The 288,358-nt window shown below is 43.4% G+C and overlaps 5 protein-coding genes, 1 long non-coding RNA gene and 1 pseudogene across 14 annotated transcripts; 3 read left to right on the forward strand and 4 right to left on the reverse strand.

Annotated features, from left to right (window-relative positions):
• The first annotated feature begins 4,860 nt into the window (after positions 1 to 4,860).
• On the forward strand, positions 4,861 to 132,193 carry SPPL3 (signal peptide peptidase like 3). Of its 4 annotated transcripts, none has more exons than XM_087424095.1 (11): positions 4,861 to 5,359; positions 90,610 to 90,687; positions 112,975 to 113,063; positions 119,297 to 119,416; positions 120,111 to 120,189; positions 121,060 to 121,172; positions 126,550 to 126,656; positions 127,138 to 127,301; positions 128,059 to 128,258; positions 129,344 to 129,453; positions 130,395 to 132,193. In XM_087424095.1, the coding sequence occupies exons 1-11, from the start codon at positions 5,337 to 5,339 to the stop codon at positions 130,464 to 130,466; spliced, it is 1,155 nt and encodes a 384-aa protein (XP_087280221.1). In that variant the 5' UTR covers positions 4,861 to 5,336; the 3' UTR covers positions 130,467 to 132,193. The 4 variants fall into 4 exon arrangements, with proteins under 4 accessions (XP_087280221.1, XP_087280223.1, XP_087280222.1 ...); XM_087424097.1 differs by lacking the exon at positions 4,861 to 5,359 and adding an exon at positions 5,490 to 5,627 and having other exon boundaries at positions 128,179 to 128,258; XM_087424096.1 differs by lacking the exons at positions 4,861 to 5,359; positions 130,395 to 132,193 and adding exons at positions 5,490 to 5,627; positions 130,088 to 130,370.
• Positions 132,194 to 168,208: 36,015 nt separating this feature from the next.
• Positions 168,209 to 181,153, reverse strand: ACADS (acyl-CoA dehydrogenase short chain). 2 transcript variants are annotated; one of them, XM_087424098.1, is made up of 11 exons: positions 181,004 to 181,109; positions 180,593 to 180,765; positions 179,254 to 179,417; positions 171,405 to 171,554; positions 171,059 to 171,170; positions 170,405 to 170,556; positions 169,920 to 170,090; positions 169,712 to 169,849; positions 169,484 to 169,579; positions 169,240 to 169,296; positions 168,209 to 169,068 (listed from the first exon to the last, which is right to left on the reverse strand). In XM_087424098.1, the coding sequence occupies exons 2-11, from the start codon at positions 180,609 to 180,611 to the stop codon at positions 168,916 to 168,918; spliced, it is 1,212 nt and encodes a 403-aa protein (XP_087280224.1). In that variant the 5' UTR covers positions 180,612 to 180,765; positions 181,004 to 181,109; the 3' UTR covers positions 168,209 to 168,915. The 2 variants fall into 2 exon arrangements, with proteins under 2 accessions (XP_087280224.1, XP_004429958.1); XM_004429901.3 differs by lacking the exon at positions 180,593 to 180,765 and having other exon boundaries at positions 181,004 to 181,153.
• An 8,171-nt stretch (positions 181,154 to 189,324) lies between these two features.
• On the forward strand, positions 189,325 to 190,329 carry LOC101394991 (developmental pluripotency-associated protein 2 pseudogene; annotated as a pseudogene).
• Positions 190,330 to 194,220: 3,891 nt separating this feature from the next.
• UNC119B (unc-119 lipid binding chaperone B) lies at positions 194,221 to 207,190 on the reverse strand. 2 transcript variants are annotated; one of them, XM_004429902.3, is made up of 5 exons: positions 206,928 to 207,190; positions 203,093 to 203,206; positions 200,519 to 200,630; positions 200,216 to 200,388; positions 194,221 to 198,307 (listed from the first exon to the last, which is right to left on the reverse strand). In XM_004429902.3, the coding sequence occupies exons 1-5, from the start codon at positions 207,169 to 207,171 to the stop codon at positions 198,195 to 198,197; spliced, it is 756 nt and encodes a 251-aa protein (XP_004429959.1). In that variant the 5' UTR covers positions 207,172 to 207,190; the 3' UTR covers positions 194,221 to 198,194. The 2 variants fall into 2 exon arrangements, with proteins under 2 accessions (XP_004429959.1, XP_087280225.1); XM_087424099.1 differs by having other exon boundaries at positions 200,212 to 200,388.
• A 6,001-nt stretch (positions 207,191 to 213,191) lies between these two features.
• Positions 213,192 to 227,936, reverse strand: MLEC (malectin). The gene is made up of 5 exons (XM_004429903.3): positions 227,582 to 227,936; positions 221,184 to 221,362; positions 220,421 to 220,597; positions 220,257 to 220,314; positions 213,192 to 219,080 (listed from the first exon to the last, which is right to left on the reverse strand). The coding sequence occupies exons 1-5, from the start codon at positions 227,802 to 227,804 to the stop codon at positions 218,851 to 218,853; spliced, it is 867 nt and encodes a 288-aa protein (XP_004429960.1). The 5' UTR covers positions 227,805 to 227,936; the 3' UTR covers positions 213,192 to 218,850.
• A 1,471-nt stretch (positions 227,937 to 229,407) lies between these two features.
• On the forward strand, positions 229,408 to 240,239 carry LOC147912460 (uncharacterized). The gene is made up of 2 exons (XR_015549977.1): positions 229,408 to 230,022; positions 232,106 to 240,239. It is a non-coding gene; the product is annotated as an uncharacterized LOC147912460 (long non-coding RNA).
• Positions 240,240 to 254,275: 14,036 nt separating this feature from the next.
• Positions 254,276 to 277,260, reverse strand: CABP1 (calcium binding protein 1). 4 transcript variants are annotated; one of them, XM_087424101.1, is made up of 7 exons: positions 276,528 to 277,260; positions 263,249 to 263,428; positions 260,452 to 260,482; positions 260,056 to 260,199; positions 258,913 to 259,022; positions 258,531 to 258,678; positions 254,276 to 254,755 (listed from the first exon to the last, which is right to left on the reverse strand). In XM_087424101.1, exons 1-7 carry the CDS (start codon positions 277,173 to 277,175, stop codon positions 254,730 to 254,732), a joined length of 1,287 nt encoding a protein of 428 aa, XP_087280227.1. In that variant the 5' UTR covers positions 277,176 to 277,260; the 3' UTR covers positions 254,276 to 254,729. The 4 variants fall into 4 exon arrangements, with proteins under 4 accessions (XP_087280227.1, XP_004429961.1, XP_087280228.1 ...); XM_004429904.3 differs by lacking the exon at positions 276,528 to 277,260 and adding an exon at positions 268,100 to 269,705; XM_087424102.1 differs by lacking the exon at positions 263,249 to 263,428 and having other exon boundaries at positions 276,528 to 277,259.
• Positions 277,261 to 288,358: the final 11,098 nt, after the last annotated feature.

Genomic DNA, 288,358 nt, shown 5'->3' on the forward strand with positions numbered 1-288,358 from the left:
TGGATAGAGTTAAAGGGAGAAGTAGATAAACTCACAATCACAATTAGAGATTTTAATCTTTCTCTCAATAATTGATACAAAAATCAACTACTAGACAAAATATTAGTAAGAACATAGAAGATTGGAACAACGTTATCAACCACCTTGACTTAATTGATGTTTATAGAACATTATACTCCAAAATAATAGAATACAAATTCTTTTCAAATGCACATAGAATATTCACCAAAATAAGCCATATACTATGCCATAAACAAGCTTCAAAAATTTCATAAGATAGAAATCTTATGGAATATATTCTCGGACCACAGCAGAATTAAATTAGAAATCAATAACAATAAGATATTTGAGAAAGCCTCAAATATTTGAAAATTAAATAACACACTTCTAAAAAGATCATGGTATACCTAAATAAGTTGAAAACTTATGTCCACATAAAAACCTGCACGCGAGTGTTAAAAGCTGCTTTCTTCATACTTGCCAAAACCTGGAAGCATCCAAGATGTCCTTCAGTAGGTGAATGGATAAGCAAACGCTGGTACATTCATACAATGGAATATTATTCAGTGATACAAAGAAATGAGCTATCAAGCTATGAAAAGACATGGAGAAATCTTAAAAGCATATTGTGAAGTGAAAAAAGCCAGTCTGAAAAAGCTACATACTGTATGATTCCAACTACATGATATTCTGGAAAAGGCAAACCTCTGGAGACAATAAAAAGATCAGTGGTTGCCAGGGGTTTTCAGGGAGGGAGGGATGAGTAGGTGGGAGCACCGGGGATTTTTAGGGCAGTGAAACTATTCTGTATGACACTGTAATGGTGGGTACACATCATACATTTGTCAAAACCCGTGGAACTGTACAACACAAAGAGTGAAACCTCACGTAATCTATGGACTTCAGTTAATAATAAGGTACCATTATTGGCTCATCAATTGTAACAAACCTACCACACTAATGCAAGATGTAAATAATAAGGGAAACTGTGTTGGGGGAGACGGAGTATATGGGAACTCTCTGTACTTTCCCATCAATTTTTCTATAAACCTAAAATTGCTCTAAAAAAATAAAGTATATTTTAAAGAGCCTATATCAAAGACTGTAAGTGACCTGATGCCTAATAAGCTCACCATATACCTTACTTCTGATCTTCTGTCTTCCCATAATGTCTCTAACAGAGATTTCTCTGCCCTTAACATTTCTCTTTCTCAGTGAGGAAGGGGGTTGCGGGGGATGAGAGGGGATGCTGAACATGATTGTGGAGAGAATCATCCAAGTATCAGGCGACACTGGCTTTTCTGAAACCTGGTTCACCTTCTCACTCACTCAAGCATTCACTCCATAACCTTTGAGCTTCTACTCTGAGCTAAGGGCTGCACTGGGCACTGAAGATGTAACTGGCAACAAGCCACAGTCCCCTCCCACAAGGCATTCACAATCCAGAGGGAGAGAATGACAAGTAAACAGGCAGTGACAGTTCACTGTGCTAAGCGTTAAATACACGGGTAAATTCAGGGGTCTGTGGGAGTACGAGGAGGAGTATTTAACCCAGCCTAGGTTTGGTCCAGACTTCCCAGAGGAGGTGACACAGAAGCCAAGCCTCAAAATTATGAGCCAGCAGTTAAGAAGCAATGAGAATGCCTCCTGGGCTTGGTCAGAGATCTGGAAGCAAAAGAGAACATAGCCCATCGAGAAGGTGCAAGTAGTTCACTGTGGAGTGTAAATAAAGTGCGAGCGTGCGCGCGCGTGTGTGTGTGTGCGTGTGTGTGTGTGTATATGGGGGGGAAGTGGAGGACAGAGGTGAGAAATGGGCTGGAGAGGCAGGCGGAGACTGGTCAGACCTGAGCCTTTGACTCTCTCAGAAGCAGCGCCTATGCATCCCCACCACACCTGGCAATGCTTGCTCCCTGGAGTCTGTGCCTAAGGCAGATGATGTGTCCAGGGGAGACTCACCAAGTCTCTTTTGAACACGCTTGGTAGAAGGAGCGATCCTATAATTACTGTGGTGAATAATTAGAGGAACTTCCATTGCCTCTTTCAACAAACATTGCACAAGCTGTGGCCCTCTCACCTACGGTGGTGGAGGGGAGCCAGGCACCCCTCCTGGGGGGAGCCAATGCCTGCATCTCCTGCCAAGCACACCTGACTCCCCAGCTGAGGCCCAGAGGTGCCATAGATACACCTGGGACCGTTCCAGCTTGGAGCTGAGTGCTGCTGGCAGAGGGACTGAAAGTCACTCCCCGAGTGCCCTAGGCCGGGCAGCCTCCAGCCAACCCACCGGCTTCAGATTTATTTCAGTCTGGCCTTCTCAGGGGATGCCAGGCCTGCAGAGAGCCTGACCAGGACCTGGAGGTGCCTTCTACATTTGGGGACCCCTAGCCTGAGATGCTCAAGCCACCAGTCTCTGGGCTCACACTTCATCTTCCTGGGACCATGTACACAGGGTTTCCTCAGCCTGCGTACTCTCCCAGCCCTGCCAAGTGCTCTTTGGCTTCTTATACAGTCTGCATTCACATGTTTTCCCAAGAGATACTTTGAGGGCCTCTGATTTAGATGGAGAGAAGAAAACCTTTCTTCTCACTTCTGAACCCGTACCTTTACCGAGACCCCTTCTCCCTCCTTTCTTCCACCAGATTTTTCTTGGTGCAAAGAATGGTCCCTTTACTTCTGGGAAGGCCTTGGCTATCTCTCCTCAGCACCTCCTTTGCCATCCACCCAAATACCCACTTTTCACTTGGCTTCGCCTTTTGTGACTCACTGGGAACTAAAGCCCAAGTGGATTGCCCAGGGGCTCAGGGTGTCTTTTTGTTTCATTAGCGACACGTCTGGTCTGTTTTGTTTTTAGCTCTCCAGAGAGGGAGTTTCTGCACTTCCCAAAGCCACTTGTGCCAATGGCTTCTGGCCTTTCCCATGGGGCCTGAAACCTCAACCGTGCCCCTTCGAGACTCAGAATGACTTTGTGTCATGTTCAAGGGTACAGCTGGCTTTCTCTAAAAGCACCTGGCAAAGTTGTAAGAAGCGAAAGTTAAGGCTGTTTGCTTTCCCATCTCCCCATGACATCCCCACATCCAGTGCAATTTACGGCTGGGCAGATATTCGCAGGCTGGTATCTTTCTTTGAATGGTCAGAGGAGGGTCTCTGGTGCTTTGGTAATTTCTTGGGGCCCTGCCTCAAACCCTCTCCAGGACCTTGATCCTATCACCTGGCCGTTTCCCAGGCCTCTCTGGTGGAGTATCAGGAAACACGTTGAACCTGACTGGTCCTGGCACCTGGCAGCAGGGGAAGGAGGAAGAAGGAGAGCTCGCTTCTGAAGGAAAAATGTACTTGGCTGTCTCATTAAAGGGTTCCCCTTGGGGAACAGGCAAGCGGCAGATGTATGGGCAACGGCCAACTGATCCATTTGGAGATAGATTCAGGGTGTGGTACTCCTCGTAAGCCTGGGCAGGCCCTGGGAAACTGGAGCAGGGCTAGATCCCGGCCTGAAATTGGGCAAGATGCAGAGGAGCTTGAGCATGCTGGTTTCAGGTGTGCGAGCTCTGCTCCTGGTGGCGTTTGGGGATGCGAGGGGGGGGGGTAGTGTGTCTGTTACCCAGGCATGCTTCTAAAACTTGGAACTGCACTGATCATTTTCATTCATAAACGTAGTAACTGACAAGGAGGTTTAGCAAGGCCCTTCAAAGTCTGGCCTCAGTGCACCTTTTCAGTCTCTTCTCTCAACACTCCCCGGCACAAATCATCCATCCCACTCCTGGATCCAAGTTCACTCCGAACCTTCAGGTCTTTAGGCCTTACCTTGTGCCATTCTTTCTTCCTAGAATGCCTTTACTCCTGGTAAGCCTCTCCCCATTTCAGAGGGCCTCATCCACTCCTGGAGAAGCATTCCCCAAGGCCCTGGGGCTCAATTCAACTCTCCCTCCTCTCTCCCCCTAAGCCCCAGATTCACTCCGTTGGTCTCTGGTCTAGCTCTATTATGTTTACTTTTGCACCTGCCTCTAGTCCACCAGATGAGTTGTTCCCTGAGCTTTTTGCTCTTGCATGGCCAGCTCCTTCTCATCCTTCAGGTGTCAGCTCAGATGTCACCTCCTCACGGAGGGCTTCCTTGACCACGCTATCTAAAGTAGCCCCCACCCCTACACACTCTCTGTCCCATTACCTTGTGTTATCATCTTCATAAAACTTAGCAGCATCTGAAATTATCTTCACTTATTTGTTGGCTTGGACTGTCTCTTCCTCTAGAATGTAAGCTCTGGAGGGCAGAGACCCAGCTGAATGAGTTGATACACACTTGGCACCCCATAAATAGCTACTGATTGATCAAATGAAGGCAAGTATGGGGTACTCGACTTGGCACCCCAAGGACTTGGCACCGAGCCTGCGCGCCATAAAGGTTGGCTGCGTAGAATACTTGCTAAATGAATGAATGAACCAAGGAACGCAGGGATGCAGCGCTCTGCCTGCGGAGTGACAGGCTGACTGACAGTTGGGGACCCGTGGCCACACGCTGTTGACTGACGGTTGACAGCTGAGTGGCAGCCAACGGACGCGCATCGGGGCTCTCGATTGGCTGGCTGCAGCAGCCCTGGGGAAGAAGCGAGGGAGAGGGCCCGAGGCGACCGCTCCGCGTGGGAAGGGGGCGGCACCAGGCGGCGGGAGGCGGCGCAACCGCCAGAAGCCGAGCGAGCAACAGTCGCCTCGAACCAACGACCCGACAGCTCCGCGCATGGGCCCAGCGCGAGGGGCGGGGCGCGCGCGTCACGTGAGCGTGTTTTGTGCACGTGACCCGCGCGGGGCCAAGGCTCGCCCCCGCCCCCTCCTCTCCTCCCCTCGGCGGGTGTGAGCCGAGCGGCCTCACCTCACCGCCTAGCGCCCCCCTCAGCCGCCGCCGCTGCTGCCGCCGCCTCCACCCGCCGGCCATGTCCCCCGGCCGCCGCCGCCGCCGCCCGAGCGCGGCGCTCCCGCGGCCCAGCGCGCAGTAAGCGCGGGCCCTCTCGCCGTTCATCCGCCCCGGGGCCCCCTTGTTCTCCGCGCCGCCGCCGCCGCCGCCGCCGCCATGTTGGGTTTAGAGCCGCAGCGGAGCCGCCGCCGCCGCCGCCGGTGAGAGAGGCCGAGAGCGGAGCCCGCCCCGCCCCGGGGCCCAGGGAGCGGGCCCGCCTCGGAGCCCGGCCTCTCCCCGCCAGCCGCCTTCCCGGGCCGCCCGCCCGCCGTGCGAGCGAGCGAGCGCCGGGCCCCGGCCGCGCCTTCCGCTCCCGGCCCGAGCGAGCCCGCCGCCCGTGCGTCCCCCGCCGCCGCCGGGCCCGGCCAGAGCCCGCAGCGGAGCCCACGGAGCCAGCGCCATGGCGGAGCAGACCTACTCGTGGTGAGTGCGGGGCTCCGGGAGGCCGGGGCGCGGCGGGGGTGGGGGCCGGACGCCGGCGCGGCCGGCCGGGGGAGCGGAGGAGGAGGAGGAACAGGTGCGCGGCGGGGGGGCGGCGGGCTGGGGGTGCACGCCCCCCTCGTCCCCACCAGAGGGGGCGGCTGGCGCTCGGGGACGGCGGTGAGCGGCCGGGGACCCGCGTCCGAGGAGGGGGATGGCGGAGGAGGCGGCGGCGGCCGCGGCGGATGTCATCTGGTCTTGGGCGGAGCAGGTGATGGAGAAGGGGAGCGTGACCCTGGCGGTGGGAAGCTCACGGTTGGGAAGTTGAATCCCACGGGCACCCCGGAACTGACTCGAGGGGGTGGCTCCTGGGCAGGAGGAATTGAAAGGGTGGGGAGAGGCGGGCTGGGGCAAAGGTGGGCCACTGGGCCGAGAGGAAGGTGGTGAGAACAGGTGATAAGAGGCCGAACTTGGAAGTTGTGAGAGGGGAGGAGCCGCCTCCACTGGGGCTGCTTAAGCTTAGCACTGGGATGGGAGTGCAGGGAGAGTCGGTGAGGTGAGCAGAGGCCCAGGTGGGAGGGAAGGAAAACCGCGGAAGGAGAGAGTCTGGGGAACCACGAAGGGGAGTCTCTGGTGAAGAGGTTAGAGGGGGAGCCTGTTTGGATAACCAGATTCTGGAAGGGAAGTCATTAGTGACAGTGGGGCATGGGCAGGATCTTTTTCAGGGTTGGTACTCTGTCATTCAGAATTTTGCAGTGGCGCGGTGCCCTGGGTCAAGTATGGAGATAGAGGATCTGCAAGTTATATTCATTTTTATGGGACTTTATTAAATAGCTTGTTACGGACTGAAAAGCGTAGTATGTAGTTTATGGAGTGAGAACATACTTATCCCGAGAAAAAAGTGCCGAGGTTTGGGGAAAGGGGAATGAGAGGCCTCCCTTTAGCATGCATGAGTGGAACATTTGCAGGAGGGGTGGAAGGAGTGATGATAATACGCGCGAAGAGTGGAAATTGGATATTGAGGAGGAAGTAATAGCTGGAGGGTGAGGGAGCAAGAAATGGAATGGTTGTAGGTGTGGGGTTGAGAAATCTGGTTGTAATCTAAAGAGATTCTTCGAAGATGGTTTACTCTTTGAAGCAAATGTGGTTTGGGACAGAACTGTAGGCTTTCCTTTCTTAGAAAAGAGCGTAATAGAGTGGGAAGACCATGGCGTTCGGAGTTGGAGACTTGGTTTGGAGGTCTGGTTCGCCACTGACTTGCTTTATAACTAGACAAGATAGTAAGTTCTCCATTCTTTTTTCCTTATCTATAATATAGGGGAATTACCTTTTTCATAGGCTGTAAGGATTAAATGAATAACTTTACAAAGCGTGTGGCAACCTGTCAAGTGCTGTATTTTACTATATTATAATTATGTTAGGGAAACAGCAAAGAAACGGGTAATATCTGAAAATAAAGAATGATTTTAGGGAGAAGGCCTTAGCTGAGTGGGTGATTGGGGTGGTTGAGGTTATGATAAGTCAGGAACTCATTGTGTCTTCACATAGGGAAAGAGGATTGGCAATTGAGGATGATAACTCAGAAGGGAACTTGAGTGATGTATATACAGTCTCAAAAAGAAGCTAACTGAGAGATTGAAAGAAAGTAATGCTCAAGGAAGAATTGAAATCTTGGTGAACAGATCTGATGGCATATGTATTTTTAAAAAGGTTTGAACTCATTTGATAGTTTTGAGCAACAGTGAGCTGCCTTGCAGCAGCAGGTGATATGGAACAAAGATGAGGGTTGGCGCTTTCTTATGGACAGAGGAAAAAATGAAGGTAGAGGTGCTCCTGTCCTGCCTTGTGATAGCTAAGTCATCTTAATGCTCTGGCCCAGCTGAGAGTCCTGACAGCTGCCCTGCTGTTTCTACTGTGCCGTATAGAGGCCGTGGATGGTTGAAAGAGTAAACACAGTGACCGGGAAATGGGGTAAATGAGAGTGTTCTCCTAGGTAGGTTGGCCACACTCTACATCTGTGTGATGTTGGACGGCTCTACTAGTTAAGGGGGAATTATTTTGTGACATTTGATAGTTTACAAGATTTACCCTACTAAAATACCTCCCTCAATCTCAGCTCCCTTTACAGTCTGCCCTCTGTATCCACAGGTTGCGCATCCGTGGATTCAACCACAGATTGAAAAGCCTACGATGGTTGTGTCTATACTGAACGTGTACAGACTTTTTTTGGTCATTATTCCCTAAACAGTACAGTAAACAACTATTTACATAGCATTTACGTTGTATCAGGTATTATAAGTAATCTAGAGATGATTTAAAGTATATAAGAGGATGTGCGTAGGTTACGTGCAAGTACTATGCCAGTTTATGTAAGGGATTTGAGCATCCATGAATTTTGGTATGAATTTTGCGAGGGGTTGAGGGGGGTCCTGGAACCAATTTTCTACGGATACCAAGGGTCGACTGTATTTTCTTTACAGGCAAAGAAGTTTCTTGAAATCAGAATGCTTAGCCCCTCACCTTTAGCATGTTTTGAGATAAAGTGTTTACCTCATCCTGAGAGAGAGTGGTGTATGAGGGGAGAGGATTAGGAAACCAGGCAGCTTTTTAGTTCTTCCTGAGTCAACCAGGTAACATAATAATATGAAGAACAATCCATGTGGCATTTAATATACACTCATTTAATCCTCACAAGTGTTTGAGGTAGGTGATCGTTCCTTGTTTTATAGAGAAGGAAACTTAGGCTCAGGAGGCAAAGTGATTTGTCCAGGACACTTCACCTGTGGTGCTTAATTTTGTTTGACGTGAATTCTCCCGTTGTTTTATTCATTCTCATTGAAATATAAATATGGAAAAAGTGTTCCCAAAGTACATGTAACCTGAGTTTTGGATTATCATCTTTGTCACTGTTCCTTTGGTTTATGCAAACAATCAAGATTTGATTTTTTTTGTGTGTGAGGAAGATCAGCCCTGAGCTAACATCTGATGCCAATCCTCCTCTTTTTGCTGAGGAAGATTGGCCCTGGGCTAACATCCGTGCCTATCTTGCTCTACTTTTTATGGGACGCTGCCACAGCATGGCTTGACAAGCAGTGCGTCACTGCGCGCCTGGGATCCGAACCTGCGAACCCCGGGACGCTGAAGCGGAGCGCGTGCGCTCAACCACTATGCCACCGGGCCGGCCCCTGATTTTTTTTTTTTTTTTTTTTTTTTAAATAGGCTTGCACTTTATCTTTATGTGGCCTTTAGGAAAATCAACCTTGTGGAGACTACTGTCGCAGTATAGATTTGTCTGAGGATGGAGTCAGTGAAGAATGTAGAAGCATATGAAAATAGATTCCTTTAGGATTTTCGTATAATACATATAAATTATAAAACAAGATTGGCTGTTAGTTGATCATTGTTGAAGCTCAGTGATGAGTACATGGGGATTTATTATTTTAGTCTGCATAGTTTTACATGTTTAAATTTTTCATAATAAAGAGCTGGGGGGAAAAAAAGCCCCTGCACGTAAGTTCATGCTGTTCTCTGGTTTCTTGTGCTTGCTTTCTTCCTAGCAAATTATATCAAAATCCTGTTACCCAAGGGTCCGGCTCAATTGCCACCTAGCTGTGAAGCATTTTTTGACCACCCTAACTGAAAGTGATCTCTTTATTTTTGTTTTTTTTTTAAAGATTTTATTTATTTTATTTTTTCCCCCCAAAGCCCCAGTGGATAGTTGTGTGTCGTAGCTGCACATCCTTCCAGTTGCTGCATGTGGGACTCGGCCCCAGGATGAACGGAGAAGCAGTGCCTCGATGCGCACCCGGGATCCGAACCCGGGCCACCAGCATCGCAGCGCGCGCACTTAACCACCAAGCCACAGGGCCGGCCCATCTTTATTTTTGATACTGGTAGTTCTGTCTGCATTCCTCTCCCTCCTTTTCATATGTGAATACCTAGTCTCCTCGCTAGATTGTAAACTCCTTGAGGGTAGGGATGATATCACACTGCCCTGTGCCCTCCCATAGTGCCTAGTGCATGGTCTTGCCCATAGCTCCTGCTTAGTAAATACTGAGTGATCGAATATGACACATTTTCAGGGTGGGTCATCCTTTGTTGAAAGAATATTAAATGTAAGGGGAAGCTACAGATAGATGTGTTTATGATCCATATACTTATAAAAGAGAGCTTTTAGTATCTTAGTTTTCTGGTGTTTCAGTGCTGTAAGAATGAGGAATGCCATCCCTTAATAAAGTTTTAAATGAAAGCTATTGACAGAAAAAAATTAAGATAATTGGTAGTAACACCATAATCTTTATCACAATTTAACCACAAGATTCTCCTTGTAGCCTTTTTACTCATAAACACTGAGAAAATAAAAGAATGCATGTGAAAACGCAAATTGAAGGTGCAAACTAGACTTTTATTAATTTGAGAAAAACACCTTGTTCAATGTATATTTATGAGCAGTTGTTTTAGTGTAAGTTCTGTGAGAAACAGCAACTTGTCTTTTAATGGAGTCAGTGAATACTTGCATATAACTGCACTTGAATCTTGGTAAAAATTACCTATGTTAAGATTAATGTTGGTGTGGGGGAAAGGAAAGTCAGTCTGTGTGAACCTCATTCAGATGAATTTTGTTACCAAAGTAGTATCATCATAATTTATTGTGTGTTTTCTGTGTGCTAGGGCTTTACAAGCACTGCTAAGTAAGGAAACTGAGGCTCAAAGACTTGAAGTAACTTGCCCAAAACGGTAAAAGAGTTCCAAGTCAAGACTGGGGGCCACCAAGACTCTGACGTTGGATCTGTCTACTTCCATTTTTACAGTCACTACTCCAAGCCAGCCCTCTTTTGCTTGAGTTCGCTGTTAGCCTCCTCACTCGGTTCCCTCCGTTCTCCACACAATGGCCATTCTCCTGAGTGGCCTTCTCACAGCCTAACTCAGATCATGTCAGTCCTCTGCTTAAAACTCTTCAGTGGCTTTTGGCCACACTTAGAATAAAATCCAGATTCCTTAGTGCAGCTCTTCATGGTCTCGTCTTGTGTATGTCTCTGAGGGGTGACAGACAATAAACAAACTAAAAGTTACACAAGTGTAAGAGTCTTTATATTTTGGTACTCTGTCCAGTGCCTGGCATGTAATAGGTGGTTGGTAAGTATTTACTGAACAGATGAGTGAGAATGCTTCCTCCTGGGCTACCTATCTTAAGATCTAATCTAAGGACTGCTTTATATTGAGGTGATATATTGTTGTGATAGTGGACGTTATCCTGTCAGGTATTTGCAAATAGTATTAAACCTGAGAATGAAAATGCAGATCTCTAGAACTAAAGGAAGTTACTTCTACTTTCGGATTACTGTTTTGTATCATTGTATCTGTTGTGATCATATCTGATTGTATCTTGTGATCATTGCATCTGATGAAAGTTTTTCAGAAAGAAACTAGTTGAAAATGTGTGTCTAGCATTAGACACTTTAGATTTGCTCATTTTTTAAAACATGTTTTGCCTATAGTTAAAGTGCTGTGATAATATTTTGGCGATGCATGATTCAAACTAAAATTAGCCAAAGCTAAGACCATGAATTTGTACTGAAATCATTTTCCTCAATGGTTCTTATAAAGCCTTTGGGGGGAAAAGAGGCTGAGGAGTTGGTAACCCTATCAGCCTGTAATTTATCGAGTAGTACTATGAATTAAAATGCCTACTATTCATGCATTTCTCAAAACAGATTTCTATGTGATCATTTATTTTCCACCTGTCAAATGCCACTGAATTTAGGTGTTATATAGTTCTATAAAATTGTATTTTATTTCAACATTAATAATTTCTTTAGTTTCCATCATTCTTACTCTGTTTCATCAAACCATCTCAGGAAAAATCAAGGGACGTCCTAAGAAGAGAGTGTCTAAGTGCTGTTTTAGTTGGCTGTATTTGGCATCTGAAACTTTATGTGATTGCTGTCCCTGGCGATAGAGCCATAAGTATAAGTTGATTTTAAAAATTCTATAATGTATTTTGTGGAGTTTAATGGTTCCTTCTTAGGAGTTAAAGGAAATATTGGTTTTATTCGTTGTACGTATAAGTCAAGAAACATTTGCAACTTTGAGTTTCTATTGCATATTTTCTAATCCTCACTTAAAGAGTTAGAGACAGAGTGCTCCTCTTCTGGGATTTTAACCTCTTACGTGTCTCGAGGGGCTCCAGGTGACCAAATTCAATTTTACAGGGAAAAATCTACAGTTAGTCTCCATGATCCTCACAATGAATTGTTACCTCTCAAATTCTGCTGGTAGATCTCACTAGAGCCACAACTTAGAATAAAACAGACTCACTCATTTGCTGTGATAAGACTAGATTAAGCCCCTAAGAAAAAGTTAGGTTTGAAAATATTTTTAAGATATTAGACCAATGTATATGCATCAGCCTAATAGAGACCTAATAGACAATCCCATTTCTTGGTTTGTAGGATTCACTCTAACCTGGTAGGTAAACTTGATAATCTCTGTTTTGGAGTTCCATTATTGATGATGAAGAACTACACTAAAGGATAAAAAAAAAAAAAGTGCATGGAAGTAGAGGTGCCCTAGTTGCTTTTTACGTGTTTGTGAATTATATTGAGTGTAAGTGGTCACTCAAAAAGTAGTCAGTTCTATCAGTGCTGCTCAATAAATTTTCATTTGAAATCCTAAGATATGAGGATCTAATTCTGTTCTGGTTTCTTTGAATCAGGAGATCTTTAGTTTGAGGGTGATTTTCATTTCTGATTAGTTGTGACCTACTCTTGTCTTAGTCCCAGTGTTGTATTTTGTATCATGGTTATTATGCCTGTCCTACTCCACGGAGTTGTTGCGAGGATTCAGTGAGATAATGTATGTGCAAATGCTTTGTAAATTGCTAAGTGCAATATAAAAGCAAGTTATTTGTTCTCTACATCATTAGATCCAGATAGGTTCCAGATAGAGTTCCTTATTACAGAAATGATTTTTCTTGTTTCACAATTTAACTAGCATTTCAACTTTGAGATGTCCATTCTAGTGAGAATTCTGTTGAGATGTCCAAATAATGCCGTATAAAAAGAGATAGAAATAATAGTTTGCAAATTGTCATTGATTTATATCGTTGCCTTTGAGGTATGTTATACACCTCCTTTTAGTCACAAGTTTCATAGTCCATTGCTACATTCCACAAAACAAGGAAGAAAAATCATGAATTGAATAAAGGCTAAGTTTTTTGCATAAAGTAGTTTTATTTTGATCTTTTGAAGGCAGTTTCCCTCAGTCTGCTCAAATGAGGGAAGAGCAGTGGTGTGGATAATCCTAGTCGTCTTCTGGTTTTCTTTGGAATGCACAGGAAACTTTTCTACCCTAAAACGCCTGAGGAGGGGCTGTTAGCAGTTTCTTATCTGTTTCCTTACTCCACACCAAGTCTGCCAGGCACGCCCATTTCCCTTCTGAAGGCCTCAGATGGGCTTCCCTCTTGACCTAAATAGGACATGTATAGCAAAGTTTTGTTAATTGTTTCTTCAGTCTGGTTATACAGACATTTTGACCTAAGTACAGTGCTTAACTTTGTTGTTCCTTTGTCTTAATTTTTGCCTGGAGTTGTCTAGCTTGACCTTCCAAACTTGACTAAATCTTCAGGCCTTGCCTGACAAGCTTTAACTTTAAAACCTTTGACTGTATGCTTTGACTTCCTGAACTCTCAGAAATTTACATTCATTTCTCAAAAATGCTTGCAGAAATACTACTGTTAGAAGTAAAAGTTAGTTCTAGACGAGTTCTCTTACCTATGCCATTGATTAGTGTAAACACTAATACCTTAAAAATATTTTCAAACAGACTTTCATAGGGGCTCAGTCTAGTCTTATTACAGAAATGCCTCCTGGGACCACAGCTAGGCTAGCTAGATTTAGTTAAAGATTTGAGATAAAGTCAGTTAACCAAGAGTGGGAGAGTGTCGAGAGGACAGAGTGGAAGACCAGAAGCTGAGGCTTGGGAAACTCACAGTTGAGAAATGGGAGGAAGAAGAGGAGTCAAAGGAAGCTTTATCAGAGGTCGGATAATTAGGAAGTGCAATGGTGATGAAAGAAAAGGCACAGAGAATGTTTTGGAGCAGGAGTGTAAAAATCCACAGGGTTCAAAGAGAATGAAGAAAAAACAGGCTATTGAATTTGCAGAGGAAGTGATTACTGAAAGTGCACTAATAAAGATCAGAGTAGTGAGGGTGAAAGTCAAATTAGGGATGGGCAATGAAATAAAGGCATCCTTTGGGTACTGGCCATTTGTTTGAGAGATAAGATGTGAAAGACCTAAGGAAGGATGGTTGATATAGACAGCAGGGTCATAGGGTCTTTTGTTTTTATTTTATTTTTTAAATAAGGGAGAGAATTATGTATTTGAAGCCAGAGAGAAGGAGAGATTGATCTTGGAAAGAGATTGTTTTTTACTGTAGTTTAAGTTTAGAGATTTCTACTTTTTTTTTTTTTTAATCATGGATTTCAGTTAGAAGTTGTGAAGAAACTTAATGGGGAGTGAATGCTTGGTGTGTACGTTTAGTCTTTATTTCTTTTGGTCTTTACACTGTCACTAGTTCAGGTTGTATTGCATTTGGATGTCCTAGGGTTTGTTTTGTTTGTTTGTTTAGTTGGCTACAGTATAAAATCCAACCTCTTCAGTCTGACTTTCAAAACAATCTGGCTTTGTAACCCTACTTCCCTATGTTTTCTTTAAAATACTTGTTATTTCGGCCAAACTGGATTACTCACTGTTTCTCCATTTATTTAAGATGACTCGAATACCTGGTTAGTTAATCCTTTCTCCCAAGTCTCTAAATATATAAGTCCTACCCGTCTTTCAGCCAGCCCTGATGGGCTAGTGGTTAAGATTCGGTGCTCTCACCACTATGGCCAGGTTTGTTTCCCAGTCAGGGAACCACACCAACCGTCTGTGGGTTGTCATACTGTGGTGGCTGCGTGTTGCTGTGATGCTGAAAACTATGCCACTGGTATTTCAGATACCAGCAGGGTATTTATCATTTAGCCCCAGTCGTCCTCTTCAGCTGGACCACAGACTGATTGCTACCAATTTATTTATACTTTATCTCCCAAACAGGCACTTGTTAAATATGTGACATATATTATTTTTTTAAAGTGGAGAAGCTTTGCTTTGCTTTTCTTTTTTTTTTTTTTTTTTTGCAATTAGCAACAGTTTTAGGGAAAAAATTTCAGTAACATGCTCAAATTAAAATATTTTGTAGGTGCCGGCCCCGTGGGGTAGCGGTTAAGTGCGCGTGCTCCGCTGAGGCGGCCCGGGGTTTGGATCCCGGGTGTGCACCAATGTACTGCTTGTCAAGCCATGCTGTGGCGGCATCCCATATAAAGTAGAGGAAGATGGGTGCAGATGTTAGCCCAGGGCCAATATTCCTCAGCAAAAAGAGGAGGATTGGCGTCGGATGTTAGCTCAGGGCTGATCTTCCTCACACACACAAAAAATATTTTGCAGGAAACGTCCTTTGAGGTATGAGGAGCTGTAAGCTATATGGAAGCTAGCTTCTGAGCAATTTGACGTTTTCTCTTTCTTTTGCTATTATTTCCGAAATTCATAATCTTTGTATTTTAAGCTTTTGTTTAAAAAGATAAGGAATTTTTTAAAAATAGAAACTTATTCTGCCTTCATCTTTTTTCTGTTTCTAGAAGACTATTTTCTCTTTTAACTCATTTCTTGTCTCTTGTTTAATAATTATTATTCAGAAAGGGCAATTTAAAAAAATCTCTTGGCTTGGTGTGTGCATATTTTAAATTTCATAGATATAGCAGTGCCTCAATCTTAGGTCAGAATTAGATAACCTAGACATCTGAAATAGGCATAAACCAGAAGTTTTGGGGCTTAGGAATTTGTTTTTGATTTTGAACCTTTGCATGCTGTGCAACGGTGAAGACAACCTACAGGCGTAAGAATGATGTATTAAGCTGGTATTCATGGATAGCAAAGGTTCTGAAAGCCAAGACTAAAGGTTATCAACCAAATTAGAAAAAAGAGAATAACTAGTAGAAGTAGGAGAGAACAGTGAATAGCAGATGTGATTGGACAGTGGAAGCAAAGGGGAAGGTTAGAGACTCAAGCGTTAGAAAGCTTCAAGTAGTGAGACCAAGTAGAAAATAGAGCCAGCTACTAGAAAAGAGGAAACTAAACCAGAGTCGTCATGTAGCAGAGGTACGAATGGCCCCATGCAGCCCTGGAAATCCAGCTTTGTGCTTCAATTTAGACTTACCAAATTGATAATGAGTTAGCATTTGGTGATAGGGCAATCTTAGCCTGTCCTGTAGCTGTTGAGAGCATATGGTTTGGGCATCACAGCTAGAGACATTGGAGACATTCTTGATTCTCATCAAACAAGTCAGTAAGTCCTGTTGATTTTATATATATATACATATATATATATATATATATATATATATACGTATATATATATATATATATATATATACGTATATATATATATATATATATATACGTATATATATATATATAATAATTTTTAAAAGATTTGCATTGTCTTCATTCCCATCTTTGTTCCTGGATAACCCTTCTTTATGTTCCCTTAGCACACTGCACTTACTTCTTTCTTTCTTTTTTTTTTTTTGTGAGGAAGATCAGCCCTGAGCTAACATGCATGCCAAGCCTCCTCGTTTTGCTGAGGAAGACTGGCCCTGGGCTAACATCCATGCCCATGTTCCTCTACTTTATATGGGACGCCGCCACAGCATGGCCTGACAAGCGGTGCATCCGTGTACGCCCGGGATCTGAACCCGGGCCGCCAGCAGTGGAGCGCGCGCACTTAACTGGTACACCACGGGGCCAGCCCCTGCACTTGCTTCTTTCAATTGTTGTTTATTTCCTTGTTCATCTGCTTGTAAAGTTTTGAGGACATGAATTATGTTTTGTTCATGTCTTTATCCTCAGTGGTTAGTTTCTTTATCACATAGTTTATTTAAATGAGTCTTAGTCCGTACTGGATTTTTAAAAATAATAACTCTTAAAAAAAGTAAAATTAGTAAGATGGAAGAGTATATGATGTGTTAAATTGCTGTCAACCCTCAGTTTAAGAGCTTGAAGGGACAAGCGTCAGATATCATTTGAGGTATGTAGATTACTCTCTTAACGCTGAATAAATGAAACTATTATTATTGAAGGTGTTAGGCTGGACCTATCTTGGTAATCAGTTTAATTTATGAAACCTCTTCAAAATACAGTAGGAGAATTGGTTACTGTATTGGTTAACTATTGCTGTGATCATATTGCATAACAAATTACCCCAAAACTTATTGGCTTAAAATAGCAATCCAGGGTCGGCCCCGTGGCTTAGCGGTTAAGTGCGCGCGCTCCACTACTGGCGGCCTGGGTTCAGATCCCGGGCACGCACCAACGCACCGCTTCTCAGGCCATGCTGAGGCCGTGTCCCACATAGAGCAACTAGAAGGATGTGCAACTATGACATAGAACTACCTACTGGGGCTTTGGGGGAAAAAAAAGGAGGAGGATTGGCAATAGATGTTAGCTCAGAGCCGGTCTTCCTCAGCAAAAAGAGGAGGATTAGCACGATGTTAGCTCAGGGCTGATCTTCCTCACAAAAAAAAAAAAAATCAAAATAAATAAAAATAAATAACAATCCATCTGCAGATTGGCTGGGGGCAACTTTGCTTCTTGCTTAAGATCTGTAAGTCATCTAGTGGCTCTGCTTCATTTGTGTTCATTTTGGGGTTCAGGCTGAATGGGCAGTGGCTACCCGGGGAGGTTCTTCTCATGACAGTGGCAGAAGCACAAGAGGGCAAGTGGAAACCCAAAAGACTCCTTGAGGCTCAGGCTCAGAACTGGCACACTGCCATCTCTGCTTCATTCTGTCGGCCAAAGCAAGTTGTATGGTGGAAACCAAAGACAAAGAGCCACAAAACTAAACCTTGCCCCTTTTGTGGGAGGAGCTGCAAAATCTCATGCCTAAGGAGTAGATTCAGGGAGAGGTGAGGAATTAGGGCCCATAATGCAATCAACCATAGTTGAAGTTCCCTCTTCCCTTTCATATGGCTAGTTATCACTTTTTCATTCTGTTCTAAAATGAAGCATTTTATATCGTCAGATTTCATATAGGTTCCTTTCTATAGCACTCTGGTTTTCATTTCCAATGTTTTATATTTTTTAAAGAGCTTTCGTGAGATATTCACATACCATACAATCCCTCATTTAAAGTGTACACAATCCAGTGGTTTTTAGTACATTCACAGAGTTGTGCAGCCATCGCCACAATCAATTTTAGGACAGTTTTTTTCACCCCAGGAGAAACTCTGTACTCATTAGCAGTTACTCTCTTTCCCCCTTCTCCCCAGCGCCTGGCAGCCACTAATGTACTTTTGGTTTCTATGGATTTGCCTATTTCATATAAGTGGATTAATACAATATGTAGTCTTTTGACTTCTTTCACTGTATTAGTGCTGCATTCCTTGTTATTGCCAAGTAATATTCCATTGTTATGTATATACCACATTCTACTTAACCTTTCATCAGTTGACAGTTGTTTGGGTTTTTTTCAACTTTTTGAGTGTTATGAATAATGCTGCTATGAACATTCTTGTAGAAGTTCTTGTGCAGATGTATGTTTACATTTCTCCGCTAAATACCTAGGAGTGGAATTTCTGGCTCATAGGATTTCTCTGTGTTTAACATTTTGAGGAACTGTCAAACGTTTTCCAGAACGGCTGTACCATTTTTCATTTCCACCAGCAGTGTATGAGGATTCTAATTTCTCCACATCCTCATCAACGTTTGTCATTGTTCATCTTTTTTATTATAGCAATCCTAGTGGGGGTGAAGTGTTTTTTATTTGTGTAATGTTTATGCTTAAGGGTTTATAGAGGAAAAAAGCAGTGGTTTGAAATGTTAGATCTGCTTGTTCTTAATGGTGTAGAACCAAAGTTGAACCTCAGTTTTAGTTACCTAAAAATCTAGCTTTGAGGAAAAAAATATAATCTTTTGGCTCACAGATTTTTCTTCAGGCTACTCCTTATTTCATTTACATGCTAGAATCATTTAAGAAGAAATTAGCCTCAGATGATTGTTAAACTAGTTCCTTCCCTTTGGGTAAGTGAATGACCAAATTGGTCTGGCAGCGTGCTGCATCATCAGAGTCCTGGGACTGTGGCTGGTTTACACTGAAGGGTTGTTGGTTTTGGTGGGGGTTGGGGGGTGGAGGGGTGTTCTCCTTATCTCTTTGCCAGGAAGGTAATCACCAGAGAAGTTAGTTGTAAAATATGACCTTTTCTGAGGCAGCACTGTCCAATAGAAATATAACGTGAGGCACGTCTGTAATTTAAAGTTTTCTAGTAGCCACGTTAAAAAGTAAAAAGAAAGTAGTGAAATTAATTTTAATAATATAGTTTATTTAACCCAGTATATTAAAAATATTTATCATAACATTGTATTTAATCAATACAAAAATTAACAAGATATTTTACATTATTTTTTTAGTACGAAGTCTTCTCAATTCAGACTAGCCACATTTCAAGAGCTCAGTAGCTACATGTGGCTAGCAGCTGCCATCTTGAGCAACCAGTCCTGGAGGTCTAAGAGCTTATGTTCTAGATTTCTGCTTGCATATATGATGATCTGTGTATCTTTAGGAAAAACAGATGAGTGCTTGATCAGCCCATATTTCTGGTTCTTTAATTTTGTGTTGTTACTGCATTTGGTTTTTTTTTTTTTTTTTCTATGTGGGGTATAGAGAGGCAAGCTCCTTGCAGCTCGATTTTTGGTTGTGAGTAGAGATTAGTTAGCAGGAGGAAGGAAAAAATTGGTCTCCCTTATCATTAAGGATGTACCACGTTCTATAGTTCTTAGTAAATGAAAGCAATCTGAAACTGCTACTGAATACTGGCCGTTATTCTAATTGTTCTCCATGTTCAGGATCTGCTTTGGCCTGTTCTTTATCAGTTATATACTACCTGCACTGTTTGACCACATGGCTCACTTGGTTAGACAGAGGAAGGTTGTAGATTTCGTCTCTGTAATTAGTGAATGACTTTATGCCTGCTGGGGCTCCACTGCAGTAACTAGAGCAAAGTAAACAGGATCCTCTCTCTTCCATGAGTTTACACTTTTGTTGGAGACTGCTGGCATTTGCTGGGTCAAATGCCAGCAAATGTAATTAAGACAACTTGGAGAGACATTTCCGAGTGGGCTGTTGTGTAGACTGGGTGTCCCAATTAGTCATTTGATTACTAGAGGGACTGAATTTGGTCAAAAGTGTTTTAATATTTGAGTGCCTTTACTCATAGCTTACATTTTCTAATTTGCCTCAGTCTCCACCACTTTCTCTTGCTGTACACTGAATCTTGACATCACTAGTTTATATTATTTATCTAGCCCCGAAGGCAATTGAATTGTGACTCCCTGGTGTCTATGATCAGTTCTAGGTCATTGCCACAAAATGGGTTAGGGATAAGGAGATAGCCGTTCAGTGCTACAGTGACAGTGAGTAAAACAGACTTTGTCTTCTGGGCACCTGCATATAAAGACACAAATACCAGATTCGACCATTGCTTTACCTGTTGCTACTGGATGCCTTAAAGTTCTAACAGATGTTCCGTCAGCTATTGTTCTGATTTTCTGAGAGTTGACATGCAGTTATTCTAAATGGAATTCACATGCTTTTGGATTGGGGTCTATGAATGGCATTGTGACTGAGACAACAAGGGTCACTACTTAATTTACACGGTATATCCTACTGCACTCATCTTTGAACTCTTGGCATTTGTGATAGTGTGGACCCACAGCCCATTTGTGAGTTCGTGGACTTGAATTTGAAGGCCATGTGAAATCCTTATGTGTGGTAGGTCCTCAGTGCAGAGTTGTGGAATTGGAACTGCGAGTGGTACTGTCTTTTTGGTCAACAGTTTACTTGGTGACTATGTTGAGTTTTTTGATGTCCATTATGATTTTGATAATTTCCAAATATTTTATAGGTTGACACTTGTTCATTAACTTCTTTTTTAAAATGTGCTTGAATGCTTTACCCTTACCAAGAGAGAAATAATGTCTTTTAGTTCTTGAGTTTGAAATGCTTTGATTTGTTGGTATTATAATCTATTAATTTAAGGGCTATTTTACCTGTTCTTGACTGAGTGCACAGTCTGCAGTGACTAAGCTCTAAGTTGGTTGGATCAGTGGGGACAGAATTAGAAACCTTACTTCTCTGGTCCTGTGGACTAAATAATTCCACTCCTTTGGTGGTAAAATCTAATTTAGACCTCTTCTAGTAGCAAAAACACAAGACCTTAACTGACAAGAAGTTATTTATGTTGCCTATTTATCCCACTTATTGTGACTCTTCACTTTGCTGTGGAAATATTTGTGTTTGATTATGAGGTTCTGCCTGAGACCCTGCTGGAGATGGTAGGTAATCCTAATGTATGTACTGTGTTGCCTTTCTAAAAGCAAAAAAAAAATCAGGATTCTAAAACATCTCTGGCCAGCTGCAAGAGTATCAGATAAGGGAGTATGAAGCAGTAATACATATTTTAATATATTGGTGCAGTTTTGGAATATGCAGACAAACAGAAAAAGAAAAGAAAACCACCCATAATCCCACCAATCCACAAAGATCCTTCATTGAATTTGTTCCATATCTTTCAGGTCTTTTAAAAGATGCATCTGCTTGTGACTTTTTTTTTCCCCCAATTACACAAAACAAGTTCATTGAAAATCAGAAATCATAAATAAGGAGTAACAAAAAATTTGTAATTACCTAATATTTAACTTACCTAGAAAACTCGTAACATTTCATGTTACCTTTTGGGTAATTACATATAGGAACTATGGATCATTTTTTACACAAAAAAAGGAAACAGGTTCATACTATGTTTTCATTTTTATGTGATGTTTAATATCTACAGAAGAACATGTTCTGTTTGTATAAGTTATGAAGCATAATAAACAACACTCATGAACCTCACCAACCAACTAAAGAACTAAGGATTACCACTACTCATGAAGCTCTCTGTGTACTCCTTGATCCCTCCTCCTGCCGCCCCTTTTCCCTGCCCCCCCATAACCACTGTCATGAATTTTGTGTTTACCATTCCCTTGCTTTTTAAAAAACTAGTTTTATGTTTACTACGTTTTTATCTTTTACTGTACAAAATTATGTTTAGTTTTGCTTAATTTTTATAAAATTGAGTATTATAAAGATGATATACTGTATGGTCTTTATAATTTACTTTTTTCAATCAATATTGTTTCCAGGATTTGTCCCAGTTACTGCACTCATTTCCACTGCTGTATAATGTTCCATCCTATGAATATACTATAATTGATCTATCTATTCTCCTGTTGGTGGATATTTAGGTTTCCAGTTTGGGGCTGTTTCAAAGAGCTCTGCTGTCAACATTCTTGTACATATTCCTGGTGCTCATGTTTAGGAGTTTTCATAGGGTTTATACGTAGGGCTAGAATCTACCTGACTCTTTTATGGTGACTGCTTTTGTATCATAAAAAATCCTCCTCTGGCCTGAGGTCTTCAAGGTATTCTCCTGTATTTTTCTCTGAATAGGAATGGGTTAGGGTTTCCATTAGGGTTAATGCTTTGCCTTTCACGTATAAGTTTTTAATCTAGAATCTAGATTAAATTTAGAATTTAGTCTAAATTAAAATGAATTTAGATAAGACTAAATTAAGATATCTTGAATTAAGTTTTATTTATCTGTGGGCGAGTTAGGAATCCAGTTGTTCCAGCACCATTTATTGAGTAGTCCTTTGTTTCCTCAGTGATCTCTAATGTCGCCTCTGAGAGTCTTTCTGGTGTGGGTGTAAGTAACATTAAATGGTAAATAGTATTTTGTTATCTGCTTTTTTCTATTTAATATATCTTGAACATCTTTTCATACCGTTAAATATATTATAGGTCAGTTTTTAGTGCGTACATACTAGACCACTGTATTCAACCCCTCTTTATTATGTTGTGTTCATTCTTGATCCTCCATTCTCCCTTTCCAAGAAACTTATAACCAATTTTCTCTTCTTCTAGAAATGTATGCATGAAAGCACATGTATAGGTATAATCCTATATAAAATCCTCTTTTTTCATTGTAAAATATACAAAACATAAAATTTTCCATTTTAACCATTTTTAAGTGTACAGTTCAGTGACGGTAAGTACATTCACATTGTTGTACAACCATCATCACCATCCAGTCTCCAGAACTTTTTCATCTTACAAAAACTGAAACTCCGTAACCATTAAACACTAATTCCCCATTCTACCCTTCCCATATCCCCAGGCAACCACCATTCTACTCTCTGTCTCAATGAATTTGACTACTCTGACTTAACATAAATGGAATCATACAGTATTTATCCTTTTGTAACTGGCATATTGCACTTAACATAATGTCTTCAGGATTCATCCATGCTGTAGCATGTGTCAGAGTTTCCTTCCTTCTTAAGGCAGAATAACATTCAGTTGAATGGATATACCATACCACATTGTGTTTATCCATTCATCCATCAATGGACATGGATTGCTTCCACTTTTTGGCTATTGTGAATAATGCTGCAGTGGACATGGCTGTACAAATATTTATTCAAGTCCCTGCTTTCAAATCTTTGGATATATACTCACAAGTGGGATTGCTAGATCATATGGTAATTCTATGTTTAATTTTTTGAGGAACTGTCATACTGTTTTCCATAGTAGCTGCACCATTTTATATTCCCACCAGCAGTGCACAAGGGTTCCAGTTTCTCCACAGCCTCCCCAACCCTTGTTATTTTCTGGTTTTTTAATAATAGCCATTCTAATGGATATGAAGTAGTATCTCATTGTCGTTTTGGTTTGCGTTTTCCTAACAATTAGTGATATTGACCATCTTTTCATGTGCTTATTAGCCACCTGTATATATTTAGAGAAATGTCTATTCAAGTCCTTTGCCCATTTTTAAATTTAGGTTGTTTGGTTTTTCTGTTGAATTGCAGGAGATCTTTATATATTCTTGATATTAATTCCTTATTTGCAAATATTGTTTCCCATTCTGTAGGTTGCCTTTTCACTTTATTAATAGTGTCCTTTAGTACACAAAAGTTTTTAACTTTGATGAAGTCCTAATTAATGTTTTCTTTTGTTGCCTGTGCTTTGGTGTCATATCCGAGAAATTATTGCCAGATCCAAGGCCATGAAGCTTTTCCTCTATGTTTTCTTCTAAGAGTTTTATCGTTTTGTCTCTTACACTTAGGACTTTGATCTGTTTTGAGTCCATTTTTGTATGGTAAGCATTCAACTTCATTCTTTTGTGTAATCCTTTTTAATAGAATGATAGTGTACTATACACACTATGATGCTATATTTTGCTTTTTTCACTTAATAATGTATCTCAACCCCACCAGCTTATTTCCTTTTTGTTCTGTCCTCCAGTGTTGAGTTGAAAGGTGTAAGTCAATATAATATGTAGGAGGGCTTTTGAGTATGGCTTCCTTAATTAACAGTTAAATTAAAAGAAAATCAAATAGGAATGTTAAACCCAGGAATGAAAACTGAAAGGAAAAGGCAAAAGAAATGAAGGGAAAAGGAGAGAGTGAGGGAGTATATGGGAATAAATATCATCACCTTTTGCTCTCAGGAGGACAAACTGAAATTTTGTCAGGAGTTTATCACCTGATTGTTAACACTCTGTGTGTATATAATTTACCCTTAAATCAGTCCTCTGAAGTGTAGGTATTGTTTCCCCCATTTTACAGTTGAAAAAACTGATTACCCAAAATTACATAGTTAATGAGTGGCAGAGCTAGAATTTGAACAGAGGTATTTTTAACTCCAGAGCCAGGGCTCTTTGCCATTAATGGTTCTCTGAGAATAAAGGGAACCTTTAATCAAGTAAGCTTGAGAAAGGCTGCATATTAAATCCCTCTCTTGGAAATTCATGGTCTGAATTAGCATATTATGAGCTCTCCTAAGTCGGGCAGTAAAAAAGAAACCTGTTTAATTTTGTTTTAAATAAAGACAACTTGGTTAAGGGAAGAGTTTGCTTGGTGGCATCTTCATATACCTGGAACAGTTCTCCCTTAACACTGTTTTGGGAAGTGCCACTCACAGTTGTGTTCCCTTTCTTGTATCAAATCTCTAGAAAGGCTCAGGACAGGAAAATATATCCTAACTTGGTGAAGAAAAGATCAGCCTATAGAATTACCTCACACAGACCAGGTGTGTAGCTTTTTGGAGCGTGAGAGTCAGCTTATACCCCCAAGTCTACTGTTAAGTAACTCAGAAGAACAGGTGCTTTTCAAGAGGTGAATTGCTTGTAGTCAATATGGGAAGTTGTCCATATGTCCAAACTTCCCTTGTCCATATGACAAGTAAATATATATTAGTTCTAGCTTTATTTCAGTATGTTTGATATGGTAAAATTACAACAGAAGAATTTAAGACATTCATTTAGAGATATTGAAGAAAAAATAATATTTGACCTGCAGTACTTCTCACACACATGAGCTTTGAGTTAAGGATTCTGTCTTGGTCATGAATTGTTCATTTTAGCTGTACCACAGATAACATAAGCTATGATTTAGGAAATGAAAGATTGTCCCTGTTATGAGTGTACCATTTAAAACATGGAACAGAAACTAGTGTCAGAGATGGTCAGCAAATGAATGACTCAACAGCCTGTTTGCATTTATTTTGCAAGAGAGAGTCGTTTATCGGTTTGAGTCTCCATCCTTAGATTAGGCATTGCTTTTAGTATTCCAAAGGACTAATCTAATCTTTATGTTTTTACAGAATGTTCTTTGATTTTTTCCCCCATTTATTCTTCCAAGTTCTCAAGTTCTATAACATATCTTGTTAGTGTTTTAATTGTAAGTATATTACATCTATTTTTTAACTTGGACAAAATTGTCTTCATGGTGTTATGGTATATTCCTTCTCTACAACTAACCAAGTTTTTCCCCATTAAAGTTTAGGTTTTTTTTTTTTTTTTACATTCTCTACACTAATTACCAAGTATTTTATACTTTTTGTTGCTGTTTGAACAGAGATATTTCTCCATTCTTTTTCCAGCTGGTTATTACCGGTATATAAGAATAGCATTGACTGCAACTAGCGGGGTGTGCAACTACAACATACAACTATCTACTGGAGCTTTGGGGAGAAAAAGGGGGGAAAAAAAATGGAGGAGGGTTGGCAATAGATGTTAGCTCAGGGCCAGTCTTCCTCACAAAAAAAAAAAAGAAAGAAAGAAATAGCATTGATTTTTGCAGATTTGCTTTATATCCAACAACTATAGTAGAAAAATTATTCTAATGATTCTTTGCTTAACTTATGTAGAATCAAGTAATGAAATATATCTTTCAGTAATTTTTGTAATTCTCTTAATTGTCCTTTCAATAAAAAATTACTCTGGATTAAAGAATATGTAATATACTTTTATAAATAACTGAATGAGGTGCCTCTTGGTCTCTTAAGTGGAAGATCACTAATGTTTAACTATCAAATTTGTAATATGGATTGTCTTAATCATGTTATAAAAAAAGTTCTTTATTGCTTTTTATAAAAAGGAGTGGGACTTGTTGAATTTTACAAAATGTAGAGTCTATTGCTATCATGACATTTTGCATGAATCTTTTGCTTGTTGTACAATATCAATAGTTTTACTTATTTAAAAAAAACCTTTGATTTTTGGAATGAAACTATTTAGTAGTTTTTTAATAAATCTCTTGAGGTATTGCTTTAATTGCATGAATTTTATTTAAGATTCTCATGCAATTATTCATAAACAAGACTGTCCTGTAGTTTTCTTTTTTGATTTTGTCTTACCAGTTGTAAGACCTGAATAATGTTTTCCCTGCAGCACTTTGAGGTCAGTATGCCACATTTTTGTTAGCAATCTTTAAATTCCTGAGTACAGCTGTTGGATTTTAGTCCTCTTGTGGTAAAGAAGGGGTGGTTGGGTAAGTTTTTGTTATCTTGGTCAGTGTCTTCTGTCACAGATTTGTTTACTCATGTTTTCTTGTATCAGTTTTGGTATTTAATATTTTCAAGCATATTATCCATGGAACTTAAGTTTTTAAATTTGTTAGCATGTAAATATGCATGGTGTTCTCTAATAATTCTGATCTCTTTTGTTTTGGCCTTTATGATTCCTTCCTTGTTTCTAACTTGGAGATTTTTCTTTTCCCATTTAATTTTTAAATTTGTAAGTTAATTTTTCGTTTTAATTTAAAATTTTACTGAAGTACTATTGCCTACAGTAAAATTCACCCATTTTAAGTGCATAATTCAGTGAGTTTTTGACAAATAATATGCTATTGTGAGACCACCATCATAACCAAGATATAGAACATTTCTTTCTATCACTCCAAATAATTTCCTCGTGCCCCTTCACAGTTAATTTCCCTTCTCACTCCTAGGCGTTTAGCGACCATTGATTTTGTCTATGTATATAATTTTGCTTTTTCTGGAATTTAATATAAGTGGAGTCATATGGCCTATAGTCTTTTGATTCTGGCTTCTTTCACTTGCCATAATGTTTTTGAAATCATTTATGTTGTTGTGTGTATCAGAAGTTTGTTGTTCTTATTCCTGGGTAGGAGTCCTTTGTGTAGATGTATCACAATTTGCTTACCATTCACCAGTTGATGGACACTATTTCTCATTTTTGGGCTATTACAAATAAAAGCTGCTATGAATATTCAAGTACAAGTCTTTTTGTGGACATTATTTTATTTTTCTTGGGTAAATACTAAGAGTGGGAATGCTGGGTCATATTGGAGGTATATGTCTAATTTTTAAAGAAACTGTCAAACTGTTTTCCAAAGACTGTAGCATTTTGCGTTCTCACCAGCTTTTGTGAGTTCCAGTTGCTCCACTCTCATACCAGAGAGTTCCAGTTGCTTCATTCTCAATGCTGGATATTGTCAGTCTTATAATTTTAGCCATTCTAATGGTGTCTACTGGTATTTCATTATTGGTTTTAATTTGTATTTCCATGATGACTGGCGATATTGAGCATCTTTGCACGTGGTTAGTTGCCATTGGTATATCTTCGTTAACGTCTATTGAAATCTTCCACCCATTTTTTTCCATTGGCTGTTTTTCTTATTATTGAGGTGTAAGAGTTCTTTATATATTCTGGATATAAGTTCTTTGTCAGATATATGCCTTGCAAAGATTTTTCTCCCAGTCTGTAACTTGCTTTTCATTTTCTGAACAGCACCTTTTGAACAAAGGTTTTTAAATTTTGATGTGGTTTGTTAAATTTTTTTCCATGGTGTGTACTTTTTGTGCACTCTCTTGAGAAATCTTTGCCTAAACCAAGGCCATAATAATTTTTTTCTGTTTTCTTCCAGAAAGTTTATGTCTTTTATTTATGTCTTTGATCCATTTTGAGTTAAATTTTTGTATATGGTGTGAGGTAAGATAATGTTTATGTTTTATTTCCATGTGAATATCCAGTTGTTCCAGCACCATTTGTTGATGGGACTATCCTTTTCCCATTGAATTACTTACACCCTTGTCAAAAATCAGTTGACCATAAATGTGTGGGTTTATTCCTGGACACTCTGTTCTGTGGATCTAAGTGTTTTTATCTTTACATCAATATTATACTGTCTTGATCAGTGTACCTTTATAGTAAGTCTTAAAATCAGATAGCGTAGGTCTTCCAATTTTGTTTTTCTGTTTTAAAATTGTTTGAGCTATTCTAGGTCCTTTCCATTTTAGAGTCAACGTGTTTTAATTTCTAGTTAAAAAGTCTGCTGGGATTTTAATTGGGATTGTGTTGAATCTACAGATCAATTTGGGAGAATTAATATCTTGTCAGTACTGAGTCTTCTGCTCCATGGACATGGTATATCTCTCAATTTGTTTAAACTTTATCACAGCAGTCCTTTGTAGTTTTCAGTATACAGTTCTTGCACATATTTTGTTAAATGTGTTCCTTTTCATATTTCTGTTTTTAATGCTATTGTAAATGGTGTTTTTTATTTTAATGTCTAGTTTTTCATTGGTAATATAAAGAAATACAATTGATTTTTCTAATTGCTCTTGTATCTTACAACCTTGCTAAATTCACTTATTCTAATAACTTTTTTGTGGATTCCTTAGGATTTTGTACATGCACAGTTATCATCTGCAAATAAAGATGATACTTGTTCCTTGTTAATTTGGATGCCTTTTGATTCTTTTTCTTGCCTTATTGCATTGGCTAGGACTTCCAGTGTAACGTTGAATAGAAGTAATGAGAGTGGACATTTTAACCTTTGTCAGGAATGGATGTTGGATTTTGTCAAATACTCTTTCTTCATTTATTGAGATGATTGTATGGTTTTTTGTCTTGATATGGTAAATTACACCGACTGATTTTTGAATGTTAAACCAATCCTGCATTCCTGGGAGCATGATGTATTATCCTTTTTCTGTCACAAGATTTGGTTTGCTAAAGTTTTGTTACTTTACAAAGTAGCAGATTTTTGCATCTGTATTCATGAGGTATGTTGATCTGTGATTCTCTTGTAATGTCTTTGGTTTTGCTATCAGGGTAATGCTGGCCTCATTAAATGAGTTGGGAAGTATTTCCTCCTCTTCTGCAAGAGTTTATGTAAAATTGATGATATTTTTTCCTTTAAATGGTTGGTAGATCACCAGTGAAGCCATCTGGGCCTGAAGTTTTCATTATAGAAAGATTTTTAGCTATAAATTGTTTTGTTACCAGATACTGGGCTATTTAGATTATCTTTCTTCTGGAGGTTGATTTAAGGCTTATAGTATGTATCTTTATCACAGTTTATATTGAAATTGGTAGTTTGTCTCTTCATTTCTTCCAGGTTGTCTAATTTATTGGCGTAAGTTGTTCATAATACTTTCTTATTGTCACGATATTCTTTCTTATTTTCTCCTTATTGTCTGTAACATCTGTTGTGATACCCCTTCTTTCATTCCTGGTATTGGTAATTTGTGTCTTCTCTCTTTTTCCTGATCAGTCTAGCTAGAGGTTTATTAATTTTATTTATCTTTTCAAATAATCACTTTTGGTTTTTATTGCTTTTTCTCTAGTGTTTTTCTTTCTATTGTATTGATGTCTGCTCTTATATTTGTTATTTCCTTCCTTCTTTGGATTTTATTTGCTTTTCTTTTTCTAGTTTCTCAAGGTGGAAGCTTAGATCTACCTTTCTTTGAAACCTTTCTTCTTTTCCAATATAAGCATTTAAAGCTATAAATTTACCCTTTAAACACTTCTTATAGCTGAATTTATTCATCCCATAAAGTTTGATCTTTCATTTTCATTTAGGTCAAAATATTTTTTAATTTCTTTTATCTCCTTTGATTCATAGCTTATATATTTAGAAGTGTATCTTTCTATTAATTTCTAGTGTAATTCTCTTGTTGTTACAGAACATGCTTTGTATTATTTCAATCCTTTTAAATTTGAGGGGGTTTTTGTTTGATTGGTTTTGGTGGGTTTTTTGTTTTGTTTTTAGTGGTCCAGAATATGGTCCATATTGGTGAATGTTTTAGGTACACTTGAAAAGAATGTATATTTTGCTACTGTGGAGTGAAATAGTATATAAATACCTGTTAGGTCAGGTTGGTTAATAATGTTCAAATCCTCGCTGGTTTTTTAAATTCTGTCAATTACTGAGAAAGGTGTGTTGAAGTTTCCAGCTTTAATTACTTTTTCTGTTTCTCCTTTCAGTTCTGTGAGTATTGAAGCTCTGTTATTAATTGTATACATATTTAGGACTTTTACATCCTTCTGATGAATCAACTCTTCTATCATTATATAATATTCCTCCTAATAGTCTATGTTCCAAATTCTACTTGGCTGATATTTATACTATTCGAAATTAGTGTCTGCATGGTATATGTATATTTTTCCATCCTTTTACTTTTAATCTGTGTCTTTATATTTAAACTGTGTTTCTTGTGGATAGCACGTGGTTGGGGCTTGCTTTTTTATCTAATTTGACAATCTTTGCCTTTTAATTGAAGTAGTTAGGCTGTTTACATTTACTATAATTATTGATATGCTTTTATTAAACATATTTTCCTTCTTGCTCTTTGTTTTCTATTTGTGCCATCTTTTCTTCCCCCTTTCCCATTTTTCCTGTCTTTTTTACATTAGTGGAGTGTTTTTATGATTCCATTTTATCGCCTTTCTTGGTTTACTAGCTTTATGTCATTGTTTTATATTTTTAGTGGTTGATATAGAGTTTACTGTATATATCTTTAATTTATCATCTATGTTGAAATAATGTTATACCACTTCACCTATAACTTAAGGAATTTACAATAGTATACTTTAATTTTTCCCATTCCAGTTACTTTCATGGCATAAGAAGCCACTAGTAACTTAGTGCCTTAAAACTACACTGTTAATTTTGCCAGCCTATTCTGTGGGTCAGGCATTTGAAATGGGCACAGTAGGGACAGTTTGCCTCTGTTCCCTGATGTCTGTGGCCTCTGCTGAGGCAGCTCAAAGCTGGGCGCTGGGATTATCTGAAGGTTTGCTCACTCACATGTCAAGCACTTGATGCTGGCTGATTCCTTAGCTTAGTCTATTGGCTAGAACTCATATACATAACCTCTTAATATGGCCTAAATTTTCTTCCAGTCTTGTGGCTGGGTTCCAAAGGCAAGTATCCTAACAGAAGAGAGCCAAGTAGAAACTATTTGCCTTTTATGATTTGGCCTTGATCTTGAGCTATGCAGTGTTACTTCTCCTATATTCTGTAGGTGGATGCAGTTACAAAGGTCTGCCCAGATTCAAGGAGAGGGACTGTAGGGCGCCCCCCAGCCCCCCCACACACACACCTTGGTGGAGGAATATCAGTGTCACATTGAAAGTGGAGCATGTGGGTTGAGATGGGAGGCAATCTTGGGAAAATACAGTCTACCACACTCTCCAATGTCTTTGTGTTACTATTATCAGACGTTTTAATTCTTTGTATGTTGTAAACACCACAATACATTATTTTGTTTTAAACATGTCTTTTATATTTACCCACATATTTATCATGTCTTTCACTCTTTATTCCTTTTTATAGATCCAAATTTCCATCTGGTATTATTTTTCTTTTGTGTGAAGAACTTCCGTTAACATTTCTTACATCATCTGCTCGTGATGAATTCTCTTAACTTTTATTCATCTAAAAAAGTCTTTGTTTTGTCTTCATATTTGGAAACGATTTCACTGGACATTGTTAAAAAACAAAATTCATTTTAGTAAATTTAAAGATCTAATTAGCTTTATTCAACACTTCATGAATCGAGCAGCATCTCATCCAGCAAACAGAAAGAAGCTCTGAGGAGCTGTACAAAATGGAAGGCTTTTATAGGCAGAAGGAAGCAGGACAAGGAAGTTATTCCAATAGAGAGTGGATTGTTTCAGGCAAGGTCACCTATCTTTGGGGGAAGGTGGGGGTCTGTCAGGCAGATTACCTCACTAACACTGACTAGATAATTCCAGATTGACTGGTTAAAGGTTACATTCGTGGGAGAGGCTGAAACTGCAATTAGGTTTAGGTGTTATTAAGTCTTGTTTGCTGACATGGGATGTAGCACATGTGACTCCATTTTGGGCCTGTTGTCTCTTTTTTAACAGTATAGATTTTATGTTGACACTTCCTTTCTTCAGGACTTTAGGATCTTCCATTTTTTTCTGTCCTGCATGTTTTCTAATGAGAAGTCTGCTTTCATTTTTATCTTTCTCTTTGAGTAGTGTGGTTTTTTCCCACGGGTTGCTTGAAGTTTTTCTTTTTACTACTGGTTTTTAGTAGTTTGACTATGATGTGCTTTGGTGTTTTCTCCTTTATGTTACTTTTGTGTGGGCCTTGTTGAGTTTCTTGGATCTGTGGGTTTATAGTTTTCCTCAGATGCATCAAATTTTCAGCCATTGTTTCTTCAAATATTTTTTTTTCTGCTCTCCCTTCACTCTTTCTGGACTCTAGTTCACCTGTGTTAGACCACTTGATAGTGTCTTCCAGGTTACTGAGGCTTTGTTCTGAACCACCCCCCGCTCCCCACCCCCCCGGTCTGTCTCTTGGTGGATAGTTTCTATTCCGCTGTCTTCCAGTTCACTGATATTTTCTTCTGCGATGTCTCATCTGTTATTCCCATTCAATGTATTTCTCATTTTTAGATAGTATACTTTTTAAATCTCTAGAAGTTCCATTGGTCTTTTTTTTTTTTAAATCTATTTCTCTTCTTTCCACATCACATTCCTATGACATGTCTGTTGCAATATCTTTGTCTTCTAATTTCATTATCTGTATCTTTTTATGGGTCTATTTTGATTGATTAACTTTTCTTCTGGATATGGGTCATCTTTTCCTGCTTCTTTGTATGACTGGACATTGTGAATTTTACATTTTATGTTTCTGGGCACTGAATTTGCTATATTCCTTTACAGAATGTCAGATTTTATTGTCACACAGCTAAGTAACTTCTGGATAGGTTTGATTCTTGTGGAGCTTGCTTTTAAGGTTTTTGTGGCTGCTCATAGCAGTCTTTATCCTTAGAGTAATATAGCCCCACTGCTAAGGTGTGATTCTTCTAGTGACTCTACAGTTTCTCCATTTTGACCAATAGAATCACAGACTATTCCCAGCCCTATGTGAGTTCTGGGAGTTGTTGGGCCTGTAGCTTTCTGGTAGTTTGTTCCCTGCCCTTGGGGAGAAGGTTTCGCTTGAAAATTCAAGATTCAAGGACCACTTTGCAGATCTCCAGAGCTCTCTATGCATGCTGCTCCTTGCTCTTCAGTACTTTGTCCTGCAAATTCTAGGTGCATCAGCTTCCCCCAACCCTGTTGTCTTCTCAAAGTGGTCAGACCCATGTGTTCTGATTCAGTGTTCTGTCCTTGCAGTGAAGCCTGGAATTGCCTCCAGGCAGTAAATTTGGTTAATCATAGAATTTACTCTCTTTGTGTCCTTCCTCAAGGATCTTAGTCTTGTGTTGCCTTTTGCTCACTGTCTAAAAACTGCTATTTTATGTATTTTGTCTGGTTTCCTAGTTGTTTACAATAGGAGGGCAATTCCTATAGAAATTACAACTTCATGTTCAGATTTGGAAGTCTTCCTGTGTAAATTGTGTTAATACTTACAATGGTTTATCAATTTCATTTGCCAACAATTCTGTCAATTCTACTTTCTAATTTTCTAGCTTTATTTTTTCCCCTATTTAATCTTTTTTTAAAATTTTAGATTATATATATATGTATATAATTGTAAGTGTAAAGTTCTCTGGCATTAAGCACATTCCCACTGTTGTACAACCATCACCACCATCTGTTTCCAGAAATTTTACATCTTCTCAAACTGAAGCTCCGTACCCGTTAAACTTAGCTCCCCATTCCACCCTCTCTCCAGGCCTTGGAAACCACCATTCTACTTTCTGTCTCTATGAATTTGATTACTCAGAGTACCTCATATAAGTGGGATCATACAATATTTGTCCTTTTGTGACTGGCTTATTTCACTTAGCATAATGTCTTCAAGATTCATCCATATTGTAGCATGTGTTATAATTCCCTTTCTTTTTAAGGCTGAATAACATTCCATTGTATGGATGTACCACATTTTGTTTATTCCTTTGTCCGTTGATGGACATGGATTATTTCCACTTTTTGGCTTTTGTGAATACTGCTGTGAACATGGCTGTATAAATACCTGTTCAAGTTTCTGCTTTCAATTTTTTCCCGTCTTATTTTTGTATTTATCTGTGCTTCTGTTTTTCTTTATATCATTACTTTGCTTTTATTCTGAATGCACAGATATATTTTTTCTTCTTTGTTGCCAATAAAGTGGAACATTTCTTTTACAACACGTGTCCTAAAAACTGATAAGTATAGTTCTTTTAAAGTTCTAAAACATTTGTCATTTTAATGCCTATTTTTTAGAGTTCTTAAACATTTTCAGAGTAAACTAGTTAAACATTTTTGGTTACATTTGTTTGAAAACAGTATGAAACCTTCAATGGCTTTATGTCACTATTTGACAAATTTTCGCTTTGGACAACATGCTGGTAGTGAGTAGTTTGCTGGTCCAATAAAATCCAATTTTCAAATATTCCAATTTTTGGTTTCTGAGTTGTTTATTTGAAATCATCACATTCAAAATTCTTTCGTTCCAGAACATATATATTCCCATTCTGGTTTGTACTTGAATCACATTCAATTACATATATGTGTGATGTGCTTAGATGTAGTATTTGTTTCTATTTTTATAACTACTTTTATGTTGATCTATTATAGTGAATTGTAGCTGTAAAATGATACTATGTAGTTGCAAAAATGCTAATTGAAGAAGTAAATAGTACCATGCAAATGATTTTTAAATATCCTAGCCTGGTTACTTAGCTCAGTAGTTCTCAGCTAGGATAGTACCATCTTCTAGGGGTGGGGGTGGGGGGTGGTTTTGATTGTCACCATACTGGAGGTTATTGCAGGCATTTGGTGGGCAGGGGCTAGGTTTGCTAGGTGTCTTACTGTGTGCAGGACAGTGCTATACATTGAATAACTGTTCTATCTCATATGACATTTGAAGCTCCTCTAACTACCTAAGTCTAAAATATTTGACATATAAACACAAAGAATTTTTACATGATGTTAATATACACTTCATTCTCTGAATGCAACTGTCATGTATATCAAGGGGTGAGTAATGTCCTTTCATTTAACCAATAGTTGTTTACCATTTTGGAAAAATGCATCCATAGCCATACCCCTCATAGGATTTCAGTCACCATTTCACATACCTGATTTGGTCTGTCACGTTCATGGTGATTCCTTATATTGGTGCAAGCATCTTACTATATCATGATATCTTCTAGTTTATTGATGCTCAAGTTTTACATATGAAATAGTGTTTTATTATGAATTAATTTCCTTTTCTTTCTCCTTCATATTATAGTTAGGGCATTAAAGTTATGTGGATAGGTAAATTATCAATTAATATCATTTCAAGGTAATAAAGGGACTGTTAAAAGAGTTTATTATAAACAGGAGGTTTTGAGTCTGATAAATTTGGAGCCACTGAATTGATTGAATTATAGCAGAGAGAACTGAGCTACACAGTCCCTATGGCACATACGCAGCCTTAAAGATTGCTTCAGTATTTCTGTGAAGAGTTATCATTAATATTACATTTCATATATTTGTGAAAATATTTTCTAAGTTTTGCTTGGAAATTAACCACACCACCTGTCTCTCAGCCACTTGATGAATGATTGGGCAATACCAATGGTCCGTGGACTTCACTTTGAGAAACAGTGCTATATATCTTATCTTGCTTTTATATGTTGCCTTATTTTTCTCAGTTACTGTTTTTGCCCTATACTCTTGCTTTGTCAGATACAATTTTTACTGCAAGACTGTTTTTTTGTTTTGTTTCAAAATTTAAAAAAAAATTTTTTATTAAGGGGTATAATTGACATCCAACATTATATTACTTTCAGGTGTATTTTTGCCCTATACTCTTGCTTTGTCAGATACAATTTTTACTGCAAGACTTTTTTTGTTTTGTTTCAAAATTTAAAAAAAAATTTTTTATTAAGGGGTATAATTGACATCCAACATTATATTACTTTCAGGTGTATTTTTGCCCTATACTCTTGCTTTGTCAGATACAATTTTTACTGCAAGACTCTTTTTTTGTTTTGTTTCAAAATTTAAAAAAATTTTTTTTATAAAGGGGTATAATTGACATCCAACATTATATTAGTTTCAGGTGTAGTCCAAGACTATTTTAGTTCAATATTCAAGTCTGCCCTTACCTTTTGCAAACAGTCTGTTATTGAATTTGTATTTTAATTCATTCTGAAATGACTTTTAATAAGGAAATCTGATCATTTACATTTATTACTATAATTATCTGTGAATTATCTGATATTGTAATTGTTCAACTGTAGGATGAACTTTTCTTCAACACTTTTAAACGTTTTTGATGTGCCTTTGCAGTCGTTAATGGCAAAAGAAATTAGCCGTGTTCTGGAGGATTACTTTGTATTGCAGACGTCATTGTCTGCATATATATACTTCGCCATGTGTAGAGGTGTCTTTTCATCCATTTGTCACCTCACTAAATGTATTCGAATTGACGGCATTACACGTGGCTGAATTTTAAGTTAAATGTAGATATGTAATTTGTTTTATATATCTTCAAAAAGAATGTGATAGAAGGATTATTTTATGTGTAGGAAATAGCCTATACCAAGACAGATAATACAATTAAAAGCAATAGAAATTGCCAAATCTTTGAAACACATCGTAGTGTTTGAGAGAGAAGGGAGTTGAATGTGACTGATTCATGACTTGTGATGGATTATCACTCCAGTGCTAACACCTTAAAAAAATTCTTTCTGATTTTTAAAAGAAATTGCTTAACTTCTGGTGCTATCTAGTTAAGAAAATATACAAGTATAACTACATACAAAATTCAGAGGATTCCCAAGTATTCCTCTATTTGCCTCAAAATTATTCTGTCAGTTCTAAAGATGTCAAAGAGAACACAGTTATGGTTTTTCAGAAGTGACACTTGATATGCATAACTGCTAATGGCCAAAAGTTCAGAAAAATTGTTAAACTCTGAATTTGAAGAAAGTTTCAATTTAAACTTTGATCAAATTTTGAAGATGAAAGTAGTATGTAATTGTTTCGAGAAATGTGTACTATCATTTTACAATGGATGACATCTTACAATGGGAGAAATGAATTATTTCTGCCTTTTAAATTCTTCTTTTCAAACATGCCTTTTCCAAGGTAGATTATACCTTACCATTTCGGTTTATTCAGAAAATGACGGTACGTATCAACCTTTTTTTTTTTTTTTTAATTTTATTTATTTATTTGTTTATTTTATTTTTATTTTTTGCCCCCAAAGCCCCAGTAGATAGTTGTATGTCACAGCTGCACACCCTTCTAGTTGCTGTATGTGGGACTCGGCCCCAGGATGGACAGAGAAGTGGTGCCTCAATGCGCACCCGGGATCCGAACCCGGGCTGCCAGCATCGCAGCACGCGCACTTAACCACCAAGCCACAGGGCCGGCCCCGTATCAACCTTTTAATAGTTATGTTTGTAATGAACTTCACACTATTCACAGGATAAAGTAAAATGTATAGATTGTGTGATGATGGACATGATCTAAATCTCTCAATTACAGTATTCCCTCTGGAAGTATGTTTCCCACCCTTGCGTGATAATAAGAATTCCCTTGTGTTGTTACACAGGATCCCTAGGCTCCTTCCCTGATTTGCTAAGTCTAGAGTGGAGCCCAGGAATCTAGATTTGTAGGCACCCTGGTGATTCTTCCAGGCTAGCTTGGGAAATACTACTGTAGAGCCTGGGCCTGTTTCTGGGGTGCTGCCTAATTTTGACAGCTGTACAGAATTTCTTTGCTACAACTTAGGATACATCTACTGTCCTACAGTAGATGTGTTTAGAATATTGCTCACATCTTGTAATTACTTCCTGTGTACAAGAACTAAGGACAGGACAGCGGTTTGGCATGTAGTCCCCATGCGAAACACTAAATGAGTTGAATCCTCACAGCCCTTGGAGGTGTAGGTACTATTATCCTCATTTTGTAAATGAAGATAGATAATTTGTATGATGTATTAAAACTAAGTAAGTGGTGGACCCGGGGTTGGAACCTAAGCATCACACTTACATTGGCTGTTGCAGGTCAAATGCTGAGCTAAGCTGGTTGTGCAGTACATTGTAGAGTAGTGTACAGTTCACTATGTGTGTGAGATAAGAGACATGGTAAAACACAAAATAGCCACAATAAAAGGTTGAATACCTAACAGAGTGTTGCCTCCTAAGTATGTGAGTGAGTTAGAGCAGAAAATAGCTCTATTCAAACAGTAAACACTCCTGAAGGGCCACAGAGGGATCACTTAGATAACTGTTGATGCTTCTCTAGATTAGCACTTCTCAAAGTGTAGTCCCTATACCACTGGGAACCCTGAAACCCTTTTATGGGGTCCTCAAGGTCAAACTATTTTTATAACATTACTGAGAAGCTGTGCCTTTTTCTGTGTCTGAACATTCGTACTGCTGGTACAACTGTGTTGGTGGGTAAAGTGCTAGTGCCTAAGCATGAAACAAGGCGGTGGCACCAAAATGTTCTAGTAGCCATTGTGTTCTTCATTGCCACACACTCCACAGTTTAAAAAAAAAGGCAGTTTCACTTAAGAATGTCCTTGTTGAAATAGTAAAAAGTATTCCTTTTATTAAATCTTGATACTAGAGCACACGTCTTTTTAAAATAGTGTGATATAATGGGAAGTACATATAAGGCATTTCTGCATATTGAAGTACCATGGTTGTTTTTAAGGAGAAGCACTTGGAGGATTGTTTGAGTTGCATGCTGACCTAGCGGCTTTTTTCATGGAACATCATTTTTACTTGAAAGAATAATTGACAGAAAAACTATGATTATTCAGATTTGAGTATTTGGCAGACATTTTCTTAAAAATGAAGGAACTGATAGTATTTGTTGCCAGTGATAAAATTTGAGCTTGACAGCTTCCTAGTATTTAAAGACTTCTCTGATAAAATCAGTGGTAATGGTAACAAATACAGATTTTTGATATTGGATAATAAAATGTATCAGCATTTTTTTGAAGAGCCACGTTGCTCAGTGAACCAATATTTGCTGAGTAAAGATCTATTCAAAGTGTAAGATAGACCAATGGATTTTAATGTAACAGAGTATAAAAAGTTCATTGATATGGTTTCAGATCCCATATTGCATGTAACCTTTAAGAAACTACCATCTATTGAGTTTTGTTGTAGTATTGAAGACTATCCACAATTATCTGAAAGGCTGTATAACTCCCTTTTCAAACTACAGATTTGTGTGAGGCTGGATTTTCTTCGTAAACTTCAACCAGAACAAATTATCACCACAGATGAAAGGTAGAAGTAGATATGAGAGTGCAGCTGACTTCAGTTAAAACAGATATTAAAGATATTTGCAAAAGTGTTAAAACGGTGCTGCTCTGCTGGGGTTTTTTTTGTTTTGAGAAGGTTATGTTTCATTAAAACATGATTATGTGAATATGTATGAAGTTATTATTTTAAAATAAATATTTTTAATCTCAGTTTTAACTCTAATTTGATAAATATGAATAGATATAATGTACATAAACAAAAGCTTTTTGGGGTTCTCACTAGGAGTCCTGAAACCAAAATAGTTTGAGAACAGCTTCTGTAAAAACTGTGGACATTACTTTACAGTAGTACTGGTGGCATTGTAATTATTCTTGACTTATTTACTGTTTTTTTGTGTGTGTGTGTGTGAGGAAGATCGGCCCTGAGCTAACATCTGCCAGTCCTCCTCTTTTTGCTGAGGAAGACTGGCGGTGGGCTAACATCCATCCCCATCTTCTTCCACTTCATATGGGATGCCTCCACAGCATGGCTTGCCAAGTGGTGCATCGGGGCACACCTGGGATCTGAACCGGCGAACCCCGGGCCGCCGCAGCGGAGCGTGCGCACTTAACTGCTTGCGCCACTGGCCTGCCCCTTGCTGTTGTTTTTGAGTCCTTATCCCTTCAAGTATGTTGCCCAGAATTCTAGAATTGAAACCATGTGGGAAACATGAAAATGTTGAGTACCACCACCCAAAGCCATGTTCCCAATCCTTTGAGAGTTCCCCCTGACTCTCTTACAGCCCTCCTGTTCTTCTTTTTCAAACCTCAGAACTCTTAGGTATCAGGGATCCAGAGCATATATACATATTTTTTGTGTGTGAGGAAGATCAGCCCTGAGCTAACATCCATGCTAATCCAACCCTTTTTGCTGAGGAAGACGGGCTCTGAGCTAATATCTATTGCCAATCCTCCTCCTTTTTTTCCCCAATAGATAGTTGTAGATAGTTGTATGTCATAGTTGCACATCCCTCTAGTTGCTGTATGTGGGACGCAGCCTCAGCAGGGCCGGAGAAGCGGTGCGTCGGTGCGCGCCCGGGATCCAAACCCGGGCCGCCAGTAGCGGAGCACGCGCACTTAACCACTAAGCCACGGGGCCGGCCCCAGAGCATATTTTGGAGAGTACTTTCTGCTCTTCCCTCCTTCTCTACCATGTCTGTTATCCTTGTTGCTCCTGTAGTGTAGTTATTTGCCCTCAATTTAAAATTGGTTGTTCTTCAAAGATGTTTTAGATATCTTTAAATTTCATAGTTTTATTTCAGATGGTTGGAAGTCCTACTGCTGGTGGGATTTTGTTCTTTGTATATATTGAGGCAATCCATGGCCTGGTAGGAAAGCCTGAATATTAGGGATTAGGAAATCTGGATTGTGGCCTTGAATCTGCTTCTAATCAGCTATGACGTTTTTTGTTACTTTGGTTTCCTCATCTGTGAAAGGCAGGTAGTAATTGCCCACTGTTACTCACACCTTACTCATTCAGCAAATAGGTAATTTTTTTTTTTTTTTTTTTATGTGCTTGGTAGAGGAGATGCAAAGAGGAATCAGGCATGATTCCTGCTCTCAAAAAACTTAGGGTCTAGTAGGAGAAGTAATGTCATTTTTGCCTTGCATTTTGATTATTTATGGATATATCTTATTTTAATCATTAGAATATAACTTTTGAAGGCAAAATCTTTGTAATCCCTTAATAATGCGTACCATCAGCAGAATTTTGCATCTGTTAGGCACAGGAACTATTTCATAACACAAATAATGAGAGACAGGACTAACCTTTTAGGAGATTGGATTGTTTTTTATATGTTATGATTTCAAGGATTTGATTTTTTTTATCTACCAGAGATTTGATTGTACACTAAGTGTAATATCAGACAGTGTCTTCCTCTGCTAGATAAACCGGGATTCAGTTCTTGGCTATGATGCATATAAATGAAGACATCTTTCCTGTGTAGTATCACCATAGGGCACTGTAGTTTACTAGAATAAAGCAAAGATCCACCACAGCCTGGTTATTGTGACTGGAAATGTGGCTGCTGGCATAGCTAAATGAAATCTAGCCTATATTGATAACAATCTCTTCAGGATTGGATTCCAAAAATCTTACTCTTTTCTCCTTTCTTTTATTACCAAAACCCTTCCCAAAGTTCTGTCCTTTTGAAAAATTTTGTGCTTTGTCTCCTTCCTTTTTCTTGAATGTTATAGTACAGGAATCAGCAAACTATGGCCTGTGGGCCAAATTGCACTGCCACTTGTTTTTGTAAATACAGTTTTATTTGTATACATGCCAATTGTTTCCATATCATCTATGGTTGCTTTCATGCTATAATGGCAGAGTTGAGTAGTTGCAACAGAGACCATATGGCGTGCAAAGCCTAAAATATTTACTGTCTGGCCTTTTACCAAAAAAAAAAAGTTTGCTGGCTTCTGCTTCTCAAACTATTTCTGGTAACATACCAGATCCTCCTTTCTCCCTCCCCCCAATTTGTCATGAACAGATTTTTTGGTAAAATATACTAAAAATAAAATACTAGGGAAAAAAATGAAATAAAAACATACAAAACGCATGCCCCAAATTTTCATTATTAGAGTCAGCAGACATAAAATTACCAAGTTGCCGTAAAGGTTTTGAAACATTCTGTTTTTATACTTACCTTGAAGTGGGTCAGTTACTGATAATTTGTGAACCAACATCGGTGCTGAACCATATTTGAATAGCCCTGTTCTAGTAGTCTATTACTAGAAAATGTTTGTATTTATACAATTTGTTGATCCCTTTCCTGCAAGTATTTTTGTAGACCAAGTGTATTATATATTTATATGTTTCTGGTTGAGTATGCCAAAATATGCTGAAGAGATATCCTGAAAGTGACGTGCATCTTCCAGTGGTGAGCCAAGTTCTTTGTAGATAATTTCATGTGTTCTTTATCACCTTAAAGACCCTGCTCAGTGACTGAGGAGACTTTTTGACTGTGTGTTTTCTCTTGTGTTTGGACTTAACATAGCTTCCTTATTAATTGGGACAATATGGCTGTAGATATAAGTGTTCAGAAAGAATTCTTTTACATCAGTGGTTCCAAAAGGATTTCTGTTTCAGGTACTGTTGGGTTTTTTTGTTTGCTCTTTGTCAAAATAAACTATACACACACACACACACACACACACACACACAGAGTAGTGTGTGTGTGTGTGTGTGTGTAGTATATATACTATAGCATATATACTATATATCATAATTTTAGTCTCAGTTATTGCTTGAAAAAAGCATTTAAATTCCATAATCTTTATCTTATTTAGGAAGATACATTAGCACTTAGTTTTATATTTTGCTTATAGCACACTATAAGTCTTAAAGGAAACACTAATAGATTATATAATTTTATTTATTTATATTTTTATCCCCAAAGCCCCAGTAGATAGTTGTATGTCATAGCTGCACATCCTTCTAGTTGCTGTATGTGGGACGCAGCCTCAGCATGGCCGGAGAAGCGGTGCGTCGGTGCGCGCTCAGGATCCGAACCCGGGCCGCCAGCAGCAGAGCGCGCGCACTTAACCGCTAAGCCATGGGGCCGGCCCTCTAATAGATTATAAAAAGAAACCAGTTCTTAAAAAGTTAAACAAACTTACTATATGATCCTGCAGTTTCACTCCTCCTACTTTGGCTACCTGTAAATTCTTGGCTCACATTTGGTTTCCTCTCTTGTCTTTGCCGTGTATTGTTGCTGTCAAAGTCTAATGATATTCTGATAGTCTTTCTGTTACAAGTGATTTGGTCTTTTTGCCTGGATGCCAGGACTTTTGCTTTTTTAAAAATCCAGTAATTTTACTAGAATATGTCTCAGAGTTGGTGATGAGGGATTGATTGATTTAATCTAGAGTTTCAATTTTTAAAAATTTCATCAGGTTTTCTTCAGTTCTGGTTTTTAGTATTTCTTGTGTTCCATTGCTTTGATTTTCTTCTTTGGGGTATTATGTCATTTTCTTAAAAATTTTAAGCTGATTTTGAAATGTAATTTTCATCTGTTTTAGAGGCATGTTTTTCTGGTAGGCTTTCATTGTCTTCAGGGCCGCCGCCCCCTGCCCCCCCTTTTTCTTATGATGACTTTGAGATGTAACCACAGTGCTTTCCCTTGCTCATTTTTAAGTGAAATTAATTTCCCTGAACTATTAGAAAAAAGGGGTGAGTCGTGAAAGCTCTTCTTGTTTCATGGTTGTAGAGCTCCCTCTTCTGAATTTTCTGGTGGGGAGGAGCAGAGGGAAGCCTTGTACTTTGAGACATCTGGCCCTTAGTCCTTCCTGTTCTGTATCTGGGTGGGCCGCCTTCTTCCTTTACCTCTCTTGTCTCTGTTGTGCTTAATTTGGATTCTGTTCCCAGTAGTTTCTCCTTAGTACAAAGCTTTGTCCTGAAAGGAAGCTTCAGATGGTTAGCTTCGAGTTACTTTCGAGCTTCGAGGCCCAGAGTACTCCATCCTCTTCCTGTGACCACAGTCTCCTTGCACTCACCCACGAGTTGGAATGTGCAAAACTACTTTCAGTTTTAACTGCTATTCTCAGTTTGGCCCACTGCATTTTCCAGTCGGTACCTGTTGTCTCTTTTGGGGTTTTCCTAATTTCTGATTTGTCAGATACCCTGTTGCTTCCCTCTGCTTCTTCTCACACAAATGGTAATTCCACCTGAGTCTTTAGCAGTCAGTAGTTTGTCCCCACCTGCTGTGTTTTGAATTTCATTGGGCTACCTTATCACTTAATTTTGTTGCAGATGCAGGTTTTTGGTTTTGCTATACAGATTGCTCAATCTGTACTTCTGGGAAAATTCAAAACCAACTAGCCCCTGGCTGCTGCCATCATTCTAGAATCCTGTCCCATAATTAATGTTTTTTTATATTTCTTTTTGAGCAGAAAAGGGGCAAAAATTGAGAATGATAATGCTTTTTGTTTTTTAATTTCAACTGTGCATGTAGTCTGTTTAACACATAGTGGAAAAGCTCTGCTGTGATATACTCTCTTGATCCAGGAGTACCAAACAGATTTGAATTATTTCACTTTGGAAATGTTATTTAGTCTTGTGTTTATATGATTAGCAAACTTCATAATGTGTTATTGGATTACTCTGGTTTGAGAACAATTCGATAATTTAAATAATATGTATTTTGTAGTTGTTTAAAATGATAGAAAGGGAGATAAATGAAGGAGAAATTAAGTTAGAAAAATTTTCTGTTTGTTAGCTACACCTTAATATTTATAACTTCAAATAAGTCCTTGGATGGTAGTATACAGGTGGTTAGTTTACTATTAACCATATTTTTTTATGTTTCTTAGTAGTCTGACCTTAATACATACTAACAAAATGATTTTTAGCAAAGTACTTATGAACCATTATTTAGGATATATTTGTTCTAGAAGTACTTCCTTTGGAATTGACATAAATATCTGATTTTTAACTATCTGGGTTTATTTCATTACTGTTCCGAGGAAAACAGTTTACTTCATCCACTTTTACTTTGTTTTTCTTATTACTTAGTGTATCTTCAGCTACAATTAACAAAAAAATCCTGAATTGACTGGCTTAAACAGTAATAACTTGTTTAATTCATAAGGACAGGGATTTTTATCTTTTGTGCTCATTGCTGTATCTCTAGTCAGTGCTTAGGAAGTCTTTGAATAAATGAAAATATCTGAAAAATTTAAAATATCTGAGTAAATAAATAGATGAAAATGTTATCTCCACAACAGTGGTTGGGCAGCTCACTGGTAGTACCAAGGGCCCATGTTCTTTCCATTCTGCTCTGCTCTCTTCAGCATATCTGACTCATCTGTAGGCTTGCTGCCCTACTATTTGCAAGATGGCTGCAACATTTTCTAGATATCACATCTTCAAGACCACATCCAGAGGCAGAAAAAAGAACCTTCTCATCCTGTATGTGTGTGTGTTTTGTTTTTTTTTTTGTGAGGAAGGTTAGCCCTGAGCTAACATCCGTTCCCAATCCTCCTCTTTTTGCTGAAGAATATTGGCCCTGGGCTAACATCTGTGCCCATCTTCCTCTACTTTATATGGGACATTGCCACAGCATGGCTTGAGAAGTGCTGTGTAGGTCTGCGCCTGGGATCGAAACCTGCGAACCCCGGGCCGCCAAGGCAGAGTACGAGAATTTAACCGCTATGCCACTGGGCTGCCCCCCCCGCCCCGTTTTTTTAAGCTCAAGGGAAGCCTTCTCCTCCTATCTCATTGGCCAGAATTGCATCATAAACCTAAGCTAGATCACTACCAAGGGGACTGGAATCTCCAGGATTTACTTGGATCTGTGCTGTCCAATAAGGTAGCCACTAACTCCATGTGGCTATTTAAATTTACATTCATTAAAATTAAATAAAATTACAGATTCATTTCCCCATTCACATTACATTTAGAGTGCTACCTTATTGGACAGTGTAGATACAGAATGTTTTCATCACAGAAAATTCTGTCGAACAGCACTGGCTTACGTTAATCATGATTCACCCTCTGGGCCTTTCATAATTACACTCGGTCTTAAGTCTGGAGTTCTCTTGGCCTCCTTCTAGCCTTCCGGGGACATCTACATGGTGAATAGGCACAATCTCTGAAATGATTCCACCCTGGTGTGGGTCTTGGGCTTCAGGTACACCTATAGTTCTTTGCATAAGTGATATATTTACTTCATGTATGAAAAAGAGTAAGGTTGTTTTGCTGCCTGAAAGAGGACTGAACACATTTCTGGGGCAAATACTGTTTCGCTTGAGACCAATAATTTTATTTGAAAATTAAGCTTAAAATTAAAAAATAGTAGGAGCCTATGATTTACCTAACAAAAATTGGTTTATATACATTTGTCAGTTTCTAATTGGGTAGTTGAAAAATGCCAGTAAACTATGTTATTTCTCCTCATTTATTGTGCTATCCAGAAGCTCTTATAATGGGGATCTACTTTCTAAGTTATTAGAACTATGAATGTAGATGTGGGTTGAACTATTCTAGTGCTTTCCATCGCCTAAGTATCATGTTTTTATTTTGCTATTGCTCATCATGGTGGCAGAAAAAGGATATAATCAGGGGCCAGCCCCGTGGCCTAGTGGTTAAGTTTGGCACACTCTGCTTTGGTGGCGTGGGTTTGGTTCCCAGGCACAGACCTGCATCACTCATCGGCAGCCGTGCTGTGGCAGCGACCCACATACAAAAAATAGAGGAAGATTGGCACAGATGTTAGCTCAGGGCAAATCTTCCTCAGCTAACAAAAAAGATATAATCATTGATAGTCTCCTTTACTTTCCTAGTTGTTCTTGCACTTTCTGGGGTCTTCTGATCATTTCATACAAAGAGAAGCAACAGTGGCTGGAAGGATACTGATTTCCCTCTCCTCTTTCCGGCGTACTAGAGGTGGGGTCAGGCAAGCGCTGCATGCTTCTCTCTTTCTCTCCCCTTGTGGAGGGTCATCACCAAACAGTTTCATGCATGTATACTGAAAATCCTGACTTGATATTGCATCCAAATAAGTAGCATGAATATCATAAATATAACATTGTTCTTATTATTGCTCTGTTTCTCTCAAATTGAGCAGGTTTTGATTATACCAAAAACAAAATGCCCTGCTTTGGAAACACTTGACAATGGCTATCATTTAAAAGGAATAAGAATACAGGAAGTTTAGCTTTTCATTGTCGATAACCTTTGCAAAGTTCTGTAATTTAATGGTGCTTAGACTTTGGGGCATTTAGGTTGACTGAATTTTAGATTGACTCGATTAACAGCCATTTTTGTCTGAGTCTTTCAGAAAATCTTTTTAGTATTAACAGGATGCTTTCTTGCCTTAATAAAATATACTGAATGCAATTTAACATTTATTGGACTATTAAGGCTTTGATAGCACCTCAGACTCTTGCCCATTGGTTACTGTTATACTGACTTATAGATGTAGAGGCTATAAGAGAATGGTGACCACACATCACCCCAGATTTAAAAAAAAAAAAATCTGTGCTGTCTGCATACTTCTCCAGTTTATGTCAGCAGAACTACGTTTACTTAGATCTCACTGTTAGAGTGTAATTTGATAAGCATCCCCAAAATGTACTAGTTTCTTCAGCATTCTAAAGCAGTTTAGGGGTGGATGGAGCATGTTTATGTATTTAATACCCTCCCACTGAATGTTGAGAATTATTCTGGCACTTGATGGTGAACCCTTGGCTTTGAGCTGTAGTTTCCTCTGTCCCTCCTCTCACAGGAGGCTGTTACACGTATTATCACATTTAATCCTTTCAGAGCTGTCAATGAAGAGTAAATTGATAACTTGCACAAACTACGAGGAGCTCGTTTGAGTAGGTCAGTTTTCATCTGTTTGAGGAAGAACTGTCACTGTGTTTTATTTTTTCTGTGTGTTGTGTTACTGGTGGTGGGTTTTTGTTGTTGTTAGTATTCTGCTCTTTCAAATACAAATTCTCCTCACCAGCTTTTATAATGCTTTCAGTAGCTTTTCTGAATTGCCATGTAAATGTGATTTTTGTCTAACGCAGTGGTTTTTGTTTTGTTTTGGTTTTTGAGGAAGATTGGCTCTATGCTGACATCTGTTGCCAATCTTCCTCTTTTTCTCCCCAAAGCCCCAGTACATAGTTGTGTATCATAGTTGTAGAGTTGTAGCTTTTCTATGCAGGACGCTGCCCCCAGCATGGCCCGATGAGTGGTGAGTAGGTCCACGCCCAGGATCCGAACTGGTGAACCCCGGGCCGCTGAAGGGGAACACGCGAACCCAACCACTACGCCACCCGGCCAGCCCCTAATACAGTGGTTTTTAAAGTGTGGTCCCTGTACTATCAGCATCTGCATCACTTGGGAACTTTTTAGAAATGTAGATTCTTGGCTTTGCCTCAGATCTACCGAACCAGAAACTCTGGGGTGAAGCCAGCAATCTGTATTTTAACAAATCCTCCAGGTGATTCTGATGCACCCTCAACTTGGAGAACGACGGATGTAGAAGATACATGAATTTGCGTAATTTAGGACAAACTTTGAAACTTTCTTTCCATGTGCTTTGATTTGCATCATATCTTCTTCCCTAAATTGGTCGGTTTTTTTTGTTAGGAGGATTAGCCCTGAGCTAACATCTGTTGCCAATCCTCCTCTTTTTGCTGAGGAAGATTGGCCCTGGGCTAACATCCGTGCCCATCTTCCTCTACTTTATATGGGACGCCGCCACAGCATGGCTTGATAAGCTGTGCGTTGGTGTGCACCCAGGATCTGAACCTGTGAACCCCAGGCCGCTGAAGCCAAGCGCACAAACTTAACCACTACGCCACCAGGCCGAACCCCCAAGTTAGTCTTAAAATGACATCGAAAGAATCAGGAAATATGACAATTTGTGTTACAGTTTTTTACTTTGCTACTATTGTGTACATTTTTAAAGTTAGTTAAAATATTGTTTTATATTTGGTGTCAGGTGTTTGTTCTTGTGATATTTTAGTGAGTAAGTGCAATTCCTTTGGGCAGATAAAAATGTCAACCTATTTTATTTGTCTAACACAGGGGTTCTCTGCCTTTAGATGTGATATATTCCTGGAGACTTATAAATAAAAATCCTTTTTATATACAGACATTTTCCTTCATCTGCTCATGTCTCTCAGGAGAAAACTGGATGAGCAGATATGGTGGTGATAAAGAATATATCTTTAATAGAAAATATCAAATTGGCATGCAAACATGTGTGATAACAAGCTACGAGTTCCCTATGTTGTCTTAGCCCCTTATCCAGAGACACAGCTATGCACTTTGCATACCAAAGAGCATAGGTCCATAAGTCCAAACAGTTTGCCCAGGTGATGTGGGGTATCCCAACAAACTCACAGGGGCATCACAGGATATTTTTAATTTTCCAGGGGAACACAGTGACATCTGTCAGACATCACACAAACTGCTAGCTTAAGGTAGTTCACGAGTCAGCATTAAATCACTGCATTTCTTTTGATATAATGTCATATTTTTGCAAAGCTGGGATTTTGGCCATTGTCTTGAATAAAGCAAGCATTGTATGAAAATCAATGTGAAACAGCAAGTAAGGGTGGCAGTATCCAATTTGATTGTAAGAATCAGACGTTGAGAAGTTGTGGAGTACCCAAAAGGTGCTAAGTTGTTAGGACATAAGTTTGGGCCTAACAGAACCGTTAGGCATTTCTTTTGGCCTAGGGCATACCATGAAAAAATGACAGAGATTCCAAGGGAGTCATGACTTGAGAAAGGTTAGGAAGCTCTGGAGTGGGCTACATTTTTTTGGTAACTTGTGATTTGGACTTTAGGGATGGTAAAAAGTTGTACAAGAAAATGAGAGGAGAAAGGCCAGGGAATTATAAACAGCACAGTGGAGGAGAAGGCAGTGTGTGGTAATGGTATCCGGTCTCTAGGGCCATATGCTTTGGTTTCAAGTCCTGGTTCTTTGGCTAACTATGACTGTGGCCAAGAAATTAACTTCTCTAGACCTACTTTATCATTCATAAAATAGGAATGATAAAACCTCATAAGGATTAAATGAGATATTGTAGGTAAATGTGCTTTATAGAATTTACAATCTCTAAACAAGTGTGTGTTAGGCTGGATGATGGCCCCTCAAATATGTCCACATCCTAATTCCTGTTACCATGAATACTGTAGAAGAGACTTTGCAGATATGATTAAGGAACTTGAGATGGGGAAGTTACCCTGGATTATCCAGATGGACCCAGTATAATCACAAACGTCCTTAGAAGAGGGAGGCAAGAGATCAGAGTGAGTAGTAGGAGATTTGATGATGGAAGCAAGAGGTTGGAGTGATGTGATGAAGGGAACATGAGCCAAAGAGTACAGGCGAGCCTCTAGAAGCTGAAAAAGGCAGGGAAACTAATTTTCCCCGCCTGCAGAAGGAAGCAGCCTCTACCAACACCTTGATTTTTAGCCCTGTGAGACTCATTGCAGATTTCTGACCTCCAGGCTGATAAGATAGTAAAATTTGTGTCTCTTAAATCACTAAGTGTGTGGTAATTTGTTACAATAGCAATAGAAAACTAATATAGGGTATTAACTTAAGTTGAAAAGGAGAAAGTTTCTTTAAGAAACCATTAGTCCATAGTCAAAAGACTCCAAGTTCTTTTCCATAGCGTGAAGTCTGGAATAGCAGCAGTTGGCTTTTTAGGCTTCCCTGCAGTGGCATAAACTTCCACTTGTGGATGTGTTGAGAAGATTTCCTTTGGCTTTAACAGTCAGACGGCTCTAGAGACTAAGTAATTAGATTTGAAAGGGTCAGTGGGGAGGACTCATAAACCTCTGGAACATCTAAGATAAGGGTGTCTCCAGAAGGCTTAATTTAATGGAAGGGGTGCCAGGAACTGAGTTCCCTTGGCAGCTCCTGGAGCTATGCTTTACTGATCATCCGTCATACTTCTGAACCTAGCTTAGGCCAGCAAGTTACTTTAGAGCGGTTTCTCCAAGCCTAATATATTTTACATTTGCACACCAGAGGGTAGTATTTCAGAACCACTCTGAATTGCAAACATGGGGTTTTCCATGGGCGGGTGATTCAGCTGAGGGAAGCATCTGACCAGTGTCTGCATATATGTATCGGTTACACTGTTAGGAATGGCTATTTTTATTGAGTCCTTGTCAATATCCTTTCAATCCTAGATTTTCAAATAAAAATATTTCACATTAGAAGTATGGATTTATAGAGCAGCAGCTGTCATAAAGAAGTGGTAAGGCTTGAGGACATGAAAACTTCAGGGGGGGAGTATGTGTGAGATTTAGAGCCTATAACCCAGAGTTGTTTTCAGGAGTCTCAGCTAAATAGGATTTTCCTAGTCCCAAAAGGTACAGACCACATGTGTTATTCACTAGTCAAACTAGTTCATAGCTAACTAGAATGTACAAGCCAGACATTTTCTTTGACATATTCTCAGATGCCACATACAAAAATCATATGGAATATGTTGGTCTGTTTTTTACAGCAATTTAGATTTTCTAAGTAAAATTCATGATTTTACCTGTATTTGCTATATATTGGTAACCTAACTGCCCCAGATCTTTTAAGCAGTTGCTGATGTAAACAGATCACCCATTTCAGCTGCCTCTGTGGTGGCTCATTAATCCATTAGTAGCTGCTTAAACAATAGCTTAGGAAACTGTCCTGCGGGTTGGCTACAACTTTGTAGAAGTTGGTACAAATTACATGAAATTATTTTTTACCTTTAGAAGACTGATTTAGATGGTTTGATACACAATAAAGCTTTTTAGAGTTGATGATCCCATTTCTGGTAACATCGTTAGAGAGAAGGGGAGAGGATCAGGGGTATATGTAAGTTTAGCTCTAGTTTTACTTTTATTAATGTAAAAACATTTACATAGTAATCAAGTTTGTATTATATCCTGGGCCCCGAAAGATGGTTAAAAAAAAAAAAATTTGAATGTTATACAAATCATCTCTAGCTTGCTCATCATTTTTTGATCATCACTGTTAATACACATAGAGGTGAGTAGTTTATGCAGTTTTTTAAAGATTTTTTTCTTACTATTAGCTTCCTTTCTTTACTGTTTCCTTTTATACTTTAGGTATAATGAGATACACTAAAAGAGCAGTAATTTAAAGCACTTGTGAAAAACCTAGCACCTTTCCTTTTGTAACCTCAGTTTGTGTGACTTTTGGAAATGAGACAATCAGAAATTAGTTATGAAAATTATAAATTTGGCTTCCTTCAGTCATATATAGATGAATTCCACAAGTCCATGTAAAATATGCAGATGATTAAAGTAGTATAGCAATTCTGAAATAATACTTGTTTATAAGCTAGCTCACTTTGGGAGGGGGATGGCAAGTAAATTAGTTAAAATAAACTCTTGGCATTCTCTTAATGGTACCACTATTCTCAGTCATTGAGACTGGACAAGAAATAGTGCTCATTTCCCCCCCACCTCTCTGGTCTCCCTCTCCCATGTTGAAGGACTTTAATTTGAGGTCTTAGTTCTGTAAGTATGAGAATAATTCTAGACTCATATGCCTCCCTGTAGTCCTCAGCCCGCTCTAGGGTCCAGTGGCTGTGGTTTGGCCTGTTTTCTCAGACTGTTTCCTTAGGTTTATGTATCCTGATCCTGGTATATTTGAAAGTGGCCATTGGAGAAGATGAGGTTAGACACTGCAAGTACAACGTTGCTTACAGCACCAACTAGAGCAGCCTTGAGATTCTGTCAAGGCAGTGCTAGTAATGTTCTTACCCTTTAATAGCTTCTGGCTGCACCATTTGTTAGGAGATGCTCAGTCGTCTGGGTCAGAATCTGCTCTTGTACACATGCACCACCTCATCCCACTCCAGTGTCGATGAACAAGAACAAGACTGGTTTGGTTTGCATAATGCCTTTCTTCTCCTTTTCTGTCACCAGACATTCAACTTCTTATAAAAATCACTCTCTGCCCAAACCAGAGATTATCCCCTTTATCTCAGCAGTTAAGATGAACACAGTTCATATTCACTGTGGCATTTTAAAAGCAAGAGTACACACTCAGGGTGGTTATGGTATGTAGGTACAAGAGAACAGGAAGACCAGTGCTCTGCTATGCAGCATTAATTATAAATATTGGCACTACTTTTTTATTAGATTAAAAGGCAGTTCAAATGGCTAAATACCTTAAAAATAAACCTAACCTCAGGCCGGCCTGGTGGTGTAGCAGTAAAGTTCTCACACTCTGTTTCGGTGGCCAGAGGCTCACAGGTTCGGATCCCAGGCGCGGACCGACGCACTGCTTATCAAGCCGTGCTGTGGCGGTGTCCCTTATAAAGTAGAGGAAGATGGGCACAGATGTTAGCTCAGGGCTAATCTTCCTCACCAAAAAAAAAAAAAAAAAAACCAACCCGAAAACCTAATCCATATTTCCAGCCTCCCCAGAGACTAACTAAATTAGTTTTTTTTCTTTCTCTTCTTTCCTTTTTTTTCTTTCTCTCTAGTTAGTGTTGAAATCGATGTTATATCTTCTCTTCTTGTTTATTTTATTTGTTTGAATCTCCTTTTCTCCCTTTTCCTTATGTTTGGTTCTGTGCATAGTGAAGCTGGAGGCTATTGGTACAGGTATTCAGTTACATAAAACTTCATTTATTTGTGTTTATAAGTCAGAATCCTATTTCACTTCTTCCTGAGCCTGAGGGGAAATCTTAGAAAAGTCTATTGAGATTTAGGTTATAAACACACTACTTAATTACTGCACAAGCTTAACCACAGAGTTTACTGTCACAATATAAATACCCAGATGAGGGCCTGAAAGAAGCCTTTGCATTTAACACTCCCATGAATTAACTCTCTTGGGTTTTCTATTCCTGCCCTTTATCTGGCAAACAAAAATATGGAATCTGTTCCAAGAGCTTCTGTGGAACTGGTTTAGAAACTTTATAAATGGTTCAACTAAATGTTGAAAACTCTTCTACTTTCATTCCGTTTTGCCAGCTTTCTCCAGGCCGTTTTTTTATTTAGAAAAAAATAGTAATTTTTAATGAAAACTTCATTATATTCTTAAGACATTTTACCTAATTTGTTGCAAGTTTTAAAAACTCCAATTTTAAGACTTGTTTCTGTTTCTAGTCTTAAGTAACATGCACTAAATAAGCAAAACATCCCTGGTTCACTATTTTATTCTCCAAAGCCTTTATAGGATAAAACATGTTCAGGTGTTAGAATTCCAAGACAACTATTTTAAATTGAAATAGCAGCTGTACACAGAGACTGTAGGTTATTTCATCAATTTAAAACAGTGAAATTCCATTGCTTTTAATAGAATTAAAAGTCTATTTGAAGAGCTCAACATATATCTTTGACAAAATTGTGACATTCTAAACAAATGTGCCATCCTGTGCATGCATTTGAAATGAATTTATGAAATTAGAAAATTATTTTATCAGTTTCCTTAGAGTGGCCCTACTTTTCAGTTACTCACTTACTCGAAATATTTATTGAGCTCTGGTTAGGTCCAGGCACTGTTCTGGGTGCTGGGGATCCAGCAGTGAACAAGGCATCAAGGCCCCTGCTCTCATGGAGCTTACCTTCTCGTGGGGAGCAATAAACAAATAAGGAAAATACCAATAATAAATTCTAAGCAAGGAATTAATATAGACTGATATAGTAATTGGGATGACTCTGAAATTAGCTAGGCAGGAAATTCCTGTCTGAGAAGGTGGCATGTTAAGCTGGTGTCTGAATAACAAGAACCTGCCATGTGAAGATCAAAGGAAGCATATTCTAAGCAGAGGGAGTAGTTCTAAAGTGGAAATGAGTTGAGTATTCAGAAACAGAAAGGTGGCCAGTGAGGCTGAATCATAGTATTTCTGTTGGTATGGCATGGGGTGGGAGGCGCTGGAGAGGGGGTGATTCAGGGAATAAGGCTAAGACTGAGGTCAGATAGGTAGACAGGAGCTTGGATTTTATCAGTATAGTTGGATGCCATTGGAAGATTTTAAATAGAGGCAGGGCAATGCTGTTTAGGAGTAAAGAATTGGTTATGTGTGTGTTGGGGGAAGGAGAATAGAAGTAAGGCAATTAGGAGACTATTGCAGTAGTTCAGATAGAGATGGTGGCGGCCTGAATTAGGATGCTTATAATGGAGATAGAAGTGGAAGGATTTAGGATATGTTTTGGAGATAGGGTTGATGTACTTATGTGGTAGATTTTGACTTGAACACCAGAATGGCTGGTGCCTTTACTGATAGGGTAAAAACTGGGGGAAGAGCAGCTTTTTGAGAAAAATTGAGTTTCTGTTTTGTGCATTTTAAGTTTAAGTACCTATTATTAGATAGCCAACTGGAGATCTCAAATTAGCAATTGGATATATGACTCTGGAGTTCCAGGGAGAGGCCAGGCCAAGAGAGGTGTAAATTTAGCATTAAGCAGTAGAAAGCAAGTATTTAAAACCATTGATCTTGATAAGACCATTAAGGAAATTGTGTAGATTAAGAGGAGGAGACCTAGTACCCTGGGAACTCCTGGAGAAAGACCCAGCAAAGGTGACTGAGGAGAAACAACCAGTGAGATGGGAGGAAACCAGTGGATTGTGGCATCAGAGAAACCAAAAGTGGCAAATTTCAAGGAGGGATAGAAACTGACAAATGCTACTGAGAGGTCAAATTAAATAAGAGCAACAGGAACATTGGCTTTGATAGTCACTAATGATTTTGACAAGAGCATTCTCAGTGGAGTAGATATGAGTGGGTCAAGGAGAGAATAGAAGTAAGGAAGGAGACTGATTATAGACAACTCTTAAATCACAAAAGATTATATCAAGAATAGATATATAACAGGTAATTATGTTTTCTGAGAGAGAACAGTGATAGCAAACATATACTTTGTTCCTAATACAAATTTACAGAAATGTCACTATGTAATATATGTATGTATATCTCCCACCTGTGGGCCCAGGCATGTATGAGTAGAACTGTGATCCATCACTGTGTGAATGCTGTTGAATGGAGCATAGGCACAGAGATCCTCCATGTAGCTGCACTCCTGGGGATGTGCTAAGGAACTCACTCTACCAGTCTGAGGCTGTAATTTAATATATTTCAAGCTATAAATAGTGCAAAACATAGTTGAAGTTTTGTCTGTGTGTGTGTACTGCCTCCTGCAGCTTCCAAATCACTGATCAGCAGGTCCTTTTAGTCTACATTTAAAAAAATATCTTCTTGGTGTTTTTTCCATTAACTGAATGTTTGCTAGAGCTCTGTCTTCAATGCTGTATTTTTCCCTTTCCACTATTTTTGAATAATAATTTGTTTAGGAACATTTTATAAATGGGTAAGGTCTCCCTCCTGCCCCCCGTAGCTTTTTGGTATAGAGTATAATATTCTGTGACTGTCTTAGGTTGAGGAACACGAGTTTCGGGTATTTGTTTGCAGAGGTCTTTAACTTTGTGGTGCCTGTTGGCATTATTACTTTTATCAATCAAGTAGACCATCAGGGGACTTTTATGACTATTTTCTCTCTTCTTACTCTACCCAAAACGTATCAACTTCCTGTATGTGCTTCTGACCCATCATTTCAAAAATTGAGTTCTTCTTTTCTTTTTGCCATCACAGTTTGTAGCTGTGCTTTATTTTCTGTCTGTACTGTGAGAGTCCAGCAGAAGAGATGCAGACAGTCTTTGTTGGTGATCAAAATTAATTCAGCCTGCAGATCCTTAGATTTACTACTCCAGATAGTAAGATAGTACTGGGGCATGATAGAAGCTTATTAGGACATAATAGTTATTGTCATACGTTTCCCCTAAATGCCTAATAGCACTGGGCACATTTAAATGTGCAAGTCAGTAGTTCTGTGATTCAGTAGTAAAAGCGAAAAGATATATTATGTTGATGCTTATTTTGCTTTGAAGAAAGAAGTTATATTGCTAGGTAGCCAGATACTGAGACGCTCTGAGCAAAGGAAAATTGAATTATCACTCTGTGACTGACCTTGCACTTCCAAACTCAGAAACTGAATAGATTTGGATAACAAGGGATACTTGTTTTTGTAACATTGGGCTAATTGTATAAAGCACAGACTGGGACTTGCCCAATTAACACATTTTGTTTCATATTCCAGAACTTTTGACTTACACAGTCAAGTAATTTAGCCTAATTCACGTGAATGAACAAACTGAGGTAGTCTCTCTTTTCTCTCTTCTAAGGAAAATATGTAACTTGGCCATTTATTTCTTATCCTTTTACAACATGAAGGTTTCAGGAGTCTATAATAATGAAAAGCTGAGTTGGGAGGAGGAGACAACCCAGATGTTTTGCATATAAGTAATCTATTCTTTTCACTTAAAAGTACATAGCAAAGAAAACCAGTGAATAATAAAAATTTGAAGAGTTCAAAGCTTTTGTTGTTTTTTTAAATAACAGCTTTATTGAGATATAATTTCCATACCATAAAATTCATCCTTTCATAGTATACAATTCCATGGTTTTTAGTTGTGCAACCGTCATCACTATCTAATTTTCATTGCCCCCAAAAGAAACCAGTATGTACTAGCAGTCACTCTGTATTCCCTTATCCGTCAACCCCCACCCCAGCCCTAAGCAACCACTATTCTTTTTTCTGTCTCGATTGATTTGCCTCTTCTGACATGTCATATAAATTGAATCATACAGTGTGTGGCCTTATGTGTCTGACTTCTTTCACTTAGCATAATATTTTCAAGGTTCATCTATGTTATAGCAGGCAACAACAGAGTAAATAGGATAGCCTAAACATCCTCCTCTGGGCATCAAAGAGAAGAATGCAGATAAGCATTAAGTGTGTTTCTACATATCATGTGGATTTTATCCAGTTTAATAACTTTCCTTATATAGCTATTTTTGTTTTGTTTTTTTGTTTTGCTGCTGCTGCATAACAACCTCAAAACCTCAGTGAGTTACAACCAACAACATTTACATTTGTTCTCATGGGTATTCTGGTTGGTGCAGTTGCGCTGATCCAGGCTTTGCTCATCTAGGCCCGGCTGGGCTTTAAACTTTTGGCCAGATTCAGATCTATTTCATACATTTTTATTCTGGCGCCTAGGCTGAGAGGCAGTGGCTACATGTTCTTCTCACATAGGATCACAGAAACATGAGAAGGGTGAGTAGAAACATGCAGTGTCTCTTAAGACTTCACCTGGGAACTGGTGCACTGATACTTCCTCCCAGTTTTATTAGCAAAAGTAAATTATATGGCCAAGCCCGATATCAGTGGAGCCAGGAAACACACAGCTCCCACAATGGGAGGCATTACGAAGTCATACAGCAGTGAACATGGATGTATAATTCTTTTTTTCCCCCCTCTCCCTCCTTATGGGGTGTATAGTTCTAATAAAGCATGGTGTGAAGAACTGGGAATGATAATCTACTTAGCTGTAGGTATTACCTTAGGAATAACGGTGCGTAAAACTATGTGTTGATAAAAGCAGATTTCTTCTTAGAGTGAGTAAATTAGGATTGTGTGAGAGTATAATTGGGTATGTTTTAATAATCTGATTAAAATCGCTAATAATGTTCAAACTAAATTAATGATGTTTTGTTTACTGCTACCTTTGAGAAAACAACCAAGGTGAAACTGTGTTCAATTCATCCTAGTGTCTGAAGACATTTGCTAAATTGCTTAGTGATTTTTAACACTAGCCTGTTGTGTAAATTGTAAAAAGGGCTGAAATCCTTGCTCATGGTCAGTCTTAAATTATTAACCAACTCTTATTCCCATTCTTTCTCTAAAATTTATCGAACTAATAATTAGTTTATGTAATAGCTGTTGAAAGGATTTCATAACAGCTAGAATACAGAATTAGCAAAAAGGTGGGGCATTTAAAATTACATTTAGAAACTTCTAGGTCATCTGAGGAACATTTCAGGAACATTGTATGCAGTTCCCGTAGAAAGAATTGTAAGTTTGTTTTGTCTTTTTGAGTTTCCAATGCTGGTAGAGAAGTGATTTTGTAGACTTTCAGGAATCTAGGTTTTAATGGATAGGACAGTGTTTTCCCTACTAATTTAACTGTGGGACTCTTTTCCGCAAGAAAAGAGTATTTTGAAAAACTAAGATTCCATGGGGTACATTTTAGACAATACTGTTGTAGGCCGTATTTATTAGTTAGGAGTAGGTTTAACTATATGTAATAAGAAAAACTCGAGATAATGGTGGCTTATACAGGAAAGAACTACAGAAAACAAAAATTTCTTGTATTTTGAAATGCAGCTAAATACATATTTGGACTTAAAAAGAGCTCAGATTTTAATATATTTCAGCAAATCTAAGACTGTTGATTTAAAATGGACCATTATTTTTGTACCACTAAGAAAAAAATTGCTGCCAATTGTAAAATACACTCCAATTTCAGAGATGTTGAAATGTGGGGAAAGTGTTTGACAGTATTAACCTTTTTCATGTCTGGCTTTTGTCTCCTCCTATTTCTCTCTAACTAGCCAGTTGAAGGGATAATTATTGTCTGTAATTGGGAACTGTTTGGTTAAACGTAAATAAATTAGGCAAAAATAATACACCATGCTAATAGTAATAGCACCTGTTAACATCAGTCATATACCCAGTTAGTCTTTTCTTAGAAAGCTGAGCTAACAAGTTAGGTATTACTACTCAGTATCAGTTATCTAGCTAATAAATTAGGTGTTACTACTCAGTATCGGTTATCTATTGCTTTGTAACAGCCTACTTCAAAACCTAGTAGCTTAAAGTAAGCATTTTTGATAGACATTGTAGATTCACGTTCAGTTGTAAAAAAATAATACAGAGAGATCTTGGGCATAGTGGTTAAGTTCGCACCCTCCACTTCAGCAGCCGGGGTTTGTCGGTTTGGATGCTGGGCGTGGACCTACGCAACACCTGTGAAGCCATGCTGTGGCAGGCATCCCACATATAAAGTAGAGGAGGATGGGCACGGATTTTAGCCCAGGGCCAATCTTCCTTAGCAAAAAGAGGAGGATTGGCAACAGATGTTAGCTCAGTGCTAATCTTCCTCACCAAAATAATAATAATATAGAGAGAGCTCATGTACCCTTTGTCCAGTTTCTCCCTATGGTAAATTTTGCAAAACTATAGTGTCATATCACAGCCAGGATATTGGCATTGATACAATCCACTGATCTTACTCAGATATCACCAGTTTTAATTTGCACTCGTGTGTGTGTGTGTTTTAAGGTCTGTGCAGTTTTGTCACCTATGTATATTTGTATATTCACCATCATAGTCAAGGTAGCAAACAGGACTAACAGCTAGCAGTACCCCTCATATTGTCCTTTCGTAAGCATGCCCCATGCCCACCTCCCTCTTGGTGCTGCCCTGCCGTCCTCACTCCCTTCCCTAACCTCTGGCAACCACTGTTTGCCATTTCTAAATTTGATCCTTTCAGAAATACCGTATTTGCTCATGATTTCTGCGGATCTGCAGTTGAGGCAGGGCTCAGTTGGCATGATTTGTCTTTGCTCCACATGTTATCTGCTGGACTCTGTCTGGACTGGAAATCACGAGATGATCTTAATTACACGCTTGGAGCCTTGGTGTGCTGGCTTTCAGTTAGGTATCGGAGTGCTTGTTTCCCATGGCCTCTCTCATGTGGTCTCTTTTACAGGGGCTCTCTCTCCACGTGCCTTCTCGTTTCTAGCAGTAGAGCCTGCTACATGCCAGCTCAGGGCTCCAAGAAAGCAAAAATGGAAACTGCCAGGTCTCTTTAGACCTAGGTCCAGACCTGGCACAGCTTCACTTCTGTAGCAATCTGTTGGTTGCAGCAATCACAAGAGTAGCCCAGATTCGAGGGGAAGAGAAATAGACTCTGCCTCTTGATGGGAGGAGCAGCAGGGGTGTGTAGGGATGGGACAACATTGTTGGTGGCCAGCTTTGCAGACAGTGTGCATGCTCCAAACAAGATAGTTGGGTTATGGGAATGATGGCTCGAGTGTGTGCTTGGATTGGTTGTATTTATTACCCTACTTCATTTTGAAATGTGAATTAGTTTGAATTCCATAAAAAGTAGAAAGACTATGATAAGATTACATAGTTTTCTGCTGTTAATGCCTGTTTCGAATAGAACAGTTCCTTTGCAAGGCAAGTTGCCAGAGTTGAAGTTATCGACCAAATCTAAGGATTCCCAAGGGGCCTGTGGTATTTGCAGAACAAGTGGTTGCTTGAAGTGGCTGTTAAGATGTTAGGAATGGTTCACCTCTCTTTTGTTTTCCCAGGCTAGCTGTTTTCTTGTGATCTTAAAATAGCAGGGGCTTGTATACATAGTTCCAGATTTCTATAATGCTAACTTTGAGAGACTGTACAGAGTTTCATTAAGCTCTTTTCATTAAGCTTTTTAGGTAGGATATTGTTTTTCAAGATATTTTTTAACTTCATAAAAAAGATTTTTAATGAGGGAATAAGGTTGTAGAAGGAAAGAGACACTCATTTCAGCCAAGAATTTGAAAGCAGAACAGCATTTTCTCTTAAGATTTTTTTGACTACGAGATGTTACATTTGCTTCATTTTGTTGTGAGAGTGGCAGTAGGGTGGGTCAAAGGTTAGGTCCTAGACTTTGTTGGAAGAATTATTGATCATCTATTACACTGTAAGGAATAAGCTTTCATAGAATTTCTGGAATGAGAGAGAACTAAAGAGCTATTGTTCAGTGACAGCTGCGTGCTTAAAGAACCTTTAGTAAATCATGAGGATGGTTAAGTATAGTTGCGGGGGCCGGCCCCGTGGCTTAGCGGTTAAGTGCATGTGCTCCACTACTGGCAGCCCGGGTTCGGATCCCGGGCGCGCGCCGACGCACCGCTTCTCCGGCCATGCTGAGGCCACGTCCCACATACAGCAACTAGAAGGATGTGCAGCTGTGACATACAACTATCTCCTGGGACTTTGGGGGGAAAAAAAATGAGGAGGCCTGGCAATAGATGTTAGCTCAGAGCCAGTCTTCCTCAGCAGATGGAGGATTAGCACAGATGTTAGCTCAGGGCTGATCTTCCTCACACACACACACAAAAATGTATAGTTGTGGTTTCAAATATAGAAATGACTTTTTCACTGAGTTTTAGAACAATATGTTATTTGGCTGAGAGTTTCCTTCCTGTCTTCCTTTCTGAGTGATAACTGATTTCAGACGTTTACTATGCACTCTGTATGTGTGGGGCAATTTGTTAGACATCATTAAAAGAAAGAACAGGGTCCCTGTTTTCCAGGAGATTGTGGTCTAACAGGGCAAATAAGATGTACACAGATAGCTGATATATAATAGCAAGGTGATAACATCGAAGTGTAAAACAAGGAGAGAATGTTACAGGGAACAAGGCAAGCTGCCTGAACCTCGTTTTTCACCCCTGTAAAATAAATGTAGACTGGAGCTCTTCCATCTCTCAAGTATTGTTATTCTGAAATGTATGTTTCAATTATTAGTTAGAGGCTTATACTTATTTTATAAGATGTATCATATTCCATGTGATGATGGGAAAGATTTATTACTGTATATTTTTGGCACGTTTTACCCACTGCCTGTACACAGTTGTGAACACTTGTTTTATTATTCATTAATGAAACACAGAATTACAGAAAGGGAAACACAAAAGGTGGTTTTTATCTTTGGTTAAACCAGAATAGTTCAAGACCTTCATTTAGTGCTTTTCATACAAGAGGTAAGAATAACACAGCTGATCCCTGTTCACTGATAGAAAAGGAGAATGAATTTAAAATTGCAAAAAGAAATTATCACCTAGACAGTGGGGAAGAAATGTCTTTCTTTGTTTTAGTAGACATTTCTAACTTCTACTTTGGCAACAATCCATGGTCCTCTTTTGCCTCCCACCTCTTGAAAGTAGGTGTTCACATGGAAGTTGTTCGTGGCCCATCTGTCGTCTTGGCAGTCTCTCAAAGGGTACTTCAGAGGGCAAAATCCCCGCCGACCACCCCCATGTACAGCACCCCCTCCCGACCCCTGTTGGAGACAGCTGAGCAGACTTCGTGGACCATTGAGCCCCTCTCACCACTCCATTGCCCTCTTGTTAACCATGGCACAGTTGGCTTGAAACTGGTTGGCATACATAATTGTGCTGAAGAGATCAGGGAGCTACGAAGAGTAAAAATGAACTGAAAGATTCTCTTACTAGCTTGGCTGCCTGTTATGAACTGAAGACTTTTAAAACTCCATCTTTGGTGAGATTTCCTTTGTTACTGCATTCCAGACTGTGGTTAACATAAAACTAGTTCTGAGAACTTATTAGCTAAGAAGAATTTATAGGCCAAATACTATAATTTCAGGAAATGATGATAAGTAATCTCGTGAGATAAATACTGTTTATCTCATTCACATTAAAGGAGAATGTATGTGAAAGTGTCTAATCCTTGACACATGTTTATTGAGTCTTCACAGATCAGTGCTATGCAAATTTACAGTCGCTTTCCATATGTATGTGTTAAGATGAACTCTTCAATTCTGAGCTCTGGCCCCACATTTGCAGCCCACCTTAGTTACATAAAATGAAAGTGGATCTCACCAGGTAAGTATTCCTCTATGATTTGAAGCTCAACATATTAAAAAAACACAAACTCTCCTTTCCGTGTCCCTGCTCACATGCATCGGTTTCTCCTCCTCTGCTCCATATTTTTCTTACTGTAATACCATCCTCTCATTTACTCAGCTTCATTCCTATTTTTCTCTTGCTCCACTATACCAAGTCAGCTGCCAAACGCTGCTGTTCTGCCTCTTAAAATGTTTCTGGTATCAGCCTTGATTCAGGTATTTTCCCTAGAGTATTACTATAGCTTTCCGTCTAGGCTCTCGCCTGGTCTCTCTCTCCCTTTTTTAAGGCCTGTCACCGCCCAGCCTAACCTATCTGGCTAGCTTTGTTTTCCTCTGTTTCCTTTCTGGTCCCCATGCTCCAAGTAAGCTCCAAGTACTTAACACACCCCATACTTCCCTGTCATTATGCCATCGTTCCTGTTGTACCCTTTGCTTCTGAATGGTCTTCTCCCTGCTGGATTCCACGTATTCAGATCCTGCTTATCCTTTGAGAACAATTCAAATATCACCTCCTCAGAAGAGGCCAATTTGACCTCTGTGATTGGAAGAAGTCTCTTCCTCCTCTCCTGTAGCTGTCTGTTCCTTTTTTTGACATTTAGATCTCTTTCTTATTCATTCTGAGTTATTTATGTGCATTTTGTCTCCTCACTTAGATTGTTATCTTGAGTTTAGGAGCCATGAGTTATCACCATATGCCCATAGTGCTGATGTAGTGTCTAAAGTAGTCTCTTATGCTTTGGAAGGGCTCAGTAAAACATCTGTCTAATACACTGTTCTTAAAGAGCCTTCCTATGCAGTTCAGATCTCTGATATTAAACTACAGTGTGGAAACAAGCTGCCTGCATAGTATAGTGAACTCGGAACTGCTATGAGGGCAACCTCAAGTTCCCTCCTTGATTGTGAGGATTTCCAAGTAAAATAATTTTCATTTTTATTTCCATGAATGTGACATTTTCAAATAACCTGTTTTCTTTGAGAGGGCACACTTGTATTTTTTTTTTAAATGTTAGAGCCAGAAAATAATAGTATAAGGCAAAAACCAATCTCTCATAATCCTTTGGGGATTAATTAAATGTCATACTCCTTAGTATACTGCCTAAATTTTGGTCATTGAGACCAGATTTTAGTACCAAATTTTAGGTACTTGGTGCTTGCTTATTTCTAAGGTTGACATAATATCTCCTGTTTTTATGAATGTTATCTTAAATACTAGCTTTACGTGTATAAAATAGGAATAATGGTGATAACTTTGTCACAGGGTTATTTTGAGTATTAAATAGGCTAATTTATTTAAAGCACTTAGGACAGCACCCCACGCATATTAAATGATCAGTAAAACTAATCAGCTATAATTATTATTAGGAATTTACAATTTGAGATTTCAGATTGGTGGTGGTAGAAAGGCAAATGCTGCTGCTGGTTTTTATGTTTTGAACTGTGCCGAGTAGTTTCCTAGGAATTAGATTAGCCCTGAAATGTTATGTCAGCAGAGAATTTTCGTTTCTAGGTGACAGTGCTGCAGTAGGAAACAGGACTGGCTCTCCCTTCAGAGAAAAAAGCTTTCAGTGGGAATCCATAGTAGCTTTCGTTTGTTTTGTTATCAGATTCCTTCTACCCAACTGGCAGGTTAAAATGATAGTCAAAGTAAAGGAGAGAACAGAGCGCCTCTGCAAAAGGGATTAGGAGCTACAAAACTTCAGAGGAACTGACTGCTTGAAGAAATGGGAGGAATGAAAAGCAGTTTTTGTTTTGTTTTTGTGTATTAAGCACATGCTTATTAGTGGAAATGATAAACTCCATAATCGGAAGGGAAAGCTGTATTAGAGATACAGGTGGCTGAGACATGAATTCCCAAAGTATCTGACCTCTCCCTCACATAAAGAATGTCGTAAACAGTGGACATAACCAGTGAAATATAGAAATAGTAACATGAAGGAATTTCTTCTAGAGCGGTGTGAGTGGGACCCGATTAAAGGAGCCATAGACAGTGGACACATTTTTTCCTTTTGTAAAAGAGGAGTGTACTGACCTTGGGGGTGTGAGCTAGTGGACCCATCAAGCTACAATGAACAGAACTGTATGATGGCTGGGCTTCCTTCTAGGGTCACAACAAAGTCTACCAGGTAGGACTTCCAGCTGAAAAGAAAGAATACAGTGATGTTTACAAACAAAACAAAACAAACTATGAGATAAGTAATGGCGTTATCTCCATTTCATAGCAGACTGGAGATTAGAACTGAATTCCTGATCACCCCCTATCCCCAGCACACACACACTTGCGCACACACTTGTTCCACCTGTTGCCTTCCCTTCTCAGTTCATGGTGGCTCCATCTTTCCAGCTGCTCGAGCCAAAACCACGGTAGTCATCCTTGGCTCCTCTTTCTCTCATACTCCATATTCAGTCTATCAGAAAATCCTGTAGACTTTATCTTCAAAATATAGCTAGAATCAGATCACTTCTCACGACTGCCATGACTTTCACCCCAGTGCCAGCCACCATCTATTGTCTTTTGCCTGGATTACTACAGTAGCCTGTTTTCTCTGTTTATGCCTTACCCCACTATAATCTGTTCTCAATACATCAGCCAGTCATCCCTTTTTCCTCACTTTTTTTAAAAGTCAGATTTCTTAAGGTATAATTTACAAACAGTAAATTCACTCTTTTTAGGTGTGTAGAGTTCGGTGAATTTTGACAACACACACAGTCTTGTACCGACCAGCATAATCAAGAAATAGAACATTTCCATTGCCCCAGAAAGTTCCTTCACCCCTTTTTGTAATCAGTCCCTTACTCCCACTCCCAGCCTCTGAAAACAGGTCTCTTTTCTCTCCCTTTGGTTTTACCTCTCCTAGAATGTCATATAAATGAGATTGTATTTGTAGTCTTTTGAGTCTGGCTTCTTTCACTTAGCATATTGCATTTGAGATTCAGCCACATTGCATCTATCTGTAGTTTGTATCTTTTTATTGCTGAGTAGTACTACACTGTATACAGGTACCACAGTTTGTTTATCCATTCACTAGTTGATGGACATTTGGACTGTTTCCAGTTTTTGGCAATTCTGGATAAAGCTGCTGTAAATATTCACGTTTAGGATTTTGTGTGGACATATATTTTCATTTCTCTTGGGTCATATGGTAACTTGTTCAATGTTATATTACACTGCCAAACTGTGGCTAAAGTGACTGTACCATTTTGCATTCCCACTGGCAATGTTTGAAGTTTCCGGTAGCTCAAATTCTTCATCAGCCCTTGTTACAGTCACTTTTTGTTTTTTAATTTGAACCGTTCTAATAGGTACACAGTTGTATCTCAATGTAAGTTTCAATTTTCTTTTCCTTAGTGACTAATGATGGTTGAGCATCTCTTTATGTATTTATTTGCCATCTGTATCTCTTCTTTGGTGAAGTGTCTGTTCAGATATTTTGCTCATTTTTTATATTGGGTTGTCTGCTTTCTTACTGAGTTGGACAGTCATTTATATATTCTGGTTAGCAGTCCTTTATATGATACGTGTTTTGCAGAATTTTCTCCCAGTCCGTGGCTTGTGTTTTCATTTTCTTGACAATGTCTTAAAGAGCAGAAGTTTTTATTTTGGTGAAGTTTGGTTTACCAATTTTTCTTTTATGATTTGTGTTTTGTGCCTTAAGAAATCTTTCCTTAACCCATTGTCACAAAGATTTTTCTCCTCTTTTTTCTTCTAGAAGCTTTATGGACTTGAGTTTTACATTCAAGTCTATGATCCATTTTGAGTTAATTTTTGTGTATGGTATAAGGTTTTTATTTGTTTTGCATATGAATGTCCAGTTGTTCCAACACTATTTGTTGAAAAGACTATTCCTTTCCACTTGGCATCTGTGTCAAAAATCAATTGATCATAACTTTATAGATTTCTGGAATCTCTGTTCTGTTCCATAGTACAGTATGTATGTTCTTCACCAGTATCACACTGTGAATACTGTAGTTTTATATAGTAAATCTTGAAATCAGTTCATATGAATCCTCTCAACATTTTTTCCCAAAATTATTTTAGCTGTTCTAGTTCCTTTGCTCCCATAAAAATTTTAAGATTAGCTTGTTGATTTCTATAGAAAGAAATTTTGTAGTTTTCCATTTCATTGATTTTTGTTCTGTATTATTTCCTTCCTTCTGCTTGCTTTGAGTTTAATTTGCTCTTCTTTTTCTAGTTTCTTACGGTGGAAGCCTAGATCATTGAATTTTTTTTTTTTTTTTTTGTGAGGAAGATCAGCCCTGAGTTAACATCCTTGCCCATCTTCCTCCACTTTATGTGGGACACCGCCACAGCATGGCCTGACAAGCGGTGCGTTGGTGCGCGCCCGGGATCCGAACCCGGGTTGCCAGCAGCAGAGCGCGTACACTTAACCACTACGCCACGGGGCCGGCCCCAGATCATTGATTTTTAAACTTTTTTTCGTTTCCAATTAATAATTTAATGCTGTAGATTCCCCTCTGAACACTGCTTTAGCTGCATTTCACATATTCTAATATGTTGTGTTTTCATCTTCATTCAGTTCAAGATATTTTCTAATATCCCATTTGATCTCTTATTTTGATCCATGGATTATTTAAAAGTGTGTTGTTTAATTTCCAAATATTTGGGGATTTTACAGATTTCTTTCTGTGGGTGATTTCTAATTTAATTCCATTATATTGGAGAACATATTTTGTATGATTTCAGTCCTTTTAAGTTGTTTTTATATCTTGGATATACCCTATCCTAGAAAATCCTCCATGTGTGCTTTGTTTACTGTTAGCTCTTAGAAGGTGCGTTTTGATCCACAGTGCGTCTTAATGATCTGGGCTGAGGTTGGGGGAACAAGCAAACAAAGTTGAGGAGGAGTATCGTGAAATGGTTTAGAGCATGACTTCTGGATCTGGAGCCAGACTGCGTGGGTTGGCATGCTAGCTCTGCTTCCTCCTTGGTCAAATTAGTTCATCTCTCTGAGCTTCAGTATCTTCATCTCTAGATGATAATAATAGTGCCTTCCTCATAGGGATGTTGTGAAGATGAAATGAGTTAGATGTAAACAGAACAGTGTCTAACCATAGTGAGAGCCCCAAAAGTATTAGCTATTGTTATTGTTACTGCTATTGTAACAGCAGTTTTATTTCTTGGTCTCATAGGCCTTTTGGATAGGGCTTTGTTTGGTTGCTTGGATACTTTTTAAAGAATTACTCTCCTTTTATAGGTTTTTGTCATGTTTATTATTTATGGAAGGCCAGATAACATTTGTTTGAGTGTTTGTGGCACCCATGTGTAGAGGAAAACTAAAAGTTTGGAAAAATCTATGTAACTCAAGCTTTTAAAACACCGTAATTTAAACTCTAAACAAGAATTTGACTTTTAATAAACCAAGTTTCCTTTGAAAATATTCTCACAAGTTCCAGAAATATCTAACTATGGAGTCCAGCACCCTTTATAGCTACCAACTAAAAATAGTCTTTTCTTAGTGTGACTTTTAAATTTTGACATTTATCTTATGAGGGTCTCACTTTTTGTCAATATTAATTACAAAATTCATAAGTAAAATCACCCAGGGCTCCTCATTTTTGTTTCAGTTTCTGGTAGTATATTTTGTATTGGTTTTTTCCCCCACTCCTGGAGTCCTGGACAGTGGTTATTTGATCTGAATCTTTTTAGAGGGGTGAAAGTGGATTAATTCCAGCTAAAGACCTCAGTCATTGATTCTTTGTGTATATCTCTGGAAAAAACAAGGTATTAAATAGTGCCACTATTGCTAAGGACAGAAGAGTCCTCTCCAGACAGCTTAGTGTCGGCTTTTTGGAGGTATTTAGCACAGAGTACGTTAGAGTTCTGAGCTCAAACTGTCTGGATTTGAATCCAGACTCTGTCACCTACTAGCTTTGTAACATTAAACAAATTATTGAACAACTCTCTGCTCATCATTTTAAATTAGGGATAATAAAAGTTACCTATCTCGTAGGATGTTAATGAGTATTAAATAATGAAATCAAGGTAGCATATAATGATACTTGGCACATAATAAATGCTTAACAAATATTATTTGCTGTTATTATTGTGGTTGTTATTATTCGTATTTAGTTTCTGAACCAAGAGTTAGCGACCAGGTTTTTACCTGGCTTTTCGTTGGAAAAAAGATTCCTTCTTTTAGAGCAGAGCTTCCCAAAGAGTGTGTTATGGAACATAAAACCTGTTGGGTGCTCTAAGAAAAAAAGGGGAAGGACAGGTTTTGTGGGAAAATATGTTATGAGCTTTAGGAAGTTCTTTACTTAAGTTAATTTTATTTAGCTAAGCATATACCAAACCTACTTGTCCATTAGTGCCTTTAGTCATGCAAATCAATTAAATGGCCTAAGAAGCTTTTGTCCCATAGAATCTGCTTTGGAAAACACTGTTTAAGAGGGGTTTTTTTGAGCGATATTGAAGTTTGCCAAATGTTTTCCTGTTATTACCCTTATTTTTGTCTTAAGACATTAGCCCAGCTGTGACCGATTTTATTAAAGTTCTGTCTTCTCATTTCTGTTCCCTCTGAGACACTAAATCCTCAGTGTAATCAAGGCCGTTGTGAAGTAGAGACTGCATTTTTCTCTACAAGGGGTTATGCTGTGCAAGCTCAGGAGTAGAAGTTGGGCTGCTTTCCAAATGAGGGTGGGAAGGGGCTAGGGGGAACTTGGAATTCAAATACGACGTGCGAGTAAACAGGAATATATAATATTGGGAAAACTGCAACAAAGCTTTTTTGTGGGGGTTGGGGGACTTGATTTGTATTACATGAATGCTACACAATAAATTGCCTTTTACAATGAGATGATAAATGTTGGCCATTTTTAACATGCTGTTACTAGAATGTTATTCAGATTCTAAAGTCAGTCCCAGCACACCCAGTCTTAGATTCATTATAAAAATATATTGGAAATAGAATAAAAGGTAATGTTAACACTCTCAGGACCCTATGAGCTTTTACTTTTGAATATATTATTTGGAAACCTTGCACTTTAATAATTTGGAGGCAAATTAATGAATTTCTTCCAATTTAGTTGTAAGACAAATTTTCGGTGTTTTCCTATTGTGGACCTAGGTGTAGGTATGCCTTTTCCTCATACTCTGTAGTAATATCTAATTCAGATAATTGGGAGAATCAAATTGAAACAAAAATAGCACTTGAAAACGTAGCAGTACAGGTAGAAGTGAAGAAGGGTGGAGGGACTAAGTAGCCAAATGGGAGCACATACCGGAGTAGGAGATACAGGAGAGTTGAACCTCAACGGGGGTTCACATTTCTACCCCCACCTCTCCACTGCGAGCAGCCCTAGGTCACTGTAGTCTCTCTGCATAGCTTTGTATCTCTGTGGAAAAAATGGGGCCCTGGGGCTGACCTTGATTTGTCTCGTGGAAAATGACAAATAATTGTATCTGGAGTCAGTCTGTTACCGGCACCGGTCAGCTCGGTGTGGTGTGGTCCCAGGTTCTTGGTCCACAGACACAAAAGAATTTGAGAGTGGACACACAGCAGAAGTTTTAATAGAGGAGGGATTATTAGCAAAGCGAAAGTACACCCCCAAGGGGAGGGGCGGGCAGGCTTGAGGAAGCAACTGCACTGAAGTTGTGGTTCTTGGTGGTTTCGTAATGTCGGGTGGGTGAGGGTCTTGGAACGTGTGTCAGTTGAGGCGTTGTCTCCACCTTCACGTCAGGAGGGGGAGATTTTTTCCTTACAGAGGCTTCTCCGGAACTGTCATGGCAGTGATCCCCCACGGGGGTGGGGGTGGGGGGGTCAAAACCACAATGCAAATGAGGGTATAATGAGGCTTGGGGCTACTCTCGGTCAGGGGTGGGGGCGGGGGCGGGGGGAGTCCTGCACGTCAGAAGAGTTGCTGCCTGGCAATTAGGATGCTGCACCTGGTGGAGTGACCTTGCTCCCAGCTCATATCTAGCTTCCTGCTTATCTCAAGTCCTTGATTATTTTCACTAATAGATGGAAGCCTTTACTTGGGAAATCCAAAATGGCAGCTATTCAGAGTAAACAGAGTACTTTAGAGCTTCTGGACTCGAACTGTCTGGATTTGAATCCAGATTCTATCACTTACTAACTTTGTAACCTTGAGCAAGGTATTTCACCTCTCTATTCCTTAGTTTCCTTATATATAAATTAGGGCTAATAAAGTTAACTATTTCCTAGGGTGGTAAAGAGGATTAAATAACAAAATTATTCAGAATAAGCCAGATCTTTAGTAAATGTTAGCTATTACCCCCTAGAGAATTATTAAAAAAATTTTCTTGACTCCTGTCATTTCATCATCCCTTAGCTGAAGAATTTGTAGTGATACCCCTGAGTAGTAAACTTACGGTAACACTCCATCTACCAGATCACTTCACTGAGAGCTTAACTCTGTGAGATAGATAATATTATCACTCTCATTTTACAGATGACAACATTAAAGACTAGAAAGGTTAAGTAACTTGCCCAAGGTCACAGAGTTGGTGAAGGACAGAGTCAAGATTTGAACCCAGAACATCTGACTGCAGAGCCTGTCTTCTTAACTGTACTATACCACCTCACAAGGCACTTCTCCACGTATTTTCATTAACCCAGTTCCCATTATTTTATTAGATGTTTATCCTCCTCAAGTCCAGCTAATTTGGTGCATTTCTTACCATTATATATGCCATGTCTTCTGCTTAGAATACCTCCCTTTTTTCAACCAGTCTTCTGGGAAACCTTCCACAGTTCCCCTACCCAATTGATATCTTTCTTTGGCGTTTTTACCTGGCTGATTTCCACAGTACTTAGATACTCATTATTCTTTGAAGGGAATTCAAGCATCCCTTTTTATATATTAATTCAATATAAAGAATTTCTAACGTGAATTTTATAAAAGTAGGTGATTAATTTATCCTATGAAACCAAGCTTTGAATTTAAGGAAATTGCAGCTTAAGATACTTCAAAACCCGCTCTTTTCTTTGAACCTGTCATACCTTCTTCACTTCATACAGACTGACTAACCCTGCTTCCTATTTTATAGAAAAGATTGAGACCTTCTGGCATGAGTACTTTTATAAAACCTCATCTCTACTTCAGCCCATTATTGCTTCTCTGACCCGTCTGGTAGAAAGTGTTATTTCTCCTCTCTAAAGCTAACCCCTTTCTTTCCTGTTTTTCTCTAGAATCTTGCCCACATAATCATTTCCCTCCTCTGGTTATCCTTAATCTTTCCTTCTCTTATGAACTTTTGTTTTTCCTGTATTCTGAGTGGCATAGGCCTCCCCTATCTTTAAAAAAAAAGAAACAGACAAAGTCACCCTGTTTATCTTTCACATTACCATTCAATTTCATTTCTATCTTCTAGTGCTAGACTTCCTCAGGCAATGACGGGGATTTACTACTTCTGCTTTCTCTCTACCCACCATTCTCTTGAAACTGCTCTAGAAAATCACCTGTAATCTCTCTTAATCAAACCAAATCGCCTAATCTCAACCTTGTGCTCTTCTGCGTATGTTGAGAGGTAATATGGTATAATGGTTAGAAGTGTGGGCCTTTGGAGCCATACTGACTATGTTCACGTTCTGTTTCTGACACTTTCCATCTGTATAACTTCTGGCAAATTTCTTAGCATCTCGCTGCCTTAGTTTGCCCAGCACATGTACTCAGCATTTAACTCTTCTTTGTTGCATCCCCAAATGATCATTTTTCTCAGTTCTAAGCTGTTCATGTAGTAACTCCTAATTTCCATTGTGCTTGCTGTTCAGGAAAAATGAAACTGAAGATTAAATGCTAAGTGGAAATGTTTCACCGTCAAAGAGTGAGCCCAGTACAGCATGGAGCCTAGGCTCTGGGAGATGAGGTTGAAGGAGGGGAAGTGGGATAGGGCTTTTAAAGTTAAAAGACAGCAGAGCATCACAGCTCCGTGTTAGGAAGGCGGAGCATGTGGATATTCTGATTGCTGATGCTGTTGGGGCTTGTTGATTAGGTAAGCATTGGGCCAGGTGGAGGTGGTCTGTGTCCAGAGGGCTCTGCCTTGGGTTGCGACTTCCAGCTGCCTCTTACGTGTAAGAGGTGCCTGACAGGATTTTGGTGCCCAGTTACGTGTCCACCACTGTCAGCAGGCTAGGTAGTCAGGTCAATATTTGTCATACTCATAGCAATTTTGACTCTTGCCCTTCTTCATTCCCTTTGCCCAGTGAGTCACCAGGTCTCCTTGGTTCTTCTTTCAAAATAGTTTGTAACTGTATTCCTCCTCTGTTTCCACTTCTTACTAATCTAGGCTTTATCACCTCATGCCTAGATTATTGTCAGAGTCCTACTTGGTCTCCTTGATTCCAGTCTCTTCTACCCCTCCATCTATACTGAATATTTCTACCTGATTGATTTTCCAGAAGTATTATTTATCATTTTTATGATTTTACTCCACTGATAAAGTAGTGTTTCTAGGTGAGATTAAAACTCCAGCAGTTAAAATCCTACTGACAGACCTAGAATCCTAATACAGCGTATTTTAACTTACTCACTAAACAGAGCTCATCTTTCAGTTAGTCTCTCTGGAATACCACTCTTCTGTGAGACAAGAGAAACTTGCTCTGATATTATTCTCCCTATGTACCTATATACTCTCCTCCCAGAGGGTTAAGGTACTGACTTTTACTCCTTTTGGGTTTCTCTCTCCTCCTTCATTCTCTTTTCCATCTCCCAAACCAAATTCCTTTAAGGTGCTCAATAAATAGATGCTATTTAATATTTTATAACCCCAGAAAATATTACTCCTGAATATTTCAGGTCTGTTTTATTATAAATTCAGTTCACTGAATTGGGGACTGCTTTGGTTATAACTTTTTTTTTTCAGTGTATTACAATTGTTTTTTTCAACCTAAATAATTAACTGGCTTGATTATATAATTCTTCAATTGTTACTTTAATAAAACTTCATTATTTTGGATTTAACAAAGTAAACTTTCTAAAAATGTGTTCTAGTAGCCGCTTAAATTTTTTTAAGCTGCCTTTTCAAATGAATTAGGGTATGAGAGTTTGCTGCTGTTTCCTATGTGAAAAGCAGTGTCAGTAACCAGATAACTAACATTTACTTGCAAGTAGCATTTAATACTGAGTCAGGATCTCTATTGACCTGATTATGTGACGAAATAAATCTTAAATTGTAATTGTAATGTTGGTGCTTTTAAAAGTTTAAGAAAATCTTTAAATTTGGCTCTTTGAAAATAAATTCTACTACATGAGATGTTACATTTAACTGTAGAACATAAGCTTTTAGCATTTAGCAAATGAAAAATATAGCCAAATCAGAAATCACAAACACTTCTTTGTCTTATTCTTAACATGTCCACGAGGATCCTAAACACAATTTTTAAAAATTTTAATGGTATTTAAAAATTCAAATAATACTGAAATGTGAAATAGTGAGTCCCATTTTTAATAAAAGTGGGATTATGTATATATTGGTCTTCAGCCTGCTTCTTCCTCTAACAGTTTTCCATGCTACTCTTAAATTTCCTCAAGTAGAGTGACTTACACCAAACACAATGACTATAGTAAAAAGAAAAAGGTTGCTTCATCTCACTATGTTTCAGTAACTTCATCTGTAAAAGGGGGATAATAATGTAAAGCATTTAATACAGCACTTAACACTTTACTCAATAAAAGATTGTTATTACTACTTCAAGGAGGGCTATCTGGATGGTAGCTGAAGACATGACAGTGGGCAGTATCACCCAGAGACAATGTGTGGAGTAAAAAGTGAGGAGAACTGATGACAGAGCCCTGATGGGCAGAGGAAAAGGAGACTAAGAAAGTTTGGAGCCAAAGGGATAGGAAGAAATCCAGGAGAATATCTTGGAAGTTGGGATAAAGTTGTTTCAAGGAAAGTTCAGTGGCTGCTATTGTCAGATCCTGCAAAGGGCCAGAGGGGGTGTGTCAAGTAAGATACTGACTGAAGTGTTTATTAGATGAAGGACCAGGATTGTTGCTGATCTTGGGGAGAGCACATTCCATGGAGTATTGAGGGCAGAAGCCAGATTGTGTCAAGAAGACACCAGAGGAGACAGCAAATATAACCTGAATCCCTGGAAGGTTTGATAGCCCTTTTGTAACCTGGCCGTATTAACCTTCCTGGCCTTTCTTCTTTTGATACCTCCCCTCCTTCCCCCCACCCTAGCCCCTCATATGGGAGTATGTTCTATCTCTTGCTCATTCACTCTGTCTCTCCCACAGTGCTTGCTCCCTCCCATCTCTTGCTCTGTCTCATATCTAGCCCAACTGAACTACTTGACTATTTATAATCTCCCAGTAGGCCACAGTCTCACAGAAGCCTCCAAGCTGAACTCCTAAACTTGTCCTACACCTCTCTGTTCATGGCTTAATTTGATAGCCTGTTTACTTCTCTGTTTCCCCATTAGACACTTCTTGGTGGATGGTGGGGGCTAGGTCTTTATCTTGGAGTGCCAGCACCTAGCAGAGTACTAATTTACTAATTTTTTATTTTTATTTATTTATTTATTTATTTTCCCCCAAAGCCCCAGTAGATAGTTGTATGTCATAGTTGCACGTTCTTCCAGTTGCTGTATGTGGGACGCGGCCTCAGCGTGGCCGGAGAAGTGGTGCATCGGTGGGAACCCAGGATCCGAACCCAGGCCGCCAGCAGTGGATCGCGTGCACTTAACCACTAAGCCACAGGGCCGGCCCCAGAGTACTAATTTACATACAGTCATGCATGCAGTGTGGAACAGTGACCAGAAGCAGTTATGCTAGTTGGAGCTTACAACAGACATTAGATATTGCAAGATGATGGGGAGATCTGTTTAGTGTTAGATGTGTGAATTTGAGGTGACCATAGTACATGCAGGTGGAAGTACCCCACGGGCATTGGAGATTTGTTACTGAAATTCAGTCTATCTTAGAAACTCCTCTTGCTCTGGGACATTCCTTTTGAACTTCTCTGGTTTATCTTGATAAAAGTAATGGAAGCACTGTGGCTTAAATTGTCAGCTTCCTTTTTGCTTGTCCACAAAAATAGATTTGTCACCGGGAGAGGTTAGCTACCAGGAAATAACTAAATGTCAATCTGCATTTTTATAAGTCATTGGAAGTTTTCTTCTTAAAGTCCAGATTTGGGAGTTGAATGGATGCTTTCAAGGCTTTGTTTCTAGAATTATTTCTGAAGCTATTATCAGCACTAAATGGCAGAGAATAATCTTTTAATGAGACTTTTAATGAGACTGCTGTGATGAGTATCAGTTTTCTACAGGTTTTCAAGAGCAATGTTAAAAAAATTCTCTTGTAATTTTTTTAAAGATTTTTTATTGTGTAAAATAAACGTAACAAAATTTACCACTTGAACCATTTGTAAACGGACAGTTTGGTGGCATTAAGCACATTCCTTTATGTTGTTATGCAACCATACCATCACCACTATCCATTTCCAGACCTTTTTCATCATCCCAAACAGAAACTCCGTACCCTTTAAATAGTAATTCCCCATTCCCCCACCTCCCAGCCCCTGGCAGCCTCTATTCTACTTTCTCTCTCTATGAATTTGCCTCTTCTAGGTCCCTCATGGATGAGTGGATTCATACACTATTTGTTCTTTTGCATGTGGCTTATTTTACTTAACAATAATGTTTTCAGAGTTCATCCATGTTGTAGCATGTATTGCAATTTCCTTCCTTTTTAAGGCTGAATAATATTCACTTTTCTGTATATACCACATTTTGTTTATCCATCATCCATTGATGGACACTTTGGTTACTTCCATCTTTAGGCTGTTGTGAATAGTGTTGCTATGAACATGGGTGTTCAAGTATCTGTTCCAGTCCCTGCTTTCAATTGTTTTAGGTATATACCTAGGCCTCACTAAGTTTTATGGGCACATGTCCTGAGAGAGTACTTAGACACACAGGAACAGTTCCTTTATGAAATATTAATCCTGACAAATAATATATAAGATTATATATAATAATATTATTATAATAAATAGTAGTTTATGTTAACATAAATTTTTGCACGTTTTTAAGGAAATTTATATAGTTTAAGTTCTATTTTTTTTTTGAGGGCAATCGGCCCTGAGCTAACATCCATGCCAATCTTCCCGTTTGTTTTTTTTTTTTTTCCTGAGGAAGACTGGCCCTGAGCTAACATCCGTGCCCATCTTCCTCCACTTGATGTGGGACGCCGCCACAGCATGGCTTGACAAGCGGTGCATCGCTGTGCACCCGGGATCCTAACCTGGGCCGCCAGCGGTGGAGCACGCACACTTAACCGCTACACCATGGGGCCGGCCCCTATAAAGTTCTAAAGCAGTCTTCAATAGTGATATAAAACTGTCTTCAAAAGCGTCATTATAATTTTCTTTTCTGAAAATGAGTCCCTTTGTCAAATGAAAATGCATAAAACACTTTATCCAACTTGTGCCTTTGTACTTTGAGGAAACCAATTGCCTGATTTTTGCCTAGTTTTTCCCTTGCCTTATAAATGTGTCTGTTATAGCCAATATAGGGCTATTTCTGGCTGTTGGTGTTTTAACACAGGAGTCGTAATTATGTTGCTGAATGTACGCTGAAATCGCCAGAAAACGCACATGCTTTTGAAATTGTAATATGAGGACCTAAGAGAGTAATTCATAGGAAAGAATTGAAGCATATTGCCATGGAAGCCTTCAATGAGCAGTCTTCTTTCTGTTTCACTGAAATCCCTGTAAATCCTTTCTTATCCTCCTAGGCAATAAAATGTGTCTGACAACAAAATGGCTCCAGATCATCTTCACTGCCTTGGAAACTAATACCTTTCTTTCATAGGAATTTGCTCAGTCATCCGATTTTGTATCTCTGATAGAAGTAATTACTTTTTCACTATACTAGCTTGGTAAAATGTAAAATATTAATATATGGTGCCTCTCATATATGTTCTTTCCATAAAGTATTTGCTGCTAATGGAGGGATATGAAGAATGAAGATTCTTTCTAATCCAAAAATATTTTGATAATGGAAATCCACCACATCTTCATGGTGTGACTCACAGATATTCATGGCTATTGCTAGCCTATCTGTACACACACACATCCCCCTCTGTGCAAGATAGGAAATAGCGCCTCCCTAACCAGATGGGTTCAGGCTCATAAATATCATGTTTGTGAAAGGAAAAGATACCCCACATCAGGTGGCTGCATCTACCCAGTAGGACTCAAGGTTCTGCTCACCAAGCTGTGTGCCCAATATGGAGATGCGTCCCCCAGAAGGAAAGAGTGGATTGTATGTTAACACTCGACCACGCTCTTGGCCAGGTGCCCTTGTGCAGTTACAACAATATACAGCAAAGGTCGGCCAACTTTTTCTGTATACGGCCTGATAGTAAATATATTGGGTTCTGTGAACTGTCACAGCTACTCAGCTCTGCCAATACCTAAATGAATGAGCTTGGCTGTGTTGATTGAAATAGGAGTATGCCGTAGTTTGCCCACTCCTGGTATGTGGCAACTCATAGCACTTCCCATAGCACTTTATTTCTCTGTTAAAACATTATATTCTGCCACCTTACATGGTGTGTCTTTTTTACTAGATTGTAACCTTCTTAAGTGACTGTCTTAATTCACTTTTTGTATCTTGCACATGAAGATTGTTTAATTTATGGTTAAAAATTTTTTTTGGGTGGGGAACATTGGCCGTGAGCTAACATGTGTTGCCAATCTTCCTCTTTTTGCTTAAGGAGGATTGTTGCTGAGCTAACATCTATGCCACTCTTTTCTGTCTTGTATGTGGGACACTGCTGCAGCATGGCTTGATGAGCGGTGTGTAGGTCTACGCCCGGAATCCAAACCCACAAACCCTGGGCCGCCAAAGCGGAACATGCAAACTTAACCACTACGCCACCGGGCCAGCCCCTATGGTTAAAATTTTATTTGATAAGATATTTATTCCGTTTTTTCTTGCAACACCAGTTTTACTTGAAGAATGACTAGTGGACAAACTAGAGTTATTCACATTTGGGTATCTGGCAGACAGAGTCTCAAAAATGAATAAAGTGAGGGGTCAGCCCGGTGGCACAAGTGGTTAAGTGCACTCGCTCCACTGCGGCGGCCTGGGGTCCGCCGGTTCAGATCCCAGGCGCGCACCGACGCACCACTTGTCAGGCCATGCTGTGGCGGCGTCCCATATAAAGTGGAGAAAGATGGGCATGGATGTTAGCCCAGAGCCAGTCTTCTTCAGCAAAAAGAGGAGGATTGGCAGATGTTAGCTCAGGGCAGATCTTCCTCACAAAAAAAAAAAAAAAAGAAATTACCACTTGTTGAATTTTAGTGTAGTATCAAAGAAGAATATCCTCAAAAATCCAAAAAGGTTATTAAAATACCTCACCCTTTGCCGACTACCTATCTGTGTAAGGTTGGATTTTTTTCCTCATAGAGTTCAAACAGAGCAGCGTATGGCAACAGATTGAATGCAGAAGCAGATATGAGAATCTGTCTTTTATTTAAGCCAGACATTAAAGAGGTTTGCATAAATGTAAAAGAATGGCACTTGTCTCACTAAATTCTTTTTTGTTTGGAAAATAGTTATCTTTCCTTTAAAAATGTCATGTTAGGGCCGGCCCTGTGGCTTGGTGGTTAAATGCGCGCGCTGCGATGCTGGTGGCCCGGGTTCGGATCCTGGGTGCGCATCGAGGCACCACTTCTCCGTTCATCCTGAGGCCGAGTCCCGCATACAGCAACTAGAAGGATGTGCAGCTACGACATACAACTATCCACTGGGGCTTTGGGGGGAAAAATAAAATAAATAAAATCTTTAAAAAAAAAAAAATGTCATGTTAATGTGTGATGGTTTTATTATACTTAAATGAATTAGTAAATAAGTATTTTTTAACTGTTCTCAGTTTTAATTTCTAACATGGTAAATATTAATAGCTATAATCCACAGGAACAAAAGGTCTTAGGGATCCTCAATTTTAAGAGTGTAAATGATTTCAAGACCAAAAAGTTTGCAGAGTGCTGGTATACAGCAGTGTCTGTGCAGGGTTGGAATAGTAGTTGCTTGGTTTGTTGGGTGGACAAGAGTGCTTTCATTGTATAGCTGGAAGGCTGACACATAGAACATGTTATAGAACAGTACTCTCTGTGTCTCTGTTTGGCATGATTTTTAGCAGGATATGTGTTATAAGCGCTTGCTGGTAAAGTGGCTAGAAATAGATGTTTGGCTATAGAGTGGTTAACTAAAATCCAACATGGTTCCAAGAATCTTAGGGTGTGTAGAATATAATCTTATATATGAGAGAACTTTCTAGTAGTTCTTTGTCTTTGTCTGTTAAGGCTTGAGGGAATGTAGTTAAAGAATCAGTGGTTTTCGTAATGACCTTATGAAATAGTTCAGCTCAATAGCTGACCTGTACCAATATATCGCTTGGCAAAGTCTTCAAGTATGTTTTCGGTACAGTTCGCTAACCTGATTTTGGCATGTCTCAAATGGATGTATTTAGTTTCTTTTTGCATTTCAGTAAGAATTCCTTTATTTCAGAGTGTAGAGTAGTTCCTGTCTTTCATGTGCATCCACAATCTCTGGAAACACACACCTGGGTAGGAAAGCCTGAGAGACGACACATTTCTGTTCATGCTTTGGGTAGAGTCTGAAGGGTAGGAGAGGGAGAGACTGTGAAATAAATAAGATCTCTGGGCTTTGATTTCCTAGACATGGCCAGACTACCCACCCTTTTTCCTTGCAATACCTTTTCCTCCTTGCCTGCCCCATCCTAGTCTTACCCCAGAGCCCAGACCCCAATTCCCGTAGTAAAATCCTAGGATCTCTGTACTTCTGAAATGCTGATGAATCTTACTCCAATTCTTTGTGTGGGCAAAGAGAACAGAGAGAGGTGTGGGCAAGGCATTCTCCCTCTCCATCATTATCAGCACTGAAAACTTTTAGACATTTTTGAAACAGCTGTATGCTTATTTTTATGGGCTTATAGAGTAGGTAAAAAGTGAGCCTATTTCAGGAGACCAAGGGCATGTACAAATATTGGGCAAAGCAATCTGTTCGGCAAAGGAAAAAAAAGACCTTGTGGGTTAGACCCTAGGGCTGGCTAAATGTTTTAAAAATTGACCCAGGGGCTGGCCCGGTGGCGCAGGCGGTTAAGTGCGCGCACTCCGCTGCGGCGGCCCTGGGTTCGCACATTTGGATCCCAGGCGCGCACGGACGTGCCGCTTGTCAAGCCATGCTGTGGCGGCGTCCCATATAAAATGGAGGAAGATGGGCGTGACTGTTAGCTCAGGGCCAGTCTTCCTCAGCAAAAAGAGGAGGATTGGCATCAGATGTTAGCTCAGGGTTAGTCTTCCTCACAAAAAAAAAAAAAAAATGACCCGAAAGAAGAATTTCCACTAGGTTGATTAAACCAACCAGAGACTCTGACCCCATAATGGCTTACCTTCATCTCTCTCTGCTGGTATGAAGTAGGACATAAACCACTTTTAAATCTGTAAATGTTGGGTGATTAAAAGAAGAAAATGAAGGGGGCCAGCCCGGTAGCGCAAGCAGTTAAGTGCGCACGCTCTGCTGAGGCGGTCCAGGGTTCGCCGGTTCGGATCCTGGGCGCGCACGGACGCATTGCTTGTTAAGCCATGCTGTGGCGGTGTTCCATATAAAGTAGAGGAAGGTGGGCATGGATGTTAGCCTAGGGCCAATTTTCCTCAGCAAAAAAGAGGATGATTGGCATTGGATGTTAGTTCAGGGCTGGTCTTCCTCACAAAGAAAAAAAAAAAAAGAAAATGAATGTTACAGGTTTTTAGCAGCCTGGAAACAGTGTTGTCTTTGTGCCAGTTTACCTATAACATGTCAGTGACCAACCAAATGAAAGACAATTGTCTGTGAGAGGATACTTCTGGTAATATCTCTGTATTTTGGAGGAAAAACACAACATAAAACCTAGAATCTTGAAAATAAAAATTAGTTGGGCCTTCAAGTTCGTGTAGGCCAAAAGAGGATTTTATAGAGACTGGAAAGAGGTAAAGGCTTGCCCAGGGAAGATCAAATGGCTAGTTATGGTATAAAGATAGAAACGGGAACCTCCTGACTCAAAATTTGTCACCAATTTGGGGCAGATGATGAAATCAATTTGGGAGACTCTGAAGTTAGGCTGCCTATGTTCAGAACTGCACCTGACTCCTTATCTCAAAAAAGGTGATAATCACACAGGTCCACAATTCCTCAAACCCCAAACTCTGAAAACTCAGAGTTTTTCTGTAATTCATCTGGAAGCAAAACTTGACCTAAACTGATATGAGGCTATTTACAGTCTTTACTTATCCTTCTTAAGTAGTGTGACTATTCATGTGTTTTGCTACAGAAATATTAATATTTGCTTAGAGTACTGCCCCACCCAATGGGGGTGTTTTTCTTTACCAAAAAATTCTAAATTCCGAAACACATCTGTTCTCAAGGTATTTTTTTCGATAAAGAGTTGTGAACATTTAGGACTTACCTCATAGAATGGTTGTGAGAATTAAATGCTCAGTAACATGTTGATGTTGTTGCTCTTACCACCAATAAAACCCCAGAACCCCAGTTTTGAAGTAGAACATGGGTATCTTTCTATACAGGTGTATGTCAGGGCACTGGAACTTCCTGCAGTGATGGAAATGGTCTTTATCCGGCCATCCAATACAGTAGCCACCAGCTTTTGAACACTTGAAATTCAACAAGTGCAACTGAGGAACTGAGTTTTCAATTTAATTAAAATTTAAATAGCCAAATGTGGCTAGTGGCTGCCATATTGGACAGCACAGCTTTGTGTAATTGATCTGAATTGATGTTCCATTTAAACTCTACTTTTGCTTTCTTTGTAATTGTCTTTCTATTGATTAAGATACAGCATGCGCCAGCAAATTATTAGCACCAGTAAAACCCCAGAACCCCAGTTTTGAAATATAACGTGGGTATCTTTCTATACAGGTGTATGCAAATTATTTGTTGGCTAAGACAGCTAGTGTGAGAGGGAGAACTTGTGTTTCTAAGTACATCCTAGGCTTATCATCAGCTAATAGTTCCTTCTTCCTCCAAGGTTTTTAAAGACTTAAAGTGTACATATTTCTGCTTGAACTTGACACAGGCAGTCGCTAATGAAATCAACTTAAGTGATTCGTAAAATATAATGCATCTATGCCAAGGAGTCCCTAAACTTAGAGAATTTAAGTGGCAGAAAGTTCCCTGCTAAATTTTCCAGAAGAAAAACTTCATGGTAAAGTAGTTTTAGGGTAGCAAAATATTCCAACATGTTTGATGTTAGTAACAGAATGTGCTAATATGTTCACATTTGTTAAGCAGATGTTATTTTCCAAAAATTATTTCCATACACATTTTAAATGTAATATAATGTACAATATCAATGTTTTTATAATTCCCCTACTCTAGATAGGAGTTGTTCGAGTACATCTGCTAAAGTGCAAGATGCAGTTCTTCCTAATGCTGTTTTCACAGGAGATTTTGAGTGTGCAGTACCATGATGTAGACATTATCCTTACCTGTGGGAGTCCATGGTAAAAGGGCAATAGAAATGTTCCTGTCTTCACTAAATCTTAAATTGACTAAAAAGAGAGGCATAGGCAAAGGCATCCATTTGTTTCTGTTGTTTTTCGTTTGTTTCTATTTCAACAGTCTGCCCTCCTAATTCAGAAAGTTAAGTAAGATGGAAAAGTATGAAACATCGGGAGATACTGTTGTTGTTAATAACTTAGAAATGGGACTTTCTAGACAGTGTTCATGTGGTTAAAAGTTGTGTTCATCGAACCTGGAAGATTTTTCTTTATAAAAAAAAGGAAAGAAGAGTACTTTCTATATTGTCAAGTTTTCCATGTCTTAATTTTATAGCAAAAGACCAGTAAGGCAAGGCCACAGAAAGAATAGCTCCTAATACATAGTTGAGTTTTAAAAAAGAAGTTATAAAAGAACATATGTGTTTCCCTATTTATGGTGTGCATACATTCTATACACACAGTTTATATGGAAGAATACATACACTAAATTGTAAACAGTGTCCACTGCTAGGGAATGGGAGTACAGAGAGAGGAGGAGAGAGGGAGCACTTGTACTTTTGCTTGATATACCTAGCTATTATTTGAATTTTTACAGTCAACATGAATCATTTTTGTAATTTTTAAAAAAGAAAATTGATAGTGTTTTAAAAATGCAAGTTGGCTAAAATTAATTTTAATCCATGTTCTGTATTTTATAATGAATTATTTTTGTTAAAAGGCTTTTTGGAAAACTTTCATAATGGTAGTTTGAATTGAAAAATATATGAAATTTCAAATAACACCATGAAATAAGTTATAACTTCTAATTATGTGATATTTGTCACGGTTTGCAATGTTGTTATAACTTTTATTAAAAGTTTTATTATGGGGGCCGGCCCCGTGGCTTAGCAGTTAAGTGCTCACGCTCCACTACTGGTGGCCTGGGTTCAGATCCCGGGTGCGCACCGACGCACCGCTTCTCCGGCCATGCTGAGGCCGTGTCCCACATACAGCAACTAGAAGGATGTGCAACTATGACATACAACTGTCTACTGGGGCTTTGGGGAAAAAAAGGAGGAGGATTGGCAATAGATGTTAGCTCAGAGCCGGTCTTCCTCAGCAAAAAGAGGAGGATTAGCATGGATGTTAGCTCAGGGCTGATCTTCCTCACAAAAAAAAAAAGAAAAAAGTTTTATTATAACCATGGACTATCTCAGGAGTCAGCTTTAACCAGATTTTCTTATACAGATTTAATTGAAAAATAAAACTGTTCAGTCTAGAAGAAACTATTGGACATCAGAACATTTTTTCTGAAACCATGCATTTAGTTCTGCAGTGGTTAACATGCTTATTGCCAGGATATGGAGATGAGAACTGGTAGCCCTAATCAGCCTCTTCATAAGGTATTTTACACATGGTGAAGCCCTCGCCTTGAAAAAGACTGTGAAGTCAGTGACTTACAAGGTGGTTGGCCACACAGACTAGAGCACAGCACAGAGGATCTGTGGAGGAGGAGGAACTGGTTTAACTAAAATTCAACCTAGACTTCTAGATAAGTCTTAAGTGATGAGTCTCTGGAGAGTCTCCATGGATTTGAGAGACGCAGCAAAAAGAATAATCAATAATATCAGACCTTAAGACACTGAGTTGGGAAGTTTAGACATTCAGTCTACCTTTTAGGTAATGACAGCATGCTTCAGAGTACAAAGGATACAAAAAAACCAAGTGATCCAAGTCAAAAGAAAAGTTCCTCAAAAAAACAAAAAAGCTGCCTTTGTTTTTTATAGCTCTGAAGTCTGGAAAAAAATTTAAATTGTTTTTAAAAATGCCTGCTAGCCCTTAATCATATGAAAAGCTGCTCAGTCTCACTTTTAATTAATTTAAAATTTTTAATTATATCAGAAAACTAATTAATGCAAATGAAAACCATATTGAGGTACCAATTTTCATCTCTCGGATTGGTAAAAAATTAGACAAAACTCACTGTTGACAAGGCTTTGGAAAACAGGTACCCTAATCCATCACTGGTGAGAGTGCAAAATGATATAACCTCTCTGGAGGATAGTTTGGCAATAGCTATCAGATTGCAAGTGCATTTCCTCTTCAATCCAGCAGTTGCACTTTTAAGAACTTTGTTCTACACAGATGTGTCATTTCATGTGTGTGCAATGCAGGTATAATTTACAAGGCTCTTTTGTGTGTGTGTGTGTGTGTGTGTAATATCAGTCCTGAGCTAACATCCATGCCAATCCTCTTTTTTTTTTGCTGAGGAAGACCGGCCCTGAGTTAATATCTATTGCCAATCCTCCTCCTTTTTTTTTCCTTTTTCTCCCCAAGACCCCAGTAGATAGTTGTATGTCATAGTTGCACATCCTTCTAGTTACTGTATGTGGGACGCCGCCTCAGCATGGCTGGACAAGTGGTGCGTCGGTGCGCGCCCGGGATCCGAACCCGGGCCGCCAGTAGCGGAGCGCGCGCGCTTAACTGCTAAGCCACGGGGCTGGCCCCTACAAGGCTCTTTATTGCAAAATTGTTTGTAACAGAATTTTTGGAAACAACTACAATGTTCATCTAAAAGGGATTTGTTTTTTACAAAACAAAAATTGTGGTGTATCCACACAAATGAAATACTGTGCAGATGTTTAAAGAAAATGAAAATAGGGGCTGGCCCCGTGGCGTAGCGGTTAAGTGCATGTGCTCTGCTGCTGGCTGCCCGGGTTCGGATCCCGGGCATGCACCAATGCACTGCTTGTCAAGCCATGCTGTGGCGGCAGCCCATATAAAGTGGAGGAAGAGGGGCACAGATGTTAGCCCAGCGCCAGTCTTCCTTAGCAAACAAGTGGAGAATTGGCATGGATGTTAGCTCATGGCTGATCTCCCTCACAAAAAAAAAAAAAAAAAAAAAGAAAATGAAAATAAAGAAGAGAAAGATCTCCACATACTAATATAGGAAGATTTCTGGGTTATATTGTAAAAACAGGAGTGGGAGTGAGGGAGTACAGAGCAGTGTATTTATTAGTCTACCTTTTGTATAAGAAATGGTGAGAAATATTTTTTTAACATATTTATTCCTAATAAAAATGGTTATCCAGGGCCGGCCCCGTGGCTTAGCGGTTAAGTGCGTGCGCTCCGATGCAGGCGGCCCGGGTTCGGATCCCGGGCGCGCACAGACGCACTGCTTCTCCGGCCCTGCTGAGGCCGCTTCCCACATACAGCAACTAGAAGAATGTGCAACTATGACATACAACTATCGCCTGGGGCTTTAGGGGAAAAATAAATAAATAAAAAAAAAATTAAAAAAAAAATGGTTATCTGAAGAGGACCTGGGGGGAACTAGATGAGAGTGAGACTGTTCAGTGTGTATCTTTATATACATATATATAATAAAGTTTTGATTTTTGTACGATGTGAATATGTGACCTATTCCAAAAAAATTTTTTCTTAATTTTAAGAAAATATTCCTTCTAAACAGAGGTCATTTGTTTTCAGAATTTTGAAAGATATGTGCAAAGATTATGTCAGAGCAAAAAACATAATTTTAGAATAAAGAGAAATGATTGAATCAATTTTCCTAATATATGAGGTGCGCTGTCTCAGGCACCTCTGGTGGATCAGCCCTGTCTGTATCATCTGCTTGTCTGAAAGAGGACGCACTGGCAGCCACAGCTGCGTTACTGGCAGAGGCTAGCAGAGAAGCTGGAGGGGCCGTCCCGTCTCCTGCATTTCCGTCCCCTTTGCCAGCTGAAACTTCAGGAAAAGGTGGCTGCCCGCTGTGGGGTGCTGTGGGACAGAACTCATGACCCACAACACACATCCCTGTGTTCATCTGCCTCTCGTGTTTTTCGTTGTATCACCATCTCAAAGACTTTGCTGTGCAAAAAGGTTTTACTTTTTTTTTTTTTTTTTAAGTTTTTGTTGTGGAAGTTTTCAAAATACACAGAAATAGAGAGAAGAGTATTAATGAACTCCCATGTACCTATTATTCCAGCTTCAATAACTAAAAACAATTCTCTTTAAAAAAAAAAAGCAAAAAACTGCTGGGCCAGCCCCATGGCTTAGCAGTTAAGCGCGCGCGCTCCGCTGCTGGTGGCCCGTGTTCGGATCCCGGGCGTGCACCGACGCACCACTTCTCCAGCTATGCTGAGGCCGTGTCCCACATACAGCAACTAGAAGGATGTGCAGCTATGACATACAACAATCTACTGGGGCTTTGGGGGGAAAATAAATAAATAAAAATCTTTAAAAAAAAAACGAACAAAAAAACTATGCCTCCTTTTTTGTTCCTGGAATTCTTTAAAGCAAACCTTAAATCATAACATTTCACCCATAAATACTTCAGTATGTATCTCTAATAACTAAAGATAAAAAAAATGACATTACAGACTACAACTTCTTATCATGAAATTTCATTATTTAGAAAGATTAAAGGAAACGTCTCCTCCTCTGTATTCATCAGTCTTTCCCTGTTCACTGGGATAATTTCCAGTCAGCATATAAAAAAAGTTGAGTATCTCTTATCTTAAAAAGAAAAAGAAATTAAGGCCTCCCTCATCCTTTCATTCCCCTCCAGCTGCTGTTCTCTTCCCTATACTTTTCAAAAAGCTATCTTCATTTCTTTAACTTTAATTTCTCAGCCAATTCCAGTCTGACTCCCATCCCCACCACACCACTAAAACTGTTCTTGCTAACGTCACCAGTGACTTACACGTTGAATAAATCCAGTGGACACTTAGTGTTCATCTTGCTGGACCTCTCAGCCACCTTCAGTTAGAGGTGACCTCTCCCTCTTGATACTAACAGTGAATGTTAATTTAGTACTTACTGTGTTCAGCTCTTTATATGAATTATCTCATTTAATTCTTTAACAGCTCTTTGAGGTAGGTGTTGTCTTTATCCCCATTTTATAGATGAAGAAGCTGTAGCTTAGAGAGGTTAAGTAACTAGTCCAACCACTAGTAAGAGAGCAGGGGTTTAAATTCAGACACCATCTGGTCCTTCTGCCTCTTTGAAACATTCTCATCACTTACCTTGCTATCCTGGGTTTTCTTTCTCTTTCTCTGTTTCGTTTTGGTTTTCTTTGCAGCTCCTCCTCCTTCCTGATCTTTAAATTTTCAAGTTTCTCAGGCTTTAACCCAAGTCCTCTTCTCACTGCTGCTAGGCAATCTCACCCACAACTATGGCTTCACTTACCATGTCAAAGGTGATGAGCTCCCAGTATATATCTTTAGCTTAGACCCAGATATCCAACTGTCTCCTCAGTACCTCCAAAACCTAGCTTTGAATCTGCTCCTCCTATGTTGCCTTTTTGCTAAATGGTACAGCCATCCACCAGCTGCTCCGCAGAAACCTGGGAATCCTCTCCTAGCTCCTATAAATAGGAGTAATCGCCAAGTCCTATTTATTGTCTCTTGTATCTTTCTCATCTGTCTATCTCCCTAAGGAAAACATCCTCCCACACACACACTTCTTAGATAGGATCCACTTATAAATTCTCAGAGTACCCTGTATTTGTCTTTCTCTCCTTTATAACATTTTCCATAATAATATTCACTTGCTTATGTTAACGTTTTGTTTTCATTCCTTTAGAATGAAGTTTAACTTTTTATTCCTTTAGAAAAGACATTCAGGGAGGGACCAAGGCAGTCTTGTTTGTTATTACATCCCCAGCGGCTAGCAGAGTACCTGGCCCAGAGGCATCATTAAATATTTGCTGAATGAAAAAATAAAGAGAAATTTGTTTTAGGAAAAACCCCTAACAAGAATCAGTAGTGTGAAGGGTGAACTCCTGGAGACAGACTTAAAATCGAGATTTCTGATAGTCAAGCCGTAGAAAGGAGCTAAGGAATTGGCAGTCGGATTGAGAGAAGTAGGGTAATCAGGGATGTGGAAGTTGCAGGACTCACTGACTTTCGCTGCGTGTGGGAAGTAAGAGAAGGGGGTGTCAAGAATGCAGTAGATTTCTAGCTTTGACAGCTGAGGGAAGCATGATACCATTTCTTGAAAGGATCATGTATGAAGGAAAGAATAATAACTTTAGTTTTGGACCTGTTGACTTTGAAGAGCCTCCTTTAGGACACCCAGACAGAGAGAACCAATAGGCAGTTATGAAAACAGAAATAGAATTGAGGGGAGAGAGAGAGGCTTTACCTTATCGCTGAGTAAAACCAGTAAAATACTATTGATAATTCAAGTGTGAACTGATAACAGTTTAGTCATTGAGATTTTTTTATCATTGGTACAGAGTTGGTAGCTATTTTGATACTTTTTAAATTGGGAGTGGATGTTATAAGCATATATTGTGTATCATACAGAGATGGGATTTTTACATTAATATCGTTTGACATCCTGTGAATGTTAACTAATAATAGCTGTGAATCTATACATTTATTCTTTATGTTAAACTAGCAGATCTCGTTTTGATTCTGTTATTTTGTTAATGCTAATTTACATCTTTTTTTTTCTTGTTAAAGACAAAAATAAAATTTAGTGGGGGGCCGGCCCCGTGGCTTGGTGGTTAAGTGCGTGCGCTCCACTGCCGGCGGCCCGGGTTCGGATCCCGGGTGCGCACCGAGGCACCACTCCTCCAGCCATGCTGAGGCCGCGTCCCACATACAGCAACTAGAAGGATGTGCAGCTATGACAGACAACTATGTACTGGGGCTTTGGGGAAAAATAAATAAATAAAATCTTTAAAAAAAAAAAAAAAAATTTAGTGGGGTTTGTAGACTGCATTAGACTGTGAACTCCATGAGAACTTGCTGCCATGTGATTTCAATTTTTTTTCCTCTTTTTTTTTCTAGGGCCTATTCCCTGGTGGATTCCAGTCAAGTGTCTACATTTCTCATTTCCATTCTACTTATAGTCTATGGTAGTTTCAGGTAAGATGCTCTCAAAATGGGAGTGATTTCAACTGGAGGTGGAAGAAGCATTTCTTTGAAAGTGTTGGCACGAAAACTTACTGCTTTGTGAGGAGAAACATGACCTTGACAGGAATTGAGTTAGAACGGGATAATTACGATATTTATTCTTTGGTTGGCTGCTGTTAAAACACTTCTTGGTTTTGCTTACGACTTAGGCATTTTAATGCAAACATGCAAAAACTAATTGCTTAACTTCTGATTCTGAAAATAATGACTCTCGTAAGTATACTCATTGGGAAGGTTAAGGAGAGAATCCTTAACAGTGATTTTACAGAATCTCAAAGGGAGCAGAAAGTTTTCTTAATACAAAGACATTAACATAGGTTGAGCCATATGAAATTGCCAGTAGTCGACTTTTTTTGACCTACAGAAATAATTTCATATGGTTCAACCTACTGTTATTAGGATTGTGCACAGTAGCATTTACCAAGTATTCTCTCTGCTGACCTTGGGAATGCTAAGCCTGGATCCCCTTGAAATCCCTGTCCTAGTGGGCACCCATAGGAATACAGAGGAAAATCAGGAAGCTAGACACTCCCTTCTTATTTTCACTATCCTTACTTAAGAGGAACTTTAGTGGTTATATAACTCAAATAATTGTGTGGCTGGTACACTTAAAAATGAAGGCTGCCTGAGAAATTTTAAATTGAGAACTTGAAAGGGAGTGATGGTGATAAATGAAATAATCAGGCATAAGAATTTTGAACTATCCAGTATTATATCTGGATTTTAATAAGTACTTGGTAAAATCATAGACTTCCAGGCTTTACCTCAACACTGACTAGAACAGGTAAAATACTGTTGCTAATTCCAGTGTCAACTGATAAAAATTTTAATCATTGAGACTTCTCCTGAGAGCCCTAGGTTCATAACCACTCTTGGGAGCATTAATCAAGCCAGAACAACTTAGAACTTTATCAACATGATCTTGATATTTTTTATCTCTATCCTTTGGACAGGATTCTGATTTTTTTCTCTTTGAGTATGTAATGTATCAACATTTCAAAACACTTTGTAATTAAAAAAAAAAATCTTTAGACTCACAACCCTAATAGTACTTTCATTAATACAAATGTCCTTTTCTTTGGCATATACTTAAATACTGTGTACATTTTCATAGTTTACATCATTTATATTCTGATTATTTTTACCTAACAAAAATATTTTCCACAATCATCTTCATACTAATTTTTAGTAATTTGATATTTCTTTGTTACTATGTTATTCTGCTCTTGTTGGACATGTGGGTTGTTCAAGTTGACCATCTTTTTATGTGTTCTTTTGCTTTGGTTGAAGTATATTCTTAAAATAAATGTCCAAAAGTTGAAATACTTCACCAGAGAGTATGAACGGGCTCTTACTACATGTTGCCATATTGTTTTCCAGAAGGGTAATACCAATTTAGGATTAGGCAAGATTTAAACAAAATTTTATGTGATAAATGTACCGTAGAATTATATCACATAGATGGAAAGGATTTCTCTGGTGTACCGTCTTATTTTACATATGAGGAAACTGAAGCCCAAAAAGATGAGGTAACTTGACAAAGATACACAACTAGTTGGTAGCAAAGTCTAGATTGTAACCCAGTTTTCAAGACTTCTGGTCTAATACCATATGTCTTTTATACTTTAATAATGCATTTTCTGCACAAAATAAATCAGGGTACCTCTAATTATACATTTAAATTAACCTCAGAATAAGTTTGAAAGTTTTTCCTCCTCTCCTATTTTCAGGAAAAGATTATGTAAAATTGTGTTATTTCTTCTTGAAGTATTTGGTAGAAGTCACCAGTGCAGCCATCTCAAGTCGGGCTTTTCTTTGTGGGAAGATTTTTTTGTTTTTGTTTTTTCCTGCTTTGTTCACTTTTTTTTTTTTTTTTTTAAGTATTGGTAAGGGCTTTTTTTTTTAATTGTAAAATACACATAGCATAAAATTTACCATTTTAACCATTTTTAAGTATACAGTTCAGTAGCAAGTAAGGGCTTTTTTAAACAGATGTTATTATTGTCTATCTTTTTATTATAGTCATTCTAGAACTGGGGTGTGAAATGATATCTCATTGTGGCTTTGATTGCATTTCCCTAATAACTGAATTAGGATGATGAAGAGATATTGAGCATCTTTTCATGTGCTTATTGGCCATTTGTTTTTCTTCTTTGGTGAAATGTCTATTCAGATCTTTTCCCATTTTTAAATTGAGCTGTTTGTTTTATACTGAGTTGTAACAGTTATTATTCTAGGTGCAAGTTCTCTCGCAGTTGTATGATTTGCAAATATTTTCTCAGTCTCTGGTTTGCCTTTCATTTTCTTAATAGTATCTTTTGAAGTATAAACATCTTTAATTTTGGTAAAGTCCAACTTACCAATTTTTTGTTTTATGGTCATGCTTTTGGTGTTGTACCAAAGAACTCTTTGCCTAAATCCACAGGCACAAAGATTTTTCTCCTATGTTTTCTTTAAGAAGTTTTACAGTTTAACTTCTTACGTTTAAGTCTGTAATTCTTTTTGATTTAATTTTTGTGTATGATATGAAGTACAAATCTAAATTCATCTTTATGAAGTTGGCTATCCAGTTGTCCCAGCACCATTTGTTGAAAAGATTATCCTTCATCCCATTGAATTGCCTTGACACCACTGTCAAAAATCAGTTGACCATGAATGTAAGGATTTGTCATTGGACTCCCATTTCTGTTCTGTTGGTCGATAGGTCTCTTATTATGCCAGTACCACAGTGTCTTGATTGCTGTAGCTTTTATAGTAAGTGTTGAAATCTAGTAGTGTAAGTACTACAACTTTGTTCTCTTTGAAAATTGTCTGGCTACTTTAGATCCTTTGCATTTCCATATAAATTTAGGTTCAGCTGGTCAATTTCTACCAAAAAAAATTCTGCTGGGATTTTGATAGATATTGTGGATCTGTGGATCAATTTGGGGAGAACTGCTATCTTGATAATATTGAATCTTCCAGTCTAGAGACTTGGAATGTCTCTCCATTTATTTAGATCTTCTTTAATTCTTCTTACTAGTGTTTTGTAATTTTCAATGTAGAAGGCTTGCACTTCTTTTGTTAAATTTATTCCTAAGTATTTTGTTCTTTTTGATGTTATGTTTTTAGGGAATATTTTTTTCTTGATTTCATTTTGGGATTGTTCATTGCTAAGTATGTAGAACTATGCTTGATTTTTGTGTGTTGATCTGGTATCTTATAGCTTTGCTGAACTTATTTATTAGTTCTACTAGTTTTTTGTGTATGGATTCCGTAGGTTTTCTGCATACTGGATAATGTGGTCTGCAAATAAAGACAGTTTTGCGTCTTCCTTTCAAATCTGAATGCCTTTAAATTTACTTTCTTCTTTTTTTTTTTCTTATTGTACAGGCTAAAACCTCCAGTACAGTGTTGAATAGAAGGGACAAGAGCACCCATCCTTCCTTGCCTTTTTCCTAATCTTAAGAGGCAAGCATTGAGTTGTTCACCGTTAAGTGTTAGCTGAAGGTTTTTCATAAATGCCCTTTATCAGGTTGAGGAAATTTCCTCCTGTTTCTAATTTATGGAGAGTTTTTATCTTGAATGGGTGTTGTATTTTGTCATATGTTTTTATGCATTTATTGAGATGATCAAGTGGTTTTTGTCCATTGTTCTGTTAATATGTTTTGGTATTGTTAATTGATTTTTGAATGTTGAACCAACCTTGTAGTCCTGGGATAAATTCCACTTAGTCATGGTATCTAACCCTTTTTATATATTGCTGGATACAGTTTGTGGGTATGTTGTGTCTGTGTCCATGAGGGATATGGGCTGTAGGTTTTCTTGTTACACCTTCTATGGCTTTGGCATCTGGGTAATATTGGCCTCATTGAATGAGTTGGAAATTATTTCCTCCTCTTCTGTTTTCTGGAAAAGATTGTGTAGAATTGTATTATTTCTTCTTTAAATATTTGATAGAATTCACCAGTAGGACTACCTAAAGCCAGGCTTTTCTTTTTGGGAAGATTTTTTTGGTTTTGCTTCTTCCTGCTTGGTTCCCCATTTTATTCCTTTCCTTTTTTTGGTAATAGCTTTATTGAGATATAATGTAAATACCATAAAATTCCCCCATGTAAAGTATACAATTCAGTGGTTTTAGTACATTTACATAGTTGTGTGACCATCACCATAATCCAATTTTAGAACATTTTCATCATCCTAAAAGAAACCTTGTACCCATTAGCAGTCATTCCCCTTGCTTCTCTCCCTTGCCCTGGGACCACTAATGAATTTTCTGTCTATAGATTACCTACTCTCGACATTTCATATAAGTGGAATCATACAATATGTGGCCTTTTGTGACTGGCATCTTTCACTTAGCATAATGTTTTTAAAATTCATCTGTGTCATAGCATGTATCAGTATTTCATTCCTTTTTATTGCCAAATAATATTCTCTTTTGTTTATCCATGCATCAATTGATAGACATTTAGGTTGTTTCCACATTTTGGCTGCTGTGAACATTAATGTACAAATTTTTTTATGGATGTGTGTTTTCATTTCTCTTGGGTAGTTATCTAGGATGATGGAACTGCTGGATAATATGGTATCTCTATGTTTAACATTTTGAAGAACTGCTGTTGTTTTTCAAAGCAGTTGCATCCTTTTACATTCCTACCAGCAATGTATGAGGGTTCCAATTTCTCATGTTATTATCTGTCTTTTTGATTATAGATATTTTGTTCTGGTGGATATGAAATGGTATCTCATTGTGATTTTGATTTACATTTCCTTAATGACTAATAATGTTGAGCATCTTTCTGTGTGCTTATTTACCATCTGTGTGTCTTCTTTGGTAAAGTGTCTGTTCAAATCTTTTGCTCATTTTAAAATTAGGTTGTCTTCTGGTTGAGTTTTAAGAATTCTTTGTATATTATAGATACAAGTCCTTTATCAGAAAAATGTTTGCAAAGAGTTTCTCCCAGCCTGTTTTTTTGTCTTTTCCTTTTATGTGTGTTTATAACTGTTATATTTTCCTGATGCATTGACTGAGATAAAATGACCCTCTTTATCTTTAGTAACAATTTTTGTCTTAAAAGTCTTATTTTGTCTGATGTTAGTATAGGCATTCCAGCTCTCTTACAGTTGCATGTGGGAAGATTTTTAATTGCTAATTCTATTTCTTTACTTCTTATAAGTCTACTTGGATTTTCTCTTTCTTCTTCAATCAGTTTTGGTAATTGGTGTCTTTCTAGGATTTATCCATTTCCTCTAAATTGCCTCGTTTGTTGCCATCAGTTTGTCCATACCGTTCTCTTATAAACCTTTTAACTTCTATTGGTCAGTAGTGACATTCTCTCTTTATGTTAGTTATTTGTGTCTTCTGTCTTTTTTTTAATGGTTAGTCTAGCTAAAGGTTTATCAATTTTGTTATCTTGTTGACCTTTTCAAAGAACCAACTTTTGGTTTCATTGATTTTTCTTTTTTTTTTTTTTCTGTTTTCATTGATTTCCACTCGAATCTTTATTATTTCCTTCCTTCTGCTTGCCTTGGGTTTAGTTTGTGCCTCTTTTTCTAATTCCTTAAGGTAGAAGCTAAAGTTATTGATTTGAAACCTTTCTTCTAACATAGCACTTAAAGCTGCAGATTTCCCTCTAAGCACTGCTCTAACTGCATCCCATAAATTTTATGTTTTTATTTTCATCTCACTCAATTCAAGATATTTTCTAACTTCCCTGGTGATTTTTTTCTTTGACCCGTGGGTTCTTTTAACGTGTAGCTTACTTTCCTAATACTTGGGGATATTTCAACATTCTCTCTGTTGAAAAGAATTTCAACAGCCTAATTCAATTCCGTTGTGCTCAGAGACATACTTTTTATGTTTTCAGTCCTTTTAAATTTATTGAGACTTGTTTTATGGCCTAGCAAAAATTATCTATCCTGGAGATTGTTCCATGTGCAGTTGGAAAAATCAACCTTTAACAGAGGGTTGAGAGCAGGAAGTGACATAATCTGGTTTGTGTTTCAGAGGGGTTGTTCTGGGTTCTGTATGGGAAATAGATTGCTCGGTAAGAGAGAAAAGTGGAGTAAGGGAAACCTGGGAGACCTAGTACAGGCAAGAAATGATGATGGCTTGAACTAGGCTAATAGTGGTGAGTGAGAATATCAGTGGATTTAGGACAAGATTACTGATGGAGTGGATATAGTGTGTGTGAGAAAGAGAAGTCAAGGTTTACGGCGTGAACAACTGGATCTAGTGATGGTGCCATTTTTGAGATGGAAAGCTCTGTAAAAGACGTAGATTTTTCGTGGAAACTTGATATACAAAGCAGATACAGTTTGTCAGGAGACAGATATTGGTTCTGGTTTGGCTCTTCCCACGGTTAAATTTTGAGCAAGTAACAACCTCTGCAGACCCCTATCTTGAAAGTTATTTCATTAATTACCAGTATTACTATAATTTATAACAATAGTGGTGTACTGTTAACTATATTCTGACTTGTAATGTTATCTCTCTTTAAGCTTTCCAGAGTGAGGGGCCAGCCCCATGGCGTAGCGGTTAAGTGCGCACGCTCCGCTGCTGGCAGCGCGGGTTGGGATCCCGGGCGCTCACCGACGCACTGCTTGTCAGGCCATGCTGTGGTGGCGTCCCATATAAAGTGGAGGAAGATGGGCACAGATGTTAGCCCAGGGCCAGTCTTCCTCACCAAAAAAAAAAAAAAAAAAAAAAAGCTTTCCAGAGTGAGTTGTAAGTGCATTGTTTTAGTGGCGCTTAATCAAACATATTTTTACAACAAATTTTCACATCACTTTCTAAGTATTTAAAAACAAACCATACTGAAATTACTGCTTTGGTGGGTCAAAATTTGTCAAATATTAGCAATTTCATGTAGTTCAGCCTGATAGATCCTTTTTACTCATTGACCTAGGATCACATAGGGATTTTATGTATGCTGCTTCTCAAAAATACCTTTTTGTAGTAACAGAAACAAAAATTGCAGTAGTCAGTGAGATAACACACTTAGCAAAGTAATTTCCTTGATTCTCGCTTTAACATAAACAACGGATAGCTGGATGAAGAACTGGCCTGTGACTTACAGGGAGTTCTTCATTAACGCACAGCTGGTTGGGTACCCTGCTGAATGATGCTTCCCAGTGTGACTTCTACCATTTGGGCTTTCTACACTTTAGATGCTTCGTAAATGTTGTAAGTGACTTCTGTTCCTTGCTATGAGGGGGTTGGATGGAGATGTATGATTTTTGTTAGCTATTATAAATTTTTTACTTAGATGTTGATTGTGTTAAAGAAACCTGAAGATGAGGAAAATAGCTAATATTTTCCTGAGCATTTATGTGCCAGGTACGGTGCTAAGTGCTTTACATAAAGTCTCATTTAATCGTCACGTCAATTCTACAGGATAGCATATTGTTATTCCCATTTTACAAATGAGGAAACTGGGGCCCAGATATTTTAAGTAGCTTCTCCAAGTGATGGAGCTGGGATTCAAACTCTGGTAGTGCTTTACTGCTGCTGGCTATTGAGAACAATAATAAACTTTTTTTTTTTTTTTTTTAAGATTTTATTTATTTTATTTTTTGCCCCCAAAGCCCCAGTAGATAGTTGTATGCCATAGCTGCACACCCTTCTAGTTGCTGTATGTGGGACTCGGCCTCAGGATGGACAGAGAAGTGGTGCCTCGATGCGCACCCGGGATCCGAACCCGGCCCGCCAGCATCGCAGCGCGCGCACTTAACCACCAAGCCACAGGGCCGGCCCTAAACTTTTTAATCTGAAGCAAATAAATTGATCTGGCAGTAAAGTCAGAAGGATTGGGAAGCTTTCTTAAAAATCTCTTTTGGGTGAATCTTGTTTTCTTCAGCAGTGGTTCTCAGACCGTACTGTGTGTAAAAATCATCTGGGGAAGGTTGATGCAGTAAGCTTGGGATGGTAGCCCAGCACCCTAGCCTCATTCAGGTGACCTACACACCACACTTTGATTACTCTTTTCTTGACTTTCTAAGTTGTTGGTTCTTAATTGCTGGTAGCATTTTAAGGACATTTACTGATATGTTATTTACCCTTTACAACTCTACTGAAACTCTTCTGAAGTTCCCAGAGTTTCCCCTTTTGCTAAATCAAAAAAATTTCCCCTCAGTCTTCATCCTTGATCTGTCCTTGTTTTTTACCACCACTTGCTATTGAAATGTTCTCTCCTGGCTTCCATGATTCACTATGATGCTTCCTTCCATATAGGACATGCACAAAAAAATGTTTTGTTTTGTTTTGTTTTGTTGGTGAGGAAGATTAGCCCTAAGCTAACATCTGCTGCCAGTATTCCTGTATTTTGTATGTGGGATGCTGCAACATCGTGGCTTGATGAGCAGTGTGTAATTCCACACCCGGGATCTGAACCTGCGAACCCCGGGCCACCAAAGCAGAGTGCGGGAACTTAACCACTATGCCACCAGGCTGGCCCCCCAAAAAAGTTTCTTGAATTCAAAGTGCATTATCCTTATTGCCCCCCAGCTGCACAGCCAAATACATTCTTATCTCCTCTGATTTGGGACCATAAAAATATATTATTTGCTCATTTAAATTATCAATTTTATTTATTTAGAGCTGCAAAGACATGAGGAATATCATAAAATATGGGATAAAAGATTTGTGAATTGTACTGGTTATTTCCCACCTGGCTTTCACATTTCTAAGTACAGAGGGAAAATTATACCAAATAAAACTAGATTCTAAAAGCCAAAACAAATCCTTGATTAAAGAACCCTTATGTTTGCCATCCCTTGGCTGAGCTTTGCTAGACTTCCTATATTACTTAAAGCTATCACCTGTCTCTCCTTAATCTTTCCAGCTGCTCAGAAAAAAATAACATAATTACTCATCTAATCAGTATGTCCCCAAAGAGTATGACAAACCTACAGGAGAGCATTTAACAGAGAGAATGAGAGAAGAGAGAGAAACCAAAAACTAACTAGAGGGAAAAATGAAAGCAATAGAAAGGGACTATTCTGATGAGCACATAGACCCAGGAATTACAATATGAGGTTGATTTAAAATTTCTTAGGCAGCTTATTATAGTCATGTGCCATATAGTGACATTTTGGTAAACAGTGGACCACATATACAACAGTGTCCCATAAGGTTAGTACCATATAGTCTAGGTGTGTAGTGGGCTGAGCCATCTAGATTTGTGTACGTACACGCCATGGTGTTCACACAACGACGAAATTGCCTAACAGCGCATTTCTCAAAACTTATCTCTGTTGGTAAGCAACTCATGACTGTACTGGCAAGACACTTGATTTCTGTCCCATAAGGCATCATAGACAAAAAATAACTGGTTTGAAATATATCTAAAAGAAAATCAAAAGGAAGATACACTTTATATTCTCTCTCTCTATATATATATATCTGTATATAATCAGAGGAGATAAGAACATATATATTTATAGAATACTATAAATATAAAACTGCTATATAAAGGAATAATGGAAGTTTTTGTAACTACAGAGTAGCTACTACCTTTTTTAAGGCAAAGCAAGCACCTACCTGTGCTTTCTTTAATGGTGAGGGCAATTTATTTGCTTATACACAAACCTACGCTAGGAAGACAATGGGTTAATAAGACTGCCGAGACAATAAGAAGTGCACTTTATATGATTGCGTTGCCCTTGATACTAAATGCATATAATTGTAAAGTTGGAGCAGTCTCAAAACCAGTCTCACTGTGGCTCACAAATGTCATGATGTTCCAATGGCATATGATACGTTTATCTTTTGAGCTGCTCTTTTGCTGTCATGTTATCTGTCCTACTTTAAGAAAACATAAACAGAAATCTGAACTTACTAGATAACATAGGGAATGGTTATGTACATTGTAATGTATATAGACAAATTCCTTGATATATTTAACAGTTTCATCAGTTCATCTTTAAGTGTTCCGCTTATAAAAACCACTGTAAGTTTTCTAGGAACACATATCTAGCTTAAAGCCAAGTTCAACTATATAGTGTTTCCTTGACCGAGAGAAATCTCCCCTTCATTGTGCCTGCTTCCAATATTAGGATGATCAAAAAACATGGTATTCTTAAAATAAAATATTTAGATAAAAATTCCAATTTGCCTTTCTCCTCCAATATTCACAGTGTACTCTGTTACCAGAATTTAAATGGGCGAACAAGTATAACTTTCAGTAAATATGTTCTCAGCTCCATTTTGCTTCCTGCAATTGTTTACTTTTGCTCTGCCCTATTTCAAAAGGATTTCAGGCCATTCACTAAGTTTTGCGAGTTGTGATGAGATAAGGTAAATTAAAATGGGGCCAAAGAAAAGATAAAGTACGGGTGGAGACAAAGTAGAGCCAAAAATAAGTCTAAAAGTGCATACCATAATGGCCAATACCCTTACTGCTAGTGGTCCACAAATACCACAGTAAGCTTTCCAGCAGCCAACTTTAAAAGGAGGAAAGAAAGAAATTAAAAACTTCACAGTGCCCTTGGATAAAAAGAAGCCAGTTGTTCAGGTGAATTGCCAACTGTTCTCGGTCTTAAGAGCAGACAGACCTTTATCCCAAAAACCCTCATAAAAAGGATACAACATTGAGTTTCATAGCATTTAATTAGAGGTATTCAAATGCTTATTGAATGAATTACAGTACCCTTCAATACAGGCTGGTGGCATTTCGTGAAAAGACGTTTCAGCAAAAGCAATTTTGCCAAAATTAGAAGTGCACAAGCCAGCAGCAGAAAGTTGTGGGTCCAGATTGCTAGCTTACTGTGGCCTAAGGTTATATGTTAGAATATCTGGAGAATGAATGGGTTGTTAGTTCTTCAACTGATTGTTCCTGAATATTGATCTCTTGATAAATGTTGGCAACCAAACATGTATTCTGTTGCCAGCTGAATACAGATCTCTTTGCCTTAACTGTACTCATGGCACGTTTGTATGTTTATCAGAACCAAGGAAGTTAAAAAGGCCTAACTATAAGCCCACATTCCCCCTTGTCCTGGGCAAGCAGTGGAAGTTCTCACAGGCCTGGGACTTTCCTCAGAAAATCCTTTGTAATCCAGTCTAGTACATAAAGACATGAGTAGTTGATTTCCTTAAGTTCTGTTCCTTACAGCTGAATTAATTTCAGCCTGAAAAAAATTCAGAGCAAATATAACCTGATCTCCACCTCAGCCAAAATAAAATCTTATTAAAGCACTCAGAGAATGTTAAACTACTTCCTGGTGTAGTGTCTATGATAAACTACTTGTGAAATGTACATCAAAGTGACCAAAAAAAAGGCTCACTGAGATTTATACCTATATACCAATTTAAGTTTGAAGAATGTCCATCAGTTGTCATTCCTTCTGCCAGTAATTAGCTGGCAAGCTTAGTTGTCAGTTGGACCCCACCCAATTCAAGATAAAACCATATCAGCTGCCTATAAAAGGTTGCTTGTCTTAATATTTCTCTGTAGTGAGGCACGATATATGCAACTCATCCAAAAATGATATCAGATCAAGTTAACTCAAAGAGAAATACTGTGTGGCTTTTTTTTTTTTAATTAGAAAAAGCAGTATGTACTGACGTGGAAAGATGTCCTTGGCATACTATTGAATAAAAAATTAATTTGTGAAATGATGTGTATTAATCCTCATTTAAAAAAAGGCAAATATATACCAAATGTATATATCTCTGGAGAGAAGAATTATGGGAGTCTGTTGTTTTATACCATTCTCTATTGTTTGTTTTTTAATAATCGTATATATTATTCTTTGCAGAAAAAAAAACAGAAGTTGGTTTGTTTATTTTGGAAGGGGGGATAATACAGCCGAGGCAGGGTAGTATAATAGGAACTTTGGTTTCCTTGTCATATAGGGATAATGCTAGAGCATCTCTGTTAGTTTGCTAGGACTGCCATAACAAAGTACCACAGACTGAGTGACTTAAACAACAGAAATTTATTTCCTCACTGTTCTAGAAGCTAGAAGTCCAAGATCAAGGTGTTGGCAGAGTTGGTTTCATTCTGAAACGGCTTATAGATGGCTGTCTTCACATGTAGATGGTGCCCTTCATGTGATCTTCTCTATGTGTGTGCATGTGTCTGGTGTGTGTGTGGTGTGTCTCTCTTTCTCTGTATCCTAATCTCCTCCTCTTCTAAGACCACCAGTCATATTGGATTAAGGCCCAACCTGAGGACCCCATTTTGATTTAATTACCTCTCTAAAGGCTCTGCCTCCAAATACACATTCTCAGGTACTGGCGGGGTTAGGACTTCAACGTCTGAATTTTGGGGGGATATAATTCAGCCCGTAAAAATCTCTAGAAGGTAAGGTGATCATATAACTTATTGTCCAAATCAAGACACTTTTGAGTGTGGTTTGTGATCACCCTACTCATGGGGTTATTCTGTGAATCAAAAGAAATCTTGCCTGTAAAGCACCCAGCATGGTGCCTGACAGTATGAGCTCAATAAAGGTTGACTGTTATCATTATTTTAACCCTCAGGAAGTGTTCAGCTGCTTAGTCAGAAGACTGTCTCTTCTGCCTTGATTCTTAGTACTAGGTTCTTGATGTAGGTTCTGTGTGAGCATCAATAATTGGAATTTTGTCTGCCTTCTACAGCTTGCCCATAACTACTTCCTGTTCAGTTATAGTTGATGAAAAGACCAAAATAGCAAATAATATGCTATAATTTAGATGGATTTTTCTGCAATGGTAAATGGTTGTCTATGATGAAACAGCCATAGCTGAAGTCTTTCTGATAGTATTTAAACACTGATTTCAAGTTTAAACCCAAGCTTGCTGTTTGTTAAGCAAACAGCCAAGGTACAATTTGGATGGAATGTCTGGTAACAACATTATGATATATTAATATCATCTTATATGTTATTATATAGCAGTAAGATTGTTATGGAAGGGGGAGTAGAGGAGAGTAAAGGATAGTTTTCTATGAAGATGGAACAAACTATTCTAGGTCCAGCCAAGCAATTTCATGTCTGTAGAGTTAATAATGATTACCACATAAGTCAGGATAAAGGCCCCATAATTCAGAATGGTCCCTAGATAGCTGAGGAAGCGGAGTCTTCTGCAGAGACTTTATTTAAACAGCTTAAATTTGCTGCAGCTGTGCCGTGTGGATAACTGTTACTGGACCCCAGTCACAATGGCCTGGGATCTGCTAAACCTACGTCCGTTGATCTTGGTTTGTAAAGCTGGAATACATGAATCTTTTCTGTTTTGAGGAAACATGTGGGGCCTCACAACCTCGTTTAACTAGATTTCTGTTTTGTGCAGTATTGACCCTACTGCTTCTAATGATCAGGCAATGCTTGATTTTAGCTAGGCTTGTTTGAGGCAATGAGAAATTCAGAGTAAGCTTCAAATTATATAAAGTGCTTGCTTATTGTCCCCGCCCCCCACAGTACCTCATTAGCCTGCCTAAAGCTCTCATGTCCCTGCAGCACTTCTTATCAAACTAGGTTCTAAGAAAGAGGAACAGCTAAACTGCTTTTAAGTTAACCACAACCTCCTGGTATTTGAAAGCAGGGAGAATTCTTGCCTTAAAACAGCCGGGATTAGGGCTGGCCCAGTGGCATAGTGGTTAAGTTCCCGTGTTCCACTTTGGCGGCCCAGGGTTCGAGGGTTCGGATCCCAGACATGGACCTACGCACCGTTCATCAAGCCATGCTGTGTGACGGCGTCCCATATACAAATTAGAGGAAGATGGGCACAGATGTTAGCTCGTGGCCAGTCTTCCTCACCAGAAAAAAAACACCCAGGGTAGAGTTTTAAATAGTCCTCAAATAATAACAAATTGAAACAGAGTTCAATAACCCCTAAGTCTATCCTACACTACTCTCAGCACCCAGTCTCATTTACCCCGTCTTAGGCGAGAGGCTCACTAACACTTGTGCCTAGGGTTAAACCGGAGGTGACTGGCAACTTTCCAGTCCAGGTTATCAATATAATGCCAACAGAAAGCATAGGAGAAGCTAACAGTCTGTAATAGCCAGCCCCCAGAGTAGAGATGTGGCTAACAGTTCCTTTAAGTTTACCCTCCTGTCTCCACATTCTGAGAAGCAGAGTAGGCATAACAAATGTAGTTGTTATTATTATGTTCCATTCATAAGTGAATTTGAAAAACTCTCTTTAAATTAGAACGTGTCTTTTCCAAACCATGCCCACAGGGAAGAAGCCGTCTTCATGTTCCAGTGACTCCAGACAGGTTCCCGTGAATTACATCACCAGTCTTAGAGTTTAGCTCTCCACAAATGATTAACTCTTCCATGAGAAACATGAATTAAAGTTTAAAAGACCATAGCAGTGAAACCATGTACTGAAAACTAGGACAAGTGTCTTGGCAAGGGAAATATATGCAAAACATTGTGTCTGCTTTGTTGTGGAACTAATCAAAATTGACAGGGAAAAGTTTATCTCGGGAGCCAGTCTCTGTAACAGTCCTTTAGGGTTGACTGAGGTGGGAGCAGCTAGTGTACTTTTTAATCTCTGTTAAAGTGTCTTCCTCTAATGGCTGGAAAAATATAAGGCCCCAAATATTAGATAAGAGAAGATGAATGTTCTAAAATCCAGGGCTTTTTAAATTAAAAACTCCCAGGAAAGCCAACACATCAGAGTCCTAACCGTATTCAGAAGAGGAGTCTTAACCATGTTTCAGGAACTCTACCACATCTAAAAATATCCATCCTTTTTGTCTTATTGGGGAATTTGTCATCCATTAGTTTGCTAGACAACTAATTAGCCAAATTTAAAGGGGACTGGTGTGAAGTGTACCTAACCAGTCTTTATTCCACAGGCTTTCCTGGTCAGGTCACCTATTCTAACTGAGGACATAGCCAACTGAGGCTTCTTCAGCACCAGTAACAGATAAGGGAGCTTTAGACAGTAAATGAAAATACATGACACCAAATGGCAGATGGAGTCAAGCTAGTATAGTAGAGGGGCAAATCTCTTGAATTCAGCAAGAGATTTTAAGTCAGGGGTGGGAAACTATGAAGTGAAGAAGAGCATTATCAGTAGGACCTGAGCCTAGTAGTTTGGTTAAGAGTCTCTTCCAGGAAGAATTCTGACCTTTCCAGGATAGCATTCTCTACTCTCCTAAAGAGAAGAATAAAACTCAAATGTTCCAGTACCCCTAGGGACTTAACAGCATGAACAAGACATGAAAGGAGGGGAGGCCTCTCCTTCACTTCAAACTCTGCTCAGTTCAGGACCTGAATATTTAAAAGAACTACCTAGAGCAACTTCTACTTCCAACCAAGATAGAGTAACGGGAACAAGATTCACCATCCCACCTGAAACAATGACTTTCAGGACACTGTTCGTCAGACAGCAAAGGACAATGATTCTGAGAGATGATAAACAATTTTGCCACCTGTCTTAATATAGCACTCCCCCCTAAAAGAGTCGAATTCCTAGTAACAGAAAGTAGAGTGGTGGTTACCAGAAGCTGGTGGGTGGGGGAAAAGGGGAGATATTGATCAAAGGATACAAACTTTCAGTTATTAGATGAATAAGTTTTGAAGAGTGTACATCATGGTGACTATAAATAATAATAATGTATGCTTGAAATTTGCTAAGAAAGTAGATCTCCAGTGTTCTGACCACACACAAAAAAGGTAACTATGGAGGTGATGGATATGTTAATTAGTTTGATGGTGGTAGGCATTTCACAAGGTATACATATATCAAAACATCTTGTTGTATACCTTAAATATATACAATTTTTATTTGTCAAAAACAAAGAAAACCATTAAAGAAAGTTTCCAGGTGGTGGTGCAGGGAGAAAGATTCCATAAGTCAAGGAGACAGAGCTAAGGTGTCCAGAGAGACTGAGGCAGCTAGAATTAATAGGACAGAGTACAAAAGAGAAGAGAGCTACAAAGAAAGGAAACCCCAGAGATCTGCAGATGGACCTTTTGAGCATTCATCAGAATATTGATCAGTGCATGCGAGGAAATTACCTAAGACTGAGGAAAGAATAATGTAGAAGGATTAGAGGGAAGAGTACCTGTTCCCACCAGCCAAATTGGAAAAATTTATGATTCATGTGGCATTGGGTAGAGTACTCAGAAAGGTCTTACCTCAGTGGTAGAGAATAATTACCCTAGACTGAGCACTTCTTTGGACCTGCCTAATAAATCGTAAAAGCAAGACCTGAACAAATTAAACTATTTCCAAGTAACTAACAGCATCCCAGAACAAAGCTCAACAAGATGTATAGGAATATAAAAATATCAAGCACCAATAGGAATATAAAAATATTGAGACAAGGTAAAACTCACAATGTCTGGCACACAAGCAGAGATTACCAGGTAGCAAAGAGGAAGGAAAACATGACCAGTGATGACAATAATCAATCAAAACCAACCCAGAACTGACACAGATGTTAGAATTAGCAGAGAAGTACATCAAAACAGATGTAATTATAACTGTTTTATATGTACAAAAAGTTAGGTAGATACATGGAAGATATTTTATTTTATTTATTTATTTATTGTGAGGAAGGTCAGCCCTGAGCTAACATCTATGCCAATCCTCCTCTTTTTGCTGAGGAAGACCAGCCCTGAGCTAACATCTATTTCCAATCCTCCTCCTTTTTTTCCCTTTTTCTCCCCAAAGCCCCAGTAGATAGTTATATGTCATAGTTGAACATCCTTCTAGTTGCTGTATGTGGGATGCCGCCTCAGCATGGCCAGACAAGCGGTGCGTCGGTGCGCGCCCGGGATCCAAACCCGGAGCGCCAGTAGCGGAGCGCACACACTTAACTGCTAAGGCACGGGGCCAGCCCCATGGAAGATATTTTAAAGTACCCAAATCAAACTTCTAGAGATGAAAACAATGTCTGAAACCAGAAATACACTAGATAGGATTAACAGCAATTAGACGTTGCAAAAGAAAAGATTAGTGAACTTGAAGGCAAGCAATAGAAACTATCCAAAATGAAATAGAGAAAAGAAGAAAAAAAATTTTTTAATGAAAAGAGTATCATTGAGCTATCATTGGACATCAAAGAGCAACCTCCAATGGCCTAATACACGAGTAATTGGAGTCCTAGAAAGGGGGAGACAGGAAAGCACTTGAAGAAATAATGGCCAAAATTTTTCCAAACTTGAAAACTATAACCCGCAAATCCAAGAAGCTCAATAAACCCCAAGCACAGGAAACATGAAGAAAACTACGCCAAGACATGTCATAATCAATGCTCAAAACCAGTGATAAGAGAGAAAATCCAAAAAGCCACAGGTGGGGGCAGACATATCACATACAGAGGTACAAAGATAAGGATGGACATCTGATTTCTCACTGAAAACAATACAAGTGAGCAGACAGTGGAACAACAGCTTTAAAGCACAGAAAGAAGAAACTGTCAACATAGAACTCTACAGCAAAAATATCTTTCAAAAATGAAGGCAAAATAAAGATGTCTTGAGACGCAGAAAACCTAAAAGAATTCATTACCAACCAACTTGCAATACAAGAAATGTTAAAGGAAATACTTCAAGCAGATTAAAAGTGGTACCAGTTGGAAATCTGGATCTACACAAAGGAATGAAGACCACCAGAAATAGTAACAACATTGATAAATATAAAAGGTTTTTTCCTTATTATTTAAAACTGTTTAAAAGATAATTGACTGTGGGCCGGCCCCGTGGCTTAGTGGTTAAGTGAGCGCGCTCCACTGCTGGCGACCCGGGTTCGGATCCCGGGCTCGCACCGACGCACTGCTTCTCCGGCCATGCTGAGGCCGCGTCCCACATACAGCAACTAGGAGGATGTGCGGCTATGACACACAACTATCTACTGGGGCTTTGGGGGGAAAAAAAAAAAATAAAAAAAATCTTTAATAAAAGATAATTGACTGTATAAACAAAAATAGTAACAGTATGTTGTAGAGTTTACAGCATAATGTGTAAAAGTAAAATGCATGGCAATAATAGTACAGAGGTTGAGAGCAGGAAAAATAAATGTAAACTGTTGGAAGGTTTTTATACTATACACGAAGTAGTATAATATAACTTGCAGGTGGACTGTTGGTTAAAAATATATACTATGAACTTTACAGCAACCACTAAAATAAAAGAACAAAGAGTTACAGCTAATAAGAAAACAAAGGAGATACAATAGAATCATTAAAAATACTGTATTAACCCAAAAGAAGGCAAGTAAAGAGGAACAAAAAAAAACAGGATAAATAGCAACATGATAGTCTCAAACCTAATCACAGCAATAATCACATTAAATGAAATTGGGCTAAACACCCCAATTAAAAGGCAGCAATTGTCAGATTGAATTAAAAAGCAAGATCCAATTACATGCTGCTGACAAGAAGCACACTATAGATATAAAGAGGAAAAAGATTTAAAATAAAAGGGAAAAGATATACCTTGCTTACACTCATCAAAAGAAAGCTGGAGTGGCTATGTTAATATCAGACAAAGCAGCTTTCAGAGCAAGTAATATTACCACAAAGAAGACAAAGAAGATTATTTCATAATGATGAAAGTGTCAGTTAAGCAACGAGATATAATATATTCATGGACCGCGTAACAACATTTCGGTCAACAACAGACCGCATATATGATGGTGGTCCCGTAAGATTAGTACCATATAGCCTAGGTGTGTAGTAGGCTATACCATCTGGGTTTGTATAAGTACACCCTATGATGTTTACACAGTGACAAAATCGCCCAGGAACACATTTCTCAGAACGTATCCCTGTTGTTAAGCGGTGCGTGACTATAGTCCTAGATGTTTATGCATCTAATAAAAGATCTTTAAAATACATGAAGCAAAAACTGATAGAACTTCAGGGAGAAATAAAAAAAACTCCACAAGTGTAACTGAAGATTTCAGTACCCCTCTCTCAATAATTGATAGAACAAGTAGTCGTAAAATCAGCAAGGATATAGTGGCTGGAACAGTATTCTCAACCATCTTGACCTGATCAACACTTGTAGAATACTCTATCCAACAACAGAAAACTCATTCTTCTCGTGTGAACATGGAACATTTACCACGATAGAACATATTTGGGGACATAAAACAAGTCTCAATAAAAGGATTCAAGGCATACAAAGTATGATCTCTGATCTTTATTGGTTAGGTCGAAATGTCATAACAAAAAACCACAGACTGGGTGGCTTAAACAACAGAAATTTATTTTCTCACAGTTTTGGAGGCTAGAAGTCTAAAGTTCAGGGGGCCAGCATGGTTGGGTTCTGGTGAGGACTCCTCCTGGCTCATAGACAGCCAATTTCTCTGTCTTCACATGGTCTTTCCTCGATGCATGCGCATGGCGAGAAAAAGCAAGCTTTTTGATATCTGTTCTTAGAAGGGTACTAATCCCACCATGAGGACCCTACTACCCTCCTGACTTCATCTAACTCTAATTACCTCCCAAAGATCCCAACACCAAATACCATCACATTGGGGGTTAGGGCTTCAAAAAATGAACTTTGTGGGGGTACAAACATTCAGTCCATAACAGATCACAATTGAATCAAATAAGAAGTAAACACTGGAAAGATCTCTGGAAAATCCCCAGATATCTGAAACAAAGGTAACACTTCCATGAATCAAAAAAGAAATCAAGGGGGCCAGCCTGGTGGCGTAGTGGTTAAGTTTGCATGCTCCACTTCTTCGGCGCCCCAGGGTTCACGAGTTTGGATCCCAGGCACGGACTGGCGCACTGCTTATCAAGCCATGCTGTGGCAGCGTCCCATATAAAGTAGAGGAAGATGGGTACAGATGTTAGCCCAGGGCCAATCTTCCTTAGCAAAAAGAGGAGGATCTGCAACAGATGTTAGCTCAGGGCTAATCTTCCTCACGAAAGTAAATAAAATTTTAAAAATTTGAAAAAGAAAGAAATCAAGAAGAAAATTGGAAAATATTTTGAATTAAAAGACAATGAAAACACGACACACCAAATTTATGGGATGCTGCAAATGCAGTACTTAGGGGAGGAATTATAGTTCTAAATGCCTAGATTAGAATAGAATTAAAAGATGTCAATGATCTGTCTAAGCTTCTACCTTAATAAACTAGAAAAAAGAGCAGATTAAACCCAAAGTAAGCAGACAAAAGGTGAGAATAAAGACCAGAGCCAAATAAATGAAATAGATTTTCTTTATTGTTAGAGAAAAATCAGTGAAACCAAAAGGTGATTTTTTTTGTGTGTGTGTGAGGAAGATCAGCCCTGAGCTAACATCCATGCTAATCCTCCTCTTTTTGCTGAGGAAGACCGGCTCTGAGCTAACATCTATTGCCAATCCTCCTCCTTCCCCCCCCCCAAAGCCCCAGTAGATAGTTGTATGCCACAGCTGCACGTCCTTCTAGTTGCTGCATGTGGGACACGGCCTCAGCACGGCCGGAGAAGCAGTGCCCCGGTGCGCGCCCGGGACCCGAACCCGGGCCGCCAGCGGCGGAGCGCGCACACCTAACCACTAAGCCACAGGGCCGGCCCCAAAAGGTGATTTTTTAAGATAATAAAATTGATAAATCTCTAGCCAGACTAATCAGGAAAAAAAGACAAAACTAATATCAGGAATAAGAGAGATGATATCACTACAGAGTCTACAGATATTACAAGGATAATAAGGGACTACTATGAGCAACTTTATGCCAATAAATTTGATGACTAGGATGAAACGGACAAATTCTTTGAAAAACACAATCTGCCAAAGCTCACTCAAGAAGAAATATATAACATGAATAGCCCTGTATTTATTAAAGAAATTGAAAATTGCCAGACTGATCAAATCCTTTGCCCATTTTTTGTTTTTTTTGTTTTTTGTTTTTTGTGAGGAAGATCAGCCCTGTGCTAACATCTGCCAGTCCTCCTCTTTTTTTGCTGAGGAAGACTGGCCCTGGGCTAACATCCATGCCTCATCTCCCTCCACTTTATATGGGAGGCCGCCACGGCACGGCTTGACAAGCAGTGTGTCGGTGTGCACCCGGGATCCGAACCGGCGAACTCCGAGCCACCGCAGTGGAATGCGCGCACTTAACCGCTTGCGCCACTGGGCCGGCCCCCGTTTGCCTATTTTTAATTGGATTATTTGTTTATTATTGAATTGTAAGATTTCTTTATATATCGTTCTAAATACAAGGCCCTTATCAGATATACGATTAGCACATATTTTCTCCCATTAAGAGTCCACTGACAAATGCAAGGTCATGAAGATTTACCCATTTTTGTCTATGGGTTTTATAGTTTTAGCTCTCAAATTATTTAAATTTAATTAAAATGTAGAATTCAGTTCCTCAGTTGCACTCCCACATTAGAAGCGTTAGTTTCGCTAATGTCTGCCACGTTGGTCAGTGCAGATACAACACGTTTCCATCATCACAGGAAGTTCTTTTGGACACATAAACCCCTTCTTTGAAGGAACACAGTAGTAGAAAATGAGTTAAGGACTTGAACAGGTAGTCAGCTCACAAAGAAAGAAACGGGCAAGCTCACGTGCACAAAATTGTTTAATAGTTAAAGAATTCTAAATTAGGACAGAGAGAATTTTTAGTCCCGCAGATTGACAATGACTACTTCCTTCAGATCTTGACTCAGAAGTCATGCCGGGGAGCCCCTGCCTGCCCACCCTATTTAAAATTTCAAACCTGACTTCTTGATTTTCTGCTTTTTTTCCGTAGCTCTTACCATTAATCTACCATATATTTAACTTATTTTTCTTGTTTATTGTCGGTTTCCCCCCTTTGAAGGTAAAATCCATGAGAGCCTGTTTTACTCACTATTTATTGTCCCTCCAGTACCCAGAACAGTCCCAGATTAGCAGAAACTCAAATATTTGTTCTTGCTGAATGAAAGCTGACAAGGTGTAGGGAAACAAGTACTCTCATACACTGCTATTGGAGGGTAGATCAGTACACCCTTTTTGGAAGCAGTTGTGTGATATGTAAAAGTCTCAGAATTGTGCTTGCCCTCTGACCCAGCATTTTTCCTTCTAGGTGTTTATCGTAAGGAAGTAATTAAGGATGTGCACAGAGATAGGGCTGGAAGATTAAGCCACCATGGAATGCTTTTATCTGCAGTCAGGAAAACTCTTTAACTGACATATTGGAAGGAATGTAGATTGTTTTTTAAAATGAGGCAAAAAGAACTGTTTTGCAGAGTTGTTCAAAAGAGATCTTCCTTTCTTTCCTAATGCCTAGCATTTTAAAATATTGTGTCATTACTGACTTTTCTGACCTACTTGTTTCTTAAGGAAAACTAAAACTTACCTATACAATTTTTTCCACAGGTCCCTTAATATGGACTTTGAAAATCAAGATAAGGAGAAAGACAATAACAATTCTTCTGGGTCTTTCAATGGCAACAGCACCAATAATAGTAAGGCTTTTTATGTCAATTAACATTCATACATGTTGTTGTCTTAATTTGAGTGTTTCTATAACTTCACTTAATAATTTACTGAGTTTAAGAATCTGTTTGGTATAATAATAAAATCTAATCTGTATGGTGTAATTTGTTCAGTTCTTGTGTTCTGAATCTGAACTACTGATTTTTTGTATACTGCTTTTAACTCATGCCTAAAAGCTTGCTGTTGAGATTCTTTATTTTCTTAAAGACAAGCAGGATAGATAGGTATCTGCCTGCTTATAACTTCATTTAAATCCTTTGGTGAGGTTGATAAATTTTGTAGGTATTGATCGTAAACTCATTCAGTGGCGCTTAAAGATAGCTACTTGAAGTGCTTGTAAAACTGAGTATTGTGAGTATCTCTTTGATATTTAAGATTTTATAAAAATACTTGTTTTAAAAAAAATAGAAGTGTGCTATATTGCAAATGTTCAGCAGCATTATTCATAATAGCTAAAAAGTAGAAACGAAGATACATAAATTAGTTAATAGATAAAATATGGTATATCCATACAATGGAATACTATTCAGCATTAAAAAGAATAAAGTGCTGTTACATGCTACAACATGGATGAACCTCAAAGCATCATGTTAAGTAAAAGAAGCCAGACAGGAAAAGGCTGCATGTTGTATGAGTCCATTTATATGAAATTTCCAAAAAGGCAAATATATAGAGACAGAAAGTAGATGAGTGGTTGCCTGGGGCAAGGGATGGGAAGGAAAAATTAACTGTAAACTGGCATGAGGGATCTTCTTGAGGTGATGAAGATGTTCTAAAACTAGGTTTATAGTCATGGTTTCACACTTGGTAAATTTACCAAAAAAAAAGAAAATTATACCCTAAGAGATGAGTGAACTTGAATGGTATGCAAATTGTACCTCAATAGAGTTAGAAAATTGGTAATGCTTGTTATAGAAAGAGGATTAAATTAGAAATAAGGAGACTTAATTTGATAATATTAAGAGATTGATATTGGGTATCTTCCATGCATTTGGCATTCTCTTAGATATTTTGAAAGATGCAAAAGTACGAGAGCTGGCCAAAATACTTTCCAAGGTGTTAATAAAGTGCTAAGACAGAGATAGCAAATACCACTTCCCGTCCTGTTCCTAGAGTAGGTACTTTTTCGCACAGACCTTTGACATTGCCTCAGAGTCCTTCTGAACAAGCATCTACTATCAGTAGATCAGAGTAAGCACTAGAGATGAAGTCATTTTGACATCTGTGTACAAAGAGAGTAAAGAGAAAGGCAAGTTGAGGTGAGCAACAATGAGTCAAGTTAGTAAGAGACTCTTTCCTAGAGAAGGTGAGTTTGACTGGAAACTTGAAACAGTGAACTTGGATTGGTGGAGAAGTTCCAGGTGGGAAGAGTGTATAACAACAGGCACAGAGGAGAGTGAAAGTGACTTATAGGACAGATTCAAGTCACTACCTAATAGGGAGGAAATACTGGGAATCTAATACAGAGTTAGGTAGAATATTGGTGGAGGGTCTTAGAAGTTAAAAAGAGATCACTTATATCTATTTTAGTTTCTCTAGTTATTATAATACACTATACTGCCCAAACTATACTTGCCCAGTTTTTGCCCAGTTAAATGTTTCATTGTCCCCAGCAGTGTAACATGGGCATAATAAGTACAGTAAGTAGAATCATTTAAATGTAATGAGTCTTTTCTTAAACTTATGTCACAGATCCTCGTATAAGGTAAAATACCATACCAGTAACTTACCGGGAATCAAGGAAAATTCAGTGTCAGTATCCAATTTTCAGGTTAAATTATTATATAGTAGCTTACCTTCTGTCAACATTTTCATCCAAATCACTTTATATTCTTGAAACTCTTTAAAAGTCCTGTGTTATATAGCATATATACAAATGATGTACTTGAACTGGATTATAAATCTGATGTACATTGCATCACAGAAACCTAAGAGAAATTGATAGTGTGTGTCTAAGTACCATTTTATCCTCAAATAAGTAAATGGTTAAGTCAGTGCATACAGTGGAAGGAAGTTACCTGGTAACATCAGTTTTTTACTTCTCGTTACTGACCAGCATCTAAAGAGTGGTAGATGGTTGTTTAAATGATCATTTTCTTAAATGCGCCTCCTGGAAATTAACCTCAACAAATATATTTCTTCAGTGCCTCATGTGGGCCATGGATACCAAAAGGAATAAGGACAGATTAGGAGAGAATGCAGTCCACATCCACATAATTAGGAACAACATAGTGAAAGAAATGGCCGTTGCAGAGAAGGCCAGTACTTGATTATGGAGTATGACACCATTCCAGATTAAAGGGGTGGCGTGGAAAACGGGGTGCATTTATCAAAAGTCAAAGAAATAGTAATAGCCAAAAAGATGAACAGAGAAACGCAAGAGATTGTGTAGGTGCTAAAGAGATTGAAGTCCTCCTGAATGATCAACAATATAGAAGAATTAGGGGGAGAGTTCTAAGAAAAGGAAGGTATGAATTGAGTGTTTTGACAAGAGTATTCTGAACTGATTGAAGGAGAAAGTGAGTAGAGAGAGGTTTTTTAAAGGATGCAGTTGCCTACTCCCAAAATAAATAAGAATCAAGAAATTTGTGAAAAAGACTTAAAAATGAGTGAATACAACTATGTCTTTTTAACAGCATTGATATTTATCACAATGTTGAGCGAAAGAAGCCAGACACAAAAAAATACATACTATATAATTCAGTGTATATAATAAGTTCAAAAAACAGGCAAAATAAATATTAGTATTTTAGGATGCATGCTTGGGTAGAAAAATATAAAGTAAAACAAAGAAGAAAGTATCATAAAAGCCGGAATAGTAGTTCCCTTTGGGGGAAAGAGAAAGAGTAGTGATTGGGAGGGGCACAATAAGACTTCCGGGCTTGGCAGGATCCTCTTTCTCTTTATTGATTGATTGATTGATTGATTGTGAGGAAGATCAGCCCTGAGCTAACATCCATGCCAATCCTCTTTTTGCTGAGGAAGACCAGCACTGAGCTAACATCTATTGCCAATCCTCCTCCTTTTTTTTTTTTTTCCCCTTTTTCTCCCCAAAGCCCCAGTAGATAGTTGTATGTCATAGTTGCACATCCTTCTAGTTGCTGTATGTGGCACGCGGCCTCAGCATGGCTGGACAAGCGGTGCGTCAGTGGGCGCCCGGGATCCGAACCCCGGGCCGCCAGTAGCAGAGCGCGCACACTTAACCGCTAAGCCACTGGGCCGGCCCCACCTCTTTCTTGACCTGGGTGGTATTAGCTATGTGATGATTCACTGAACTTGACATTTTTGTTTCATATACTTTTCTGTCTGTGTGTTAGGTTTTACAATAACAAGGGTCAGAAAGAAAGTGGAGGGGAGGGAGTTCCCTGCGGGTCCTCTCTAATTTTCCCTAACCTTGTTCTAACTCCTGTCTCATCCCTACATCTGCCCCAAGAAACCTATATAGAGATATTTTTCCTCCTGGCACGTCAGTCCTTCATTTAATTAGTATTAAGTGGGTTAAAAAAAAAAAAAAAGCCGCCCTTCCCCCATTATCTGACATCTTGAAGTCCTTTACTAGTCGTCTCATATAATTTGTTTGAACTACGGAGATTAGTGGAGATGTACAGTTGGAATTCTCTTCATTAAAAGAGATATACATCTTAATCTCCCTACCTAGACTGTAAACTTCACAAGATCTGGAAATGACTTTTTTTTTTAATCCCTCCAGGTTGCCTACTGTATAATAAGTGTTTGGTAAATATTTAGTCAAAAGCATGCTTTTCTCATGGAGGTGCAAAATCAGTAACTTTCTAAACAATTACCAGTAATACATTGGTGTGTTGCTCAATGTCTGTTTCATGACCAGACATATTTTTAGCCTGTAGCCTTGTTCATTGAATGCTAAAAGTAATGTCTCTGTACCTCATTTTTAATTCCATCACCATGCCTATTTCTTATGTTGATTTTAGCTTTAAAGATAATGCAACTGCACTTGAGTAAGTCCTCCCAGTTAATGGCTGCTCTGTTTTGCTTTGCTCTGTTTTGTTTTGTTTTTAAGTCACTGGAGTCTGGCTAAAATTTCTAATTAATTAGCTCCTTCCCCTTCAGGACCATTATCTCCAGACCTTTAGGAAGTGCAGTATTGAAGTTGTGCACATTATTTTAGGTAGCATATTATCAGCCACAAAAGGAGCTTCACTTGCCCTGTAACACTGCTGTTTTGGTAAACTTTCTGGGGCATCCTATAAAACTAATGGAAGCGGTGGCTAATACCTCCTGGTTTAAAATCTGTGCTTTCAAAAAACAAAACTCTGGGCATTCTATCTAATATTCTAGAAAGGTTCTTTGTATTCAGTTTTGCATTTTAATTGCAGACTAAACTTCTAAAATTTAGATTTATTATAAATAAATACTTCTCATATATCTGACTTACAAAACAGTCATTGTTCTAGCCAGCTGTTTAATTTTTCTGTTCATGTTTTAAACCAATATAATTAATCTGTAGACTATATGATGCTTTGTTTTACAGAGGGGGAAGTGTGGGTGTATGTTTTAAGATTTATAGATCTTTTTAAAGATTTGTTTCTTATCATATGACAATCATTTATTTGAGAAATCATCATTTTCTGTTTTGAAAAACACCTGAAATGTAGTTTCCTCTAGTTCTTCTTTGAACTGTTGTAGAGCACTCCAATAAAAAAACTATTTAGGTGAAATTTAGAAATTTCATAGAGTTTTGTCCATAAAGAGAAATATCCATAAGACACTTTAAGATATGCCTCCCCCTAAAATGATCTATGGGCCAGGCTGAATGGGTCTTGACTGCAGTTCAGGACAGACCTCTTCACTAGATCATTTCTTTTCGTCTTGACAGATAGATCACTCTTCCTAAATTGAATTGCCCTATTCCTAAGTGAATTATTTGATTCATCTACCCAGCCAATAAGAAGCAAATTGTTTTTTAGAAATATTTAATACTTTATTTCACCAAAATCCCTAAGTAGCTCTCTTGGGGACAAGTAAATTTCAATACCGAGCAGCAGTTTTAAATGTTGGTTGATGATTGCAACCCTTTGTGTCTAGTTATGTTCATCCTGGTCACATAGTATTTTATTCATAGCCTTAATTTAATGAAGAGAAACTTTTACTTCTAGTATTTCCTTTTTTTTTTCGTGAGGAACATTAGCCCTTAGCTAACATCCATTGCCAATCCTCCTCTTTTTCCCAAGGAAGATTGGCCCTGAGCTAACATCGGTGCCCATCTCCCTCTATTTTGTATGTGGGACACCTGCCACAGCATGGCTTGATGAGCAGTGCCTAGGTCCACGCCCGGGATCCAAACCCATGAACCCTGGGCCACCGAAGTGGAGCACACAAACTTAACCAGTACGCTGCCAGGCCAGCCCCACTAGTATTTCTTTATGATAGGTCATATGAAAATGTCTTCCTTGGTTCCTCTCATGTACCTTATGATAATCTCAGCAGGGTTAATTTGGAACTAGATAGCTCACAAGATAAAATTAGTCATTTTTTCTTTTCATTCACTGGTTATCAGATTTTGCCATGTTTTCCTTCTCTACCAAATAATCTTTTTTTTTTTTTTTTTTTTGGTGAGCAAGATCAGTCCTGAGCTAACATCCATGCTAATCGTCCTCTTTTTGCTGAGGAAGACCGGCACTGAGCTAATATCTGTTGCCAGTCCTCCTTTTTTTTTCTTCCCTTTTTCTCCCAAAGCCCCAGTAGATAGTTGTATGTCATAGTTGCACATCCTTCTAGTTGCTGTATGTGTGACACAGCCTCAGCATGGTCAGAGAAGTGGTGCGTTGGTGCGCGCCCGGGATCCGAACCCGGGTCGCCAGCAGTGGAGCGTGCTTACTTAACCGCTAAGCCATGGGGCTGGCCCTTTACTACCTCTTAATGTTGTTTTTTTTAAGCTGGCGCAGGGAGGTGGGGCACTCTGTCATCCGGATGGTTACACCAGGAGGTAGTAGAGTTCAACAGTATTTCTTGAGCATCTGCTATAATGAAGGGCACTGTAGGAGAGCAAGGTGCTCGTAATCTCATTGGGAAGGAAAGAATCAGAGGACCTAGATGATCTCTAGGTCCTCTTAAATACTAATCCCTAGAACTGTCTGCATTTTAATGAATTAATGTATCTACAGCACATGGACTTGGTACCTGTTACATAAGTCATTAATATGTCCCTTTTTCTCTCCTTCAGGTATCCAAACTATTGACTCTACCCAGGCCCTGTTCCTTCCAATTGGAGCATCTGTCTCTCTCCTAGTAATGTTCTTCTTCTTTGACTCAGTTCAAGTAGTTTTTACAATATGTACAGCAGGTAAATGAGTCTCTCTGTCTATACTTAACAGTAACCTAAAAGGAAATTTTTTCACCTTTTTTTGTCATTATTCAAAATTTATAAGTCTGGCTTTTTCTCCCCCCACCCCTCTTTGAACTACTTAACACATATCATCAGTTCAGACCTGCCAACACATTCTGAACGAAAGGCCAGGGGTTTGAAAACTCCGGAGCTTTATGACACCAAAGCAGGATCGCTTTGGCTGTGGCTCCTTGTCTGGTAGGTTACCAGAAGGTCCAGTTTGCCAGAGTGGTCGTGGCACCCCTACCGATGTTTCTGTAGATAGAAACATTGATAGCTAACCAAAGCAATTAAACTGTCAGCTCTCTGATCAGTTTCAAGCTAAATGATGATGGAAATGTATAAAACATCAACAAAATGCTAGACTTGTTAGGAGATCATCCCCTGGCCTGCTGTTTATCTTTTCTTGTTGAGATAGAAGAGAATGAGAAAACCGACCTATGCTTCCCCCTACTTCAAATCAGGTACTTTTATTTTAAGAGGTTATCTATACAATGCTAAAGGAAGACTCTTTCTTTTCCAGTTAATTTAATTGTACTCACTTTGTCAAGCAAAGCATTCTGGGCAATGATTGTTTCCATAAGTCTTACTATTTTCTTATAACTGGTAAAAAATAAACAACAAAATTTGACCATACATTTTCTTTCTCTAGTTCTTGCAACGATAGCTTTTGCTTTTCTTCTTCTCCCGATGTGCCAGTATTTAACAAGACCCTGTTCACCTCAGAACAAGTAAGGGCTTGGGATTTTCCTCTGAATTATAAACTTGTATGTTTTTCTCTCATATTTAATAGCATTATTAGGAGTTTGAATTTCTGGTATTTACTGGAGCACACAAATGCTAGGAAACTGGGAAGTGAGACGGTTGATCTTTAAAACTGGAAGCTAGTACTTCCTTTTGCACCTTTTCATAGCAGAGGAAATATAAACAGATTTTAGGAAGTCAGAGTCATTGTAATATGCTTCCTGCTTAGATTATTGAAAGATGACCGGTTTTCTTTCGAAGCATCTTTTTCATTCCTTTACAATAGTGATTGACTCAAACATTCTTCTTTGCCTTTCATCTTCGGTGACCTAGAATCCCAGTGTTCACACCTTAACTCCCAAAGCCGTTGCTCCATAGAAACAAAATGCTTTGCTAATGGAGATGCTGTATGCACTTAGGAAACCAGTCACTTGGGGCAGCTGATTTTCCCAGGAATTAGTGATAACCAAATAGATTTACCATGTTATAAATATTTATTCATCTTTGCTAAATCAGTTGAATTGTTGACTTTCTTCATTTTGTTTTCCTCATAAGAACAGAATTTCCCTTATATTTAGATTCTCCAAAGACTGATATTGTCACTTTAAACTTACAAAGACTCATGTTGATAATTTGGGATAAAAAGTGCATTATCAAATGGGTACAGAAGTATAATTCCTCTGAGCTTTCTATAGTTTACTGCAAAGAGGTTTGGGTATTTTGGAATTCTGGGTATCTTATTGCCTGCTATTCTGAGCTGACCATCATGAACTTTGATGATGAAGAACCAAAGCAGAGTTTGGTTATTGAATATAATTTATTGCCTATCAGTCCAATAAATATTGTATGTTTTCTAGGATTTCCTTTGGTTGCTGTGGGCGTTTCACTGCTGCTGAGTTACTATCGTTCTCTCTGTCTGTCATGCTCGTCCTCATCTGGGTTCTCACTGGTCATTGGCTTCTCATGGATGGTAAGTAACTAATATGTGTCAAGTTGAAATTTTAATATAGTTTATAGTTAAATTTGTCCTCTCTCTACTTTGTGTTTTAGTACTATTACCTCTATTACCTCTGATTACCATGAATATTAGGTGTCCAAAGATGGTGTTATGTATCATTGAGTTTTTTATTATTTTTATCCACATTCTTAAGATTTTTTTTTTTTTTTTTGGTTGTCAAGTGATTTTTTTTTTTTGGTAAACTCTTAAGATTTTTTAATAAAAGTTTTTTTGAGATATAATTCACATGCCATAGAGTTTACCTATTTAAGTGTACAAGTCAGTGGTTTTTAGTATATTCACAGAGTTGTGCTACCATCATTACAATCAATTTTAGAGTACTTTCATCAACCCCCCTCCAAAACCGACACCCATTAGCAGTCACTTCCTCATCCCTCCCAACCCCAGCACCAGACATCCATTAATCTGCTTTCTGTTTCTATGGATTTGCCTCTTCTGGACATTTCACATAAAATCATACATTTTGTGACCCTTTGTGTCTGCCTTCTTTCACTTAGCATAATGTGTTCAAAGTTCATCCATTTTGTAACCTGTATCAGTACTTCATTCCTTTTTATGGCCAAATCCTATTAGTTGTATAGATCTACCAACTTTATCCATTCATCAGTTTCTACTTTTTTCACTATTGTGAATAATGCTGCTGTGAACATTTGTGTACAAGTTTTTGTATAGACTATACTTTCTTATATAAATGGGATTATACTGTAATATGACATACATGTTATATATAAATATATGTCATGTATAATATGTTATATACAGTATACTCCTTTTACGTAATGATGTAAATACATGTCTATATGGGTGTATCATATCCTTTTTTAAGTTCCAGAGTATTCCATCGTGTGTATGTTATTTAACTATTGCTCGATCCTTAGATTGTTTTTAATCATTTTCTATTGTAAATAACCCTGAAGTAAGCATTCTTGTTCCATCTCTTGGCCCACTCAGCCGTGCTCCCTCACCTCTTGTTCCATGTCTTAGTGTGCATGTCAGGTTACTTAGTAAGAGTATTTCTAAGGATGAATTCCTAGATATGAAATTCTGGAACAGGGTTTTGTATTTTAAAAATTTTTTATCTGTTACTGTACTGCCTTTCAGAGAGGGTATAGCAGTTTATGCTCCTACCTGTTGCATATGAGAATTTCCCTTCACTGATGATGATGATGAAATAATGACAATAATAGCTAACATTTGTTGAGTGCTTTTTATGCATTGGGTACTCTGCTGGCTGTTTTACATGGATTATCAAATTTATTCCCAAAAACAACTCTTGGAAGTAGGTACTATTATTGTTCCCACTTTACAGAAGAGGAAACAGAGGTTCAGAGAAGTAACTCACTCAAAGTCACAGAACTCCTTCATGCTTATTATCAGAACATCTTGGAGAAACATTTCCAAAAGTCCCCCATTATTCTTTTTTTCTCTCCCTTAAGACATTTTTTAACTTTTCTTTAAGACCCTGTACTGTCTCCACCTCCTTTTTCATTCAGTCCTTACTCTCATTTTCGTAGTTTGCTTTCCTAATCTCAAGAAACTTCATCTGACTACTCTGCCCCATAAAATCTGTTCAGCTTTTCCTTTCTTTTGGTGTTTCAGAGGGGAAGGAAGTTAAAATACAAAAGTCAATTTTAAACTTTTTATAATACTATCTAAAGAATTTTTAGCCGAGGAATTTGAAAATCAGGGATTATGGGTATGGATTGCACTTACTCCTGTTATCCATTCCATGCAACCACAAGGCTATCAAGACCTTGGAAACAGAGCTTTTTGGGAGCAACTGCCAGGTCTGAGAGTCTCTGCTCCGTTCTGCCAGGCACTGTGTCCCTGCAGCTCAGAGGCTGGCTCAGCTATGGCGGAGCTGTCATTCAGTGTTGTCTAAGCACAGAGCCACTCAGAGTGATGCTTACTGTCCGTGCCTCAGTCAGTAGCTAAGTTATTCACACAATTGTTAAGTTCCATGACAGTATATAGATATATGCTTTCTGTGACTGATCTTAAGTTTGCTGAGTAGTATTTGGTACACAGTTTGGGGTTTTTTTAGTGGTGTTTTTATATTTATAATTTTTCTAAAATGCATCAAAAATGTGAATTAACTCAAAACCAAGGATGTTCTGCTCATGGTCAAATTGGATAGAATTTGACCAAAAGGATTTTAAACTGTATTTTTTTTTGTGATCCAGAATTAGTGACATAATCTTAATGAGAAGAAATTTTAAACTTTAAGGAAAACTGAAAACTTATCCCTCTGTTTCTAGGGATTTCTTTTCCTCATAAGTTACTTTGACCAGTACAAGAATTTAAAGTTTATATGTGCCAAGTTAATTAGTGAAAAACTCTAAGAAACTGAACATTATGAGGGAACAAACTATAGAGTGGATTGCAAGCTCTGTAAAATTATATTTAAATGGAATATATTATTTTAATCAAAGGTGATAATTATAGAAAAAGCACTTTTAACTTATAAAACATACAAAACATACAATAAAATTATTTTAACAATATATTTTTTGCTTAAGAAGACAAAATTATAGTGATGGAGAACAGATCGGTGGTTGCCAGAGGTTATGTGGGGAGGAGGGTGTGACTATAAAGAAATAGCACAGGGATTTTATTGGGGTGTTAGACCTGCGCTGTATGCTGAGTGTGGTGGTGGCTCTACAAATCTATGCATGTGTTAAAATTCATGAAACTCTACCTCTAAAGAAAAACTCAATTTTACTGTTTGATAATCTTAAAAATGTTAAAAAGGAGTTGTGTCCCAGGCGGTGCAACTTTATAATTAGACTTGATCCATCACAGAGTAGGGAACCTAGCAACCTTAAGGCAGGAAATGGTTTGAACTGATTTTTTTTTTTTTTTCCTTCCCCCAAAGCCCCAGTAGATAGTTGTATGTCATAGCTGCACACATCCTTCTAGTTGCTGTATGCGGGACGTGGCCTCAGCATGGCTGGAGAAGCGGTGCGTCAGTGGGCGCCTGGGATCTGAACCCGGGCCGCCAGCAGCGGAGCGTGCGCACTTAATCGCTAAGCCACGGGGCCGGCCCTGAACTGATTTTTGACAATGGCAGTGAAGAATGGGATAGAGTCGGAGAGGAAAGAAAGTAGGAAAGGACACACATCAAGCTAGGAAATGTGGGGAAGCATGACCAAGGTGTACAGTGACAATAACGAGTAACACCCCAGGATGGCTGCAGATTGAGTGTACTTGATGAAAGACTGTGATAAATTGAAAATGAACCTGGAGTTTCTTGTTTGGAAGATTAGGGATAGGATGACATTGTCTAGAGTCATGGAAAATTCTGACTCTGAGCAATTCTGTCTTGTCCACATTTGGTTTTGAACCAGGTGGGGTAGGATTAATGTAAGATGAGTGACAAAGCAACAAGTGGATGCTTAGACCGTATGACCTGTAAAGCCTTCTGCCGGTTTAACATTAAGTGATTGTATGGTCAGTCGAATAGAAAAGTTCCGGAATGGACCAGTCACCTGCATGTGTTACAGAGGCGTGCACGTTTAACCTTGGAAGCTGGCCCATTTGTTTGTCCAGTTGGTTTCCGTACTTCTCTTTCGGTTATCATCAGTCAGTCCTCTGATCCTCACTCCTGTCTCTCCTCTGTCTATCTTAGGCCTTCATTTCTTCCTTTATTCCGTTGATGCTTTGCACTGCACACATTCACTTGTAAGCTCCTGAACAGATCACCTCTTACTACCCTACCACCATCACCCCAGCCAGCATTTCTACCCAAATATGTGTTTGACCTGTTCTCTGGTCATCACTTCCCCACCTCTGCCTCAGGGGCTTTGCACCCACAACTGACCACTGCTGTTCCTTGAGCCACCTGAGCTTATCCCTTTCAGTGTCCTGTTTTTGCTATATTTGCCCACTTTGTTAGATATATTGACAGTTTACCACCAATTCTATTAAAATGATACACATCTGTAATAGGGCTTTCCTTGCTTCTCTTACTTTCCTTAGATTAATTTGAAATTTAAAGTTGATAGAACATAATTTTTCATTCATTCAGCAAATATTTATTGAATGTGTACTTTGTCAAGTGCTGGGGATCCACAAAAAGAGTAAGCCATGGTTTCTGTTTACCAGGAGCACCTAGTTGAGGGAATAAACTCCCTTGTATTTAAATAATCACACTATTATAGAATAGATACGTGATTTGAGAGATATTCAAAGTTCTGTGGCATCACAAAGAAAAAACGATCTAGTTAGAGCAGGAAGGGCTCCCTGAGGAAGGGCTTTCTGATCTGGCTCTTGAAGAATGAGGATGAATTTTCCAGGTGAAGAAGCCCAGGACAGGGCCTTCTGTGTAGAGCAGGAAAGAACGTAGTATGTGTTAAGATGTGTGATCAAGAGGAAGATGGGCATGGATGTTAGCCCAGGGCCAGTCTTCCTCAGCAAAAAGAGGAGGATTGGCATCAGATGTTAGCTCAGGGCTGATCTTCCTCACAAAAAAAAAACAAAAACAAAAAAAGACGTATGATCATATTTGAGTGGCTAGAGAACAGAGCAGGAGGAAGTGCATGCTGAGGGTGGGGAGCTACACAGTGGAGAATGTCCTCCTGTACCTCCTGCCCCTGCCTGGCCAAGTAGTTCAGCTTCCATCCCACTAGGACAAGAACCCACAGGAAGTTTGTAAGGAGCTGTGTGGCCTAATGAGACCTATGTTTTCAGAAGAAAGGAGAGCTGAAGGCAGGGAGAGACCATTCGTCTGCCAGGCCTGCTCTAGACCCCACGGATGTGACGGGGAACCACGCCCTCAAGGACCTTACATTTTAGTTGAGAAGAGGGAGAATTTTTTAAAAAGATACATGGTATGTCAGATTTTGAGAGGTGCAAGGAAAAAAAAGGCAAGGATAGGGAGGGAAGAAATACAAGGATAGACAGAGAAGAATGAATTGCTGGAATAATGTCCTTGAGTAAATGAAAGAGGATGCAGTCTAGGGTGTGAGTTGACTTTAAAGTAAGGAGCAAGGGTGATGTATCTGCAGAAACCAAGGGGAGGCAGGAAATGAGAGCAGGAGGTCCCGCACTGAGCGTGTCTTAGAGCTTTATCGTCCAAAATAAGAGAATCTCCTGGGTCTTACACAGTTGAGCACTATCTAGCTTGAGAAAAGGGATTTCCCCAAATACTGGCAGGTCAAAAAGGGTTAAAGGGGGCACTTTGCACTAGTAGGGTGTAAATGTCTCATACTGGCGCTTAGGGCAGCCTGATTTTTCTTAGGACTTACAAACTGTGTTAGGTTTATAAGCTGAATAGCTTGTGGAAAGAGGATGAGCCTGTACTCCACACTGACTGCTGTCTCCTCCCCAGCCCTGGCCATGGGTCTCTGTGTTGCCATGATCGCCTTCGTCCGCCTGCCCAGCCTCAAGGTCTCCTGCCTGCTTCTCTCAGGGCTTCTAATCTACGATGTCTTTTGGGTAAGTGTTTCCCTGAAGCCACTGCTCTCCTTTGTGTTTAATTGGAGTATTCACTCCTGAAATTTGTTAACTCTAAGTATCCAAAGTCTGGCTGGCCAGAGGACCTACTGTCTTAGGCCACTGTCTCCAGTCCTGAACTGCAAGTGTTAAAAGGTGAGCAGCAGGCAGCTGTCTGAGCCTTTGTTGAGACGTGTTAAAGTAGATAGTATGCGTGAGCCTCTTAGAGTGGAAGGGGGAGCAGGCAGACAAGGTTCTCTGCCCTGGGAGCTGTTGTCAGCCACACTGTAACGGATTATTCTCTGGGTGTGGAGGGAGGAAACCTGCGAGTACACAAGAAGAGCAAAGATTTTCTTTCTCCTCAAAGCATGCAGCACTTGATACTGCAGTATTCTGAGACTCTGCTCTTAGGAACAAAGAGGGCTGATGCTGAAATCAGGTTGCTTCCAGCTCCCTCTGTTAAATGTGACTCTCCACTCGGCAGGTGTTCTTCTCCGCCTATATCTTTAATAGCAATGTCATGGTGAAGGTGGCCACACAGCCGGCTGACAATCCCCTTGACGTTCTATCCCGGAAGCTCCACCTGGGGCCCAATGTTGGGCGTGACGTTCCTCGCCTGTCTCTGCCTGGAAAACTGGTCTTCCCAAGGTAGGACTGGCATGTTGGGCCTTGTCCTGTGACAATGAACAGACTGCCTTCCTGTGCCTTCTGTTCCTTGAATAGTCTGTCTTGGTCATCAGCATCTAATCTTAGGCTGGAAAAGGGCTGGAGTCATCATCTCCATCTTACAAATGAGGAAGAGTACATTGACTTAACTTGTGAAGATTTCTCATTAAGTGTTATAGGTGCTGCTTTTTATTATTGATTGATGTTATCAAACAACCATATGTTACTACCGTTACCATATTTCCAAGTTGGCTGGAGGGAATTAACAGGAGAATCTGGATCTTTTTTACTTCTATGACATTTGTAAAAAATCTGTCTTAATGCTTAAAATTATTACAGTTCCTGGTAATATAATCTTTGAAACATTAATGTGCTGCTTTAATCTCCTTGGGTCTGGTAATAATCAGGTGCTTATTTGAAGTCTCCGCAGTGAATGTGTGACAGATAGTGAAGAGCATGACATTTCTAGGGGAGGCCGTGCTTGAGCGGATCCCCTCAGCAGTCGCTGATGAGGTGCTCTCCTGAAGCACTGAGGCACCTGGTGGAAGACCCCTATTGCCAGTGCTCTTGTGGCTCTTAATCTCTACTCTTAAAAACTAGTGTTGTTCAACCAGTACCTATTTCCATCTACCATTCAGATCAGTTCTTTGACTTCTTAAAAAGCTGACAGACTTTGCCAGGAGGAGGAGAAATGGGATTGTAGTGTATGGCCTCCCTGACCTGTGACACTACCTTCCAGCTCCACTGGCAGTCACTTCTCTATGTTGGGCATTGGAGACATTGTGATGCCTGGCCTCCTGTTGTGCTTTGTCCTTCGTTATGACAACTACAAAAAACAAGCCAATGGTGACTCCTGCAGTGCCTCTGGACCCGCCAACATCTCTGGACGCATGCAGAAGGTCTCCTACTTTCACTGCACCCTCATTGGATACTTTGTAGGTAAGAGAGAACCAGAGAGGTCGTGTGTGATCCCCTCTCTGGCTGGCCTTCAACCCCTGCAATTAAATCAGGTCTTCTAGCTGCAGATGCTGGGTGGAAGGAGAGCAGTAACTCGTTGCTGTTATAGATAACCACAAAGGAAGAAAACCCACTGGCCTGTGAGATGATAGAGGCTCTCTCAACTAGGCAGCCCAGTTCCCTATCCAACAGATATGTCTAAAGAACACTGTAGGAAGAGTATGGTCAGGCATCAAAGTCAAGAACCCCTACCACACAATGATCATGGATCAGTCTGTGCTTAATTAAACCTTCAACTTGAGTTTAATGAATGTCGTGTTTATTTTCTACTTTATTAAACCAATATTTCCCTTCCTTTGTTCCGACATTTCCGTCCCCTCCAACCTCGGGCTCCATGGGCTGGTTTTTCTCAAGCCACCTCACTGACAGGCAGACAGGAGGGAGACCGCTGCAGTTGGGCTAGGAACAGGGGTAACCTGTCTGCTCCTGTGACGCTGCAGCCGACGGGGAGGAAGGAACACCTCTCACCGCTGTGCCTCCTTCTGAACGTCAGCACCTCACTGATTCCACAGCACCCTCATATACACGGGTTCATTTCAGTCCAGAAACTCTGAGACGGGCAGGGCAGGTGGTGTTATCCCCATTAGACAGAAGAGGAGGCCGAGGCTCAGAGAGGTGCAGTGCTTTAACCAAGGTACTCAGCTGTTGTAAGTCGCAGATTTGGGATGTGGACTCAAGTCTTTGCCTCCAAGTCTAGTATCGCATACCACAGGAGACAGGGAGACCAGGCACGGCATGCCCAGGACTGAAGTGAGAGCTTAAGCAGGAACCTGAGCACCGAGTGGCACTTGGGCCAGTCATGGGTCCTTGGAATTCTAGGGTTTTTAAAGCTGTGCTGTTTCACATTTCTTTAACTGCTCAAGCTGGGCATTTCACACCCTAAACGTTGGATGGTATATGTCACATTAGATATGTACCATCTCAAGACTCTGCCAAGCAGCAGCAGGTAACAGGTTTTCCTCTCAGGGCTGGCCCTTGGTTATTGACGAATGTTTCTCTCCTCCTAGGTCTCCTCACTGCTACTGTGGCATCTCGCATTCACCGAGCAGCTCAGCCCGCCCTTCTCTACTTGGTGCCATTTACCTTATTGCCACTCCTCACAATGGCCTATTTAAAGGTGAGAGCAGCTGTTATAAACCTGTGAAAGCAATAACTTGGCATTGACCCTGGACTTGGGTATGTATTCTCTGTGCTGGAAGTGGTTATGCTTAAGCACCTGAGCTCTTCACCTTGACAGTGGGATTTTTTTGTTGTTGGTTGTTTTTTGTTTTTGCTAACCTGATATTAGCAACCTCTTCCCGATTCTTGCAGCCACTGGCAGAAAATGCTAATGAGTTAGACTACTGCACCACCTGGTCATAGGTTAATTAACTGAAATCCCTAGAGCCCAGCTGCAGAGACTTCCTGTTTCTCTTAAAAGCAGCACTCTCTTGCCACCTAACAGCTGTTTTAATACTTTGCATTAAAGTTTGGAAATAATTAAGAAATGTATGATAGAGGGCCGGCCCCGTGGCTTAGCAGTTAAGTGCGTGCGCTCCGCTGCTGGCGGCCCGGGTTCGGATCCCAGGCGCACACCGACGCACCGCTTCTCCAGCCATGCTGAGACCGCGTCCCACATACAGCAACTAGAAAGATGTGCAGCTATGACATACGACTATCTACTGGGGCTTTGGGGGGAAAAAAATAAATAAATCTTTAAAAAAAGAAATGTATGATAGAAACTAGACTTAGAGCATTCTCTTCTTTACAAGACTTGGATTATCATCCCCATTTGATAGATGAGGAAACCAACAGAGGTTAATTAACTTGCCTAGATCTTCTGACTGCTAAGTGATAGAACTTACACCAGGATGGAGTTCCTTCCCTGCTCAAGGGGCCTAAGAGCTCTTCTGGTGAGTTCTTTGAATATTGATGGGTTACTTTTTGGTGAGTAGAATTTGAATGTTCTTTGATTCTGTGCAGAAGAAATCTGATCTGAGATCAAGAATCAGAAAGGACCTGTAGATACGTGTGCCTCTTGTTTAAATCTGTAACTGAGTGCAGTTCCCTCTTTCCCAGGGTGACCTACGGCGGATGTGGTCTGAGCCATTCCACTCCAAGTCCAGCAGCTCCCGATTCCTGGAAGTATGATGGGTCACAGAGAGTGACCAGAATGGCCATCTTAGTCCTTTTCTGTCAACGCGTGGTTTTGTTTCCTCTTAGAGCTGGCCTGGTACTCGGAGACGTACCTGTTTAAGGAACTGACGTGTGACTGGATTTTGCATTTGCAGGGAGCTTGTTTGCAGGAGCGAGGTGCTGGAGCCTGCTTGGTTCCTTCTCTTCCTGCCATTGTAGAGGTGGAGCCCCTCGTGAAGTGACAGGCCCTCCCCAGCGCTCCTCCTCCCCGTGTTATGGATCTGCCCCAGACTGTGGGGGATGGAGATGTGACTGTTTAAAACTGACAACGGCAAGGAGTCGTTCTATACCTTTTGAACACTAAAAGGAAGAAAACATTAGCAAACCGAAGTTTCTTCAGTGAACCCTCAAGAACTTTGGGACCAGTTTCCTGTGGGGGACTCAGTTTCAGAGAACTGAGACAGAAGCTCTTCTGTCGTTATATTCTTCTTTCCTTTTTTTGGATTTATTAAATATTTTCTGTGGTGTGAAGTGACTTATTAAATCCACAGACACTGAGTGACTTCTTAACAGCATACACGTAAGAACTTGTTGTAATGAGTTCATGTCCACCCAGGTGTTGTGTTGGCAGTGAACGAGGGCACGGTTTTTATACATACACACGCACATAGATATATATGAATAAACAAAATTAAAACCTGCTAAGGTCATGCTGTGTAGCAGACAGGGGCTTGCTGTAATTTTTAGCATGTAAAGCAGTTTACTCTGGCTTCCTTGTATATGGATAAGCTGCTGTCTTTCCCCTCCACAACTAAACGTGCAGTTAAAAACCGGTATAGTATTTGTACTGATATACTCATGGACTTTAGGGGACTCCCGTTTGGTTTTGATCAGTGTAGCAAATTAGGGATGAAAAGTTAAAACTTTTTGGCCCTTTTTTTGTTTTCACAGGCTTCTCCCTCGCAGGACTTTTAGTAGTTTCTTCTCGAACCAATGCATGTATTATAGCAGCAGGTGTCTTTGTGCTTTCTGATCATAGTAATGTACTACTTGTAAATACATTTTTCTATTTTCTATTTTTTTGTATTTTTTTTTTTTTTGGCATTTTGTTTCATTGGTGTGCTGTATTTTACATGCCCTCCTTTAAGAAAAAAAAAGGAAAAAAGCAACACACTTCTGTCCTCGCTGTTGTGATTATAGTCTTGGTTTACCTGTGGTGACAACTGGGTATTGGGGACAAATGTCAAATGCCCCTCTCGGGTGTGCCGTACATTCCAGAAATTGCGGAAAGAACAAGCTGCTCCGTCCTCTTACAGTCTGACCCTGTGCTGTGGTCTCTGCTGGAGAGCCAGCGTCTGGTAGTAACTAGTGTCAGTAATGTCCACTGGCCTTTGTCTAAGCAGCCCCAGCCCGATAAGAAGTTGCCCATTGTTCAGAGGCAGAGAGAAGCCTGGAAGTGGCCTGCATGCCTGACAGCGGAGGTTGGAGGAGGGCCCATGCGTCCTAGTTTCTCCCTTAAGTAGGTGACCTGCCTCTGTCTACCTGTGTAATAAACTGGTATGCTGTGGTTCCTGCTGCTTGAAGTCATGGCAGATAAGCTCACAGGCAGTATGCATTGCCTTGCCAGGGGAGTGTGAAGCGATCAGGATGGTGTATTCCTCTGTTGTGTCTTCAAATCCTGCTGAGGGCTGTTTTGTTTTTTGTTGTTGTTTGTTTCTTTTTTAATAAATGACTCCTTTCTAGCCTTTGTCACCTCATCTTCACTTTTGGTGGTTGGTACCAAACAGAGCTCCTGTCACCTCCCGCCTGCTCTGCCTGTTCCAGAAGACTGGTGGGAAGCCCCTGTCTGTCTCCAGACGGGCACCTGCAGCTCTGATTCAGTCCTATAGATGTCAAAGAGCTGAAGCTTCTGTTGTCCACAGAACTCAAAACAGCCTCTGGATTTGGTGAAAACCAAAGGTACACTCGTGTACTCGCTGCCTGTCAGCTGTCCTGCTTTCTTAGCCCCGGAGGACACTGATGGCTAATTAATCAGGGGACAAGGGCGGGGTTGGGTGGAGTCTTCCAAGATGACTCCAGTGAAGGGCAAGTGCCAATAATGGTTAGAAATATTATCCTGGCAGTTGGTCATTTTAATTTTCCTGTGTTTCTTTTCATAAAAAAACTAAATTCCGGACAGATGGAATGTAATTTTTTGTCATCCTCACTTCTGTGTAAGTTTAAGGGGAAAAGTACCCACATAGGACTCCTGAATGTAATTTGGATACCAGTTGCTTGTCTTCAAAGCCCTTAAAACTCCGGCAAAGGGACTGCAAATACTCCTTTTGTCTTAAATTAACCACAGCAGACACACTAGAACTTCCCGGGTTCCTGAAGTGTAGTGCTCTCTTGATGGTGGGGGAGGGAAGGCTGCGGCCAAAGCACCATGCTTTCAGTTTCTCCTTACAGTCTCTCCCCTCCTCCCTGCTGCTGATATACTCGTGTCCTCATCTTATTTCTTCTGGTTTCTCTGATACTCGGAGTATTGGGGTTTTCTAAGAAGTCTTTTGCATTAGGCAAGTCATGTTTACAAATTTCCAGCATGATCCACTTCCTTTCTCACTGGTCTGTGGTTCTTCCCCCAGAGAGACTGCATGTTGGAACTCGCACTTATTCATAGTAACTTCTTTTTTTTTGTGAGGAAGATCAGCACTGAGCTAACATCTGATGCCGATCCTCCTCTTTTTGCTGAGGAAGACTGGCCCTGAGCTAACATCCGTGCCCATCTTCCTCTACTTTATATGGGACGCCGCCACAGCATGGCTCTACAAGCAGTGAGTCGCTGTGCTCCCGGGATCCGAACCAGCGAACCCCGGGCTGCCACAGCGGAGCGCACGCACTTAACCGCTTGCACCACCTGGCCAGCCTCATAACTTTCTTCTTTCTAATTGAGCTAATGAAGATACGACAGCAAAGTTTATCCAAAGCCCAGCATGTTTCATTACTATTATAGCTTATGTCTTTTCTGAATAAGACACAGCTCCCTGTGTAGGAACAGCTCAAACGAACTGGGGAGACTTGTGGGGGGTAGGCTAGTGTCTGAATTACTTTTGTAGCATGCCCGCACAGGCCTTGGTTAAACAGGTAAGTTACGTTACCCACAAGAAAAACAAAAGGACTAGTTCTCTAAGGGTGGAGGGAAGGGAGTTCTGTTTTGCCAATAAAGTGTTAAAAATAGACTGCCACATCTGTGTAGCAGCTCTCACATTACTGCTAACCAGATCCAGTGTTGTACGTAAACATTTGTGTTGTGTAGAGCTGAACATTTACGTCAGAGCCTCGGAATGTAGCAGTTTTGTATATACATGAAGTGCGCTCATCAAGAATATCAACTGTGCAATTCTTCTCCATGGAAGCAGGTCAGACAATACAGGCTCAGAAAGGAACCAGCCTTTCCTGGCTGGTTCTTCTGGTCTTCCAGTGCATACTGGCCTGATTCAGCCTCCTCCCTTCATGAAATCACACTGGCAATTTCCAGCAATGAAATCACTTCAAGAACAATGGCTCCTAACAGGTGTCAGCCTTGCTGCAGGAGTTGGTACTGAAGTGCTGCAAGTCGAGTAATAAGCCTGAGCCTCTTCCCTCTTCTGGGAGGGGGAAGCCAGGTAAGAAATTTTTCTATCCAGGAATTATTTCTATTCTTATGCAATTTATAGCCTGCTTTCTATTTGCAAGACTCAACTCTTCTTCAGGTTCAGATTGCAACTTGTCACGTGTGTGGAGCCTCTCCCAGAACAATACTTTTCCCTCTCCTCCTCTTGACTATATCAGCCATGATTTGTTTGCTCCTCAGCCTTTCCCTTGGAACTCAAAGCCCTTTCCCATCCACTTGATCTACTTCAGTCATGTTTCCACTTAGGCTGTGTCAGGCTCTGGGTGCTCCAGTGAACAAAGTGGACGCCCTGCTTCCTCCTGTCATGGTCTAATGCAGGAGCCGCTTTAGGGCATTGACGTGGGGAAAGGGGGCTAGCAGTCGTCCCCACACGCGAGGTTACCCCGCGATGCAGCGTTGAGCTCACGAGTGCGGTCCAGAGCTTTGTGTCCACGACTCGGCCGTGCTGTAAATAGCGCAGGCATAGCTGGGAATGCTGTTCCGCAGGACTGGATGCACCCAACTAAGAGAAAGTTGAAAGCAGGGTTAGAAACGCTCCTTTGTCCTGTGCCATTGCTGCAGGAGGAGCCCGGTGCAGAAGATGGACACAGGCCAGCATCTGACCACATGTATAAACGACAGTGAAAGCACCAAGCGCACTGATCTCTACACAGCACGGTTTGGAAGTCCTACTACTTAGAGACAGCAGTTAGCAGGCGCTTTCAGTGTCCTGCAGGTTGGCTGTGGAAATGCTAACTTAATGCAGTGCTTTAGTGATGTTCACTTCAGTGTGCTGTAGAGCTCTTAGATATTTGAGTTATTAAAAATTCATGTGAGGGCCGGCTCCGTGGCTTAGCGGTTAAGTGCGCGCGCTCTGATGCTGGCGGCCCGGGTTCGGATCCCGGGCGCGCCCCGAGGCACCACATCTCCGTCCAACCCGAGGCCGAGTCCCGCGTACAGCAACTAGAAGGATGTGAACCTACGACATACAACTATCTACTGGGGCTTTGGGGGGAAAAAATGAATAAATAAAATCTTTAAAAAAAAAAAAAAAATTCATGTGGCCAACTCAGGCTTAGTTTATGGTTGCTTTAATTTGGATTCTGCCTGGTCAGTTGCTTAAGTTCCAAGAAACCTGTCTTCTGTTGAGTAGAACCTGTGAAACTTGCCACTGGTTCACAGGCGAGAAGAGGCCCCGAATGAGGAGTCCCAAAATAGAGGAGTCCATGATCTTGCTCCAGCCCCCACTGAGCCCTGGGATTCTCACTAGAAGATGGAGGCCTAGGAACCATGAGGAAGAGGAAACAAGACTTGAGACTGGGAGTCGGGACGTCTGCCAAGTAGTGGGCTGTGGACTTTTGCCTTGTGAGGAATGAAAGACAGGAAGTGGGTGTCCAGAGGACAAAGATGTGGAGAGGGCAGCAAGGTGGCCACTTGCCAGCATTCCAGCCTCTGGATTCTGAGTGCCAGTTCCTCAGCCTTGCCAACAGACGTGTTCCAGGCAGGCCACCCATCAGCCTTGTAACGAGCGAGTTTGCTCAGCCCACCTAGACTGGGGTGCAGCAAGTTCATGCATCTGACTTCTAGCCCTTGTAGTTGAACCTTTTCCATTGGACACAGTGGGTTTCCTCACTTCCAGTTGGTGCAGTGGCTTGATTGATGGGAGTTTTTTCCCCAGGTGTGTATGTGTATATATATATATATATATATATATATATATAGTAACACAGCCTCTGACAGCTGTGCCCAAGGGTGTGGGCTTCCTGGGGAGGACAGAAACGGGGTTTCAGAAAGGAGGTTGAGGACTTGCTGGTACGGGGAGGAGCAGCCCTGGCCTCTAAGATGATGACGTGTTCTATGGAGGAGTCACCGTCTTGCCAGCCTGACTGTGGCAACAGTACTGCCTTCCCCATGGCTGTCAGCAGGTCAGGCCAGGGCTGACCAGGGCACTCCACATGGGCCAGGAGCCCTGGCCCTACCTAAAAGCTCTGTGAATGGAGAAACACCCTTACCCCCACGCACACCTGCACACCCCACCTTCCACTGCCCTGGCGCTTTCAGCTGCCCCTGGTGCAGTCGGGGCCTGCGCCGTTGGGTGTCACCTAGTGGTCTCGCTGCTGCCAGCCGGCTCTCACCATGGTCTTCTCTGAGCTGTTTAGCCAACAGGCCCTGCCCTGCTCATGTGGTCCTGATGAGAGATGGCCTGCGCTAGGGGGATGGGAAGAACTGACAACCCACTGCCACACTGGGTGCAGAGGGTGGGGACTTGAAGATGACTCCATGGCTTTTGACCTGAGCAATTAATTGGCAAAACTGAGATAAAAAAGAGAGAGAGGAGGAGGAGAGCTCTGTTTTAGCCAGTAGAGCAGCTAATGCTAAAAAATTTGGACGTCTGAAGCAGAGAAATGGTGTTTAAAGCCTTGGGGAATATACAGGATGATCTCAACAGTGAGAGAGGAAAATTCCTCCAACGATGTTCTCTGTGTTGAGGCAGCTGTCAGCATTTATCCCCGTACAGCCACGTCTGACCTCAGGTTACTGACAGAGCCCCTCTGAGCCTTAGTTTCTTAATCTGGAATTCGGATAAAAGTGCTTTTTTAAAAGTATTAAATGAGGGCCGGCCCCGTGGCTTAGCGGTTAAGTGCACGCGCTCTGCTGCTGGCGGCCTGGGTTCGGATCCCAGGCGCGCACTGACGCACCACTTCTCCGGCTCATGCTGAGGCGGCGTCCCACATACAGCAACTGGAAGGATGTGCAACTATGGCATACCACTATCTCCTGGGGCTTTGGGGGGAAAAAAAAGGAGGAGGATTGGCAGTAGATGTTAGCTCAGAGCCGGTCTTCCTCAGCAAAAAGAGGAGGATTAGCATGGATGTTAGCTCAGGGCTGATCTTCCTCTCACACACACAAAAAATAAAGTATTAAATGAATATTAGGCACTATTCAGGTTTATTGAGTTTTCATGTACTCCCTACACAATTTACCAGTCTTCCTGGAGTTAGAATACAATTAAATAATTGGATTTAAACAGATACATACACTTTCATTATTCAAACAACCATGCTTCTGTAATACTTCCAGTTCAGCACTGAAGAAACTGGTTATCTTTCCATTGTTGAGGGCTGAAGGGAGGGCTGGCACTTGAATCCTAGTCCAGGCTTTCAAAACTGAGCTGATTCTGTTCCTATAGATAATAGTAACTTTACCATGGGCCCCGGCCAGTCCAGGGTCTTGACGTTTTCCTCTACACACTGAAGGACTTGGTACAAAGCAGGGATGATGTGTGAGCCCGTGTACAGGTTTCCCACGTCTGCGCGTCCTGGGATGTCTGGGCAGTTGCTCTGCTGCTACAGCTCCTCTGGGGAATGACCCAGCCTGTGTGCCTCACCCTTGTCAGGTTTAAGGAGCAAGCAGCCTCCCAGAACCCTTAGGACCTTCCTTGAGCCGTTCCTTAAGAGGTCAGCTTAGGCTTAATTGTTTTGCAGCCCAGTCTGAGCAGAATGCTCACAACAGAAGCATGAGGTGACCCCAGTAAAGAACACAGAGGGGCCTGCAGGAGCCCCTGAACTTGCTCTTGCAGTAACTCGATTTGGAGGTTCTGCCTAATGGATCCTTAACATTTTGGCTGCTTAAGGCCAAGAGTATCAACCTCTAACCAGATTCTGCAAACAAAGCTATGTGGACATTTTTATTTTTCCATAATTTTTTCTTTTCCATTATAAATGCTCCCCATGCCACCTTTGACTTTAGTGTATCGCAGAGACCTGCCGCTTGTTTTGAGGGAAAAGGTGATTGCTACACTGTGAAGCTACCCTGTCAGTCACACGAGGGCCTGTATTAGTTCTCAAATCCTTAGGTGTTTCTTGAACACCCTTGGAAGAAAAGACTCAATGGGCCAAACTCCCGTCCTCTTTTAAAATAAAGAGCAGTGTCATTCTAAACCACATGGCTCAAGTCAGTCCACAAGCTAGGAGAGGGACAGTAGCCAGACTGGGTAGAGGGTAAGAGTAGACTTCAACACAGCATTTGGAAAATTCCCTACCCTCTGGGACAAGGTGGGGAAATAAGAGCTGAGGTATCATCGATGAAGTAGATTAGTAACTGGTTGAATAACCCTATCCCAAATGAGCAGAGGAATGGCCTGATAGTAATGGAGAGAGATGGCCCTGGCCTTTGTCCTCAGCCCTGCCCTGTCCAACATTTCTCTTGATAATTTGACTGAGGACGTAACTGCCAGGCTTATCAAATTTGAGAAGGATATGACGAGAAGAAAAGAACATAACCATCCCCTACTCGTAGCAAATAAATAAATATTGTTACAACCACCTCTGTTCTGGTCCTCCCAAATCCCGTGTATATTCCACATTGTGGGCCAAAATGGTAGTCAGTCAACTTCAGATTTTTAATAAAATCTCATGATATGATATAGGCAGGGCAGATTTTATTATCTATTTTATAGACCAGAAAATAGGAGTTTCAGGTCAGCTAATTTGCTCCAGGTTCTCTTCCTGCCTCCAGAGCCTGAGCTCATTGCCCAGGTTATCTTCAGAAGGTAACCACACCCAGGTTTGGTAGACATGGCTTGTTTGGCTTAAACAAAAGTGCGGGAGTTTCTGTAAACAGAGAAGGACTGTGCAAACAGCATCCTGTTGGAGATGAGGGACCACCAACCCTATTAGGAGGCAGGGAAGAACTGGAGTTCTGGCTGCCTGGGCCCTGGGCTGACCCAGCTGCTGTCCAGAGGGGCAGGCAGAGACCCTTCTCCCAGTAGTGCTGCAGCAATGTGGATGACTACTGACTAATCAGAGGGTACTGCCTCACACAAATCAGGAGTCCATAGGAAGGAGAGGCCAGGACACATGCCTCCTAACAAGCCAGGACCAAGCAAACAGAATCTCTTTGAGGCATCTGAAGCAACTAGATTTCAATGTGAAAATTATGAACCCCCATTGCTGGCGTTAAAACAAAACAACCATAAAAACAAATGAAAACAATTGTCAACTGCTCTTCTGATTTCCAGTAATGGTGAGCTATAATTCAAACCAATCCTCCTGCTAAAAATGACTTTAAAATATAGATGAAATATAGAAAATATCTTTTGAAAAACAATAGAGTTCCTTCACTATTTGCTTCTGCTAATAGTGAAGGAACTCCTATTCATCCAACCCTCCTGCAAATGACAACTATCAATTTTCAAAAAAATACAGAAAACAACTACATTAAGGCAGTGAAGAGCAACCAAATTCAGAAGAAACCAGAGGGGAGTTGACAGTTGGAAGGGAATGGCTCTGAGTGAGTTTCCCATTTTTATGACTTTTTACCTGAGGACAGGCCCCAATTGGCACCATGTGGGTTAGTTAAAACTTGGACAGAAACCTTCAATCTTACTGGCTTCAGTAACCAAAGGAAAGGGTTCAGAATGAGCTCTGCACCTAAAAAGTGAGGGAGTAAACCCCAGAAAGGAGAGAGGGAGCCCCACATTCTGTGTATAAGCTCTGCCCAAATCTCTGATCCCTAAATACACACTCACAGAGCAGACTCCAAGCAGCCAGCTAAGAGAACCAAAGAGAAATTTCAGCTGCTGCCCCCGACAGGGAATCAAAGATTTAAGTCTGAGTTCAGCCAAATTAACTGCCTCTTAAAAAAATTCTTTGAGGGCCGGCCCCATGGCTTAGCGGTTAAGTGAGCGCGCTCCGCTGCTGGCGGCCCGGGCTCGGATCCGGGGCGCGCACCGACGCACTGCTTCTCCGGCCATGCTGAGGCCGCGTCCCACATACAGCAACTAGAAGGACCTGCAGCTATGACGTACAACTATCTACTGGGGCTTTGGGGGAAAAATAAATAAATAAATAAAATTATTAAAAAAAAAAATTCTTTGGCAGAAATTCTACAATGTATTATTCACAATATCCAAGATATAATTCAAAATAAGTACACATAAGGAAAAACAAGAAAATGTGATCCATACTCAAGAGAAAAGGCAATTAATGGAAACTGACTTTGAGATGACCCAGATGTTACAATTAATACTCAAGATTTTCTTGAATTTTTTTTTAAACTACATTTTTCAATTTTATTTATTTTTTTCAATTTTTTGTGTGTGAGGAAGATTAGCCCTGAGCTAACATCTGTTGCAAATCCTCTTTTTGCTGAGGAAGACTGGCCCTGGGCTAACATCCATATCCGTCTTCCTCTACTTTTTATGGGACGCCACCACAACATGGCTTGACAAGCGGTGCGTCGATGCACGCCCAGGATCCGAAACTGCGAACCCTGGGCCGCTGCAGCAGAGTGCGCGCACTTAACCGCTGTGCCACCGGGCCAGCCCCTCAAGATTTTTTAAAGCAACTTATTATAATCATGCCCAAGAATGTAAAGGAAAATATGCTTATAATGAATGCATAGATAAGAACTGTCAGCAGAGAAATAGTAAGAAAAAGAACCAAATAAAAATTTTAGAACTGAAAAATACAATACCTGAAGTAAACTCAATAGTGGGATTAATTACACATTGAAGATGACAAAGAATGATTAAGCTTGAAAAAGAGCAAGGATTAGTGAAACTTTTCTGTAAAGGATTAGATGCTAAATACTTTTGGCTTTGTGGGTCGAAGGTCTCCATTACAACTCCTCATCTCTGCCATTGTAGTGTGAAAGCAGCTATAGTAAATGAATGGGGATAAATAGATTCAGCCGTAGTTTCTCAAGCCCTGAAATAGAGCAATAAACATCCAATCTGAATAATAGAAAGAAAAAATGATTCAAAAAATGGTCAGAGCCTCATTGACTTGTGGGACAACATCAGTCTAACTACATACCTAATTGTAGTCCCAGAATGAGGAGAGAGAATTAATTAGGCAGAAAAAAAAATTTTTTTGGAAAAATAATGGCCAAATTTTTCCAAATTTGGGAAAAGTTCAAGAATCACAGCAAACCTCAAGCAGGATAAATACAAAGAAAACTACACCCAGGGACTTCATAGTCAAACTGCTAGAAACTAAAAATAGAAAATCTTGCAAGCAGCAAGATAAAAATGACACATTACATAGGAGAACAATAATACAATGATGTGAAATGCTATGAACTTCTCATCAGAAATCATGGAGACTAGAAGACAATGGAATGACATCTTTAAAGGTATGAGAGTAAAACACGGCAACCCAGAATTCTTTATCTAGTGAAAATAATCTTCAAAATGGAGAAATTTTGACATTTTCAGATAACCTGTAATTAAGAGAATTCATCGCCAACAGACCTGCATGACAAGAATTACTAAAAGAAGTTCTTCAGGCTAGAGGGAAATGACACCAGATGGGAATTCAGATTTACAAGAAGTAATGAGACAATCAGTCTAGTAATTTCAAAGTGGTCCCCAGTGATCCTTTCTTCCTGGTATTTATATTCTATGTACAGTCCCCTCCCCCACTGTATCAGAATTGGTCTGTGTGACCACCAGAATATGAAGTGATAGTGTGTGATTTCCAAGGCTAGGTCATAAAAGACATTGCCATAGGTGTAAATCTTCATAAGCTTGGATTAGGCAAAATTTCTTAGATATCACACCTAAAGCACAAGCAACCAAAGAAAAAAATAGGTAATTAGACTCCATCAAAATGGAAAACATTTGTACTTTAAAGGACACAATCAAGAATGTAAAAAGATAGCCCAAAGAATGGGAGAAATTATTTGTAAATCACATATCTGAAAAGGACTTAGGGGCCGGCCCCGTGGCTTGGTGGTTAAGTGAGCGCGCTCCACTGCTGGCGACCCGGGTTCGGATCCCGGGCTCGCACCGACGCGCTGCTTCTCCGGCCATGCTGAGGCCGCGTCCCACATACAGCAACTAGAAGGATGTGCAGCTATGACATACAACTATCTACTGGGGCTTTGGGGGGAAAAAAATAAATAAATAAAATCTTAAAAAAAAAAAAAAAAAAAAAAAATGAAAAGGACTTAGTACCAGAATATATAAAGAACATTTATAAATCAACAATAGTCCAATTATTTAAACAGGCAAAAGATTTGAACATACATTTCCCCAAAGAAGATATACAAATGGCCAATAAGTACATGAAAAAATGCTCAACACCATTAGTCATCAGTGAAATGCAAATCAAAACCACAATGAGATACCACTTCACATCCACTAGGAAGACTAAAAAAATAAAAATAAAAAATAAGAAGAGCTAGCAAGAATGTGGAGAAATTAGAACACTCATACATTGTTAGTGGGATTATAAAATGGTGCGGCCGCTTCGTGGCTGTCCACAAAAAGTAAAGCAGAGTGGTCTAACAATTTTCCTCATAGTTATATACACAAGAGAGTTGAAAATATACATCCACACAAAAACTTGTCCACAGATGTTCCTAGCAGCATTATCCATAATAGCCAAAAAGTGGAAACAACCCAAATGTCCATCAACTGACAAATGGGTAAACAAAATGAGTGTCCATCAATGGAATATCATTCAGCCATCAAAAGGAATGCAGTACTGACACATGCTACAACATGGATGAACCTTGAAAATATACTAAGTAAAAGAAGCCAGACATGAAAGGCCACATAAAATATGAGTTCATTTATATGAAATGTCAAAAATAGGCAAATCCATAGAGACAGAAAGGAGATTAGTGGTTGCCAGGGGCAATGGGAAGGGTGAAGTGGGGGTGACAGCTAACATATACAGTTTCTTTGGGGGATGATGAAAGTATTCTGGTATTAGACCACAGTGATGATTCCACAGTTTTGTGAATATACTAAAAAACCACTAAATTGTACTTCAAAAGGGTCAATTATATGGTATGTGAATTATATCTTGATTTACAAAAAAAAGAAAAATATGCCACTTCCATCTTACTTTCTTGGATCACTCAGACTGGGGAAAGTCAGACGCCATGTCATGAGGACACTCAAGCTGCTGTATGGAGAGGTCCACATGGTAAGAAACTGAGATCTCTTGCCAACAGCCAGTATCAATGTGCTACAATGTGAGTGGGATCTTGGAAACAAACCCCCAGCCCAAGTCAAGCCTTCAAACAACTGCAGTCCTGGACAATATTTTGACTGTAATCTCATAAGAAACCACAGGCCAGGATCACCCAGCTAAGCCAATTCTGATTCCTGACTCACAGAAACTGTGGAAGATAATAAATGTTTATTGTTTTAGGTTACTAAGTTATGGGGTAATTCGTTACGCAGCAGTAGATAACTAATACAACTGGCAATGGTAAATATGTGGATTAAATATAAAAGACTTGGGGCCAGCCCAGTGGCGCAAGCGGTTAAGTGTGCGCGCTCCGCTGTGGCGGTCCGGGGTTCGCCGGTTCGGATCCCGGGTGTGCACCTACGCACCACTTGGCAAGCCATGCTGTGGCGGCGTCCCATATAAAGTAGAGGAAGATGGGCATGGATGTTAGCTCAGGGCCAGTCTTCCTCAGCAAAAAGAGGAGGATTGGCAGATGTTAGCTCAGGGCCAATCTTCCTCACAAAAAAAAAAAAAAATATATATATATATATATACATAAAAGACTTAATTTTTTTATATATAGCTGAGCAAAAAGGTTAACATTGTACAGTGGAATTTGTAATGTATGAAGATGTAATACCCGTAACTATTGCATAAAATATGGGAGGGGCATAAATGGACCTAAGCAGTTGCAATGTTTTTATATTTTTGTGAAGTGGTAAAACATTAATTCTAGGTAGGTTGCGAAAAGTTAAGGATGTATATTGTAACTCCTAGAGCAAATACTTTAAAAATAATAAAATGCAAGAGGTATAGCTAAAAAAGCCAATAGAGGAATTAAAACAGTATACAAAATATTTGATTAACTAAAAGAAGTCAGGGAAAGAGAAATAGAGAAATAAAACACAGACGGACAAATAGGAAATAATTGGCAAAACTACCAACCTAAATCCAACCATATCAATAATTACACTAAATATTAATGGATTGATACCCCATTTCTGACCAAAATGGAGTAAAAGGGATCTGATTTACCCTCCCACATTAAACAATTAAAACATAGAAAATATATGAAACAACAGGTTTCAGCCATAATTTCACAATATTCAGCAGACAACAGGAAGCACTGTTGAGAGAAGGAAAACTAATGAAGTAAGCCCTACAATTGCCCCCAACTTACTACCTGTAGAGAGTTTCCAGATCATGGAGCAGAGAGGACAAACCAAAACAGAGCCCAGAAGTTTCCTTGGACTAGGGAGAGTTGGCAGTTCAGCGAGGCCAGGATGCCTGGAATTGTGGGACAGAGTAAAAGAGAGAAGAAAATTTCAGAGAGGGAAAGAAATCACTGGAGATCTGCAAAGGTTCATCTTTGACTTGAGCACACGTGTATGAGAAACTACCAATGCCAGAGACAGAACCAGCAGAAAAGAGCAGGCAGAACAGTCCACAGAGCTCACACATGGCCAGGAATATTTCATACTCCGAACACCAGAAAGAAAAGACCTCCTAACACATGAGGTATCGAGTTCTCAAAAAGATATTACTTCAATAGTGGTGGCAAATGTGCCATAGAAGAAAGGATGTCCTGGATCCATCTAATAAAGATTAAAGGCAATCCTTGAAAAGATCCAAATGTTTCCAAGTAACTGTCATAGAACAAAGTGCAAAAGTATTTAAAGGAATATAGGGCCAGCCCCGTGGCTTAGCAGTTAAGTGTGCACGCTCCGCTGCTGGCGGCCTGGGTTCGGATCCCGGGCACGCACCGACGCACCACTTTTCTGGCCATGCTGAGGCTGCGTCCCACATACAGCAACTAGAAGGATGTGCAGCTATGACATACAACTATCTACTGGGGCTTTGGGGGGGAAAATAAATAAATAAATAAAATCTTTAAAAACAATAAAAATAAAAAATAAAGGAATATAAATGATACAAAACATCCAACAATGTAAAATTCACGATGTCTGTCCTTCAATCAAAAATTAACAGGCATGTGAAGAGGCCAGAAAATATGGTCCATAAAGGAAAGGAAAATCCATAAATAGGAACAGACTCAAAGATGACTCAGATGATAGAATTAGTAGACAAGAATGTTTAAAGAGTGATTATTAATATATTCCATATATTCAAAAAGGTAAAGGAAACCATGCACATGTTGAGGAGAGAAAAAAAGTGGAAGCTATAAAGGAGACCTAAGTCAAAACTACATAAATGAAAAATACTGTGTCTGAGATGAAAAATACACTGGGAGGCATGAACAGCACCTTGGACATTGCAGAAGAAAAGATTAGTGAACTTGAAGATATAGCAATAGAAACTAACCAAAATGAAACACACAGAGAAAAGAAGACTGTGAAGAAAATAGAGCATCAGTGAGCTATAAGACAACATTAGTTAGCTTAGCATATATGTAATTAGAGTGCAGAAGGAGAAGGAAGGAGAAAATAGAAAAAGCAAGTATTTAAAGAAATAATGGCTAAATTTTTGTCCAAAATTTTTTTGAATTTTGGAGAAAACTATATCCCCCAAAATCCAAGAAGTTCAATTAACCTCAAGTGGAATAAACATGAGGAAAACCACACCAAGGTACATCACAATCAAATTGCTGGTAAATGATAAAAACTATAAGTAGCCAAGCAAGGGTCAGGGGGTGGGGGGAAATACAGAACGATGATGAGAATGACAGCAAACTTCTCATCAGAGACAATGCAAGCCAGGAGACGGGAGCAATATCTTCAAAGTATTGAAAGAAACAAGAAAAGTCCTGGACCAGAATTCCAAGGAATTCTAAATTTTCTAAGAATTTTAAGAGAATATCTTTCAAAAATGAAGATGAAATACGCACACAGAAAGCTTATGGGAAGCAACAAAAAAGTACTCAAGGGAAATTTATCATTGTAAACACTTACATTAAAAAAGAAGAAAGATCTCAAATCCATAAGATAACTTTATACCTTAAGAAACTAGAAAAAGAGCATGCCGTCCCCGTGGCTTAGCCGTTAAGTGTGTGCGCTCCGCTACTGGCGGCCCGGGTTTGGATTCCGGCCCGCACCGACGCACCGCTTCTCCGGCCATGCTGAGGCAGCATCCCACATACAGCAACTAGAAGGATGTGCAACTATGACGTACAACTATCTACTGGGGTTTTGGGGGGAAAAAAGGAGGAGGATTGGCAATAGATGTTAGCTCAGAGCCGGTCTTCCTCAGCAAAAAGAGGAGGATTAGCACGGATGTTAGCTCAGGCCTGATCTTCCTCACAAAAAAAGAAAAGAAAAGAAAAGAAAAACAGAGAAAATCAATGGAACCAAAAGTTGGTTCTTGGAAAAGATCTGCAAAATTGACAAACCTTTAGCTAGACTGACAAAGGAAAAAAGAAGACACAAATAAGTAAAACTGAAAATGAAAGTAGGGACATTACTAATGACTTACAGGAATAAAAAGGATTACAAGAGAATATTATGAAGAACTATATGCCAACAAATTACATAATCTGGAAGAAAAGGTCACAGTCCTTAAAACACACAAATTACCCAAACTGACTCAAGAAGAAATAGAAAATCTCAACAGACCTATAGTAAATAAAGAGACTGAATCAATAATCCAAAAAGCTCCCAACAAAGAAAAGTCCTGGACCAGATGGCCTTCACCAGTGAATTCTACCAAACAATTAAAGAAGAATTAACACCAATCCTTCTCAGACTCTTCCAAAAGTTGAAGAGGAGGGAACACTTCCTATCTCATTCTATGACGCCAGCATTACTCTGATACCAAAGCCAGATAAAGACATCACAAGAAAAGAAAATTACAGACCAATATCTCTTATGAATATAGATGCAAAAATTCTCAACAAAATATTAACACATCAAACCCAATAGCACATTAAAAGAATTATTCACCATGACTCATCCCAAGAATGCAAGAGTGGTTCAATATAAGAAAATTAATGTAATATATCACATTAACAGAACAAAAGAAAAAAACCCACATGAGCATCTCCATTGATCCAGAAAAGGCATTTGACAAACTCCAATACTTTTTCCTGATAAAACCTCTCAGAAAACTAGGAATAGGGAGAAAATTTCTTAACATGATAAATAGTATTTATGAAAAACCTAGAGCTAACCTCATATTCAGTAATTAATGCCTGAAAGCTTTAAGATCAGGAATGAGACAAGGATGTCCACTTCCACTGCTGCTATTCAACATCGTACTGGAAGTTCTTGTCAGAGCTATGAGACAAGAAAAAGAAATAAAAAGCATCCAAATTGGAAAGAAACAGGTAAAACTATCTCTATTCACAGATGACATGATCCTATATAGAAAATGCCCAAGAATCCAGAAGAAAGCTACTGCAGCTAATAAACAAATTCACCAAAATTACAGGGTATAAGATCAACACATAAAAATTCGTTGTATTTGTATACACCAGCAATGAACAATCTGAAAAGGAAATTAGAAAAGCAATTCCATTCACAATAGTATTAAAAAGAATAAAATACTTAGGAATTAATTTAACCAAGGAGATGAAGTACTTGTAGACTGAAAGCTATAAAACATTGCTGAAAGAAATTAAAATCATAAATAAATGGAAAGACACCCCATGTTCATGGACAAGAGTACTTAATATCATTAAATGTCAATACTACCCAAAGCAATCTACAGGTTCAATGCAATCCCTGTCAAAATTCCAGTAGTCTTTTTTGCAGAAATGGGAAAACCAATACTCAAATTCATACGGAATTGCAAGGGGACCCAAATAGCCAAAACGATCTGGAAAAAGAAGAATAAAGTTGGAGGACTCACACTTCCCAACTTTGAAACTCATTATAAAGCTACAGTAATTAAAACAGTATGATATTGGCATCAAGACAGACATATAGACCAATGGAATAGCATAGAGAGTCCAGAAATAAACATTCACATATATGGGCAAGTGATTTTCAACAAGGGAGCCAAGGCCATTCAATGAGGAAAGGACAGTCTTCTCAATAAATCATGCTGGGAAAACTAAATAGCCACATGCAAAAGGATGAAATTGGACCCTTACCCTACAGCACTTACAAAAATTAACTGCAAATGGATCAAAGTCCTAAACTTAAAAACTAAAACTATAAAATTCTTAGAAGAAAACATTGGAGAACATCTTCATGACACTGGATTTGGCAACAATTTCATGGATGTGACACCAAAAGCTCAGGCAACAATAGAAAAAAATAGATAAATTGGACTTCATCGAAGTTAAGAAGTTTTGTGTATCGAGGACACTATCAAAAAAGTGAAAAGACAACCTCCTGAATGGGAGAAAATATTTTCAAATCATGTATCTGATAAGAGGTTAATATTCAGAATATATAAAGAACTCCTACAAACATGACAACAAGAAAAAACAACCCAATTTTAACAATTGGCAAAGGATTTGAAAGACATTTCTCAAAAAAAGATGTACAGGGCCAGCCCAGTGGCATAGTGGTTGGGTTCGCACGCTCTGCTTTGGCGGCCCAGGGTTCTCGGGTTTGGATCCCGGGTGTGGACCTACACACTGCTCGTCAAGCCATGCTGTGGCAGGCGTCCCACATATAGGGTGGGCACAGATGTTGGCTCAGGGGTAATCTTCCTCACACACACAAAAAAAAGATGTGCAAATGGCCAATAAGAACATGAAATGATGCTCAACATCACTAGTCATTAGAGAAACATAAATCAAAACTATAATGAGATACCATTTCAAACACCCCCCTATTAGGACGGCTATTATATTAAAACACACACAGAGGGGTGGCCCGGTGGCATAGTGGTTAAGTGCGTGCACTCCACTGCAGCAGCCCAGGATTCGGATCCCAGGCGCGCACTGACGTACTGCTTGTCCAGCCATGCTGTGGCAGCATCCCATATAAAGTAGAAGAAGATGGGCACAGATATTAGCCCAGGGCCAATCTTCCTCAGCAAAAAGAGGATTGGCATCGGATGTTAGCTCAGGGCTATAATTCCTCACAAAAAAAAAAAAAGAACACAGAAAATAACAAGTGTTGGTGAGGATGTGGAGAAACTGGAATCCTTGTGCATTGCTGATAGGAATGTAAAATGGTAAAGCCACTGTGGAAAACAGTTTGGAAGTTTCTCAGAAGGTTAAACATAGAAGTGCCATATGATCCAGCAATTCCACTCCTAGGTATATATCCAAAAGAATTCAAGGCCTGGATTCAAACATATATTTGTACACCCATGTTCATAGCAGCATTATTCACAATAGCCAAAAGGTGGAAGCAACCCAAGTGTCTATCAATAGATGCATGGGTAAACCAATGGGGTATATACATACAATGGAATATTATTCAGCCATAAAAAGGAATGAGATTTTGATATATGCTACAACACGGTAGACCTTGAAAACATGCTAAGTGAAATAAGCCAGACACAGGACAAATAGTGCATGACTGCTCCTATATCAGGTACCTAGAACAGGCAGATTCATAGAGACAGAAAGTAGAGTAGACGTTACCAGAGGCCAGAGGGAAGGGAGGAGGGGAGTTATCATTTAATGAGTACAGCGTTTTTATTGGGAATGATGAAAATTTGGGGGTATAGCTAGTGGTGATGGCTACACAACATTGCGAATGCATTTAATACCACTAGACTGTACACTTACAAATAATTTAAATGACAAATATTATGCTATGTATATTTTACCACAATGAAAATAAATAAAAACAAAAAACTGAAGGTGAAATAAAGACTTTTTCAGACAAGCAAAAGCAAAGGAAATTCATCATTATCATACCAATGCTATAAAAAATGTTAAAGGAATTTCTTTAAGCAGAAGGACAGTTATACCAGATGGAAATTGTGTCTACACCAAGGAATGAGGAGCACTGGAAATAGTAAATATGTGGACAAACATAAATGATTTTTATACTTTAAATCTCTTTAAAAAATAATTGACTATTTCAAGCAAAAGTAATAAGATATGTTGTGAAGTTCATAATATATAAGTAAAATGTACGACAGCACTCACACAAAGGTTGAAAGATGGTTTGGTTTCCAGGTGCAGAACCACACCACTCGTCTGTCAATAGCCATGCTGTGGCAGCAGCTCACATAGAAGAACTAGAAAATGGGTTGTAATTAGTATTTTGGTGGTGAACATGATGTAATCTATGCAGAAATAGAAGTACAATGATGTACACCTGAAATTTTTACAATGTTATAAACCAATGTTACTGCAATAAACAAAAAATTTAAAAAAAAAAAAAAAAGAAGAACTAGAAGGACTTAGAACTAGAATATACAGGGCCGGCCCCGTGGCTTAGCAGGTAAGTGCACGCACTCCACTGCTGGTGGGCCCGGGTTCGGATCCCGGGCGCGCACCTACGCGCCACTTCTACGGCCATGCTGAGGCTACGGCCATGCTGAGGCTGCGTCCAATGTACGGCGAATGGAAGGATGTGCAGCTATGGCAGAAGGATGTGCAGCTATGGCATACAACTATCTAGTGGGGCTTTGGGGAAAAAAATAAATAAATAAAATTATAAAAAAAAAACTAGAATATACAACTATGTACTAGGGCTTTGGGGAGGGAAAAAGAAAAAAAAAAGAGAAAAAGAAAGATTGACAACAGATATTAGCTCAGGGCAAATCTTTCCCAGCAAAAAAAATAATAATAAAAACAAAAATAAATAAATAAAACAAATGTCATACTTAATATTGAAAGAAATCAGCAGAAAATAGGAGTCTGAGGAAAAAGGTTATTCAGAAATCCATGTTTTGGGGTGTGCAGGGGTGAAGTTTGCTCATGATTCCCCAAAGCATTGCTTCAATCAACCATATAATAGACATTGTCAGATTTTTTATCTAATTACAAGCTTGTGCTTATAATTTTCCTTAAAATCTTTTTTTTTGTCTGTGTGAGAAAGACTAGCCCTGGGCTAACATCTGTGCCTATCTTCCTCCACTTTATATGGGACGCCACCACAGCATGGCCCAAGAGGCGGTGCCTCGGTGCACGCCCGGGATCCGAACCCCGGGCCGCCAGCAGCGGAGCGCACGCACTTAACCACTACACCATGGGGCCAGCCCCTCCTTAAAATCTTTTAGATATGAAAGTAAATTTACAAATTCTAAAACAACAAAAGAAGAATTAATTAATAGGCTGCACAAATGGAGACAATTACTAAATCTGAAGATAGCTGAGGAAATTATCCAGAACGTAGCACATAGAGACAGAGAGAAATATGAAAAAGGTTAAGGGGGCCGGCCCCGTGGCTTAGCAGTTGAGTGTGCGCACTCCACTACTGGCGGCCCGGGTTCAGATCCCGGGCGCGCGCCGACGCACCGCTTCTCCGGCCATACTGAGGCCGCGTCCCACATACAGCAACTAGAAGGACGTGCAACTATGACGTACAACTATCTACTGGGGCTTTGGGGGGAAAGAAAAAAAAAAAAGGAGGAGGATTGGCAACAGATGTTGGCTCAGAGGCGGTCTTCCTCAGTAAAATGAAGAGGATTAGCACGGATGTTAGCTCAGGGCTGATCTTCATCACACACAAAAAAAATAATAAAAAAAAGAAAAAGAGGTTAAGAAATAGAAGCTAGAATGAGAAGGCCTGAATTGCATTGACTAGGAATTCCAGAGGGAAATAACAGAGCCTGCCACCAAGGTTTGTTCTGAGAATTAGAAGAGAAAGATGATGATAAAAGCTAACACACATAATGTTTAAAATGTGCCAGTGACGTTAAAATGTGCTCAAATCAGTATGTGGAAATCATGATACATCCATAAAAGCAAATACCAAGAAGCTATTAAATAGCACAAGGCACTGGCTGACCCCGTGGCTTAGCGGTTAAGTGCTCGTGCTCCGCTGCTGGCGGCCCGGGTTCGGATCCCGGGCGCGCACCGACGCACCGCTTGTCCTGCCACACTGAGGCGGCGTCCCGCATACAGCAACTAGCAGGATGTGCAACTACGACACACAACTATCTACTGGGGCTTTGGGGAGAAAAAGGGAAATAAAGGAGGAGGATTGGCAATAGATGTTAGCTCAGAGCCGGTCTTCCTCAGCAAAAACAAATAAATAAATAAATAGCACAAGGCAGACCTACCAGTAATAATATCAAGGGGATCGTCAAGGTACATTGCCAACTGGAAAAAGCAAGGTGCAGAACAACACATAGCGTGAACCTGTTGATAAGAAGTGATACAGACAGATACCATCATCCACGCACAGACAGCTCTGGGGAGTTACAGGATGGGGTCATAGTCGCTGCTCTGTGGGGAAGCGGGATAGAAAGGAGACTGACTTCACCCGAGGCACTTCTGTATTGTTCGAGGTTTTAAATGTGTACCTGTATTAAGTAATAACAAAAACTTCACTAAAAGAAGTTTTTGCCAGGCAGCAGGAAGAGCCAGTGCAAGGCCTGAAGGTAGGAAAGAGCCATTGGGTCCCCGAGTGTACAACAGATGGGGTCCGTCTCCCCAGGAAAGCCTGGCTGCTGACCACAGACTCCAGGCACAAGCCAGGCTCTTGTCCTGTGCTTCCTGGGGGCTGGGCCAGGCTGCCCAAGCCGTCCCCGGCCCGGACAGCTTCCTCTCGGGGCGAAGGTGCCTCAGGCCAGTCCCACACCCAGTGAAGAGGAGCAAGACAGACCCACTCCTCCTCTTTCCCACGGAAGAGAATTAGGTCATCAAATGATGTCACTTGTCATCATTCCCAAAGCAGATGATACATGACACAGTAATAATCGACTGGGACAAAAACCCAGAGATTCATCCACATAAGTGTTAGGGGAAGGGCAGAGAAGGAAGCAGAAATGCATGGCTATTCCTTCTTTCTGGGAGAAGTCAATACCCTGTTCCGTTTCCAAAGATGAGAAACTGGAAATACAGACCTAAGTATATTATTTAAAGTTAAAAATAGCGACCAGAAGAACTAAAAATGTCTTAATTTTCCCAATTACTCAGGGGAAGCCATTACAGCAAAAGATGACGAGCAAAGAAAACAATAAGGAAGTATAAAAAAGGGGATAATATGAAAAGAGTGAAAGTTAAGATCAAGAATCTGGTACTGGGGCTGCCCCGTGGCGCAAGCGGTTATGTGCGCACGCTCCGCTGCTGGCGGCCCGGGTTCGGATCCCGGACGCTGACCAATGCACCGCCTGTCAGACCATGCTGTGGCGGCGTCCCATATAAAGTGGAGGAAGATGGGCACGGATGTTAGCCCAGGGCCAGTCTTCCTCAGCAAAAAGGAGGAGGATTGGCAGATGTTAGCTCAGGGCCAATCTTCCTCACAAAGAAAAAAAAAAGAATCTCGTACTAAGGTAAGTGGGATAAAGTCACTTATTAGAAGAAAAAATCCTATTTGGCCAAAAAGATAAATCCAACTGCTTATAAGTGACTCAGGAAGTTCCAAAGTAAAAGGTCAAGCAAAGATATACCAAGCCAACACACATGAAAAGAAAGCAAAGATGGGGCCAGCCGGGTGGCTCAGCGGTTAGGTGTGCGCGCTCCGCTGCAGTGGCCCAGGGCTCACAGGTTCGGATCCCGGGCGCACACTGATGCACTGCTTGTCGAGCCATGCTGTGGCGGCGTCCCATATAAAGTGGAGGAAGATGGGCATGGAAGTTAGCTCAGAGCCAGTCTTCCTCAGCAAAAAGAGGAGGATTGGCAGATGTTAGCTCAGGGCTGGTCTTCCTCACAAAAAAAAAAAAAAGAAAGAAAGAAAGCAAGGATATGATTGACACTCATATCCAGACAGGCTGACTTTTGGTAAAAAGCATTAAGCACAATGAAAGTTTCATAAAGATGAGGACCATAATCACACTAAATATTTCATTATCCAACCCAAGCTGTGAACCAGGGTGACTTTTGGAGAGGGGAATGCGACTGAGGGTCATAAATAGGACTGTTCGTGATTTTGAATGCTCAATGACAATGTTTTCAGTTATTGCTTCAATAATTTTAAAAAGTCTTAAAATCTGACATTGTTATGAACTTTTACTGCCAAACACATCAAACTACATAAGCAAAAATGCAACACAAGAAATTGATAGAAATAAAAATACGGTTGAAGAATTACACTGTCTCTTTCAGTCCTTGACAATGCAAGTAGGTAACAAAAAAAGAATGTATAAGATGAGAAAAGGCTCATCTTGCCCAAGACAGATCCTGTGCTCTCCCGACACCACCTCCGACAATGGGGTCCCTCTTCTGCATGAATGAACTATCACCCATCCAGCTGGACAAGTCCCTCTATTCCCACGACCAGTCAATCTCAAGCCATCACTGACTCCTGTACCTTTAACCTCCTAAATACCCCTGAGATCTATCCATTTCACTCCGTCTCCTCTGTCTCCACCCTGATGCAAGATACTACCATCTTGTCACTAAATTATTACAGGAGCCTCCTAACTCTGACCCACCTCGGCCTTCCACCTCTTGTCACCTGCTGTGCAAGCCACAGCCAGAGTGATCTTTTCAAAATGGAAATATTTTCATGCCACCCCTCTGAGTCAAGTGGGCCAAGGGCTTCCTGTTGCTCTCAGGATAAGGCAGAAATCCACAATGTGACCCACAGGGCCGTGCCCACATGGTCCTCCCTGCCTTTCCAGCTCCCCTCCCACCATACTCCCCCACTCTGTCCTCTAGACGTCTTTCCATTCCTTAAAAACCATGCTCCTCTCCCACCACAGGGCATCTGCACAAGCCATTTCCTAGACCCAGACTGTTCACCTCCAGGCTCTTGGTCTCATTAATGCCAAATCGTCCCTCAGATCACAGTTCACCTGGCACCTTATCAGGGAAGCCTTCTGTGACCCCCCCATTCCAGCTCAGATTCCTCTATTTTATGCTCTCAGAGAACTCTGCTCCTTTCCTGCATATACTTATCTCATTTAGGCTATTATTTGATTACTATCTGCGCCCCCCCTCAACCACTAGCCTATGAGGACGGTGAGAAAAGAATTGTTTTTTTTTCTCACCCACTATTTCCCCCAATGGCTTACATGGTATCTCAAATGCAGAAGGTGCTGTAATAAACACTAGTAATATGAATGAATCTGAATCAAATTATCAGTATTTATTAGATCAATATTATTAATCTCCATTTACTTTTATAGAAAAATATAACCTTTTTAGTTCTCATGGAATATTGATGACAATTGTGATCTTCACAAAATCTCCTATTCTGAAAAGTGGAAACTGACCACTCTCTCTGACTACTGTACAATATGACTAGAAATAAATATGGAAACTAGAAACTAAAACCAGCAAGGCTTTGTCTTATTCACTGCTGTGTCTCCAGCACCTAGAATAGGTGCTCGATACATATTTGTCAAATAAGCAAATAAATAAAAATAGAAAGATGACATTGAAGACCCCCTAAAAGTAGGACAGAGAAACAAAGAAGAAAAATAGAAAAGAGAATTTGAGGTTCAATCAAGAAGGTCCAAAATCAGATTCATGGGAATTTTAGAAAGAAAACGGAAAAGAGAGAATAAAATGATCAAAGAAATAATGTAATATTTCCAAGAAGTGAAGAACATGAATCTCCAGATGAAGAGAGCACACCAAGCGCCCAGCTAAATGGATGAAAAATGACCCACACCAAGGCACATTGCCTTGAAATCTCAAAACACTAGAGAAAAGGAGAGGATGCTACAAGCTTTCAGAGAGAAAGTACAGGTCACCTACAAAGATTCAAGAATCCGAATGGCTCTGGACTTCTACATGGTAACACTGGAAGCTAAAAGACAATCAATGCCTTCAAAATTCTGAAGAAACATAATTTCAAACTAGAATTCTATACCCTGCCATCTTTTCTCAGGAAGCTACTGGAGGAAAAACTCTACCAAAACTGGGTAATAAAACAAAACAGACCCAGTATCCAAGAAACAAGGAATCTACCACGGGAAAGATATAAAGGAAAGTTCCAGAATGACACTGTGGGTAGTGGATCCAGACTGACACGAAGATGGAGGTGTGGAGCCATGAAATGCACTCTCAGTCTTCCAAGTACAGGAAAAACCATTGACCAAGGGCCTCAGCTGCTCTCCTTTAAAATCCATGGTGGAGTTTGCACCAAGGCCACACCTCCCACAAGTTGCTTCCAGTCAATGACCGAGTGCGACAGGGACACTAAGGCAGGCCCATTCCCGGGAGGCATGGGACTCCTCTGATGGCCGAGTCTGGCTGGAAGACTCCCTGAGGCTTTGCTGAACCTTCCTTAGACTGCACAGAAGTCTAGGATGCTCCCACCCAAACGTCTCTCCTTCACTTGGGGTCCCCTGGCTCTCCCAGCCTTCTCCGCTCCCTCCCTATTTTCCATCACAGAGACATTTCTCTTACTACATTCTCCCATGTTTAATCCCATCTTGGTGTCTGCTCCTCAGAGGACCCAGACGAACACAAATGGAACCAGGAGTGGGCTAAGAAAACAAGGTGGTGAGATGAGGATTTGGAACTGTCTCACCCCCCGGCAGCAGGGGAAGAGACGCAGTCCTGGCTGGCAGGTGGCATGGACAGATCCTGGCACAAGTGGTGGCTCAGTTGCTAACGATCTCCCCAGCGGTGCCCGGGGGGAGGTTGTGATGGAGGGAGTGCTGTGGCAGGTGTGAGGACGCAGGCATTTGAAAACACAGGGGTGGAAGTGTGGGGGACAGCTTCTACACAATAGCAGAGCTGGCTATTAATAATAATAATATTATTGTCATTGTATAATTGTACTGATGCCCTGCAGAAAGATAGTGAGAAACTGAGCACCGTTAACAAGCAGTTAACGGCTAAGTATGAGCACCTTGGTATGGAGTAGCATAGAAAGAGGCTCTTTTTTTAAAATTGAGATATAATTGACATATAACATTGTGTTAGTTTAGGATGTACAACATGTTGGTTTGATGCATTTGTGTATTGCAATGTGATTACCACCTTAGCGTTAACTAGCACCTCTATCTCATCTTATAATCATTTCTCAAGAGGCTCTCACCACCTGCAGAAGGACAGACACAGTTGAATGACAAGCTACAGACTTAATTGAGGGAGCCAGAGCTCCAGAGAGCAAGTGCTCAGCCAAGGCAGGTCTGTCATGCATAGGTGAAGGGCAAGGGGGTAAACCTGGGATGGGACGGATGCCCCAAGGACGTGGATCCTACACCCTCCGCCCCAGACTCCCTGGGTGCAGAGGTGGCTCCCCCTCCACAGGAGAGCTAGCTCTGCTGCTGTGTTAGAGGATGCTGCAGAAGCCTCTCCCCGAAAAGCAGCAGGTGCTCCTCAGGAGCTGCCCTCACCTCCGCTCCTGGCGGCCAGGCCTCTAACTATGGTTAAATCCCAGCATAAGCCGACTGGGGTCAGGCTGGACCTGCTAAGCGGGGAAAGAGACTATACACCTGCATTAGTTTTCTGTTGCTGTGTAACAAATTACCACAGACATAGTGGCTTTAAAAAGTACCCATTTATTGTCTCACAGTTTCCGTGGTTCAGGAGTCTGGGCACAGCTTGACTGGATCTCTGCTCAGGGCCTCACGAAGCCGCAGTCAAGATACAGGCCGGGGCTGCAATCTCGTCTGAGACTCAGAGTTCTCTTCCAAGCGCATGTGGTTGTTGGCAGAATTCAGTTCCCTGCAGTTATACGACTGAGGTCCCTCCTGGCTGACAGCTGGGGCCCTCTTTTCCGTGACATATTGCCCTCTCACAGGCCCTCCTCTCACACAGGGCAGCTCACCTCTTCAAAGCCAGCAAGAAAGCATCTGTGAACTTGAGCTTCTTTTAAAGGGCTCGCCTGATTAGGTAAGGCCCACCCAGGATAAACTCCCTTTTGATTAATGCAAAATAAATTGATTTGGGACCGTAATTGCATCTGCAGAATCCCTTCACCTTTGCCATATAATGTAACCTAATTGTGGAAGGCTACCCCATCATATTCACAGGTCCTTCCCATACTCAGGGGGCTATCGAGCATGCACACTGGGGGCAAGAATCTTGGGGACCATTTTAGAATTATGCCTACCACAACAACCAAAGAACTAGCTGGCGTGTACCCGGGGAGTGGTCCTGGGGTGGACTTTGCAGGGGCTTGATCAAGGAGACTAGAATGTAAGGTTGGATATGCAGTAATTCATTGTCTTCGGGACACTTTCTTGGGAACGAGATTTAAGACCCAAGAAGGACCCCGGAGATGCAGCACACTTATTGCTTGGGGAGCTCTTAGAATCCTGGAAAAACTGGAAATGATCCAGTAGAACAAAGAGGCTACGTGAAGCGGGCATGCTGGAATGGATATTTTACATAGGGCCAGAAGACCAGCAGAGGATTACGTTCTTCAGGGGGGCCCAGAGGACACTCCATGCTCCGAGGCCATCAGCAACGTACTGGAGAGAGGGACAAGCGTTGCTAAGAAGTTCAGTGGTGGCTCTCCTCTGCAGGCAGGGCTGACAGTAGGAGAGGCAGTCACGGAGCTGGACTTGTCACGTGTCGTGTAGTCCAGGGGTGGCACCTAACTACGAGAAGCCAGGGGACACAATTACTGTAAGATTAGCAAGGTCGGAGAGGCGGTCAGGAGACCCTGGAGTTGTGAGGTGGTTAAAAGAATATGATGCCTTATCTTACAGTTCTGGAGGTCAGAGTGCAACACTAGTCTCACTGGGCTAAAATCATGCTGTCAGTAGGGCTGCATTCCTTTCTGGAAGCTCTAGGGGACAAGGATAGACACTCAAAAGGGAAGAAAGTGGAAGGAAAAAAGAAGTCACAGTCCCAAGTGATTCTGAAATCCAGCTAGGCTGACTCCATTAGGTCTCAGGGCCTGGGACTAACCCTCTGTGGCTTGAAGCTCCGCCCTCTGCCCTCTGAGCCACCCTGCCTTTTTCACGAGATGTCGCACATGTTTGCAGCTGAGCAGTTTATCAGTCTATTTCCTGCCTGTAGAATTTTGAAAGGGGTCCAGCAGCCTTCTCTCATTTTGTACTTTCCCTGTCCTTTCCAGTCCAAGCTGGCGGTGCTATAAAATTCTCAAGAACTTTGTGGGTCACCCATGTATGTCACAAGGATTCACACCAGGAGACAAGAGACTCATCCATAGATCTTTCCAAGACAATCACATCTCTATTTTTGGTGATTCGGCTAGAAAGACACACACGATCTGATATCAAGTCACATCACCGCTAAGGTTTATTAAGCAAGGACTACAAGACAGGATCAGCAGGAAAAAGATAGGCGTAGGCCAAGTCCAGAGAGGTCGAGAGCAGACCCTCTGCAACGGTTGCATAGATTTTTTTTTTTAGACGAAGCGTTTTTTATTTTTAGACCAACCAAACACATTGAACATAAAAACCCTTTAATATACAAACTGTAATCACAACAGCATCCACGGAGCAGCAAGAGGATGGGGCACAGTGGGGAGCATGGCAGGCGGAGGGAAGGTTTTCAGGGTCCCACTGCTTCCCTTGTCTGCAATCACTCTGTGGCCTGTGAGAGCATGAGGTCTTAGCAGAGAGCAGATCAAAGTAGCCAGAGGCAGAGGAGCTGTGACGCTGACGCTGACACCGAGACCGAGCACAGCAGGCCCCTCCAACACGCCATCTCCCTCCCGTGGCGGCCTCTAGGGAAAGCCAGATCCAGTTAGGAGGAGGTAACAGGAAGACGGTTGTGACTGAGAGGAGAGTCAACCATCATTCCTCAGCATCCTGCTGATCACATCTTTGAGAACAGTTTTCCAAGGGCCCTCTAACCACAGAGATGGGAGATGTCTCTGCCGAGGGACAGCCACTCAGGTCTTGGAACCCAGAGATGTTATAAGAAGACAGTCACATAGGCACATTCCTGCTACATGACCAGCCATGGTAACTAAAACAGGACTCCAAAACAGATACAGTGCACGTCATCAATCTTAATGTTCACGTTAAACATGGTGACATCTGATAACCTGCTACGTCATACCTACCCTGCCCCAGGCCTACAGACTAACACCATTCATCAGTAACTATGTGAACATTCCTCGAGTTTAGTTCTCAGAGCTTGTCCTGGGGTCAGTACCACAGCTCCAGGTACTACGAGAGAGCAGCAAAGGCTGAGGAAACCATGCCTGCCGCATGAACTCTTTGCTTGCAGTAGGACCACAGATTGGGGCAAAACCCCGGGCTTTGCTCTTCTCTGTCTGCCACACTGCTCCAGCCTCTTCACCACTGAAGGACAAGACACAGCAGAGGCGCAGCACCGAGCCGGCCCTGCTAGGGAACATCTGTGTGAGAGGAGATGAACTCAAAACGGATCCAATCCTGAGTGAGAGTCAAAACTACAAAACTCTTAGAAGAAAACACAGGGGAAACGCTTCATGACATTGGATTTGGCAACAACTTCATGGATATGACACCAAAACCACAGACAAGAAAGGAAAAACAATAAATGAATCAGACTTCATCAAAATTAAAAACTTTTGTCCACCAAAGGATGCTATCAACAGAGTAAGAAGGCAACCCACAGAAAGGGAGAAAATATTTGCAAATCATATATTTGATAAGAGATTAATATCCAGAATATTTAAAGAACTCCTACAACTTAACAATGAAAAAACAAACAACTCAACTGAAAAACAGGCAAAGGACTTGAGTAGACATTTCTCCAAAGAAGATATACACATGACCAATAAGCACATGAAAAGATGATCAACATCCTTAGTCATTAAGGAAGTGCAAATCGAAACCACGATGAGATACCACTTCACACATATTAGGATGGCTATCATTAAAAAAAGAAAAGAAAAGAAAGAAAATAACAAGTGTTGGCAATGATGTAGAGAAATTGGAACCCTTATGTGTTGTTGATAGGTATGTAAAAGGGTGCAGTCACTATAGAAAACAGTATGTGATTCCTCAAAAAATTAGAAATAGAATTACTATATGATCCAGCAATTCCATTTCTGGGTATGTACCCAAAAAAGAACTTAAAGCAAGGATTCAAACAGATATTTGCACACCCATGTTCATAGCAGCATTATTCCCAATAGCCAAAAGGTAGAAACAATCCAAAAGTCCACTGATGGATGAATGAATAAACAAAATGTGGTCTATCCATACAATGGAATATTATTCAGCCCTAAAAAGGAAGGCAATTCCAACACATGCTACAACATGAATGAACCATGAGGATATCATTGCTAAGTGAAATAAGCCAGTCACAAAAGGACAAATAGTGTATGAATCCATTTATATGAGGTTCCCAGAGTAGTCAAATTCAGAGATAGAAAGTAGAATGGTGGTTGCCAGGGGCTGGGGAGAGGCAGAAATGAGGAGTTAGTGTTAAATGTATACAGAGTTTCAGTTTGGGAATAAGAGAAAGTTCTGGAGATGGATAAAGGTATGGTTGTCCAACAATGTGGATGTACTTAATGCCACTGAACTGTACACTTAAAAATGGTTAGGATGGTAAATTTTATGTTATCTATATTTTACCACAATTTTTTTAAAAAAGGAACATGTGTCGACAGGCTGGCTGGCCCACAAGCAATCTCTCCTTTCTCTAGTGCTGGGCAACTCTTGGGTATGTGTGTGTCTGTGTGTGTGTATGTGTCTCTGTGTGTGTGCATGTGTAGGGGGAATCTTTCTGCTAAAGAGAAGCACAGAGAGGGTCACCCGGTGAGAAGGCAGAAACTGAGGTCATGCTCTGAGGCGAGGCTCCTATAGTGGCTGAGGCTCCTCGAGTCTGGTTATGTTACCTCTGAGCTTGTCTTTCCCGTTGCGACAAACCTCTCTCCCTCTTTAAACCCAGCAGAAGCAATAATACACTATATCTGTCACAATCACTGATGCCTCCTGGGAATGACGGCATCACAGGCAAAAATAATCAGACATGTGATCATGACCACAAAAAGAAAGACAACAAGCTGAACAGCCTATACAAGATGACCTGGAATTAATGATACGGATCAAGATCTCAAAATACGCATTAGAAATGTCCACGAAGAGCTAAGAAAGGATAGTGTCACATGAAGCAGGGACAGGCAGTTAGAGCAAGGAACTAAGTGAAAATACCAAATTTGGAAAAATACAACAGTTGAAATAAAGAACACAATAGATGGTATAGATAGTATAATAGGACAACTGAAGGAAAAAAACAGTAGAACAGAAGATTCAGGTTGAGAAAGTCTCCCAGAAGGCACTGGGAAACCAAGAGACAGGAAACATAGAAGAAAAAAGTAAGACATATGGCAGCCGGAAGTTGAATATCAACATCCATACAATAGTGTCTAGAAGGAAAAAATACATAAGCGAAAAGGAGAAAAAATTTCAAGAAATAACATCCAAGAGTGTTGCAAAATTAAAGAAAAATAAAAAAGGCTCATTGAGAGCTAAACAGGCTAAATGATGAAAATCCCACCTCTAGGCACATTATGGTAAAACTCAAGAATGTCAAAGAGAAAAACGATTTGAAGCCTTCTGGAGATGAAGGGCAGATCATCTACGATGGAAAAGAAAACAGTAGGATCAACATAGGACTTCTGGACAGTGATACCAGAAGCAAGAAGACAAAGATATTCTGAGCCCTCAGAACATTTACCATACGAAGGACCTCGATGAAGCAATCTTGGATAAAGTACTTCAGTAAGAATATAAATAAACCAGAGAAATGAGGATGAGACGATCCCTTGGTAGTTCACTGTGACCAAGAGGGAGGAAGAGAAGAAGGGAGGCAGGACATAGCCGTGACAACCTGAACCAAACACTGGATATAAACGTGGCTGGAGATGGAGATGGAGAGTGGGACGGGAGGAGAGGCCAGAAGAAGAGGAGAGAATGCTAAGGTTCTTTTCCCATCTTGGGAAAAGATGTGGATATAAGTTAAATAAATCGATAGGAAAAATCAGACACAAGTACTGCTCTAAGTTAGAGATAACCACCGGAAGAATAAAATTAGAATGCATGAATTTTAAAAAGCAAGAAAAGTCAATGTACACAATCAAAGGCAGAAAGGGAGAAAAAGAAAATGGAAAGTGAAAAATATGAAACAAGATGGCAGAAACAAGTCCAACTATAAAATAATTACAATAGATATAAATGGGTGAAACACTCCAGTTGAGACTCTTGGATTTGGGGAAGAGGAGATCCACAGATATGTTTTCCGAAACAGACACACTTACAACAAAAAGATAAAGACTGAAAACGACAGTGAAATGTTATATATCAGAAAAATATGAACCAACAAAAGCAGGGGTTTCTCAAAAAGATAAACATAGAGTTACCATATGACCCAGCACTCCTAGGTATGTAGGAGTAAAAACATATGTCCACACAAAAACTTATACACAAATGTTCATAGCGGTAGCCAAAAAAGAAAAAAACAACCCAAAATGGATAAGTGAGAATACTATTCATCAAAAAAAGAATGAAGTACTGATACATGATACAATGTGGATGAACCTCCAAAACATTATGCTAAGTACAAGAAACCAGACACAAAAGGTCTCCCGCGTGTGATTCCGTTTATACGAACTATCCAGAATAGACAAATCCATAGGTGGGTGTTTGCCAGGAGTTGGAGGGAGGAAGGAATGGGGAGAAAGTGCTCAATGCATGTGGCGGTTACTCTGGAGTGAAATTAATAGATCATGGACCAGAAGATGCCTGCAGTGTCTAAACCAACAGGGATTATTACTATCTAGACTATAAGGATCTTCTGCTAACTAACAAGAGAAAGACAAGAAACTCAGGAGAAACAAAACAGATCAAGAATATGAAAAAGAAATCCATAGATGACAGGAAAAGGATCAATAAACATTTGAGAATATGCTCAAACTCCCTTGAGAACTACAAAATCAAGTCATATGTTTTACCCATCAGATTGGCAAAAATTAGGTGCCTGATAACATCTAGTGTCGGGGAAGTCATGGGGGAAAAGGTGCCTCCCTGCATGCTGCGGGGGGCGGGGGGGTGGAAATTGGAGAGCAATTTGGCAGAACTGGAGGTCTTACCATACAACTGAGTGTTTAATGTCAGTTACAAAGAATGAGTCATTGGAATGCACCAACGTGGGAAAATGCAAAGTGGAAAAAGGCAGCCGAATAATACAGAGAGGATTCATCCCATTTGTGGGGGGAAAAAACACACAAGTGAGATGTTCTTAGATGCACAGGAAAAGGTCTGGAAGGATGCGCCCGAACCCCCCACCCCCCAAGAAGGGAACTGTCACTTTTTACCGTGAAACACGTATTCGAAACGTTTGCAGACTACAGATACAACTTCCGAAACTGTTTTTTTTTTAAGTTAAAGAGTGGACATTAAAATGTAAAACCGTTTTAAAGAGAGAAACCATTTTTGCAACTAGACAGCTGACAAATGATTAGCATCCAAAATATCCACATGGGACAATGACAAATCAATAAGGGAAAGAAAACCAACCTGGAAGAAACAGACAAAGGCTATGAACGGCTGTTCACAGAAGAAGCCAGAATGGCCAACAGATATGAGACAAGATGTGCAGCTCCTCTGGTAACCAGGGAAACGCAAGTTAGAATCACAATCAGGCTGAAGAAAACTGTCACGTTGATGGTGCCAAGGGATGGACATTCTCCTACCCTGTGAGAGGGCTGGGGACAGTTCCAACCACCGTGGGGGGTACTCTGGTAATATCTGCTAAAGCTGAAGAAACAAAGAGCCAAAGGTCCCCCAGGCCCCCTTCTACTTAAATGTTCAGAAGTTCTCACATATGCACAAGGGGACACATTCCAGAATGTTCACTGTGCCATGGTTTATATCAGTGAAAAACTGGAAACTACCTAAATATAGCATATTTATACGATGGGACACCACACAGCAATCAAAAGAAAGGAACTAGAGCTACGCGTATCAACGTGGAAAAAAAATCTCTAAAACAATGCTCAGTTTTTACAAAAAGTGACTTGGGGCCATGAAGCAAATTTCAACAAATTTCAAAGAATTTAAATAATGCCGAGAATGTTCTGAGACCACAATGCAGTTAAGGTAAAAAGCGATAACAATGGATATGGAGTTTCCTTTTGGAGTGATGAAAATGTTCTGGAATTAAATAGGGGTGATGGTTGCACAATACTGTACATGTACCAAATGCCTCAATTGTACATTTTTTTTTAGAAAAATGGTTAAAATGGTAAATTTTATGTTATGTGTATTTTACCACAATTTTAAAAAAATCAATAACAAAAGATACCGAGGAAACCCCATGTTAATAAAATAATACTCTTTTAAATAACTGATAAGTCAAAGGAGAAAGCACAATGGAACTCAGAAACTGAGTGATACTGATAATACATCAAAATTTATGAAATGAAGCTAAAGCCATGCTTAGAGAGAAACGTATGACTTTAAATTCATTTATTAGAAAAAAGACTGAAAAAAAAAGAAAAAAGACTGAAAAATCAGTGACCATTCATCCCAGGAAGCTGGGAAAAGAACAGCAAATTAAATCCCAAAAACGTATTAGGAAACAGTAAAACTATCAAATAAAATTAATTTTAAAAAACATAATACGGAATGTCAATAAAGCCAAAAACTGGTTCTTTAGAAAAACTGAAATAATTGATAAACCTCAGTTTAATTAAGAAAAAGGTAGGGCCGGCTCCGTGGCTTAGTGGTTAAGTGCGCACGCTCTGATGCTGGCGGCCCGGGTTCAGATCCCGGGAGCGCCCCGAGGCACCACTTCTCCGTCCAACGTGAGGCCGAATCCCACGTACAGCAACTAGAAGGATGTGAACCTATGACATACAACTATCTACTGGGGCTTTGGGGGGAAAAAACTGAATAAATAAAATCTTTAAAAAAAAGAAAAAGGTAAAATACTAATAATCGAAGCTAGGAATAAAATGGGGACTTCACTACACCACCACTGCCGAAAATACACACCACAAATGTCATCATGAAGAAACCAGACTCATCTAGACTGAGGGACAGTCTACAAATAACCGGCCTGGACACTTCAAAAATGCCAATGTCATGAAAAACACATTCAGTCTGAGAAACCGTCCTAGAGTGAAGGGGACAAGAGACCTCTCAACTAAATACAATGCGTCATCTTGGACCTTGAAAAAAACTGCCATGAAGGCGTTGAGACAGCGGGCAAGTTGTGAATGACGTGTGTAGGTCCCACAGTGGACCACGGTTAGCTTCCCAGCTTCGGGAACTGTCCTGTCGCTGTGTAAGGGAATGTCCTTGTTCTCAGGAAATACACACACAGGGACATGATGTTGCAACCCGCTCTCCTATAGCTCAGGTTCAAATGGACCCACGGCTAGACTGCGGCACTAAGTTCCAAGCTAGGAGGAGCTTCAACTAGCAGGCAGGCCCTGTCACAGCCGAGGGTCTGCGAGCTGACTCCGCCCTCAGGGAAGAGGGGCAGACCTCAAACCCATGAGAGCCTCTGAGGTGCCAGAGTGCAGACTGAACCTTGGCTCAGAGCCTCAAGCCCTTCTTCTGTGAAATGGAGGACAATATGGCTCTGAGGCCGGGAGCATCTTCCCGGCTGGCCGTCCGAGCGAGGCCCAGACAGATCGGAGATGCAGAGACCCAGCTGGGCCTGCCACATGGGAGACAGGGCTGTTCTGGGCCTGGGCCGACTCCACCGGCCCAGCTCTGTGCCTGAGTGGAGCAGTGTGGCTCTAGCTGGCTGCCTGTAGGCCCTGCAAGGCCCAGCAGGTCGGGCAGGCGGGCCTGAACACCAAGCTGGGGGCCAGAGTTCTGAACGAGGAGAGCTGGGTTCCCCGCCTGGGATTAAACAGGGCTCAGTTTGGGCTCCCTCTGTTCCCCTCTGAGCCTCAAAGCCCCGTCCCCATTCCCGCTACCTAGAGGAATGGCCCAAAGACAACTTCAACCACAACCTGTTCCTTCACCCCCCATCTGGGCTGGGAGCCAGTGCTACCTCTCTGGAGGGGTCATGGAGCCATCTGACCACCACCACCAGCCCCAACACCACCCCCACCCCCAGCTGTTGGTGAGGTCAGTGACTCAAGGAGTGACAGATCTTCATCTGTCTTCCAGGTGAGGTGGGTCAAACCTGGCTGCCCCTGGGGAGGGGCCCTGAATCCCACCCTGCTCCCTGCACCTTCCGCCCGCACCTGAGCCCAGGGCAGGGACAGGGGCAGTACCAGGAGCCCCCAGAGGGTGTGAGCCGGGAGCCAGGACCCTCCAGGTGCTTACTTGGAGCAGGAGGCGGCACAGATCACCCAGACTTGGGGCCGCTACCTGACCTCAAGGGCATGGAGGGAAGCTGTTTCTGGCCGTGGGTGCGTCTTATTAGCAGGAAGACATCACCTCTTTGCCCGGCCCCACCCCATCCGTGGGCGCCCACTCCTCCTGGTGCTCTGGACCCTCCACATCCCCCCAACACCCAATGCCAGGTGCCCCTCCCCCAGTCCGCCCCAACAGCAGCCCCGGGTGGGCGGCGGCTCCTGCGCCTGAGCCAGGCTCCCCGCATGGGAGCCTTTGTAGCGGGCGTCCCAGCAACAATTGAGTCTGCTGCTCGAGGCTGCTTGCTTCAGCGGTGCGTCTCCACACGCGGAGGCCTGGTGGTGGCTCCAAGGTCATCGCTCCATGCCCCCGCCCCTCCAGAGACCTCTCCGCAATGACAGGTCAGCTTCCCTGCCCTTCCGGCTCTGCGGAGGGCTGTCCTCACCTCCTCTGAAATCTGCCTTTGCTTTCTCTTTTTTTCCCCCTTGTTTTCTCTTCCAGCTGCTTCACTCACTATATTGGGCCCCAAGGGCACCAGGACCCTCTCCCTAGCAGGCTCAGTGCTGGCCCACTGAGCATCCAAATAGTAAGCAAACAGGATGCTTTTACAGTCTCCATTTCCTCCCCAGGCCCTCTGCAGCTCTGCTCCTTCCCCAGCCCCCTCCCGGCCCATCTGGCATCCTCCTTCCTCCTGCTGAAAGGCCGGGCCCACCAAGCACACACCTGCCAAGACAAGGCCCTCTGGCCTGGCAGCCCTGACGGCCTGCTCTCCCTGCTGAGTGGTCACTCACCCAGGCCCACTGGACCCACCTCCTTAGTTTTCCGAACTGCGTCATTGGCCAACCCTGCCTCCTGCTGGAGCTCTCCCAGGGCAGAGATGCACCCCAGTCAGCCTCACACACCACACACACACACTCATGCACACACGCAGTCTGTCGGAGAGCAGACCATCTTCCCTCCCCAGCAGCACCCAGATGAGGACACAGGAGTCTGGGGACAGGTATGCTTTATTACTTATAGCCAGTTCCCACATCTGATTATCCCAAAGCACGAATCAGATCACCACCCTGCGCTCATTCCTACTTTAAGAGAAGAACAGGTTAACAGGGCTCCGGGCAGCTTCCATCATCACCCCAACCCACAGCCTCTCCAAGACCACCCCAGGGCTTGAGAGAACACAACTTGTGCCACTTTGAGGCCTGGTCATTCTGGCCGCCACCCCACTCCTCCTCCTGACCCCTGACCTCAGGGAAAGGAGCAGGCACTGCCAAGAACCTGTCCCACTGGGCCGCCAGCTGAGCACCAGGGCCCACAGGAACGGAGCTGGCGGGCCCCAGGTCCACTGGGGGATGAAGACCATAAGTCACGGTCGGCAAGGGGGAGCAAAGCCTAGAAACTGAGCTGAAGACGGGTGGCCTCGGAAGCAGGTCACAGCCCCCTCACCTTTCCTTTCTCCCTGAGACTCACCCCAGGCAGTTTGGTCTGGGGTGGGTGGAGGTGAGGGGGGCAGGAGAGGCCACACCTGAAGGGCTGGGGGGGGTCCTGGCACGAGGAGGCACGGCCCTGCCCGTCCGCCCCACAGCCTGACTGGGAGTCGGGGTTCAAGCCACGTGGCTCCCGCCCCCTTTCCCTTGGTCCTCAGGCCAGCCCGGCTCCCGGGGAGGGCAGGGGGCACTGGTCGCCCCTACAGTGGGGCTCAGCTCCGGTAGCTCTTGAGCAGGTGCCCGGCGATCACCAGCCTCTGGATCTCGCTGGTGCCCTCGTAAATCTCGGTGATGCGGGCGTCGCGGTAGTGCCGCTCGGCCGGCATCTGTGTCACGTAGCCCATGCCACCTAGGATCTGGATGGCCTACGGCAGGAAGCAGGGGCTCAGGAGGGAGGAGACCCCCACCCGTGGGGAAAGACAGGGGCAGGAGCAGCCACACAGAAGGACAGGGGAGGGAGGGGCAGCTGGCACACCCGCTGCTAATCAACCCCGGGGCCTGGCCAGGCACTGCGTCCACGCACGAGGGACACTCACCTGGTGGCTGATGGCCGTTGCAGCCTCCGATGCAGCCAGCTTGGCCATCGCTGCCTCCTAACCACAGGGGAGGGCGGGGTTAGCAACTTTCCTTTGAGGGGAGACCCCAGCACATGGCTCCCCCTCAGGGCAATAAACCCACAGGCCCAAGGAACTGGGACTCCCCCCCCACAACTTCTCCCTCAGTCCCTCCGCCCACCAGAGCCCTGGGCCAGACCTGGGGAGACCCCTTCCCCAAAGGCACCTTGATGAAAGGCTTCTTATTATCCTTCAACATGGCAGCGCGCCACGTCAGCAGCCGGGCACTCTCCAGGGCCAGGGCCATGTCCGCCAACTTGAACTGCAATGAGCAGCCCACCCCCGCAGTCAGGAGTCGCCCCGCCCTCCCTCCAAGGAGGGAGGCGGACGTGGGAGCAGGTGAAATCCCACCCCCTCCCGACCACGCTGGCTCCTGAAGTCTCCAGCTCCTCACCTGGATGCCCTGGAGCTTGGTGAGGGGGGCGCCAAAGGCCCTGCGACTCTCAGCATAGTTCACAGCACAATCGAGGGCGGCCTGGGCGATGCCCAGAGCCTGGGAGGCGATGCCAATGCGGCCCATGTCCAGGGTTTGCTGTGGGGACCGCCCGGTCAGTGGCTGGCCAGGGCCTCGCCCCGGGCCCCACCCCCACTGCCGGGCTCACCATGGCTATCTTGAAGCCCATCCCCAGCTCCCCCAGCAGGTTTTCCTTGGGGATGCAACAGTCCTCAAAGATGAGGTTGGCGGTGGATGAGGCCCGGATGCCCAGCTTGTCTTCCTTCTTCCCCAGCGTGAGCCCAGGTGTCGGCATGGGAACCAGGAAGGCACTGATGCCCTGACAGGGCAGACACACCCAGTGATCTTCTCAGAGGCTGCCCTGGGCCACCGCCCTCAGGCAAAGCACACCAGACACAAACCCCAGTCCCTTCCACCTCCCTCAGATCCTCGGGCCGTGACGCCCTCTGCTGGCTCCTCTAGGGAAGGTGCGGACTCCAGCCCCAGGCCAACGGCAGGCCAGGGAGGGACAGGGACAGCCCCAAGGTGCCCCGGAGCAGGCACAGCTCCATCAGGCCAAGGGGACTGGGATCTAGAAACTATGAAATGACTGTGGCCCGGAGGCCTCACTGACCCTCTCTCTGGGATCCCCACCTTGTTTTGCAAGGATCTGTCTGTGCTGGCAAAGACCACGGTGGCTGAGGCCTCCCAGGAATTGGTGATCCAGGCTTTGGTGCCATTCAGGACCCACGAGTCGCCCTCCGCCCGGGCAGTGGTGGAGGCGGCTCCCGCGTCGCTGCCATTCCCTGTCCCACACACAGACTCAGAGTCCAGCGCCACCTCCGCCCCCGCCAAGGGCACTGCCGTCAGATGGGCAGGGAGCCCAGCCTCACCCCCCAGCTGGTGAGCACCAAGAGCCTGCGAATGGGCTCCAAAGAATTAGCGCCTGGCTCCCAGGAGAAAGCTCCAGGCCCGCACCAGCTCCCAGAGCTTCCCGAGACTAGTCCAAGTGGGCGATGGGGAGCGTGCAGCGGCCGGGCATCTTCAGGCCAAAGGGACCCCAGAGCCAAACGTCCCTCCCAGCCCAGCTGAGGTGACCGCACACTCCTCGGCAGATCCCAGAGCTCAACTCGCAGCCGCTCACATGGAAAGCCTGTCCTCCGGCCTCAGGAAGAACAAGCAGTCGACTCAAGTCAGCACAGGCCCCAGCTCCTGCCTCTGCCCCGGGGGCCACTCAGCCCCAGTCCGAGTCTGTCACCCTGATGCGGAGGTGAGGGGCTGGGGCAGACCACTGTCCCACCACGGTACCTGGTTCACTGAGGGCAAAACAGCCAATCTTGTCGCCACTGGTGAACGGAGTGACCCACTGCTGCTTCTGCTCCTTGGAGCCAAACTTTAGGATAGGCCCCAAGTAAAGCGACTGTGGGGACAGAGGGAGCGGTCGTGGGCCTTTAAGCCCAGGCTCGCCTGCCCGCCCTGGCCCCCACCCCCAGGCCTGCTCTCTCCAGAGGCCGACCCGAAAGGACCGAGTCCCGAGGAGGTCAGGGGCTGCGAGCCAAGGCCTGGCATGTTAGGACACACGGCCAGAGTGCCTGCCTGCCCACAGGAGCCTCCCCTCCACCTGTGCGTCCCCGGGGCCCAGGAGGGGACTCACGTTGTTGACACTCATGATGACCCCAGTGGAGGCACAGCCCCGGCTGATCTCCTCCACGGCGATGGCGTAGGCCAGATAGTCGAGGCCGGCCCCACTTAACTCCTCGGGCACGTCCATGGCCAGAAGCCCAAGCTCGCCCATCTTCTTCACCTGGCCCCAGGGAAGGATGTCACGGCAAGGGCAGCTGCTGGGGGCCAGGGCCCACCCTCCCCAACCCCACCCGCTCCTGCCCCTGAGCCAGTGCCTGCAGAAACTCAGGCAATGTGGCCCCATCCACCCACCCCAGGATCCCCAAGGCCGAAGACCCAGCCTCAGCTCAGGTCTGCATGACAGCAACATTCATTCAAGCCGTCCTGCCCCCACACCCCACACTGGCTCACCTGTGTTCAAGGCCACAATCAGTGAGCAGGTGGAAGACACAGGAAGCCTTCCGGGGTCTCCGAGGTAAGGAATATGACAGCATAGTGCCATAGTGACCTTCTTTCGGTCCCTAAGTGCACCACACACATATCCCTCTCCACCACAGGGCCTTTGCACATGCTATTTCCTGTCAGTCATGCCTTTTATCAAGTTATTATCTTCTCCTTCCCTTCAATCTCAGCTCCAGCATCACTTCTTCAGGGTTGCCATCTTGGCCCTCACTAAGTCAAGGTCTTTAATCACACTCTTGTAGCACCTGTGTCTCCCCTTTGCAGTGCTCATGAAGCTGGAATGTCACACCTATTACTGTGCTCATTTTGATTAAGGTCTCTCTCCCTGACCATGAGGGCAGAGACTGTGGTTTGTTTTTTTTTTTCTTCTTTTTTTTGTGAGGAAGATCAGCCCTGAGCTAATATCCGTGCTGATCCACCTCTTTTTGCTGAGGAAGACCGGCTCTGAGCTAACATCTATTGCCAATCCTCCTCCTTTTCTCCCCCAAAGCCCCAGTAGATAGTTGTATGTCATAGTTGCACATCCTTCTAGTTGCTGTATGTGGGACGCGGTCTCAGCATGGCTGGAGAAGCAGTGCATCGGTGCGCGCCCGGATCCGAACCCAGGCCGTCAGTAGCGGAGCGCGCGCACTTAACCGCTAAGCCACAGGGCTGGCCCAGAGACTGTGCTTTTGCTCACTGCAATATCCCCAGTGCCAGTGAAAGAATGCACGAACGGTAAGAGCCTGGGATTTTTGATTCAGAATAACAATAATAGTAACGGTTAATTATCAAGTGCCTACCATATGCCAAATGCTGCATAAGTGCTCTATGGATACTTTTGAGTCTCTCCAAAGCTCCATGAGAACGAGGCTATAAGTCATGTCACAGGTGGGGATCCTGGAGCTCAGAGAGGTGACACAGCCTGCTCGGGGCCAGAGCTCATAAGTGGTGTGGCTGGGACCAGGCAATGACTCCAGGATCTTAACCAGCTCGGCCCCCCGCCCAGCTCTGCCCCTCCTAAAGGACAAAGCCATTAGCCTCTGTAAGCCTGCTTTCCACCTGAGAAATGTGGACCACAACAGAACCTACCTAGCTCCCAGAAGAAACAACTAAAACCAATTTCCTCTGGGGAGCGGGAGGGGTTCAGGGCAGAAGGGGGACCACTGCTTTTCATCAACGCTTTTCTATCATTTGATTCCTGTAACCATGTTCTTATACTATTTTGACTTGAAAGAAGCAAACGTAAGAATATTTGCAATATTTTCTCATTTTTCTATAATTAATATTACATCTGTGATTATAAAAGTTTTACACTCCTCCCCAGAGTACCTACCTCATCGAATTGTCGAAGGACAAACAGACAATACATACAGAATGTGGGCCCAGTGAACAGCACTTACTATCACGAAGTGGATGACAAGTTCTCATCTCGACGGTAATGCACAGGAGAAGGGGGCACATATTATGAATCCTAAGTGCACTCCCATAATAATTTGTGTGTCTCTCTATGAAATCACTTATTTGATTCTGTCTTGAACTGTTCCCATGGGAAACTCTCCCGTAAGACTCTCACTTGGGGCGGGCCTCACTCCCCTCAGGGTGTCCCGTGCATAACGCAATGGGGGCAGAAACCCGTTTGCCAAGTGGCATTGAGCTACTGCCCCCACAAGTGCCGCCAAGGTCTGCAGCCCCCAGGCAGACACTGGGCTGCAGTGACAGGGGAGGAGACTCGGGCAGGGAGACAGCCAGTGTGTGGGGTAGAATGACAGTCCCCCAAAGACATCCACGTCCTAATCCCTGGGACCTATGAATATGCCACTTTACGTGGCAAAAGGGACTTTGCAGAGGAGATAAAGCTAAGGATCTTCGGATGGGGGATTACCCTGGATTATCCGGGGGGCCCAGTGTGATCACAAGGTCCTCATAAGGGGAAGAGGGGACAGGAGAGTCAGAGAAGGAGATGTGACGACGGAAGCAGAGGTCCTAGTGACATGAATGCTGGCTGGAAGGGGGTCACGAGCCAAGGAGCACAGGCGGCCTCTGGAAGCTGGTAAAGGCAAGGCAATGGATTCTCCCCTAGAGCCTCCAGAAGGAAGCAGCCCCATCGACACCTTGATGTTAGCTCAACAAGACCCACTTTGGATGTCTGACCTCCAGGAACTGTCAGATAATAAATATGTACTGTTTTAAGCCACTGAGTCTGTGGTAATTGGTTACAACAGGCAACAGGAAACTAGTACACAGTGATCAACAGGACTCAGGGTACCAGGGACGTGTCATTCTGAGAGTCGCTAACAAGACAACCATTCTGCGGTCACCACACACCTGGGGGAAGGGTGGGTGATCCTGGTCAGAAACCCTGTGCCATTTCAGCGGGCAGGAAACAACTGGGGGTGGGGCAGTCAGAAGCAGAGAGTGAATTAAGCAGCACTGTACTGGAAACAGGGACTCTCGGAGCCCTGTGCCAGCACAAGCGTGGCCTCAGAACAGAAGCCTTTCGAACCCACACTTAGGGCATCCAACAAACCTATTCCAGGGTGAAAAGAGTGTCTTATTAGGGAATGCAGCGCCGGATTAGGGGCCTGGGCCATATCCTACGAGCTGCTAGAAATACGCAGGCTTCAAGATTCACGCTCAGGCGTGAACCCCGCCGAAGGCTTCCTCTGGCCCCGCAGCAAATAGACTGAGCTACAAAGCTAAACTTGTCTCATCCTACAAGCGCCATCCAACCTCCCCGGACACAAAGGCACACTCTCCTCTTCACCCCATAGCTCTTCAGTTCAAAACCCTGGAAGAACGGACAGATTAACCACCGGCCCCATCACTCCATTTCATCCCAAGAAACAAAAAGGGAACGAAAATTGGCAGGCAGAGTGCAGGCAGAACAAGGATTCCCCATCTTCCATTTACAGACAGGGGAACTCACATGGAGAGGTGATATTCCCAGGACACACGGAGTCAGGCCAAGCCCAGGCCACGGGGAAGCCAGAAGTCTTGGACTCTCCTCTCGACCTAACACCCTTGCCTCTGGCTGTCTTGATAGTTCTTGCTGTGTGGGAGTTGTAGGAGTTCACAATTCTTGCCCCCAAATGACTCCCCTAGCAGGCGTCATTCCCCCTTCAGTTTTGACCCGTGTCCCTCTCCTCCCTCTTTTTCTCGCCATCAGTGTTTGCTTTTAAAACATAAACCTCCACAGTACTTGAGAGCGTGAACTCCTCCAGCCCATCCCCAGAGCCTGCAGACATCAAGCTCACCCAATTTTATCAGTGATGACTGGGGCTGTTTTCCCCAACTTTTCTCATCCTGAAATATATCTCTGATGGCCAGCTGCAGGAACATTCTAGAAAAAAATTGGAGACAGAAGCAAAAATGGTGGCAACGTACACTCACCGAAGTGTATCCTGAAAAACAGACCAGCAGTGAGGGAAAGAAAAAGGGAGGCACTGGAGAGAGGAGACAATATAATCAAAAAGAAGAAGAAACCAAAATATATGAAAAGCAGCAGCAAAAAAAAAGAACGTGTGTCCAGTTGTATAAATCACTTCTGATGTAAGTACATTGATAGTAACTGGCTCACAGCAGCCAGGCCTCCCAATATTTTCAAAAAGAGGCCTGACCTTCAGAGATAGCTCAAGGGGGACCTCTGAGAGCTTAGACCCACAGTGGTTACTCTCAGTCCCTTGTGTCTGTGAACCAGGCACCTGGACCTGCACCCTGAGAAGAGGCAACATCACCGACTAGACCAAGCCTAGCAGTCTCCAAACTCCCAAGAGAAAATGCGAGAAAGAGCAAGACTCCTTTCCTGCCTGTGACAGCAGAGCAAGCCTTCAGCACCTACTGCCTTCATATCCAGAAACGTGTAGAGGGTACTTCCAGTAAAGACAATGCTTTAAGTCCCTTCTAAAGCTCACGTTTTTAAAAAATTAAATTTATCCCAAGTATGCCTATGCTCACGAGAGTCAAAACTAACTCCCTTTAAAGAATAAAATTTCCTAATTTGTTGAAGATTTGCTGCTTATTCAGGGGAAAGAGGCGCCGTTAGCCACCGCCTCTGGTTCCTACTATGTGCTAGTGTGTGTCACAGGCTGGGACGATAAGGACATTCAGGATTCCTTGATGGGCGGACCATCTGGTTCAATTCAATAAAGTTCAGCAAACGTTGGTTGAATGTCGAGCACTTCTGTTGAGAAAGTCCAGTTAAGTGCAAGGCATCGCGTTGGGCAGGGAGATCCAAGCACGAATAAGACCCAGGCCCTGCCTTCGGGAAGCTGTTTGAAATAACTGCGATATAAGACACACAGGGCAATGTGATAAGCACTAGAGAATTACGGATTATGAATGGAACGCTCCTGGAACACAGACAGACGGACTCCAGTTGGGAGAAGAGAGGAGGTGGTGCTCAGGAGCTATTTCCAAGGTGGAATTAACCCAAGTCAGTGGGTATGAGGAGAAAAAATGGAGTATGACTCTAGACGTTTCTATGTAGCTAACTAGGTCAGTGGTAACACCATCATCTGAGACAAGCCCAGAAGAGGAAAAGCAGGTTTTGTACCTGGTATATTGAAGTTACTCAATAAATATTTACCAAGTGATGGAGAAGAAACCCAAGTCAGTTTTATACATATAAATATACATACATACACTTCTAGGTTGAGGAGTCCAACATTGGTTGGAAACACCATTCTATTTCCTGTTTCCTTTTATAACAAAATAGCATTGTAAATTCGTAATTGTTCCTTTGGTTTTTTTTGGTTCGGACCCAAAAAGACTAAAGTCCAACTGAGGTTACAAAACCAGCCAAATAAACAGAAATTGGCACCAGCCTGTCCCCTGATTCTTGGCCCGCCCTCCTCTCAATTCTTTTCTCCTTAATCCCTCCCTCAAAAACCCATTTTATTGGGGGGAAAAAAATTCTTCAGGAAAAAAATATTAGAAATCACTAACTAAGCACCTACTACAGGCCAGAGGGTGGCTCAGGAGTCTGTATCTGGCTCCTCCAAGTCCAGCTGAGTGACTGGTGAGCAAGAAACTTAACCTCTGGCTTCAGTTTCCTCATCTGAACACTGGAGATAATTTAAGTAACTCCCTCAGAGTGTTGTGTTGAAGATTTAATGTAGAAGTACCTGGAATATAGTAACCCCCAGATGTCAGCTTTTCCTGTTATTATTACTGTTATTACTTTAAAACACTATATGGTGTTATTTTTAATTTTACAACCTGCCATATTCTCCAGCGTCTAGTTCTTTGATCCTTCTGCCTGCTAAGCCCTAGATTCCCTTCTGTCTCTGGGAGCTTGGCGCCATCCACTATAACAGAGAGAGCGATAAAAGCAACAAGCCAACGGGCCTCAATCCTTAGTGAAGGGAAAGGAACTTTGAGGAATGACCTCTGTAGCTCATCAGCCACCAAAACGAGAGTCCGGTTCGTGCGGGATGGTGGCAAGATGAGAAGACTTAGCACTACTCCCCCCCAGCTCGACAACCTCAGGCGATTCACAGAACTGCTCCTGAGTCACCTATCAAAAGGGGGTGATAACAGCAGGACGCGTGAGAATCTAATGAGATGACACAGGTGAAAACACTTCGTCCGAGATAAAACCAGCTACCACCACTCAGAGCTGCTGTCACGCATCCAGCAAATCCTGACTAAGCGGCCCCCACGTGCCAGAAGGGAAGGAGGCCGAGGCCATGACTTCCTCCTCCAGGACCCACTTCTGCCACTATATAGGAGGACTGCCTTGCAAATTCCCTAGCCCCAGAAAGCGAGGAGGAGATTATAAAGCCAGAGGACTACAGAAGCATACGTTGCCAAAAAGTCTGCTTCTACTACCAGCTTTCTTGCCCAGAGCAAATCCATGTCTGTAATATCAGTAATAATTTGAAGGAATGTAGGAATAATATAGGAAAAATAAATCAAGTGGGCTGTCGTTTGGCAGGAAAAGCCCCAACACACAGCCATGTCTTGGACAAGTACTCTGGGGGCAGCGCCTCTGAACTGCTCCTGCTTTCCACTGGCTTCTCTGCTCATTCCCGTCCTCTACTCACAGAGCCTGAGTTTTTGCACGTCTCCACTAATGGCACCGAGAGACAAAGGGAAAGTGGCAGATTCGGTGACCGAGAGCAATGTCTGTGGGTATGGAGGGTGGAGGGGTAGTTGAGGCCCTTGACAATAATATTCCCAACCAGAATAGGGATTCCCTGCCTGCCAGCTGGGCAGCTGGGACAACCACGTGGATAGTGGTTGGAGACGGGTTTTGGAGCCAGCCAGACTTGGGGTATGAATTCTAGCTCCAGAGACCAGTAAACCTCGGAAAATCACTCAACCTCTCTGTGCCTCAATTTTCTCAACTTTAATGAAAATCATAATAACAGTATTAATAGCTACCATTTTTCCAGTACCAGGCACCATGAATTTGACATACATTATCTCACCTAATCCTTGCAAGCACTCCAGGAAGCAAAATGGACGTTAGATTTGCAGGTGAGGAAGTCCTCAGGACTAAATGAGATGACACGTGTTACATGCTTATGCCTTAAAGTAGTCCAACTAATGTGGGTGCCCAGAATGCCACTTGCCTAATCCGCTTCGGGCTCCTGGTATCCCTCTAGTCCAGGCACAGTGCCCAACACACTGTGAACACAAAACATTGGCTAACCTGGATTATTTCCTTCTAGCCCTGGGGCCTAGAAGACATGTACATAGTGACCACAAAGACAACACGTAAACGGTGACTACAACTTCTGAATTCCTCACGCTAAAAAAAAAAGGCAAAGAGGACAGCAAGTTTATTACTTCACAAGTTATTTACTCAACAAAACTCTATTGAGTATTTAGACCGGGTGCGAGGTATCTTTGCAGGCCAGGGGATCCAGCAGGAACGTGCACTACAGACAGACTAAGGCAAACGGAAGAGCACAGTGCCAAAGCAGGGGGCGCGGCGACCAGGGCCTCAGGGTCTGGATAAAGACAGACGCGGGTTCAAGCCCTCAGCCCTGCAGTTCACTAGCTGCATGACCTTGGGCACATTATGTAACACTCTCATCAATGTGAGTTTCATCAACCGTACAGAAGGGAAGACAATAATCCTACCTTCACCTCACAGGACTGTTGTGAGAAACAGACAAGCTAACACATCTCAAGCGCTCAGAACGGTGCCCAGCACATGCGAAGCATTCTATACGCATTGACTATTATTATTAGCACAACGCCTGGCACACAGTAAGCATATCGACCACCCACCATTATTACTGTTATTCCAGATCCTGGATATAAGCCTACTGCTGGACAAGGGAAACCTCCACAGCATTTTCTGGGTCCCAGGACCTGCCTTAGGGTTCCTTGACTGGAGTCTCAGTGTCTCTGGCTGTCATCGTCACCACTTACTCAGGAGCCAAGGACAGACCACAGTCATTGGCTGCTGAGGTTGAAACTCTCACCTGAGCTGCTGGGAAGAGATGTTCCCTGTCCACCTGGGCCGCGATGGGAACCAGCTCCTTCTCCGCAAAGTCCCGGCACGTCTGACGCAGCATCTGGTGTGTCTCGGGCAGGTCTACAGACTGGTACACAGTATGTAACCTACGCCAGTCCCAAGGACGGAGAGCTGCCAGCAGGAAGAACAGCAGTCAGTGGAAGCACAAGGCAACAGGTCTTGTGTGATAATAACAATAATAATAACAATTGTGATCCACTAACTCAGTGGTTCTCCACCGAGGATGATGTTACCCCCCCCAAAAGAGATTTGGCAATGTCTGGAGACATTTCTGGTTGTCACAACTGAAGGGTATGTGAAAATTAACACAGGAAACCTCAACAAAAATTGGACTCGGGAAGGTCTGTAAAGGGAGCTTTCAGGCCCTAAGACTCTGTCAATTACCCCAAACAGGAGGAGAACTAATTGCATTTCCAACAGGGAGTTGCCTCCTACTTTTACTACCCCAGCAGGAGGAAAAACTTCTTGGTGCAACAAATCCAGCCAACGGCCAACGGAAAAGGCCTCAGGTCAGCCGGTGAGGCACTCTCCCCACCCTGAACTCTTACTCTGGAACTTTCACCTAGAACAGCCCCTCCCTACTCCCCCTTTTTCTGTGAATTTGCCTATGGTACATCATAGCTTGCATTTCTGGAATTGCAATTCCTCTGGCTATTCTGGAATGAACTCATTTTGCTGGTAACGTAACTGTCTATTTTATTTTTAAGTTGACAGGTGGAATGCTATTGGTATAGGGTGGGTAGAGGCCAGGGATCCTGCTAAGCATCCTACAAGGTACAGGACAGACCTGACAACAAAGAATTATTGGCCCAAAATGTCAACCATGCCGCTATTGACAAACCCACACTAACTAACTGAACCCTTACTTTGCTTGCTCAACACTTGGCATACAACTATCCCACTCAGTCGTCAGTATAACACCAATAATAATAACAGCACAGCTCTGTGACCTGAGGCAAGGATCTTAACTTTACCAAGCCTCAGTTTCTATAAAATGTGGAGGACAACAGTATTCAGCTCTTGGGGGTGGGAGGATTAAAGACATACTAACTGTAGCACTTGGCACAGGGCCTGGCAGAGACAGCGCTCAATGACGGTCCCCTTTACTGGTATGATTCAGAGTGAGTGGGTCTTACCCAGGCTAAGGAAGCCCAGGGCACACGTGTCACTGCCGCTACAGCTGGAGAGAAGTGATAAGATGGGAAAGGTTCTGGATGAAATGATCAACAAGAGCTAACAGTTACTGAGCACCTGTAACACGCCAAGCACTGCACTGTTGTACATACCCTGTGATTTGATCCTCATAACAGCTCGATGAGAACAGTAACATTACTGTGGCCATCTGACACATGGGCCAACTGAGGCTGACGGGCTGAGCGTCTTGCCCAAGGTCACAGATGCAGAGTCTGGGTTCAAGCCCAGGCCTGGCTCCGGAGGAAGGGCGCGCCCTGAATCTCCGCTGGGGGGTGAAATGAGGGGTAGGGGGTGCGGATGCAGCCGTGAGACTTGGGCCAGCGGTGGGGTCAGCAGGAGCAGGGGGTCACTGCACGGCCGGGGCCGCGCAGGCGCAAGGAGCAGCCGAACTGGCGCAGAGGGCGCGAGCGCTGCCGGAGAGGGCGCAGCCTCACGCCCGCCCGCCGCAGGGGAGTCCCGGCCGCCGCGCCTCACTCCGCGGTGCGGGGCCGGAGCGCACTCACCTCCGCGGATGGGGCCGCAGGCCCGGGCGAGCAGCGCGGCGGCCATGGAGAGCAGAGACGACGCTACGTTTCCCCCGGGAGACCTCGGGGCGCGGGCGCGCGCGGGTTCCGGCCTGTGGGGGGCGGGGCCGGGGCGGCCCCTCAGGCCTCGGGGGCGGGGCCGTGACGCGCTCGCGCCTGGGGGCGGGGCCTGCCGCGGCTCCTCCTGAGCCCCGCCTCCCCCCGGGAGATAAGGCAGCGTCCAGCCTTGGCGAAATTGCCGAGGTCCAGCCTCAGCCCAACTTAAACCTCTTCGAGGGCCGGCCTGTGCCTCCTGAAATCCAATTCTGTGGCCTGAAAGGCTCTATATGGCCTTCCTCGCCACCTCTCTGGGCTCATGCCCACCGCTAGCTCGCTGTCTTGGCTCCAGCCGCACAAGGCAGTTTTCTCCAATACCCCTGGCTTGTTCCCGCCTCCAGGCCTTTAAAGGCAATAAGTGTTCCTCCGCCAGAATGCCTCTTCCCTTCCCTCAGATCTCACTGAGGCCTGCCCAGACCACAGGAGGCCAGTGATTCTCCCCACACACTCTACATCCCATTGTTTTATTTATCCGAAATGTTATCCAGCCGCCACTGTGAGCTCCAAGAGGGGCAAAGGGTCTTGTCTTGCTCTGGTGCTCAACATTTAGGCCCAGGGAATTGGGTTGCCTGGGAAGATTTCTTTCCCCCAGAGGTAGTGAAGGTGAGGTGGCGCTGCTGCTTCCCTGTTCCACTGTAGTCCCATCTGTCTCACTCCCAGTTGTGGGGCAGAGCTGAAATTGAGGATGAAGGAGTTAAAATTTCCCTGGATTAGGGTGCAACTGTGCCTTGTACCCACAAGGTTAACATGGGAAGCAAAATAACCCAAGTTTCGGACTTCATCAGATTAAAGAGCTGTTACAAGGCAAATGAAACCAGGATCAAATGAAAAGACAACCTACCAGCTGAGAAAATACTTGCAAATCATATATCCGACAAGGGGTTAATCTCCATAATATACAAAGAACTCAAACTGAACAACAGGAAAACAAACAACCCAATCAAAAAATGGGCAGAGGACCATGGCTTAGCGGTTAGGTGCCCCCGTTCCGCTACTGGCAGCCTGGGTTCGGCTCCAGGGCGTACACCAACGCACTGCTTGTCAGGCCATGCTGAGGTAGCATCCCACATAAAATGGAGGAAGATGGGCATGGATGTTAGCTCAGAGCCAGTCTTCCTCAGCAAAAAGAGGCGGGTTAGCATGGATGTTAGCTCAGGGCTGATCTTCCTCACCAAAAAAAAAAAAACAAAAAAAAAACCTTATGATCCAGCTACCCCACTTCTGGATATGGATCAGTCACTGAACCTGAAATCAACAATCCAAAGAGAATTACACACCCCTATGTTCATTGCAGCATTATTCACTGTAGCCAAGAAATGGAAGCAACCCAAGTGTCCCTCGACTGGTGATTGGATAAAGATGTGGTGTGTGTATATACAATGGAATACTACTCAGCCATAAAAAAAGACAAAATCGTCCCATTTGCAACAACATGGATGGACCTCAAGGGTATTATGTTAAGTGAAATAAGCCAGAGAGAGAAAGACAAACACTGCATGGTTTCACTCATAAATGGAAAATAAACTAACACACGGACAGAGAGAACTTTTAGTGGTTACCAGGTACAAAGAAGTTGGGGGATGGGCATAAGGGGGGAAGGGATGCACTTATACAGTGATGCACAAACAATAATGTACGACTAAAATTTCACAATGTTATCAACTATTATGACATCAATAAAAAATTTTTTTTAAAAAGCTGGGGAAAAAAATGATCGAAGTTTCCGAGCTTGCCTTGCAGAACAGCAGGAGGACTGCTGCTAAGACAGGAACTTGCTGACAGCCCTCCACCTGACTAAGCATCTTGCAGGAGCATTGAGAAGCTACAGTGACTGACTGTAAACTTTAGACCTCACAGACTAAAAATCCACCTGTTTGCCTGTTTCAGGAGTTTTGTTCTAGGTTACTGGAGTTTGTATTGGGGGTGGGGGGGGTTGTTGAAATTACTAAGATTTTTGACTCACAGAGGAACTCTTTGGCCCCATTTGTTTTGATACATGTGTATGCACATGTGTGTGCACGGTGCGATGATGGGAAACTCAGATTCGGTTCCCAGTGGCAGCCCTCTGGGTTCCATATTGCAAAAGTGGAATGTTTTCAGTTATGAACCTATGAGAAAGATGATATTCTTCTGTAACACAGCTTGGCCACAGTATTCCTTAGTCTCAGGAGAATGATGGCCGCTAAATGGATCTGTTGATTATAATAATATTTTGCAACTAGAATCATTTTGCAAAAAAAGAAGGAAAATGGAATGAAATTCCTTATGTGCAGGCTTTTATGTTGCTGTACCAGAATGAGCCTATTCTGAAAATGTACAAGATAATGATTCAGCATCCCAGCGCCAGCAGAACTGGGAAGGGAACCCAAAATCTGTATTGCAAGGAACAAATGACACTTGCATTACTGGGTCCAATTCTCCTACTGCTCCCCCACCCCATGATGGTGGGATGGAGGCTGTTGGGCCAGTGGGACCGCCCACCACCGGCCCAGGATAGCCTCAACTTGGGGGGGGCAGGTAGCCAGGATGAGTTCTCCCTCTCATACCCATCGAGGGACTTCTTCTCAACAAGGTGGAAATTTTAAAGGATTTTTTAGGAAATAAGACAGTGGGGTAAATAAGACAAATATTGAAGGGGGGGGAACAAAGAGGAATCAGAAAGAGAAGAGTTACAGGACTCATCCCAGCTGGATGGAAATCTTTAGCTAGTTATTAAAAAGAAAAATGGGATGAATAAAATGGACATTAATGGGGTTAAAACAAAGGTTTTAATAAAACACTGCCTAAGGTTAGGCAGGCCAAAGGGACCCCCTACTGCCCCCCCAACATTAAAGGACCTCAAACAAGCCCATTCTGTTTATTCCAATTTGGAAAAAATTTTAAAGCCAGAAGGCAGAAATCACAATGAGAAATCTGAACAACAATCATTTGGGGCAACAGTTAGGCCACTAAGGTTGATAAAGTCATAAAGATTAAAATGTTTGAGCTAGTATTATATGAAGAGGTTATGTCAACTTTGCCTGAATGTTTTTTGGAAATGGATGTTATGTCTGGCTGGGAATGCTTCCCCTACACAGTATTACAAGACTGAGACTTGTTAATGGACTCTTAGTGGAAGCTATGATTACAGGTTTGAGTTGATAAAATTGAGATAAAACTTTGTAAGAAAATTGGCATATTTAAATGGGCTTTACGTGAAATGATTGCATCTCTTTTGCCTGACTGTATTACAGATTATGTTGTGGGGATAAACATTGTGTCTCACTGGGGAACGTTTTCCCTGCCTGATATTGTAAGAGCATATAAATCCACCCTTCAGGCAATGTTAATTAAACATGCTTAAGATCTCACTTGAAAATGACCATTCTGGGGAACCTCTGTTTCAGATAAGTCCACTTTAAGGGTCACCCTTAAGAGAGAGAATTCAAAACCTCTCACAATGGGCCGGCCCAGTGGCTTAGCGGTTAAGTGCACGCGCTCCGCTACTGGCGGCCTGGGTTCGGATCCCGGGCGCACACCGACGCACCACTTCTCCGGCCATGCTGAGGCCGCGTCCCACATACAGCAACTAGAAGGATGTGCAACTATGACATACAACTATCTACTGGGGCTTTGGGGGGAAAAAAAACGGAGGAGGATTGGCAATAGATGTTAGCTCAGAGCCAGTCTTCCTCAGCAAAAAGAGGAGGATTAGCATGTGTTATGAGAGGTTCGGGGATTCGATCAGAGATGTAAAAGACACTTTTCACTCCAAACAAATGGACTGAAGGTATATTTTATTATATAGAGGATAGTAAAGGTGATAGTCTGCAAACAAATCCGAATAGGTCAAATATTAAGAGGGAAAAAACATCAGCCCGACTGGAAAGGGAAAACATCCACATCGGCTGAAGAGAAATGACACAAATCAACGGGAAAGAGAAACACCAGGTTGACCGAAAAGAGAACACATCAAATCAATTACTTCATATCAAATCAATTACTTCACATCAAATCAACTACTCACAACATTCACGCCCCACTGCCGGGAGAGCCCTGTCAATCGACGCAACTGGGCAAGGATCACACGTCCTGGGCTAGGTGTCCCTTCCACAGGTAGAACTCTCACTAGGGCTCAGTTTCCAGCAGTTTTTATACCATCAGTAATTTTCAGAGTAAGCAATTACAGAGTTTGCAGAGCAAGCATTTAGTGTTTCCACGCACAAATGGTTATCAGTGGCGTACGTGCACTGAGCCCCCTGGCTAACGTCCCAGCCCAGTAGTTGTGTACGTGCATTGTTCTCTTTGGTTATCGTCTCAGCCCGGCACAGATGGCCAGTCCATTCCGGGCTACGACGCTCCAAGAGCCTTGAAATGTTACAACTTGCAACTATCTCCCTGGGAGAAGGGCCAGTTCCCAGGAAAAGGCCAGTTCCCATCACACAGAAAGCAGCTTTGTATTTCTTTTTGTGCTGATGGCTGTAGGTCAATGGAGCGGCCAAACATGGCTGTACTCATGTCAAGACAGCATGGATGTTAGCTCAGGGCTGATCTTCCTCACAAAAAAAATAAAATAATAAAAATAATAATAATAAAAAAAACCTCTCACAATAGAATGCATTCTTTGGTTAATATGCAGAAGCTTATAAAGGCAAAATGACTTCAAAAACAGCTCTAAAAATGATCCTAACAGTGAAAAGAATCTTTAGTAAAAATCTTTGGCCATCTGAACAGGTCCATCTGCCAAAAATACAGTTTGGATCCAACTATTCTTTTGAGTTTTGTATCTGAGACATAGCTAAAACTTTGAAGAGCTCTGTGTTTATCTGTATGTTTATGTGTGAAAGTCTCTCTATGTATTTGTCTGCCTCCAGATGATATAATTTCTAAAGAGCTCTATTTAATTGGCTTGAAGTAAGTGCTTATATAAATTGTTTCCAAATGTAATAGAAACTAGACAAGATGTTTTTCAATTTAACATGATATAAAATGATCTTTGGTAAATAAGAGCTTGTTTAAGTTTGTTGGTTTAATTGAAACAAACATGTTTTCAGAGTTATCAACATTGGATATGATACGTTATTTCTGTTACAAAATTTGTCAGCAAAAAATAATAGAGGTGGCCGGCCCCCATGGCTTAGCAGTTAAGTGTGCACGCTCCACTACTGGCAGCCTGGGTTCAGATCTCTGGCACGCACTGACGCACTGCTTGTCCAGCCATGCTGAGGCGGCATCCCATACAGCAACTAGAAGGATGTGCAACTATGACATACAACTATCTACTGGGGCTTTGGGGAGAAAAAGGGAAAAAAAGGAGGAGGATTGGCAATAGATGTTAGCTCAGGGCTAGTCCTCCTCAGCAAAAAGAGGAGGATTGGGATTGGATGTTAGCTCAGGGCTGATCTTCCTCACAAAAAAAAAAAAGAAAAAAATTAATAACTTAGAATAATAGCTGATTTTGTTTGATGTCTCATGAGGTTTTTGTAGGCAATCTAAATATAATTGTTGAGAACAGGTAAACTAAATAAATGTAAAAAGGATGAAAGTTTTGTGGGAACTTTTTAACAATAATTATGTTATGGTGTATGTACTTAAAACAACTTAAGATGATGGCTAACTGCTTTAATGTCACATGAAGTTTTTGTGAGTAATCTAAAGCTAATTGTTGGTGACAAATGATATAGATAGATGACAACGGATAAGAGTTTTTGAGTGCAATAATTATGTTTTATGGTCTATATACTTGAAAAACAGCTTCTAAAAATCTTTTTGGTAACTTGAACCTTTAGAGCTTTGCTAAATTAAATTAAATTATGAACGTTTATTGAGTATCTGGGTCATTTCCACAAAGGATAAAATATCAAAAATTGATTACTGGACATAAATTTGTCTGTCTTTGGTTTCTTATCCCTCAGAAACTTACAGATGCTTGAGTTTATTTATAAACATGTTTCATGTATGCTGGGGAATTTTCTATGAGAAAGTACATGTTTCTGTATACAAGGAAAGTAAAATGTATGTTTTCAGTAAAGAAGGTCTAAAGAATAGAGATATTTTTGTTTATTTTTTTAAGAAAGATAAGTTTGTCCTAAGGTTCTAGGAAAGAGAAAAGGAAAGAAAACATGGGACAAATTCTGAATGAAAAAAAAAGTGACAGAAGGCTTGTGGAAGTAAAACCCTGAGGAGTTTTGTGCATGGTCAAGTTGGCTGAGATTAAAATGAATTCAATTAAATGAATGAGTTTCAATATCAAGGGTAAGCTAGCACAAAATTAGAATTTGGCTTTCTCTCTCTAGAAAGGATGATCTTCTTGAACTTTTGGTCTGCTCTTGATGAACAGATTATAGGGGTTTTTCTTTGCCTTTGAGGAAGTCTACCTTGGGGACAGAAAGTCTATGCATTGTTAAAATAATTTCCTATATGCAAAGAGGCTGAGGTCTCTTGTTTTTTTAACTGTTTAAACTTTCTCTGTTGGCCTTTGACATCTTCTGTTGTCACCTTGCTTGAATGGATAACTAAGCATTGTTTCCTATTTGACCAAGTGTTTAAAACCCTTTTGATATTTTTGACAAGCTTCCTCCAAGGTTTGAATCCTGGGTAAAGTCTTTCTTTTGACTTAAAAAGGAACTTTGAGAATTTCCAATGGGCCCTGGGACTTCTCAAAGAATTTGTTCTCTCTTTCTATAAAGAGACATATTAAAGTAATTAGACCTATTTGGTATGTTAAATTACATGGGAAACATTATCAAATAAATGATAACTGGGCCAGCCCCGTGGCTTAGTGGTTAAGTGCGCACGCTTTGCTACTGGCGGCCCGGGTTTGGATCCTGGGCGCGCACCGATGCACTGCTTCTCCGGCCATGCTGAGGCCACGTCCCACATACAGCAACTAGAAGGATGTGCAGCTATGACATACAACTATCTACTAGGGCTTTGGGGGAAAAATAAATAAATAAAAATTAAAAAAAAAAAAGATAATAAACCTTCCCAGGTTATATTGTGTGGGTAAATGTTATTAATATAAATGCTTTAAAAATTATATAACATTCCTAAAATTCTGATCTGTCTTGGTTACAAATCATAATTATTGTTATTATTTCAAACTGTTATATGTCACAGAAATGGCCAAGTGTCTTTGTCAATTGCCATTTTCAAATGTTTTGTTATTGTCAGACAGTTATTGTTTTACTCTGACGTTTCTGCAGATGTGTTTCATCTTTAGAGAGATTCATGGAAAGGACTCTGACACTTGCTCTAGAATGCAAGTTTCTGATAAACTTTCAGATTATAAAACTGAGCCAGATAAGAAATTATAGAACTCTAATGGAGAAACTGATAGCCTCATAAAACTGCTAACAGAAGATCAAGATCAAAAATTGATTACATGGGACTGAATAAATTGATGAGGATGATGATAATTTTTATGACTTTTTTGTCTGAAACATTGCTGATTTTTTAATGTTTGGTTTTTTCAGATTTAAGAAAACCTTTTTCTCTTAAGGAACTATGACTTATAGCAATTTGTAAGCAGAACTGAAGCATTTATGTCTTTCTCCCTATCTGATCCCTCTAGAATTTTAAAATTCTTGATAAGTGAGTATTCTTATTTTCATGGCAATGTAGTTATTTGCATAAGTTTAATAAGAATCTGACCTCCTTATAGCAGGGCACAATTGGAAACACTACTTATATTACCCAGTCTTTGACTGGAATGTCATATTTGAGAGAAACATGCATAAACTTAGATATGACCAAACAGCTTTAAGGGACACAGATTGACTTTATGGAACAAATAAAGCTACTTGGAAATATTGACCTGGTACCTTGCCTACAGGGTTCCCAGCAACCTTGCCAGGTGAGTAAAGAAGGTCACTTCTCTGGCTGGTACAAGAACCTCGGGATATTTTGGGGACCTCGAAAAGAGAGGAATTCACCCAAATCTGTAGGCATTGCAGGCAGAGTCAGATAACAAGTCCTTGGCTTGGCTTTCCTGGCCTCAAGAGGCCTTTCAAGTTCAATCTGAGATTCCTTATGAAAAGTTCCGGCAAAGCAGATTTAAAAGAGCCTATATGATCAATTGCTATTCTTGCTGTACTTATGTAAATAATTGGGCCAAGTTTAATTAACTAAACTTATTTTGAGAACCAATGAGTCTTAATTTGGCTATCTTTGGTAAAAATGAGGGTGATTTTAGAAAAATTATGTTTCAGAGGTTAAAAGGAGAAAACTGCAGATTCCTTAACATTGCTGGCTTTGCCTTCCTCTGAGTGTTCCTGGAAATGGCAAACTCAAATTACGATGGCAGCGAGAAGAATATTTTTGAGGAGGAATTAGATGAAGAAAATGTCATTCTCACATTGGTTCCAGTTAATGAGGAAACTAATGGAGAACATCAAATGGAATCAAGTGTTTCTTCAACTTCAGAAATCAACTCGAAGACCCCTAGGACAAACGATAAAGTTCATCTTCCTCAAATGAATGAACAATTCAAAACTTCCCCCAAACCTAGTCGTAATGTACCAATCCTTCCCTTGCCGGCCATTTTGCCTCCGATTAATAAAGTGCGTTGCGACACTTTGCGGAATTGGTGCCAACAATTGAGTTTGAGTACCGATGGCGAGAAAATAGAGGTTTATCTGAGACTCCAGGAACATGCTTACTCTGAAAAAAAACCCAGAATATTCCTGAAACACCACAGGAGGCCCGAGTGCAGTCATGTTCGAGGAAATGCAAGATGGTGACCAAGAGAGCAAGGGTTCGGAAAAGTAAGAAGAGTGAGAGAGCGGAAGGGACTAATGCAGTTGAAGTGATCACTTCAGTGCAGGAAGCCATGTTGGCAGCATGGGCAAGAATTGCTGCCAGAGCCGTTCAACCGAAGGCTATGAATTCTCGTCCCATTCCTACTTCTGCCGAGACCTTTCTGCCACAAGCCTCTGGTGTCAGGTGGTGTGTGGTCCATGGCGGACCTCTCTGGGCAGACACACAGGGTTGGGTTCGCCTGCACTTCCACACAGGTCAGACCTGGGTACCCGGCACTCCCAGAAAGATGATCTATGTCTTCTTGCTACCAGCCTGCATGTTCCCATCCCCAGACCTAGAAGATAATATGTTATGTCCTGAGTGTGCTCAGAGGAATAGAAAGATGAGGAGATTCAATACAATGAAGAAAAAGAAAATCTGGTGTGAACATGTCATTCCTTTTGAGTGGGCCATGTCTTAATAAAGAATGAATGGTGGAGAGCCCACAGTTAAACTGACTTGCATCTCAATGATGGCTGTATCGTGTCCTAGCTACCCTCAGTGTTGCCTGATGCCTTGAGGACAGATAGGAGTGTTGGGATTGTGTACTTGAGGTTAGCCAAAAATTGACTGCTACTGCTGCTTCAAGTATTTAGCTATATAGAATACAGTTTGGTTTTGTTTTATTAATAGATTTTAAAATTTTTCCAAAGTCTTAGGCTTTCAGAAAAATTGAGCAAAAAGTACAGTGTTCCCAAATACTCCTCCTCTGCCCCTCCCTCACCATTTTCCCTACTGTCAACATGCTGCACCAGAGAGGTACATCTATTGAGCCTACATTGACTCAACATTATCACCCAAAGCCCACAGTTTACATTAGGGTTCACTCTTTGTGTTGTACATTCTATGGGTTTTGATGTATGATACACACCATTATAGTCATATAAAATAGTTTTACTGCCCTAAAAATCCCCTTTGTTCCACCTATTCAACACTCCCCCCAATCTCTGACCACTGATCTTTTTACTGTCTCCATAGCTTTGTCTATTTCAGAACGTCATATAATTGGAATCAAACAATTTTGATTGACTTTTCAGACTGACTTCTTTCACAGCAATATGCATTTAAGGTTCTTCTCATGTTTTTTCATGGCTTGATAGTTTACTTCTTTTTAGCACTGAATTATATTCCAGTGTCTGAATGTACCACAACTTGTTTTTCTATTCATCTTTTGAAGGTCATCTTGATGGCTTTCAAATTTTGGCAATTATGAATAAAGCTGCTCAGAACATTCAAAAAAAAAAAAAAAAGAAAGAAAAGAAAAATTATGTTCCAGTAGAAACTATAACACACATTTGTGGATATTAGATTTTGGTTTGTTCATTTACTTTGAGGTTTTTGTTTTCTTTCTGCAAACTGAAGCTGGACAACTTGATGTAAACTTAAGGGAGAATACCATAATAGCCCATGTTTAGACAATCTTCATGCCTGTTGCTGTATAAGCCACTCAAAAATTTACCTGAGCACCCACTGACATCATCAGAGACATTTCAAACTGCAAAAGATGCTTCAACCCTGACATCTAGAAATATTCTTGACTGGCCATCCCCTGGGCTCAGGAATTGGTTTATAATTTGCTCCAACCATTAACCTTGTGTTCTTTTTATTTCTATAGAAATGCTTCTGGGCCGGCCCCGTGGCTTAGGGGTTAAGTGCGCGCGCTCCGCTGCTGGCGGCCCGGGTTCGGGTCCCGGGCACGTACCGACGCACCGCTTCTCCGGCCATGCTGAGGCTGCGTCCCACATACAGCAACTAGAAGGATGTGCAACTATGACAGACAACTATCTACTGGGGCTTTGGGGGAAAAATAAATAAATAAAATCTTAAAAAAAAAAAAAAGAAATGCTTCTTATTAAATACCTGGTTACTTGCTTACACAATATAGGCCTAACTTTGGCAGACCCTTCCTATGTTCTAGAGATGATCCAAAAGACCCAGAGAGAACTCCAACTGAGGAAATAGACACTGTAGATGTTCCTCTGCATCATCTTTGTAGTGGAGACTGAATCCCACTAAAATCCTGGATACACAAGCACCCAGAAGATCAACTTCATCCCCGCCGGATGGGATCATATGAGAAATGCCACAGGGAACAGGAACCATGACATAGAAGAATATCACAACCAGGATCACCCAAACCCTGGCTGGCTTCATACTCTAGATGCTGACTTCTCTGAATGGACAAGTGAACCTCTGATAGACCTCAAGTTGCCTTACAGAAGATGGTCTCCTAAAGATAAGTAATGAGTGACTCCCAGGTTCTTACCTTACTTGTCAGACTATTAGACAGCAGGCTATTTGGCTACATCAGATTTCACTTGAGGTTCCAGGCCCTAACCTTGACTGGTTTATAGGCCTCTTCTCCTGGACTCCCCAAGGATTGAGGTCCATTGTGGAGGGGATACCAAAATTGGGGTTATTTTGCTAATATGTGTGGTTGTTCATGTAATTATAAAATGTGGACTTAAGTGTTGTTCCAAAGCCATTGATCAGAGTACTAAAATATTAGTCATGCAGAACATACCTCACTCTCTCCCACCTGGTACCCAAGAATATTTTAAAATAAAGGTAGAACAATTTCATTCCCCTGACCTTGAACTTCGCCCTTTCACAGCAGGAAGCAGCTAGAGTGGTCTTCGCCCCCATTCCCCAAGATTGAGGAATGATCAAAAGAGAGTGGGTATTGAAACTAAGGATGAAGGAGTTAAAACTTCCATGGATTAGGGTGAAAAAACTGTGCCTTGTACCCACAAGGCTAACATGGGAAACAAAATAACCAAAGTTTCTGAGCCTGCCTTGCAGAACAGCAGGAGGACTGCTGATAAGACAGGAACTTGCTGACAGCCCCTCACCCAACTAAGCATCTTGCAGGAGCATTGAGAAGCTACAATGACTGACTGTAAACTTTACACTTCACAGACTAAAAATCCACCATATTCAACATATAGAACAGTCATGCCTGTGTGGAGGACTCAGAACTTCAGTCCCCAAGGCCACATGCTCCCCCTCCCCTACCTAAAACCCCAAATAAAAACCCTTGCTTGTAGCTTTTCAGGGAGTTTGGGATTACAGCGTTAGCTGCCTGTTCTCCTTCTTCAGTGCTTTGTGACAAAATTCCTACTTTCTTCCACTACACCCAGTGTCAGAGATTGGCTTGCTGTGTGACGGGTGAGAGAACTCACTTCTGGTTCGATATCAGATCCCCCTTGGGAGCAGGGAGGCACTGCCCGCTAATGCCACGCATTTGATCCTTAGTATGCTCGTCAGGACACTTTCACCTGCCCAAGAAGCTATGGCGATTTCACTTGCCTGACAAGGGTCTTCCCTTAGCACAAGTGTGAGTCAGACTTCCACAGGCTGCTGGGTGGCACCCACACCCTCCCAGGCCCCCACACATCCCTCCAGCTGCCTTTCTTCCCCCATAACTCAGCCAGGCATCTGTCCCCAGCACTGACTCACATGCCAAAAATTCTGTCTTCCTCCAAGACTTTGCTCTACCTCCTGGAGATCAATCAAAAGATGCAGCAAAGTCCTTAATATGTTACCTTTCATTTAAAAAGAAACACATTTCAAAGAGAGCCTCTAAATTTACAGTACTTTAAAGCCAAAAGAATGACTGGAATGACTGTTGTTGGCAAATGCTCCGAGGTCTTCCTCATCTTTCCATCACCTCACCTGGGCACCAGCCCTGGGTGGAAGAAAAAAGGAAAAGGCAGGAGAGAGGAGGAAATAAGTGAGTAGTGTTTGTGGGCAGAGGCCAATAATTGCTTCAGGTGCCACGGACCATCTAAACCAAACTAATTTTAAAATTGTATTGTCTGTGACCTTAAACATGGATGTACCTTTTATATTAAAGGTATCTAAGTTCTCTAGTAGAGACAGAAATCAGACAATGGTTGCAAGGGGCTGAGGTGGAGGGAGGGAACTGGCTGCAAACATCACAAACTTGAAGGAACTTTTTGGGGTGATGTAAATACCCTGTATCAGGATTGTGATGGGGTAATAAGACCATACATTTGTCAAAACTCATCAAGCTGTACTCTTAAACAAGGTGAATTTTACTGTAGTTAAAGCATAGCTTAATAAACCTAACTTTAAAATACGTATATAAATTTTTAATTCTGAAAGCCCCCTAGCAAAATAAAGCAAAAATATTAAGCCTAAAGCCCAATACTGGTCCCTAATCACCGCAGAAACCAGCTATACTCATTAAACTATTTACAGAAAGCCCACGTAAAGAAACTCGGAGCCCACCCCTACCCCATACCTGCTACCCACAGCAACACACGGGGGCCCAGTCAGGAGAAAAGAGAGGGTACACATACTGTGAAAATCTTTCTTTTATTACTGTCTCTTGTGGCAAAATAACATTTTATACAAATAAGTCACCTAGTTTACTTTAGACACAAAGACAATACAAATTCCAATGGATCTTAGGTGAAGGGGAAAGAAGAGGAAGGCGAGATCAAGTCATTGATGTTTCTTATATTCTGTGAAAAACAGATTTATAGGGGAAAAAAATAGACTTTCACAACTTCAATGACTTTACATGATCCTCTGCAAAACTAGGGATTCACCTCCACCAGATCTTTCTTGCGGCTAAGATGTTCTGTAACATGGAATGTGAGTAATGCGATGATTCAACAATAGGCTCCTACCCTGGGGACAGTAGCACCCTCTGCATCAGGAATCCTCGTACACTGGCTAGAAGTCTATGCTGTGATTTTTAGAACACTAGATTGTCCCCATTCTCCAAGTATCACTGAGGTCATGGTGACAATGGCTACCAGAAGAAAGTGACTTTACAGAGAAAAAAGAGTACCCAGGGAGCCTAAGAGGAGTAGCAGTACACACTAAGGCAAGACTCATCCAATTCGTACATTAGACACAGCCTCTTAAATCTCTTCCAGAAAGGAGTTCCACTTCAACTGAAAAAATAAGTTGAAGATTCCCCAGTCACTGCCAGTTCAAGAATCTCCAGGGGCCGGCCCGGTGGCACAAGCAGTTAAGTACGCGCACTCCGCTGTGGCGGCCTGGGGTTCTCCGGTTCGGATCCCGGGCGCGCACCAACGCACCGCTGGGCAAGCCATGCTGTGGCGGCGTCCCATATAAAGTGGAGGAAGATGGGCATGGATGTTAGCCCAGGGCCAGTCTTCCTCAGCAAAAAAGAGGAGGATTGGCAGATGTTAGCTCAGGGCCAATCTTCCTCACACACAAAAAAAAGAATCTCCAGTCTATGCTCAGCCCCAACATCTCCAAATCACTGCTCTATCTGGGAATCAGATGGCCCAAAGACTGTAGGTGTCTTCAGGAAGTCCTACATACCCTTGAAAACTGGTTTCTCTGCAAATAGCTCTGAGCTAACACATAATGAGAGGACAGCCCAATAAGCCCTGAACTACTTTTAGTTTTATTTCCTAGGTTGATTCTTTAGAATATAGACTGAAATAAACCAGGATCTTCTTTGGAGAAGCTAGAAGGGCATCTTAGACCAAAGGCTTCACAGGAAAAAACAGGCTCTCCCCAAGAGATTCCAAGGCAGAGGGACGGGAGTAAGACAGGAGAGGAAGGGGTGCAGTCAGCAGGCTCCATGGCACCAGGTGGGCCTGCCAGTCTGCTAGAATGTGTCCCCTCCAGGAGCTGCCTCTCAGATGCCAGCTCTGAACAGAGGCATGGTCTCCCCCCATACAAGTAGTTTTTTTACTTCCATTGTATCACCCACAAGATAAGGGCTCTCAACAGTCCAGATTCCTTAACAACATGGCCTCCTGATTCAACTTCTGATTGGTTCAGCTCCTTTCAGAGGAAGTATGATTTCCAATTCTCTACCCAATTCAGGTACAAAAGCTTGAATTTCAAACTCACCCTGGTTAACACCCCAGAGTGGTAAATGCTTCTCAAGATTTCCTGAGTAGCTAGACACAAGAATCCCAAGCCCCAGATACAGAACACCAGACCTTCAGACACAGAATACGGCAAATCCCTGCCCTGCTGAGCACAGATGGAGCACGGAGCCTCAAAATGGTCTCCAGTGAGACTAAGGCAAGCTAATTGGGAAGAGGATACAGCACTATTCAAGCCAGAGTGCCTGCCCCCTCTGCCCTCCTGATCCTCCTCCTAGCAAAAGCTAACACTGCAGATGAGAAACCACTAGTCTACAAGACTTGGTCTGCCCTGGGACACATTTCTAAGACACATTCTATTGAGCAGAGCTCTGGGCAGCTCCAGAAAGCACATCCTAGATAATAATTAAATATCAAATAGTAGACACTCTCCCAATGGGGCTTCTGTCACAGAGAAGGGGTTATTCTGAAGCCTGATAGGAACACACAAATGTGTTAGAGGAGCCGCAATGAGAAACAAGAGGGTAAGGAGGCAATGCTGATGTCCATCCGCAGACGAGGAGGGAACGAGGGTAATGCAGCTTTCCCCAGCAGCATATGGGACAGAGCCACACTTAAGGCACCTGGATTTGTCGTTGACTCCAGTTCTGAGATTCACCCAGTCTGGTGAGGAGTAACCCATTCTGCAGGGTGCACAGTCTCTTCCCTCCCTCAGTGGCTGGATCCAGTGCCAGCACACTGGTGTAACCTAGGGCTTTCTCAGTGAGAAAGCTGCCAGCATCTGACACAACCCCGATTCTGGCCTGGCACAAAGCACTGGGCCAAGGTTCAAGGCCACTCACGCCCTAGAATCCAAACAGAGAGCAACACTGGTCAGTGAATGCACAGGGGCTTCTGCAGCAAAGTGCTGGCCCTTCTTTCCCTGGCTCCACACGGCCATCCTCCCAAGCACCCTGGGAGACAGCTCTCCTGTCACAGTTACTTGGCGCCTCACAGTGACTATTACCACATACCTGGGCCCTTCCTACTGCTCCTTTTCTATCAGTGCTAAATCCCAGCCACAGCAACGATCTTACAGAGTTTGGGCTGAGCACCTGGAGCCACCCACACAGTCAGACAACCATAGGCAGCTGAGACAGCAACAGTCCATGCAGTAAGGGCCCAAGGACAAAAGTAGCCCACAGGCTGTGCGAGCATGCTCTTTTGAGAACACATCTCTCTGACAGGCTACTGCAGCCTGTCTCACCCTTTCCAAACACCCAGCACAACTCCAACTAGCAGTTTGAAGGATGAGAATACATGTTACTTAGGTCTGCCCTGTCAGATGGTTCCAGAAACTACTGAAAATCCTCCTAAATAAGCAATCTACAAAGAGTTTCAGAGGCAAATCCCCATCAAAAGCCAATCCTCCCAGCTATGCTGTGTAGAGAAAACCAAACCCCTCCTTTAAAGGAGCTCTGGTTTGTAACCATACCCTGCTCCAGCACGAGCCAGATTAGCCCCAGGAGCCTGATTAACACTATCAGAAGTCCAACTGCACATCACATACATTGGGAACACCACTGACATTTTATGAAACTTCCCAAAAAGAAGCCTAGAAATAAAAAAAACAAAATACAATGAGGCCTGCTCTGGCCTCAAGATATACTACTGTCCCAAGAGCAAAACTGACGCATTCTATTTCAGGAGATACCCAATAGCCAGGAGCTAGGAGAATCAGAGCAAGCTCAACTTCCTTCCAAAATGAGAACAGGAAGCTACTGCTAGGCTAAAACCTTGGTGTGTCCCCAGGAGGACTGGGTGAGGATCCTGGAAGTCAGACAAATAAGCAGGCCTCTCCAGAAACTGGATCTTTCCATTTGGCAGCCTTACCCATCCCTAGTGCCTCAACTCTTGGCACCAACCCTCCGTTCCCCTCTCCTTCAAGTTTCTTTCCAGTTGGTTTAGGACTATGCACAGGGTGAGGTCAGACTGTGCTGATGACAACACCAGAAGTGAGAAGAGATGCCTGGAAGAGGCCTACCTTTCAGCTTTCCACAGCACCCAGGAACCTACAGAAGTGCTGCTAACCTGCAGGTAGGCCGACCAGAGCCTCCCTACCCGGGCACAGCTATGCCTGGAGAGACCCTGGTTAGTCAGGACAATCAGCAGGCAGCTATGACTACATGAAAATAAACTTTTTTTATCTGGATTCCAGGAGCCTTATCCTAATCTTTGACTTTATATAGTACCTCTGCAACCTAAGGGGCAAGGCAAAAAAGGGAAGAAAAAATACTGGGGAAGCAAACACAGTACTGTTGGCACCTCTCCTGGAGCACAGGGAACTGCCACCCCAGCCTTGGCTTCCTGGGCCGTGTTCCAGACGAGCGTGGACAAACAGCAGCTTCAACCACCTCCGTGTGCCAGGACCTTGGGCCGCAGCAAAGCACCTCCCTTGTCCACTCCTGCAGCAGTTACTGGCCTCCGTTATAGGCATAATCAGCCTTGTTGTGCATTATCAGCTTGTCGTCAACAAAGTAGAAGCTGTCAGAACGGGTCTCATAGGGATTTTCAATCATCAAACGAACTGCAAGTCAGGGAAAGGAAAAAAGCAAAGATTTATGTGTGAGTCTGCCCCAGGGGCTAGGTGGGAAAAAACTTAGCATCCCCCCTAAAATTCATAAACCAGCCCTTCCGGAAAACACGAGTACAGTATCCCAGAATAATGAGGTCAGAACAGCGAGAGCCAACTCTTGAGAGCTGGGGAGAAATGGAGACCACAGAGGCCCCCAAATTGAACCTGATATCCACTTCAAAAGAGGATGGAATCAACTCTCTGACATGGCCCTCCTTGGTCATCTCCAGCCTGGATGCTTAGTCAGTACCCAAGGGAAATGTGTTTACCTACCTTGTTGCAAACATGGAGCTCAGCAGCTTACTGACTCAGTGCTTTTGGTCTGTTTGTTCCCCACCTCTAGATATGCTGGGCCAAATTCAGAAAGCTGTGCCTCATGGTGCCACTTCCCACAGGCACCAAGGGACAACCAAAGGAATCCTAGGTGCGCATGAGGGCAGGGGGATAAATGGCAAGGAGCCTTCTCCAGAGATGGCTCAGGTTATTAACTCCCAAATGATCCAGCAAAAGGTCTGCACATCTTGGGATCCAGATTTAAATCTTCTATTGTTCAGGTAACTGCCCAGACTGCTTTACCCATACTGGAGAGTCAAGATAATGAAGTCACTACCTCTGATCAGTTTTGAGTTAATGATCACATGCTATTTGGAGTCCTCTAGAGGAAACGCTATTGTTCACCACAGTTCTCACAAGGTGAAAATGACTGTTTAAAATTCTTTGAACCCATCTAGGCCAAAGCTATTTGATTTCTACCCAGAATATTGACCTCTACACTCTTCGTTTACTTGGTTTCAAGAATAAAAGTTATATTGCCTTGGGCAAAAACTTCAAATGCTATACATAATCTTTACATATTTCAGCCCAGGTGTGGAGCAGGGTTCAAACCAGAATCAGATGCTGTCATAAACACCCTTTCCCACATCTCAGCAATCCTCATTTTACCTGGGAACAGCATTGCCACGTGAGTAAAGAATACCTGGTTTTCAGAATATGAAAATTTTAAGAACGTGGGATTCCAAGAAAACTAGTCAGCGTATGTAGATCCTTCCCCATAACCCAACTAAACTCCACCACTATTCATAGGATCCCACTCAAATCCTCATTGTTCTGGAGCAATTTTTCCTAATTACTAACAGGAAATGCTAACCTGGGATAGCTAGACCAAAGCAATATAAATGATAAAGGCTGTTCTTTCTCTCTAAGTCTGTCTCTTCCCTTGCCTAGCCTTCTCCCTCTGGTGCCTTCCCCATTTCTTCCTCTATACAACTACAGAATTACTCTTCCTAAGACATTGCTTCCATTATGTCACTCCTTCTACTTCAAAACCTGCAACAGCTTCCTATTTCCTGCTGGATCTATTCTAACAGTTTATCTAATCAACCTTCTACTTGCAGAGAATGAGAAAGAGGAGGTCCTCAGACCTATGATTCTATTTAGCCCGCAATTTCATACCCGGCTCTGATTAAGGAAAAGTGAAGGGCTAACGAAGAGTGCCAATGACTAGAACACGGTGGAAAACCATGACTAACAGTGGCGAGGCGAGGCACTTTATCCAACTGGAGTCCCAAGGATTGTCATGGGCCTCCTCTTATCTCCCTCAATCACTCCCTTTCCCATAGCAAGCAACTAAAAAGGATGGCTTGTATTATTAAAACCTTTGATGCTCCTATACAGACTCAGAGTTTGAAACATTAGGCAGGAGCAATAGGAAATGAGAAGCCTGAGGTCAAATGACTAGCTATGTGTCATGTCACTGTTTCCTTCCTCTGCAAAATAAGGAAGTTGGACCAGATGGATTTCAAGATTTGTTCTTTCTAGCCCTAACAATCTAGAATGCTATCAAAGTCAGGAGATACCTACTGACATCCTCAGAAAGCTGGGGAAATTCATAGATATGTTCACAGGTGTTCCTACTGCTGGGGATACAGAAGCCGAAATCGAAGTCAAAGTTTTTCAGCAAGCGTTCCCGGAAATAGTGCCGTTCGATCATCCGGAAGTTTGACACAGGTTTGTCTCCCACTGTGAACTCCACTCTGCAAAATAAATCTCTGTGAGCCTGACTTTGCCTCTGCCCTCCTGGAAAGCCAACCCAAAACCCAACCAAGAACATTCTTCTCTGTGAATAAGCAGAATGTTCTCCCCACAGGAAATACTGGTACTCACGTGGCCCCAACTGTCCGGAGGCGAAGAAATGCTGGTGTGAACTGATAGCGGACGAAACGTCCTGCACTGAAATCCACATCTCCACCTTCCTCCTCCTCCTCCTCCTCTTGGTCTGAAAGAGCACACAGAATCCTGGGTGCACCATCTCGGCACCACCCATCCAAACAACACAACCAATTAACAGTACTAACACCAACAGTAGGATGGCCGATATTGACTGTGCACTTGCTATATGCCAGGTCCTGTGCTCAACACGTCACAGAATCCTCACAACAACTCTGTGTTATTATTGTCTTCATTTTATAGATCAGGAAGCTCAAGTTCAGAGAGGTTAAGTAATATGTCCAAAATCCTCCAAATAGTAAATGGAGGGAGCAGGGATTTGAATCCAGGTCCATGTGACTCAAGGCCTGTTCTTAAACACTAAGCTATTTGCCTTTTGTATAATTTGGGGGCTTGGGCTGTATCCTAAGGGTGAAGCCTGAAGCATAAGCTGGGTACTAGGCCCCTGACGTGGTCTATATTATACAGACTAGCTCTGCTGTTGACCAAGTTGATGTGCTAGTCACTAACCAAAAGAATGAGATTTTAAAAGTTGAAGCTAGTCAAAAGGCACCTTTGAAGAACGCAAAAAATTCTGACAGGCAGCAAAGACAAACCCCTAGAAATAATTTTGTTATTTAAATGGAAGACACTGACCTACAGCTCTGGGGTACTGTACTTCCTTGGATTAATGCCTATTCCAGGCCATATCAGGCCCAACCGTCTGACCACCTGGCAAAGGGTCAAGCAGATGGGCAATGAACCAACGTGTGAGACCTGAATAAGCATCCACAAGGTTAATGATGGTCTCTGGTCTAGGCCATTCCTGAGCCCAGGAGATGAAAGATTTGTAAAACGAATCAGAGAACCATTCTAATGTGAACAAGGAGTTAGTTCCCTCTAGTAGCCATTCAGTGTTCAGCAAAGACGTTTTCTTCAGGTCTAGGCTGAACGTGGGTGCAACATAAGTCTTTTTCAGCGTCAAACATCTATGCCTGTGACAAGCCCAAGAACACTGGGCAATCAGATTGCGTAGAGACTCTAGAGCACTGGCTGCAACAACATGATTCAAAGAGAGACAGAACAAATCTTCTCAGGGATTCGAACTCATCAGAACAAGTGCTGCAGGAAGGGACTGATTCAGTGTGAGCATACTTTAAGTGAATCAAGATCCATAAAGACTGAAGAAACTGAAAATCAAGGTATTTTTATAGAATCTGCAGCTGACCTTCTTAAGACAGTTCAGTTTTGTACTGAAAAGACTACTCCGGGCCCAGGCTAATCCAAATCCACACACCTGAAGTAGCCCTGGGGTCCTCAAAACATCCTAAGTACTGGGACATGTACTTAGGGATGTGAACACCAGAGACCCAGGAAGCTAGCTGGCCCTGATCCTCCAAATACAAGCTAAGTACCCACAAGCTTGAGCCTTTAGGCACCTTGGTCAGTACTAGGTTATTGTAGCATTAAGAATACTGGGTGGGGTGAGGAGACGAGGGCTTTAGCCTTGGTTGTGCAATTAACCTGAGCTGAGACTTTCTCAGGAAAGTCTTTCAACTTACTTGGGATACTAATAACTGCTCTTTAATACTAATTAAATACTCTTTAAATTTAATTTATATATATATATAATTATATATATATATAAATTTAATTTAATTTATTAAAAAATTTAATACTCTTTAAATACTAATTTACATGTTCTTTCTGAGTAGCATATCAGATGAGAAAAGCTTTGCAAAAAGAGTTATTATTACAGACCACGGCTGACACTCTGTGCTGGTATTCTAATAACTAACTCCAGGGGGTGCTAAATCTCCAGTGATGTGCTCCAAAGACTTATGTGTGGTCCCCTAGCCAGAAATGAATCACGCTGGAACTGCATCACAAGCACAGGAAGTGTCTATTCAAAGCTAATTTAAGGAATCCCAAGGAGATGAGTTCATAGGTCTGGACTTTCTGTTCATCCAGAAAATGGTTCAGACTAAAATCCAAACCAGGATCTACTGGGAAATATGAGACACTATTTAAAAGAAAGTGTGTGAGGAAACAGGTGAAACTGCCTCATGGTCTAGACTGGAATGCTCAGTATCACCCTTCTAGAGTGTCCCCAGGACTCAAGGCTCAGGTGAGCTTTCCTCATTAGAGTTTAATTTCAAGGATTCCTTTCCTAATTGGAGGCAATATGATAAGATGAAAGAGCACAGGACCTTAGGAAAGTCACTTGGAAATTCTGGGCCTCAGCTTCCTTATCTGTAAAATGGGGATAACTCCTCACAGAGGTGTGAGGACTACATGAGCTGATGTAAACAGAAAGACATGGAACACAGTGACCAGCACAGAGTAGACACTCAACAAACACCAGCCTCTCAACACAGCTTCAAAGCAGGCTGCCAGCCAGGCTTCCCGAAGAGGTCAAGGAAGCAGGACATGCTGGAGTCCATGACACAGGATGCAATGGCACACAAAAATCCAAGCTTCAAAGACCTTTTGCTCTAACTGTCAAGCAACCACTACAATATTAAGACCTACCTGAAACACAAGGTTTGGCAATCTCAAAAAGCACTGTCCCTGTCTCCAAATCTCTAATTTTGAAGCGAGTGAAATCAATACTGTAGACGTTGTCTTCAGGTTTACATAAATAATCTGAAAATGAGATAGAGACTAATGCCGTTAAATAATCCTCCAAGTGCCCAGGCCAACAGACAGAAAGAAACTCAGCTTTCAGACCAAGCTGAATCCTGAAAGCTGTGAGTGAACTTGCGAGCAAATCCTCCCCCAGTTGCACCGCAGCTGAGGCCACAGCCCCAGCCTGTGAGACAGTGTGAGGCAGAGGCACCGAGCTGAGCCGTCCTCAATTGCTGGCTCACACAAATTGTGAGACATTAAATATTTACAGTTTTAAAATGCAAAGATTTTGAGCAGTGTAGTCAGAGAGGAAAAGTTAACTAACATAGCCTACTAGGCTGCAGGACCTGGCCCTACCATCCACCTCTGTCTCCTGTTCTCTCCTCCCAGGCTCCCTCCAGGTGCACTGGCCACCTTTCTAACCTCCTCTGGCTAAACTCACTTCTGCCTGCGAGACTCTGCAGCAGTGGTGCCTTCTCCCTGACACATTGCTCCCAGACTTGTGCAGGGCTGGCTCCCTCTTGTCATTCTGGTTCCAGCAAACGTCACCCCAGTGAGGCCTTTCAGACTTTCCTACCCAGTGACCCCCAGCCCTCCCTCACAGCCCCCTGCTTTGTTTCACTCCAGCACTTGCTCTCTTCTTTCTCAGGTCTTTGCTGTCATGCTTTTGTCCATCTCCCCTCCAGACCATGAGCTCTTGGCAGGCAGGACCACTCAGTCGTTTTCAGCCCTGCACTGAGGCCCACCAGGGCATCTGGCATAGGATGAGTCCTCGGTGCATAACTGATGAACGAATAAATGGGAAGATCTTGTACCCGTCCTCCTGCTTTTGACCAACTCTGACTGTGGAGATAAATGCTAGTAATAGGAGGTGCAAGTTGTTTAGGGCAGAGAGACAGCCAGAAAGATCTTGGGTCTCTGCTGCTCCAGTAGCTCAAGCAAAGCGCAGCAGGTACTGTGTAATTTTAAGGTGTATAGCACGATTTGATATGCATATAGTGCATAAACATCGCCGCAATAAGTTTAGTTAACATTCATCGCCAAAAAACAAGTTCTTTTTCTTGGTATGAGAAGTTTTAGGATTTACTCTCTCAGCAACGTGCAAATCTATACCACACAGTAACTGTTAACTGACAGCGCTGTATGTCAATTATATCTCAATAAAACTGAAACAAAACAAAAATAACCCTCCAAAACTAACATTTATTAAGTTTTGAGGCAAACTCAAGTTTTTTTCTTACACAATTCACTTAAAATACACCCAAAAATCTCCTCTTATGTTATAAGCAAAAGTTGTATGGGGAGAATTAGGGGATCCAAGAAAGAAAAGAGTATGGACTTGGTTTGGATGAAAGATTATCCAACACTTTTAGAAACAGAGATAGTAAAAGGGGATTTCTTTGGAAACACTTCAAAAATGGCCTACAAACCTTTCATCATCAACTTTAGATCATGTCTAAAGATATCACAAGACAGAATTTTTGTAGAAATCCATTTTGAAACATTTATCCTGATCTAATGGCTAATATAGTGCTTGTTTGTTTTGTTGTATCACAAAGCAGAGATCAGCAAACTTCTTCCGTAAAGGGCCAGACATAAACAATTTAGGCTTTGTGGCCACGCAGCCTCTCACAACTACTCAACTCTGTCACTGTAGTGTGAAAGCAGCCACACACAACAAATGAATGAGCGTGGCTGTATTCCAATAAACAATTTATAGACACTGAAATATGTATATAACCATGTGTCACAAGATATTATTTTTTTCAACCACTTAAAAATGTAAAAACCATTCTTAGCTTGTGGGCTGTACAAAATTGGGCGGTGGGCCATACCCACACAGGTGGCAGGACAGATTTGCTGGTGAAGGCATTAGGCCAAAGTGAAGTAGAACCTACAACAACCCGAACAGCTAATCATAATAGTACTGATCACAGAAAATTTCACTGGTTTCTTCTACCCTGACTCCTGACAGCATCTTCTCCACAACTCATTTTGGCGCTTTATCTTATCCTGCCTGCTTGTGTTAGTTGTTTCATATTTCACAAGCTGTCTCTCCAGTAAGCTGGCAAACTTGAGAGCTACTAATTATTCCGTAACTCCCCAAAGACTGAGATCGATTCTGCATCTTTAGAAAGTACTCAATAAATAACTTGCTGAATGGGACAGACTTTTAGAAGAGTAACAAAATCCAGAGACCACCAAGCTCTGACCTGTGGCTTTCTCCAGTGAGCTGCTGAGGTGGGCTTGAGCAACAGCACCAATCCCAAGCTCCTACACAGGACCTGAGTGCCCACTGGGAATGCTGCTTAGGGCCAGCTATCAGAATAGCCTAATTCCCCCTCAATATCAGGAGAAAGCATGAGGTTAGAAAGATCAGGTGATGAGCATTTCTGTACCTTCAGAGTCCCAAATGAAAACCGGGTCGGAACAGAAGCAGCTTTTTCACAATGTCTCAATGAAATTGAAGAGCAAGACCTTCTAAATCTATACTCAGGCATGCAAAGGACAGTCCCAACCCAAACAGTGATGGCAAATGGGGACATGGAGATATCCAGAATCAAACTAGAACTATTTTTGGAGATGGGAATTTCATCTCATACAGGCTGGACCAAGGCCCACCCCCCCAAACTCCCATCCCCAAATCACTGGCGCTGCCCCCAGCTCCTGAGGTACACCTGAGCAGCCCCAGGATGACTACTAAAGCAGTTCAGCAGATACCACTATGGCAGCCTCAGATCCATTAAGCGAGTGCTGGTGCTGCAGGGTTACAAGTCTGGAGGGCAGCGGGATGCACAGGCAAGCAGGGTCTAAGCAGGCGACTGTAAACTCTTGAGGGGAAACAGCAGCAAGAGAAAGAGCAGGGCATCAAGTCAGGGCTAGGCTGGGAAGAGAACAGAAGAAGCGGGGAGAACCAGGACAGGGGGTGGGCAATGTATTTCTTCCCACCCTTCCTTCTATCAATAAAAAGGTGCAGGATGGTTGCATTTTATGCAAGAAACGCACTTCTGAAACCCTGACATAATTCTTAATTTACTAGAACAAGTGTCAAAAGGAGGATTCACATTTTGGATTTTGTACATAAACTGAAACTTTATTAACATATATTTTTTTATGTGGCACAGTTTTAAGTTTGCATGAAATGCCACAGCAATGTGTTTGAGGAAGGAAGAACCCCCTGCACACAAAGGGGCGACGCTTGGTACCAAAAAGGGTAGAGGGCCAAGGCAGGGTGGACAGGGGGCGGGGCTGTCAGGGGCCGGGGTGGAGGGAAACGCAGAGAAAGCAGGTAGGGGTCTAGGCTGGCAGAGGCTGCAGAAGCTGGGGGCAGGCAGGTTGAGGGGGCCTGGCTGAGCAGGAACTTCACTGAGAGCTGGGGGACTTCCAGGCTGAGTGGGCCACGGCCTGGGCAGGCTCAGGAGGATCGGGTTAACCTGAAGGGGGCGCCCGACCCAAGCCGGTCCAGCTGAGGAGGGGAAGGGCCCGGCCCGAAGGCCCAGCTGGGGCGACCGAGGAGCAGCCTGGCGCGGCGGGCCTCGGGGAACGCAGTCAAGCTCCAGGGACCCCTTCCCCAGCATGTCTAGCGAGGGGGTCCGCAGTCCCAGCCCGGCGGGGCAGTGGGCAGCGCGGCCTGGCCGGCCGGGGGCCTGGGTGGATCCCTGGGCCGGTGGAGCGGCCGGCTCCGCCGAAGGCTACGGGGGCCGGCGCGAGGGGAGGGCGCGGCCGGCCCGGCACTCACTCTCGGTGACCCGGCTGAGGCGCAGGACGTGCTCGGGCCGGATGGCCTCCAGAGCCAGCAGCTCCTGCTCCGTGACCGCCGCCCCGAGGCCGGCGTCGGCCGCGTGGTGAGGCGCCTGCCGCCGCGCCTTGAGCCGGTTCAGGACGCCGCCGCCCGCCTTCTTCTTCTCCTCCTTGCCAGCCACCAGCCCCCCGGGGCCCGCCGCCGAGCCCGCGGCCGCAGCCTTGGAGTTCGACCCGCTCATCGCTCCGCCGCCAAGATGGCCGCCGCCTCCGCAGCGCCGTAACTATGGAGAGCGGGGGCGGGGCCGGCGGCACCTGGGGGGCGGGGCCTGCGGACGGCCGCGCAGCGGCCCGCCAGGTGGTGAGCCCGGCGGTGCCTGGGGCCTTGGTACTCCCAGACTCTCCGTCAGGCCCCAAGGTCACCTCAAATGTTTTAAAAATATTTCGTATGGTCAAATGACTTTCTGTCATATAAACTGTGGACAAGGCATCTGGAGAAAATGTTTTTTAATCTGTAGCATAGAAGGTAAGTTAAAACAGTGCTTGCTATGCAAAGGCAGCTTTCCACTTAGATTTCCATTCCTAAACCCTACTCTGCCAGCTTTGGGCTAGACACTGGGCTACACTACAGGGGATATAAGAATATGAATGAGGGCAGGGATTGGGTCTGCCTCATTCACCATTGTATTGGGGCAGTCTAGCTAATGCCTGACACATGGTAGGCACTCAATAATGACTGACTGAATGAATGAGTGAAGGAAAGTCCCACTGTGGAGGAGCTCCCACTTTGTTGGGGAAGATTGTGAAGTACACAATTCACTATGTGTCCCTTCCTCTTGACCAGCCCAGTATGAATGAACTAGAAGACAAACCAGACTGCTGACTGCTCTGACAGAGGTACAGCAAAGGTACTACCAGAGTACACGAGTGGTCTGGGGGATCCAGGAGAGGCTTCACAGGGGTGACATCTGCACTGAACCTTGGAAGTTAACCATGATTTCGCCAGTTGGAGGAGAGAGGCAGGGAGGTAAGGCTGCCTTCTTACACCCCAAGTGGCTCCTACTCTAGGGATTCTGGATCCATACTCTTCTGTGTTGGAGGCCCCAGCCTGACTGATGGGAAGTGTGTCTGCTAGGTCTGATGTCACCTCTCAGCCAGACTTAGGCTAGAGTGAAACTCCACCCCTCTCCCCATGGTCAGCCTCAAGACTTGATTTATGCCAGGCCTTGGTGGGTCCCTCTCACCTGATGTGAGGGGCTGATAGGCCTAGCCTGGTTCCTGGACAAAATTCAAACCTGACCCCACCCTAGCTGCCCAGCCTGGTGGAAGAGTATGTGGCCAAGCTCATATCTAAATGCTGTCCTGGGGCCGGCCCCATGGCTTAGCGGTTAAGTGCACGCGCTCCGCTGCTGGCGGCCCGGGTTCGGATCCCGGGCACGCACTGACGCACCGCTTCTCCGGCCATGCTGAGGCCGCGTCCCACATACAGCAACTAGAAGGCTGTGCAACTACGACATACAACTATCTACTGGTGCTTTGGGGGAAAATAAATAAAAATTAAAAAAAAAAAAAATAAATAAATGCTGTCCTGTCTTTGAGAGATTACCACCAGGTGGCACTTAGCAAACTGTTCAGGGAAACTTTAATGGATGTGTACAAAGAATTAAAGTCTTTCCCTTTGCAAACAACTCTTTTTAAACCACTCAGCAGTGAGTAGTTACTGAAGAATTTCCAGAACTTTTAATATGCTACTTGATGGTGAATCGCCAAGAGGGGGGCTTAGCATGCAACCATTTCCCACACTCACTTGCCCTTTGAACCTTTGTTCTCAGAGTACCAGGACTAGAGTTACCTGGACGCCAGCTTTTGTCTTTCTAGGGATGACAACAAACGTATTAACCCTTTTACCTGCAATTCCACGGCCAGGAATTTAGCCTACGTGTATGCACAAAGATGTTTACTGGAAGACCATTTGTAACACTGAAAATTTACAATAAATTACAGTTGCATCCACTCATGTTATACAGCTGTTAAAAAGAATGAGATCCATCTATACGGACTAGTATGGGGAGATCTCAAAGATATATAAGTGGGGGAAAAAAACAAGGCCCAGAATCCCATTCTTTAAGATAAAAAGTATATGAATATATAAGTGTGTATTTGTAACTGCAAAGGAAGAGGTCTAGATATACAGTAAATTGTTAACCTTGGTTCCCTCTGGGGAGGAGGGTATTGTAAGGCACTAAAGGGGGATATATTCACTTTTGACCCTATTTAGAGCTACTTCTGTACTATTTTATCACAACAAGCATATGACCATGGCCTGTTTGTATACTTGTTTAAAGAAAATATCTCAGGATCTGTGTCTGCAAGGCAGACTCTAAGCCAAAGTAGTCTTATTTTCTCTTAAAATTTAAAAGCAACCTCGGGCCGGCCCCGTGGCTTAGCGGTTAAGTGCGCGCGCTCCGCTGCTGGCGGCCCGGGTTTGGATCCCAGGTGCGCACCGACACACAGCTTCTCCGGCCATGCTGAGGCGGCGTCCCACATACAGCAACTAGAAGGATGTGCAACTGTGACGTACAACTATCTACTGGGGCTTTGGGGGAAAAATAAATAAATAAAATTATTAAAAGCAACCTCAAACTTGATCACTATTTTCGCTTCAAGAAAAAATACTGTCATGTAAGGAAATTGGAGCTTGTACTTTCTCTGGTCACTACCTATGAATTGTGGTTAAAAGGAAAAGACTATATCTTTAGGAGAATAGAAAACACACAAAAGAGAATAAAAAATATATACATATTCCTTTTTAAAAAAGAGTAGGAGGGGCTGGCCCAGTGGCGCAAGCAGTTAAGTGCGTGTGCTCTGCTTTGGTGGCCCGGGGTTCACAGGTTCAGATCCCGGGCGCGCACCGATGCACCGCTTGTCAAGCCATGCTGTGGCGGCGTCCCACATAACGTAGAGGAAGATGGGCATACATGTTAGCCCAGGGCCAATCTTCCTCAGCAAAAAAGAGGAGGATTGGGATCCGATGTTAGCTCAGGGCTGCTCTTCCTCACACACACACAAAAAAAAAAGTAGGAAAAATTAGGGCTGTAACCTCTAATCTGCCTCTGCCTCTCCTCACCAAATCTTCCAAAGTTATGTCAAAAGGCCTTTTTAAAAAACATTTTTTTAAAGTACATATACTAACACACAGTTTGGAGGGAAAAGGAAAACAGATTTACTGCATTAAATAGCAACCCCAAGGTTTCCCTGGGCTAGACACAGGAAGACTGGAGTAGAAAGGCTGGCCTCCCTTTCACCCCAGCTTGGTAGTCTATGAGTTCCTCTCCTTCAGCTGGATGTTTTCCTCGTAAGAAGTGTGACAGCGGCTGTTTTCCAGGGCAGTCCCAGAGTAGCCTCAAATCAGGCCAGGCAGGTGGAGCCCAGAGCTGATGCAGCCAAGGTAAGCAAGACATCAGAGGGCTTTTTTTCTGCTGAGACTGCGAAGTTCAGTCCTCCTTCCTGCTGCCTCCCTAAAGGTGGCATGCATCGAATCCATGAGTCGTGGCTGCGGCTGCAGGCATGCCTTGTAGTCTGGGACTGAGAGCTAGTAATTTTCGTCGTACCCAAGTCGCTTCTCTCCCTGGCTGAGGGCTGTTTTTAAAAAGCATTAATTTATTATTTATATCCCACCTGTTCCCAAAAAGGATTTCTGGCATACTCCAGAGTCATGTAGCACAGATTGGAGTGAAAATTCATGTAGCCTTGTTGAAGGCAGTACTTTCAAAATTTTAAATGCATATACTGTTTGATACAGTAATTCCATAATGGAATTCTAAAGAAAAACTTGCACATGTGCACAATAAATATATGTAAACATAAGTATGTGTACATATACAAAAATACATGTAAAAGAAAAACACCAAACTGTCACCTGTATTATCCTCTAGGGATTAGAGGAATGGGAATAAGAATGATGAGTTTTCACATTTTGCACCTCATATAATTTTTAAAAAATATATTAATGCATTTCTTTTTTTTTTTTTTAAAGATTTTATTTATTCATTTTTTTTCCCCCCAAAGCCCCAGTAGATAGTTGTATGTCATAGGTTCACATCCTTCTAGTTGCTGTACGTGGGACTCGGCCTCGGGTTGGACGGAGAAGTGGTGCCTTGGGGCGTGCCCGGGATCCGAACCCCGGCCTCCAGCATCAGAGCGCGCACACTTAACCGCTAAGCCACGGAGCCGGCCCTATTAATGCATTTCTTGTATCACTAAGTCTTAAACGGTTACTTTCTTTTGCAGAGAAAGAATAATGTAATAAACCTCCATGTAACCATCACTCAGCTTCATCAGTTATCTACATTCAAAAGGTTGCTTTTTTTTTTTGTGAGGAAGATCAGCCCTGAGCTAAAAACCGATGCCAATCCTTTTTTTTTGATTAATTATTTTTTCCCCCAAAGCCCCAATAGATAGTTGTATGGCATAGCTGCACATCCCTCTAGCTGCTGTACGTGGGACGTGGCCTCAGCATGGCCGGAGAAGCGGTGCCTCGGTGTGCGCCCGGGATCCGAACCCAGGCTGCCAGCAGCGGAGCGCGCGCACTTAACCAAAAAAGCCACGGGGCCGGCCCTAGTCACACATCTTTCCTAGGGTTGTTGTGAAAAACAGCAAAAAAAAAAAGGCAGTATTCTAGTGCCATGAGTGTCTCATGAATGGTCCCTATGGCAATATATTTAAGTGGCCTCTTTCTTCAGGACCCCTCTGCTGAGGACAGGCACACTAGACGGGGAGAAGCCATGGAGCTGGACGAAGAGTGCAGTGACTGAAAAGAACTCTCAAGTCAGAGCTGACAGGAAACGAGCTGGGGACCAGGCCTTGAGGAAGCAACAGATGGATTCAAGTGGAGGCAGTGAGGAAACCCCCGGAGAGCAAGTCTTAGTATAAGGCCCAAGCCAAAAAGCAGGTGGGGTTATTTTTTTACTAATATAAATGGTTAGCAACAAACAAAACTAAGACCCCTTAGGCCAGAGTACCGCAGTAAGGTGCCTACCATGTCAGGTGGCTAGCGAGCAGAGGCAAGTCACTCCGGAACCTCCCTGCTCCACCTCCTTTCTGCCTTGACCCCTCACCACTGCTATAGCAACAAGCTTTCCAGTAAATGCTGGAAAACTCATCTCTCTTCCTCTATGGAGGATGGAGGGGGGCAGGGTACTAAATATGGAGAAAGGTCCGACACACCGGCTCCAGCCAACCGGGAGCCTGATTTCCTTAGCGAGATTAGGATCTGGACCCAAGGAATGGTTTAACCCACCCCCCCCCCCTTACCCCCGGCACTTGGCCCAAGATCTTCTGTCAGACAGTTTCCCTCCCTGCAACTCCCTAGAGCAGGGCTTCTTCAGGTCTCTTCCCCATTTGGCAGCTCATGTAAAGCTACTTGAAATAGTAACAGCTAAGTCTGAATTAGTAACGAACTCCAGCTATGGGTGGGCTCAAGCTAAGAAAGAGGCTCTGTGGGCCTCCTGGCTTATTTGGGCGCTGAGAACAGACTCTATCAACACTGGCCTCATTCTTGGAGCTGAGCACTGAATTCTGCCCTTCAAGGGATAACTGAGGGAGGTAGGCCAAACTCTTTTCTCCCTCTCCAGAAACCAGCAGCCTCCATTCCTGCTTGGAGAAATGCAGCAGGTAGGCTCTGGCGCCATGTCACATAGCATCATGGGGAAATGGAAGCAGTAGAGAGTAATGATGAAGAGTAAGAGTCCTGTTGTAAAATCCCAGCTCTGCCTTGTGCGGGCTGTATGGCGTTGAGCAAGTCACTTTACCTCTTAAAAGCTAATACCAACTGGTTTGTTGAAGACCAAACAGAGATAACATCAGTAAAAGTGCTTGGCATTGTGCCTAGCCCATTTCAAGGGCATCTATAATTATTCTTCTTAGTCTTAGAAAGAACATGGGTTTTGCAGGCAGATAGATTGGGTTTGAATCCTGGCTTGACCATTTACTGACTAGCTTGGGGTTAATTACTGAAGTTTTTTGAGTTTCATGTTCTTCAGCTGTAAAATGTGGCAAGTAAATTAAATCCTTCCTGCTCTTTCTGCCCCTTCCCAATGTATACTCCACACTGACAACATACCAGAAAAGGAGAAAGCAGAGAAAACTGTCCCATGGCTTACTCTGTCCACAGGCTCTCATGGAGGCTGAGGAAAGGATGAGAGGCGAGGCAGCTACAGGCTTGGTATGCCTTGGGAGTGAGACAGACAGTCACGGCCTGGTGTTCCAGTGAAAGTAGAAACAAAACAAAACAACTGTTTATTTTTCCTTGAAGCGCTGCTGGTGGAAATGGCCAGGCAGGGTTTTACAGAACTTCATTACCTTAACCAAACATCCCGGTGAAAAGAAAAGCAAGAGACACACAGCTAAATGGACAAGAGCTCCTCACCTCGTCACAGGAGACCCTTTTGCAGCCAAGTGAATCCCTGGGTCTCCCTTTTCCCACCCCATCACTTCATGTCTTTGCAATTCAGTTCAAACTCAGTCGCAACACAGAGTGTCACTGCAAATTGTTTATTAAAACACAAAGCAATGGACAGTGAAAAACATCCTGATTTTTTAACTTTTTGGTGGGAGTATGGTGGGGCATGGAAGGGGTAGGGACAGATGGAGACAGCCAGAAGGAAAGACAGCTCTATCTACCCCTACTGCTTTCCCCGGGCCAGCCAGGTTCAAAGCCCCTCAACCACATCTCACTGTGCTGCTGTAAATGCATGTTGTGGCTACCGACAAAGAGTTGGTTTGGCCTCTGCAGAGAGAGGATGAGAACCCAGAGTGGGAGCTACAAGGGCTACTAAGAACTTGACACTATTCTCCAGTACTTGGTACAGAACAGAGCAGCCAGGCCCAGTCTGGAGGGGCGGGGTTGATTTCCTGACAAGCCAGGTTAGGCCAATAATGGTTGAATAGACTGCCCTGAGCTCAGAATGGGCAGCTGGTCCTAGCATGGGAGAACTTGGTGGAAGGAAAATCCAAGGAGGGAACTAATCCAGGGTCAAATTTCTTTTCATTCCCTGGATCATGACATACCAGGGCAGAGAGGAGTCAAGAATGTCTCATTCCTGGTTTTGCCGTAACATCTCCCCCTGCCAATTTTCCCCTCCCACCTGGCAACTCGGCTCTCCTTTCCTGATAGTTATCCTTTGAAAGGACGGAAAGCACACTTCAGTTTGTTGTTGTTTTTCCTCATACTGAAATAAAGCACTGAAGCTCAAAATAGAGGTGAGAATGGAGTTCTGCTTTTCCTGGTGCTATGTGCCCCCATCTCATAAGACTGCCTGGATGTGAGAGGTGCCAAGGCCCTCTCTGCCAATTCCAACAGGCACTACTCTTTCCCTGGCTGCCAGCACAACCCTGGCTCCTTGTTTTTATACTCCTGGAGGAGGGAACCCATCCCAAGAGATCCATCCTGCTCTTTTGCTGCCAACCCAGCCAGTCCCCAAATCATCTGCTCTTTATCAAAATGATTTGGCAACCTAAAGCAGGCTAGCCAAAAGGTAGCTGGTGGAGGACAAACCAGATCAGCAGCAAGCCACTCATGTACAAAGAAACCTACCCTCGCTGGGCAGCTGAGCCATTGGTGCCTATCTAGTCTTGTAACAAAATGAGGAAATCTAGCCCTCTTGCCCCAGGAGAGGTCTAAATACAGAAAGAGTCCTAGCTAGGACTGAAAGCGGAAAATTACTCTGATCTCTCTGAAGCTTGAACATTAAGGCTTCTTTGCAATTTTCTTAGAGCTCTTTGATCCCTAATTATATCTTTCCATAGACGAGAAGCAGATTTCCTCTAAGATTTCCGAACAGATCCTGGATGTTTCTGGATCTGCTTCTGTACTACCACTTAGCCTTACCCCAGGCTCCTTCCCGGGAGGGCCACAGCAGGAAGAGGCCCAAAGCATATCCCCCTACCCCCTCTTTTTTTTAAACAGGAGCATCTATTAGCCTGTCACTTTGGAAAGTTCACCTGCTCTCCTAGGTTCTTCTGGAGAGGCATGGAGGACAATATTACATGTTGCCACTTGATGCCATTAAGGCTCCTCAAGGCAAGAAGACACTTGAATTAGGTCAGAACCATCTAGTGAACGGAAGGGTGAGGGAGGGATGGGGAAGCAGCCCTATGGCAGGGACTGTTAAAATCCCTGCCCAGACCTGAATCTAGAGGGAATGCCCACCCTGGCTCAGAGCAGGAGAGGAAAAGGCACTGTGCTGACCAGGGTAGGTCCTTCCCCAATCCCCAGGGAGGGTAGAGAACCTGTTGATTTTCTCCCTGGATTTCCCAAGGTGAGCCGATTTCTAGGGAAAGGAATATAAGTGCTAGGAAAGGGAAAATACTGCTGCTGTTTTCTAAAGTTCAACTGAGATTCTAGAAGCCATGGCCAGGCCTTCCTAGGAAAAGGTAGAGGCAGGATAAGAAGGAAGAGAAATTCCTTAAAACAGAAGCTTCTCCAAAAAGATAAAGAAGTCAAATCACAATTCTAAAACTGACTAAACAGTTTGCAGGCACAGAAACGGGGAGGTAAACTTAACTCAAACTTTACCCCATCTCTTTAAAGCCTAAGCAATCTCTAATGTGATCCCCCAATTTCAGGCCAGTATCTCTCAGGCAAACAGTGGGAACAAGAGAACAAGATCACACTTTCCAACTAACAGGTGGCCCTGCATCCTCCTGGGAGTCTAACACTAACTAGTCAGACTAAGGCTGACACTTGAAGATAACCACCTTTCAAGTCACCAGAACTCAGGGTATCCACTGAGCAGCTTCTCCTCAATAGTGGAGATTTTTCAGAAAAATGGATCTGGTTTAGGGGACATGGGTCCCACAGATAGTTTCCTGGTACGATGTTGCAGTCAGCATGAGTGAAGGCCAAAAAAGTTCGATTAGAGGCCCGGTGGCCCCCGACCCAAATCAGCGCTAGACTGCAGACTCTCAGCCCACCTCTAGCAGACGTCTTTGAATGGTCTACCCAGAAACTGAACTGAAGCCACACTTCTGGCAAAAGGAGTTTCACCAAGGCCATCCACCCATGGCTTTGGTCAGCTGGGCTCAAGGGAATCCAAAAACCCAGGACAGAGCTCAGGCCTCTCCTTTCCCACCCCTAACTGGCATCACTCATCACACCCCAACCCCAGTCAGACTCCCTACAGCGCAGCCTCCTCAGTCCTAGCACTAGCTCAAAATACAGACATGGGAACAAACAGTGCAAAAAGCAAAAGATGAACAGAGTAATACTTGACACACACAATACAAAAATAAAAATAAAGAGTGCCCCATCCCACCCCTTTAACCTAAACTTCATGAGTTCATGTACCTATATCATCTTAGAGCGGAAAAAAAAAAAAAAAAAACAAGCTTTCAAGTTCAGCATCATTAGCCAGCTGTGACCAGCCCTGGGCAGCTGTTAGCTGGGTGGGCTTGGCTCCAGGGGACTCTATCCCAGCCCCCACCATACTACTTCTTGTTTCCTCACTTCCTCTTTAGTTTTTGTGAGCCATAGGAAGACGTTCCTTCCTTTCGGACACAACTGAAGAGGAAAGTGCCCATCCCCGTCCCTGAGCTCAGGGGAAAAGGGTGGGCTTGGAAACAGGCAGAAGCAAAGCTGCTTGGCTTACAGTACCATTAGGAAATGGCCCCAGGAGCCAGGGTTTCCTTCTGAGACTCTGAGTCACTGAAGGGATGGGTTGAAGTGAGGAGGCGGGGACCCCTCCTTCCTTAGAAAGACCCAGGCAAACTAACAAACAAGGCAAAATGGAGGCAGCAAATCCTCCTTCCTCATCTTGTTTACTCCACTGGCAGTGGCCTGTGGCATTGGGGAGTTGTGATGGAATGGGAACTGAAGCCACTGTCAGAAGCCCAATTAACAGTCAGGATGTCCACTGCCCCAGGCAGGTGGTCCCTAGGACCAAGGCTACAAAAGGTCATCCTTTAAAGCAGGTTATCCTTTAAAGCAGGGAGCTTTGTGAAGCACTCCAGGAAGTACTCCTCTGACTACAGCCTCAGGCCAATGGCTGCCTGACTCAATATCCTAATACCAAGGCCTAAGTCACAGCTAAAATAAAGGGCTACAACTCTCAAAGGACTAAATGCTGAGCTGGAGTAACTCATTAAGAGCAAAAACCCAGGACACGAGCCCAAGGGCTACTTACTTTGTCACTTAATGAGCAGTTCAAATATATGGAACTCTTTAAAAACATATCCAAAAAAACAAACTCAAACACATTCTAAAAAGATGGGCCTGGTCTGAGGTTCTGTGCTGCTCCAGCCCAAGCAAAAGCTAATCCTGCTGCCTTCCATCCACAAAATTCCTTGTAGCTTGGCTTGGTCCTCCCTCATTGCTGCCCTAACTGGGAAAAGGATGACAGTGATCAGAAAGGAGGGGAAAGGGAAGCTTCATTTCCTGCAGAAATTTTTCCGGGGAATTCAAGACAGACACTTAGATGTTAAGGTTGGCTTCAGAGCTACCAGGACTATGGCTGACTGGCAATCTTTCAGCCCCCTCACACCAAGAACCTGACTGCTACTTGGACGGGGAAATGAAAGGACAGAGGGGCATACTATTAAGATCAGTGAGGAGTGTCCCTGGGCCAGTTATGGACAATCAGTCTAGTTCCTTGGGACAATTCTAGGCAGAAACCAAAACTGGGTAAACTGTGACACAGCACATGGGAATAAACAAACATCAGATACTAGATACTCTAAACAGTGGTCAGTCACTTAGTAGGGCTCAAGTCTCTGAGGTTGCTCTTAAATTATGCTAACATAAGCCTTTTCTAATCCAAAGACCAGAAGAGACTTTTAAGGTCAAGTGTTCTGTTGCTGCAGGCTGGAAAGCATCCCTGTCCCCTGGCAGCAAGACCCTACAAAGGGGCCAGTATAAGAACTGCTGGGTCAGGTCCTCCTGGCTGCTGGCTCAGAGATCCAGGGAGGGAGGTACCAACAAGGTGAGGTGGTAGAGGATAAGACATTCAAGCAGAGGGGAACCCAAAATCCCCATGTCTCCTTCCCTTCTTGGCAATAACTTAGTGGGATGGTTGAAAGAAGAGAGAAGAGATTTCAAATGAGCCAGATTAAGGGAAGAAAAAAAAAAACAAGAAAAAAATGAGAGGAAATCAAGTCCCCAACAGGCACCGAAACCAAAGTGATCTGTTGTGGTAACAAGTCAGAGGCAACTTGAGGACCTGACATAAACTAATCGTCTTGGATACCAGACAGTCCCCTAATTGGCCCACGTCAGGGAGACAAGCAATGACAAAGCTCAAACACTTAAGGTGGAACCATCATTGGGCTTAAACCAGAAAGGCTTCCAAGTAAGGAAGTATCTACTTTTCTTTCTTTTTTTAATCCCCTTTCCATTTTCGTCTTTATCATACAAATTATACACCTTTACACACACACACACACACACCCCCACACACCCCCCCACACACACATTCTCAATCGCAGGACATCTAAAACTTATCTGAACATAACTTCAGAACATACCCAACTCCCAGGGCTGGTCTTCTCAAGTAATAAGATGACATTTCCCTGCTGTTAATTTCTAACTTCAAAAAAGAAACTGTGTCTGCTCTGAGTTTAGGGTCCTTTCCACTAGGTATACAGACGAGGATCCTTGAACAGGTAGGACCCAGCTTACCCTAAGTACCCTAGAGAGGAAAGAGACGGCTCGGGGCCAGCCACAAAGAGGACTAGGACTGAAGCAGGTCTGGGATCACGTGGTGGATGAGGGGGGCTCTCTACTCAGTCTGCCTCTTTTTATCTCCTTTAATTTGTGTGTGTGTGTGTTTGTTTGTTTGTTTGTCACTGTGAAAAATACAGAAACCAAAATCAACATGTTTGGTTTCTTTCCCACACCCCTCCACCCTGCTCAGGATGGTAATTTGTTCTCACAACCGGCAGAGGCAGAAGAGGGTTGGAATGAAGACTCCAAAGGCCACCAGGATGGGAAACATGAGGCTGCTGTTGTCCGAGGCATAGGGGTTGGGCGTGCGAGGGCCCGACTGCACCCGGTTCTTATTGGTCTGTCTTTTGAGATTAGACCCTTCATCGTATTCTTCTTCTTCTTCTTCCTCTTCTTTCTTCTCCAATCCTGGATGAGGCTGCAGCTTTGGTACATCTGACACAAAGAAGAGGACACCTTTTAAGTAAGACTCACAACATTTAAGTGAGACCCTTAAGAGCAGTAAATAAGCCACAATAAAGAGACTATATGACCTAACCACAGGAAGGAACAGAAGTAACAGAAATAGCTTCTGGCCTAGAGAACAGCAGACTGCTGCAAACACTAGTCTTCTCTAGATTTAACTAAAAAGTAGTAAAAGCCCTGTGCGCAGGGAGGCTCACTATCTCCCCGCCTGCCCGTCCTACTTCTTCAGAGCCCCGAGTGGACCAGATTGGACAGGGACAACGACCCAATACCCAAAACTTAACCTTTCCAAATCCCACCTTCTCCCTCCCACAATCCCACATTCCCTTCTGATGCACACAACAACTGAGGAAAAGCTGATCCACAGAGTTCTGGGTTCTCAGCACACACTACCCCCTGATCTGTCTCCTCCTTAGGGACTCAAGCTACAAATCTGTTTGGTGCAAGGCATCCTCCTGGATGTCATAATATCAGCATTTAGGGGGCCATCAAGAGAATAGGATGAGATCCTCAGTGCATTCAGGATGAGTTGGGAAAAGGCACAGAAGTGGGATGGGGGAGTAAAGTCATTAAGACACAAGCTGTCTATGCAAAAATCAGCCTGGGAAGCTGGCAGCCAGGATAATCTCAACCCTGAGAAAGAGATATACCCCAAGGCGGGATCTCAAGGACAAGGAGACATTAATAAGTGAACTTTTGTTCAGTGCAGTCCAGCAATGCTAGAATCTCTCAGAGCATACCAAAACACTAAAGGACTCCTCCTTTTGCCTTTTCCTCTTTTTACCCCCAAGAAATAGATGTCAAAGAAACAGGACGAATTTAGGCAATTTCAAATGACTACAAGGGTCAGGGCACACCAATAGGTACCATTATCAATCCCAATTTACAGTGAAGTTAAAGGAATTTGTCCAAAACCAAACAGCAGCAACCAAATGGCAGCAGCCAGACCTGAACACAGATCTTACTCCAAAGCTTATGGCTAGCACCATGCTACACTTCACACTTCATCCCAGCCATCTGACTCTGGATTCCCCACAATTTGGCTTTAAGTGTTTCCAAAACAGTGATCAGCTAAAGTATCCTCAAGAGTTTCCTCAACCATATCCTTTAACCCAAGTCAAAAAGCAGATCAAAAACACAACTTACCATCCACTGTCCCAGCCATGATGTAGAGTGCACAGACTTTGGGATTGTCATAGTACCCCTAGGAAATGCGAAACAGTGGTCAACCTCACCCAAAAGCCAACATTCCCCCTGCACCCATTCTTTTCAGCTCCTCCTCGGCTGTGAGGGCAGAGCGGGAGTGTTACCTTGACAAACTCGATGTAGAGCTTCCCTGTGAAGGTGGACACCTCCCCCTGGACACTCAGCTTCCCCTTTCTGATGCTCATAGGGATGATTTCATCATGAGCTGTGCTGTGCCCAACACGATCAAAGATATCCAGGTCCTTTACCACCACATGGCCATTCAGTCGCACATCAAATACCTTCCAAGATGAAAAAAGGAGAGAATGTCAAAACCATCAGCGTCACACCCCTTCAGCAGTTAGACATCATGCACCTGCCTGGGCTTCAAGTCCAAAAATGATTTAAGAAATGACAGTGCTGGATAGACTCCAGGGTGCCTAGAGTCCTTTGCCTGAGCCAAATCAAAGCCATGTTCTTTCACTGTCAAGGAGGTCTCACACTGGCCTTAGGGAACAAAGAATACAAACAGAAAGCTCAACATGGAAAGAAGGAAACTCACAGGAAGGGATAGGAAAAGAATAAGGCTAACGACAAGAAGGTGCTGACAACCAAGGAGGGAGACAGAACCAGGACAGCCTTAACAGGATCAGTTAGTTGCCAAGAACTAGGATTCTGGCATTGCCTTCTGTCACCAATTCCCAAGGTAAGTGCAGCCTCGTGAGCAATGGGACATAGGTTCTCTGGGGGCAGAAGGAATACAGCTTTTCCTCAAAGCTCATCTGTTCCTCCCTTCTGGGAGGTTCTTACACTCTGTGGCCCATAGCAAAGGAATATCCAAGAGTGGCAACGTCCCACTGGTCCAGCAGAAGCCTGACCAGGCCTCACCTTCTGCTGGGACTGTGCAAAATAGACCTCGGCAAATTTCAACACCAGCACATAGTCCCCCTCCTCCTTGATGGGCACTTCGTAGCCAAAGGTCTCCTCATTGTACCGCTCCGTTTGATATAGGATCTGATCCTCAGGGTTGGAACGCAAGATTGGCAGTTTCATGCCATAATCAGAGGCTGAGGACAAAAGACAAAAAGAAAATACATTAGAGGTAAAACACAAAAGAAGAGCAAAGACCCCAGAACCACCAAAGGCATTTCTAGGGCAATGCTAATAAGCCTCCCAGTGGAAGGGACCACCCCCTCTACACCTGGCTCCAAACAGACCAGATGCAAAGGTGAGAATCAGGAAGCCATTACCAAGGAAGAGTAAAATGAGAGAAACCAGACACTAATCACCCTGACAGCTCCCGTAACCCTCATAACGAAACTCTTTGAAAGCATGTTAAAATGTCTTCTCCCCAACTGTATAGAGAATGATAGGAAGAGAACAAGTCTAACTCATTATAACAACAAAGCACCAGGCTACAGCTGCCTGGTTGCCTCCGAGGGAGAGCTTCAGAGAAACCTCATAAAACAAGAGGGATGGTCAGGAACTCTACATGACGATTAAGTTCAAAGAATGTTTTTCTCTCATTCAGAAAACCTCAGAGCCTAAAACAAACAGGATATCTGTTAGCAAAGTCATTCTTCATTGTCTTTACCACAAAAAAGATAGCAGCTTTAGTTGCTTTTTATAATTTTCATTCAAAAAGTTCTAAGGCTGGTAAAGAGAAACATGCCCGTAAAAAGAAAGATGTGATGCTCTCTAATTTCCTTTAGGTCCAAGCACTTTACTTCCCACAGACTCACAAAACTCAACCTCACCTATCCTCTTGAACACTCTCCCAGTCAAACCAAAAGAAAAAAAGGTCCTACTGTATCCTCAGCACCTAACACAGTCCCTGGCACATAAGTAGGCACTCAATATGATCTGCTGACCGAACAAATGGCAACAAGGGAGGTGCCTGAAAAGCAGTGAAGCCATGCTGCTCTCTCCACAGGGCTAGAGCCATCCTAGCCGGGAAAGAAAATCTACCAAGGCCCTACTGGCACCTCTGGCTTAAGATGCCAGTCCTGGGGGAGCCCTCTTTCCCATCTCACAGACTGACAAGGAATAGGCAAGGTAAAAGTAAAAAGTTACTCACCTTGGGTTTGTATCAGAAGAGCTGAAAACTTCTATTGCCGCCAGCCCTCCCCCAAATTGGTGGGAGATGAGACTATATATGTTTTTCTTCCCCCACATAACAAACTAACCTGAGTTTTCTCCTCAAATATAAGATACCACACTCCAGCCCCAGAGACGAATACTTATGCTTCCTCCTTCAGAAAGTAGCCTCTCTGAATCCTTAGCCTATAAACACAATGAGGCTTTCCAGTGCTCCATAAATCTACTTTCCAATCTACAAACAGCAGTGATTCTAGACTAGGCCTCTCCTTCAGCCTGGAATTAAGATTTCAAGACCACCTTCCAATGTCACACAGCCACTCTGAAGACATTTGGCACCTAGATCCTTTGGGAGATGTCCAAGAGCAGTCATCCCTGGAGCTTTATCTTCTGAATCACCAAAACTCCAACAGAGAGGATCTTTTATCTCCAAGGGAGGTAAAAGAATAACTAAAAGACCAGTGGCTAAGGTCAAGCCCTCAAAAAAATAAACATAACTGTTAACAGTTCCTGTAAATGAACAGTAGCCACCAGATCAGAGGGACTGATGAGACAATGCAACAGGAAACTCATTGCACTTTTGCCTCCAGACTTTTCTTCCTATTTCTCTTCAAGAAATCAAAGAAGGATAGCTGAGTAGCACTACAAAGGATGTACTGCCAACATGCCCCTAATCTTTCCCAGGCTCAAACCATTACACTGGGGCTCAAACTTACAAAGATTAAAAGACTGCTATTTCTCTTCCAACTGAGTTCTAATTTCTTTCATGAGGACCATGATCCTTATAAATGTGGAACATTAACTAGATTTGCTTTTTAGATATAACACAGAACATTTTGTGCATGTGTGGGGAATCTTTTTTTTTCTAAGTGGAAAAAGTGAGAAACTGACAGTAATATAACACAACTAAGAAAACTCAGCCAAGTGAACAAAAATTACTTAACAACCTTGGAATTACCTTTCAATAATTTGCCTTTAAAACCCAAGTGGCTTTCCCAAGAGATCTGCAACATGCAAAGTTGAATTTGCCCACGTCCTAAGAGATGCAGCAGCAAAAGGATTTTTTCCTTCCCCCTTGGCCTTTATGCATTCACAGATTTCTCTAAACAACAGTGAAGTGTACACAGTCAGCACACTACTGAAGCTGGCACAATATAGCTCAGATGGTTAACCAAAAAGGAAGGGAGCCAAAGGGCCTATGTTATGTCCACTGCTTCTTAGTTTTAGACAATGGAATAACCAGGCTACTTGAAAAATTCAGCCCAGGTTTGAGAGTGAGACAGGCCTGGATTTGAATCCTGGTTCTGCCATCTACTATGTGATATGGAACAAGTTGTTTTCTTACCTGTAAAATGGGGATGTCACCTACCCCACAAGGTTGTGTGTGGAGAGACTGAAACATCTGTAAAAAGCTTGAAACAGTGCCTCACAGACACAAAGAAGTATGCCAGCCAGGCAAGCATCTGCACACAATAAGCACTCAATTAATGCCTCCAGTCCAGCGAGTTTAGCAAATGGGCCAAGCGGTAATGGAAGTAATAAAACTAATTGGAAAACTGCAGCTGGGAACCACAGGAGTGGGGAAGCCAGAATAAGTGGGAACCTGTTCCACATGAGACCACCACCATAAAGCTCCCTGCGGCGCTCCATCACCACTACCCCAATGTTAGGCCTCCTGACCACTAGATTCTTCTTCTGAATCACTTCTTTCTCAAGTGAGGCCAGTTTGTAAAGAATTATTCTGAATGGACTGAGGCAGGGAACCTGGGGATTCAGTTAACCAAAAAGGAAGGGGCTGAAAGGCCTACATTACGTCTGCTGCTTCTTAGTTCTAGACAACGAAGTAGCCGGGCTACTTGAAAAATTGAGCTCAGGTTTTAGAGTAAGACAGGCCTGGCTTTGAATCCTGGCTCTGTCACCTAATATGTGATGCAGAATAAGTTATTTTCTCTAGCTGATTTCTCACCTGGAAAATGTGGACATCCCCTACGTAAATTCTCTACCTGTGAACTTGTGCTAGTTGGAGGGCCTGCAAATGAAGCCAGCCTCCTAGGTGACAGTATAGGGAGAGAATTCTAAACAAATCCTGTGGTCTTAAGCAAATCAGAGGCACCAGTGACTCTCTTATCCCACCTTTCAAGCTCATATCTCCCCAAGGCCAAAGCCTTCCCCAGCAGAAAGACAGGCTGCCCAGGAAAGGGTCTTCCTTAGGCCGGCAGAATTAGTAATCTGATAGCCTGAGGCCCCTAGCCAGCTTTTTCCCCTCCACAGGCATGTTCTGCCCTGCTTTTAATTCCATGTAAAAGGTCATCGAGCAAGGAAAAACACAGAGACACTTTAACCTACTCTGGACAGGAAAGTTTTCACTCATGTCACTGATTTCTAAAACATGAGAAGTTTTATTAAGAAGAAAAAACAGGGCTCAGAGAGGTAAAGCCAGTTCTTCAAGGTCACACAAATGATTAGCAGGTATCTTTCTGTGAAGAGGAAATAGCCTCTCCTAAAGCCAAACTAAGTTCTATGTCCTCAGGCCAAAGGACCAGGTCTTTTCGTCCTCAGAGTCAAGAGGAACTCCGAATGCTCAAGTTAAAAAGAACCTGGAATGTGCGGCATGCTGAAATCCCAAGTTGAGCGCTTCTGAATAGCTTTCTGTAGTGGTACTTGCATCTGCTGAAGCATACCGGTTGAAAATGCCTTTCCCAGGCCGTCAATATCTCCTATGAGCCCTAGCTATCCTCAAGGCAGAAATGAAATTCAATAAACAGTATGAAGTGCCTTTGAAAGCAAAAGCCACTACGTGCCCTGGGCCACTCACAGTCACAAGAATGCTGAACTACAAAGACACTATAGAGAAACAGCAAGTTCAAAAGCAGGCCAAGCCCTTATCTCAATTAACTTGGCAACAAATACCTGAATTCATTCAGCATAAAATGAACTTTCCTCAGCGTGCTGGAAACAATATCACAGGCATGTGGGAAAAGAAATGAGACATACAGCTCCTACTGCAAAGAGTGTAAATAGCTGCATGAGACAAGGGTCGCCGAATACCTGGCACACCCTTATCCAAACAGTGCCAGAGAAGGGGAGGCAGAGTGAACAGCTGCACTTCCCTTGGTGGTGCCCACTCCTTAGCACAGAACAAAACTAAAGAGCTGTCTCCTGAGAGTGGAAGATTAATCACATCTCAGCCCCAGATCTAATGCCAGCAAAACGGTACTCTCAGGAACTCGGCTAAGTACAGTGTTGCAACAGGCCTGTCCAAGCTGAAGCTGCCAGCCACCCTCCACTCTCCATCCATGCCTTAATACTGCCACAATCCATACCCAAATTGACAGACAGCGGAGCAGGGAACCTCCATTTATAGAGTGCCCCAAAGGCCAGGTCCGAGAGAAGACTCCAGTACACACAAGCTTTGGTAGGTCTCATGTAATTTTACCTGTTACAATCAACTCCTCCAAAGGGACTGCAACCATGAGCCAATAACCCAAGGACAGAGAGCCTGGCTGACTGCTGACCAGGCAAGAAAAAAAAAAACAAGAAACCACCTGCACAAGCAAATTAAAACCAGGATTTCTGAATAAGGGGAGTAGCTGGAGACTAAACCTGTGTGGTCTTAGTCAGCTTCCTCCTCTGCACAATGGACCTAACAGGATAACGTAACCTATGTAAAGCCTGGTATCGAAGCGAAAGGAACCATCTGCACGGTGTCCTCACCACAGCTATCTCAAGAAGCAAAGTCCAGAAACGGTCTCTAGTTTCCTCAAGGGCTCCTTCCTCCCCACCCACACCCATGAAGAAAGAGGAAGGGTCCAGGATGGAGACAGCAACCACCTCCTGCTATTAAGTCTGGCTTTGGCTGCTGTTACAGCTACTAAAGACGGGGACCTGACTCAGCTGAACCCAGGCTACTGAGACCTACATGCCAGGGCAAAATAAATTTCAAGACAAACATACAACTTCCGAAACAGCCTTGTGTCCCAACACCATCACATGTATGCAAGCAATAAACTCCCTAATACAACCAACTCCAAGACACTGCAATTAACCTAGAAGAAGTAAGTTAAACCCTTTAGTACAGGAAAGAGCCAAATCTGGGCATCGTAGAAAACGAATGAAAGTCTGTCTCTTAGTTTTCTGGAGATGGCATGTTGCCAATTTGGCAGCCTCTGAACCCAGCATACAGCATAAATCTCCTTCCAACACATGAAGCAAGGAATTTCCTTCTTAAACCAGTTTTCCAAGTCTACTTACAGAAGAAACAGAGTCTAGAGCAGATTTTCCCAAAGAGTGGTCTTGGAATGACCCCCATCAGTAGCCCCTGGTGCAGAAACCTGGGTTTAATCTCTTAGGTCTGGAACTGGCATTTCTGACCAACTCCCCCGGCAATTCTTACACTAACTTTGAGAACTGTGCAGCTCAGTAAAAACTTCTGTTGCTCAATCCGTCAAAATAATTTTTCCCGTAAGCTGGAATCACCCCTCTCAAGACCACTTATAGTAGGTTCTATGCACTCTCACAACATTCCGATGTGACACTGGCTGACCCAGTTGACACACCACCAGCCTCACGTGCTGGATGGCTTCAATATAACCACCCTCGGGGGGCGGCCTGCAGCTTCTACTTTGCAACACAGATACTCGGCGCTCCAAAGGGGGGCGGCAGGGGAGGCTACCATCAAAATTTCCTGGCCCATCCTCTCCGAAGATTCCTTTCTCTTCTGGCTAAGAATCAAGCCCCGCTCCTGCAGAAGGGGTAAGGCACGCGGCCGATTTCTAGGTCGGTAGGAACCTCCCAGGAGCTGTCTTGATAGGAAAGCAGAACCACCCGGGCCAGGGACACCGATAGCATAACAACCCTAACCTAACCTACAACCCGTGAGGCCTCGAGGTGGCAACAGGCCGCCTCGTTTTCACTTTCCCAGCTCGGTTGGAGGTGAGAGGTTAAGAAAATGCAGGATGTGAGGTCCAACTATAACTTCTCGCCCATTCGCAGCCTCGATGGCTCTTGGTAGCTTCGAGCCAACGCCAGGGTCTGAGCTCTGACCGGATCCCGAAGGAAACTGCAGGGAGAAACTTCGCTCCAGAGACGTGGCCCCAGCGTCGAGGAAGGGGCTCGGGGCCTGCAGCCCTCGGCCGGCTGCGCCCAGCACGCAAGGCCCGCATCCCGCGGCTCGGCTGAGGGGCTCTCACCTCGGCCCACCCGGCCTTCCAGAGGGTCCTTGCGGAAGTGGATCCCGTGCACGTCCACATGCGCCTCGCCGCCCGCGTTGACGGCCCAAATGACGCTCTCGGGCAGCCCGGCCCCCGCCGAGCCGACCACGCCGAGCCCCGGCCCCCGGAGCGCCGGCAGCAGCAGCAGCAACAGTCGCAGGAGCGCCACAGAGGCTCCCTCAACCGCCCGGGCCCCCAGCATAGCGGCCACCAGAGCAGGGGCAGCCTCCGCCGACCCTCGTCCTCAGCCGGCCGCCAGGCCGCCCCGGACTCAGAAAAACAGCGCCACGGGCCGCTCTGCCTCAGCCACCGGGGACATGTCGCTCTCAGGCCTCCTTCTCAGCCACGGGTGCCGCCTCCCACCTCAGGAACAACCTACCCCGCCGCCCAGCCCCCGGCACTCTGCAGCCAATCAGCGCCCGGCCCTCATTAATTACCCACCACCGCGCCGGGAGACGCCCGCCCATTGGCTGCCAGGCGCGGGAAAGGGCGTGGCTACTCCCAGGCGATGGGCCAACCATCAGGCACCAGAGCGAGCGCGCGCAGAGGTTGGGAGTTCGGTTGAAGCGGCGGTTCGATGCGGAAGTGGCGGGGTGCAGCACCCAGGCGGCCCCGGGATCCCGCAGCTGAATAGGAAAGGTGGCCTAAGGGGGAAGGTTTAGGGTAGAGCGCACTGACACGTCGCCAGCACTTCCGGTGCTCCAGGTCTTGGGACGGAATAGGCTGCAGAGGGGGCGTTGCCGACTTTCCCGCCCCCTCTTCATTTCTCAGGGAGAGGCATAAATATAAGCTCTAGTAGGAGAAGCAGTGGACGCTTTACCGGCCTGAGACTATTTTTCCCCGCGTGAGGCAGAGAACCTGTCCTCCCCCACAGAGGCCACGTGCACAGATCTTCAGGGCCAGAGTCCCACGAGGACGAGACCCCGCCCCCACCCCTTAGCGGGCTCCGGGCTGGTGGTAGGGTCCAGACGGCCGTCCAATCAGAAGGCTCCAACGCAGCGGAAACGCGTGGCCTTGTGGGGGAGGGGCTCCAGGCTACCCGTGTGTCCATGGCGACAGCCTGGAGTCGGTCCCCGCTTCCTGGGCTCTGGCGCGAGGAGTCGCGGGCGGTGCACAGGCTGGAGCTGCAGGCTGTCGGCCACAGGCGCGATCCGACCTCCGTCTGTGCTTTTTGGCAGTTCACCAAGCACTCTCCTACACTGGCGATGCCGGCCCTATGGTCGCTGCCCGAACTCCCGCTTTATAGCTAGAGAAACTGAGGGGCGGAGTGTTGCCCAAAGGGTCACACCGCAAGTTTAGGGCAGAGCCACGGCAAAAACCCATTTATCGGGCCGGCCCTGTGGCTTGGTGGTTAAGTGCACGCGCTGCGATGCTGGCGGCCCGGGTTCGGATCCCGGGTGCGCATCGAGGCACCACTTCTCCGTTCATCCTGAGGCCGAGTCCCACATACAGCAACTAGAAGGATGTGCAGCTACGACACACAACTATCCACTGGGGCTTTGGGGGGAAAAAATAAAATAAATAAAATCTTTGGGCCGGCCCCGTGGCTTGGTGGTTGAGTGAGCGCGCTCCACTGCTGGCGACCCGAGTTCGGATCCTGGGCTCCCACCGGCGCACTGCTTCTCCGGCCATGCTGAGGCCGCGTCCCACATACAGCAACTAGAAGGATGTGCAGCTATGACACACAACTATCTACTGGGGCTTTGGGGGGGAAAAATAAATAAATAAAATCTTTAAAAAAAAAAAAAAAAAAAAAAGACTTAAAAGATATTTCAAATTTAAAAAAAAAAAAAAAAAAAAAACCCATTTATCCATTTGTCCCACAAGTATTTATGGAGACCCTATATGGGCATCGATAACGAAGATGGAATAACGTATCGGGGCTTCTAAAATAGAGCTGGGAGGCCATTAAGGAAGTGGGGTTTGTGCACGTCATCATGTCTACCCAGATGGAATGTTAACTTTTTAACTGCGCATCACTGTTATCTCGATCTTCTTTTAACAAAAATGCATACTCCTATAGATAAGAACTTTCTGCCTTAGAGATGGCCTTAGCAACCAATCACATGTAGCCAAGGAGTAACAAGTGTTGCTAGCACCAATCAGGAGAGTCTTGCAAAACAACCTGTGCGATTTATGTCTTTTTGTCTTCATAAATCCTTGCTTTCTTTGTCTTCTTCGGAGCACATTTTGGGTTTTTGCTCGAATCTGTTTCTCCCGAATTGCAATTCTAATTGCCCAAATAAATATCTGCTGTTTAAACTGCTGTGATTTTTCCTCAGTTGACATTTCTTGGAGGAGTTGGCAGGATCCAGATCGACTAACCCCGGACCCCCAGCGCCGCCGCAGACACGTGAGAGGTACCCCCAAGAGACCCTTGCTCTCTAGCGTTTCCACGGGCGAGCCTCGGAGTTCCGGGGGTAAGTTCTCCTGGATCCGAACCTCCTATTGTTTTGTAGTCGAGGTTCAGACCACACTTTATTTGGGCTGACTGGCTGCTTCTGTCCTCACTGTTTTGGGAAGTGGTCCTCACAAACAGCATATACCCGACCCAAAATAGGTCATCCTAAGTAGGTGACTCTGCCTTGGTCATCCAAGAACAGCCCTCTCTAAATTATGGGGAACAGTTATTCTAGAACAATCACAAATTCTCAACCTCCTTCGGGGACCCCAGCTGGATTTATGTTTAAAGAATATGGTCCCTCTTGTAAATTTTTACCTCGATGGACTCATATCACCCAAGATAATTTACAATTTCATTGGCCAAGATGGGGAACCTTTGATATTCCAAAATTAGTTTATTTACACATACAATTAGAAAAAGGTTACAACACTAGGCAAAATGAACGGGACGCCTATTTTAATTGGTACCTAGAGGCCACTAAGAGAAACGCTGAGAAAGTTGCTTCCCTTCAGGCGGTTACCGCAGAACTTTCAGAAGCTATTTCAGATTACCGTGAGAAACTTGCAGAACTAGAAAAATCAGCCCAAGCTTCACACACTCCTCCTCCTCAGACTCCTTGCTCTCCTGCTCCGCCTTCTTTGACTCCTCCTCCCTTACACGCTTCCGGGACTGAGCTCCATTTGTCCCCCGGAGACCTTGAACCTGCCTCAGACCCCGTAGGACCCGAAGCCTCCGTTGACCCTCCTGTTCTTCCTGCTCCGTTTAAAATGAAACCTGGAGAAACACGAGTTACCCAAACCGCTTTCACCTCCTGGTCAAAAGCAGAATTACGGGCCATAGTTAGAGGATTTCCCAAGGCTAATCAATATCCCCACAAGTTTGCTGAAGAGTTTAACATGGTGAGCCAAACATACAAACCAGGTTTCTTTGATCTATACCAACTAATTATACTGCTGGTTGACGAAGTTCAGGCCAGAAACTGGATGCAACTGGCTGAATGGGATAACCCCCTAGAAGATTCTCACAAGCGAAGTGCCACGGATAGAACCCATGTGCTGAAATTAGGGAAAAGACTCTATGAGACCATTCCTAAAGCTTTCCCAAAATCTATAGATTGGAGAAAAGTCCTACAGTGTGTCCAAAAACCTGATGAATCTGTTCTCGACTACTATAACAGATTAGAGACTGTTTTTGCTGAAAATTCTGGCCTTTCTGCCATCAATTCAGCCATTTACCCCTTAATTAACTCCATCTTTGTTGATGGCTTAGATGAAGAACTGGCACTTGTGGTAAAACGAACCCGTCTATATTGGCAGACTATGGAAACTCCTAATTTAGTTAATCTGGCCAGTCTGCTAGCCCAAACTATCCAGAAAAGTAATAACATGAAGGCTGCACAGATTACGAGACACCAACTTCCGCAATTACCGGCTAATCAACATAAACTCCCTTTCCAACGGTCTAATTCTGCTCCAAGGGGTTTATGTTATTACTGTTAAAAGCCGGGACATTTTAAAAAAGATTGCTTTAAATTATTTATTTTTTTTTTTAAAGATTTTATTTATTTTATTTTTTCCCCCCAAAGCCCCAGTAGATAGTTGTATGTCATAGCTGCACATCCTTCTAGTTGCTGTATGTGGGACTCGGCCTCAGGATGGACGGAGAAGTGGTGCCTCGATGCACACCCGGGATCCGAACCCGGGCCACCAGCATTGCAGTGCGCGCACTTAACCACCAAGCCACAGGGCCGGCCCTAGATTGCTTTAAATTAAAAAGATTGACTCAAGGAAGAGATAATCATCCCTCTTGGATTTTATCACAAACATGTAAAAACGCCTTTCATCCATCTTCACAATAGGGGTGCTCCGAGGGCCTAGAGGGGATTTTTCCCCTCCTCCAAGCTAGCACCTTGGAAATTGATCTCACCATTGGGAGAGAGGTTACCAAAGCCCTTATGGACACAGGGGCAACCTATTCCATCTGAAACCCCACTAGCCTCTCTTGTCCCCTTTCTTGGAGTACTCACACTATACAAATGGTTGGGGTTTCGAATCACCCTGTGACAGTCCTTAAGTCCCTCCCTGTTCTCTTCCAACCAGGGCCCATTCAGGGGCATCATCTTTTCCTTTTAGTTTCTTCAGCTCCCATCCATCTACCAGGACGAGTTTTCTTGAGGCACAACAGGTACACATTTCTTTCTCTCATAAGGGGGAAATATTTTAAAATTTTTATTTATTTTTTTGTGAGGAAGAGCAGCCCTGAGCTAACATCCATGCCAATCCTCCTCCTTTTTCTTTCCCCCAAAGCCCCAGTAGATAGTTGTATGTCATAGTTGCACATCCTTCTAGTTGCTGTATGTGGGACGAGGCCTCAGCATGGCCGGAGAAGCGGTGCGTCGGTGTGCGCCCGGGATCCGAACCCGGGTCGCCAGCAGCGGAGCGCGCGCACTTAACTGCTAAGCCACGGGGCCGGCCCATATTTTAAAATTTTGAACCTGCAAATGTAAGTCCTCAAGAACATCCTGACATTTCTATATCTATCCCTGTCCTTCCCTATAGACCCATAATTCAGAACCTGTCCCTGAATCCCTTTGGTCAAAGAGTTCCATGGATATTGGGTGCATACCTTCTGCACCGCCCATTAAAATCCAAATAGATGGAAAGAAATCCGTACCCAATATAAAACATACCCCTTGAGCCGTGAGGCAGTCAAGGCATAAAACCCATAATTGAAGACTATTTACAGAAGGATTGATTATCGCTTGTGCTAGCCAATGTAACTCCTATCCTCCCTGTTCGAGAACTCCATGGGAAGGCACAGAGGTTTGTTCAGGATCTCAGGGCAATAAATAATGTTCCCTGACACCCTGGAGTGCGTAATTCACACACTCTACTCTCAGCCATCCCTCCCAACAGCCAAACCTTCACTGTCATCAACCTTTGCAGTGCCTTCATTTTTTTTTTGTTTTTTTTTTTGTGAGGAAGACCAGTCCTGAGCTAACATCCGATGCCAATCCTCCTCTTTTTTGCTGAGGAAGATTGGCCCTGGGCTAACATCCATGCCCATCTTCCCCTACATTACATGGGACGCCACCATAGCATGGCTTAACGAGCAGTGCGTCCGTGCGTGCCGGGATCCGAACCGGCGGAGAACGCACACTTAATGGCTTGCGCCAGCGGGCCGGCCCCCTGCAGTACCTTCTTTAGCATCCCTGTGGACCCTGAAAGCCAGTTCCTATTCGCCTTTTTTTTTTTTTTTTTTTTTTAAAGATTTTTATTTATTTTTCCCCCAAAGCCCCAGTACATAGTTGTCTGTCATAGCTGCACATCCTTCTAGTTGCTGTATGTGGGACGCGGCCTCAGCATGGCTGGAGGAGTGGTGCCTCGGTGCGCACCCAGGATCCGAACCCGGGCTGCCGGCAGCGGAGCGCACGCACCTAACCGCTAAGCCACGGGGCCGGCCCCCTATTCGCCTTTACCTGAGGAAAGCAACAATATATGTGGACAGTTATGCCACAGGAATACACTGAAAACCCTACCCATTTTTCTCAGATTTTAAAGGCTGACATTTCAGACACTAAATTTTCCCAAGGCTTCTCTTTATTACAATATGTAGTTGATCTCCTTCTTTGCTCCTCTTCCAAGGAAGCATCTATTGAAGATAGCCTTCATCTCTTAAAGGAGCTGGCCAAAAGGGGACATAAGGTATCTCAAGAAAAGCTACAGGGCCGGCCCCATGGCTTGGCGGTGGAGTGCGCGCGCACCCTCGCACCGCTTCTCCAGCCATGCTGAGGCCGCGTCCCACATACAGCAACTAGAAGGATGTGCAGCTATGACATACAACTATCTACTGGGGCTTTGGGGGGAAAAATAAATAATTAATTAATTAATTTAAAAAAAAAAAAAAAGAAAAGCTACAATTCTGTCTACCTCAAGTTAAATATCTCCCACACCTCATTTCAACATGAGAATTACTTCTTGACCCTGATAGGATTCAGGGAATCTTGTCCTTTCCATACCCAAAAAAACAAACGACAACTAAGAGGGTTCTTAGGACTAGCTGGATACTGCAGAAACTGGATATGTAACTTTTCAGCCCTAGCACAACCACTGTATTCTCTCTTTAAAACTGATTAATCTGAGATCCTCGCAGGGACCAAAGAAGTCCAGAAAGCCCTTACCAAAATTAAACAAAGCCTCCTAGATCCTCCAGCATTAGAATACCCAAATTATGGTTTACCATTCTTTCTCTTTGTACATGAAAAAGAAGGAAATGCCCTTGGGGTTTTATTTGGTTGGGTTTTTTTGTTTTTCTGAGGAAGATCAGCCCTGAGCTAACATCCATGCCAATCCTCCTCTTTTTGCTGAGGAAGACTGGCCCTGAGCTAACATCTGTGCCCATCTTCCTCCACTTTATATGGGACACCGCCACAGCATGGCCTGACTAGCGGAGCGTGCGCGCTTAACTGCTACGCCACGGGGCGGCCCCTGGGGTTTTAACCCAATGACGTGGAGACCAACATAGGCCTACTGGATATTACAGTCAGCAGTTAGATCCAGTAGCCAAAGGCCTTCCTCCTTGCATAAGAGCCGTAGCTGCAATGGCAAAATTACTAGAAAGCATAGAAGAAATAATCATGGGTTCTCCACTTACTATATATGTTCCCCATTCAGTGGAAGCCCTTCTTAATTCCCATCATACTCAACATCTGTCCTCTAGCAGACTAACCTGTAAAATCCTATTGCTGTCACCATCTAATGTTACTGTTGCCTGCTGTCACTCTCTAAACCCAACTGCTCTACTACCCCTGCCTTCTGACAAGATGCCTCATGATTACATTTCTCAAATGGTTGCATTTCTTGAATTCTGCTTCCTAGACCAGACTTACAAGAAACTCCACTCTGGTTTACCGATAGTTCTTATCTTAAAGATGAAACAGGAACATACTGGCTAGATATGCCATTGTCTCCCTAACAGAGACTATTGAAGCTGGGCCATTACCAATGACCGCTTCAGCCCAACAGGCCAAATTAATAGCACTGACTAGAGCTTGTCTTTTGGCTACAAGTAGAACTGCTAACATTTATACAGACAGCCAATGTGCCTTCAGAGTAGCTTGTGATTTTGGCATGCTTTGGAAACAGGATTTCTTACCTCTTCAAGGCAAAAGATTAAAAACAGCACATGTTTTGAAACTTTCAGATGCTATTCAAAAGCCTAAATGCTTAGCTATTATAAAGATTCCTGGAGTTTCCATGGCAGATCCAGAGGAATCCAAAGGAAACTATTTGGCCAATGTTGGTGCTAAACAGGCAGCCCTCCAAAAGGAAAAACTGGTCTTAGAACTTTCCTTATTACCTCAATTCAAAGCATTTACAGGAGACCTTAAAGGTACTCTTCAGGAGACCCAAAAATTAGCCCCTGGACGAGAGAAAAATTATTAGACCAAACAAGCCTACCAATTTAACACCAAAACCAACCTTTGGTGTGGCCCTAATGACTGGCTGGTCCTCCCTGATTGCTTCCAGGAACAAATTCTTGGTTATAGACACTATGTGACTCATTGGAGTTCAGATAAAATGATACTTTGTAGAAAGTGATACTATTGGAAACCTTCACCTAAAATAGCTTCTCATATCTATAATAAATGTCAAACTTGTCCTAAACATAATCTTGGAAAACTCGTCTATACTCCTATGGGACATTTTCCTTTGCCATCTGGACCCTTTGAGATATGGCAATTGGATTTTATCCAGTTGCCACCATCTCAGGGGTACAAATATGTTTTAATCATGGTTTTTATGTTTTCCCATTGGGTTGAAGTTTTACCATGTCATAGAGCTATGGCCTCGGCAGTGGGAAAAATGTTGGAAAAAATTATTCCAAATTGGAGAATACTCTTGGAACTTGACAGTGACCGAGGGACTCATTTTACTGGACAAATATTACTATCTATTTGTCATGTTTGGCCAATAATGCAACATTTTCACTGTGCCTATCATCCTCAATCATCTGGCCTTGTGGAACAAAGCAATGGTATTATAAAAACCCAATTGGCAAAACTTATGGAATCTTTCCCATCTGCCATGGCCAAAATCTCTCCCATTAGTACTGTTAAATCTCAGATCCACTCCTTTCTGGAAATATAAACTTGCAACTTTTGAAATTATTACTGGGAGACCGATGAGACTGGACCAGGGGACCTATGAACCTAGTCTACTTGAAGGTGACATAATAACCTATTGTAAGGGCTTAATCCAAGCCCTCCGAAAAAATAAAAGACTGGTAGAACAATCTTTACAGCATGTTCCCAGGAGATGTGGTTTATTGGAAAAGGCACCTCCATAAGGACTCCCTCCTGCCTCTCTGGAAGGGACCATATCAGATACTGTTAACCAATCCTTGTGCTGCAAAGTTAAAAGGTATTGACTCATGGATTCGTGTTTCTCATTTTAAAAAACCTGCCACATCTACCACCCCCGACTAGACTTCTCAGTCTGTTGGTAATATTAGGTTAAAGATATCAAAACTTGCCCCAAAACAACAAACACCTGGGCAAGAAGCAGACCTCTGATGTAGACTGCAAATCCCAAGACACAGGAGCGGGCCTGTATTTCTTTTCTTTTTTTTTTTTTGAGGAAGATCAGCCCTGAGCTAACATCCGTGCCCATCTTCCTCCACTTTATATGGGATGCTGCCACAGCATGGCCTGACAAGCGGTGCGTCAGTGCGCACCCAGAATCCGAACCAGGGCTGCCAGCAGCGGAGTGCGTGCACTCAACCACGAGGCCACGGGCTGGCCCCAGGCCTGTATTTCTAATCTCATTCCTTTCCACCTCAGTGCCTGGTGCAGTAAAACACCACCCTTGTTATCCTCCTAACACTCCTGTTTCTAGATGTTGTTTCTTGACAACACCTCCTATTTTTAGAACCTGAAGATATAAGCAACAAATATTAGGCATCCACCTGACACTTATATCTCCCCCTTCTAAACCCTTGTAAAGCACAGGTCATATACCTACTTTATAATTGCTATAATAATCATACTCCTGGGTATAGTAGAAATCCTAATATTCTTTTTTTTTTTTAATAATTTTTTTGTTTATTTATTTTTCCCCCAAAGCCCCAGTAGATAGTTGTATGTCACAGTTGCACATCCTTCCAGCTGCTGTATGTGGGACGTGGCCTCAGCATGGCCGGAGAAGCAGTGCGCCAGTGCGCGCCCGGGATCCGAACCCGGGCCCCCAGCAGCGGTGCGCGCGCACTTAACCGCTAAGCCAGGGGCCGGCCCAATCCTAATATTCTTATGTGACATAAGTCACCTTCCTTGTGTTTTAGATTGCCTTTTTAATATTGTTTAACTATTGCTCTATTGTCCTTACCCACCTCAATACTTCACTCCTTATTTTCACCTCCTCTAAACTTCATAAAATAGACTAAAACTTAAACATAAAGGTTTTAATTCTCATAACCCTTTCATAATAACCACCTAAAATCATTTAATTAGATCACCAATTAATTGGCAACAAAATGTCTAGGATCTGGATGAGAGCTGCCTTAATGGTGCTTATTACAGTTAGCTACAGCCCATCTTGCACCATCTTATCTCATCCTTTCATCCCAACTCTACAGAAACACGCTAAGAGTGCCAGCCTTACCAACTGCTGGATATGCACGAGTGCAAACAACATATTCCCGAACTGGTAGCACGGCCTATATCCTTAGAAGTTTGGAGGAATCTAACCGGGAAAGACATAGGGTTTTCCTATGGCGTTTTTGAAACCACCTATCAACTGCCCTCTGGAAAACAAGTCCCAGATATTACCTCATTTCATGGGGTACTTCCAGCACACTGCAGTGTTTTCTCTCACCCGAATTTGGGTACTCACCCAATAATCTTTCCTCATGTATTGAAAATATAAATGGTGCTGGGAAAACTCTGGGTTATTTACCACTTAATATCTGTAATTTTACCCTTCTCTGATTCCATTGACCATGAATTCACACCTTGCTGGGGTTCAGAAAACCACTGATATTACATCCCTTGATGTGTCTCTGTGGTGGGAAGACTCCCAAAATAATGGAACTGGCAGTTGGGAAGCTGATATACTCTCCTTAACTGGCACTCATTGGGATATAGATCAGAAATCAGGAGAGTGGTGGAAATTTTTAAAAAACTATAATAGCCTTAATGACCCAATTGACCTGCAACAAAATCCATCCAGCCAAAAATCAGTCTCATCTTCTGCTCCAAATTTATAGAAACTTTTGTTGTTTCAATAATCATTCTCACAACACTGCTAGTTCTGATTACCATGACCTCTGTGAGAACGATTACATTTCTGACCACGAGAGTCCCCCTTTTGAACCTAACAAGAGAGTCTGGCACGCAGACCTACTTATGCCATTTCTCTTGAAAACACTGGATACTTTTTTTTATGTGGCTCCAATATTTTTTCCATTTTCCCCATTTCCTGGAAGGGGCAATGCAGAACAGTAGCACTCGCCTCAGACGCTACCACTTGGAAAAAATCTTCCTTCCACTGCTCACATCCCAAACTTTGGCTCATTCTCATGTCAACTCAAGAGAGCCGAAAGAAACTGTGACCTTTAAGGACTTCCTGCGTACAACCCAATTATAGATAAAACAGCATTGGGATATGCCTTCGCTAGAGCATTGTTTCCCACTTATAGGGTAATTGACCGTGAAAAGGCCATCTGTAACCTCTCCCTCCTGATGGCTTCAACCTTCAGTGCCACCCAACAAGCTATCAAATATCAACAGAGCCAAATAGACAATCTGGCAGAAGTCGTCCTTTAAAATTGAAGGGCCCTGGACATCCTTACTGCTCAACAAAGGGGCATTTGTGCATTCCTGCGAGAAGAATGTTGCTTTTACGTAAATGAGTCTGGTCACATAAAACAAGAGCTCAAGATCATGAAAGATAACATAAATCTCCTCAACAACATAGGTCAGACTACTGACCTCTAGAGCACTTTGACCTGTTTGGTTGGTTACCCGCTGGGCTCAGAGCTATTTTGAGGTCAGAGTTCCAAGCCTTACTAATGATTATTGTTCTGATTTGTTCAATCTTTGCCACCTTCAAACTGCTGATGATTTGCATGTCACGATGCTGTATGTCTATCTCTACTGCTAGAATGATGATGCTCGGTGGCTTGAGATGATCAACCAATCTTGCAACTCCGAACAAAGGACTTGATACATTTTTCAGAGAAAGACTATGCCTAAGACTCATTTCCTGACCACCTCCTTATTGCTCAGATGTGGCCAAAGCCTCTGACTTCGTTACTCTTACTGATGGTTGAGCATCTCACTTTCCCCTCTACGTGGGACCTGACTTCCTGGGAATGAGCCTTTCTGGCAACGAGGGAAATATCAACATGACTCCCCAGGAATAAGCCTTCCTGGCAACGAGGGAAATATCAGCATGACTCCCCAGGAATAAGCCTTCCTGGCAACGAGGGAAATATCAACATGACTTCCCAGGAGTGAGCCTTCCTGGCAACGAAGGAAATATCAATACCTGTAATATCAAACAGTTGACCTACGATGCTTTCTGCTGAAAGACCTTGATCAAAAGGGGGAAATGTGGACAGCGATAACAAAAATGGAGTAACATATGTCAGGGCTTCTAAAATGGAGCTGGGAAGCCATTAAGGAAGTGGGGCTTACACACGTACACCACGTCTCTACCCAGATGGAATGAAACTTCTTCTTCTTTTTTTTTTTTTTTTGCTGAGGAAGATCCATCCTGAGCTAACATCTGTGGCCAATCCTCTATTTTGTATGTGGGTTGCTGCCACAGCATGGCTGATAAGTGGTGTAGGTCCGCGCCTGGGATCCAAACCTGCAAAACCAAGGCACCAAAGGAGAGCACATGCTATGCCACCAGGCCAGCCCCCTGGAATGAAACTTTTGAACTGTGCCTCACTGTTACCTCCACTTTTCCTGTAAGAAAAATGCTTACTCCTATAGATAAGAACTTTTTGCCTTAGCGATGGCCTTAACAACCAATCACGTGTAGCCAATTGTAACAATTCTTGCTAGCACCAATCAGGAGTCTTGCAAAAGAATTTGTGCGATTTATCTCTTTTTGTCTTCATAAACCTTTGCCTTCTTTGTCTTCTCCAGAGCACATTTTGGGTTTTTGCTTATATCTGTGTCTCTCAAATTGTAATTCTAATTGCACAAATAAATATCTGCTGTTTAAATTGCTGTGATTTTTCCTCCGTCAATACCTACTACTAGGGTTGTCAGATTTAGCAGATAAAATACAGGAAGCCCAGTTAAATTTGAATTTCAGATAAGCAAATAGGACATACTTATACTAAAAAATAGTTCATTTTGTGTCTAAAATTCAGATTTAACTGGGCTTTTTGCATTTTATCTGATAACCCTTCCTACTATGTGCCAGGCAATGAACTTTGTGCAACAGTGAACAAAAACACACCTGGGTCCCTGAGCATGAGAATCACAGTCTCACTCAATTAATTAGGACAGTGACGAGTGCCATAAAGGAAGAAAATGGGGTACCGAAATGGAGAGTATCAGTGGGGGATTTAAATGCACCAGAATTCCTTCCTCAGACCCCACGGGTTAACTTTTGGACTGTCCCCTCCTGGTCCTGCGTTTTTCCCACTTGCTTCCTCCCACAGACATGTTTCCCCTCCCAAGTCCTCTGTGAGGCCCTGCACTGGGGTTTCTAACCCCATTCTCTCTCTGAAAACTCATCTTTGGAGGAACCTGACAAGTCAGAGCTTGAACAGCCCTGAGAGCTGGGGCATGGTGCAAATAGGGACGGAGGTGCAAAGAGGTGACGGGGGCTCCCTCCCTCCAGGCAGTTGACCTGCAGAGCCCATGTTCTAGCCACATTCTACACTGCCTCCAGGAACTCGTGTATTTTGTCCTCAAGGGAGTCTAGTCCAGGAGAAACTATCACAAAAATGGATTAATCCTTTGGGGAGGCCTCAAAAGGCCTCTCTCAGTCCCCTGATCCTTGGTCATCCCAGGAGACGAATAAGATACCTGACTATCCTCCACTGGACTCCTCAGATTCTACTCCTGGCTGGGCTACCCTTGTACCGAGGAGCCTGGCCCCGTTTTTGAAATTCAGCTGCTTGTGGATGAGGCTACCTCTTAGGTAAAACGCAAGTTCTGAGACCCTGAAGGCAAGGTGAGCACGGGATCTTGCCTCCCGTTAGACTGAGTTTGACTGCCTGGGTTCAAGCCCTGCTCCACCATTTACTCTCTGTGTGGCCATGGCCAGGTGGTAGACCTCTCTGAGTTTCAGTTTACTCAACTGCGAAGGAGATACTAATAGTTCCTACTTCAAAGGGTGGATGTGAGAATTAAAAAAGGTAATGCAGGGCTGGCCCCGTGGCATAGCAGTTAAGTGCACGCGCTCCGCTGCTGGTGGCCGGGGTTCGGATCCTGGGCGGGCACCAATGCACTGCGTCTCCGGCCATGCTGAGGCCACGTCCCACATGCAGCAACTAGAAGGATGTGCAGCTATGACATACAACTATCTACTGGGGCTTTGGGGGAAAATAAATAAATAAAATTTTAAAAAAAATTAAAAAAAGGTAATGCAACCCTTTGACCCGGCAATTTCACTCCAATTCACCCAAGAGAAATGAAAACCTATGTTCACATAAAAACTTGTACATGAGTGTTCCTAGCAGCATTATTCATAATAGCCAAAAAAGTGGAAGCAACCCAAATGTCCACCAACTAATGAGTGGATGAACAAAGTGTGGTCTATCTATACAGCCGACTATTGTTCAATCAGAAAAAAAAAAAAAATGTACTGAAAGATATTACAACATGGATGAACCTTGAAAACATGCTGAATGAAAGAAGCCAGACACAAAAGGCCACAAGTTGTATTATTGCGTTTATTATATAGAATGTCCAGAATAGGCAAGTCTATAGAGACAGAAAGTAGATTAGTGATTGCCTAGTGCTGCGACAGTGAGGAGATTGGGGGATGATAGCTAAAGGGTATGGGGTTTCCTTTTGGGGTGGTGAAAATATCTAAAATTGATTGTGGTGATGGTTGCACACCTCAGTGGATGTACTAAAATCCATTGATTGGTACATGTTGCATGGGTGAATTGTATGGCATGTGAATTACATCTAAATAAAGCTATTACCAAAAAGAAGGAGGAGGAGAAAAAGAAGGTGGCAACATACATTAGAATAGAATAGTCATTAGAACAGTGCCTGGCTCAAGCCTAGCACTCAACGGATTGTTATACTGGAATGAAAGGGTCCCCAGAGTTCTTGCTTTCTGAAGCTTGTACGCTGACCCTGCACTGTGAAAGGTTGCTAGAGCCATGCTTTTAGGAATACCTGGACCTCTTGATAAGTAAAATCCCTGAGGTTGCAGCCTCCTCAAACTCCTTTCTGCTGAAGGACCCTGTGCCTTTTGAGGTGACAATGTCTTCTGTAGGCTGTACCCGATCACCACAGGGACAGTGAAATCAGTGGTACCATTGAACAAGGGATTTCCTAACGAAGTATTGGGCCACTCAATTCACCAAGTCTTTTCTCTTACCTTATCTCATGAGATTCTTACACCACGTAGAAGTCCCATAGCTTACTATCCCCATTTATAATTGAGGAAACTGAAACCCAGAGGGATAGGGGCCAGCAGTTTTCAAATGGTCGGCATTGCTCCTGCAAGCAGAAGTTGGTGCCTACAGAATGGGGTCTCACCTGAGAGAGTCTGGCTCGGGGGCAGTCTCCTGGAGGTAAGGGGTAACTGGGGTGGGGGAGTCGAGTTTCTAGCAGCTGGGGGGTTATCAGGAGCAGGACTTAGGGCTGGGATGGGGGTGAGAACAGGAGACAAAAGACTTATGGGCCCAGCTGCCAAGCCAGACTGGAGGGCCTGACCCCAAGGCAGGATTGTATCCAAAGACACTGACCTAGAGGAGTCCCCAGATAGCCCCAGGCCTGCCCTCAGGGCTCGCTGTCCACAAGGCAGGGAGTCTGAGCCCCGGGAAAGCTGAAAAGGGTGTCAGTCCCCAGGTGGCCCTGGGCCAAGGCCATTTCTCTACAGACAATCACAAGTTTGGGCTCCGGCCTCCAATTTCTCCTCCCTGTTGTGGAAGGCCATTCCCACCTCCTTCAGCCGGTTTTATGCAAAAATTACTTCAAATCTGTGGAGCAGCAGGAGCTTTCATTCATTGCTGGTGGTTATGCAAACAGCCACTTGGGAAGACAGTTGGGTAGCTTCTTACAAAACTAAATATATTACTCTTACCATGAGATCCAGCAATTGAATTCTTTGGTATTTATCCAAAGGAGTTGAAAATGGCCACACAAAAACCTGCACACGGATGTTTATGGCAGCTTTATTCATAATTCCCAAAACCTGGAGGCATCCAAGATTTCCTTCAGTAGGTAAATGGATAAATAAACAGTGGTACATCCAGACAATGAAATATTATTCAGCACTAAAAAATGAGCTATCAAGTCATGAAAGGATATGGAGGAAATTGAAATGCATGTTACTGAGTGAAAAAGAAGCCAGTCTGAAAAGGCCACATACTGTATGATTCCAACTCTGTGACATTCTAGAAAAGGCAAAACTAGGGAGACAGTGAAAAGATCAGTGGTTGATCAGGGTTGGGGGAGGGAGGGCTGAATAGGGGGAGCACAGATTTTTAGGGCAGTGAAACTACTCTGTATTATATTGTAATGGTGGATACATGTTATGCATTTGTCCAAATCCATAGAATGTACAACACCAAGAGTGAACCTTCGTGTAAATTACGGACTTCGGGTGATAAGGACGTGTCAGTGTAGGTTCATCAGTTGTAACAAATGTACCACTCTGGTGTGGGATACTGATAGTGGGGGTGTTGTGGGTGTGTAGGGGCAGGGGATTTATGAGAAATCTCTGAATCTTCCTCTTAATTTTGCTGGGAACTAAAAACTACTCTAAAAAATACAGTCTATTTAAAAAAAATTACTTCGAACCCTCCAGCACCCTCTCAGGATGGAGGACTTGCCCTCTGTGGAGTGAGAAGAACCAAGATTTGCGGGTCAGACAGAACTGGGTTCAGCCCCTGTCTCAGGGCTTTCCAGGGCTACGGCACTCCTTTTCTTTCCCATCACCCCTCTCCTAAAATGCAAATAAGATCATCCGCCTCTCAGCTCTTGTAAGGATTAAATGAGATAGTTTATAAATGGATACTAATTTTTTTTTTTCCGTTCGTGGAAGAAAGATACACGTTTTGTGGAAAACGTAGACAATTCAGAAGAGAATTTAAAAAAAAAAAGATTTACCGTAATTCCATCCAAAACTGGGATAAGGCATGTAAACTCAGGCCCTGATGGAGCAAGTTCTCAGTAACCATTAGTTCCCACCCATTTGATTCTCACAACCACCTCAGGAAGTTGGGAAAATAAGAGTGTCCCCATTTTGCAGATGAGAAGCTAAAGTTGAGAAGGATTAAGTGATTTGCCCATACAATGAGGAGCCAAAATCTGGTTTTTTGGCTTCTAAGCTACTAATTTTCCTCTGAGCCAGAGTAATGATCAGACACAGCTTGATGCAAATCACAGCTTCACCATTGACTCTGGGTAATTGAATTCACCTCTCTGAGCCTCGGTTTTCTCACCTGTGAAATGGAGAGAATAATTGTGCGCACCTCATAGGATTGTGAGAAATAAAAAGATACATTTTAAATAAGGAAAATAAAAAGGACATGATTTAAAAGCTAGCATTGTGAGGGCCCAGGCCGATGGCATAGTTGTTAAGTTCGCGTGCTCTGCTTCAGCGGCCTGGGGTTCGCAGGTTCGGATCCCGGGCGCGCACCAACGCACCGCTTACCAAGCCATGCTGTGGCAGGCGTCTCACATATAAAGTAGAGGAAGATGGGCATGGATGTTAGTCCAGGGCCAATCTTCCTCAGCAAAAAGAGGAGGATTGGCAACAGATGTTAGCTCAGGGCTACTCTTTCTCACAAAAAAAAGAAAAAAAAAAGGTAGCATGTGGGACCCTTGAGCCCATAGCTAAGTGCTCAATAAATATTAGCTGTGAGTGTTTGGAGGCATAGAGCCCTGGATTCAAAGCCTAGCTCCACTTAGAGCTGTGTGGCCTTGGGAAAGTTATTTCTCCTTTCTGGGCCTCAGTTTCCTCATCTCTAAAATGGAAATAATTAGAAACCTCACCATGTAAGAGTGTTGGGAGCCCTTAACAGAGCAGGGCCTCAATGCACAGTAGTCGTTAATCGTATAAGAAAGAATTATAACATGTAATGCTGGCAATTTGGTAAATAGAAAAGGCCTTGGCGAAGTGCTCAGACTAAGGAGTTGGGAAAAACCCTTCCACCTGGGGGAGGGAAAAGCCAAAGAGAGCCAGAGTTCAAAAGTGGAAAATGGAGCAGCTGTTTTTTGAGCCCCCAGAGGCTGCTTCACCTTGACCCACGAAACTGAAGAGGGGTGTGTCTTCCTGTAGATAAGGATCAGAGGAACAAAGCCTGCTATTAATTAAGTCTTTCCTATTTTAAGCTTATGGAATATTTTTCCCCCTTAAAGATAAGCTCACAATAAAAGTTCAAAAGGTAAACAGAGAGGGGGTGGGGGCCAGCCCCGCCTTCTGCTCAGCCCGCCCTGCCAGCCCTGGGACTCAAAGGTGGGTGGTCTGGTCCCAAAGCCAAGTTTTCTCGCCCAGGGCCCCTAGTGGTTAGATAGCAGGGAGACCAGAGCCACCCAGAGAGGCAGGGAACCAGCCCATGGGGGCAACTTGAACCAAGAGAAACCTGGCTGGGTCTCCAACTTCATGGGAGGAAAAATGGACTTGGCTTTTCTTCACTTCCCCCAGGAGGATATGAGTCACAGGGAAGAAGCCAGCCAGGCCTAGGGTGACCTGGGATGAGAACAAAAAACCCAAGCGCCTCACCCAAGTGGCGTTGGGCAAGTCACTTCCCTTCTGCACGTCGGTTTCCTCACCTGTAAATGAGGTGATGAAACCTTCAGCCTCCTAGGGTTGGGATGAGGATGACAGAAAGCCAACTTCGGGGGAGTGTCTTGCACGGCCGTTGTAAGCACTCCTACGTGTTAGCTGCTCCTGCTATTCCCTAGATTCTTCGTTGTGTTAAGGACATAATTTTCGGAGTCTGGAACACCAGGGACAGTCTGTATTATCAACTCTAAGCGTATGCTTGGCAAGTCACACCCCCTCTTTGAACCTCAGTTTCCTCCTCTGTAAAATAGGTTGGTTGTATAGATCGGAGTGAGATTGTCACTGACGAAGCACCTTGAGAAACTCAAGGGTGGGTTTGGAAGCATTTAACTGTTTTTCCAGGTTGTTTTTTCCCTTTTGTATGTTAAGGAGATGTAACCACCAACCACCCTGAAACTGACCAAGCCTCACCACAAGGAGCTACGCCCATGACCTTTGTCTTATTTTTAATGCTAAGATCTCTCCAGGAGGAGCTTAGGCCTCATTATGTGGAAGCATGTTTTCCAACTGAGCCTGCACAAGCCAATACCCGTCTCTCCCTTTTGAATATTCATTTCTCATCCAAATAAAAGTTCCTGCTTCTCTTGGGGCCGGCCCCGTGGCTTAGCGGTTAAGTGCGCGTGCTCTGCTGCTGGAGGCCCGGGTTTGGGTTCGGATCCCGGGCGCGCGCCGATGCACCACTTCTCCAGCCATGCTGAGGCCGCGTCCCACATACAGCAACTAGAAGGATGTGCAGCTATGACATACAACTATCTACTGGGGCTTTGGGGGGAAAAAGGGAGGAAAAAAAAAATGGAGGAGGATTGGCAATAGATGTTAGCTCAGGGCCAGTCTTCCTCAGCAGAAAGAGGAGGATTAGCATGGATGTTAGCTCAGGGCTGATCTTCCTCACACACACAAAAAAAGTTCCTGCTTCTCTTTGTTCGAGGACGCCATGACTTTGGAAATGATGCCTCGTGGCCTCCTATTGGCTGCAAGCACACTTTACTTTGTGAGACAACATCCACTGGTGTAGAGTCTTATTTAACTCACCGGGAGGCCAGCCCACTTGGTGCAGTAACAAGATGATGAATGAAAAGCACCTAACACATACCCAACAATACCGCATAAATAAAGCAGCTGCTCTATCCTTTCCGTTCCCTTCCCTGGAGCTGCGCAAGTTAGAGAAGCAACAAGAAGAAATACGACAGCCAGCACTGACAGCCAGCACTTGCACACTGGATTGTAAATGACCAGTTTACTTGCCAGCTGTCCCTTTAGAACAGAACTTGCTACCATGATGGACATGTGCTATATCTGCACCATCTAGTAGAGTAGCCACAAACCATATGTGGCTATCGAACACAAGAAATGTGGCTGGTATGTCTGGGGAACTAAATCTTTATCTAATTTTAATTAATTTAAATTTAAGTAGCCACATGTGGCTAGTGGCTACCATACTGGACAGAGCAGCTTAGACTGTCAGCTCCATGAGACCAGCTATCACATCTGTCTTTTTGTCCCTATGTCCCTAACACCCAGCAGAGGACCTGGCATATAGCTTGTTGAATGAAAAAATTAACGGAGGCAGGAAATGAAAAGAGAACATTCCAAGAACTGGTTCTCCCCTCATTCCCATGAAGTTTCCAAGACTTATCTGTAAAATGGGGATAATAGTAGTTTCTATTTCATAGAGTTATAATGAGAATTAACAAGTTAATACTTGTAAAGGGCTTAATAGAATGCCAGCAACACAGCCAGTGTTATACAAGTGTTTGTTCATTAAAAATAAAACTCATCTACTCCTGGTTATTCAAATGTTAATTCAGAATTAGTTTAATTCCTCAATTAAACAAATTAATAGCTTTGGACACTTAAAAGAGCCCTAAATTTGCTCGTAGGGAAAGGCTTAATTTGAGTTTTCCTTGTTAGGGTTAATGGTGTCCTCCCACCCAGCCTTTAACAGCTGCCTGGCAGAGACACATTAAAGCAGCTGTTTATTATTGATAATAAAAGATTGTAAAACTGCAAAAAAAAACCCACATCATCTAGCCTGTGTGGACTCGTCCTTTTTGGAGAGTATATCAGTTATATTTAAATTTGGTTGCAAGTGCCGGAAAGATTCAAAGTAATAGTGGCACAGAAACTTTTCCTCTCTCTCTTATCAAGGATTCTGGAGTGAGGCACTCCAGGGCTTTTAGGGTGGCTTCTGGAAGGTGTCAGGGACCCAGCTCCTTCTATGTGTTGTTCCACCATCCTCAGCACTGACTTCTTCCTCATGGTCCATGATAGCTGCTCCAGCTCCCAGCTTCAAGGCCACATTCCAGCTAGCAAGGAGGAGGAAGAAAGGCAAAGGAAGCCGGGTCTCTCCCTTTAAGGACACTTCCCAGAAATTGCACACACCTGCGTCCATCCCATTAGCCAGAATGTGGGCCACACCTAGCTGCAAGGCAGGCTGGGAAATGTAGTCTTGATGCTAAAAGAGAAATTGAGAGTTTTATTACTAAGGAAGGCAGGGAGAACAGATGTTGCCAGACACCCTGCAGTCTCTCCCCAGAACTCCAGTTTCACCCTAGGATTTGGTTCTCAATGGCTGTTTGAAGCATTTATAGCTGCTAATCCTGGTGACAACACACACGTGTATGGGACTGTTCAGTCCCCATTGGGTTTTCATGTCTGTTACCTGATCTGATTACTAAAGCCCTTCAGATATATTGTTTATGTTGTTATAATTATTACCTCCCTTTGAACAGATGAGAAAACTGAAGCTTCACCAACTGGCTCAAGGTCCCAGAGACTGTTAATGATTGATCAAGAACCAGAGTCTAGGTCTGTCCGACTCCTGATCCTTTGTTTTCCTGTTCCATGGCACTGCCTGTGACTTCAAGGCCCCTGCAGCACAAGGAAATGGTCCCCAAAGACCCGACATTGAAGGGGAGCAAGACCTGAGGTCAAGAAACCACCAGGGATGGGGTCAGGAGCCCTTCCTGCACCTGACGGCCGTGGTCACAAATGGCTGCTACCCTCTGCACCTCCAGGCTCGCATCCATCTGACAAGTACTTACGGAGTGTGCAGTACACACTCGGCCAGTGCAAGGGGTTCAGGAGACACAGCAGAGAACAAGTCAGGCAGGATCCCTGCACTATGTCCCTCACAAGCCACTCAGGGAAGACAGACGATAGACAGGTGAACAAATATATTTATAAATTCGTGGATTTTGTTCATCTATTCAATAAATAATTGCTGAGTACCTGCTAGACACTGGAGATATTGCAGTGAACAAGGTAGAAATGGCCTCCACCAACATGGAGCTTTCATTCTGTGAGGGGCAGAGGGTGTCAAGTAATAAGCAGATAAACAAAAATATATTGTAATATAATAGTAAATATAAGCCAGACCATACATTTCATATATGCTCTGAAGAATACAAATAAGATGCGGCAGTGGCTTCCCTCCTTCCTTCAACAGGGAAGTCAAGGAGACATGTAAGCCAGCCCCAAGAAATGATCCAACTATTCAGAGTTCAGGGAAAAGCATTCGAGGCAGAGGGAACAGGATGTGTGAAGGTTTTGAGATAGGCCCTCTACTAAGCACTGCACATGGATTATTTCTTCACAACCACCCCACCAGGGAGGTGCAATTATTATTAATAATAGATAATAAGGCTCAAAGAGGAAGAGGGACTCCCTTGACACATACATCCCTCACTCCCTTAAGTGGCAGAGCTGGGATTAAAACCCAGGTTCAAGTTACCGCCAAAGCCCTTGCCTCCGTCATGATACTCAGCCCCTTTGTCCTCTCTCTAGAAGACAGGCATCTGCAGGAGAATGGGGGCAGGTGGCAAGCACCTCCAGAGGGGTGAAGGGATATTCTGGCCCTGCAACCTGAGCCACAGGCACAGCCAGCAGCATCAGGGCCACCTCGCAGGATCGTGCTGTGCGGACAGTCACGGTCTGGTCGTAGAGCCAAATCTCAGACTTAAGCTGTGATTATCCTTTCACTGTCAATGAGAGGTTCTGCCACAGCCATTAAAGAATGCCAAGGCTGGCTCTCCCTTCCCTTTCCTCGAGAGGGGATCTTGGAGGCCTGAGGACACGTGGGAGAGAGAGGTGGGAAAATGGGGAATAACAACCCAATAATAATAATAGCAAAAGCTTTTATAGTGCTTACTGTGTGCCAGGCACTGTTCCAAGGGCCTCGAGTATTCCAACTTGTTTAATCTTCACTACCACACTCTAACATCATCCCCATTTTACAGATGAGAAAACGGAGGCCCAGAGGGTCTTATAACTTACCCAAGATGCCACAGTGAATAACTGGCAGAGCTGGGATTTGAACCCAGGTGGCTGGCTCCTGAGCTCACACTTTTTTTAAAACCTTTTTATAGTAAAATAAGACAAACAGGAAAACATGTAGAACAAATGGACAACTTAGTGAATTCTTATAAGGTGGACACCCCTGTAACCACCACATGGGCCAAGAAGTAGAACGTTGCCTGACACCCCAGCAGCCCCTCTCTCTGCCCTCTCTGTCCTTCTCTCTAAAAGCTACTGCTATTCGGACTTTATAGGAATAATTCCCTTGAGTTTCTTTATAGTTTTTGTGTACGTCCTGAGACAGTGTCGTTTAGTCAGGCCCATTTTTTTTTAATTTGATACCTTTTAAGTCTCTTTCTCTCTCTCTTTTTGTTTTTTTTGGTGAGGAAGATTAGCCATGAGCTAACATCTGTGCCAATCCTCCTCTATTTTTTTTTTTTTTGGAGAGGAAGATCAGCCCTGAGCTAACATCCATGCTAATCCTCCTCTTTTTTTTTTTTAAATTTTATTTATTTATTTATTTTTTCCCACAAAACCCCAGTAGATAGTCGTATGGCATAGCTGCACATCCTTCTAGTTGCTGTATGTGGGACGCGGCCTCAGCATGGCTGGAGAAGCGGTGCGTCGGTGCGCGCCCGGGATCCGAACCCGAGCCGCCAGCAGCGGAGCGTGCACACCTAACTGCTAAGCCACGGGGCCGGCCAATCCTCCTCTATTTTGTATGTGAGATGCTGCCACAGCATGGCCCCATGAGCGGTGCATATGTCTGTGCCCAGGATCCGAACCCGCAAACCCAGGGCTGCGAAGGCGGAGCACGAGAACCCAACCACTACGCCACTGGGCCGGCCCCCTTTTAAGTCTCTTTATTTATTTATTTATTGTGAGGAAGATCAGCCCTGAGCTAACATCCAGTGCCAATCCTTCTCTTTTTTTTTGCTGAGAAAGACTGGCCCTGGGCTAACATCCATGCCCATCTTCCTCCACTTTATATGGGACGCCGCCACAGCATGGCTCAATAAGCAGTGCGTCGGTGCGCACCCGGGATCCGAACCTGTGAACCCCGGGCCACCAAAGCAGAGTGCGCACACTTAACTGCTTGTGCCACCAGGCCGGACCCTTAAGTCTCTTTTAATCTACAAATTCTCCCTCCATCTCTTTCTTTTTCTTGTAATTTATCTGTTGAAGAACTCGAGCTGTTTGACCTGTGGAGTTTCCTGGCCTGGATTTTGCTGATGGAATACTCATGGTACAACTCAACAGGTTCCTCTGTCCTCTGAATTTCCTGCCAATTGCCCACCGGATCCTGAGGCATGATCAGACTCAGGTTCTATCCTTTCGGCAAGACCCCGAGGAGTGCGTTCTTCTGTCAGGGGCTCGGAATGTCTGTTTTTCTCTGTCTTTTGGTCAGAGACCTGCTCTTAACCACATTGCTATAAGGACACTTCCCAGTGGCCCTCAGCTGCCCTGTGATTTGCTCCACCCTCTGGACCTATCTGTCCCCAAAGGCGAGCCTTTTATAGGCACCAAGGTTTCTGCTGCTGTGGGCCTGGCTCACACAGGAAGGCAGCCCCTCAGAGGTCCCCCATGAGCCTCTCTACACTCCAAGGCCTGTGGTGGGAATGGGCCCCGCCTCCCTGATGAGCATCATCTGTCTCTCTCTCTTTCTCTTTGCTCCTCCCTCCAGCCCAGTAGACCAGGCAGGAGGAATTCTGCTTCATTTCCCAAAGGAGCCTTGCTTTCCCTTACCTCCGAGCATCAAACACTTTCCCCCACCTCCTGTGACTAAGCACCGCTGATCCTTCAGGTCCCAGCAAATCTGTCCCTTCCTCCCCACCCCCATCCCACCAGATTGGATCGGGTGCCTGTTACTACCCTCCCGTCTCCTCGGCTAACCTTGTAAATAACTTAGTGAATAGCACTTATGCCACTACATTATACTTGTCTGTTTTCTTAATCGTTTCCCCTACTATAGACAGGGACCCTGGCACATAGTGAGTGCTCAATAAATATCAGTTGAATGTATGCATGAATGAATGAGTGAATTAGACTTTACAAGTCACAAGGAGGCAGATCCAGGCTCCGTGTGAGACTTTTCAGATAATAAGAGCTCTTCTAAGACAACCACGCCGAGCTCAGGTCACAGAAAGAATTCCTCCCTGGGATAGGGTCCATCTGGGAAAATGTCTCTGTTCTTGCGAAGTAGCGGAACTCTTTCTTCAAACGACCTTACTAGGAACCCCAAAATACAAGACATGATCAAGGGGAGGAGTTCTAGTCTCAGCATTAGAGGAGGCAGAAGCTGGCCCCTGGGTCTCCCATGGTCCTGAGCAGGAGGGTTCCTCTGAACAGTGGCCTGGCTCTATTCTCAAGTGGCTTTATCACAGCCACCATGTCTATGATTTTAGGAGGCCAAGAGATTGGGGACAGAAGCGTCCTAGCTGACACCCTATCTCCACCCTCTGTGGTGCCCCCAGGGGCTCATCCTGTCAGCTGGCAGAGATGCCCACAGAAGCCCCCTTTCTACAGATTGCTACCCTGGCCCTCCAAGGCCACTGTATTTCTGAAAGAGTGTAGATCTCGGGTATCTGAGCAGAGCTAAGCAGGTACAGGAGCAGGCAGAGCTGCAGGCCCGGCTCTCAGGGCACAGAGCCAAGGGCTTAGTCTCAGAATTGGATTATTGGAGTGAATTTGGAGCTCTAGCTCCCCTGGCCACAGGCACATGGGGATTACCCAGGCCTCTGGCTGGGGCCTACAGTCCTTCCTACATTCCCCACCAGGTCTCCCTCTGTGGCAACGTAGTAGGGGAGGAATTCTCCACCCACCTCCCAGTTCCAGCCTTCAACCCGCAGCCTCCCCCAGCTGCCTGGAAGCACACCTGTCCTCCAGGTGTCTGGGATTTACAGCAGTGTTATTCAAATTGTGGTCCTGGGAATGGCAGGCATCAGCATCCCCTGGGAGATTGTTAGAGTTGCAAATTCATGGACCCCACCCCAAACACTGAATCAGAATCCCTGAGGTGGGGCCCAGATCTGTGACTTAACAGATCTTCCAGATGATTCTTATGCAGGCTAAAGTTTGAGAACCACTGGCTTGGAGTACATGGTCCGTCCCACTCACTTGTCTGATTACACCCCATGGCTGTCAAAGATTCTGGACAATTTCTATCCATAAACTTCTTTGGACTCCTTCAACCCTTCACTTATTGAAATTAATTACAATGATTATAATCATTGTCTAATATCGCCACATGGCACAATTCCACTGCAGTTATGTGGATAGTGGCCCCTGGAGGTGTGCAATGCGGTGCCGAGAGCACTTACTGTGGACTTGATGATCCTTTACTATCCCCACATTACATATGAGGAAACTGAGGTTCAGAGAGGGGACGTGACTGGCCCAAAGTCCACAGCAAGTAAACCCAGGGTCTAACTGTTCTACTCTCCCGCTTCCCACTCAGCAGAGAGGATGGCAGCTGTTTCTACATCTCTCTCCTCACATACTCTGGGATTTCCTCCAGGGCAAGAAACCTTGTCATCGCTTCCTCAGGAAGGGCCCCCTGACCTCCCCAGACTAGGCCAGGCCTCCTTAGTGTCCCCTTCCATAGGCCCCTGCACTTTTCCTGAATAGTACTATCACAGTTTGTAATCATATATCAATGTGATTACTTCCTGTCTGCTTCCCCCAGAAGTATGGGAAGCTCCAGGAAGACAGGAAGTGGGGCAGACCATGCTAGATGATATCCAGACTGTATCCAGTCTCCTTTTCTTATAGAACCTGATTTTGTTTGGGGCAGCTGTATACCCAGCCAAATCACTACATACCCCAGGTTCTGGCATCTGAGATAAGAGTTGAAGTGTCTGGGTGCCTAACCGTACTCAGTAAATGCATGTTGAATGCAGGATGTTCAGTTCTGGGCGTGCAGTTGGTACTCAGGAAATGTGTCATCTAACCAGGCCCAAGAAGCAAAGACCACCCCCACTGCTGCCTTTCTCTTGGAAATATTTTTATTGGTTCTGAGATAACAGGGCTGAGGCGAGCTGGGACAGGCACAGAGCTAAGGAGGATGGCAAGAGGCTCTGACCCAGGGCAGACATGCTGTGTGGGGTCTTCTGGCGGGCTCCCTGGCCCACCCAGCCAGCAGCGACTGGGTACATGGCACTTGGCGCCTGGCATGACCTCTGCCGGCTTGGCACTGTGGCCTCCTCGTCGGCGGGCGCCCCCCTTTCCAGTTGCAGGAGTTGTGAGTCTTTCACAGTGCGGAGGGGTGGGGGTCCGGGGTGGGCACCTCCCCGGGGTGCAGGCAGGCCCCATCCGCCAGTACATCCTGGGCTCTCGGCGGCTACGGTGGGGTGAGGCGTGCTCCGGCTCCTCTTCTCCCCACCTGTGGGAGCTTGGCAGTCCTTGCGGGGCTCAGCGAGGGGCCCTTGCGGCCTCAGCGAGACATCATCCGGACAAACTCTGGGAGGGTAAGGGAGAGGGTGGGGAGAACGCAGCAGTCAGGGCTCAGCTCAGCATGCTGCCTCCCAATCTCCCTCAGATCTGTGTTCCCTTCTCCATTGTCACTGCCCTGACTCCCTGCTGGTCCCCCACATCCATTCGGCCCCTTCCAGTCCATCTTCTACACAGCAGCTAGCAAGCTTCTTTTTTTTTTTTTTTTGTGAGGAAGATCAGCCCTGAGCTAACATCCATGCCAATCCTCCTCTTTTTGCTGAGGAAGATTGGCCCTGGTCTAACATCCGTGCTGATCTTCTGCCACTTTATATGGGACACCAGCACAGCATGGCCTGGCAAGCAGTGTGTGCCTGGGATCTGAACCCGGGTTGCCAGCAGCAGAGCGCATGCACTTAACCACTACGCCACGGAGCCGACCCCTAGCAAGCTTTCTCATGTGCATATCTGACCCCTCTTAAACCTCCCACGGCTCCCCACTGGATAATGTCCAATATCCCGACACGACCTCAAGGCCCCCCCTGTTCTGGCCTCAGCTGACATCTTCAGCCTCATCTCTCACTCTCACCCCAATGTCTATTTTCCAACTAAACAGATCTCTTCTTTAGTGCCCCAGGGGAAACTGGTGCTCTCTCTCACCTCTCAGTTTTCCTGCAACTTGTCCCCTCTGCCTTCTTTTTTTTCAAACTAGATTTTATTTTTTAGGGAAGTTTTGGGTTCACAGCAAAATTGACCAGAAAGTACAGAGATTTCCCACATACAGTCATGTGCCGCATAACAACATTTCAGTCAACAATGGACTGCATATATGACGGTGGTCCCATAAGATTAGTACCATATAGCCTAGTACCATATAACTATAATTAGTGCCATTAGCTATGTGTGGTAGGCCATACCATCTAGGTTTGTGTAAGTACACTATATGATGTTTGTATAATGACAAAATCGCCTAGCGACACATTTCTCACAATGTATCCCCATCGTTAAGCAACACATGACTGTACCCCCTGCCCCCCCACCCCAACAGCCTTCCCTACCATCAACCTTCCCCACCAGGGTGGTACATTTGTTACAATTTATGAACCTACATTGACACATCATCACCCAGAGTCCATAGTTTACGTTAGGGTTCACTCTTGGTGTTGTACGTTCTATGGGTTTGGATAAAAATACAATGACGTGTATCCACCATTATAGTATCATAAGGAGTGGTTTCACTGCCCTAAAAATCCTCTGTGCTCCGCCTATTCAGCCCTCCCTCCCCCTACAACTCCAGGCAACCACTGATCTTTTAACTGTCTCCATAGCTTTCCCTTTTCCAGAATGTCATGTAGTTGCAATCATATAGTATGTAGCCTTTTCAGATTGGCTTCCTTCACTTATTAATATGCATTAGAGTTTCCTCCATGTCTTTTCATGGCTTGATAGCTCATTTCTTTTTAGCCCTGAGTAATATTCCATTGTCTGGATGGACCACAGTTTATCTATCCATTCTCCTACTGAAGGACATCTTGGTTGCTTCCAAGTTTAGGCAATTATAAATAAAGCTGCTATAAACATCCGTGTGCAGATTTGTGTGTGGGCATAAGTTTTCAGCTCCTTTGGGTAAATACTGCTTCCTTCTTTTTCACCTGGTAGCTCCTACTCATCTCTTAGGGCTCTATGTATTTATAGCCTCCTCCAGGAAGCCTTTCCTAATCCCCCCTGCAGCTTGGCACAGGGGCCCCCTATGGACCACAGCCCACTGTTCTTTTCTCAAAAGAGAATGGACTATACTGTTGCCTTCTGTTTTCCTTGCTGGTCTTGGGCTCCTCAAGGTGGGGATCAGGTCTCAGCACACAGTAGGTGTATAATACATGCTGGTAGAATGAATGGGGGATGCTGGGCTTTCAGGGAAGGGTTGTCGTCTGTTGGGGGCACTACCTGGACACAGGATGACCTGGGATTTTCAGTTCTGGTGGTAGCAGAGTCTTCTCTCAGTCTATCCACACTCTTCTCTCCCTTGAAGGCCAACTTCTCCCCAGAAAAGGCCTCCCAATCTTTGTGTTCTGGACACACTCACAGTCTGGCACATGTTTATTTGTCTTTCTGCTCAGAATGCAAATTCTTGGAGTGCATAGTTGATGTTGTACTGTATTTTTCCCCCTACATCCCATAGTGCCTTGAATGGTATCATGCATAGTATTATATAGTGGTTGAAATCTCAGGCCAGGGTTTATGACCCAGCTCTCCCTCTTAATAGTTAGGCAATCTTGAGCAAGTTATATTACTTCTCTGAGCCTCAGTTTCCTCATCTGTAACATGAGGTAATGACAGTGCAGTCCACAGAGTCATTGTGAGAATTAAATGAGATAATATATGTAAAGGTACTCAGTGCAGTGACTGGTACATAATAAGTGTACAATAAACAATAACATTATGCTTATTACTGATTCATTTTTAAAAACTTATACTGAGCATTGGCTATGTGCCAGGTACTGAGTTATGTGGGAAATGTGAAGATAAAGAAAATGGGGTACCTGTTCCCAAAAAGTTCAGAGTAAGTGGAGAGACAACTGTAACTAGCAGTTAGGGGACAGTGTGAAGAATGAGGGTGAGCCTGAGGTGCTGTGAAAGCCCAGAAAAGAGGAAGTTCAATCTGAGAACCAGGGAAAAGTGCTGGAGAAGCGGTCCCACTGCTGGATTTTGAAGGATGAATAGAATTTAGCCCAAGTGAAGAACAGAATAAAAGGCATCCTGACAAAAAGAACAGCGTATTCCAACGAGAGCCTAGCAGGTTCATGGACCATACGTATTTTGGCATGGCTTTAAAGTAGGGTGTGCATGAGGAATGGTAGGAGCTGCAGCTAGGGAGGTGAGCTGTGGTCAGATCTTAGGGGGCTTGAGTGTCAGGTTGAGGAATGTGGTATCCAGGAAACCATGGTTGGATGCAGGAGTAGGCGGACAGATAGATGGATAGAGATGGATGGGGGCAGATGGACACAGGGATGGATGGATGGATGAGTAGATGGAGATAGGTGGGGAAATGACTGTACAGACAGATGGACAGGTCAATGGAAGTATGGGTAGAAGTACAGGCAGATGGATAGAGATACGTGAATGTATGAACAAAAGTACAGAAGTATAGATGGAGAGATGTACATGGGTAGATGGAGGCATGGGTGAATGTATAGAAGAATGAATAGATACATGGATGGACAGATAAGTGCATGGATAAATGGTTGTATGAGTGATTGCTTAGAGATAGATGAAGGGAGGCCGGCCCTGTGGCTTGGTGGTTAAGTGCGCGCGCTGCGATGCTGGCAGCCCGGGTTCGGATCCCGGGTGCGCATCGAGGCACCACTTCTCTGTCCATCCTGAGGCCGAGTCCCACATACAGCAACTAGAAGGGTGTGCAGCTGTGACATACAACTATCTACTGGGGCTTTGGGGGCAAAAAATAAATAAATAAAATCTTAAAAAAAAAAAAAAAAAAAGAGATAGATGAAGGGATAAATAGGCACCTGGATGGCTGAAGAGATGGACGGATGGATAGATGGAGAGACAGATATGGAAAGATGGACAGGTGGGTAGATGGATGGATGGACGAATGTATGGATGGATGGATAGGTGTAGGGATGGGAGGTGAATTAGAGGGGTGCATGGATGGAGGGGTAGGAGGATGGAATGGTAGGGGGATGGAAGTTGAAGTGAATTGATGGTTGCATGATCGATACCCAGTTGGAAGGCTCCATGGATGGCCACTACTGCTTTGGTTTCTCTCCCACTTTCAAGCCCCACCTACCTTCAAAGTCCACTCGTCCATCTCCATTGAGGTCCACATCTCGGATAATTTCCTCTATGTCTCGGTGTCCCACCTGATGACCCAGAAGTTTCCTCATGGCCTCTCGCAACTCACTGGTGCTTATCTCCCCATCACCATTGGTGTCAAACTGGAGAGGGCAGGAAGGAGGGAGAGGTAGCTACAACACAGAGACTGTTAGAAGCACATCCTAAGGTTGAGCCCCTTCTCCAGAGTCATGGTCCCCTCTTCCTCAGAGACTCTTCTCTGTCCAAGCTCCTTCCCCTGGTCTGGGATCCAGATTCAGGTTTCTTTTCAAGTAGCCATCATGGGATTGGGATTACAACCTCTCCCCTACCCTACCTGTCCACTGCCCATCACTTACCTCTCGGAAAGCATCTCGCAGTTCCTTTACTCCAATCATATCTGCCGTCTCCGCCAGGAGTTTAGGTCCCATTAGCTCCACAAAGTCATCAAAATCCACATGGCCACCCACTGGGGACAGAGAAAAGGGCTACATCATCCGTCTAACCATTCCCCATCTCCAATTAGGCAACCGAGGGCACCACCAACTCCTCCCTGATCTGCCCAGCACCAGGTCCAAGGTTTAACCAAAGGCCAAATAATGGCAGAGGTGACCTTGGACAGGTAGTTTATCAAAGAAGGGCCAGAGGAGTGGCCAGGGGTTGACTAAGGGAGCGAGTCAAGAAGTGAATAGAGGTAGATATGGACAGGAGAAAGAAACACTAGGTCACAGAGACAGGCAAAGAATTTCAGAGACAGAGAGATGGAGACACATGCAGAAAGGCAGAGAGAGAAGCAGAAGTTATGGGCGTCCGGCCTATATGCCCCAAGCCTTACCCTTATTGTGCAGATGGAAGCTCAACTTCCAACTGACCCTCTCGGTAGACAGAAGTGCTGGAGGACTGACCCCCACCTGCGGCCTGCTCACAACAGCTTTCAGCCAGGAACTGACAGGAGATTGGGGGATAAAGACCCAGCCGGAGAGGGGAGGGCTGGAGGATAACTCTGAGGTGGGCATGTGACACTCACTCCCTGAGCTCCCCAGCAGAAGCAGACTCCAGTCACTCACAGTGGAAGCTGGCTGACAGTGCACTCTCTGTTGGCTCCTTCTCTTTGCTGTCTCCCTTCGCTACTCCCGACCAACACTTCCCTTCACCTACCAAATAAACTACTTCAAATCCTTGTCTCAGGGTCTGCTTCTGGGAGAAGCCAAACTAAGACAGAGAAAAACAGAATAATAAGAGCATCCCTCTGTTCAACTCTTGCTGGGTGCCAGGTATTGGGCTGGTACAGATATTCCCTAATTGGCTTCCTATGCACCACTCCCCCTAGTACACCCCACATTTTACAGGTGAGGAAATTGAGGCTCAGAGAGGGTAAGTGGTGCACCCCAGGTCAGAGCTGGAAGGAGGTGGGCCCAGAACTTGAACCCAGGCCTGTCTGACTGCAGAGGACTGCAGGGAAAGGGCATGAAGGGAAGGAGGAGGCCCACGGGAGGACTCACGGTTCATGTTGATCTGCTGGGAGAGCTCAATGAGCTCCATCTCGGTGGGCATGTAGCCCATGGTGCGCATGCAGTTGCCCAGGTCCCGGCAGTTGATGTAGCCGTCCTTGTCCTTGTCAAACTCTCGGAACGCCTCTCGGAGCTCTGGGGAGGAGAACAAAGGTGGGCATGGTGGGGAGTGGGACCCGCAAAGGCAGCCCGAGGGCCCACCAGCTTGGAGAGCCAGACCCTGGAGCTGCCCAGGACTGCGCACTCCTCTGACACCAGGCTCCACAGAGGATGCTCCACGCCTGTCCCCAGGAGGCCAAGGTGTCTCTGCCTCTCTTCCCATCAACCTCCCTTCCCTTACCTTCCCGGATGGCTGAGAAACCTTTACCCCGAAGGGGCAGGTCTTACCTTCAATCTCCTCTGGCCGCAGTGATCTGTCCTGAAACAAAAGAATGTGTCCTATTAGCAGCTGCGAGGGGCCTGGAAGTCACAAAATGCCCAAGCTGGGGGCCATCCAAGTGGCAGCAGGCATGGGGCTGCAGCAGAGGTGTGCCTGGACCATGTCCTTGAGGGGAAAGGTGCAGCCCCATATCTCCCAGAGGCATGGGAGATGCCCAGGGACCCAAGAGCCCCCTCCAGCAGGGGCACAGAACCTCTGTGCCCCCAGCCCCTTATTCCAGGCACAAGAATGTGTTGGGGAACAGAGCTGGTCCAGAGTCAAAAACCTGTAAATAAAACAGGGTCAGCGGGAGGTCACGACAGAGAGAAGGCCTGTAAGGCAATGGGAGGGGAGAGAAAGCGGCGACTAGACAGGTGGCCGAGAGGAAGGAGAGGAGGAGCGGCGGGTGTGGAGGCAGGATGAGGGCTGCGCCCTGCTTCCTGGGCACTGCCCCACCTTCTCCAATTTGACCCCCATCCTACACCTTGCCCTGTCACGGGACAGCACAGGACCCTGGGGGCCGCCAGTGCTGCTGGCTGCTGCCAGGGTCCAAAGAACATGTCTCCGGCCTCCAGCAGTGCCCAGGTCTCCTTGGGGAGTCAAGGAGACCCTGGCTCTAGGCATCAGAGCAGATGGCAGAGAAGTCTCCAAAGAGCAGGCTGGAGGAAGCAGGGGGCAGGCACCGGCTGGTGAGGCGCCAGTCGCCCCAGGCCTGCCCAGGAGAAATGGCTGCCCAGCTGGACCTGCTTAGCTGGCTCCAAAACTGGTCCACAGGGCTCATCCTTCCACATGGTACAGCTCTCTGCCTTTAGGCAAGGAAAACATGGGGCAGAGTGTGCCCGCCCTGAAGCAGCACACACCAGGTGTGGGCACACCTGTTATGAACACAGACACGCGGGCATGCCACAGTGAGCGTGAGGCATCTCAGCTGTGCACACAGGCTGTTCTAGCCCACAGGGCCAGGGCGGTAGAGACAGCTGCTGCCCACCCATTCTAAACTGGCCCCAGGGCAAGGGACCCTGGCTCTGGAAAATCTGAGAATCTTCTAGAAAGGGGCTGCTGAGCAATATCTTGTAGGACAACCAGGTGCACAGGACCCGGCGCTCTGAAGTGGCTCTCTGGGGCAGGACAGTGTTGAGTGTATGCGGGCTTGGAATGAGCTGGCTGCAAGCCACTGGGCCCTGCAGGTCCATCTCTAGCTGAGGGTCAGATTCACTGAGGGTGTGTGTGTCTCTGTGAGATGACTGTATGGACTTGCACTTACAAAGCCGGCAACAGTGCACAGTGCAAGGGTTGTGACTCTCGTTCCTAGTCAGACTTGGATCCCGGTGACCAAAAATGCGTTTTCTGCAATGTCCTGTACTCCAGTAAGTGAAGTGAGCCAGTAAATGCGTGTACATATGCAGAGTACACTTGCTAGGACAAGTTACTAGACATAACAAGTCCTTTCCCATACTTCAGGCCACAAGCAGCCTCTCACTTCTCCAGGCCCCAGCTCTGCAGGACTGCAGAGGAATGGGGTGCTGCTGACCCACTGCAGCCCCCTCCATACTTCTCGTATAGCGGAGGCAGGGAGCAGGAAAGCCAGGTATCCCTTCGCAGTGAGCCTGTGGCTGGAGCGCGTCCCGCTGAGTCCTGGTGGCTGGCCCCTGAATCACACACTCCCCAGTGCAGGGTGGCAGGGGTAAGTGTAGTACAGCCGGGATGCCCACCAATGTGGGGCAACCATGAGAAATCATGAGCACCTGCTCCAGGGGTTCAGGTGGGAATGGAGCACATGCACACTCCTTTCTCCCCAACTCATGTGGTCAGGGGGAAGAACTTGGCCTCTAGAGTCACACAGACTCGAGTGCAAAACCCAGATCTGCTTCCTAGCTGTGGGACCTTGGGCAGGTCACTTCACTCTGTGAGCCACAGTCTCCTCATCTGTAAAATGGGTTAATACCAGTACCCACCTTCCAGGGCCTTTGTGAGCATTCCATGAGACAAGATATGTAGAGTGGTTAGCATGTGGCCTTCAGTAAATGGAACCTGCAATTGTTTGTATCTGTCACATCATCATTAATACCCTCCTCCCTGTGACTGTGCAGATACCTGTAGGAGGCTGTCCAATACAGTAGCCTCAAGTGGCTATTTACATTTGAATTAGAATTAAATAAAATTAATAATTTACTTCCTCAGTTGCACTAGCCACATTTCAAGTGCTCAGTAGCCACATATGGCTAGTGGCTACGGTACTGTACAGCATAGATTGCAGAATGTTTCCATCATCATAGAAAGTTCTACTAGACAGTGCTGTGTATTCAGTACTGTTGTTCAGAGCACAGGAGGCCTTTGAGTTGGAGGCCCCGCATTTGAATCCTACCTCTATCACCCATTAGCTGTTACCTTGAGCATGTCACCTCTCCAACTCAGTTTCTCATCTGTAAAATAGGGATGATAATAGTACCCACCTCTTGGAGTTGCTCTGAGGCTTAAATGAGGCAATGCACCAGAGCACTTAGCACAGTGCCTGGCACATAGTAAGTGCTCAAAAAAACCCCAAAACAATGTTAGCTGCTATTATTATTTCTTGCTGGTGGATGTGGACTCACCATGCTTTGCAGCCAAGAGTGGGAAACTTTGGGGGTCAGATTCACAAGTTGAGGGTTTGAGGTGTATCTGCTGGAGACACGGGCTGCTGTGTACAGAGCCCCTCTTCCCAGCACCTCCTCATGCCCTGTGAAGCCAAGTCGAGTGTGGCTCCACTGGGGCCAACTTACGTACAGGCTGCCTGTTCTCAGCGAAGCCCTTGCGGAGGAAAATGCAGGCAGGGCCCAGCAGGTTGTGCATGACGGCGCAGTTCTGGGCCAGCATCAGGAGCGGTCCAGGGAGCTCGCCACTGGCCGCCAGCCCCTCCTCGCTCGTCTGCACCACTGTGTAGCTGGTCTTCTCCTCCTGGCGCATCTTCAGCCAGCACCAAGCAAATACAAAAGAGAGGCAGGGCGTCACCTCCCTGCCCAACTGGGCCCTCCTGGCCCCAGCCTGGCTCCTGGTCCTAGAAAGGACTCTCCTCAAGAGAAGCCCCTTGAGAGTCAAACAGCAGGGTTCAGAGAGCCCTCAGGACGCACGGGGGCAGGCATCAGATTGGTCCAACAGATGGAGTCTGATCCTCAACTGAAATGGATGCTCCAGGGAGAGCTGGGTGTGATACCTGCTGTGTGGCACATGTGCATGTACACACACACACACACACGAAACAAACGTGCACAGAATCACACATTTGTGTGCATGCAGAAGCTCAGAGAGAGAAGCAGGCAGAGGGAGGCTGTTCATTCAGTGACGAATGGAATAATGTCCTTTCCCAAGATGCTCCCAGTGTCCCAGCGCAATCCCCTGGGGCTAAGCTCCCAAACTGACTTCTGACTCCACCCCCGCTGGGGCCCCACTCGAAGGCAGTGAGGACAGTCAGAGCTGGCAGCACAGAGAGCGGGCTCAGCTAGTCTGCCAGACTGGAGGCTGCAGACACAGGTGCCATAGCTAACATAAATGAAGCAGCAGGTGTAAGAGGCGGGGCCCAGGGCAAAATGGACGCTGTGTGTCCCCTCTGAAGGGGCAGCACTACTTAACTCCAGCCCAGTGTTGCCAGACCTTCCGATTTAAAGCACCAGGTGGTCCCAACAAAGCACGTCTGTGGGTCGGATTCCACCCAGTGTGTGGCCTCAAGACTAAACCCTCTCTGCCACCAGCAGTTCTCCTTCTCCTCCCTTCCGCCTCCCCTGGCTCCCTGCCTGGCCCAGCCCGCTGACCTCTAAGGCTGAGGCAGGGGCCCTCTCTGCTTACCGAATATAGCTATGCTCCCAGGCCCTGGCCAACCCAGCCTCCTCCCTGACGGTTCCCATGCAGCTATAAAAAGTCAACACTGCCCAGAGACCGTCCCCTTAGGACAACAGCAGCATCCAGACACAACACTGTATTCCACCCCAGCCTCCTCAGGATGCCCAGCCCCCCCGTTCCCCGCCCAGAATCCAGGTTAGGGCACTTCGCCTTCAGCCCTGAGCTCGGATGCCTCCCCTCAGTGTGGGGATTTGGAGCCAAACCTTCCCAAGGAGAGAGAGAGCAGCTCCCTTTGTCTGAGAACCCCAGAGCTGCACCCTACCCTTCCATCCTGCTGCTCCTCTTCCTGTCAGGCTCCTCCAGCTCCAAGAAGGTCACGCCCAGGAGGACACCATAAGACCCAGGGGGCAGCCTGACCTACAAGGCTGAGAAGCAGAACACCCTGCCCCCTCTCACCTTGTCCTCTCATGCTTCTTCTCCCCAAAGCCCCCGCTGTGGGGCTACAAGTAGACTCCCTTCCACTTCCTAAGCCTCTTCCAGGCCCAGAGAGGGACGAGCAACAGTCTGGGTCCTCAAAGGGGAAGCAGCACCTCAGACCTGAGGTGAAGGACCTCAGTCCAAGGCCCAAGTCCAGAGTGCAATAAGGGTCATCGTAGGGAACCTCAGAACTTGAGGGGTGTCAGACAGACCAAGGGCCCATTCTGAATTGATGACCAAAGAAAGGTTCAGAGCCTCAGCCACACTCACTCGGGCTTCTGGGACCTGCTAGAGCAAGAACAGAACCAAAGAGACCTTCCCAACTGGGAGAGCGGCTCGGAGGAAGCCTGGGAGGAGACAGTGGCTTAACCCCAGGAAACAATCTCAGGAGACATTTGTAGAGAACCAGCCTTTTAGCTTCTGGCTGACTCTTGCATATTTGGCTCAGAGTGAGCACAACCCAGGAGGGAGGAGGCAGCGGGCGGCACAGAACTCCGAGAGGCGTGTTAGTATACTGGCTTTGGACTCCAACAGTCTTGGGGACGAATTCTGGCTCTGCCACTTGCTTGCTACGAGACCTTGGGCAGGTCGCTTCACTTCTCTGTGCTCTAGTTTCCCTCTCTGTACAATGGGGATATGCATGTCTAGTCAAAGTATTCTGTGAGAAATAAATGAGCTATTGCATAGTGCCTACAGCACGGTAAGAGCTGAATAGATGAGTTGCCATGGTGATGACAATGACGATGACAAAGAGGATGACGATGACGGTGATGAGATGATGCAACTTAAGAGATGCTGGGTGCCAGAAGGCGTTTAGTTCTGCCGGCAGAGGAAGTGGGAGAATATTTGCCAATCAAGAAAGAAATGAGAAGGATGGAGAATTTGCTCCCAAGAAGAATGAACCAATGGTGGCTGGGGAATTTCCACTGCCTCTCTTGATCATAATACTGCCTGGCACCAAGTTTCCCCTGGAGGCTGCTGTTCCTCCCTGGCCAGTGATGGCACCTGACAGCCTGGTCCTGCCCTGCTCAGAGCCTGAAGCAGCTGCCTCTCACCAATACCAGTTCCCCAGCTGCCACCTAGGAAGCCAAATGGGCAGTGGCCCACAGGCTGACAACGTCTCCTGGCACCACGGGGACGTCTCTTGAGTGTGGCATGGCAACAGGAGGGGCCAGCACACCTCATGACCTAACAGCTTTCTAACAACGCGAGCTGGCCAAAGAGTATGCAAGTCAAAGCTCCCTCTCACTGAGGATATTCAAGGAGATGCTGAATGAGTGAGCATTTGGTGAGGTGGGAGAGGGGCTCTCTGCAGTGAGTGGGAATTTGCACTAGATGACCTGTGAGGTCAGATTCAGGAATCTATGCATAACGTTAATGACAGCAGGAAAAGGAGAGAAGCAGCCTCTCACAGAGGCAAACATAAAAATAAAATACCAGCTCTGGATTCACACAGACCAGAGTTTAACTCTCAGCTCTGCGTCCAGTTGGCTGTGTGACCTTAGGAAAGCTCTTATCTCTAAGTCTAGCTCCTTTCTCTATAAAATAGCCAAGAGAGCTAGTTGGTGGAAAAGAGCAAATGAGATAACAGATGTTAGATACATTGTAAGTATTCAGGAAAAAGCAATTATTATAACTATAAAAAACATGAAATCGAGTGCAATAAGTTTTATGATCTTTTACCTTATTCCATGGACTCAAAATCTCTCCTGTTTTCCTTTTTTCCTCCATGCCCCTCCTCAGAAAACCCAGAGTGGAAAAATGATGGTTCTGATGACAATAATACTAGCTAACATTTACTGAAAACTATATTCCAAGCACTGTGCATAGCACTTTACTTAGTTCTCACCATCACCTTAGGAGGTGGATATTAGTACTTCCACTCGATGGACAAGGGAACCGAGGCACAGAGAGGTCAAGTAACTTATTTAAGGTCACATGGCTGGAAAGAGGAGACCCGACAAGTCAGACTCTCAAGCAGTTTGCTGTGTGGAAGATGCGTAGGGTGGGGCCAAAGGACATTCTCGTTCTTAAGTTCACCTTTTCAAGCTCTGGACAGAACCCAGGGGAAAGGCTTTTGCCCTGTGGCCCTCTACACTAATTCAGATTAGTTTCTGCTTCTCTGCAACAGCATGGAGGCCACCGCTGATGCAAAAGCCTCCCCTAAGGAGATGACAGATGATGGGGGGGAGTGCACAGAAGAAACAGTCAACCCTCGGAAGGATCCAAGGAACAGCGAAGATTAAAAGGAATTTGATGTGAGCGGCTTAGCTAAATGAGGAAGACGACAAGCCGAAAAGCCTGAAATGTCCTAAATTGGGAGGCCGTCAAACTGATCGAGGAGGTAGGATGGGGTTGGGGACAGAGGGACCATTAGCTAACCTGAGACCTTGGGTAAGTCACTTAACCTAAGTAGCAATCAAATTCCTCGTCTGGAAAATGAAAGCATTAGAGGAAAACATCCCTATCATTCTTTCTTCCTTTAAATAATATCTATGAGTTTCTTCTATGGCTGGAGTACAGAGGGGTAGAAGTACACGCAGAGCCCACTTGAAGCAAAACCCTAAAGATGCAAGCCCAGACTTGCAGGAAAGGTGCTTTGGAGGTAATTATTTGATGCCCAAAAGGAATTCTTGCAAAAGAATATTATCCTGGTGTATAAGCAATAAATCCCCTATAGAAAGCGACATGCAGACACCTTTGCTCAATATCCTATTTCTCAATGGAAACAAGCCTGGGCCCTGAACCAGTCTGGTCCCAGCTGAGATTCTCTGACCTGACTCAAGAATTCTGGAGTGTAGAAGGGGATACGCTGCTTGGTTTCTTTCAGTAGCAATGGGATCTACTTCAAAACCCACAAATCTGAAGGCTTAGAGACCACCAGAGAGGGTCAGAAACCCTCGAAGGAGATGAATGAACCCCCAGACCTACTGCTGGGAAGGAGCCTTAGCAACAGCAGGGTCAAAACCCAGCTCAACCCGCTTCTGATCCTGCCAGCTCCAAGGGGGTCTGTTCACTCACATCCTGAAGATCACGCTTTCCATTTTACAGCACCGAAGCTACGTGGTTTCTTTCCTAAATCTTGTGCAAACTCCCAGACACAGCCCCCCACGCAGCTCAAGTCCCAACTTCAGCTTAGAGCCTGGGACATAGAAAACTGTGATGGGAGGGAATCCAGAGGTAAGAACAGGGAAGCAGCTCTAGACAGAACCCCCGGGAAGGGTTGCAAGCTTCAGATGCCCACCCTGTCCATGCCTAACCTCTGGGACAGATGGCAAGATGCCCCAACCCCCACCCCAGGTCTTGGGAACTCCAGAAACATACCTTCCTTGAGAGATTTCTCAGTGGAGACTTGACACAGTTGCCCATCCTAAGCTGAGGCAGCCCCTCTCAGGATCCCCGGGTCCATGAAGGAGGCTCCTGGGGGCTAAGAGACCTTAGTCCAGGTCACCGCCAACCCCAGTCTCCCTCTGCCTGTGCCGCTCTTCCTCCAGGACCGATCTGAGCCCTCTCTCTTGTGCGCGTGCTCTCTTACTCGTCTGCCTGCTCCTGCTTTCTGAATTTTTTTTAGTGGATTGTGTGTGTGTTTGTATGTGTGGGTTTAACTTTCTGGGCACTTTCTTAAGGAGATGAAGGCAGGAGGGGAGAGTACAGGGCACAGAAAAGATCACCCAGAGAGCTGATGGCAGAGGGCAGCCGAACTGGAGAAGGCTGCCGGATCATCTCCATCAGATTAGAGCTGACTCCTCTCTCTGGTTCATTCCCCTTCCCTCGGCCCCTCCTTTCTCCCTGCCAAATCTGCAGGGAGATTGCCTGGGGGTGGAGGGGGGGCCAGACTGGCAGCTGCAGCTGGGAATTAGGCCAGCAGACCCAGAAGGGGAAGCAGGCTCGTTTGGGCCCCCAAAGCCAGGGTGCCTCCCAGCTCCCAGCCTTCTGTATGCATACACACACACACACACACACACACACACACACACACACACGCAGCACGCGCGCAAGCGCGAATCCTAATTGCCCCCTGGCAATCGCCCTGAATCCTAATTGCCCCCTGGCAATCGCAGCTGGAGTGAGAGCAGGTGGCTCCAGTTGAGGGCCTGGGAGATCTTGTGATGTCTCCATCACGCTCCATTTTTCACACTTGCCTCCTCATTGAAATGGGATGAGCCTCCAGGGCCGGAAGCATGCTGAGCCAACAGCAGTGAGCAGCCCCTTCTGCTCCCTTGGCTGTACGAGGTCTCTCTGACCCAAGGAAAACCAAGAGACTGCCCTGAGGGGGGCATGATGGAGGCAGTGCTGGCACAGAGGGCCTGAGCGAGGGCTACGAACCTTCTCTCCTAATCCTGAGCAAGGATCTTTTACCGGCTTCCTTGGGGTACAGAGCAGAGAGGCTGCCCTTTGCAAAGTGGTCTTCAAGGTCCCACGATTGGAACTTTTTAGGTGACTGGCTCTTCCTTGTCCTCCCAGGTTCCAGCTTTGATGTGAATTCATCTCAAGCCTCAGATGTCACATTCAAGACCTACAGCCGGAGCCAGACGACCCAAGAGAAGAAATGTCCCTGTTTCCCTGCACTCAGCTTCTCCCAGCAGGGGGCACCAGAGATAGGCTGGGAAGCCAAACTCCTCCTGGCCTCTGATGCAACAACCCTTACACTCGGCGCCGAAAGAACTTTCAGTCTAGAGAGGCTCCTCTCCCAGGGACTTTTTGTCCAGTGTTGGGTGGCTGGTCAGAACTCTCGGTAGGGAAGATGAGTGAGGGCACTGCCCAGAAGGTGCCACAGGCTCGCTCCCAGGCAGCTGGGGAAGGAGGTCCCTGGATAGCTCTTGACGACTGTGCGGCTGCTGACGACAGCGGAATGGTTTAACCAGGAAACTTATTCAGCAGCCTTGTTTGGGCCAAACCTCCCGTGGGGGATATGGAGAAGGAGGGGCGGCCCCTGGGGACAGAGGGAGGAGCGGGGGGGGGGGGTGTTGACGCCTAAAGGGCAGGAAAGGGGGTGAAGACGAGGCGGGGGGCTGGAATGGGAAGAATGAGCAGCCAACATAAATGCCTTCTTCAAAGACGTGTTCCTCGGAACCAGAGCATGAAGGCAGCATTTCCACAGGTCGAGTCAGGGTCATGGGGAAGAGCGATGGACTCAGATGAGTGGGAAGGATCTGGAGGCTTGGGGTTGAGTCCTGGCTCTGCGGGCTTCTGACTGCTCAGAAGCTTCCAGGGCTTCCAGAGCTTCAGTTTCCTCGCCTGGAAAACGAGGCTTCCACTATCTTGCTTATAAAGCGTATGTGCGAAAGCACATGGCACATAACTGGTGCTCCATAAGTAATTGTTAAAATGGAAGGAAGAAGTTTCATTGTCCAATTTGTCCGTATGTGCCAGGCACTGTGCTTGGCTCTGGGAACGTTGTGGGGAGTGAGAAAAACACAGCCCCTGCTTTCAGGGAGCTTCCATTCCAGCAGGCGGGCAGGAGATATTAAAGAGCTATGAACACAAGAATGTTTCGGGTAAATGCTCTGAAGGAGAAACATAAAAACTCTGAGAATGTGAGACAGAGGGATCTGAGCTAGTCTGGGGAGATCAGGAAAGACTTGTAGACCAAATCTAGAAGACTGACTATCTGCGGACTCTTCTGAAAAGCTAGGGCTCACTGGGGACCCCAGAGGGGAGGCTCCAGGTACAAACCCAACTCATATTAACCTAATGGGTGGATCCATGAAAAGGCAGCACAGTGTAGAGCAGAGGTTCTCAATGCTGGCTGCAGATGAGCTTCCCCAGAGATTCTGGTTTAATAGATGGAGGTGAGCTCTGGCCATCGGTGTTGGTTAGTACTCCAGGTAATGCTAACCTGAAGCCAGGATTGAGAACCACTGATACAGAGGTGAAGAGCTTGGAATGCAAAGTCAGACAGACTTGGGTTCAAATCCTTCCCTGCTGCCTAGCAACTATGTGACCTTGAAGACATGTTCACTTTTCTGGGCCTCAGTTTATTTATTTATAAAATGGGTACTCTAATAATGCTTCCCTCTAGGGGAAGGAGTTAATGAGATAATACATGCAAGGGCTTGGTGCAGTGCCAGGCACCTAGAAGGTGCCCCTTCCCCTGCCCAGCATTGGTCTTAAAGGGCTGGGTGTGGCCTCTGTTCGCCCAGCAGGGCACCCACTCAGTCAGACCTGGTGACTCCCGCCCCCTGCAGGCCAGCTCAGAGCACAGCACCCGCTTGTCGACCTTGGGATATGCCTCTGTCCTTGGAAACAGAAGACAGGAGACGGCAAAACCAGGCCCCTATGGAAAAGTCACGCACTTTGAAGAAATCCCATCCTTCTTTAGCAGGGAGGGTGCTGACACCAGCTTGAGGCTTAAGGGCAGCAAGGGATTCAAACCTAGAGCTTGCTTAAGCTATTATGGGCTGGGCAGGTCAGGTGGTGGTGGTCCTGAGTGACGAGGGTAACTGGTGATCTGGAGAGGGCAGATGGCTTGACCTTAGCAGAAAATTTTATTCTTTTTTTTTTTTTTTAAAGATTTTATTTATTTTATTTTTTCCCCCCAAAGCCCCAGTAGATAGTTGTATGTCATAGCTGCACATCCTTCTAGTTGCTGTATGGGACTCGGCCTCAGGATGGACGGAGAAGTGGTGCCTCGATGCGCACCCGGGATCCGAACCCGGGCCACCAGCACTGCAGCGCGCGCACTTAACCGCCAAGCCACAGGGCCGGCCCCATAGGAAATTTTATTCTTATTTATTTATTTTTTTTGGTGAGGAAGATTGACCCTGAGCTAGCATCCGCTGCCAATCTTCCTCTTCTTTTTTTTTTTTTTTTTGCTTGAGGAAGATGGTCCCTGAGCTAACACCTGTGCCAATCTTCCTCTGCTTTGCGTATGGGACACCACCACAGCATGGCTTGATCAGTGGGAGGTAAGGTCAGCGCTCCGGTTCTGAACCCGCAAACCCCAGGCCGCCAAAGCCGAGCGTGCGAACTTAACCACTACACCACCAGGCCGGCCCCAGCAGAAAATGTTTAAAAGGACTGAATGGTGGGGGCTTCTCTAAGGAGCAAAACGTATGGCCCAGCCCCACCTCCCCATCCCTATTCACTGTGGCAGCAGCCCCTGGGCCTCCGGAAGCCACACTTTGAGTTCTGGAATGGAATAATAGGATCAGAGAGATAAGAAGGGTAAACCCATTGCTGATTATTCCCGATTAGGAGAGAGGCTGGCCTTCGGCCCTGACCAGTTCTATCCCCAGCATTTGAACTTGGATGGCAGCCCAGTGCTAAGACACTCGGGAAAGCTGGATTGTAACCTGAGAGGTGCTTTGTGGATGCTTCTGACAAATAGGAAACTCACTGACGTGACCTCCCACCCAGCCAGCGTGGCACGGCTCAGGCAGGTTGTTTGGAGAGATGCAGACACATCACAGTCCTGTCATTTACTTACTATGTGACCTTTGGACAAGCCACTTCCCCCTCTCGAGCCTGTTTCCTCATCTCTAAAATGGGGGAAGATAATGCCAACCTTCACAGGTTGCTGTGAAGATAAGATGATGAGAAGAGACTTCGTCAACTGTTTAGCGGGCTCTAGACTGAGGTCTCACCCTTTTGGCTTCCCCAAAACAGCTAGGGGCAAATGCAGACATCCTGGGGGAGGCTCACGAACTGACAACTCATGCCAAGCCACTCCTACCACCTATGACTGATGTTAACCACAAACGGACCTTCTCTTTCCCCTTCCCCAGGCCCCAGAGGAAAGGCAATAGGGGCTCCCAGCCCTCTCAGAGAGCAGTAGGGAGAGACTTGGCCGGGCACGAGAGAGTAAGATACACAGCCCTCATGCAACTGAATCCATTAGGACCCAAACCGTCATGGTCTCTGTCCTCCATCTAAACTATAGGAACTAAGAAACCTCTGAAGTCCAGAGGCTGGAGAGACCAGGCATTCATTCATTCACTCATTAAATACAGATCTTCCTCGACTTATGATAGGGTTACATCCCGATAAATCCACTGTAAGAGGAAAATACCGTTAAGTCGAAAACGCATTTAATACACCTAACCTACCAAACATCATAGCTTAGCCTAGCCCACCTTAAACGTGCTCAGAACACTTAAATTGGCTACAGTTGGGCAAAATCATCTAACACAAAGCTTATTTTATAATAGAGTGTTGAATGTCTCATGTAATTTACTGAATACTGTACTGAAAGTGAAAAACAGCATGGTTGTATGGGTACAGCATAGTCGTAAGCGTACTGGCAGTTTACCCTCGTGATCACGTGGCTGACTGGGAGCTGCGCTCGCTGCCAAAGCCTAGCATCACGAGAGAGTATCATGCTACTATGCATATCACTACCTGGGAAAAGATCAAAATTCAAAACTCAAAGTATGGATTCTACTGAATGCATGTTGCTTTTGCACCATTGTAAAGTTGAAAAATCCTAAGTCAAAAACCATTATAAGTCAGGGACGGTCTGTACTGCCATCTTGTTATGTGCAAAGCAGTTTGGGAATCGGGCAGCCTACTCAAATCAGAAGAGATGTCTCTACAGCCAGAAAAAGGGGAAGGATGGATCAGAGCTGTAGGTTTTATTCATATTTGCCTCCTCTCCAAGGGGCATTTCTTCCCGAACTTAGGGTAAGGAGCAGAAAGACTTTTCTTAAAATAGTTTTTCAAGACCCAATGCCAAGAGTTGCCCTAAGTCATGCCTATTTTGAGTTAATTTCTGATTCTACATCTCTCTAGGCAGCTGGGTGGCATGTCCCTAGCTGGCCACAAAAAGGGTACTAGGGAAGGTCCCTTGTCATTCAGCTCCTTCCTCTAATGGCCTTCCTCATCTGGCTCAGAGTCAGCTTTCAAAGTACCTTAGACAGGCCTTCATTCAGACAATTACTCTATTAATAATAACAACAACATTAATGAAGGCTGACCTTTTTCCAGCATCCACTCTGAGCCAGGCCATTTGACATCCTTAACCTTGTGTAACCCTCATAATAGCTCTGCAAAGTAGTTTTTGTCAACCTCATGTCTGGACGAAGAAACCCAGACCCAAGAGAGAAAATAACAGGCCCACAGTCATAGCAAGAGGAAGTGACAGAGCTGGGACTGAAACCTGCAGCTCTACTGTCTCCCAAGCCACCATTCCATGCCTTAGCCTCAAAACCACACCACCTCACTGCAGGCAGTAAGGATGCTCTGTGAGGTCACTGGAGGAATCCTAATTCCCGTTGCCCTAACATAAGAGTCTATCTTGGTACCTTCAGTGTCACTTTGCACCCTGGTTCTCCCTGACTCCATTACAAATGGAAAGAAGAAGGTCTGACACAGCCCTTGGTAATCAACAATAACAACAACAATAATAATAACTAACATTGATGGAGTCCTTGCTCTGGGCCACACAGTGGGCCAAGCTCTGTACATATTTCCATATCTCATTTAATCTCCCAAAAACCCATTGAGGTACTCTGATTATTTCTGTTTTGCAGATAAAGAAACAGAGGCTTAATGAGGTTAAGTGATTCACTTAAAGTAAATAAATGGAACTTGGAAGACATGAAACATATACTTCCTCAGGGCTATACTTTACCCTAAGCAGATCTTATCTGAAAGTTTCTCTATGCAGAACCCTATTCCCCTTCTCTCCATCTGACCTTGTCTCTAAGGACAGAACTCTCAAAGGAAAGAGAAGGGAAGGAAAGAATAATTCCCTTCTGTTGCAGGAGAATGGAGACTCTGACACAGAAGTCCCAGGCCGGCTTTTGTTGTTGTTGCTGTTGTTTGAGCAGATGCCTTACAGCTGTCAGCAGGAAGCCCAAACCGAATGTGCTGAGCTTTAAAAAAAAAAAAAAAAAAAAAAAGTCTGCAGCTCCAGAGGCAAGAGCTCCCAGAAGGAGGTAGTAAATATTTGATGGGACCTTCCAGCTCTTCCTGACTCAGGTGACCCTGGTGACATTCCAGAACACTGAGCTGGAGAATAGTCTTCATTTAATGACTGAGAAAGCAGGATGGAAAAGCAGGTAGCTGGCATGCTCTGAGCTCGCAAAGGGCCCATGCAGACAAATTCTGCAAGACTGGAAAGAAAGGGCTCTTTTTCCAGGAATGAAGTCAGATCACCAGTAAACTAAATAACCAGAAAGTGTGTGATTCTGGGCCAATGACCTTCCCTTCCAAACTGCCAGATTGTAAACTCGAAAATAGCCAGAACCCCGGCTATCTTGTTCACTGTTGTCTCCCTAGTCTCCAGCAAATGCTTGGGCAAAGTAGACGCTCAAAAAATATTGGATAAATGGGTGAGTAAGTGCTACAGATTCAGCCACACAGTATTCCTTTTGCAGCCCAGACCCACTCTACAGACCACTCCTGCCCTCACGCTCTACACTTCCTCACTAATACACAAGCCCCTGCAGGGAACTTCTCCCTCAACACCTCACTGCACTAACTCGCACAGCCCTGCATCCAAATCTCTACTCTGGAGAACTGTTTCCAGCTAACTCAGCTAATGAGGGCTCCCCGCAGGAACAAAGCCACACACTGCTGCCCTCTCACACCACCACAGCAGCCTCGTGCAACCCGAATCCATGTGCAGCTGCCTTCATGTCCGACCTCCTCCAGCATCAGCCGCTGCCGAGTAGTATTTTGAAAAGGAATGTGCAGATCTGAAGCAAAACACACACGGCCTCCTTGGAATTCGGATCCAGCATGGCAGGATCAGAGCTTGAAACGGCTTCTTTACACTACGTCCCAGCACAGAAACGCTCAGGCCACCCTCTCCCCCCACACACCATGCAAACACTCTGATCAGAGCTCCGCATTGCACCCCTCCTTGGCTGCTGCAGAGCTGCCTCAACTCTGTGCCAACGAGTTTGACTTAATTAAGGACTCAGAACTAGAGGAAATTCTGGCTTTGCTCAGGAGTTCACAGGCTCCCCAGCAGCACACCTCCAAACTCTAAACCTGGATTAAAGGGCAGATGCCCAGCTGCCTGGGATCCTTGAGAGAAAGGCCTAGAGGAAACAAAAGGAGCCACGGGTGACCCCTTAGTGACCTTTCTTACCCTAGAATGCACACCAATTCAGGCTAGGGTGTTATTCCACGTCCTACAACTTAACAATTGCCCAACTGCCATCCTAATGGCATCCCTGGAGTGACAATATCCTTAAAACACCCCAGAGTTCCAGTTTGAGCCATGGATCTGTACAGCCCCTCCATGCCTACCCAGACACTTCTTCTCTTTTCTCATATTTTTGAGTCTCCCTCTAGCTTTCTTAACTTTTCCCAGGTTTTAAGGGCCACCACAGGCAATGGCTAGGGTCCTTCATCCCCAAGCAAGGCTGTGTGCCCTAAGGTCGCCACTTTTGACCCCCACATGCCAAACTCCTTGCTGTCTTGGGTCGCTCACTGGCGGTCTTGGCCAGAGGCCAGAGGAGTGGGTTTGGCGCCACCTGCTCGGAGCGCCCCTCCTTGACCCCTGCAAATCTCCGGGCGGTTTGTGGCGGTCGCTTCCTTACAGAGCTGGCCCATTCTGGCAGGTGGAGGGAGGCTATAGGGTGGCGACTGGCCCAGAAGAGGCCGGGAGCGTGGACAGCGCACAGGGTGCTGAATCAGGCACGGGGGAGGAGAAGCGCCGGCAAGGGCGCCGGGCTGCGGGAGGACTAGGGGAGCGTGACCCCGGGGGCCGCGGGCAGCAGGCGGAGGGCTGTGAGCGCGCGGCCGCGGCAGGGTCCCGAGCGCCTTTCCCGGGAGCGCGGGCGGGAGGCGCGGCCCTTACCTGGCCGAAGGCGGAGCTGAGTATGGGGCGCAGCTGGTGGAGGAACGGGTCTGCCTCGGACGCGGCAGCTGGAGCGGAGTCCCCGCGACCCGGGGCTCGCGGCGAGCCCCGGAGGCCGAGCGCCGGGGACAGCCCCCGTTCCTCCCCATCCCGCCCGCGGGCCGGCGGCAGCGGCGACGGCGGCGAAGGTCGGGACGCCGCGGCCGGCAGCGCCTCCCGGGGCCTGCAGTGCGCCTGGGGGAGCCCGCGCCGGCTCCCTCGCGCGCCCTCCTCTCGCGGCGCCGGCCGGCACAGGGGCCTCCGCGAACTCGGGTCCCCGGACGGGGGCGGCGTGCCCGGGCAAGTGCCGGGCAGCCGGCGGCTGGGCAGCACTGGCTCCCGGGCAGGGCCGTGACGGGGAACCCGGCTGCCCCCGCTTGCAGCCGCCGCCTTCAGCAGCGACGTCTTGGACTCGCTTTTGGCGATGTGCGAGCTCATCGCGGCGGGGCCCGCGCTCGCATGGCCCGGCGGGGGCGGCGCGGTGCGGCGCGGCGCGGGGCCCCCGGCGGGCAGAGAGCGGGGCGCCCGGCGGGAGCCAAGCCCGAGGACGCCCTGGAGGCGGGCGCCGTCCCCCGGCCGCTTAAATGTGGCCCCGTCTCCGCCGCCCATGTGACAGCGCAGCCTCTACGCCCGGAGCCCCGAGCTCCCAGGCGGCTGGCAGTGCGAATCTGGGGGGCCGCCGGCTGTCCCTGGAGAGCCCACCCCCGACTCCCCTGCGGCCCAGGTACCGCCGCGGCCCGCCCCTTGCCCCGCCCCGCGCTCGAGGAGCCCCGCTTCCGGGCGGCCTCTGGCGGCGGAGGGGGCGCTGCGGCGCGGAGCCGGGAGCGCAAGGGAAGGGGCTTGGCGAAGGGCCCCAAAGATGCCCAGACCTTGGCAGCGCCGGTAGTGCCCCTAACACGGCAGGAGGCTTCCATAGTGACCTGGAACCGCCGGACCACCAGAAATGCAGGCTGGGTGCACTCCCCAGGGAGTACAACTTTGGAAATGAGGACGAGAGAGGTGCAGTAAATTAGAGACCCAAGGAGAATGAAGGCACTCTATGACACCACTACGTGCAAACGTAGAGCCAGAATGGCGTGGAAGGACACTGCTGGAAGGAAAAGCTCCACTCTATAGGGCGCTTCATCCACTCCCAGAACCATGGAGTGGCACCAAGATGACCCTGGTAAATCAGCCACAGACCTTTCAGTTCTCAGAACAGAAGAGAAGCCAAGTGGCATCTATAACCTGGACTTTGCAGGGCCTGGTGATGATCAAGTCTCAGGTAGGACCCACTTGCTGCCCCTCAAGCTCTTGTCACCCGTCTCATCTTCATGCCCTTCTAGATGTTAGAGAAATTCCTGCTTTTGGTAGGCAGCCAGGGAGTCACACAGTTCTGGTTTGAATCTCAAATCCCAGCTCTGCCACTTCCCATCTGGGTAACTTGGGCAAGTGTCATCAACCTCTCTGACCCTTGTTTTCCTCTTCTGTAAAATGCAGATAATAATCATAACTAATTTCTTGGTACCATCAAACGACACCATGCACGTACAAGGCCTAGCTCACCTTGGAGCAGGGCACAGGTGCACTTAAGCTAGTTCCCTTCCCTCTGCACCTTCTGAGGCCCCCTCTGCCACTCTTGCTCAGTAAAGGGATAGTTGAGATTTGCAGGCGGGTGGCGTGCGAACTTCCCATGCTCTCCTTGTTCTGGTCTCTGGCCCTGATGCCATCCATGCATGAGAATAGGGCAAGTCTGGTCACCGCTTAGCCTCGACAGAAGGATAGATGGACAGATTGCCAATATGATACACATCACTCATGCCAAGAGTTCACCCTTCTCTACACTGCTTCTTTTACCTACCCATATTCAAGGAATTAAGAAACACAGGCTGGGCGAGGAAAGCAACTGCCCAGAGGCCAAAGTGAACAAGGGAAGTGTGGCAAATTGTGCCCCAACTCACCTATTTTAAGGGACTGAATTGCCATATCAAAGCCACTCAAGCACAAATCCTGAGGCAGGCGGGGGCGCAGCAGCCCTGGAGCCTCACTGCAATGTCCATTCAGACATAAAGGGGGTAAAGGGTCCACCCTCCCAGAGTTTAGGGTCAATCAATCTTACCTGTTCCTGCCCTCAGAATAATCAGTGTTCAGCCGGATTAACCACAATGTACATTCTGCATAAATCACAGGAGACAAATACCTTGTCAGAATCCCTCAGGAGCTGATAAGAGGCAGTGGGCTGAAGGGTATTCTAAATCCCCGTGCCCCTCTTAGTTATCTTTCTGAAATTCCCTAAATAGTCTTGGGCAAGGCCTCTGTCAGCAACTGTTTCTGAAAAAGGGAAGAATCTGGTTACATCATCTATGGTATTAGAGTAAATAAAAGAAATCAAGATTATGTTCATGGAGCCCATCGATGAAACACTTGTGCTCAGATCCTGGATAATCCTGGATATATGCCAAGATGCCATTTCATTTGTAAAATTCATGAATTTGGTCCTTCCCTTCACAGATTTTTCTAGAACCAAGCACTGTGTTAGGCACCTGGGATACAAAGATTCATCCATTCATCCACTTGAGTGCCTGTTATCTGGCAGGCACTGTTCTGAACCAGGGACATGGTGGTAAACAAAACAAAGTCTCTTTCTTCAGCCACAAATGAACAACTATATAAATGCATGGAAAATCAATAGTGACACATTGGTGGCGTTTAGTGCTGGGAAGAGAAAGAAAGCAGGTAAGAGAGGAGGGCTTAATGGGGGGGTGCTGTTTGAGACAGGGATTAGGGAAGTCCTCCCTGAGGAGGGGACTTTTGAGCAGAGACCACACTGAAGTAAGGGAGCAAGCCACGCATATATCTGGGGGAAGTGCTTTCCTGGCAGAGGGGAGACAGTTCAGAAGTCCTGAGGAGGGAACAGCTGGCATATTCAAGCAGAAGCAAAGAGACAAGTTGGGCTGGAGTGAGCAGAGGGAGGGTGGTCCAGATGAAATTGGAGAGGAAGGCGGGGGCCAAAGTCAAGGGCACTGGATTTTTCCTAAATGTGAAGAGAAACCACTAGCGGGTTTGTGGTAGAGGAGTGGCATATGGCTGTTTACATTGTGAAGGGATCATTGGCTGCTTTGCAGCAGGTCCACTGCTGGATGGCAGTGTGGCAACATGGAGCCAGTCAGGTGCTGTTGCATGGAACGAGTGAGAGAAGATGGTGGCTTGGACTAGTGTTAGTGGGGGAGGTGGTAAGAAGTGGTCAGATTCGGGAGATGATTAAAGAATTAGGATAAGATTCAGTCCCTGCTCTCAAAGAATTTGAAGGAAAAAAAAAAAGAGGATACAATTCACTGTAATATAATGGGAAACAGGCAATAAGGGAATGACTAGGTAGGTTATATGGGAGCACCAAAGCAGAACCTTTAGGGGAGCTGGAGAAGGTGCTGGAGAAGGTGCCATTTGGGCTGCATTTTGAAGGAGAAGTGAGATTCCACCAGATGAATAAGGAAAGTAAAAGGAAGGTCATTCCAGGCAGAGGGGAGAGGGGACAGCTTAAGTGAAGTCTTGGGTCCCTGCAGCACAGCAAGTTTGGGAATCATTTAGTGGTTTGGGGGGGTGCGGGGGGAGATAAAGGCTGGAAAGACAGGCCTGGAAAGGTTGTTGGAACTAGACTGTGAAGGATCTTGAATGTGACATTCAGGAGTTTGTCCTTTATTCTACAGACCGTAGAGAGTCCTTGAAGGTTGTATGAGTGTGTACAGGACATAAGCAGAACTGTGTTTTTGAAGATAATGCTGATGCATTGTGGAGTAGATTAGGACAACACTGAAGGCAAGACCAATTAGGAAATTAGGTTCATTCATTTAACAAAAACGCTTGGGTGCCTACCATGTGCTAGGCATTGGGAATAGAGCAGGAAATAAGTGAACATCGTGCCTTTCTTTATGGGTTTTAAGTCTGGTGGGGAGGTAATAAGGACTACACACAGAGGCTGGGTCAGATTCAGGAAATAGTTCGGAAACACCATCATTAAGACATGGAAAGTTCTGGATGTGGAAAAAGAGAATGGCTTGCCTCTCTGATTGTGAGATATAACGGGAATATGGTTACTGCACAGTATCCTGCCACGTAGAAATAATTTTTAAATAGTCCTTTTGGATTATATATACCTTTATAGCTTTAAAAGCATTTTCACATAAAGCCTCTCACTTGCCTTTATGTGTTGTACAAATTGTAATTATTCAATAATTACATGTTGTTATATTATTTGACTGTATAACCCATGGTGAAAGTTATGCAAAAGAAGAGCTGTTTTGGAGTGCTGGAAAGACACCCTGGCACACGAGCGCAGTTAAAGAGAGACGATGGGTCTGGGACCATGACATCAGTCTAGAGAGAACAGTGTGTTTAGCTGTCTTGATGTCTCATTTCTAAGAGAATCCATTCGGAAGGAGCAAGGCAAGGTTCAGGGCAAAATTCTTAAAATGTACCCAGGTCTCTCATTTAACGTATCAGTTTGATAATGTCATGTCCCTGCAGCAAACTCCTTTAAAAACTGTTCTTTCCTGACCAGGACTGTATGTCATGTTTAGAGTCTTGAAAAAGGTTGTGGAGCATTTGCACAGTGGTGCTTGAATTAATTCTCTGACGTTTCTTATCTGCCCTGTTCCTTTCTGCTGTTGTCAGAATCAAATTCCGCACTTAATCTCTCCCTTGTTTTCAGATGACAAAATCTCTCTGTTAGGCTCCAGAAAGCTGGGATTACAAAATGTTCTTATGGCTTTAAGTCCTCTGTGGTGATTGGGGAACTCAGGAAAGGACTGGATGAGAATTTTTTTCAAGGGGAGAGGGCAGTCAGTGGACTGAATAGGGGATTCCTTTCCAGAAATCTGCTTTTGGACCCAAATGTTCATCACTTAAGAGGATTCCAAGATTTTTAAAATAAAATGAAAACGAATGTGGGTTATAAGAATATATGCCTTGGGGGCCAGCCCCGTGGTGTAGTGGTTAAGTGCGCACACTCCACTGCTGGCGGCCCGGGTTCAGATCCCGGGCGTGCACCGATACACAGCTTGTCAAGCCATGCTGTGGCAGCATCCCATATAAAGTGGAGGAAGATAGGCACAGATGTTAGCCTAGGGCCAGTCTTCCTTAGCAAAAAGAGGAGGATTGGCGTGGATGTTAGCTCAGGGCTGATCTTCCTCACAAAAAAAAAAAAGAATATATGCATGTACATGAACTGTATACTTAAGACTGTACATCTCACTGTGTATAAATTATAACTCAATAAAAAGGAAAATCAAACAAGCAGGAGAGAGAGAGCAAAAATGATTAATACCGACAAGTAGAAACAACTACTGGACTGTCTTAGGGACATAATTATGATTTTCAATATAGTGACGACTGGGGGCTGGCCCTGTGGCTTAGCGGTTAACTGTGCACGCTCCGCTGCTGGCGGCCCGGGGTTCAGATCCTGGGCGCGCACCGACGCACCATTTCTCCCGCCATGCTGAGGCCGTGTCCCACATACAGCAACTAGAAGGATGTGCAACTATGATGTACAACTATCTACTGGGGCTTTCGGGGAAAAAAACAAATAAAATCAATATAGTGACAACTGAACTCAGTTGGTAAGAGGCTCTGACAGTGAGGCCAAGGTTGTCACGAGCTGATTCCTGTGTAGGCCATTAGCGATCCATGGTTTTGTGGGGACAGTTTGTACCCCTCATCCTAGCTAGCAATTTATGTCTTTATTTGTGTCCTGGTTTCAAGGGAAAAGGAGACAAAAAGCATAGATGAAGGAAATTCTGTCCCCTACAGATGACTGGTTAGAAGTTACCATCTTCTTCTAAGAACAGCATATCTGTTCTTGGCCTCCAAATATTAGAACATCTCATCACCATCATTCTTTTTTTTTTTTTTTTGTGAGGAAGATCAGCCCTGAACTAACATCCATGCTAATCCTCCTCTTTTTGCTGAGGAAGACCGGCTCTGAGCTAACATCTATTGCCAATCCTCCTCCTTTTTTTTTTCCCCCAAAGCCCCAGTAGATAGTTGTATGTCATAGGTACACATCCTTCTAGTTGCTGTTTGTGGGATGTGGCCTCAGCATGGCTGGAGACGCGGTGCATCGGTGCGCGCCCGGGATCCGAACCCGGGCCACCAGTAGCAGAGCGTGTGCACTTAACCACGAAGCCACGGGGCTGGCCTCACCATCATTCTCATTTAGAATATTCCTCCCTTTCTCTTCCTAATCCAGAGTAGTTCTCAGCCTCACTGAGATCTGGACTGGAAGTGATGACCCCCCCCCCATGCATTACTCCTTTAATACTGATGCCACACACCCTGCACTCTAGCAGTGAAAATATAATATACAACACACCGTAAGTCACCATTACATCCATGCAGTTTCCATTAGCTGAAATAGAACCCATGTTCAGATGACCTAATGACATTCAAACCATGGTGGCCTCCTTTATTATCTGTCTCCCCCACTACACTATATGTTCCATGAAAGCAGAGACACGGTCTGTTTTTTTTTTTTTGTGAGGAAGACCAGCCCTTAAGCTAACATCCGATGCCAATCCTCCTGTTTTTTGCTGAGGAAGACTGGCCCTGGGCTAACATCCGTGCCCATCTTCCTCCACTTTATATGGGACGCCGCCACTGCATGACTTAACAAGCAGTGCGTTGGTGCGCGCCCGGGATCAGAACCGGTGAACCCCGGGCTGCCACAGCGGAGCGCGCGCACTTAACCGCTTGTGCCACAGGGCCGGCCCCGAGACAGGGTCTGTTTTATTCACCACTGGATATCCAGCATGTAGCCCGTGACTGACACATAATAGCATAGTAGGTGCTCACCTAATGTTTAGTGAATGAATAACAAATTAAAAGAAGCAAAATGTTATTTATAGAAATTAGTTCCCAGGCTTGGACTCACAGGGGGAAATGGAATTGAAAGAAGGTTCTACCTCGTTGGTTTTGTTTTTCTCCTTCAGACAGATCATTTCCACTGTATGTATATACAACCTGGATCCTGAGTGACCAGCCAGCATAAAGGGACATGTGACATTTAAGGACCAGGCATGTTTTTGCCACAGGCAGGAGAGTTCTATGTTTTAATTGCCTGGAGGTTCCATCCAAAATCAGAGTCAGCCAAGAGAGCAGTCTGTGAGCAGGGCAGTTACATCTGTAGCACTTGGAGTTGAGCCTGGTCCTACACCAAGCAGACCTCCTGGTACCACACAGTTGGAAACAAAGTGGGTTTGGCAAAGGAAGCACACGGGGCTGCATGGAAAGGTAGAGCTACTCATGAAACTACCTAAAATACCCTCTCAACAGACTTAAGTATTAGCACAGGGATGGGAGGTACTTGGGAGCTCAAAGATATAACTACTTACTAACTGATGTGGAAGTATTTCAGTATTTTAACAATTGACAGGCAATCCCAGAGCATGTCAGCTGATTTCTGGTCCTAAGTCAGCAGAACTATACCCACCACAGTTTATCCAAGAAGCCTGTGCTTCCTTAGCAGCTGCCATTTCCAGGTTTTTATTTTATTTTTTATTTTTATAATTTTATTTATTTATTTCCCCCCCCAAAGCCCCAGTAGATAGTTGTACTTCATAGTTGCACGTCCTTCTAGTTGCTGTATGTGGGACGCGGCCTCAGCATGGCCGGAGAAGCGGTGCATTGGTGCGCTCCCAGGATCCGAACCTGGGCCGCCAGCAGCGGAGTGCACTCACTTAACCGCTAAGCCATGGGGCCGGCCCATTTCCAGGTTTTTAGATGAGATGTATAGGCAATGTCTTTGCCTGGACATCTAAATATTGTGGTTCCGGCTGACAGGGCCCCCTGCTCAGAGGCTCCTCACTTTATAGACTTCTGAGAGAATTTTCCTTTAGCAAGGGTGACATCACTGACCTGAAGGTGGATTCCAGGCAACTGCCCTCCCTATCTGGGGAACAGTCATTCCTGCAGGTATGTGACTCACCATAAGAGAGAGAAATTCAGAGACTATATCAAGCAGATCTCTACTCTGCCAGCTCTGACACAGCCAGCCCTGTCCCTGGGCTGTGTAACCCAGCAACAAGGATGTTCATGGGGACCAGGCTGGATGAGGACATCCAAAGTCTGGAGCTGAAATCTCCAAAGACAGTCAGCCTTCAATGGAGGAGGGCTTTTAGAAAAGATCCAGCAAATTCTCTGCCCTTTCAACTTCACTTTCTGTTCTCTTTTTATCTGCTTTCAGCATTTCCAATTAATCTTGGAATGAGAGCCCGAGGCAAAAAGCCAGTGGTGGCTGAGGAATGCTAAAGAGCAAACTGATCCAGGGAAACAAATGCCAGCAAGGGACCCCACAACAAAGAGACAGACACTGTGAGCAACTCTCCTGTTACCATGAGGCTTGCGAGGCGTGTGCACGGGTCTCCGCATTGGCACCATCTGCCAATTCCTCAGGAGGACAGAACAAACCAGCGAGGCATGAAGATTAGATTATGTAACGCTTGAGGATTGCTGTTTTCAAAGAGGAAACAAATGGAACGAATTGATTTGCTTGTCAGAGTCATGTCACTAAAGGAGACCCGTTCCCTCCTCTTCCAAGGGGACCTCATTAAAGAGGGGAATCATTTCACAGACTCGGAAAATGTGAGACCACAATTGACTCCATTCATAAGAGCAAGTCCAGTTTCCAGAGTTGCACTGATAAACCCTCTTCTGGTTTTGCCTGAAAAATGACTACTCAGCTCCTACCTGAAAGGTGCCAACATGGCAAGGAACATTAACTGCCAGTTGTCAGCCACAAGAGTCAGAACCTGGGTGCTTTGCCTGAACTGAACTCTCTGGCTTCTAAAGCAGCATCTAATTTTGAGACCAGTGGGGTCATATTTACTATTCAGCACTCGTGTTTTGATAGAGTGAGGATGTGTGGTTAAAATGAATGCATCAGGAATGAGAATTGATTGCATTTCTGGGATTTTTTGCCATTGCTGGGCTTCTCTCAAAATGCCCAGCACAATACTTTTTATAATATGTTCAGTAGATCTGAAGAATGAACAAATGATAATCCTGAACCTGCTGCCATAGTGCCATTCCTAAAGGTTTCATTGTCTCACTAAGATACCAGGATTTAAATGTCAAGTCTCTATTTAACATGGAAATGAAGCCTACAGTACCAGATATTTCCCATTTGCCCCTCCTGATCCGCTTTTCCCTCCATCCTGCTCTTTGCCCTGGGGTGTTGACCCATATGGACTACATCCACTCGCTCCTTTGCCCTCTAGTTTCCATCTGGGTACAGCCAATGGGAAGCAGGAGCAGAAGATTGGAGGGCAGAGGGAGAGTGAGGTTGAAGTATTTATTCCCCCAGTTCCCTCCCTGCCCCAGATAGCCTGAGGTTGGTTTTGTCTTTTGATAAAAGGTCACTGCTCCTCAAAGCAGCCCTCTCCACACAACTCTCTTTCTGGGTTCTATAATTTCTCCCTCCCTTCACTTTCAGATCAAGGAATGGTAAAGACCCCAGCTATTACTAGCCCCCTGGGTACCACACTATCCCTGTGGTTTCCCTACACCCTACCCAAACCTTTGTAAACAGTCCCTTTATTAAACCCGCTTCTAATTACCTAATTTGAGTGTGCCATCTGTTTCTTATACAGACCCTGACTGATACACCTACCACATGTGTCAGTCTGTTCTAGGCCGTGCACCACAGTTAAAAACAACTAGCAAAATTAATAATACAATATGCTACTACTTTATAGTTATTCTCAATGTTCACCTTTTCACAAGGCTATAATAACAACTTAAAGATAAAACCTAATTCCTCTTTACAACATAATTGTGCAGTAGAGTTTGTATGCGCTAAAGATAATTCAGAGAACAAGCTTTTTCATGCCATCAAAATTCATGTTAACAACTACAAAGAAAGAACTGCAGAACTGATGCCCCTGACCTGAGATTTAGCAGAAAACATATTCCAGTATTTAAATCAATCACACAAATTTTCAAAAGCCTACCTAGTGGCTAGAAAGGTGGTGATCTTACAGTGAGGAACAACATAGACATGGGCTCTGACTTCATGAAACTTGGTCTTATTTTATGCAATAAATGTGCTCCAAAAAAGTTGAATACAAATTGCATTTCCATAAATCAAATAATACGTGGTATGATCATGGGGAGCTTACTATTTGAATAATAATTTTGTAAAATAATCACCCTTTGATCTTTTGAACCAATCCCGATTTTTCATCATCCAGAGCACTTCAAATGAAATTTATCTTTAGTCTGTAGGGAGGACTGGTCTCCTTCGATGCTCCTGGCATAGCAGAAATTGTGGAATGGAGTTGGGAGGAAAGACAGGGCAACTGCCATCTACAGACCACATACAGAACGCTCAGCAGTTTGCATCTGTTAGCACATTTAATCCTGGAGGTAAACACATATTCCATCGTCCCCTTATTTTCGACTTCCGCAAAATAAAAAACAAAAAAATTAGTATGGCATGTGTGGAATTCAAAATCCACATTTTTGAATGAGAAAGCAAGGCAAAAATACGACTCAGTGCAGGACTATAAAGATCACATTTTCCGCAGCTGCAGTGGCTTCCCACTGCTCTTAGGATCAAGTCCAAAATTCTTCACAAGGCCACCATTCCCGCCTCAGTTCTCTCGACCATCCAGGCTTCTTCCCACTTGAAGGCCTTTGGGCTCTCTGTTCCCAGATGTGTCTGCAGCTTCTCCCTCTCCCCTCCTCTGCAGACTCACTCAGACTCACCCAGACTCACCCCTCCGGTTTGCTCAGTTTACACTTCCCAGGGGGTGTCAGCTGGGCCTGTGTCCCTGTATCCCTCACCGAACACCAAAGAAGGGCTGAACGCGCATTTGTTGCCTGTCTGAACGAATGAGGAACGGTTGCCCAGGAGGGCCGCCCTGCCTGATGGTGGCCATTTCTACCATTTCTCCGGTCGGGTTTCCTTTCGCCCCAGGGGCCCGGGAAAGCCTCCCTCAAAGATGGAAAGGCAAAAAGAACCTCTTTTGAGGTTCCAGAAAGTCTTCGCTTTCTCTCTCCCTCTCAAGGGTAAACCCAGGCGCTCCAGGACCCGGAGCTCCAGCTAAGGGAGCACGTACACTCCCAACTGTCCCACTGGGAGCATAACCACCCTCTCGCCTCGCACTTTCCCACCTGTGTGGCCTCCTGCACGGACCTGGTGAAGGCTGCGCATGCGCGGGAGGATTGTTCGTCACCTGATCTCTCCAACCTAGCCCGGATGTTGCGGCTGCGCATTTCAACGTGGCCCGCTTGAGGGTAGGAGGTGGTACAGGATTGGGAGAGGGATTCTAGAGAGCAAAGAGAAGTCAGGGTGGGCTTGGGGTGTATTGAGCCTCGCCCAGTGGCAGGCACTGGACTGAATTAGCTCCCTGAGTACTCCAATGGCCTTGTGTAGTAGGGATTGGTGCGTCCGTTTTACAGATGGAGAAACTGAAGCTCCTGTGGGTTTTGGGACTTGTCCAAAGGCCCAGGTAATGACAGTGCTGGGATTTGAACCCAAGTTTCTCTGGCTCTCAAACGCCTAAGCTCTCTTAGGCCCTCGCTCATCCTTCGAAAGTAAAGTTTGTTTTCCCAAAGAGTGGTCGCCACTGGGAAAGTGTTCCCTCTTTCCTTCCCTAGTAATTCCGTGCCTGCTGTGTGCCTGGGTTCATGTCCTGGCTGTGTGACTTCAGGCAAGTCATGTCACCACTGAGCCTCAGTTTCACCATCTATAAAATGACAATATTGCCTTCCTTCCATTACTGAAGAAAATTAATTCTTCTAACAAAAATGTAGTGAAG

The sequence above is a fragment of the Ceratotherium simum genome, chromosome 35, assembly GCF_057802395.1.
Source record: "Ceratotherium simum simum isolate JZ-2026a chromosome 35, ASM5780239v1, whole genome shotgun sequence".
Lineage (NCBI taxonomy): Eukaryota > Metazoa > Chordata > Mammalia > Perissodactyla > Rhinocerotidae > Ceratotherium > Ceratotherium simum.

Coding starts and splice junctions, on each gene's coding strand:
- MLEC (XM_004429903.3), bottom strand. CDS start 227,804: ATGCTGGGGGCCCGGGCGGTTGAGGGAGCCTCTGTGGCGCTCCTGCGA. Junction 221,363..227,581: donor GGAAGGCCGGGTGGGCCGAG/GTGAGAGCCCCT, acceptor TTTTGTCCTCAG/CCTCTGATTATGGCATGAAA. Junction 219,081..220,256: donor CATGGCTGGGACAGTGGATG/GTAAGTTGTGTT, acceptor TCTTTGTGTCAG/ATGTACCAAAGCTGCAGCCT.
- UNC119B (XM_004429902.3), bottom strand. CDS start 207,171: ATGAGCGGGTCGAACTCCAAGGCTGCGGCCGCGGGCTCGGCGGCGGGC. Junction 203,207..206,927: donor CCTCAGCCGGGTCACCGAGA/GTGAGTGCCGGG, acceptor TCTCATTTTCAG/ATTATTTATGTAAACCTGAA. Junction 200,389..200,518: donor CTCCGGACAGTTGGGGCCAC/GTGAGTACCAGT, acceptor TTTATTTTGCAG/AGTGGAGTTCACAGTGGGAG.
- CABP1 (XM_087424101.1), bottom strand. CDS start 277,175: ATGGGCGGCGGAGACGGGGCCACATTTAAGCGGCCGGGGGACGGCGCC. Junction 260,483..263,248: donor TCGCTGAGAACAGGCAGCCT/GTACGTAAGTTG, acceptor CTTTTGTTTCAG/GACAGATCACTGCGGCCAGA. Junction 254,756..258,530: donor TGGACGAGTGGACTTTGAAG/GTAGGTGGGGCT, acceptor TTACCCTCCCAG/AGTTTGTCCGGATGATGTCT.
- ACADS (XM_004429901.3), bottom strand. CDS start 181,049: ATGGCCGCCGCGCTGCTCGCCCGGGCCTGCGGCCCCATCCGCGGAG. Junction 179,418..181,003: donor CTGCGGCCCCATCCGCGGAG/GTGAGTGCGCTC, acceptor TCCTGCTGGCAG/CTCTCCGTCCTTGGGACTGG. Junction 171,555..179,253: donor ATCTCTTCCCAGCAGCTCAG/GTGAGAGTTTCA, acceptor CCCTGGGGCCAG/GTGAAGAAGATGGGCGAGCT.
- SPPL3 (XM_004429900.3), top strand. CDS start 5,602: ATGTCATCTGGTCTTGGGCGGAGCAG. Junction 5,628..90,609: donor TCTGGTCTTGGGCGGAGCAG/GTGATGGAGAAG, acceptor TTTTTTTTCTAG/GGCCTATTCCCTGGTGGATT. Junction 127,302..128,058: donor GGAAAACTGGTCTTCCCAAG/GTAGGACTGGCA, acceptor ACTACCTTCCAG/CTCCACTGGCAGTCACTTCT.